At 42.7% G+C, this 281,473-nt stretch overlaps 6 protein-coding genes, 3 long non-coding RNA genes and 1 pseudogene across 20 annotated transcripts; 6 read left to right on the top strand and 4 right to left on the bottom strand.

Moving 5' to 3' along the window:
* The first annotated feature begins 28,204 nt into the window (after nucleotides 1-28,204).
* THEMIS2 (thymocyte selection associated family member 2) lies at nucleotides 28,205-41,849 on the top strand. 5 transcript variants are annotated; one of them, XM_033422438.2, is made up of 6 exons: nucleotides 28,205-28,361; nucleotides 30,612-30,752; nucleotides 34,805-35,215; nucleotides 36,838-37,877; nucleotides 40,279-40,435; nucleotides 40,867-41,849. In XM_033422438.2, exons 1-6 carry the CDS (start codon nucleotides 28,268-28,270, stop codon nucleotides 40,917-40,919), a joined length of 1,896 nt encoding a protein of 631 aa, XP_033278329.1. In that variant the 5' UTR covers nucleotides 28,205-28,267; the 3' UTR covers nucleotides 40,920-41,849. The 5 variants fall into 5 exon arrangements, with proteins under 5 accessions (XP_033278329.1, XP_004266646.1, XP_012387379.1 ...); XM_004266598.4 differs by having other exon boundaries at nucleotides 36,838-37,901; XM_012531924.3 differs by lacking the exon at nucleotides 28,205-28,361 and adding an exon at nucleotides 28,637-28,727 and having other exon boundaries at nucleotides 36,838-37,901.
* On the bottom strand, nucleotides 31,724-33,153 carry LOC105747836 (programmed cell death protein 2-like; the record flags this gene model as incomplete). Its single annotated transcript, XM_033421746.2, has 1 exon — nucleotides 31,724-33,153. A coding segment is annotated over one exon (1,011 nt), but the record flags the coding sequence as incomplete, so codon positions are not given.
* Nucleotides 41,850-44,669: 2,820 nt separating the features above from the next.
* On the bottom strand, nucleotides 44,670-63,089 carry RPA2 (replication protein A2). Its single transcript, XM_004266597.4, is given in 10 exon segments — nucleotides 44,670-45,367; nucleotides 46,525-46,619; nucleotides 46,794-46,901; nucleotides 51,461-51,577; nucleotides 52,302-52,376; nucleotides 57,614-57,727; nucleotides 58,648-58,749; nucleotides 62,446-62,552; nucleotides 62,792-62,957; nucleotides 62,959-63,089. Coding segments are annotated over 10 exon segments (1,089 nt in total). The 5' UTR covers nucleotides 63,079-63,089; the 3' UTR covers nucleotides 44,670-45,282.
* Nucleotides 63,090-82,725: 19,636 nt separating this feature from the next.
* On the top strand, nucleotides 82,726-106,803 carry SMPDL3B (sphingomyelin phosphodiesterase acid like 3B). The gene is made up of 8 exons (XM_049696739.1): nucleotides 82,726-82,813; nucleotides 93,405-93,618; nucleotides 96,163-96,461; nucleotides 101,223-101,432; nucleotides 102,461-102,633; nucleotides 103,770-103,950; nucleotides 104,030-104,163; nucleotides 106,438-106,803. Exons 1-8 carry the CDS (start codon nucleotides 82,726-82,728, stop codon nucleotides 106,801-106,803), a joined length of 1,665 nt encoding a protein of 554 aa, XP_049552696.1.
* An 802-nt stretch (nucleotides 106,804-107,605) lies between these two features.
* On the top strand, nucleotides 107,606-114,622 carry XKR8 (XK related 8). Its single transcript, XM_004266738.3, has 3 exons — nucleotides 107,606-108,004; nucleotides 110,061-110,257; nucleotides 113,022-114,622. The coding sequence occupies exons 1-3, from the start codon at nucleotides 107,712-107,714 to the stop codon at nucleotides 113,729-113,731; spliced, it is 1,200 nt and encodes a 399-aa protein (XP_004266786.1). The 5' UTR covers nucleotides 107,606-107,711; the 3' UTR covers nucleotides 113,732-114,622.
* A 2,487-nt stretch (nucleotides 114,623-117,109) lies between these two features.
* Nucleotides 117,110-222,237, bottom strand: EYA3 (EYA transcriptional coactivator and phosphatase 3). Of its 8 annotated transcripts, none has more exons than XM_033422427.2 (18): nucleotides 222,095-222,237; nucleotides 184,659-184,759; nucleotides 174,322-174,365; nucleotides 171,233-171,312; nucleotides 166,131-166,197; nucleotides 163,167-163,303; nucleotides 155,630-155,767; nucleotides 148,838-148,923; nucleotides 145,853-146,036; nucleotides 143,477-143,616; nucleotides 139,311-139,394; nucleotides 137,721-137,810; nucleotides 135,594-135,652; nucleotides 133,324-133,484; nucleotides 130,997-131,111; nucleotides 129,549-129,670; nucleotides 122,276-122,376; nucleotides 117,110-120,769 (listed from the first exon to the last, which is right to left on the bottom strand). In XM_033422427.2, exons 2-18 carry the CDS (start codon nucleotides 184,689-184,691, stop codon nucleotides 120,689-120,691), a joined length of 1,722 nt encoding a protein of 573 aa, XP_033278318.1. In that variant the 5' UTR covers nucleotides 184,692-184,759; nucleotides 222,095-222,237; the 3' UTR covers nucleotides 117,110-120,688. The 8 variants fall into 8 exon arrangements, 7 of the variants coding, with proteins under 7 accessions (XP_033278318.1, XP_033278320.1, XP_033278323.1 ...); XM_033422429.2 differs by lacking the exon at nucleotides 222,095-222,237 and adding an exon at nucleotides 212,645-212,803; XM_033422432.2 differs by lacking the exon at nucleotides 222,095-222,237 and adding an exon at nucleotides 169,878-169,914 and having other exon boundaries at nucleotides 184,659-184,755.
* On the top strand, nucleotides 208,846-224,624 carry LOC125964963 (uncharacterized). The gene is made up of 2 exons (XR_007478315.1): nucleotides 208,846-209,565; nucleotides 224,213-224,624. It is a non-coding gene; the product is annotated as an uncharacterized LOC125964963 (long non-coding RNA).
* A 31,815-nt stretch (nucleotides 224,625-256,439) lies between these two features.
* Nucleotides 256,440-259,843, bottom strand: LOC117200099 (uncharacterized). The gene is made up of 2 exons (XR_004481529.2): nucleotides 258,212-259,843; nucleotides 256,440-256,734 (listed from the first exon to the last, which is right to left on the bottom strand). It is a non-coding gene; the product is annotated as an uncharacterized LOC117200099 (long non-coding RNA).
* A 7,018-nt stretch (nucleotides 259,844-266,861) lies between these two features.
* LOC101283474 (translationally-controlled tumor protein-like) lies at nucleotides 266,862-270,599 on the top strand (annotated as a pseudogene).
* Nucleotides 270,600-279,568: 8,969 nt separating this feature from the next.
* Nucleotides 279,569-280,612, top strand: LOC125964955 (uncharacterized). Its single transcript, XR_007478306.1, has 2 exons — nucleotides 279,569-280,059; nucleotides 280,399-280,612. It is a non-coding gene; the product is annotated as an uncharacterized LOC125964955 (long non-coding RNA).
* Nucleotides 280,613-281,473: the final 861 nt, after the last annotated feature.

Raw genomic sequence — 281,473 nt, 5'->3', positions numbered from 1 at the left:
CTGATCCGAGCCCTGGTCCAGGAAGATCCCACATGCCGCGGAGCAACTAAGCCCGTGTGCCACAACTACTGAGCCTGCGTGTCACAACTACTGAAGCCTGCACGCCTAGAGCCTGTGCTCCTCAACAAGAGAAGCCACCACAATGAGAAGCCCACACACCACAACTAGAGAAAGCCCGCGCAAAGCAACGAAGACTCAACGCAGCCAAAGATGAATAAATAAGTAAATAATTTTTTTTAAGAAGGGGAAAAAAAGGTTTTTTTCCAAACTGGACAACTTACTAGAAGGTATAATAAGGGATTTAGGTCTAGTTTAGATAATAAAATAAATCCTTCCTGGTGAGAGAAAATAAAATCCTTCCTGGTGAGAGATGTCATGCATTATTCGGTTTCAGAATTTGAGTTGCAGAGTAAAACGAATTGGTGTCTCAAAGAAGGCTCAACAGAGAATATCCAAGCCTACAAAGCTCTGTCTTTCTCTTCAAAGGTACATTTGCCTTTAGTGGCAGCAGGACTGGCTGAATTTGGTGGTTACACAGCATACAGAGGCATGTGTGTATGGAAACCTGGCTTTCCTGGCACCAGATTTCTGATTTATTCCAATCATGTTTTAGTGCCCCTCAAAGATGAACACTGCAGGAAGGGGCTCAGCTGTGCCTCGCCCCTAATGCAGCTCTAGACGGTGACTGTGGGTAGGTAAGCCCCTGCTGTTCACCACCAGGATCAGCAAATGGTCTCTAACACTCAGGTGAGCACAGTGCTGCTGAGGGATGCAGGGATGAGAAGCAACTGTTGGTTTCCCCAGAGTCCTATGCCCCTAATAGACCACCTGCTAAGGAGGGAGGAGATGACTCTTCCCCTCCCCAGGGTGGGAGAGAGTGATGAACCCCATGGAGAAGGACCTATTGACAGAAAGCAATAGGTGATCACAGCTCAAGCTGGTGACTGCTTGCCTAAAATATGCTCATCATTATCAACTCAGAATTTTGGAGTCTGGAAGGGTTTGTAAGATCCTGTCTGGATCCCTCATTTTGCTTGCAAGCAAACCATGGCAGCGGGGACTGACTTCTACTTCTTTCAACTAATATGGATTGAACATGTGTGAGTAGAGATGAGTGAAACCCGGGGTGTCAGGGAGGCTTCTAGGGAGATGATGTTTGAGCTGAGCATTGAAGATCAAGGAGGGATTTGCTGCGTGAAGGACTGTGGGCCATGGTTCTCCAGGCAGAAGAACCAGTGTGAGAGGCATGGAAGGAGGACGAGGGGATGGCTGGTGGGTGGCAGGAGGGAGGAATCAGAAAGGCAGAGTCCAGGTCCCACATGGTGAGCTCTGCTGGGGAATTTGAATCTACCAGGGAGCCAATGAAGGATTTGTTTTCCTTACTTAAAAAAAAAAAATGTATACAGACATTCTTATACAGCAATATTGGAAAATCCAGAGACATATACCTCACACAGACACGCACCCTCCTCACCCAGAGTGGGGAGACTTCCTCGGGGAGATTTCAGGCAGGGCAGCGACTGATCGGATTCAGATGTTAGAAAGTCCCTCTGGCAGCAGCTGAAGGTGAGTCTCGAAGCAGGGGAGACAGGTGTTCTAGTGTACTCTCTCACACAGTTTAGCAAACCTAGAGGTAAGTCCAGATGTAGAGAGAATAGGGAAAAGAAAGTTCCTTAGTAGTTCTATCTGTGAGAGGGAGGGGTGCTAAGAGGAGAGGGTCATGGAAAGCTTCAGACCTTTGATGTTTCCAAATGGCGGAGGTGGGGGCACTCCAAGCAAGGGCAGCTGCAGGAGTAAAGGGGGTTAGGGTGGATTAAAGGCCCTGGCGATGATGTTGGGGGTGGTAAGAAGGCTGGAGTGCTCACCTACCGATCTGGGTAGTATCTGTAGCCGTGGAATGAAATTGCTGGAGGAATTGTTATGTGGAGGCTTCCACCTCTGAACTGGGGTAGAGGTGCAGTTCCAGAGTCGGCCAGCAGGCGGGGCCCTGCTCCCATCCTTGCAGCCGCCGTAGGAGCCAGTGTGAAGACCCAGGGTTGTGGGTGGCAGAAGATAGGAAAGGAAAGCATCTGGCTCCTTGTAGGCACCCTGATGGCACTTTACGTGTTTTACCTCCCTAAATTCTCCCAACAGCCCCGAGAGGAGGTTGGTTGAGTCCGACTTTATACCTGGAGGACTTGAGGCTCACAGAGTGCACAGTGGGCAAGTGATAAACCAGCAGTTTGAACCTGGACCTGCTGTTGAGGATGACGAAAAACACAGGGGAGCTCCTGACTCAGGTTGCTGTCCCTGCCTGTGCCTGGGGTCTGTGAGAGACTCTGGATTTTGGTCCCTTTCTGATTTTTCTCTTCCTCAGTTTCCTACCCCTTCTGTCTCCATCTCTGGTCCCTCTTGGGGTCCATGGAGCTCCAAGTGCTGTCTCCATACCTGGGCCAGGCTGGGTGACTGCAGCCCCCTCCAGACACTATTGCACTCATGGCCTGGGGACAAGGTTACTGACAGGAAGTGCAGGTGAGATGTGGAGAGAGGCTCTCAGGAGAGAACCTCTGATGACCAAGTCCCCCAGCCTGCCTGCCTCGGCCTCCCCTCCACCCCCACCATTACCACGGTCTTCCTCCACAGCCAGGCCGCCACTTGGGCCTGGAGCCCGTTTTTCTGCGGTTATGCCCTCTCCAACTGACACCATCAAGACAGTCTCTCCTCCAGACCTTCCTCAGCAGTGTTCTGTTCATCGTCACTGCTCTCAAAGGGAAACAAAACCAAAACCTCTTTATTCCACTTTCTCACCAGGTACCACAGCTTCCTCCTGTTTCTCTCTTCCACCTTGCACTACAGCTTCTGGAAAGAATTGTCTCATCTGTGTCTTCATTCTCCACTTGCTTGTGAATCGACTTCAGTCAGGTTTTTGTCCTAACACTCCATCAAAACTGTGCCTGCTGATGACTCCAGTCCGTCGTGTTCACTGCTCTGCTCAGAACGCTCCAGAGGCCCCTCATTTCCTCTGGCCTGAGAGCCAGTCTTTTCACTGCTCTGCACCCCCTCCCATTGCCTCTCTGTCCTCCTACCTCTCTCCCCCTTGCTCATTCTGCTGCAGCCACCACGGGGTCTGGCTGGCCCTTCAGCCCTCAAGGCACACTCCCACCCTGCCCCTGTGGCTGGAACTCTTCTCCCAGATGGCTGCCTCCCTCACTGCCTTCAAGCTGAACAAGAGGAAGGCAGGCCCTGACCTCCAGAGGCTGGCCTGGCTCACACAGCTGGGCCTTGGTGCTCTCCTGCTGAACATATACAGTTTCACAGAACATCAGTGTCAGACAAGGCCACTCTGTGACCACGATGGATCAAGACAAACAGGACCACTCTGTAATGATGTCTGAACACAGACAAAAACGTGAACATTGTCCAAACCACAGAAAGGAATAATTACCTTAAATGTCAATGGACTGAATGCTCCAATTAAAAGACATAGAGTGGCAGACAGGATAAAAAAACAAGAGCCTACGATATGCTTCCTACAAGAGACCCACCTTAGGGCAAAGGACACATAGATTGAAAGTGAGGCAATGGAAAAAGATATTTCATGCAAATGGAAATGAAAAGAAATCAGGAGTTGCAATACTCATATCAGACAAAATAGACTTTAAAGCAAAGTCTATAAAGAAGGACATTATATAATGATAAAAGGATCAATACAAGAAGAGGATTGTACACTTGTCAACATATATGAACGTAATTTAGAAGCACCCAAGTGCATAAAACAAATACTAACAGACATAAAGGTAGAAATTGACGGGAATTCAATAATAGTAGGAGACTTTAACACCCCACTTACATCAATGAACAGATCTTCTAGACAGAAAATCAACAAGGCAAGAGCGATCCTAAATGATACAATAGAACAGTTAGACTTCATTGATATTTTCAGGACATTACATCCAAACCACAAAAAGGACCAGCCATCCCTGTACTGGGTTGACTTGTGGCCCCAAAAGATACGTCCACCCAGAACCTCAGAATGTGACCCTATTTGGAATAAGAGTCTTTGCAGATGTATTTAAGGTAAGCATCTTGACATGCGATCATCCTGGATAAGAGTGGGCCCTAGATCCAATGATGAATGTCCTTGTAAGAGACAGAAAAGGGAAGACACAGAGACACAGAGGGGAAGCTTGTGAAGAAGGTGGCAGAGACTGGAATAACATGTCTATAAGCTCAGGAATGCCAAGGGCTGCCAGCAGCCACCAGAAGCCAGGAGAGAGGCATGGAACAGATGCTCCTTCAGAGCCTCCAAAAAGAACCAACCCTGCCAACACCTTGATATCCAACTTCCAGCCTCCAGAATTGTGAGAGAATAAATTTCTGTTGTTATAAGCCACAAGTTTGTAGTAATTTGTTATGGCAATCCCCCTAAGCTAGCTAATATGGGAGACTTGCTTTTTGCTAAGAACAGTGGTAGCCTTGGTCTGGTCTTCCCTCCTTCTAGCTAAAGTTAATTAAGATCCCCAGTCATGAAAGTAAGGGGATGGAAAAAATATTCCTTGCAAATGGAAATCAAAAGAAAGCTGGAGTAGCAATTCTCATATCAGACAAAATAAAGACTTTAAAATAAAGACTATTACAAGAGATGAAGAAGGACACTACATACTGATCAAAAGATCAATCCAAGAAGAAGATATAACAATTGTAAATATTTATGCACCCAACATAGGAGCACCTCAATACATAAGGCAAATGCTAACAGCCATAAAAGGGGAAATCGAAAGTAACACAATCATAGTAGGGGAATTTAACACCCCATTTTCACCAATGGACAGATCATCCAAAATGAAAATAAATAAGGAAACCCAAGCTTTAAATGGCACATTAAACAAGATGGACTTAATTGATATTTATAGGACACTCCATCCAAAAACAACAGAATACACTTTCTTCTCAAGTGCTCATGGAACATTCTCCAGGATAGATAATATCTTGGGTCACAAATCAAGCCTTGGTAAATTTAAGAAAATTGAAATCGTACCAAGTATCTTTTCTGACCACAACACTATGAGATTAGATATCAATTACAGGAAAAACAGTAAAAAATACAAACACATGGAGGCTGAACAATATGCTACTAAATAACCAAGAGATCACTGAAGAATTGAAAGAGGAAATCAAAAAATACCTAGAAACAAATGACAATGAAAATACGATGATGCAAAACCTATGGGATGCAGCAAAAGCAGTTCTAAGAGGGAACTTTATAGCTATACAAGCCTACCTCAAGAAACAAGAAAAATCTCAAATAATCTAATCTTATACCTAAAGGAACTAGAGAAAGAAGTACAAACAAAACCCAAAGTTAGCAGAAGGAAAGAAATCATAAAGATCAGAGCAGAAATAAATGAAATAGAAACAAAGAAAACAATAGCAAAGATCAATAAAACTAAGAGTTGGTTCTTTGAGAAGATACACAAAATTGATAAACCATTAGCCAGACTCATCAAGAAAAAGAGGGAGAGGACTCAAATCAATAAAATTAGAAATGAAAAAGGAGAAGTTACAACAGACACCGCAGAAATACAAAGCATCCTAAGAGACTACTACAATCAACTCTATGCCAATAAAATGGACAACCTGGAAGAAATGGACAAATTCTTAGAAAGGTATAACCTTCCAAGATTGGACCAGGAAGAAATAGAAAATATGAACAGACCAATCACAAGTAATGAAATTGAAACTGTGATTAAAAATCTTCCAACAAACAAAAGTCCAGGGCCAGATGGCTTCACAGGTGAATTCTATCAAACATTTAGAGAAGAGCTGACACCCATCCTTCTCAAGCTCTTCCAAAAAATTGCAGAGGAAGGAACACTCCCAAACGCATTCTATGAGACCACCATCACCCTGATACCAAAACCAGACAAAGATACTACAAAAAAAGAAAATTACAGACCAATATCACTCATGAATAGAGATGCAAAAATCCTCAACAAAATACTAGCAAACAGAGTCCAACAACACATTAAAAGGATCATACACCATGATCAAGTGGGATTTATCCCAAGGATGCAAGGATTCTTCAATATATGCAAATCAATCAATGTGATACACCATATTAACAAATTGAAGAATAAAAACCATATGATCATCTCAATAGATGCAGAAAAAGCTTTTGACAAAATTCAACACCGATTTATGATAAAAACTCTCCAGAAAGTGGGCATAGAGGGAACCTAACTCAACATAATAAAGGCCATATACGACAAACCCACAGCAAATATCATTCTCAATGGTGAAAAACTGAAAGCATTTCCTCTAAGATCAGGAACAAGACAAGATGTCCACTCTCACCACTATTATTCAACATAGTTTTGGAAGTCCTAGCCATGGCAATCTGAGAAGAAAAAGAAATAAAAAGAATTCAAATTGGAAAAGAAGAAGTAAAACTGTCACTGCAGATGACATGATACTATACATAGAGAATCCTAAAAATGCCACCAGAAAACTACTAGCGCTAATCAATGAATTTGGTAAAGTTGCAGGATACAAAATTAATGCACAGAAATCTCTTGCATTCCTATACACTAATGATGAAAAATCTGAAAGAGAAATTAAGGAACCACTCCCATTTACCATTGCAACAATAAGAATAAAATACCTAGGAATAAACCTACCTAGGGAGACAAAAGACCTGTATGCAGAAAACTACAAGATACTGATGAAAAAAATTAAAGATGATACCAACAGATGGAGAGGTATATACCATGTTCTTGGATTGGAAGAATCAATATTGTGAAAATGACTATACTACCCAAAGCAATCTACAGATTCAATGCAATCCCTATCAAATTACCAATGGCATTTTTTATGGAACTAGATCAAAAAATCTTAAAATTTGTATGGAGACACAAAAGACCCCAAATAGTCAAAGCAGTCTTGAGGGAAAAAAACGGAGCTGGAGGAACCAGACTCCCTGACTTCAGACTATACTAAAAAGCTACAGTAATCAAAACAACATGGTACTGGCACAAAAACAGAAATATAGATCAATGGAACAGGATAGAAAGCCCAGAGATAAGCCCACACACCTATGGTCAGCTTATTTTTGATAAAGGAGGCAAGAATATACAATGGAGAAAAGACAGCCTCTTCAATAAGAGGTGCTGGGAAAACTGGACTGCTACATGTAAAAGAATGAAATTAGAACACTCCCTAACACCATACACAGAAATAAACTCAAAATGGATTAAAGACCTAAATGTAAGGCCAGACACTATAAAACTCTTAGAGGAAAACATAGAACACTCTATGACATAAATCACAGCAAGATCCTTTTTGACCCACCTCCTTGAGAAATGAAAATAAAAACAAAAATAAACAAATGGGACCTAATGAAACTTAAAAGCTTTTGCAAAGCAAAGGAAACCATAAACAAGGCGAAAAGACAACCCTCAGAATGGGAGAAAATATTTGCAAACAAAGGAACTGACTAAGGATTAATCTCCATAATATACAAGCAGCTCATGCAGCTCAATATCAAAAAAACAAACAACCCAATCCAAAAATGGGCAGAAGACCTAAATAGACATTTCTCCAAAGAAGATATGCAGATTGCCAACAAACACATGAAAAGATGCTCAACATCACTAATCATTAGAGAAATGCAAATCAAAACCCCAATGATGTATCACCTCACACTGGTCAGAATGGACATCATCAAAAAATCTACAAATAATAAATGCTGGAGAAGGTGTGGAGAAAAGGGAACCCTCTTGCACTGTTGGTGGGAATGTAAATTGATACCGCCACTATGGAGAACAGTATGGAGGTTCCTTAAAAAACTGAAAATAGGGGCTTCCCTGGTGGCGCAGTGGTTGAGAGTCCGCCTGCCGATGCAGGGGACGCGGGTTCGTGCCCCGGTCCGGGAGGATCCCACATGCCGTGGAGCGGCTGGGCCCGTGAGCCATGGCTGCTGAGCCTGCGCCTCCGGAGCCTGTGCTCTGCAACGGGAGAGGCCGCAACAGTGAGAGGCCCGCGTACTGCAAAACAAACAAACAAACAAAAAAACTAAAAATAGAACTACCATATGACCCAGCTATCCCAGTACTGGGCGTATACCCTGAGAAAACCATAATTCAAAAAGAGACATGTGCCACAATGTTCATTGCAGCTCTATTTACAATAACCAGGACATGGAAGCAACCTAAGCATCCATCGACAGATGAATGGATAAAGAAGATGTGGCACATATATACAATGGAATATTACTCAGCCATAAAAAGAAACGAAATTGAGTTATTTGTAGTGAGGTGAATGGACCTAGAGTCTGTCATACAGAGTGAAGTAAGTTAGAAAGGGAAAAACACCATATGCTAACACATATATATGAAATCTAAAAAAAAAAAAAAAAATGGTTCTGAAGAACCTAGGGGCAGGACAGGAATAAAGACGCAAACGTAGAGAATGGACTTGAGGGCACGGGGAGGGGGAGGAATAAGCTGGGACAAAGTGAGAGAGTAGCATGGACATATATACACTACCAAACGTAAAATAGATAGCTAGTGGGAAGCAGCCACATAGCACAGGGAGATCAGCTCTGTGCTTTGTGACCACCTAGAGGGGTGGGATAAGGAGGGTGGGAGGGAGACGCAAGAGGGAGGGGATATGGGGATATATGTATATGTATAGCTGATTCACTTTATTATACAGCAGGAACTAACACAACATTGTAAAGCAATTATGCTCCAATAAAGATGTTTAAAAAAATAGATCCCTAGTCATAGAATTGCCCCCACTCCTACAGCATCCAATCCAGAGCAAAGTCCTACTTCCTGAAGCCCTCCCAAATCATCTAACCGAAGTCCAAATCCCATAGTAATTCATTTCTAACACCCTCTTACTGAGTGACCCCACGGTCACCATGGAGTACGCTGTCCCTCACTACAAGTCAGAAACTCAACTTGATAACTGCCCTTTCTGGTGGTTTTTGGCTGGAGGTCCTTCACAAAGTCTTTACCCAGAGGTTACCATCTCCAGTGAAAACTGCAGCCTGCCCCACCCCCCAAGCCTCCCCATTCCCTTGCTCCGTTTCCATCATAGCATCCATCGCCTTCTCCCACACTGGATCAATTTCTTATTTGCTCTATATTGTGTGTGGTCTGTCTCGCCCGTCCCCAACCCCATCTGAATGTGAGCTCCACTAGGGGCATGGATTGCTGTCAGGATTGTTTCAGGTTGTATTCAGGATGGCTAGAACAGGGCCTAGCACATCGTAGGCACGTGGTAAATATTTGTTGAATGAATGAACCATTGCTAGGACCGGAGGTCCTAAGCAGCTTGGCCATCAGGAAGGCTTCCCTGGAAATGGGCTATGAAGGCTGGGATCTGATGGGTAAATAGAGGTAATCCTGCCTGACAGTGGGGAGGAGCGTTTCCAGCATGTGCAAAAGGCCTGGGGAAGCGAGGGGATATTTCATGATTGGGGGATTGCAAGTGCTTTGAGATAGCTCAAGAGGGAGTTCTGGAAGGGGAAGGCAAGAGATGAGGTTGGAGAGTTGTCAGGGGCCAAGAGGGCTGGGTCACTGGGAACTCAGAGTTTACCCTGAGGGCCACCAGGAGCCATGGAAGTGCTTAAGCAGAAGGCAGCATTTTAAGAGCAGATGGCAGGAGGGGGACAGTGCCGTGGAAGAGGTGAGGCTGGAGGTGGGAAGACCAGTGGCAAGACTGTAGGAAAATGAGATGATGCCACCTGGGTCACGGTGGCAGCTGGAGAGAAGGGGCTGAGTCCAGGGAGAAGGAGAAAGACCCAGGTGCCTCCTGGGTCCTGGCCTGGCCATCCAGGTGATCAGAGGTGCCATTCACTGCAGAGGGGGAGGTGGGAGGGACACGTTACGGGGAAGGTGCTGAGTGTGAGACACTTCGTGCTGTGGAACATCAGGGGAGATGTCACGTGGGCAGTTGTATGTATACCTGGAGCTCAAAATTGGACTGGAGACACAGGTTTGGAAGATGGACACAGCGGTGCTGAGAGGAGTGGTGGAGAGAGGAATTCTGAAGACTTCTAGCTGAGAAGCCACAGCCTTGGGGGCTCAGGGCAGACAGGGTTTCAGGGAAGGCAGAGGAAGGCCCACTTCCCCCCGCCACCCCTCTTCCACTCTCTCTGGGGTATCTAGGTCTCACCTTGCTCCCTGGAACTCCCAGTGGCTGGATCACTCGCTGGGACAGAAGAGTCCTCCCTCTCCTAATAATTCACCGCTCCAGGCTTGTTTAGAAAGCAGAGGGGGAGGCTCTGTGCTGCACACAGGCCCTGGGACCAAAGGCGCTCTGGGACCAAAGCCCCACCTGGAGGCGGAGATGGCAGCCCCTCCCCAGGACACAGGCCCCCATTATTCTGGGAAAGCTCAGAAGGGGGGGCTGAAGTCGGGGGGCGGGTAACCAGAGGAAGTCCAGGCACAATGTCACCATCAGCAGCTCACAGACAGCAGAGCCGGGGGGCAGGCCTGGCACTCTCCCTCCTTGTCCCAATGGCCCCAGCCACCTGCCCCCAAGACTCCGACCGGAGCTGACGGCAGCCCTGCCCGATGGAAGGGCTTAACCCAGACTCCCTGGGCTCCATTCTGCCTCCTACATGCCTCTCCCTTCCATCTGCCCACAGCCAGGTGGGACCTCCCTCCTCCCTCCTCCCTCCTCCGAGCACTGCTGCAGTGCCCTTCTCTGCCCACCAAGCCATCTTCCACATTTCCCCGGGGTCTTCTTCCTAAAATGCAATTCACAGCACATCACTCCTCCTTCAGATGTCCCTGAAGCAGGGACTCATCCCCAAAACATTTGGGTCAAAGGCCAATCTCCCTCCTGGGGCCTCAAACCCTCCCATTTGACTCTTTTTTTAGTTCCTTAGTGTGCATCCTCCCTGCTGCCCTCCCCCTTCATCTGCTGTTCACTCTCGGCTCACTCATCACTTCCTCTGGGCGGCCTTCCTTGGTTCCCAGGCTGCGTAAGGAATGCTTGAGTAACCCCCACTCACTGGGTTTTTCCCACTCGGGTGCTGGGAGGGCAGAGTCTGGGTCTATCGTATTCACCACAGCTTCCCAGCAAACCCACAGTGGGCCAGCCGTACAGACAGCATTGAGTTGGAATGCGTCATGAAGCTCTTTCACCCTCCTCCCCTCCCCCATCCTTGGATCCTGCCCCCGCTGGATCAGGTGAGCAGGAGGTGTTATTCCCCATCTCAGCGAGAAGGGGCAGCTGAGTGCAGAGCCGCGTCCCTTCACCTGTGCCACCTAGAGGGTCTCAGCCCTGAACCCAGTGACGTCCCAGGGGTGTTGGGAGGAGACACCAACAACTGAAGTCGTGTTTCATCAAGGCTCCCAAACCCTCAGGGGAAGTAAGGGCAATGAGACAGAGCAGGGGGAGGGCCCCTGAGAAAGGGAAATTGCCCTGTGGCTTCCTGCTCCGAGCAGCAGAGGGGATGCTGGCTCCTGGGAACCTGGTTCGGTCTCTTCCTGGCAGCGGAACTTGGGCACACCGCTTACCCTTTCCCACCTGTAAAATGGAAAGCACCGGAGAACCCTGTCTCAGGTATGGTGAGCTTAGCGAAGCAGTGCGTGGAGAGCCCCTTGCACAGCGCCTGCCGCATGGGGAGGCAAGTTCCCCCTCCCAGGCCCCCAGGCCTTCCCATCAGCTTCATGCTTATGAAAATTCAAGTGTATGCAACATCCAGGCCGAGGGCGGATGGGACGGACCCGGCTGAGGGGACAGAGGACACAGGGGCCGAGCTGCTGACTAAGGGCTGTGGGACAGGGCCCTGGGGCTGAGGAAGAGCAGGAAGTCCTAACAGGAGGAATAGGGAGGGGACCTGTGGCCTCTTTCAGCCCCTTTTCATTGCAGCTGGGGAAACTGAGGCTTAGAGGAGGCAGAGCCAGGTTTGCGACTGCAGCTCTCCTGAACCTACCGCGCTGAACGCAAGCTTCGAGGCACACGCTTTAGACGCAGACAATTGTTTGACTCAAGATCACAAGGAAGAGGGTGTGACAAGCCAGGAACCCAGGGTCCTGACTCCCCAGGACCCTTCCCCCTTCCCCAGGAGGCCATCCTCACAGGGTCTGGAGGAAGATGTGGAGGCTGGGAGTGAGGGCAGATCACACAGTCCAGAAGCTTCCCATCATCTAGTCAACAAACGCCAGGCTCTGTGGAAATAGCAGAAGAAGAGACGCAGCCAGCTCTCAGGGAGCATATAGACTACTGGGGAAGAGATGTGAAGAAATCACGAATGAATGTAACAGTATAACTGTGATGAGGGCTATGGAGAAGGGGTTCATGGGACTGTGCAAGGATGTAGTAAGGGACCACACTCTACCTGGGAGGTCAAGAAAGGCTTCTGAGGATGCGGTGCTTAGGCTGAGAATCAGGATGAAAAAGGTTACTGTGAGATAATAATTACATATCTGTATCGATACCTGCCCCTGGTTCCTGGCCCAAGGCTCCTATAACCCTTGTAATTTCCTGACTGATGAGGACACTAGGAGCATCTTTTGTTTTACTGAAGTCACTTGGCTGGGGGGAGTGGTGGTCCCGAACGGCTCCTGGAGGGGGGCTGTCCACCAGGAAGACCAAGCCTTGATTAGAAGCTTGGAATTTTCACATACGCACTCCGCAACGCCAACTTCTCCAGAGAGGCGAGAGGGCTGGAAATAGTTGATCATGTCTACACAAAAATCCAAATAGCACGGGTTTCGGGGAGCTTCTAGATGAGTGAACACATCCACGTTCTGAGAGGGTGACACAACCCAGCTCCACGGGGACAGAGGCTCCTGCGCTTGGGACCTTCCCAGACCTCGCCCTATGTGTCTCTTCATCTGGCCGTTCATCCGTATCCTTTGTCATAACCTTTAATAAACTACAAAATGTAAGTGCTTCCCTAAGTTGTGTGAGCCACTCTAACAAATTGATTGAACCCTAGGAGGGGGTCGTTGGAACTTTCAATCTGTAGCTGGTTGGTCAGAAGCACAGCTAATTACCTGGGCTTGTAACTGGCCTCTGAAGTATGTGTGTGTGTGTGGGGGCAGTCTTATGGGACTGAGCCCTTAACCTGTAGAATCTGATTGTATCTCTGTGCAGATAGTGTCAGAATTCAGTTGAATTGTAGGACACCTAATTGGTTTCACAAAGAATTACTTGGTGTAGGGGAAATTCCCTGGGAAGATGTTTTTTTTTCCCCCTACACAGTTACCCAGGCAAGAGGGTGGAGTGCATTCCAGGCAGAGGGAATGGCATCTGCAAATGTCCTGTCATAGGAGGAAGTACAACATACTCTAGAAATGTGCTCCAAGTTTGCCTTTTCAGGAAGGTGGAGTAAAGGCATCTTCTTCCCCTTTTCTTCTTGAAAATCACCCCATCACACACAGACAGACACACACACACACACACACACACACACACACACACAATGAGAACAAGAAACAGAAACTCCATCTTCTAAGAAGATATTTCTGACCTCAAACTACAATATTGTAGAAAAGCATCAAATGTTCTAGATTCTAGTATTGTTAAATAATGGAATTATTCAACAATTTTGTCTTCTCTCTAGTTCTAGAACTTGGCTTCCTCAGCCCTGCTCTTTCTTATTGCATTAACTAATAAAATTCCAATGCCTGGCCCTAAGAATGAAAATTTTAATTAACAACTTCTTTGAAAACAAGCCTCAGAAAGATGGGAAGTACCTGTCTTTTCTCCCCTGAAGCTGTAGAAACACAAATACTTATTATACTCCATCATAAAAATGAGTTTAAGAATCAGACATGATTGGGAATTCCCTGGCGGTTCAGTGGTTAGGACTCCACACCTTCACTACTGAGGGTGTGGGTTTTATCCCTGGATGGGGAACTAAGATACCGTGAGCCGTGGTGCGGCCAAAAAAAAAAAGAAAAGAAGAAAAAGAATCAGACATGATACAGATCAAAACAAGAAATTTCACGAGTGTGTCCATCTTGTTTTTCTGTCCAATGTGGAGACTGTGGAACTATGTGTGGAAAACATGTTAGCTCTGTTAATACAAATCCATCCTGAGTGGGACTTCCCTGGTGGAGCAGTGGTTAAGAAATCTGCCTGCCATTGCAGGGTTCGAGCCCTGGTCTGGGAAGATCCCACATGCCACGGAGCAACTTAGCCCGTGCGCCACAACTACTGAAGCCTAAGCGCCCTAGAGCCCGTGTACCACAACTACTGAGCCCACGTGCCACAACTACTGAAGCCCACGCGCCTAGAGCCTGTGATCCCCAACAACAGAAGCCACCACAATGAGAAGCCCGTGCACTGCCACGAAGAGTAGCCCCTGCTCGCTGCAACTAGAGAAAGCCTGCATGCAGCAACAAAGACCCAACACAGCCAAAAAAAAACCCAACATCCTGGGAAAGGTTGTTTGCACAGAGAGTCTTGAAAGACAGCCAGACTTCAGATTGTACAAAACTCTGTGGAAGTAACTTTTAAATTCCAAAAATAAGACTGGGATGGCAATTGGCTATTTTAACTGATAATTTGAGCCAGGATAATTATGTTACAATTGTCATCTGTACGGCCCTTATCATAACTGATGCCATCTTGGGCCCATTCAGCTCCTCCTGTCCTTCCACTGACCCTAGCCAGGACTATACTGTCCTGTCATCAAGGACTTTGTAGTTAACAGATACTGTTTAATAATTGTGATGTCCAGGTGGCTCTATATTCTGTCAGTCTCCAAACAATGATGAAGACCTGCGCTGACTATTCCCGGTGCCCATGCGACTAGTTACCCATTTATAAATCTTGACTAGAAATGCACTTCCTGTTTCCAAGCACCTACCCCCAAACCCTAAGTTCACTATAAAATTGTCGCAGTGGCCCCTTGGTGGTGCAGAGTGCAGCTGCCAGCGCTTCTGTATCGTTGTCTGCCCCATCCCACCTTGTGATTACTCTGTAATAAATTGATCCTCTGATTATACGGAGTTGCTTGCCTCATTTTTGGTCTCAAGATAACTTCTCAAGGAATTCCCTGGGTGTGCAGTGGTTAGGACTCGGCGCTTTCACTGCTGTAGCCCTGGGTTCAATCCCTGGTTGGGGAATTAAGATACTGCTAGCCATACGGCATGGCCAAAGAAAAAAAAGATAACTTCTCAGTTTGGTTTTTGTTACCTCCTACAGCCAACAATTAGCAAACCAGCCAGGAGACTGAAAACGACAGAGAAATGGGTAAAGGGATAGTGTAGGGGGGCTGGGGCGGGGGAGCCCATCTCTGGTGGGGGAAGCCCAGGCTGGCAAGCCACGGCCGCGTGGGGTGACCTGGCTAGGTTTCTGGAATGCTTCCGGACGGTGTATGAGCATGGGGATGCCAGGAAAACACCAGAGGGCTTACTAGATATATTAATCCGAGCTGTGGGAAAGTGAAAGTGGAAAAGAGAAAGTGAGCAAGCTATCAGGTTGTTGCATTACCTTTGTTGTGTGTTCTGAAGATTAGCACAGACAAGGAATTGCGGCTCAGCAGTGGAACTAGAGCCAACTAGAGAGGCGCAGGGGTTAGAGAGGGATGTCCAGACGCCATGGTCCACCACCTCAGACGTTATGTCAAAGAAAATACAACAAGAAGAGCACATTGAAGTGATGCATGTAAGATGGCTCAAATGAAGGGCTGTGGGCTGCCCCATTCAAAGGTGTTATTTCAAAGGTGTTATAAATCAGAAGATTGCCTCTCTGTCCCTTTCTGGTTTATGTTTCGCCCATACCTGATTATGCCGTGGGTTTGGATGTCCTACAGGACTTGGACCTCACAACCACCACGGGCGAGTTCCGGTTACTGATCCCAGGGGTCAAGTTAAGGGGATCCTGTAAAATTGCTTATCCCTCAGAGAGTGGTGGCAATAAAACAATATTGCCTACCTGGGGGACAGGAAGAAGCAATGGCTACCGTCAAGGAATTAGAGAAGGTGGGAATTATAAGACTGGCCCAAAGCCCATTCAATAGCCCCACGGGGGGACTTCCCTGGTGGTCGAGTGGTTAAGATTCCGCGCTCCCAATGCAGGGGGCCTGGGTTCGATCCCTGGTCAGGGAACTAGATACCGCATGCCGCAACAAAGATCCTGCATGAGGCAATGAAGATCCCATGTGCCGCAACTAAGACCTGGTGCAGCCAGATAAATAAATAAATATTTTAAAAACATAGCCCCATGTGGCCGGAGTAAAAACCAAATGGCACCAGATGCCTGGCAGTAGACTATAGAGAATTAAACAAGGTAACACCCCGTATCTATGTGGCAGTTCCAAACACAGCCCAACTCCTCTTCTCTCAAGACATATCATTGTGTCTAAGATTTGTCTAATGCCTTTCTCAGCATACCCTTAGAAGGGATTCCCAGGACCAGTGTGCCTTCACGTGGGAAGGGAGACAATGGACTTTTAACTATCTTACCCCAAAGTTATCTGCATAGTCCGACTATACGTCATGGGATGGTGGCCCAGGACTTGGAGAAATGGACTCTTTTTCCCTCTTTTGTTCTCTGTTATTACACTGATGATATCATGTTAACCTGTGATGACTTGCTCTCTCTTTCCCAAGATGCTGCGTCTCTTCAGGAACGTTTAAAAGCTCGGGGTTGGGAGGTAAACACTGACAAGAAGCAAAGACCAGGACAGTCAGTAAAGTTCTTGGGAACTCTCTGGTCTGGTGAGACCGCAGCGATGCCCGAGACTGTCATTGATAAAATACAGGCGTATCCGCATCCTGCAATGTAAAAGAACTACAAGCCTTTCTTTGTAGGTGGGCGAGGGTACTGGCAGCCTTTTACTCCCCACCTTGCCCAGATATTAAGACCCCTATAGGCTTTAGTAAAAAAGGGAACAATCTGGGACTGGAATATCCCACAACAAGAGGCTTTTGAAAAGGTCAAGGTGGTTGTCAAACAAGTCTAAGGACAGAGGGTGTTAATGCCAGACACAAGTCGTGAATTGAATATAAGTATACATCCAGAAGGGTTTGGATGGGAACTGTGGCAGCAACAAAATGGGAAAAGAATCCTGCTAGGATTCTGGTCTCAATTACAGAAAGAGGGGGAGAACCAGTCTAGTCCAATAGAAAAACAATTGTTAGCAGTTTCCCTAGCCTTACAGCAAACCGGGGATCTGACCACCGACTTACCCGTCAGCTTACGAACTCCCCTGCCTGTGGGTCGATGGATTAAGGACTTTCTTTTAAAGTCTAAGAGTGCCTGTGCATAGCTGAGTACCTTACACAAGTGCATGCGTACCTTCAACAGAGAAGCATCTCTTACACTGGTCCCCTCTCTCAGGAGTTGCATGTTTTATTAGGGCTGGTGACCACCACAGATGCTCTGACCATCACCTGCTTGCACCCTCTGTAGAGCACAGGTATGAGAAGATACCGGGATGCCCCCTGCTGATACATGGTACACGGATGGCAGCTGTAGGGGCAATTCCCCCCTGTACTCGACAGCTGTTTGGATTCTGATGTCATCTGGTTCGAGAAAGGGACTAGACAGAGTAGTCAGTGGGCAGAACTCAGAGTGGCGTGGCTGGCGACTACTCACGGGTCCACACCCCTCAACCTTGCCACTGACAGTCGGGCAGTATGGAAAGGCTTGACATGTGGATGTCTCAGTGGCATCAAGATAATTGGAAAATATAGGAATTCCCTGGCGGTCCAGTGGTTAGGACTCGGTGCTTTCACTGCCGGGGCCCGGGTTCAATCCCTGGTTGGGGAACTAAGATCCCATAAGCCACACAGTGCGGAAAAAAAAAAAGAAAAAAGAACAATTGGAAAATATTAAATAAACCTCTGCGGGGGTTGAATTATGGGCTGATGTTTGGACTGCCTGCATGCTACCAGGTGCCAGTGTGCCTGTGTGGCGCGTTTCAGCCCGCTCACCCTAACTCTGTCTGGCAATCATGAAGCTGATGCATTAGCCAGGGCAAGAGGTCGGCTGCTGGAGGAATGACGTATCCCATCTGACGCGGTGGAATGGCTCCACCCAAGAGAAAAAGGCTCCATTTGCCCCTCACATATGCGGATCCACGGGCTTCCCTGGTGGCGCAGTGGTTGAGAGTCCGCCTGCCGATGCAGGGGACATGGGTTCGTGCCCCGGTCCGGGAAGATCCCACGTGCCGCGGAGCGGCTGGGCCCGTGAGCCATGGTCGCTGAGCCTGTGTGTCCAGAGCCTGTGCTCCGCAGCGGGAGAGGCCACAACAGTGAGAGGCCATGTTCAGAAAAAAAAAAAAGATGCGGATCCCCAAGCTGTAGATCATTTGAAGTGCCCCCTGAGATACCCCCCAGGGCACATCAGACACTCTGACCATCCAGTTACTAGATGGCAAGTGGATACATAGGGCCTTTGTGGGTGTCAGAAGAGTATCAGTGTGCTCTAACCTGTGCCCACACAACCACTGGATCAGTGCAAGCCTTTGCCATTAAGAGCCAATCAGGGGCTTCCCTGGTGGCACAGTGGTTAAGAATCTGCCTGCCAAGGCAGGGGACACGGGTTCAAGGCCTGCTCCGGGAAGATCCCATGTGCCACGGAGCCCATGCGCCACAACAACTGAGTCTGCACTCTAGAGTCCGCGAGCCACAACTACTGAGCCCATGTGCCACAACTACTGAAGCCTGCGTGCCTAGAACACATGTTCCGCAACAACAGAAGCCACCGCAATGAGAAGCCCGCGTACCCCAACAAAGAGTAGTCCCTGCTCGTTGCAACTAGAGAAAGCCTGTGCGCAGCAACAAAGACCAACGCAGCCAAAAATAAAATAAATAAATAGATAAATTTATTTAAAAAAAAAGAGTGAATCAGGCCGTTACAATTAAAGGCCTGTCAAAATTGAAGTTATGTAAGAAACACTGGCCCAAATTGACAGTGATCAAGGAATTCATTTCACTGGACATGAAATACAAGAGCAGGGGCTTCCCTGGTGGTGCAGTGGTTGAGAGTCCGCCTGCCGATGCAGGGGACGTGGGTTCGTGCCCCGGTCCGGGAAGATCCCACATGCCGCGGAGCGGCTGGGCCCGTGAGCCATGGCCGCTGAGCCTGCGCGTCCGGAGCCTGTGCTCCGCAACGGGAGAGGCCACAACAGTGAGAGGCCCGTGTACCGCAAAAAAAAAAAAAAAAAAAGAGCTGGCAGAAGCTCAAGAAAGTCTTTGGCCTTTCCATTTTCCATACAACCCCGTTGCGGCTGGCCTGGTTAATTGGATGTTAAAAGCCACCTTAACAGCCCTATCCCCCATCAGCACGTTACAAGGTTGGTCCCCTCGGCTGTCTGAAGCTATCAGACTGTAAAATGCAGGCTGACATTCTGCATATGAACGGCTGCCTGACCGAACACCAACAAGGGCGTTGAGAAAGCAGGTACAAAAGGGAGGTCTCTGCCTATCCAGTGGGAGGAAGGTCTTGTTTTTGTCTGTTTGTTTTGCAGCTACCACTGGACTTCCCACCTGGTGTTACTGTAATTCACTAGCATTTAAATTGGTTTCCCCCTCCCAGGTGGTATCCTGGATGGGACTCGCCTTGGTATCACCTTCATTCAGGGATTTTATGTGGGAATGGGCCCCAGCAGACCCAGATCACCTCTCCAGAAGCATTAGCACAGGAGCTGAAGTGGATTTAGTCATGTGGGGTCCCACTGAGGTCCCTGTATATAATTTTAGTTTACCTACTGAAGATATTAAGGATAAAATGTGTGATATCACCAGTGGGAAAAATGCCAAAACCAGGGGTGGTTTTGGCGGGTGGAGATCACACGGCTACAGTGTTACTCATGAATGAGGATTCGCTTTATCTTTGACCCCTAAAACACTTGTCTTATTGCCCATAGTGTCTGCCTCATGAACTTCCTGACTCTGGTTACGGGGAGTGTCTTCCTATGCTGGGCCCCAACATATGCAGAGGTCCACAATCGTTCTGACTACAGGATCTGCAGCCCGTTGCCTGCCTCCAGTGCCCAGGGGATGCCGTGGACAGTTTACCCGTTCAACCACATGGAATGGGAACAATGGCTTGGATTGGTGACCAAAAATCCCCTTGGTGATCTGACTCCTACTGAGGAAAGTTCTATGTTTGATTACAGTGACTCTAAACAATGTTTTTCCCCTGGTGCAAAACGAGTCAAATGATTCCCAGATTCCAGTGGCTTATCATGTTTGGGATGGCTTGGGGGAGTTGGGAGCTGAACGTGGAGTCTTGAGGTCAGTAGCCCCCATCTGCATAGAAAGGACCAACCATATGCAAACAAAACACAGACATCTCGGATGTCTTCCCTATGAAGTCTGCCAAGTAACTCACAAGATATTAAATACTGAATGGACAGGAAAAGAAGCAGCTTCATACAACAGGCTCCTTTATGACTCCCAAACAAGGCATCTGGATGTGTGGATCCTATCTGTGCCTCATCTGCCCTGTGGGTGAAGGGGCCGATGCACCTTGGGGTTTCCTTCCCTCTCAGGCCATCTCTATCTATCTATCTATCTATCTATATACACATACGTTCTTATTGGAAATTTCCCATAACCTTCCTGCTATTAAGTCCAGGTGGTGGGTCCATCATAGTTTGTCATGGTGGGAACGGCCAACATCTATTTTCCTTCCCCAGTACATAGGTGTAAGCGCCCTATGGGAAACCCAGGCGTTAGCACAGTTCACCATGTCAGCTTGGAATGACCCCCTCAAAAGCATTTCTCTGTTAAACCAGGAAACTGCTCAAAAGAGGAAAGTGGTGCTGCAAACCTTACGGCTTTAGACATGTTGACATCTGTGCAGGGAGGAGATTGTACCTTTACTGGGCAGGAATGCTGTGCATTTATACACCTCCATCTGAACCCAACATAACTGGTTTACTTTCCCATATGAGAACAGTCATTAATCATATAAAGTTTCCTTTGCTGATGCTTCTACTCGCTGACTTACTTCTCTCCTGGGTAAATGAGGAACCGTAGTTCTTAGTATTCTTCTATGTTTAGTAGTTTGTTCTTGCTGCTTCTGCCAATGAGGAATGCAAGCCGCCTCCCGAGATCTGTCACTAGTGTCTCTGTGGAAGAATGATGGATAAGAGTGTATGGCTATCAAGACGTCATCAAGATGTCAGGGTTGGAGTGTACGGCTGTTGGCATAACCGATGCCATCTTGGGCCCATTTAGCTCCTCCTGTCCTTCCACTGACCCTAGCCAGGACTATACTGTGCAGTAAATGACTTCTCTGTCATCGAGGATTTTCTAGTTAATAGATACTGTTTAATAATCCTTAGGACCAGCTAACCTTTATGCTCTGTTAGTCTCCAAACAATGTCAAAGACCTTCGATGACATATTCCCAGTGCCCACCAGACTAGTTGCCCATTCATAAATCTTGATTTGGGAAGGCACTTCCTGTTTCCAAGCACGTACCTCCATACCCTAAGTTAACTAAAAACTTGTCCCAGTGACCCTTCAGCCATGCAGAGTGCAGGCGCCAATGCTTCTGGATCATTGTCCACCGGATCCCACCCTGTGAGTAAGTTACCTTATAATAAACTGGTCTGTTGAGTACATGGAGCTGCCCGCCTCGATTTTCAGTCTCCAGATAGCTTCTCAGTTTGGTGGGCACTTTTCATTATCTCCATCCTCCAACAGTCATCTCTTAATTACTTCTAAGGTTTTCTTCTCTGGAAGGGTGAATCAAAGCAGAAGATAATCTTTGGCAACTCCCTCTCTCCCCATGAAATAAGAACAGGATGAATTAAAAGTAGAATTTTAAAGAACTGTTACCAAACCAAACTTGAGTCCACTCGCCCATGCCCAGGAAAGCCAAGCTGCTGACACTGGGTTATGGTGAAGGAAAGTGCAGTGTTTATTGCAGGACACCAAGCAAGGAGTCCAGGTGGCTAGGGCTCAAAAAGCCCAAGCTCCCCGATGGCTTTCAGGGAAAGGTTTTTAAAGACAGGGTGAGGGACAGGGGTTATGGGGTACACGATTAGCTTGTGGATACTCTTCTGATTGGTCAGTGGTGAGAAAATCAGGAGTCAACGTCATCAACATCATCAACCTTCCAACCTGTCTGGGGTCTACGTTCTTGTGGGCAGCATAGAGTTAACTTCTTCCGTCTGGTGGGGGTTACAGTATCAGCAAAACATCTCAAAGGATATGGCTCAGCATATTATCTCTAGCCCTTGAAGAGGAACTAAAGGTCCTTGACTTTGTTTAATGGGTAAACTTATTATTTCGTCTTTTGTTTTGTTTTAATATTTATTTATTTATTTGGCTGCGCAGGGTCTTAGTTGTGGCATGCAGGACCTTCATTGCAGCATGCGGGATCTTTTTGGTTGTGGCATGCGGGATCTAATTCCCTGACCAGGGATCGAACCCGGGCCCCCTGCATTGGGAGCATGGAGTCTTAACCACTGGATCACCAGGGAAGTCCTAGTATTTTGTCTTGTTTGACTATTTTACTTTGTTTCTGCATTTTCTCACTTCTTGGATTAGATTTATCCTTTGGAACTAGGGGAAGGCCTAGGAGGCTAAAGTTTTTCCACAAATAAGAGGCAGGTGGAGGACTTGTGGGGGGGTGGTCTGTCCTGGGAAGGCACCATAGCATCTTGCTCGGTTACAGAAGGTTTTGGAAATTAAAAATGTAAAAGCAGAAAAAAATTTTAAAAGTTGTAGAACAGTTAGAAGATGAAGTCTATGAAATCTCCTGGAAAGTAGAACAGAAACTCAAGGAGATGAAGAATTGGTCCAGAAGATACAACATACAAGTAAAAGATGCTAACAAAAGAGAGAAAAACAAACAACAAAAAAAAAACCAAAACAAGAAAGTTTCTAGACCTGAAGGTGTGAGTCTCCATATTAAAAAGATTCACAAGTGCCCAGAAGCAAGAATGAAAGACCTGCAGAGGGCTGAGCATGTGAAAAATCAGAGCACCAGGGACAGAAAGAAGACTCCCAACCTTCACACAAAAGGAGTCTGGGGTAAAAATGACGCTGGACTCCCAACAGTAAACATGTTACTCCAAGACTATGGAGCCATGTTCCAAGTTTGGGGGAATACTGTTTACAACCTGGATTTCAATACCAGCCAGATCATTGCTGAAGAATAAACAATGCTGTACATTAGATTTAGGCTTAGACACAGTCTGAGAGAACTTGTTTTTTAAAGATCATGATAGGGACTTCCCTGGTGGTCCAGTGGGTAAGACTCCATGCTCCCATGCAGGGAGGAACTAGATCTCGCATGCTGCAACTAAGACCTGGTGCAGCCAAAATAAATAAATAAAAATAAATCTTAAAAAAAATAAAGATCACGATAAAACACACATAACATAAAAGTTATCACTAGGTATATAGTTCAGGAGTGTTAAGTATATTCACATTGTTGTACAACCCATCTCCAGAAATTTTTCATCTTACAAAACTGAAACTTGATCCCCATTTTCCCTCCCTCCAGGCCCTGGCAGCCACTCTTTTACTTTCCGTCTCTATGATTTTGACTACTCTAGATACCTTACATAAGTGGAATCATACGATATTTGTCCTTTTGTCAATGGCTTATTTCACTAGCATATGTCCTCAAGGTTCATCCATGTTGTAGCATGTGTCAGGATTTCCTTCCTTTTTAAGGCTGAATAATATTCCATTTTATGTAATATATACCACATTCTGTTTATCTATTCATCTGTTGATGAACACTTGGGTTCCTTCCACCTCCTGGGTATTGTCAATAACACTGTGATGAACATGTGGGTGTATGAATATCTGAGTCCCTGCATTCAATTCTTTTGGATATATACCTAGAAGTGGCATTGCTGGATCACATGATAACTCTATTGTTAATATTTTGAGGAAGAGATAAATTCTTTTAACGTCTGCTGAAAGGAGACAGCAGACCCCGCTATTCCCCACAAGTCCAGAAACTACATAGAGGTTTTTGTAGTGTTTGGAACCCAAAGCCTGACCCCTGCTCCCAGAACTGAGCCCACTTCCTTCCCTCTGCTCACCAGCCATGCAGGTGCTGCAGTCCCTGCTGGGAGAGAAGCATCTGATGCAGGGAGCAGGGAGTTTTGGTTCTGTCCAGTCCCAGCTGGGACATGCCGGGGCGAAAAGCTCTTTGGGCTCACACTCACTTCCCCAGGCCCGAGCCCCATGGTTCCACTTTCTGTGTTCCCGCTCTGCTCTGCCCCCAGTTCCCTCCTCGGGACCTCGCTTGTTCCCAGGCCTGAGCAGCTCCTGCCCAGCCCCCCTCAGCTGTCACCCCTACTGATCTGCGCCCCTGCAAGATGTCTTGGGACCCTCCACTACCCCCACTCCCAGAGCCAGCATGCCCTAGGCCTTCCCTGAGGTCCTGGGGCTTGAAGAGGACTTGCAGCTAACTTTCCACCACACAGGAGGGAGCAGAGTCAGTCCTTCGGAGATTCACAACCACACATGGCTCCTCCTTGAGGAGATGCGAGTACTGAATATCTTTTTCCAGAAGGGATGTTCCCCCAGTGAACATCTACCAGGGAGGGGCATCCCTCCAGGATGGTCTCCACAGCTGTCTCAGGGAGGACTTGGCAGAGAGTCATTCATGTGTATACCAGCTACAGAAAATCTAGCAAACAGGCAAAGAAGACAGATCACCCCTCAAGCCCCCATGGTTCCCAGCTCTGGGAGCGTTACTGGTTTCCCGTGAGTTTTCTGCACACGATGGGCAACTCGATGTGTGTCTGCTGCTCAGGTGGGGCGCCCTCGACACCCAGAGGTACCATCACGTGGCAGACTGTCGTTCGATTTGTGAAAGGGCACACGTCTCATAGCCATCAGGGCCAGTGCCAGAGGAAGAAGTCCACAGGAGCCCAGGGAAGGCTCCAGGCTGTGGGACAGAAGCCTCGGAACCTAGCAACCAGCATGCAGAGGGCTTCCAGCCGCTGCCAGCTCACTCACCCCTGAGCAGAGGCAGCCTCCTCCTCTGTCCCATACCCTGCCCTTGACCTTCCTGACTGCTGGCCTGTTTTCCACCACCTTGGGCCAACATGCCACACTGGTGGACATTGAAGTGGACAGCAGGACATTGTAACCACCATGTCCAGCACTGCACCATCATTAGTCCCCTTTTCTTCCTGGAAAGGATCATCCCACCCACTTGGATGTTGCCTGAAAACCCCAGGCCACATGACAACACCTGCAAGAGTGGACAGTGCGAATGCAGCGGCAAGGGCCCCAGTCCCCAAAAGTCCCCCTGACCATCGGCTGCCCACAGCAGGTCCCGAGCCAGTCACCTTCAGACTCCAAAAACGCGACAGAGACTGTGGAGGAGACTCCAGCCCTTGGTCCTGGCAGGCACCCTCCTCTCAGCTCCTTCCCACGGCAGCTCCCCAGCCTCTCTGTGAGCCTGGGATTCCCTCTCCACACCCCACTCGGCTCTTGAGGGACCTGGGGAGGCCCAGACCAGTGTTTTGGGAGTGGAAAGGGCTCGGGTGACGGCCAGCATAGGCCTGGCTTCCAATTCCATTTCCTCCATTTGCATATTGCATAAGAGCAAAGAAGAGTTTCCCACTCAGACTCTTATTTCCCTAAAATAGAAAGCAGGGTGCTGGGAGAAGGAAATAAGAGCTGAGATCTCTAAGAAATGACACAGGCACAGGAGGCCCTAGGGAAATAATAGTGATAACAGATATCGAGCGCTTGGCATGTGCCCAGATGCCTATGTTACACTATCATTTTCACCAACACCCCACTCTCACCAGTTCCCATTGTACAGAGGAGACTGAGATTCAGAGAGGTTAAGGAACTTGCCCAAGGTCACACAGCTAAGTGATGGAGCTAGGATTCAAGCTCAGCTCTATCTCCAAAGCCCACCTTTTTTTTTTTTTTTTTTTTTGTGGTACACGGGCCTCTCACTGTTGTGGCCTCTCCTGTTGAGGAGCACAGGCTCCGGACGTGCAGGCTCAGCGGCCATGGCTCACGGGCCCAGCCGCTCCGCGGCATGTGGGATCTTCCCGGACCAGGGCACGAACCCGCGTCCCCTGCATCGGCAGGCGGACTCCCAACCACTGCTCCACTGGGGAAGCCCCCCACACTGTATATTTCTTACTGATGACTCATTTATTTTGCAGGTGGAAGTTTGTACTACAGGAGCTTCTTCTTGAAGGTCAGGGCTGGACCTGATTTCAGCTGGGTCATGGGACAGGCAGTGGTGTCTGTAAACGTCTATGCAAGGAAAGAAAAAGACGGAAAGAAAAAGACAAAAAGTACAGGCAACACAGTGGCAAGGAGCACTCTCAGCGACCAGAGCATGGTTTCTAAACACCATTCTCCAATAAAAGGAACCAAGGCTTCTGGGAGAAATGCCTGATTGTAGGGTGAGGGCAGGGAAAAGACAAGATGACCCTGGAGCATCTGATAGCACCAGGCAGTAAGGAGGTGCTCAGAGAAGGGAACAATGGGGGTATGGCAAAGGGTCCCAGGGGCCAGACTGGGGGAACTCCCAAAGCTGGAACAATCTGAGAAACAAAATAAATAATGTAGTATTAGATTATAGTCAAAAGTATAAATTAAATATACATGAGTCCATACTGACATAAATAATTGAATAAATAAATGGGGGAGAAGAGACAAATCTTTCTTACAGAAGAATTCCAGATAATTTATTTGGATGCTGCCCCTTCCAGGAAGCGGGGCTGAGTTCCCCCTGAGTTCCTTCCAAAGAGCAGCTTTACTGTGGTGAAACCTGGGAACACCACCTTAACCAAGTGGTCAAGTGTAACATCACAGTGAGAAGTCACGTGGATATGTCACGTGCCCCCCGGAGGGTGTGATGAGAAGGACACCTTACCTTGGTAGTATCCTCCCCCTAAAATTCATAACCCCAGTCTAGTCATGAGGAAGACATCAGAAAACAACAACAACAACAAATTGAGGGACATTCTGCAAAAATACCTGACCAGTACTCTTTAAGACGGTCAAGGTTATAAGAACAAGGTCAAGGAAAGGTTGAGAAAGTGTCACAGACAGGAGACATTATGACTAAATGCAATATGGAATCCTGGTTGGGATCCTGGGCCAGAAAAAGAACAGCAGTGAAAAAACAGATAAAATGCAAATAAAGTCTGTAGTTCAGTTAACAGCAACGCAGCAATGTTGGTTTCTTAGTTTTGGCAAATGCACCCTGGTAATGTGAGATGCTACCAACAGGGGAATTTGAAACTAGCTGAGGGATATATGGGAAATCTCTACTATTTTTGCAACTTTACTGTAAATCAAAAATTAAAAACAAACAAACAAACCACACACACACCCAGGCAAAATAAAGAGTAGAAAGAAACACAGCAAAATGTTCGTTATATTTGGGAAAAGAATGTCCTCTTTTTATTTGTCAAATGCCTTTAATTAGGGTTTATTCTTTTCATTTTAAACTTTTGTTATTATTTCTGATTAGAAGTCCTCTGTTATTTTATAGTGACAAAAAACGAAATAAAGCATTTTGTACAATATCTATATTATCTCATTTAATCCTCACGATCAGTTTAGAAAAGATTCTTTCTTCCATTTTACAGATGAGGAAACTAGAACTCAACACCAAAGTGATTTGCCTAAAGTTATATAACAAGCCAGAGGAGGAGCTGGGACTTGAACCTCTGTCTGACTCCTGAGGCACAGGGAGATGGAAAATCCTTATCCCCTCCGGGGTCAGGGGAAGTGGTTGGTCTCTCTCCTAAGCTGATTTCTCTTTAGCCCAAGGAAGAATTTTTAAGTAGAATTGCGTCCTGGAAAGGTAATAAGCGGCAGAGGACCATGGAGTGTCCCGGAGAGGGATTCGGGAGGCCTGATGCTCTATCTTCCTCCTCAGACCCAAAGGGCAGGCTGTGTTCCTCCTGTGAGACTCAGAACTACACCAGGAGGGCCGTGTTTCCTCGTTCGGAGAGGACAGGGGGTATAACGAGGGTGAGTGGGAGTCGGGGGTTTCTCCATCTTCATCCTCGTCTTCCCTCCACTATGGGGCACCTCACTGATGGCTGGGCTCGTAGGGACCAGCTCTTATTTACTCAGAGTCTCCCGGATGTCAGGTCCTGGTCTTGACCTTCTAAATCCTGCCGCCAATGTGAGAGGTGGTACTGCAACCCCCTTGTAGAGACAAGGGAACTGAGGCCGGGAGAGAGAGGTGGCGCGTCCCAGAACGCGGCGTCGCATCCCCAACGCCCCTGGGCGGGGCGCTCCAGCCACCCCCGCCCCGCTGGGCCGGCCGGGCGGGGCTGCCGCGCTCGGCGGCGGGCGGGCCGTTCAGTGTGCGCCCAGCGAGCCGCGCGGACCATGGAACCTGTGTCGCTGCAGGACTTCGTGTGCGCCCTGGACCCCGCCTCCCTCCCGCGTGTGCTGCGGGTCTGCTCGGGTGTCTACTTCCAGGGTGAGTGAAGGGCCGAGACCCCTCCGACCTCGGCCCCGCGGCGGACCGGTTCTCCCTGCCAGGGCGTTAGAAACCCGGGACACTGCGCCCTGGGTTCGAATCCCGTCGCTGCCGCTACCCAAGTTGTGTGATTTGGGGCCACACTCCAACTTCGCCGGGTCACGGCTTTTGCTTGCGTGGAATGCGGGATCACTGATTGCCCCGCAGGGTGGTGATGGGAAGTCCATGAGCTCAGATACTCAAGTGGGTGGAACCGAGCCAAGCTGGGGCGGAACTGCGTTGCGCATTGCATGAGGTCCTACCGTGCAGGGTTGCGGCATTCAGGCGCTCACGACGCCGGGCTATTGCTTGATTCTCAAGAGCCAGGTCAGCCTTCCCCTCCGTATGCCCTCCCACTCCTCCCCTTGGACGTTTATCTACACGTCCTTCTTTCAGTCCCCCCATCCCGCCTTTGCCCTCTGCTTGGCACTGGGCCGTACTTGATCCGATCAACTCTTCAGTTCTCAGCTAAAATGACTCCTCCTCCGGGAAGCCTTCCTGGCTCCTTGCACACCCGCACATCTGCCCACATGGCCGCAGCCCACCTGGTTCACAGGGATGGTACACAGCTGGGGCTTAGTAGTCATTGCCTGAAAGGGTGAGAGGGGAGGGATTGACAGGCAGTGAGGGGAGAGGCGGCGGCTCTGAGGGTGAGGGAGGACCTGTGGGTGACTGAGTAGGAAAGGTGGAGGGCGAGGAGAGAGGGAAGTGAGAGTCTGGGTGGGGTGCAGGAGGCTACTTCCTTAGAGAGCAAACTACGTCTGAGTGCCCTGCCTTATCCTGTTCCCTCCATCCGCTCCCTTGCTCCGCCACAGCAGCTTCCAGAAAAGTGTTCTGAGGCCCCAAGTGGGGTTCCTAGATCAAGGGTGAGGCGCCTGGAGGGCCCCACAGGGGGCAGGACGGGCCACCACACCATGGGGTCTCGCCAGGCCCACTTGGGAATCTGAGGGATCTGGGTTCAAATCCCGCTCTCCCTGGGGGCTTCCTGCAGGCATCTGTGCTCTGTTTGCCGTCCCCCTGACACCCCGTCCCACTGTGTGTCGCAATACTTGCGTTTCCTCATTATGCTCCCCGCCGGGGGGGGGGGGTGGGGGGGGCTGGAGTGGCGGAAGTGAGGGTAAGAGAAGAACCTGACAGGATGAGAGTGTGGGAGTGGGGTGAAGTGGAGAGGGGCAGATGGTGATACTGATGGGGCAGATGGCTGTGGTCACCGCGTGGTTAGGAGCCCCAATTCGGAGGCAGATTATGTCCTGGGCGGAGTCCCAGTTCTGCCTCCTATTACCTGATAATCTCGGGCGGCCCATTCACCCTTGCCAAGGCTCGGTTTCCATATTTAGAAAAGAGAAACTGTCCTTCCCTCCAGGGGCAGTCATGAGTCTTAAGTGCTATGACACGTCTGCAGTGCCGAGCACAGCGCCGGGCATATAGTAAGTGCTCAGCACCAGGGCTGCTCTTGTTACCAGCCCCGAGCGTCTGTAGACAGAAGTGTGTGTTTTATGAGCCTGTGTGTATTTTCCTGGGGATAAGGGGTGGGATTTTCATCAGTTTCTCAGGGCTGTTGTAAAGGACCCTGCCGGGGCTGCCCTGGGGGTGCAGTAGCGTCAGGTGGCCTGGAGGCTTGCCCACCTGCACTGTCTGTCCCTCATCAGCAGGATGGGTCGCTGTGTGTGAGAGATCTTTACTGAGCATCTTCCATGCTCTGGACCCTGCTATAGCCCTTTAAACCTTGTAAGTCAGGGCCCAGACCCGCCTACTGGGCCCACCCTGTCAGCAGCCCGCCACCCCCTCCTGTGCTTCTCTTAACAGCAAGTCATCTGAAGAAGAAAACGCCAGTGTGGGTGTTTGGCTTTGTGTGATCTCGGGGCAGTCACCGAACCTCCCTGCGCCTGATTTTGTAGCTAATAAGGGAACTGGGATTTACTGGGTTGTTTATTCATTCATGACTTAAACACACACACTTCGAGGCTGGGCCTGTGCCGGCTGAGATGCATCAGTCCTGCCCTGTGAGCTGAGTTCAGGAGGCAAGGGGATGTGACCACAGAGGGGTACAGTCAGCGCTAAAAGAAGGCAGAGCGGCATCAGGGAAGAGCATTCCAGGCACCGGAACAACGTGTGCAAAGGTGTGACCGAGCAGTGCCTGGGGGGAACAGGGCACAGGCGGCGCAGCGCTTGGCCTTTGCTGAACGGGTGAAACTGACTCTGTCTCCACAGGCTCCATCTACGAGATCTCCGGGAATGAGTGCTCCCTCTCCACAGGAGACCTGATCAAGGTCACCTGTGTTCGCCTCCAGAAGGTGGTCTGCGAGAACCCGGGGACGGGCCAGACCATGGAGCTCGCTCCCAACTTCCAGGGTAAGGCAGGCACCTCTATCTCCCTGAGTGTCCTGGAACCCTCCAGGCACACCCTCGGGCACATGTGACCCCAAAACAAACTCCCACCCCTCTGGGTTGGCACACACTGCTCTCACATCCACCACTACCCAGCCCCGAGACCCGAATGTCCTCTGAGTGCTCTGACGGTGTCCTGAGCTGGCATGGCTGTGTCCTCTCCGTGTCCATCTCTGATTACATCTGCCTCTTGGCTGGGCCTTTTTTTGTTTCATGTCTTTGTCCACGTGCCAGTTTTCATGTTCGCTCCCACATTCACTCACCAAACATTTATTGACACTTGCTGTGTGCCAGGCCTCGTGCTGGGGGCTGGGGTGTGGGGTTCAGGATGAAGCAGATGCAGCCCTCTCCGGCGGGGAGTTTCCAGGATGGCAGTGAGGAGGACAACAGCACAAGTAGGCACCAGTTTGGAGAGGGCTCCGGGCAAGAGTGGCCTGCCTCTCCAGAGGTCTGTGCAGGCTTCCTGGAGGAGGTGGCACCTCAGCTGGAGGAAGGATCCCAGCTAGAGGGAGTAGCATGAGCACACTGGTGCTCCAGAAACCCCCTGTAGCGCATTCATTGCAGGAGGTGTGTAGTGTGGTGGACCATGGGCCTGGACGCTGAAGCCAGCAGCCTGGATGGGAATCCCACCTCTGCCGGCTACTAGCTGTGGCCGTGGTTAGTTCCCGTGACCTCTCTGCGCCTCAGCTTCCTCTTCTGTAATGGGGCAGTCAGCCTTGATGTGACGATTAAATGAGTTGCCATGTATGATGCACTTAGAACAGGGCTGGGCTCAGAGCAGGCACCCTCTGTGGGCTTGTTCTCAGTATGGTTTCCTGTGATCGCTGAAGGGGACCAGTGAGGGCATGGGTTCCAGGTGAGGGGCAAGTTGTGGGGAGGTGAGCGGGAGCCAGACCGTAGGGGGGCGGGGGGAGCTTGTGTGGGGCACGGACACATTTCGTTCTTTTTTTTTTTTTGACTTAATTAGGCACATAACCCATTTTTATTATAGAAAGAAATATACATATAAGTAAAAAGATCATGTCACTTAGTCCCACTGTTCAGTTAACCAGTTCACATCTAGTGCATATCATTCCAGATATTTTTGGTGTACATACACGTGTATAAATATTTTTACAAAAATAGCATACTATGAATACCATCTACAATGGTACCTTGGCATCTTTATCTTACTTGATGTACATATAAGTCTGTATCATTAAGACTGTGTAGCCTCCTGCTGGACAGATACACAACACCTAAAACAACATCTTTGTGTATCTCTGGTATAATTATTTCCTTAGGATAAAGTCCTAGAAATGGAATTAGAAGGTCTAAGAGATGATGAATATTTTGAGGCTTCACACCGTTGTCTTTAGGCGGTATCTGTTATATCTTGCTTCCAAACAAATTCCTCTGTGTAGCCAGTGCCCAGGCCACAGCTTTCAGCACAGGTGAAGACAGCCAGGACACCCCAGTCGACACTCCTGCCCAGTCTGTCGGCCTTCAGGTAGTTGAGCAGATGAGGCATGACGTGGAATTCAAATATTCTCTTGGCACCACAGGGGCAATCTGGAATATCCTTTTCTTGAGGGATAGTTTCACAAGAGATCCAGATGGGGGCAATCCCTCTGCCGTATCTGAGAATTTGTTCTGGCTCAAGGGATATTTTGGTTTTAAACTTCTGGAAAATTCTATCTTCCCTAGATTCATGTTTTGCCATGGAATCCAATTCTTCCTCAGGTGCTTCACCCATGCTACCTGTAATCTCTGATTCATCATCTTTTTCCACAACTTCAGGCATAATCTCATCTTCTGTTTCTATTACAATTTCAAATTCTGGAAAAAGGAAGCTGTGGTCTGGAACTGTACTGTCCAAATCACCTTCTTGTGTACAAGCCTGCTTATGTCCCAATCTCCAGTCCAAAGTCTGATGCTCCTTGCTGCAGTAATGTGCCTTGTGACATCGGGGGCATGTTTTGGGGCCTAAACAGCCACAAACTCTGCAGAGATGAGCACCGAACTCGAGCTGGAGGCACACGGATTCTCCTGTCTCCGGCGGAGGATCCTCAGAAGGTGGCTCATAGGCGTAGAAGTCATTTCTCCTAGGCAATTGATTTCTAAAAACTCGTAGGCCGGCGCAGCACGGTGGCGTTCGGCAGCAGAAAAGGAAGAGACCGCGGTGGAAGGCGAAGGCGCGGCCCGGAAGCGGTGCGTACAGCTGCAGCAGGAAGGCCAGTGGGCGGCCGCACAGCGCGCAGGCCAGCCCCGCGGGCCCCGGCAGCCCGGCTGCGCCGAGCCACGGCGGCCAGACGCCCACCTTGCTGGGGAACTGCTCGCTGCGCAGCCGCCACGCCGGCGCCGCCTCCACCTTTTTTTTTTTTTTAAAGGCTTTATAAATTTAATTTAATTTTTTTATAAATTCATTTATTTATTTAATTTTTGGCTGTATTGGGTCTTCGTTGCTCCGCATGGGCTTTTCTCTAGTTGCGGTGAGCAGGGGCTACTCTTCGTTGCAGTGCACTCGCTTCTCACTGCAGTGGCTTCTCTTGCTGTGGAGCACGGGCTCTAGGCGCATGGGTTTCAGTAGTTGCAGCACACAGGCTCAGTAGTTGTGGCTTGTGGGCTCTAGAGCGCAGGCTCAGTAGTTGTGGCGCACGGACTTAGGTGCTCCGTGGCATGTGGGATCTTCCCAGACCAGGGATCGAACCTGTGTCTCCTGCATTGACAGGCAGATTCTTAAGCACTGAACCACCAGGGAAGTCCCCACATTTCAGCCTTTATTTTGAAGGTATTAAGTAGCCAAAGCGCTTTTAAATAGGGAAGTGATGTGTTTTGTTTTGTATTTTGAGGGTTTTTTAAAAATTTGAAATAATTTCAAATTTACAGAAGACTTGCTAGAACTCCTGTATACTGTTTATCCAGATTCACCAGTTAAGCATGTTGTTACATTTGCTTTCCCTCTCTCTGTATATTATATATACATACACACACACATATATACATATGAACATATATTACTATATATGTGTGTGTATATATATCTTTTTTCTGAACCATCTGAGAGTTATAGACATGATGCCCCATTACATCTGAATACTCCTCCCAGTATTTAGCGTAACTCCTATAAAACAAGGACATTCACTCACAAAACTGTAGTTCAGTGATTAAATTCAGGAAATTTAATATTGATACAATACTACTGTCTAACCCACAGTCTGTATTCAGATTTCACCAGCCGCCCTACTAATGTCCTTGATAGCCCGGTGTTTGCCTTGATCCAGAATCTAGTCCCAGATTGCACATGACATTCAGTTGGCCTCCTTTAGTCTCCTTCAGGCTGGAATAGTTCCTCAGCCTTCCTTTGTCTTGCTATCAACATTTTTGAAGAGTCTAGATCAGTACGTTTGCAGAATGTCCCTCAGACCGACTTTGTGTGGTGCTTCCTTGAATAGATTTGTGTTGAGGGTTTTGGGCAGGAAGACCCTGGAAGTGATATTATGTCCAGACATGAGGTATTTTAGGCCAGTCTGGTGGCAGAAGAATGGACAGGGCAGGGGGAGGGGTAGAGGGGTGGTCAGAGGTCATTTGGCCAGTAGCTCCTGGGTTTCTAGTTTGGGAGGGACTGTGGCACTCACCCACCCAGAATGGGGTGGTAGGTGCTGGTGTGTGGGAATGGAGCAGTGGTGAGGTATCTGGAGACAAAGATGGCAAAGTGAGAGGCAGGTGGGGTCGGCAGGTAGGAAAATGTGGCAGTGTGTCTGTTCTGTTCTGTCTCTGGTGACAATCCCTCTGTGTCCGTGCCTGTGTCAGAAGGAACTGTCCCCACCCTGCCCTCACTGTCCATTTGCAATGGTCACTTGCTGCCTGCCATCCCTCAGCCCTGCAGCCTGGATATCCAAATGCTGGCCCACCCTTGGCCCCTGTCCTCGGGGGATTCTGGCTGGTTCTCTGCAGCCAGACCTGGGCATGGGATATGAGGGCCTGGGCTTGGCAAAGGTCTGCCCCACCCTGACACCCCCTGCTGTGCCCCACAGGCAACTTCAGCCCCCTCACTGGCCCCCAGAGCTATGGAACCCTGGAGGAGCTGGTCTCTGCTGCAACCCAGAGCTCCAAGCAGCTGCCCATCTGCTTCATGTCGACTCACAGAATCACCACCAAGGCCAGGGTGGTGCCTCAGGAGCAGCCCCTCAAGCTTGAGGCTGTGGAAATGCACCTCGGGACCTGCTGTGCCCGCTGTGTGCTGGGCACCGGGGCCCAGCAGGTGATTCTGCACTTGCCCCTGTCCCAGAAGGGGCCCTTCTGGGAACTGGAGCCTGGGCCCCCTCGGACTCTGCTCCAGGTGCTGCAGGACCCGGCCCTGAGGGACACCATCCTCACCTGCCCCGCCCTCCCCTGGCACTCCCTGACCCTGATGCCCCAGTATGAGGTCGAAGCCATCATGCACTGTGAGTTCCCCGGGCAGGTGGGTGGGCCCGGGGGCGGGAGGGACAGAGGGGGCCCTGGGGAGCTGCTCTGATGGGAAGATGCCCCCTATCCCCGTGGATAGTCCAGGGATTCCAGGTGGTTTACCTGGTATATACAACGTAACAGAATAAAGAATCCCCAATAGTGGAAGTTAGGTGCAAAAGGAGATAGGAAAACGGGTAACTTGAGTGAGGTCCCACGTACTTTATAAAGTTTGGCAAAAGTTGGGCTGTGAGGTTGCCCGCAGCTAGGACAAAGAAACATAGTGTTAGAAAGTGCAGCGTTGACCATTTGCTCGGGAGAAATATATTTTCCTGTTGCTGGGGAGAGCAAGATTGTTCGTGAAGGGCCTCCTGTCTGGGAGGGTACTGTCTGGCTGAATCCCCCAGCTGTTTCATAGGTTACTTCTTAGGACAGGCTGGTGGCTGCACACAGAGGGTTGGTGAAACGGAGGCAGAAGCTGGCCAGGTCTGGCCGGTCGGAGGCCAAGCTGGAGCAGAGGTAGAAGAATGGGTGTATGTGTAGAGGTCCCCAGGGCACCCCCATTCTTCACCCTCCACTCAGCCTTGGCCTCTTGACTGGCCAGGTTCTGCCTCTGCCTCACCAACCCTGCTCTGGATGCTGCCAGCAGCCTGACTCAGTCCTGTCCTAAGAAACAACCTAGGCTTTGTTTACTAGTTTTTGTAAAAATAACAAGTTGACTGCCCTGGAGAATGAGGCAGCTCAGGTAATTTATAAAGCATTCTGAAGTAAAAAACAACAGTATAATGAACCCAGATGTGCCCATCTCCCAGCTTCAGCCGATTATCAGCTCATCTGGCACAGAGCAAAAATCCCAACCATGTGACCTGAGGGAAGTCACCACCACTCCTCGGAGCCTCAGTGTTCTCATCTGCAAAACAGGGAGAACATTCCGTGTGGTGCGGCTCAAACAACATAGTGGGTGGGCCAGTTTTCCTCAGACTCTTACAGAGTTTATGCACCAGGCGCTATCAATGCCAGGACAGGAGGAGGTTGTCCAAAGTCATGTAGGCAGTGTTTTTCTTGATTTGGTTCTATCTATTTAAATCCAGAAAGGATCTGGAAAGACAGCTTATAAAATTACATTCAAAATTCAATTAAAATTTTAAAAGTGAACTGATTGGATATTCAGTGATATTGAGGAATTATCAAATTATTATTATTTCAATGTGATCATAGCCTAGTGGTTATTATTTTTGAAATTTTAATTACCCCTTCTTTTAGCAATACACGTTGAAACAGTCACAGATGGCAAGATGTGATTATTCTGATTCCAAATAATCCAGTGGAAGGGGAATGGATAGATAGGGGTATAAAGGAAAGAAAATGGGCCATGGGTTAAATGTTGAAGCTGGGTGACAGGTACACTGGGGTTCACTATACTATTCTACTTTTATAAATATTTTAAAAACTTTTTATAGTAACTTTTTAAAAAGAGGTTGAAGGAAAGAGTGGGCAAGGAATCTGGTACAACAGGAAAACGCTGGTAGGAAAGAAAAGATGAAGACAGGAGAGAGGTTAGCAGGCTCAGACCTCTGAGGGGTGGAGGGTGCGCACCTGAGCTGACCTCTCCCCTCCACAGTGCGCAGGACCATCGTCAAGATCCCCTCCACGCTGGAGGTTGACGTGGAGGATATCACCGCCTCCTCTCAGAACATCCACTTCATACAACCGCTGCTGCTGAGCGAGGCCCTGGCCCGGGGAGGCCCCTTCCCCCTGCCCACAGAGATCCTGGAAGTTCCGGAGGGGCCCCCCATCTTCCTCAGCCCGTGGCTGAGCTCCTTACGGAAGGGCCAGAGGCTCTGCATCTATGGCGTGGCCTCGCCACCCTGGCGGGTCCTGGCCTCAACCAAGGGCCGGAAAGTGCCCAGACACTTCATGATCTCTGGAGCCTACCAGGGCAAGCTGCGGCGGCGGCCGAGAGAGTTCCCCACGGCCTACGACCTCCTGGGTGCTCTCCAGCCAGGCCAGCCACTCCGGGTAGTGGCCACAAAGGACTGTGAAGGAGACGGGTTGGAGAACCCCGGGTTCATGTCCCTGGCCATGGGAGACAGGCTGGAGGTGTTGGGGTCTGGCCAGGCCCTTGGGGTTCAAGAGAGGGACATGAATGTCCTGGTGTGTCAGCGGCTGAGTGACCAGCCTGGGGAGGAAGAGTATGAAGAGGCAGAGGACCAAGAACAGATTCTGCTGCCCCTCCACTTCTCTGGCGGCTTCGTGGAAGAGCTGGGTGATGGCCGGCGCTACAGCCTGCAGGATCTGATTGCCCAGTTCCCACTGCCCTGTGAGGTCAAGGTGGTGGCCAAGGATGCCAGCCACCCTGATGACCCTCTGCCCTCCTTCCTGGGCCTGCGGCTGGAGGAGAAGATCATGGAACCCTTCTTGGTGGTCAGCCTGGACTCCAACCCTGAGATGTGCTTCGAGGTCCCTCCCCGGTGGCTGGACCTGACTGTCGTGGAAGCCGAGGGGCAGCCAAGCCAGCCGGCTGGGCCCCTCCCCGTAGTCCCAGTGGAGGAGCTGACAGAGGCCTTCTATTATCACCTTCGGAAGTCACCGGCCTTTGAGGGTCAAGCTCCCCCGCCCAGGCCTCCGAAAAGTAAGGGCCTCAGTGGGCAGAAGAAGCAGGTCAGCAAGGCGAAAGGTGTCAAGGTACCAACAGAACCCAAGTGGGCAGGGAGGGGCCACCTGTAGGGATCATTAGGGTCCTGCCGTTTCTTGTCTGTCTGGCATCATGCCTCTTACAGCTGTACAGGACATGCAGTTTGTTTATTTTTGAATTTTATTTTCTTATACAGCAGGTTCTTATTAGTTACCTATTTTATACACATTAGTGTATATATGTCAACCCCGATCTCCCAGTTCATCCCACCGCCGCCACTACCCACCCACCCCCACTTTCCCTCATTGGGGTCCATATGCTTGCTCTCTACATCTGTCTCTATTTCCAGAACGTGCAGTTTATAAACGTGCACGCTTTGTACCTATTATTCGATCCTGACCATCCTGACATTGGTGTGATCATTCATATTTTACAGTCGAGAAAATGAGGTCTCAGCGACTGTGAGACTCACTCAAAGTCACACAGTTTGTAAATGGGGGGGCCTGAACTGGAGCGGAAGCATTGTGACTCCAAGTTCACGGTGCTTTACCTCTCTCTGCTACCCCTGCTGTCACTCCCTAGCTCAAGCTACAGCATTTTTCACCTAAACTCTTCCAGCAGCCTCTTCAACCCCTCCCCACGGCTGTCAGAATGGCCTCCCACATCCTTCCCTGGTCACTATGGGGCCTCAGCCCCACCTCCTGAAACCTTCCATGGCTCCCCATTGCTGGGGGTAATGCGAACCCCTTAACATGGTATCCAGGGTCCTTCATAGCTGACTTCAGTCTCACCTTCCCAGGCCCACCTTCCACCACTGCTCAGCAGCTCCAACCACCGAGGAACTCCTGATGCTCTCGGTATGCCAGGATTCCCGCCTCAGCACTTCACACACACCAGCCCTTCTGCCAGGAACATTCTTGCTCCTTCAGGCTCACGGGCAAGGCTCAGCTCATTTCCTCCAAGGCGGTGACAGTTCTCCCTCTTCCGTAGTCACACTGCACGCTGTACATAGCTTGGAGGTGGGAGGCCATGTAGTTTTAATTAGTTGTACTTGGTCTCTGGCTAGAACAAGAGTCCTGTGGGGCAGGGACCTCCCACTCCAAGGCAGGCAGAGAAAGTGCCAGTGAGTCCGAACTGAACCAAACTGAATCACGACAAGCGGGCAAAGAACCTCAGAGTCAGAAACATGAAGTTCACGTCCCTGTTTCCTCACTCTGTGGGCTGTACTTCCTCTCTGGGCATGTTTCCTCACCAGTGAGCCTGGGATAACATCACTAACTCTCAGTGCTGTTTTGTTAGCCTCTACTCGTGGGGCGCTTACCCTGGGGTGGCCCCTTATGCATACGTACTGCCCCACCCAGCTCTCACGGCGTCCCTCTGAGGTGGGCGCTGATAGCCATGCTCTGCTGAGAATGGGGGCCGTGGTGGGGTGGGGGGAGTGATCTACATAAATAGCACTTTGTAAACTGTAACAAGCATACTGTTTTGGGATGTGCAGAGACTTGGATTTCGTACTGTGTGGGGAGGCAGTGGGATGGCAGTGGAAGTTAAAAAGATGAACCCTGAGCGATCTCAGCCCCAGAAGGGGCTCGTATCTGTGGGGCAGGGGGTAGGGTAGTCGTTTTCTGACAGAACCAAAAATAGACTGGGCCATCTGAAACACAGGCCTTGTGACAGTGCTGGAAAGAATGTGGTACAAAGAGTTGAGACCTCCGTCCCAGCCTTGGTTCCTGACGGCTCCTCTGGGATGGCTCCTGCTTGTTGCCCTAGAACCAGCAATTTCCCTCCCTGGGAATCAGTATTCTCCGCTGCTCATCAGGGAGCCGTACTGTTTGCTGTTGAAAGCATGACGTGGTGGGAAGAGGAGCGGCTTTACAGTCACAGACATGGCTCTGCGTCTGAAGCCTGGCCCGGCCAGGGGTCCCGTGTGAGGCTTGACATGGCACACTCTTTCTGAGCCTGGTTCCTCACGTGTAAACTGGGAACTCAAACAGCTCCTCAGAGAGTCACTTGAGGGTGAATGAACGGATATGCATACAGCTTCTGGCACATGGTAGGATTTCAATAAAAGTCCTCTTCCTTCTGGGACCCCTCTCAGCTCTGTACTCTGTTTGTCCTGAGGCTTTGTGACTACTTTTTTCTCCTTTAGCAAAAGATTTGGAGGACAATGACCAAATCCCTGTGTAAAAACGCAGAGACAGCCTGTCTCTAGCCCCCAACCCTATCATGTCTCACCCTGGCCCCTTTCTCCCCTGCCAAAGAACAGTTCAAGTGCTTGTAGCAAAAACACCTGGCGTCCTGAGAAGCCATACACTGAAAAGTTCAGAGGGGAGCAGAGGAAGTGAGATTTGAAGGAAATTGCATTTCAGGTACTCTCTTACCCCATTTCTTGGGACCCTGCTAACTTCTGCTTTTTTTACCACTTAGTCTTCTGAAGCCTTCGAATTGCAGGAACCACCTCTGATGCCTAAACCCAAGAGGAAGACCTTGCGAAAGGTCATCGAGGACAGCTGCAATTTATACAGTGCGATTCCTGGTCACAAGAAAGGTCTCAGGCCCACTAAGCCCATCACTCAGGATACAAGTGAGTCTGTCAGCCCCTGTTCACCCCTGTCTTTCCTTCTCCCCTCCCCCATGCCATTCTGCTGCTGCTTTTGCCTCTGATGGTGCTGGCCATACCCTCAGCAGGGCTCTGCTCGTGAGCGACCCTTCCACAGTCCCAGTTGGATGGACAGGCCTATATGAGATGGGTGTAGGCTGAAGGGTCCCTACTGTCCTTCTCCCAGTGGCTCCAGGGCCCTGGCAAGGAAAATGAGTTCATCTCCCAACTACCCTCCCCAAGGCACACAGGAGAATGTTTGCAAAGTGTTCAGACACAACAAACTGTGGTTTCTGGGCTAGCAATGACCTTAGAGCATCCAGACCAAGCCCTCCCCTGTTCAAGGGACTAAAGTACCCTAAAGAGGGGAAGGAACCTAAGGCCAAAGGTCCTCACTGACTTGGATTCTTTTGCAGATGATGAACACAATTACGAAGAAATACTTGAGCAGTTTCCGAAAACCCTCTAGGTGCTGGAGAAACCTTACTTCCTAACTGCTGCTTCTCAGGGAACCCGAGATATCAGCCAACTATTACAAGCCTTTAGAGGACCCTGGACAAGGTCTCTCAGAAATCAGACTGTGGACAAGGAGTGGCCAGGTGGGGACTGACTGGAAGTAGGATAGACCCTGCACCAGCTTCCCTCTGGCTCCTCTGGGCCCAGCACCTTGCATTTGGCTCCTTCAGGTTCAGAGCTTTGGTATCAAGTAGCCAGCTGGGTTCTACTCAATCCTGCACCCCAACACCAGTTGTCCCACTTGTTAGTGCAGAAAGGAATCCAAGACACTACCCACCTCGGTGATGGCAGCACAGTGCCTCCTGCCTCTTGGTAAAGGGGACTCAATCCTGATGACACACTGCACTGAGAGCCTTCTGTAATGCTGGCTGCCCCTGCTCCACTCTCTCCTCTCTCTCGCCGTCCCCCACCCAGGCTCCGAGCCCCTGAGGGACCAGGACTGTCTTCCTCATCTCTGCAGCACCCAGCACATGACCGTTGTAGGTGACTATCCAAGATTATTTCACTTTAAAAGCACAGAATAAAAATGACATCTGAGCTTCGGGAAAAATGATAAGAGATGATCACTTATTAAGTTCTGTCTGAGTACCAGACCCTTTACAAACCCTATCTAAATCAACTCTCTGAGGTAGACAAGGCCTGGTTTTAAAGATCGGGAAACAAACTAGTCTAGTGTGCTTCAGCAGGCAGGCTAGTCATGGGCCTGGGTCAGGATCCTTGCTCACCACCTACAAGTGATTTTAACCTCTTTAAGCTTCAGTTTCTTCACATGCAAAATGAAACTAAGTTATCTACCTCAAAAGATTGTTTTAAGGATCGACTGAGATAATATCTGTAGAGCATTTATCACAGTGCCTGGCTCATAATAAATATTCAGTAAACATGTTAGTATCATTACTGTTGACCAAGATCTGAGAGCTGTACCTGTCTCTAAAACCAACACCCCTTTCACATGCTTACACTGTCTCCTAGTCATGGAATTCATCCCAGTGTTTATACTGTGTTCCTGGGCTGTGGAGACAGAGCCAGTATAACGAGATAAGAGAAGAAATACAAGCCTGTGCCTATGCAGAGAATAACTCAGTTTCCAGGGTCAGTTAAGGCCTGTTTAGTAAGGTAAGACCACAGGCCTCACTTCCTAGAAGTAGTGGGACTTTGGTTTCTTGGGCTAATGCAGTCACGGAATTAAGCACCATGGTCAGCAGAGGACAGGAGAGAGACAAAAAGATGGAAGGAGTGTCCAGTGGAGGCGGGAGCCGAAAGAGGGTCAAATTCCCACTCCTGGATTCGAGGCACTACACCTGAGTGTGTCCTTCCTTTGCCTCCTAACATCCCTCTGGCTCTCTGGACCCATGTACTTCCCAGGCTGCCACACTCCAGCAGGGCATTCTCCAGGTGACCACTGAGCAGTGACTACGTGCTGCTGGGCCAGTCCCCAGTATCTAGCACCCATGCTCATCTCCACACCAGTTCCCACGCCCTCCTCCACAGACGCAATCTCTACCACACAGGAGGACCCTGAGGAAGAGAGTACTCTGGGAAAAGCAATAAGCAAGAGACAGAAAGTTCCTCCTTGGCACCGAACCCCTAGGGATCAGGACCCCATGCAAATGTCCACAGTTTCACGTTCACGTTTGCAGTTAATCTTGGCACCAAATTGAGCAAGATCACAAAAGGGGGGCAGAGGAGAGGGGCCACCAGTTCCCACAAAAGGGGGTTTCTGAGTGGCCAAATGCTGCCATGAGGAGAAAGCCACCAATTTCATAGCAGGGAAAGCTGGGCTTAAAAGGAAAACACGTTTGAAAACCACAACTGTGACTGTCTTACTAGAGCAGTAAGGGTAGGAAGGGAATGGACCAAAGGCAGATACCACCCTCAGGGTGCTTTTGTCTTCTTTACCTCTGGAATAAACCGCTGGGTGGTGGGGAGGGAACTATAATGGGGCTAGAGATTCCCCCAAGCAGTGGTCTCCAAAGTGAGGACACAAGATGATTGACTGGGAAACAGAGAAGAATTACAGTTGACCCCCAACACGGTCAAAAAATCCACATACAACTTTACAGTTGACCCTCCTCACCTGCAGATTCAACCAACTGCAGATCGTGTAGTATGTGTTTATTGGAAAAAATCTGCGTATAAGTGGACCTGCACAGCTCAAACCGTGATGTTCAAGGGTCAACTGTATTGGTACATCCTTTCATATTTATTTTTAATATCCTTTTTCATTTCTAATTTTGAGTGTTTTGTAATATATATAACAAACTAATATAGTAACTGATATAGTAAATAACTGCTAAGTAAATGAATATAACCTGGGGATGCATGCTCAAAAATTTATCGAGTTTTGAATTTCCCTCAACAACATTTTAAAAAACAAATCTATTAATTCACATAGGACACTAATTCTTACTGGCTTTTCTCTAGTTAAATCCAATAAAGTACCACTATTTCCCAAGGAGCCTCATCTCCCACTGTACACCTAAAGAGATCTTCCTGAGACTAGGCTAGACTCATGGCTTGGCTGTGACACTGGGGATTTCTGAGAACTTGGGTAATAGTGCTGTTCCTGCTGTCTCAACAATGTACCAAGAGAACACTGTATACCTGACATCCCAGGTGACGACAAATATCCAAAATGCAAGCTCCCCTGGCTTGAGCAGGTAGAAGCTCTACAGAGGCTGGCGTTTCACTCTGCTGAGCAGTGGCCTACCTCGGCTCAGCCCCACGGGCCTCCATAGTGCTCAGAATCCACAGAGCTCCTGTGATACCGTGTCAATGCCAAGGTGGCAGGGAATTCAGTATCCCTGAGTAGCTACTCTGTGTTATTGGAAATGCTGAATCAGCAAGTCCTGGGACACCAATCTCTTATTTTGCTTTATATTCCTAGTAGCTGACCAATGGGTTGACACAGTAGGTATTCAATAAACACTCGCTGAGGGCTCCCCTGGTGGCGCAGTGGTTTAAAGTCCACCTGCCGATGCAGGGGACGCGGGTTCGTGCCCTGGTCTGGGAAGATCCCACATGCCGCGGAGCGGCTGGGCCCGTGAGCCATGGCCGCTGAGCCTGCGCGTCTGGAGCCTGTGCTCCGCAACGGGAGAGGCCACAACAGTGAGAGGCCCGCGTACCACAAAAAAAACAAAAAAAACCAAAAAAAAACTCGCTGAATTAATGAGTAAGTAGTTTTTGATTGCTAAATCATAGAATTCAAAATCAAAAGAAAAAGTGACTTCCACCCAGAACCACTGCTATTGCCCCCTTGCCCATTTGAGGGCATTAGCATGGTAACTAGAACGAGAAGTCCACCACCCATAGAAGTATCCTATCATGCATTCCATATTCAAATGTATATGCTTTTTTAAACCTGTTTTTAGCCACTGTTCTTTCTTTTAGGCAACAATCAAGAATGGACATACTTGCAAATGAACATACTGGTTGACTGACTTTTAAGCGTCTGCACAGCTCCCCAGATGGGAACTATCCTGCACGTACAGAAAATAACAACCACATTGTTGTTCACTGTCAGAAACCAAGGGAGTGGAGCCTTCTCCACACAGCTGCTGGTAGATCTCATTTAGAAACACAGTTAAAGCAGTTACAGAACTTTTATTTGCATGTTACACCTCATTAACTTATCTCTGAATTAGCTGAGATGATAAAGTATTAATTATTACAGTGTAAAAAAAAGAACATTTTTACAAGTTACTGCAATAATAGAACTATTTTATTAAGCATATGAATGTACTTATTTTGTACAAAACACGTATCTTTCTCTCTGCCCCATGAAGCCACCATTCTAGAACCCCATGCTTATAAAAACACACTTTGGGCAGCAATTATGACAAGGTGAAAGAAAGTGCAATTCTGAAAGTAAAAACACATAACCACATAACCAAAGTGGGGAACAAAAACAGGCAGAGGTTAGTGGGCTTTGTGGCTAGCTCTCTGCTGACAGGCCCTAGTCCTGCTCTCAACAGGAAACAATTTAGGCATAAAAACTCCTGAGTATTATTTAAGTAATACCGCCCAACCCTTCTTGGTAGCATCCCTCTTCCAATTCCATTTATCCTGATATTGTAACTAATTTGTAAGTTCTTTAAGAAATTCCGCCCTGGTTTACATCCCTGTCAGTTGCCCATATCCCTCTGAGCTTCAAAAACACAGAAGAGTAGTAAGTTTCAAAAGGATGTCAATTGAAACCTTTTATAGATGAAACCTACTACCTAGAAGTCAACCTGCCAAATATATGCACAGCTGGAGACGAGAGACTGCATAAAAGGTCCAGCTGGAAAATATCTCGGGTACCCAATTAGATCCAGTTATTCTGCATCTGTGGATTTAAAATGATCATCATCCACAGTGGAATAGATGTGTCCCTCGTTGCTTAGAAAATCCACAGCTTGCCTAGAAAGAAAGAAAAAACCAAATGTAGAAGAAAGGAAACTGCCTTTTGGATATGGCCGAATATGTAAACTTTACTCATTTCCCTACTTTCTATCTTAGCTGACAAGAATTCATGGCCATTTTGCTCATGGAAGGCTCTTGCAGGGAGAAACACCAGTAAAATTACAAAACTGAGGTAATCCTTGGAGACAAAGGCTTTAGGGCTGCCTTGGATGCCTCTCCCAAGTTGTGTAAAGCAAAGAAAATAGGACCTCACTTAAATACCAGTGTAAGCAAACTGAAACCAGGATCTAAAGCTATAGTTCCGGTTGCATATAATGTCTCCCAATATAAACAGCTATATAAAAAAATAGCTCCTCACTCATCCACCGACCCTCTCATTCCCCTCTGGGAAATCAAGTTGCAAGAAGGAAAGGAAAGGTCTTTCTAGAAATGGTATGACACCTTCAAATCCTTAAAGGCCCTCAGGGTCAGTGTCAGTAACATATTTAATAAGAGTAACAATTTATAGAGCACCTACTATTGTGACAGACATTCTGCACCTCATCATCACAGTAACTCTAAGATAGGAATTATTATCCTCATCTCATAGGACAGGAAATGGAATTAGACCTGAGTATTCTTTTCTATCGAGACCTAGAATATCAACTGATTTATAGTAACAACTATCACAAACACCATAATACTCCGTTTGTTTGATTAGTTCATTAGAATCAGGAAGCTGCTTGTCTAACAGGTTATCAGGACAAGGATGTTGGAAGGACTGTCTAATGGCTTCAGGTCCAGATAGCCTGAGGAACACTGCACAGTGGGGACAGCAATGCCAATGCAAATGTACACCTGAGGACTAGGAGCTTAGGATCTCATTCCTCCAGACTAAATTCCACGAGAGGTATCTGGTCAATTTTTGCTCAAAATTACATCCCTTGCACATAATGGTACTTAGTATTTGCTGAATGAAAAATGAATGAGTGAAGTGACAGGCAGCACCATCTTTGTGAGTCCTTTTTCTACTTTTCCATGACTGAACAACTTCGCTTTTGTTAGTCAACAGTTTTTTTTTTTTTTTTTAAACTTACTTCTCATTACCGGGAAATCCTGGTGAGGGGAAACGGGTACAATTCTGGAGCCCTAGTTCACAGAAACCAAATACTCACTTGATGGAGGGTACGGTCATGTGTTGGAGCTGATTCTTGAGATCCTGAAAGTTCAATCCTTCAGGCCTTGGGCAAGCCTTAATCAAATTCAGTACCTGAAGATTCAAATCAGAAAGATTTTAGCAACTACTCTGAATCAGCTCCCCTATGTAAGCCAGAATCCCTTTATAGGAAAGAAATGAGTCAGGTACTTAGCACCATTAAGGAAGTAACATAATTTACAACTAACTGTCTGTGTCTTGCATGTCTGGAGCCACTCAGCTGTTTACCTGGTTCTGGGCCACAGTGAGGCCATTTGTTGGCATGAAGCTATTCCCACCAAAGTTCCCAGCTTCACCCATTCCTGGATTGCTGACAGGTGCTCTCCCTGCTGAGGGCTGAATTAAGAAATAAGTTTACAACATTAGTAAATTCACCAATTTAAACACAGTCCTTGCTCTTTTAAATAGCTTAATAAATAGTTTACAAAAAAACAATTTAAGCAGTTTTTTTTTTTTTTGGCTGCGCTACACGGCTTGTGGGATATTAGTTCCCTGACTGGGGATTGAACCCAGGCCACGTCAAAGCGTGGTTAGAGTCCTAACCACTGGACTGCCAGGGAATTCCCTAAGCAGAGTTTTCCCAATAACAACTGCTTCCCTTGGAAAGGACAGCTATTATCTAATGAGTATTTCATAGGAAGATAAAGTCATTCTCTGAAGCATATCACATCAAACTGAGAGAAAGGTACTTCCTGGATCCTCCTTTTCTTTTGTGATGTGACAGGAACCAGAGGAAAAATAGCACTGAGAAGAAAATTACTGAGATCTGCTATAGTGGTATCTACCTCTGGTGCTTCAATCATGCAAGCATTTACTGAGTGTCAACTAGGCATGAAGCATTACAAGGAGAGAAAAGGAGACATAGTTCTCATTACCCTCTCTTTTCTTCTTTTTTACCACCAAACTTTTAAAAAATAATAGATTATAGTCACTGTTTACATTTCCCAGCACTATTTGGATTCTCTCCAAATATACCTCTGAAACAGTTCTCACCAAACGTACCAATGCTTATCAACCAACACAGCCAGTAATCACTTTCAGTTCTCATAACACTTGACCTCTCAGAAGCAGACACTGCTGACCACACCCCTCTTGAAATGTACCCCTCCTTAGGCTTCCTGACACCATATTCTTCTGGTTCTCCACTTAATTTTCAAACTATACCTTCTCAGTATCCTTTCTCAGCCTCTTTGTCTACCTGTCTTCCAAAAAGCTGATAGTTCTCTCAGGATTTCATCCCAGACCTCCTCCGAGGCCACAAATCCTCGTTACCAACCATCTACTGAAGACCTCCACTTAGCTATCTCACACACTTCAAAATAAAGTTTACTTTCCTCCCCAAACCTGCTTGCCCTGGTATATTCCATTTCTATTAGTAAGTCCAAGCCCAGTCCTGTAGACCTTGGCCATCTTTGAGTCTCCACTCGCTCACCTCCCACAGCCCGTCACCACAGCCCATCACCACAGCCCATTAATACAGCGTTCAGTGGCTCGAATTGATCCTCATCACCCCTGATCTCCTGACTGGTGTCTCAGCTGCAAGTCTCTCCTATTCCAATCAACCCTCCTCACTGCTCCAAGTAATAACTTCTGATCATGTCTCTCCTCCACCTAAAAGCTTTCAGCTGGCTCCCCCTGCCTGTGAAAATAATATAAAACTCCTGGATATTAGACCGACTACAACTAGACATCAAAGTCTGTATTTTATTCTTGACCATCCCCTTTCAACACAGGGAATTCTTGCCAGTCACACACACGCCTCTGACATGTTATTCCATGTCTGGAATGCTCCTCCCCTCATCTGCTTGGGAAACACCCTTCTCATCCTTCAAAGCCCAACTTAATTGTCACTGCCTTTGTGAAGACTTCCCTGACATCCCCCCAGGCCAAAGTTAGTTGTGTTCTTCCTTCTTGGCTCTCACAGCATTTGGCCCATTCCCTCTCATAGTAGCCATCGCACTGTTTGCCTGTCACTTTCTCCCATAAGCCCCTTCAGCTTTGCACAGTGCCTGGTGGGCAGCAGGTGCTCAGTCAATGTTTAATTTATTGAACTGAATAAAGATGACAAAAGATTAAATATGTTAAGTACTCATTACAAGTAAAAGAGCATTGTGGAAGCTCATCAGTGAATCCCATGCAGTCAAGAGACTCATTCATTCAACAAACGTTCATTAGGGCTTCCCTGGTGGCGCAGTAGTTAAGAATCCACCTGCCAGTGCAGGGGACGCGGGTTCGAGCCCCGGTCCGGGAAGATCCCACATGCCGTGGAGCAACTAAGCCCGCGTGCCACAGCTACTAAGCCTGTGCTCTAGTGCCCCTGTGCCACAACTACTGAGCCCACATGCCACAACTACTGAAGCCCGCACGCCTAGAGCCCGTGCTCCGCAACAAGAGAAGTCACCACAATGAGAAGCCTGCGCACTGCAATGAAGAGTAGCCCCCGCTCACCGCAACTAGAGAAAGCCCGCGCACAGCACGGAAGACCCAACGCAGACCAAAAAAAAAAAAAAAAAAAAAAAAAAAAAAAATCATTAAATGCCAATGCTTCGAGGTCATTAAAAAAAACCCCAAAATTCAGTCATGGTCTCCTGTTTTCAAGCTAGATGCCTTCACGTTGCTTGCTGGTGAGACAGAAGTCCTATTTTATGATCCAGTAATACTGAACTGAATGCTATTTCTTCCCTGGATACCTCTGCTGAAATGACCTCATAAACATGCTTCAGGTGCACCCCTGCTCCCATATGTGTATTTTAAGACTTGGTTTAGGCATCACCTCCTCCAGGAGGCCGTTTTTGATGTCCAGGTCAGGACAGGAAACTCTTCTCTGTGGTTCGACAGCACCCTGCACTTGCCACTCCTCACTGCTTAAGTGATCTGAACCCTCAATGCTTAAGGCAAACTCTTTGAGGGAAAGGATTATTTTATTTACTCCTCAATATAACTGTCTATACTCACAGCTTCCACCCATCCTCACTTTAAAACCATTTTTATCACAGAACATTTGATATATATGTTTAGGTTATGAAGTATAGTCATAAAATAAACACCCTAAACTTTCTACCCAGTCCCATTCTTTTTAATCCACATTTCCCCTAACCATTGCTGAAGCCACTCTTCTGAAGATCCACGTTTCCAAATCCGACGGACCTCTCTCATCACCTTACTTGACTTCTAGGCAGCATTCTACTGTTGAACTCCACTCCCTCCTTAAAGTACTCTTTTCAGAATATTCTACAGAACCACATTTCCTGATTTTCCTCCTGCCCAACTGGCAACTTCTCTGACCTTCTCTGGCTCCTGCTGTGCCTCCAGACTCCTAGCTCTGTGTCTCAGAGCTTAGGTCTCTTACCTCTTAACTCACTAGTTACCTCCTCTCATCCAAGGCTTTAAATACCATCCACACAATGACTCCCAATGCTCTCTCTCTACCCCTGACCTCTCCTTTGAGTCCCAGCTTTATACAGTCAGCCGTCCATTCTGGTCTCCATTTGGGTGTCTGACACGTTGCATTTGCTAAGTCCAGAACAGAACTCTGGAGTTTGCCCTTCAAACCTGCTAGCTTCATCTAGTTACTCAAGCCCCAAACCTAGGAGTTATTTTTGTACCCTCTCTTTTCTTTATATCCTGTATCTAAACCATTAAGTCCTGTCAGCTCTACCTTCGAAATGTATTAGAATCCAATCACTTCTTACCCAGCTGCTGCTACCATTCCCCAGAATTACTTCTGTTGCTATTGTTGGTGTCTCATAGTCTACTCTCCACACAGCAGCTCAAGTGAGCTTTTAAAAAGGTAAATCAGACCACATCACTTCCCTAGTCAAAACCTTCTAAAGGTTTAGTGTCAATTAGAAAAAAGTAATCCTTACTATGGCCTATAAAGCCCTACATGATCGGGGTCTCGCTCCCTTGCCTACATCCCTGTACCACCTCCCATGTCATTTGCTTCACTCCAGACAGTCTGGCCTTCTTGCTAGTCTCAAGTATGCCAAGCTTGTTCCAGTCTCATGGCTTCTGACACCGCATGGAATGTTCTTCTCTCATTTAAAAATTATACCATTCTTATTCCCTCCATCACTGTCTTCTCCTACTCTGCTTAATTTCAGAGTACCTATAACTACCTAAAATTATATATTTGTTTTCTTGTTGATGGTCCATTTCTCTCAAGAATATAAATTTGAGGGCAGACACTTTACCCATCTTGTTCACTGCTTTATTCCCAGGGCCTAGAATAATGATTGGCATATACTAGGCTCAATAAATTGAATGAATGTATCTTTGTATCCCCAGGGCTTAGCAAAGTGCTTGGCACAAAACAAGAGGCAACAGCTCCAGTCCCTCCTACTGTAACCAGTCTTCCACCTTGCCACCAGAATCATCTAAGGGCACTCTAATACTCAGATCAGCAAACCCATTATGTGGTCCTAGATGGACTTGCCAAACTGAATATGTACCACAGAAAATGTTGAGAAATTTCGATATGAAGCAAGAAATATAGTTGCAGGGACAAAATAATGGTGCATAAATAATCCTGTTTAGCCAATAGGTTGGAAGGAAAGCAGCAAAATGCTATCTTAGTTGGGGTTTTTCTCTGAATATGGACTGAAAATCCTGAAGCTAAGAGCTCAGCTGATAATTATGTGTCTACACTTGAAGCTTGTCTTGGCCTCAGCCATCCAAGCCACCAGGGTTAGAGGAACTTGTAATTTTGAGAGGAAAGTGTTTCATCAGGAATAAAATAACACAGCAAAGCTCATGGAGAAAATTTTTTTTGAGGACTGAATGATGACTTTCTTGTGGCTCAATCTTCAAAATGTCAAGGAAATCAAAGCCGGAGCACAGAAGTGGTTTAGGTTTTTTCAGGGAAGAGAAAAAACGACGAGAATGAAGCTGCTCACCTGGCTGTTAGACTTGCTGAGCATCATGTGTGCATTGACTACTTCCAGAATATGTGTGGTAAACTCATTCATATCCTCCAGGGGCATGATCTTAAAGGCTACCAGGCTTTTCTTGTTCTATTAAAATAAAGAGAGAAATGTGAACAAATAATGAGCACATTCAAGTCAATTTCAGGTCAAAACATTGTGGCTCCTTTCTCGGTTATAGTATTTTACTGAGGAAAATGTGTTATATACTGAAAATTTTTAACTCAGAGTTAATCCAAAAACAGTCAATGAAATATAGTCAAAAGAACAAAACTAGCACAGAGATGTTCAATGACTTTCCCAGGGTTATACAACCAGAGTCTAGTCTCCAAATCCAGTGTCCGCCTTCTACACCTAATGAATGCCATAGATGGCAACTGTAGGCTGAGATCTTGTTCTTTCTCTACCTTTCTGTTTGTTTTATATTGAGGAAACCCATTATTTCCTTTTGAAGAAGAAAATAATGAATTAACTTCAATATAACTCCCATTAAACATAGAGACTTACTAAGTCTTAAGTATCCTAAACTTAGGCATGACCCCAGAAACTGCTTCATGCAGATACATTTTTTTTTTCCCCCCCGTACGCGGGCCTCTCACTAATGTGGCCTCTCCCATTGCGGAGCACAGACTCCAGATGCGCAGGCCCAGTGGCCATGGCTCACAGGCCCAGCCGCTCCGCGGCACGTGGGATTCTCCCGAACCGAGGCACGAACCTGTGTCCCCTGAATCGGCAGGCGGACTCTCAATCTCTGCGCCACCAGGCAAGCCCCATGCAGATACATTTTAACTGTCGTTTTTTTCCCTGACTTTACCTGAAAAGATCTCAGATGACCAGCCACTTTCACATATGTTTCTGGAGGAACCACAGTGTTTTCACTGCTGGCATCCTAACAGAAAAAATACAAACACACCACTTAGGTTTTAGTGATGCTGGTGAAAGCCTCTTCAAAATTTCTAAATTATGTACAGAAAGAGAAAGTTACAAAGTAAGAGCTAAAGGATCCTAATGTAGCACTACCTAGTTTGCCCTGCCTTTTAGAATTTAATTTTTAAAAAATAAAACCAGGAATTAGAATAAAAATATCCAAGTTCCATGTTATGCACATCAAAAAACAAGCAAACGATTATGGCACTCTCATTCAGTGTTCTTAGGCACACAACTTTCTGGTGGACATACTTATTGGCATAGCAACTGTACTTTTAGAAATTTAAGAAAATAAAGAACATGTATTAAGATTTAGCTTTAATATGGTCAACTAATCTATGACAAAGGAGACAAGGATATACAATGGAGGAAAGACAGTTGCTTCAATAAGCGGTGCTGGGAAAACTGGACAGCTACATGTAAAAGAATGAAATTAGAACACTCCCTAACACCATACACAAAAATAAACTGAAAATGGATTAAAGCTCTAAATGTAAGGCCAGACACTATAAAACTCTTAGAGGAAAACATAGGAAGAACACTTTTTGACATAAATCACAGCAAGTTCTTTTTTGATCGACCTCCTAGAGTAATGGAAATAAAAACAAAAATAAACAAATGGGACCTAATGAAACTTAAAAGCTTTTGCAAAGCAAAGGAAACTACAAACAGGACGAAAAGACAACCCTCAGAATGGGAGAAAATATTTGCAGACGAAAGATTAATCTCCAAAATATATAAACAGCTCATGCAGCTCAATATTAAAAAAACAAACAACCCAATCCAAAAATGGGCAGAAGACCTAAATAGACATTTCTCCAAAGAAGACATACAGATGGCCAAGAAGCACATGAAAAGCTGCTCAACATCACTAATTATTAGAGAAATGCAAATCAAAACTACAATGAGGTATCACCTCACACCAGTTAGAATGGGTATCATCAGAAAATCTACAAACAACAAATGCTGGAGAGGGTGTGGAGAAAAGGGAACCCTCTTGCACTATTGGTGGGAATGTAAACGGATACAGCCACTATGGAGAACAGTACAGAGGTTCCTTCAAAACCTAAAAATAGAATTACCATATGACCCAGCAATCCCACCACTGGGCATATACCCAGAGAAAATCATAATTCAAAAAGACACATGCACCCCAGTGTTCATTGCAGCACTATTTATAAGAGCCAGGTCATAGAAGCAACCTAAATGCCCATAGATAGACGAATGGATAAAGAAGATATGGTACACATATACAATGGAATATTACTCAGACATAAAAATGAACGAAATTGGGTCACGTGTAGAGATGTGGATGGATCTAGAGACTGTCATACAGAGTGAAGTAAGTCAGAAAGAGAAAAACAAATATCGTATATTAACGCATGTATGGGGAAACCTAGAAAAATGGTACAGATGAACTGGTTTGCAGGGCAGAAATTGAGACACAGATGTAGAGAGCAAACGTATGGACACCAAGCGGGGAAAGTGGCTGGGGGGTGGTGGTGGTGGTGTGATGAATTGGGCGATTGGGATTGACATGTATACACTGATGTGTATAAAATGGATGACTAATAAGAACCTGCTGTATAAAAAAATAAATAAAATAAAATTCAAAAAGAGATTTAGCTTTAGGAGTATTCATCACAGCATAGTTTTGAATACTAAAACATTTAAAACAACCTACATATCCAACAAAAGGTGCACATTTGTATAATGGATTAGTTTATACTGCTGCAAATGATAATGCAGAATTCTATTCATTGTCTGTGAAGACCTGCTGTGACTCATGGAAAAAAGCTTATTTCCCACAAGGGGAAACATATACATCAAAACGTTAACAAAAGTTAACTTGGATAATTATAAATGATTTTAATATTTCTTTTTGGGTTTTCTAGACTATGTACCTATTATTAATAAGAAAAATACATAAGCTGACTCAAAGCTCTTTTTGATTATAAAATACACGACTATAAAAAAACGAGAATATAGAATGTATGTGTTTAAAACTAAAAAACACCCCAATTCCCATTACCTGGAGATTATCAACTATTTGCATTTCACTCTACCTAGTATTTTACATAGCTGTATATATACCACAGATAAAAGTTTGTATTCTCTCAAAGAACATTTTAAAACAAGTTGGAACTAACACAACATTATAAATCAACTATACTGCAATAAAAATTAAAAACAAACTCTTGCAAAAAGTAAAGCTGGATCTATACTTCTCTCCTTTTACCAAAATACATCATTTAATTATAAAAAGACTTAATCATATATAGAGATATAAAAAGAAACCACAGAAATTATAGAAGGAAACATGAATTGAAAAATAATCTGAAACAAGGAAAAGCTTTTCAAAGTCAAAGGACAAACTAGAGAAGTCATATAATTATGATAAGAGGTTAATATTTTCAGGCTCTTGCAAACAAAAATAAATATCCAAACACTCCTGGGGAATCAAAGGACTTTAGACAACTAAAAATCCACCCACAAATTAACACTGAATAAAGTTAAAAAAAAAAAATCCAATCTCTCTAAAACCAAAGAATTACGCACAAAAAATGAGAAAATTCTCAATGACAGGACTATTTTTAAACTATGATACAAAAATTTAAGACTCATAAAACCTACTGTTAGGGTGTGGAGAACTAATGGGGAACTCTCATGCACTAAGTAAATTGGTACCTATATGGAAGGCAATAAAAAATGTAAAAACGTAAATGTAAGATTAACCAAAAAAGAAAGTAGAAACATGTAAAATGTGTATTTCCTCCAGAAAACCTAGTTTAAATTGATCTTAAGGAGATTATCTCAATCATGAAGAGATGTACACAAAGATACTCACCGCTGCATTGTCTATAATAACAAATGATGGAAATAAGCTAAATGTTTCCTGACTGGGTCTATAAGTAAGGGATGATATATCCTTATGATGGAATAGGCAGTCACCAAAATTGATGATGTAAATTTGTATTTATTGACATTAAGAAATCAGTTCCACTACATAGTTTTGAGCGAAAAGAGCAGATTACAGAGCAGTTGCATATCATATTATCCTTTATGTAAAACTGTAAGCATACATCTCATATATGTACAGATATGCAGAGAGAAATGTCTGAAAGGGTATTTCCCAAAATGTGTTGTAACAGTAGTCATCTTTTGGATGTGGGATTTCAGGGGATCTTTAAATGTTTATAAGTGAGCACCATACATTTTGTATGAGCATGCAGTATCAGGCATCTCTAGTAACTACCTTCCCCCTTGATGGCAGGGACTGTGTCTTTTGCATTCTTTGTCTACCTGGAACCAAGCAGTCTGGTTCAGAATCAGTGCTCCAATAACAACTGTTGAATGAATTCTCCTGTATTTTTCTGAGGTCCAAAAAATAAAGAATGAATAACTATCAAGTTAATTCTTCACAGACGACTTGTGGTTTTTGAAGCGAAAATAGCATACAAAGTATGCATTATCCAAATGTTCTATAATGAATGTATTTTAAAAACAACATAAAAAACCAAGAGGCCTCTGCCCAATTAAAAAATAAAAAGGGGGCTTCCCTGGTGGCACAGTGGTTAAGAATCTGCCTGCCAATGCAGGGGACACAGGTTCGATTCCTGGCCCAGGAAGATCCCACATGCTGCGGAGCAACTAAGCCCATGTACCACAACTACTGAGCCTGTGCTCTAGAGCCCGTGAGCCATAACTACTGAGCCCACATGCCACAATTACTGAATCCCATGTGCCTAGAGCCCGTGCTCGCAACAAGAGAAGCCACGACATGAGAAACCCGCGCATCACAACAAAGAGTAGCTCCCGCTCGCCGCAACTAGAGAAAGCCCGCGCACAGCAACAAAGACCTAACACAGCTAAATAAATAAATAAATTTTTAAAAATAATTAAAAAAAATAAAAAGGGTAAAAGGAATATATTTTCTTTAAGTCTATTTTCTGCATGTTTATACATATACTCATATATATGTTGCTTTGCAAAAATGGGGCCACACCATGCATACTACCTTTTTTTTTTTTTTTTTGCGGTATGCGGGCCTCTCACTGTTGTGGCCTCTCCCGCTGCGGAGCACAGGCTCAGTGGCCATGGATCACGGGCCCAGCTGCTCCGCAGCATGTGGGAACTTCCCGGACTGGGGCATGAACCCGTGTCCCCTGCATCGGCAGGCGGACTCTCAACCACTGCGCCACCAGGGAAGCCCCATACTACCTTTAACATGCTCTTTTCCTCTCAACAATTTATGGTAAACAATTCTTTGTGACAATACATACATTTCTACATCATTTGCAGTATTTTAAAAAATATACCAGGATTTAATTAATAATATCCTACTGCTAACATTGAGATTCCTTTTAGTTTTCCATTATTATAAATAATGATGATCAACAATCTTACAACTGAATCTTTGCGTGTATTTTTAATTATTCCTGAATGCAAATTTCTGGCAGTGGAGTGGTCAACATTTCTGAGATGATTTTGATCATCGGCTGATTTTTGAGAAAGGTGATGCTCATAACATCAAGGTAGGGCGGTATCCACTTCCCCAGACAAACAGTGACAATTCACTCCATAAATTAAGCGCCTACTGCTCTCAATAGAAGTGGACATTGCCATTCTCTTTTCTCCTTTGCCAATTTAATAAACTAAAAATGGTATCTTAATGTTAAGTAAACTTGCTTTTCTTATTGTTGTTGCAATTTGTATTTCATCTATTATGAATTACTTGTGCATTTCTTTGCCCGTTTTCCTAAGGTGTGGTTGCTTTTTCCTTTTTGCTCTGTAAGAACTTTCAATAATTGAAAATTTTAAATGTTCGTAATATTTTGCAAAAAATTTTCCCACTAATTTAAATAATATTTACTCAGGGCCCACTATGTAACTGGCACTGTTCTAGGTGCTAGGGATACAGTGCCTACATAAAAATCCTTGTTCTCACAGAGTTTACATTCTAGTGTGTCCCGTCACTTGCCCTTTAACTTCGTTTATAGTATTTTGGGAAGTTTAAAAGATTTTAAATTTTTTATGACATCAAATGTATTGGCCTTTAATGTTAGGGTTTCTGCCTTTGATGTCTTGCTTATGTTTTATTTTTATAATAAGATCCACCTTTAAAAAGTAAGACTAAAAAAGTTCAACATCTCCAAAGTCCCAGAGTAACCCCACCCTGATTCAAAACCAACTACTTACATCTGTGTCAACCCACTGGCGAACATCCATGGGTGCAGCCGTCATGTCATCTATTTTGTAAACAATGTTGGTTGCAGCCTTCTCTGCATTTCTGATTATCCCCACAATAGTGACCTAGACCAGAAGAAAAAAAAATTTGGTTTTCTTGGAAACCAAAGCAACACTTATGTATTTTCTTAAAAATATTTATTTATTTATTTATTTGGCTGCACTGGGTCTTAGCTGTGGCACGTGGTATCTTCATTGCAGCATGCGGGATCTTTAGTTGGGGCACATAGGCTCTTAGTTACGGCATGCAGGATCTAGTTCCCTGACCAGGGATTGAACTTGGGCCCCCTGCATTGGGAGCATGGAATCTTAACCACTGGACCACCAGGGAAGTCCCTATGTTTTTTTTTCATAAATTTATTTATTTCAGGCTGCATTGGGTCTTCATTGCTGCGCGCAGGCTTTCTCTAGTTGCAGTGAGTGGGGGCTACTTTTTGTTGCAGTGCGCGGGCTTCTCATTGCGGTGGCTTCTCTCGTTGCGGAGTATGGGCTCTAGGCGCACGGGCTTCAGTAGTTGTGGCTCGCGGGCTCTAGAGCACAGGCTCAGTAGTTGTGGCGCACAGGCTTAGCTGCTCCACAGCATGTGGGATCTTCTCAGACCAGGGCTTGAACCCGTGTCCCCTGCACTGAGGCGGATTCTTAACCACTGCGCCACCAGGGAAGTCCCCTATGTGTTTATTTATTTTTTTTGTGGTAAGCAGGCCTCTCACTGTTGTAGCCTCTCCCGTTGCAGAGCACTGACTCCGGACGCGCAGGCTCAGTGGCCATGGCTCACGGGCCCAGCCGCTCCGCAGCATGTGGGATCTTCCCGGACCGGGGCACGAACCCGTGTCCCCTGCATCGGCAGGCAGACTCTCAACCACTGCGCCACCAGGGAGGCCCACCCCTATGTATTTTCACCCCTATGTATTTTGTTGAGATGTTAGTTTTATCTCATTCTTCATTCCTATGATTAAGTGACTCTTCCACAAATTATTTTTACTTACCTGTGAAATCTCAACATTTCCAATTCTGAACACTTCATCAACCAGAGTAGCAGAAAGCAGCTGAGATATGGTACAGGGTACAATATGCTGAGCTCGGGCTCTCTGAAAAAAAAGTATGCATACATCCAATTAAGAAAATAATAACTACTGTTCATTTAGCACCTGCTATGTGCCAAGCACTTTACATATATTATAACATTGAATCTTCAAAATGCACCTCATTATCCCTGCTTCACAGAGATGAAAACCAGGGTTATATAGCTAACAAATGCCACACTTTAGATTTCAAACCCAGGCTTGTCTGACTCCAAAGCTCCTGATGAATGGATAAGTTTGTGCGGTACTAGGGATCACCAAAATGAGTAGGCCAGAGTGCAAACAGCATAAGGAAGATGACCTGCTTCTGGAACAGACTTTTAAAGGAAACCCCACCTTTAGGAGCTGGCTTTTTATCACAGATGAGATGGTACTCAGAAGGGGTTTGAGAGATGGCCAGCAGAGACAGAACATTGGAGTTGTTCTAACTCTCATGATAAAATATAACAGAAAGTTAGAGGTACAGCTTTAGGATAGATGTTCTGACAATCAAATGTGAGTATGGGGAAAATGGGATAAGGGCTTGGCCACACTGGACATCTTAAAGGAAAGGGACAGGAGGTGATGGGCAGAAGAGGACACCCAAATCACATCCAGAAGCAGCCTAACACCAGCATAAATTCTTATTTTTGCCTACCACTGGGCAGAGGTTGTTTGGGGAACATAAAAATGAGTAGAATGGAATAGGATTTGCCTTCAACATACTCCTAACTTAGGGGAGGTAAAAATGTAAATAACGAGCCTGATCTTGATACACTATAGAATGAGATGCTCTATGTAGGATCTCGGAAATATTTTTGGCAATTTCAAGAAGAGGGAGCATTTAGGCTGGACCTTGAAGCACAAGAATTTCGACAGTGAAAAAATAGTGGGTAGGGAATATGCATTATAGGCTGAGGGCAAACATGCACTCTCATACACTCTTAGAGGGACCATGTACAAGATGGAAAAAGCATGGTGGATTAAAGATTACGGTTCTTCCTGTTGGAGATCAACAGGATGTAACCCAGTAACTGTTCCACATGTAAGACTGAACATAGCAGACTCTTGGTCTTCATGGATTTAGCAGTTGAAGCTTATCCCTGAAGGTCCATGATACTCGCAACATTTCACTTTGCTGAAGCCTAATTTTGAATGGTGAGTACTGCCAGGATGGTAGAAAGTAAGCCTAGCCAACTACCAGCACACATGTCACAACAGGCAGCAGCCAAGCTTGAGTGTAAAGATTATGGCTCTACCACTCAGGAGCAGTGTGTTCTTGGTCACATTTCTCTATTCATCTGTACCTCAGTTTCCTCATCTATAAAACTAGGAATAATAAAATCATTAAAAATCATTATGAAAATTAAATATATGGTGAAGTACCTAGAATAACTGGCACACTGTAAGCACTCAATAAACATTAGGAATTATTAGGTCAGCTATTGTTCCTCACTATTTATAGCTGTAATAGCTTTTAACAAGGATATAAAGGAATCAACTGTTTTTCAATTTTACTTTATAGTATTTTATAAGTGAAGTTATATGCTATATTAGTATTTATATATTTAAAATTTGCTGAGGTCCCAGGATTTAGCTCTCATAATCTACTATACAGTTTTCACCTATCACACCTGAGATTTTCATTGTATCTTCAGCATAAGAAAACTAAGAGCCACTGTGGTAACAGCAGCAAGAATATGGGCTTTGGAGCCAGAAAGTCCTACAGACCTGTGTTCAAATCCCAGCTCCACAGCCCTGGACACACCACCACCTATTCTATAAAATGAGGATATCTACCTTTTGAGTTGTAAATGAAATATATAATGTATATGAAAATGCTAATCCCAAGCACCACATGTAGTAGGTATTCAATAAATATTATTACTCCTCAGGGAAAAAAGTTACAGATGGGTAATTATTGAGGTGTTAGTAAATACCTTCAAATTCATCTCAAATCACAGCAAGTTCTTGTTTTTTAATGAGCACCTATTATGTGCCAAGAACTGATCACAAAGAGTTTCCAGTTTGTTCCAAAGAGATTCACAGAGAGGGTGTCAGCACAAGTACTGATATGTTTAATTCTGAAAAAAATTCTTTTCTAGCTGACTATGAACCACTGGCTACTCTGACAGTACTATAAAAAACCCACCATTTTTAAAGGCAAAACATGGTATTAGAAATTTCACATGATTCAATCAAATATAACAGGTTTATAGTCAACAGGAAACATTTTAGATAGAGTGTTTATCTAATTTACTGTGGAAAAGGCACTAGATTTAAACATAAAAAGACCTGGGTTTGAAACTCCAGTTTATAACCATCATTGTTCTCTGAAAAGCAGTCTTAATACACAGCCCCAGGGAGGGATACTGAGATTAAGAATTCTAACAACCAGAATGAAGAAAAATAGTTAAGATAAAGGAGAAAAGATGAGAACCAATGATCTATCTTTTGTTTTTTCCTTTACAGCCTCAAGGAAGACAAAGTTAGAGGACTTGGAGTCCCCTCTGGTCTTCCTGGGAAAAAGAAAATTACAATAGACAGAAGTTGCTCATCAGATTTTGGATTTGTGCAGCATCAATGTGTGGACTAACTAGCTATGCAAGCTCAGGTGTCCCTTAATCTCCCTGAGCCTCTGTTGTGCAATGCAGTAAATAATAATTAACTCACAGGATTATATAAAATAATCATATGAAAAATATAAAGCAATGCCCAAATGTATGGGAATTATCAATGGATTTTTTTCCCACTGACACACCCTTGTGAATTACCAGTTTAGGTAAAAGCTTATCAACCTGGACATAAAACACAGAAGCTACTAATACTGAATCTTAACACCAAATCCTATATTTTTTAAAGGATGAAATCAACAGCAGCTATTAAATTGAAACTCATTTCTGGAAGAGTGAATAACAAGCATTTGGACAGCTTTTTACAGATCACTTTCCTGTACATTACCTCATTTATCAATTCTCAGAACCACCCTGGGACATGAGTAGTACTAGTACTATTATCAGATGAGAAAAATCAAGGGCCACCAAAACCAGCAGTGGAAGCTGCTTCGCTAAACTCACACCACCAGTTAAAAGGCAAAGTTGATTCTGGACACCACGTACTCTGGCTCCAATGCTCAGGTTCTTTTTAATAATACTCTCTGGGACCATTTACTGAAAGCAACTCTGGGGCAGGTGTAATTATATATATACCATAATATTAAGTCTCACAACAACCTTGTAAGGTATCTATTATTAATCCCATTTAGTAGGTGCCAAACAGATTTCCAAGAAGGTATCATTTGTCCAATGATACCCTGCAAGGAGTGTCAGAGCAATGGTGGATCATAGATCCACTAGACTTCAAAGACCATGTTCTTTCCACCGCATTAGAGCACCTCATTACATTTCATTTAAAAACGACTTCCAATACATGAAGAATGTAAACTAGGCTATACAAACAAGTTCACTTTTCCCACAAGGTTGATTTCATTAGTTCTATTGGTAAATTTCAAAATAAAGGCAAGGAAACAATGGATGCAAAATTAGGGGAATTTCACTTTTCAAAATTACAGCACTCAATTATAAGATTCGAAAAGATAATAATTGACAATTATCGTATCAGCTCAAGTTTAACACCCTTCCTTCATCGCACAAATTTTCTCTCACAGATGAGTCAGTAGCTTCCGGACAGTATAAGATAAAACGAAGTACGCTTTCAACCTACAGATTTCTTTTCGGCCTGGGAAGGTGTCGGTGATCCAAAGCCCCCAGGGGACTGTGTGTAGCTTCCGGTTCCCCCAAAAGAGGAACTGCTATAGCTTTCAAATCCACCTGGTTTTAAACAACAACGGTATTAATACCTGTTCCGCCCTCCAAGCCTCTGAAAAATCCACAGGACCCCCAGACTTCACCCTAGCCACTTCCAGCGTCTCCTTAACCTCCCCCCGACCCCGCACGCCCCCGCGGCCGGCCCCCGCCCCTCCCCCACCCCCGCTGCCACAGGCCTCTCCCACCCAGCCCCTTGCTAAATCCTTCTTGCGGGTCTCATAATCCGCCCCACTCATCATTACTGGTCCACATCTTCGTCACGATTCCCTCAGGAAAGAGTTCCAGGAGGTTCCGGTCTGGTGCGTTCCCCTAACCGCCTCCGAGCCCTGAGGCGGCCGCTCCGCTATATCTACTTTTCGCAGAAGCCACAAACTCCTTCCCGCGAAAGACGGAGCCAGTCAGCAGCCAGAACGCTTCTCGCTTCAGCCAATCAGTGCTCACGAATCTTACGCCTTTTCCCGTCTTCTCCAGCCGCGCTCCTGAAAACGCGCACTCTGCTCCCGGGAGGGTAGGAAGCCTCTGCGGCCATCGTTACTAAGGGCAAAATAGACTGCGCAAGCGGAAGTAAGGCTGAGGGACGTTGTGATAGGACGGTGTCTCAAAAAAATAACCAATCAAGATGATATTTCCGCACCTCTGGCCGTGTAATCCCACCCCCCGTGACACCTTACATCACTTCCTTTGTACGGCCTCCTCCTGTTCCCGCCAAATTCTTCCCAAGCGACGCCTTAATCTAAAGGGTTGTAGTAGAATTCCTGCTTCCGCATCTGGGCCTGGCGATCACGCAGCATTTGCGCACCCGGGGAAGTCACAGTACTGGCTTCACAGCATCTCGTGGAGTTGCATGTTCTTTTCCTTAAAAAGCCAATTTCAGTTCTTTTATTGCCACCTTCTCGTCCTGATTTTCCCCAGTGAGGCAATGAGAAACCTACACTGTCTTTCCCAGAATGGCAGAAGATCTGAGAATGACATCCCCCCAACCTGTTCCTCACCCCGCTCTAATCCAGTTTCGCATCCTCGGTTGCTTCTAGTATGCTTCATATAACACAGTTGTGTCCCTACTATAGAGAGTGGAACACGTCTGTCAGTTCTTTGCTCTAAATACTACTATACTGTTAGGACTCCTCCTCCCTCCCCCAATTAATTTATTAAAAAATATTTATTGGGCTTCCCTGGTGGCGCAGTGTTTGAGAGTCCGCCTGCCAATGCTGGGGACATGGGTTCGTGCCCCGGTCCCACATGCCGCGGAGCGGCTGGGCCTGTGGGCCATGGCCGCTGAGCCTGCACGTCCGGAGCCTGTGCTCCACCCACAACGGTAGAGACTGCAATGGTGAGAGGCCCAAGTACTGCAAAAAAAAAAAGAAAAAAAAAATTTATTGATGTCTCTTTTGTTCCCAGCTCAGTGCTGGCCACTAGGATTCAATGGTAAATAAGATAGACATGGTCCCGGGCTTTTGGGCCATTGTATTTCCTTTGCTAAAACTGCAGGCACTGTTTTTTTTTGTCTGTTTTTAGTTTTTTTTTTTTTGGCTACGTTGGGTCTTTGTTGCTGCTGCACGGGCTTTCTCTAGTTGCGGCAAACAGGGGCTACTATTCGTTGTGGTGCTCGGGCTTCTCGCTGCGGAGCACGGGCTCTAGGCGCGCAGGTTCAGTAGCTCCACGACATCCGGGACCTTCCTGGACCAGGGATGGAACCCGTGTTACCTGAATTGGTAGGCGGATTCTTAACCACTGCGCCACCAGGGCAGTCCCGCAGGCACTGTCTTAAATATTTTACATTAATTAACTCAGTCCTGTGAGGTAGGTAAATACTGCTGTTGTCCCCACTTTACAGATGAGAAAACTGAAGCTAAGTTGTGGGCGTCTATACTGAAGCCCAGGAAGTCTGATTCTATCAACCAGTGTAGTTAGTATACCTTCTTGAACATCCTAGACCTGGGGCACAAACTCACATGACAACTGGGCTCAGGCAGGAAAACTGTAAATATAGTGGATTGAATAATAGAGGGGAATTTTTTTTTTAATTGAAGTATAGTTGACTCACATTGTGTTAGTTTCCGGTGTACAGCAAAGTGATTCAGATATATATATGTTCTTTTTCCTTGTAAGTTGTTGTTTTCTTAAATTTTATTTTTTTATACAGCAGGTTCTTGTTAGTTATCCATTTTATACATATTAGTGTATACATGTCAATCCCAATTGCCCAATTCATCCCACCACCACCACCACCCCCCTCACCACTTTCCCCCCTTGGTGCCCATACGTTTGTTCTCTACATCTGTGTCTCAATTTCTGCTCTGCAAACCGGTTCATCTGTACCATTTTTCTAGGTTCCACATATACACGTTAATATATGATATTTGTTTTTCTCTTTCTGGCTTACTTCACTCTGTATGACAGTCTCTCGATCCATCACATCTCTACACATGACCCAATTTCGTTCCTTTTTTATGGCTGAGTAATATTCCATTGTATATATGTACCACATCTTCTTTATCCATTCGTCTATATATGGGCATTTAGGTTGCTTCCAAGACCTGGCTATTGTAAATAGTGCTGCACTGAACACTAGGGTGCATGTGTCTTTTTGAATTATGGTTTTCTCTGGGTATATGCCCAGTAGTGGGATTGCTGGGTCATATGGTAATTCTATTTTTAGGTTTTGAAGGAACCTGCATACTGTTCTCCATAGTGGCTGTATCCATTTACATTCCCACCAACAGTGCAAGAGGGTTCCCTTTTCTCCACACCCTCTCCAGCATTTGTTGTTTGTAGATTTTCTGATGATGCCCATTCTAACTGGTGTGAGGTGATACCTCATTGTAGTTTTGATTTGCATTTCTCTAATAATTAGTGATGTTGAGCAGCTTTGCATGTTCTTCTTGGCCATCTGTATATCTTCTTTGGAGAAATGTCTATTTAGGTCTTCTGCCCATTTTTGGATTGGGTTGTTTGTTTTTTTAATATTGAGCTGCATGAGCTGTTTATATATTTTGGAGATTAATCTTTCATTTGCAAATATTTTCTCCCATTCTGAGGGTTGTCTTTTCATCTTGTTTGTAGTTTCCTTTGCTTTGCAAAAGCTTTTAAGTTTCATTAGGTCCCATTTGTTTATTTTTGACTGGGGTCAGTCAGGAAAACTGTAAATATAGTGGATTGGATGATGGAGGGGAATTTTTAAAACTTTTTTCTCCACAGTAAGAAAAACAACCACACAGGCATAATGGTAAATAGCAACTGACATGAAGAATATGGGGTCGGTGTTGCCAGGTCATCTTAAGTTTTTTTAGCAGGTACCAGAAGCCTGCATTTTTATGTAAAAATTTCAGAATTTTGTTTATAAGTAAATTTAAAAATTAAAAGGAACTTCCCTGGTGGCGCAGTGGTTAAGAATCTGCCTGCCAATGCAGGGGACATGGGTTCGAGCCCTGGTCCAGGAAGATCCCACATGCTGCGGAGCAACTAAGCCCGTGCGCCACAACTACTGAGGCCGTGTGCCACAGCTACTGAAGCACGTGCACCTAGAGCCCGTGCTCCACAACAAGAGAAGCCACTGCAATGAGAAGCCCGAGCACCACAATGAAGCGTAGCCCCGCTTGCTGCGACTAGAGGAAGCCCATGTGCAGCAACAAAGAAACAAAGCAGCCAAACAAACAAACAAACAAAAAATTAAAAATGCTATGTAGGCCAAAGAAAAGATATCTGTGGGCCAGATGTTGCTTGTGTGCCGTTTCTTTCCTACGTAAATTCTGTTAGCGTCCAAATCATTGCTGAGAAATAAACAAGATACAGCCAAGAAGAAAAGTCATATCAAGATAACATTATTATATTAAGCCTAAGGTGATTGAAACTTTCATAGTCTGACACGTAAGAGCATATTTATGATATGTAGGATTAAATGTTAGCAATTAAGAGTAATTGGGAAATTTAAGATGTGGGTTCACTTGGAGTAGTCAGCCTCATTTGCGGTTCAACTAGTTATAAATTCAGCTGAGAGGATCATACTTTTAAAAATAAATAAAATGAAATATGAATATCTTAAAATATAACAATGCAAAATGTCAAACTAAGGTTTTTGCAAATCTTTTCAAGAGCTTGATGATCTGATAAATTGAGCAGAGGGCTCAGTTTTCAATTAGCGCTAAAATGATTAGTATTTACCTTTTGTTTGGGGAGGGGCAGTGAATTCTCTCAAGGTTTAGTTTTATCAAGTTGAAGTCTTCCTGTCACATAGAAGGGATTTCTGAGAAGTCTTCCGTTTCCCTCTCCAGGTAGACTGTTATCAGGGAAACCCACAGCAAGACTGAGAAAAGGAGAAATCACCCTTTAAAAGCAATCTGGTGACACATCCATTAGGATGGCTACTATTTTAAAAATAGAAAACAAGTGTTGGTGAGGACATGGAGAAATTGGAAACTTTGTGCACTGTTAGTGGGAATGCAAAATAGTGCAGCCACTATGAAATACGGTATGGCAGTTCCTCAAAAAATTGAAAATAGAATCATCATATGATCCAGCAGTTCCATTTCTGGGTATATACACCAAAGAACTGAAAGCAGGGACTCAGTTACTTGGACACCCATGTTCATAGCAGCGTTATTCACAAAAGCCAAAAGGTGGAAGCAAACCAAGTATCTATTGACAGATGAATCAATAAACAAAACGTATGGGACATACAATGGAATATTATTCAGCTTTTAAAAAAGGAAAGAAATTCTGATACGTGCTAAAATATGGGTGAACCTTGAAGACATTATTCTAAGTGAAATAAGCCAGTCACAAAGGACAAATATTGTATGATTCCACTTATATGAGGTACATAGAATAGTCAAATTCATAGGGACAGGAAGTAGAATAGTGGCTACCAGGGGCTGGAGAAAAGGAAGAATGGGGAGTTATCATTTAATGGGTATGGTTTCCACTCGGGAAGATTAAAAGTTTCCCTACTTCCCTGGTAGCAGAGTGGTTAAGAATCTGCCTGCCAACGCAGGGGACATGGGTTCGAGCCCTGGTCTGGGAAGATCCCACATGCTGCAGAGCAACTAAGCCTGTGCACCACAACTACTGAGCCTGCGCTCTAGAGCCTGTGAACCACAACTACTGAAGCCCGTGGACCTAGAGCCCGTGCTCCGCAACAGAAGAAGCCACCGCAATGAAAAGAATGTGCACCGCAAGGAAGAGTAGCCCCCGCTCGCCAAAAAGCCCACATGCAGCAACGAAGACCCAACGCAGCCAAAAATAAATAAATAAATTAATTAATTAAAAAAGAAAAGTTCGGGCGATAGATAGTGGTGATGGTTGCACAACAGGAATGTAGCTAATGCCACAGAACTGTACTTGAAAATGGTAAAAAGGTAAATTTTATGTCGTTTGTATTTTAACACAATTAAAATTTTTTTAAAATCCACCCTGGTATTTATTGAGTGTATGCCACAGGCCAGAAACGTGCATTATCTCTGCTAAATTCTTCATATGCATTATCTCCCAAAGTTTTTGACCTGCCATTTAAACCTCCAAGTTCATTTTGCCTCCACATTATAAATACACATATTTTAATCAGAATGTTCTCAACATTGATGAATTTTCATTTAGACTTAATTTCCTGTTCAATTTTTTGTATAGTGAGATTTAGCCATTTCTAATTTTTCCATTTTCAATTTTGCAGAAATCATTGTGAATCCATTCTTCCCTGGGCAAACTTTACAATGAGTGTTAAATTCATCGTTCAAATTTGATTCATACCAAATTTTACTGGTTTTTCACATCTGCCACTATAGTTTCATGGGTGCTCATTTCTATCAAGTACAGTTTGATTCAGGGGATTTCTGGTAGTTTTCAATGTTCACAAGATGTGATTCTCCTTTTTTTTTTCCTAAGACAATTTTACTGGATGGAGTAGCTATTTTCAGTTTTATATTGTACTGATTATTTCCACCAGTAATAATCATTATGAATTGGATAATACTGATAGAATTCTTTTAATATCAAAGAGGTTTTTAGAAGTGGTGCAGAACACTATTTGTTTAATGCTCAATTTTTTAACTCTTATAGGTAATAATCCTTGAAATCAATCTTTTGGGTATTTAAACATTGTTTACAAACTTAAATATCCTTAAATTTTTTTTTTTTTCGGTACGCGGGCCTCTCACTGCTGTGGCCTCTCCCACTGCGGAGCACAGGCCCCGGACGCGCAGGCTCAGCGGCCATGGCCCACGGGCCCAGCCGCTCCGCGGCACGTGGGATCCTCCCGGACCGGGACACGAACCCGCGTCCCCTGCATCAGCAGGTGGACTCCCAATCGCTGCGCCACCAGGGAAGCCCATCCTTAAATTTTTAAACTGCAATTAAAGTGCTAGTATGGCTGGCTGATTCTTATGAATACTTCAAATATCTTAAAGAGCAGACAAAATACAAAAATGATAATTGTGAAGTTAATGAAGTTGAAGTTTCAGGGCTCTTTGCTTGCACAGCCTCTTCCAAAGCCCTTCTTTTGTTTAGATACCTCTTTAATATCTTACTTTGCATTCTTTTTCTTTTTCTTTCTTTTTTTTTTTTTTTGCGTTACGCGGGCCTCTCACTGTTGTGGCCTCTCCCGTTGCGGAGCACAGGCTCCGGACGCACAGGCTCAGCAGCCATGGCTCACGGGCTCAGCCGCTCCGCGGCATGTGGGATCTTCCCGGACCGGGGCACAAACCCATGTCCCCTGCATCGGCAGGCGGACTCTCAACCACTGCGCCGCCAGGGAAGCCCTGCATTCTTTTTCTTAAGTAGGGCTACACAAATTGTTTAAGCCTCAGGCCCAACAAAATCTGGTGCCTCCTTTCTCCTGCTTCCTTGGACCATTGCTTTATTTATTTTATCATCCTGTGGTTTCTGTAGTATTATCCTTGGCTTTCAAACATTCAATCAGACTGAAAAGAAAAAGATATGTCATCTTAATCCAGTTGAGGTTATTGGATCTGGGTCTTCAATCAATTTATTCTTAGTCAGGTCTCATGACTTGCTTGTGTGGTCCAAGGGGACTGTCACCAGGCCACAGATGACTAAGCTGAGTTTCCTTTTTGTAATATCTGTTAGACTTTTAAAGTCATACCTTTCTCTTAGGTTTTCATTGTTTGCAACCTAATGTCTTTTCTCAAAATCATGGGTTTTCAGTCTCACTTGGGCAGCATTATATAAACTGCTGTTCTGTTGTTTTCTTTTAATTAGTTAATTAATAAATTTATTTATTTATTTATTTTTGGCTGCATTGGATCTTCGTTGCTGGGTGCAGGCTTTCTCTAGTTGTGGAGAACAGTGGCTACTCTTCGTTGTGGTGCGTGGGCTTCTCATTGCGGTGGCTTCTCTAGTTGCGGAGCACAGGCTCTAGGTGCTCAGGCTTCAGTAGCTGTGGCATGCAGCCTCAGTAGTTGTGGCTCACGGGCTTATTTGCTCTGTGGCATGTGGGATCATTCCCAGACCAGGGCTCGAACCCGTGTCCCCTGCATTGGCAGGCAGATTCTTAACCACTGCGCCACCAGGGAAGTCCCCTGATGTGTCCTGTTTGATACATCGATGGGGACTTTTGCTAGTTTGAAAATTCATGTATTCTTATTGATATACTATTTTGTTATATTCATAGGGCCACCTGAAGGCTTCACTTCCTGGAAGAGGAGGAGTAGTCTTTGGTGTTAGCGGGACTCTAGGATGGTTGGCTAATTAGCTCTTGGAGCCCCTTCTTCTTGGTTATTGTTTGTGAGCAGTCCAGCCTGTCAGCCCATCTTGTTCTGCACACAATTCCCATTGTCTGGGACTATTTGACTTCTCACAGGTCTGTGAATTTCTTCTTTACCCAAGTGGGAACTGTACATATGTATACTTTATAAATAGGCATCTAATTAATAAAAGAAGCAAAGTGTCCATGTGTGTATACTTATGAAAATAAGTTAAACATATCCTGTAGTAGTCACAGTCTTGTGTGTTTCAACTACCTTTTCATGTTCTTTTTCTATGTGGACTGTTACCCTCATGGCCTTTCACAGATGCAACTTCTTCCAAAAACTGTGACAATAACAATAAGAAAATCGTTATCATATTATTATTAATGCTGCAGTTGTCACATCTTGGCCAGCAATGGGTTGGTTCCTTGGACCTATCAGCGCTAAGGAACCTCATGTTCCTTAAAGCCTTCTGGCTTTCTGGCTGCAGGAGCGCATCCCACCCCATCCAGCCTAAACTTTTTCCCTAGACATGGCCTCAGTGCTCCTCCTTTGAATGGAGAACGGTACAGGGGGCCGCTGCTGTTAGAGCCCTCTTAGTAGTCACTCAGGAAGGGAAACATTTATCTTTTTTTTTTTTTTAAATTTATTTATTTATTTATTTATTTATTTATTTATTTTTGACTGTGTTGGGTCCTCGTTTCTGTGCGAGGGCCTTCTCTAGTTGCGGCAAGCAGGGGCCACTCTTCATTGTCGTGCCGCGCACGCCTCTCACTATCGCGGCCTCTCTTGTTGCGGAGCACAGGCTCCAGACGTGCAGGCTCAGTAGTTGTGGCTCACAGGACCAGTTGCCCTGCGGCATGTGGGATCCTCCCAGGCCAGGGCTCGAACCCGTGTCCCCTGCATTAGCAGGCAGATTCTCAACCACTGCGCCACCAGGGAAGCCCACATTTATCTTTTAAGGTTAGGAGTTTACATGTATTTTTCCAATTTAACATAGCATGTTGCTATACCTTACATTTGTTAAGCTGACAGATAAATTGTGGATAGTTTTTTTAATGTCTTGGAGGAAAGGGCATTAGATTGGCAAAGACATAGGATCTGGGTGTGTCTCTGGATTGGGAGGGCAGGATCTAATGTCCTGCTTTATTCACTTCATCTTCACAACAACCAAACGAGGTAAGCACTATCATCATCCCCATTTTACAGATGAGGAAACTGAGCTTCCCAACCTTTTCTAATATTATATGCACATGTAGAAAATAGTGCTTGTGTGGCACACTGGACTAAACACATGAGGCTGGCAGGGGCCAGAGGTGCAGGGGCTAAAGGGGCACTCATCCCAATTTGCCCAGGACTTTCCCATTTTTAAAACTAAAGGTCGGAAAAAAAAAAAAAAAAAAAAACTAAAGGTCGGGACTTCGCTGGTGGCCAAGTGGTTAAGAATCTACCTGCAATGCAGGGGGCACAGGTTCAAGCCCTAGTCCGGGAACATCCCACATGCCACGGAGCAACTAAGCCTGTGCGCCACAACTACTGAGCCTGCTCTCTAGAGCCGGTGAGCCACAACTACTGAAGCCCGTGTGCCATAAGTACTGAAGCCTGCACGCCTAGAGCCTGTGCTCCGCAACAAGAGAAGCCACCGCAATGAGAAGCCCATGCACCGCAACAAAGAGTAACCCCTGCTCAACACAACTAGAGAAAGCCTGCGCACGGCAACGGAAGACCCAGTGCAGCCAAAAAATAAACAAACAAACAAATAAATAAATAAATAAAATTAATCTATTAAAAAAAGAAAAAGAAAAAAAGAATTAAAAAAAAAAAAAAGAATCCTCTTGCCGGTGCAGGGGACACGGGTTTGAGCCCTGGCCTGGGAAGATCCCACGTGCCATGGAGCAACTAAGCCCGTGCGCCACTACTACTGAGCTTGTGCTCTAGAGCCCATGAGCCGCAACTACTGAGCCCACGGGCCACAACTACTGAAGCCCGTGCACCTAGAGCCCATGCTCTGCAACAAGAGAAGCTACCGCAATGAGAAGCCTGCACACCACAACAGTAACCCCCGCTCGCTGCAACTAGAGAAAGTCCCAGTGCAGCAACAAAGACCCAACACAGCCAAAAATAAACTAAAAAAAAAAACGACACACACTCAAAAAATCTAAAGGTCTCTTGTCCTGGAAACCCCTCCAGTCCCATTCAAACCAAGATGGTTAATCACCCTTCAGAGGTGTTTGGTTAGCGTCTCCAGCTGCACTAAGCCCAGCCTGCCTGGCTGACCTATGGATGAATATCTCCTTGCTCCTGTGAACTTTTAGTGATGCACTGGTGTGCCTGGACATTCCATGTGAGACTCAATAATCAGCCTGAGGTCACAGAGCTAGCAAAAAGACCAACTGGATTGAATGCAGCTCTATGTGACTCCTGAGCCCAACTCTTTTTAAAAAATAATTAATTAATTAATTTATTTATGGCTGCATTAGGTCTTCTTTGCTGCACGCGGGCTTTCTTTGGTTGCGTTGAGGGCTACTCTTCGTTGTGGTGCACGGGCTTCTCATTGTGGTAGCTTCTCTTGTTGCAGAGCACAGGATCTAGGCACGCGGGCTTCAGTAGTTGCAGCACGCGGGCTCAGTAGTTGTGGCTCATGGGCTCTAGAGCACAGGCTCAGTAGTTGTGGTGCTTGGGCTTAGTTGCTCCGCGGCTTGTGGCATCTCCCAGACCAGGGTTCAAACCCGAATCCCCTGCATTGGCAGGCGGATTCTCAACCACTGTGCCACCAGGGAAGCCCCCTGAGCCCAACTCTTAATCATGATGTTTTTTTTCCTATACCTCCTTTTTGTCCATCCCCTCACCCTTGTCAGCTCTTCTTTACCTTCAAATGCTTAGTACTTTGATGCTGTTGTCACATTAAACAAACAGAGGTGAAAGGGGCTTATTCTTGTTTTTCTCAAACATATTTGCAATTTTAAAGAGTGCCCAGGGTTCACTGCCGCACTATTTACAATAGCCAAGACATGGAAGCACCCTAAATGTCCATCAACAGACGAATGGATAAAGAAGATGTGGTAGTATATACAATGGAATATTACTCAGACATAGAACAGAATGAAATAATGCCATTTGCAGCAACATGGATGGACCTAGAGATTATCATACTAAGTGAAGTAAGTCAGAAAGAGAAAGACAAGTATCATATGATACCCCTTATATATGGAATCTAAAAAAAAAAAAGATACAAATGAACTTATTTATAGAACACAACCAGACTCACATACATAGAAAACAAACTTACAGTTACCAAAGGGGAAAAGGCAGGGAAGGGATAAATTAGGAGTTTGCGATGAACATATATACAGTTCTATATATAAAATAGATAATCAACAAGGACCAACTGTATAGCACAGGGAACTATACTCAGTATTTTGTAATAAGCTATAAGGGGAAGAAATCTGAATAAGAATATATATATGTATATGTATATGTATAACTGAATCACTGTGCTGTACACCTGAAACGAATACAACATTGTAAGTCAACTGTACTTCAGTTTAAAAAAAGACATTTAAGAAGACCTAAATACGTAAAGAAATAAACCAACTTCATGGGCAGAAAAATTCAATATCATAAAAATATCAAGTTGAGAAGAATTGGCCTGTAGATTCTATGCAATTCTAATAGAGATTCTCAACAAGGTTAAAAAAAAAAAAAAGGGTGCGCTGGAAGAGGACACGTGCCCAGGAGGACTGATAGAACAGAGATACCTACAAAAGGGTGACAGTGTCCGGTCTGGATGCCTTTTATGAACTTTGGACTTTTCCCCACAGTCATGGGGAGCCACTGAAGGTTTTGAAGGAGAGCAATTACATGATCTTGCTGGCAGATTGAGGGAGTACTGACAGACAGATTGAGGGACTGCCCAAGACTGGAGACAGGGTGATCTGTTAGGAGGCTGGAGAAGCGACCAAGATAGTAATGATGTGGGCCTGAATCAAGGCAGAGGGAGTGAGAAAGAGAGGGACAGATAAAACAGAAGTCATAGGAAAGGGGAAGGTTTAAAATGTCTTTAATTTATTAATTTTTTATTCATCCAATCAGTCTTATTTAGTCCACTATTTATTTATTCAACAAATATATTTTTAGTGCCTATTAAGTGCCAAGAGCTATGCTTCCCCTGAACTGACTCTAGTTTTTTTTTTTTTACAGTATGCGGGCCTCTCACTGTTGTGGCCTCTCCCGCTGCGGAGCACAGGCTCCGGACGCGCAGGCTCAGCGGCCATGGCTCACGGGCCTAGCCGCCCCGCGGCATGTGGGATCTTCCTGGACCGGGGCACGAACCCGTGTCCCCTGCATCGGCAGGCGGACTCTCAACCACTGTGCCACCAGGGAAGCCCCCTGACTCTAGTTTTGAAGCTGGGTCACAATGAGAAATAGATCAGGAACTCAAGAGCAGAAGCAGGCTTCTTCAGTTCATATTTGGCCATGTGAGTTTGTCAGTTGTGGCCAACTTCAGAATTTCTCTCTGGGACCTTTAAGGACCAACCATTACAAAAAACCCAGCTTAGAGAAGACACAAATTATATAGTATAATTTGAGGCCCCTCAGGTTTCCTCATTAGATATTCATTCTTTTGGATCAGTCACTGCAGCTGCAAAGGGAAAATTCAATTAATTATTTTATGATCTTTTCACTTCCCTGCTCCAAAATCTTCAGTGGTTCCCCATGACCTATAGGATAATGTTCAAGGTCCTTGGAATGGAATCCTAACTGGGCACCATCACAGTTATAGTTTTAGGTTTATCTGTATGAATCTTACTGAAGCCTATTTGTCTCACAAAACTATAAATTAGTTTTGTTCATCATTGTATCGCCAGCACCTGGCACTGTTCTTGACCTTCTTGGACTAAGCCCTCTGTGGACTTGGACCCCAGGCCAACCACAGCTTCCCAGGAGCTCGGAGGCCAGGAATGGACAAAGGTCCTGGGCACTGAAGGACTGACCCCCTCATTCCCATTAGGGTATTTGTTTTATCTGCATCACTGAGGTTATAGAACTAAAAGGCTACAGCAAAAACGTGAAGAATGCTTGCCTTTATCAGCTTTCATACCACATGTTTTTCTCCTAAGAGTGATGTGTATTTTCTGGAGATGACAGTTGCCAAGAATCAAATAAGTGCTTTGGGGCAATTTGAAGAAAAGCGGCTGTTTTGTACTTAAGAAGGAATGGTCCCAACCCTTCGGATTTCTCTGCCTCACTTACCTTTTCCAGCAAACCCAGGTCCAGCAGGCCAGGCTGAACCCAGGGAGAAGCCATTATCATTTAGGTAACCGGCTCCTGGCAGAGGGCTGAGTAGGGCCTGAAATACTCCCTGGCTCCACTCTGAGCCCTGCTGGGGTACCTTTTTCTTTCTTTTCTGGCCACACCGCGCAGCTTGTGGGATCCCAGTTCCCCGACCAGGGATCAAACCCGGGGCCCCTGCAATGGAAGCATGGAGTCCTAACCACTGGACCGCCAGGGAATTCCCGGGGTACCTTTTTCTATTCGTGAAAAGTTACCTTGTGGGTTAGTGGTGGTGACAGTGACCAAAAAGCTGTGGTATTTAAAAGAAGTCCCTGCATCCAGCCTAAAGCTGAGTAAGACTCTAGCACCCCTCGGAGGGGTTTACAAGGAGCAGCTAGGCTCTCTCAGATGTCTCCCCCTTGTTCCAATTTCAAGCCTAGTCATTGCCAGCTCCCTGCTCAGCCCTCAGGGAGCTGCCTGCCCTAGACTCCTTGCCTGCCCTCCTTCCCTACAGGTCCCACGGGTTACCTTCTAAGCTAACCTCGATGTGCCCTAGATACTGTCGAGCAGGTATGAATCAGGCCATAAGCTAAGAAAAGCACACTGACTTATTTTCATTAAATCAAAAGCAGTTGGTCCCTGAGGCCTCTTCTCTCTGTACTGGCAGAAAATTCATCTTGGTGGTTATTTTGATGCCCTCCTCCTCCTTGGGGTGACCCAGGGCCTGAACACAGATGGCGCTTTAGTCTTTTTTTTTTTAATTGAAGTATAGTTGATTTACAATACTGTGTTAGTTTCAGAAGTACCACATAGTGATTTGATTTTTTTTTTGCAGATTATATTCCATTATAAGTTATTATAAGATATCGGGTATAATTCTCTATGCTAAACAGTAAATCCTCGTTGCTTATCTATTTTATGTATAGTAGTTTGTATCTGTTAATCCCATAATTCCTAATTTGTCCCTCCCTCCCCCTCCCCCCTTTGGTAACCATAAGTGTGTTTTCTATGTCTATGAGTCTGTTTCTGTTCTGCATGTAGATTCATTTGTATTGTTTTTTAGATTCCACATATAAGTGACATCATATAGTATTTGTCTTTCTCTGTCTGACTTATTTCACTAAGCATAATATTCTCTAGGTCTATCCATGTTGCTGCAAATGGCAATATTTCATTCTTCTTTATGGCTAATATTCCATTGTAATAGTCCATATATACACCACATCTTCTCAAGCCAGTTGTCTGTTCATGGGCACTTGTGTTGCTTCCATGTCTCGGCTATTGTAAATAGTGCTGCTATGAACATTGGGGTGCATGTATCTTTTCAAATTAGAGTTTTTGTTTTTTCCAGATATATACCTAGGAGTGGAATTGCTGGATCATACTGTAGTTCTAAGTTTAGTTTTTTAAGAAAGCTCCACACTGTTTTCCATAGTGGCTGCACTAATTTACATTCCTATCAACAGTATAGAAGGGTTCCCTTTTCCCCACATCCTTTCCAGCATTTATTTTTTATTTTTATTTATTTATTTTTGTCTTCATTGCGTAGGGTCTTCATTGCTGCGTGCAGGCTTTTCTCTAGTTACAGCGAGCAGGGGCTACTCTTCCTTGTGGTGTGCAGGCTTCTCATTGTGGTGGCTTCTCTTGTTGCGGAGCATGGGCTCTAGGCTCGCGGACTTCAGTAGTTGTGGCACGAGGGCTCAGTAGTTGTGGTGCACAAGCTTAGTTGCTCCGCGGCATGTGGGATCTTCCCAGACCAGGGCTCGAACCCGTGCCCCTGCATTGGCAGGTGGATTCTTAACCACTGCGCCACCAGGGAAGTCCCTATTTGTAGATTTTTTTGTTGATAGCCATTCTGACCAGTGTGAGATGATACCTCATTGAGCTTTAGATTTGCATTTCTCTAATAATTAGTGATGTTGAGCATCTTTTCATGTGCCTTTAGCCATCTGTGTGTCTTCTTGGAGCTTTAGACTTTAGTTGTCCATGGATCCTGCTGATATAGTCAGCGACTAGCCTTGTACGGTTCTGAGGGGCCAGAGGTTCTGCTGTGACTCTGACCCCAGGGCTTTGCCAGGCTGGGAGGCTTGTTGATTAGTTTGTGTAATGTCCTTCTTTTTTGCTGAATGTAAGCTCCATGAGAGCAGAGGCTTTGTTTTTCTCACCTCTGTGTCCCTAAGGCCTAGAAGCTAATAGAGTTTGGATATATATTGAACCCAAGTGAATATCTCAGACTTCATGTCTGAAGACCGGCTTCCTCCTGGACACCTTGACACTTTTGGAACCCAGCAACTTCCCTCTGCTTCAATGGTTGGGCCAGTCTCCCTTCTCTTATAGGTTCTTCCCTTCCCCCTTCTAGAGGACAAAATCTGGAGGTGGCTGTCTTCAAGAAGCTGTGGCCTTCTACCTGGCCACAGCCTCCCCCAAGGGAGGGGATCCTTACTACCTGCTTAGATCAGGTTTTCAAAAAAGATACAGGGAGAACATAAATTAACACAACAACTCCCCTGCTACAGTCTATTAATTCCACTGTACTACGAGTTACTCACTCCCTCGTGTAGACCCTCATTGCTTTTCTCTAGGACTTCTCTGCCTCAGCCTCCTTGCTGGTCACCTAGAACAACCATCTTCCACAGAGCCAGTGCGTCTTCCTAAGATGCTAATCTGGTTGCGTCTCTCCCCTAGTTAAGACTCTTCCATGGCTCCCCACAGCTCTCAGCTCAAACCACTGAGCACGGCTTGGCTCCTGCTTGCTGCCCCAGTTCAGGACCCCAAGCCCCAATATCACCCAACACAGCTCCCTGGGATGTTCCAGCATCTCTTAGCAGGAGTTGTTTCTTCTTCCTGGAATACCCTCTTCCCCATTTTCTCCTTCTTCTGGCTAACTCTTACTTGTACAGGCAGGCCTCCTGTTTTGAAAATTTTTATTTTATATTGGAGTATAGTTGATTAACAATGATGTGTTAGTCACAGTTTTACAGCAAAGTGATTCAGTGATACCCATACAAGTATCCATTCTTTTTCAAATTCTCTTCCCATTTAGGTTATTACAGAATGTTGAGCTGAGTTTCCTGTGCTATACCATGGGTTCTTGTCTGTTATCTATATTAAATGTAGTAGTGTGTACATGTTAATCCCAAACTACCAATCTATAGCTCTCCCCACGCCCTTTCCCCCTAGTAACCATAAATTCGTTCTCTAACTCTGTGAGTGTTTCTGTTTTGTAAATAAGTTCATCTGTATCATTTTTTTAGATTCTGCATATAAGTGATATCACATGATAATCTGTCTTTGTATGATAATCTCCAGGTCCATTCATGTTGCTGCAAATGGCATTATTTCATTCTTTTTAATGGCTGAGTAATATTCCATTGTATATATGTACCACATCTTTATCCATTCCTCTGTTGATGAACCTTTAGGTTGCTTCCATGTCTTGGCTATTGTAAACAGTGCTGCAGTGAACATTGGGGTACATGTATCCTTTTGAACCACTGTTTTCTCCGGATATATACCCAGGAGTGGATTGCTGAATCATATGGTAGCTCTATTCTTAGTTCTTTAAGGAACCTCCATATTGTTCTCCATAGTGGCCATATCAACTTACATTCTCACTAACAGTGCAGGAGGATTCTCTCCTCTCCACACCCTCTCCAGCATTTACTGTTTGTAAACTTTTTGATGATGGCCATTCTGACAGGTGTGAGGTGATACCTCATTGTAGTTTTGATTTGCATTTCTCTAATACTTAGTGATGTTGAGCATCTTTTCATGTGCCTCTTGGCCATCTGTATGTCTTCTTTGGAGAAACGCAAGCAGACTTCATTTTCTTGTGCTTCACTTTATTGAACTTTGTAGATGATGAGTTTTTTACAAATTGATGTTTGGCAGCCCTGCATCAAGCTAGTCTGTTGGTGCTATTTGTCCAACAGCATTTGTCAGTTCATATCTCTGTGTCATATTTCGATAATTTTCACAATATTTCAAACATTTACATTATCATTATATTTGTTACAGTGATCTGTGATAATAAGTGATCTTTGATGATGTTACTATTGTAATTGTTTTGGGGTGGCATGAAACGTGCCCCTGTAAGTCAGAGAACTTAATCCATAAATGTTGTGTGTGTTCTGACTGCTCCACTGACCAGCTGTTTCCCCATCTCTTTCCCTCTCCTTTAGCCTCCCTATTCTCTGAGACACAACAATATTGAAATTGGGCCAATTAATAACCCTACAATGGCCTCTAAGTATTCAAGTGAAAGGAAGAGTCAATTGATGAGACAAAGTTTATTGTTGTCTTATTTTAAGAAATTGCCACAGGGACTTCCCTGGTGGCGCAGTGGTTAAGAATCCACCTGCCAATGCAGGGGACACGGGTTCGAGCCCTGGTCCAGGAAGATCCCACATGCCATGGAGCAATTAAGTCCGTGTGCCACAACTACTGAGCCCACGTGCCACGACTACTGAAGCCTGTGCGCCTAGAACCCGTGCTCCGCAACAAGAGAGGCCACCACAATAAGTCCGCACAGGGCAACGAAGAGTAGTCCCCACTCGCCGCAACTAGAGAAAGTCTGCATGCAGCAACGAAGACCCAACACAGCCAACAATAAATAAATAAATACATAAAAAGAAATGTCCACAGCCACCCAAGGCTTCAGCATCCACCACCCTGATCAGTCAGCAGCCATCAACATGGAGGCAAGATCCTCCTCCAGCAAAGAGATTATGACTCACTGAAGGCTCAGATGATGGTTAGCATTTTTTAGCAATAAAATATTTTTAAATTAAGGCATGTACATTTTTTAAACATAATGCTATTGCACACTTAATAGACTGCAATATAGTGTAAACATAACTTTTACATGCACTGGGAAACCAAAAAATTCATGTGACTTGGTTTATTTATTTTTTATTTATTTACTTTTTAATAAATTTATTTATTTATTTATTTATTTTTGGCTGCGTTAGGTCTTTGTTGCTGCGCGTGGGCTTTCTCTAGTTGCGGCGAGCAGGGGCTTCCCTTCGTTGCGGTGCACGGGCTTCTCATTGTGGTGGCTTCTCTTGTTGCGGAGCACTGGCTCTAGGCACGTGGGCTTCAGTAGTTGCGGAGTGTGGATTCAGTAGTTGTGGCTTGAGGGCTCTAGAGCTCAGGCTCAGTAGTTGTGGCGCACGGGCTTAGTTGTTCCATGGCATGTGAGATCTTCCCAGACCAGGGCTCGAACCCGTGCCCCCTGCATTGGCAGGTGGATCCTTAACCACTGCGCCACCAAGGAAGTCCGTGACTTGCTTTCTTTGATATTCACTTTATCGTGGTGGTCTGAAACTGAACCTGCGATATCTCTGAGGTATACCTGTATGTTAAGATTAAGCTGGTGGGACAAGCATACAATTACGTGCCTTGCGATGCAATGCAGCAAGAAGGGCACAAGGCCACATGAGACGTCATCTTGCCAAAAAAAATCAAATCTAAATGTCATCAAACCTCTAGATCTAACTACCAGTTTATAGGAAATATGGGAGACAGAAGAATAACTTAAATGATACCACGAAGAAACAATCAGCCCAATACTCCAGAATGTGGGAGATTTCATAGGACAGATGACCTGGTTCCACTGACAAAGAACAAGCAAAAGTGGGGGAGGGAGAGAGGCCTAACATTAAAGAGAGACTTAAGAGACACATCAACCGCATGCAATGTGTGGACCTGGTTTGGATCCTGATTTGAACAAACCACTTGTAAAAAAAGTACTATGAGACAATCAGGGAAGTTTAAACATTGACCAAGTATCTACCTGGTCGTAGTAAGGAATTACTATTGAGATAGGCTGGGACCTGGGACCCTCTATGGGAGTGCTTTCACTTGCACCTGGGCAAATGTCTCCTTGAGCAACAGAAGAAAAAGAACCTATAAGGGGCTAAAAATAACTGCGAACATGAGCAGTTGGGACAATTATGAAGAATAAGATACAAAAAGGCCACAAACCAACTGCCACTTCTGAGGTGCTGGGAGCAAAAGCAGGGTACTACGCATGATCCCCACACACAGCACCACCAAGGGATGGGCAGACCATCTAAGTCACCCCTTCAGCCCGACCCACTGATCCGCCCCTACCCTCATCGCATTTAAAGAGCCAGCCCTCCTCCTTGGAGCGCAAGCAAGGGCACCTGTTCTTGTTTTCCTCCCTCGCTGCAGCACGAGCCCCAGTAAAGCCTTGCCTGAATTTCTCATGTGGTCTCTTATGAATTTCTGTTGATTGAAGAGTCCAGGGATCCCAGGTTGGCAACATTATTATTTTTTTAGATCTGCTATGGTATTATCATTGGGTTAGCAAAAGAGAATCCTTATCTTTTAGAGATATATACTAAAGTGTTTATGGGCAAAATGATATGATCTCTGGACTTGACTTTAAAATAATCCATCGGGGTTGGGGTGGGGATACAGTAGAAGTAAGATTGGCCGTGAGTTCATAACTGCTGTTGCTGGAGGATGGGTACTGGGGTTTCCTTACACTATTCTCTCTACTTTTATTTATGTTTGTCAATTTCCATAATGAAAGAAGAGATGAAGCCTGCGTCACCTCCTCCCAGAAAGCCCTCTCACTTTCCTCAGAGGGTTAGATCCCTCCTCTGGGCTTGTCAAGCCACCTAACACAATGAACGGCAGTCCAGTGGCTTATTCTCCCTCTTGAGGGCAGGGTGGCCTGGGGTCCCCTCTATCTCCATGGGACATGGTTTCCGGCATAAATGAGCAGATGACTCTTAGTCTTGATTCATTTGTGGTCAAGCATCTCGATCTCCAACAAGCAGTTATGTTCCTTTGATGGCAAAGGCCTGACATTTTATACGGTATGTTTGTTCTGCTGGGGTGGGCAACATGAAAGCTTCAAAAGTAGTTATTTGCCTGTCATTGACTGGGGTTGAGTGAGTCTCTTGGAGAATCCAGTTGCTGGCTGTACCAACATTCTTTGAGGAACTGGCAGGACTGGTGCTGCTTCCTATTTGAGAGTCCAAAGTCCTGGCAGGTACAGCTCTTTGGGCAAACCCTGCTCACACCCTGCCGGGAAAAGGAAGAAAAGCCAGAGGAGACAAAGGCCTCCAGTGTCTGGGACACTCAGCAACAGGACAGGAATTCTGCTCTGGCACGTGGCCACCAACACCTAGTTGGGAAGCCTGTGGCTTGAACACTTGCTCCGGGAGAACCCGATGGCTCCCATGAGGCGAGCCCCCAGGATGAGGCTGCCCGAGCTGCTGATTTTCCTGGCCGACTGGGGAGTCACCAACGCTGGACAAGGTAGGCACTGAGAATGCCTGTGATCTCTCTGTTTGGTACTATGAACTCAGGGACTAGGGCTGCTGGAAACTGCTCACAGAAAGCTGAAAATGCTGATAAAACTAGCAAGGCAGGGAGCTAGGCTGGGGAGACTGGGTGAGAGAGTTAGTGGGTGGTGGAGGTGCTGTTTGAGCCTGAGATTTTAAGTGGGGTGACAACTGGCCACAGGAGGGACATTGACATTGTTCAGAGGTGTGGGTACGTAAGAGCCAGCCAGCTGGTAGAGGTAGAAGGCGGCAGGAAGATTCAAGAATTCATTCAAAAATTATTGGTTAAGTAGCTCTCAAATCTAGTATTTTATTCAAACTCTGTTGAGGCATTTTACTAACCTCATTCCCTTTTTTTAAAAAAAATTTATTTATTTATTTATTTATGCTGGGTCTTAGTTGTGGCAGGTGGGCTCCTTAGTTGCAGCTCTCAGGCTTCCTTAGTTGCAGCATGCTGGCTCCTTAGTTGTGGCATGCAAACTCTTAGTTGCAGCATGCATGTGGGATCTAGTTCTCTGACCAGGGGTCGAACCCCAGGCCCCTTGCATTGGGAGTGCAGTGTTTTAACCACTGCACCACCAGGGAAGTCCCCTCATTTCCTTTTTGACCTGTAAAACACTTTAGAATTTCCTAACAGAGTTTACTCTTGTTTAGAAATTTGCAAGGGCTTCTTTTCTGCAAATGCCACCGGCAGATTATAATTTTGGCAACAATGTAGGTGTTAGTACCACCAGACTTTGACCTACATCATGGTATAAACTTTACCCTTGCAAGATAACTCCTATCTCTCTCTTAAAACAAAATCAGTTAGCCAGACTCATCAAGAGAAAAAAAGGAGAAGACTCAAATCAATAGAATTAGAAATGAAAAAGGAGAAGTAACAACTGACACTGCAGAAATACAAAGGATCATGAGAGATTACTACAAGCAACTATATGTCAACAAAATGGACAACCTGGAAGAAATGGACAAATTCTTAGAAAAACACAACCTTCCAAGACTGAACCAGGAAGAAATAGAAAATATTAAAAGACCAATCACAAGCACTGAAATTGAAACTGTGATTAAAAATCTTCCAACAAACAAAAGCCCAGGACCAGATGGCTTCACAGGCGAGTTCTATCAAACATTTAGAGAAGAGCTAACACCTATCCTTCTCAAACTCTTCCAAAATATAGCAGAGGGAGAAACACTCCCAAACTCATTCTGTGAGGCCACCATCACCCTGATACCAAAAACAGACAAAGATGCCACACAAAAAAGAAAACTACAGGGCAGTATCACTGATGAACATAGATGCAAAAATCCTCAACAAAATACTAGCAAACAGAATCCAACAACACATTAAAAGGATCATACACCATGATCAAGTGGGATTTATCCCAGGGATGCAAGGATTCTTCACTATACGCAAAACGATCAATGTGTTAAACCATATTAACAAACTGAAGGAGAAAAACCATATGATCATCTGAATAGATGCAGAAAAAGCTTTTGACAAAATTCAACACCTATTATTTATGATAAAAACCCTCCAGAAGGTAGGATAGAGGGAACTTACCTCAACATAATAAAGGTCATATATGACAAACCCACATCCAACATCTTTCTCAATGGTGAAAAACTGAAACCATTTTCTCTAAAATCAGGAACAAGACAAGGTTGCCCACTCTCACCACTATTATTCAACATAGTTTGGAATTTTTAGCCACAGCAATCAGAGAAGAAAAAGAAATAAAAGGAATCCAAATCCGCAAAGAAGAAGTAAAACTGTCATTATTTGCAGATGACATGATACTATACATAGAGAATCCTAAATATGCTACAAGAAAACTATTAGAGCTAATCAATGAATTTGGTAAAGTAGCAGGATACAAAATTAATGCACAATCTCTTGCATTCCTATATACTAATGATGAAAAATCTGAAAGAGAAATTAAGGAAACACTCCCATTTACCATTGCAACAAAAAGAATAAAATACCTAGGAATAAACTTACTCAAGGAGACAAAAGACCTGTATGCAGAAAACTATAAGATACTGATGAAAGAAATTAAAGATGATACAAACAGATGGAGAGATATACCATGTTCTTGGACTGGAAGAATCAACATTGTGAAAATGACTATACTACCCAAAGCAATTTACAGATTCAATGCAATCACTATCAAACTACCAATGGCAATTTTCACAGAACTAGAACAAAAAATTTCACAATTTGTATGGAAACACAAAAGATCCCAAATAGCCAAAGCAATCTTGAGAAAGAAAAACGGAGCTGGAGGAATCAGACTCCCTGACTTGAGACCATACTACAAAGCTACAGTGATCAAGACAGTATGGTACTGGCACAAAAACAGAAATATAGATCAATGGAACAGGATAGAAAGCCCAGAGATAAACCCACACACATATGGTCACCTTATCTTTGACAAAAGAGGCAAGAATATATGATGGAGAAAAGACAGTCTCTTCAATAAGTGGTGCTGGGAAAAGTGGACTGCTTCATGTAAAAGTGAAATTAGAACACTCCCTAACACCATACACAAAAATAAACTGAAAATGGATTAAAGACCTAAATGTAAGGTCAGACACTATAAAACTCTTAGAGGAAAACATAGGCAGAACACTCTATGATATAAACCACAGCAAGATCCTTTTTGACCCCCCTCCTTGAGAAATGTAAATAAAAACAAAAATAAACAAATGGGACCTAATGAAACTTCAAAGCTTTTGCACAGCATAGGAAACCATAAACAAGCCGAAAAGACAACCCTCAGAATGGGAGAAAATATTTGCAAACAAAGAAACTGACTAAGGATTAATCTCCAAAATATACAAGCAGCTCATGCAGCTCAATATCAAAAAAACAAACAACCCAATCCAAAAATGGGCAGAAGACCTAAATAGACATTTCTCCAAAGAAGATATACAGGTTGCCAACAAACACATGAAAGTATGCTCAACATCACTAATCATTAGAGAAATGCAAGTCAAAACCACAATGACGTATCAACTCACACTGGTCAGAATGGGCATCATCAAAAAATCTAAAAACAACAAGTGCTGGAGAAGGTGTGGAGAAAAGGGAACCCTCTTGCATTGTTGGTGGGAATGTAAATTAAGACAGCCACTATGGAGAACAGTATGGAGGTTCCTCAAAAAACTAAAAATAGAACTACCATATGACCCAGCAATCCCACTACTGGGCATATATCCTGAGAAAACCATAATTCAAAAAGAGATTGGGACTTCCCTGGTGGCGCAGTGGTTGGGGGTCCGCCTACCGATGCAGGGGATGCAGGTTTGTGCCCCGGTCCGGGAGGATCCCACGTGCCGCGGAGCGGCTGGACCCGTGGGCCATGGCTGCTGGGCCTGCGTGTCCAGAGCCTGTGCTCCACAAAGGGAGAGGCCACAATAGTGAGAGGCCCGCGTACTGCAAAAAAAAAAAAAAGAGAGAGAGAGAGAGACAGGTACCACAATATTCATTGCAGCACTACTTACAATAGCCAGGATGTGGAAGCAACCTAAGAATCCATTGACAGATGAATGGATAAAGAAGATGTGGCACATATATACAATGGAATATTACTCAGCCATGAAAAGAAACAAAATTGAGTTATTTGTGGTGAGGTGGATGGACCTAGAAACTATCATACAGAGTGAAGTAAGTCAGAAGGAGAAAAACAAATACCATATGCTAACACATATATATGGAATCTAAAAGAAAAAGAAAAGGTTCTGAAGAACCTAGGAGCAGGACAGGAATAAGGACGCAGATGTAGAGAATGGACTTGTGGACATGGGGGGGGGGAAGGTAAGCTGGGATGAAGTGACAGAGTGGCATGGACATATATACACTACCAAATGTAAAATAGATAGCTAGTGGGAAGCAGCCGCATAGCACAGGGAGATCAGCTCTGTGCTTTGTGACCACCTAGTGGGGTGGGATAGGGAGGGTGGGAGGGAGACACAAGAGGGAGGGGGTATGGAGATATATGTACACATATAGCTGATTCACTTTGTTATAGAGCAGCAACTAACACAACATTGTAAAGCAATTATATGCCAATAAAGATGTTAAAAACAAAAAATAACGAGATCAGGTTAGCAAATGATATAAAAACATCATTGTTTGGGACTTCCCTGGTGGTCCAGTGGTAAAGAATCCACCTTCCAATGCAGGGAATGCAGGTTTGATCCCTGGTCAGGGAACTAAGACCCCACATGCTGCAGGGCAACTAAACCCGTGCGCCACAACTATTGAACTCCCGCGCCTTAACTACAGAAGCCCGCGTGCCGCAAACTACAGAGCCCATGTGCCCTGGAGCCTGCCTGCCACAACTAGAGAAAGAAAAAACTGCACGCCACAACTAGAGAGAAGCCTGCGTGCCGCAACCAAAGATCCCGCATGCCTCAGCTAAGACCTGACGCAGCCAATAAATAAATAAATAAATAATAAATTTTAAAAAAAACACAAAAAATTTGTTGTTTTTCAAGAAAAAGATCCTAAGCTTGAATTTATAGTTATTAAAAAAGAAAACAAAATAAACAAGCAAACAAACAACAACAATAAATCAAGACACAAGAAAAAGAATGTCCTGGCAATAAAAGAATGATTTTAAACCAAAAAATATGTCATGCACTATTCTAGGAACCAGGGACGTGGCAGAAATAAACAAAAGTCCCAGACCTGGTGAAGCATTCCTTCACCTCCGGAGGAACCTCTGAAAGACACATGAACAAAGAAATACATATTCCAGGAAATAACAAGTGTTATGGAGAATAATAAAGCAGAATAAAGGAGTGGAGGGGATGGCAGGGGGAGATACTTAAGGGATAGCCAGAGAAGAGCTGTCGAATAAAGTGACATTTGATCAGAGATTTAAGGCAGCAAAGGAGAGAACCATGTGGACGTCCAGGAGAAGAACATTCCATCAGGATAGGATGGAAAGCGCACAGGCCCTGAGCGGGACGCACAGGCGATGTGTGTGAGAGAGAGCCTGAGGCCAGCTGGCTGGAGCAGAGAGGATGGGGAGGGTGTGGGGAGGGGTGTCAGGGGTTACAGAGGTGGGGGCGGGGCTGGTGGCAGCTCATGTACAAACCTATAGACAATTTTAAGAACTCAGAGTGAAATGGGACATCCTTAGAGGGTTTGGGACAGAGCTGTGGTGTGATCTGACTTGTGTGAGTTTAAAAGGACCCTTGGGCTATTGTACGGAGAAGCGCCTGTGATGGGGTAAAGGTAGGGTGAGCAAGTGATCTCAGTTTGCCTGAGACTTTCCTGGTTTTAGCACTTAAAGTTGGGCGGCCTTGGCAGTCCCTCAGTCCTGGGCAAACTGGGATGACTGCTCATCCTGGTAAAGGAGAAAGAGCAAAACCAGTGACGAGGCTACTGCCATCATCCAGGGAGAGGAGGGTTGCTGGGAGATGGTCTGACTCAGGACAAGACTTGCTGACAGGACTTCCCTGGTGGCGCAGTGGTTAAGAATCCACCTGCCAATGCCGGGGACACGGGTTCGAGCCCTGGTCCAGGAAGATCCCACATGCCGTGGAGCAACTAAGCCCGTGAGCCACAACTACTGAGCCTGCGCTCTAGCACCTACGAGCCACAGCTACTGAGCCCAAGTGCCACAACTACTGAAGCCTGTGTGCCTTGAGCCCGTGTTCTGCAACATGAGAAGCCCGGGCACCGCAACAAAGAGTAGCCCCCGCTCGCCACAACTAGAGAAAGCTTGTGTGTAGCAACGAAGAACCAACGCAACCAAAAATAAATAAAATAATAAAAAAAAAAGACTTGCTGACGGAGGGTGTGAGAGAAGGAAGACTCAGAGGTGACTCCAAGGTTTTTGTATCAGCAGCTGGAAGGACGAGGTTGTCATTTGCTAAGATGTGGGAGGAGGGGAGGGCGGTTTGATTTGGGACATGCCCTGGGAGGGTGTGTCATTCCCTGGGAGGGTGACTGCTTGGGAGAAGGTCAAGAGTGGCCGTCCTCCATCTACTTGGACACAGAGACCCTGTTCCCCTCTGGGGGACTCAGGGACCTGCCAGTCTGACTGGAGACTTAGGAATGATTGAAAGTATCTCCACCCCCTCACTCTTTCACTTTTTAATATGTTTTCTTAGAAATCCAAATGCCAGCAGGCACCCCCTTCCCAAGCCCAGGGTCTTAGTGGTTAAAAAGAATCTCCCCTGCAACCAAAGCACTAAGATGTTTATTGCAGTGTTGTTTATAATAACGGAAAATGCTAACAGCAATAGAATAGCTGAATAGATTATGGTAAAACCACCAGACAGAAAAGTTTCAAGATAATACCATAAATTGAAAATATTAAGTAACATTTATTAAGTACTTACTATGTGGCAGGCACTGCTAAAATTTTTACATGATATCCTCACAACAGCCTTGTGAAGTAGGGATTATCAGCAAGGAAACTGAGCCTTAGAGAAGTTAAATAACTCACTCAAGGTCACACATCTAGGTAAGTGTCTGAGTCTGGACATGAACCCCGGCTGTACATCTTCAATCTGTTTATAAAATAATGTTATATAAAAACACACAAAGAGGGACTTCCCTGGTGGCACAGTAGATAAGACTCCGTGCTCCCAATTCAGGGGGCCCAGGTTTGATCCCTGGTCAGGGAACTAGACCCCACATGCCACAACTAAGAGTTCACATGCCGCAACTAAGAATTCACATGCCACAACTAAGGAGCCTGTGTGCCACAACTAAGGAGACCACATGCTGCAACTAAGGAGCCAGTGAGCCGCAACTAAGACCCAGTGCAACCAAATAAATAAATAGATAAATAAATAAATTAAATAAATAAAATCACACAAACAACAGTAAGGAAAATAGCCAAGAAGTGCTAACATTTATTTTCTGAGCACTTATGATATGCCATGCTTGTGCTTGGTGCTTGACATATGTTGTCCCTTTAAAACCTATTTGAAAAATGAAATGAAAAGACCTCCTTTGATTTTTATAGTCCCTGTAAAGTAGGTACTATTACCATTATATCCATTTTGCAGATGAGGAAAATGAGACTCAGAGGGGACACAACACCCGCCCAAGGTCCCACAGCTGGGAAGTGGCAAGACCAAGTTTGTACTCAGCCACTTTATCCGTCATGCCCTTTGATGGGTCCTCTTGGGATGGTGGGTTTTATAGGTACTAATTTCTTTTTCTCTTTTCTCCAAACTTTCGGGAATGTATACGTCTATAATCTAAAAATGGAATTAAATTTAAAAAGAATTCCACAGCACCTGTAAGATTTTTCAGAATCCGAGTCTCTTCCTGGAGTGCAGACCTTTGAGACACCAAATCAGATAGCGGTCATCCCTGCTTTGCATAAAACCGTGGGGATTCTAGAGCCAGCAAGTCACAACTACTGAGCCCGTGAGCCTAGAGCCCATTCTCTGCAACAAGAGAAGCCACTGCAATGAGAAACCTGCACAATGCAACGAAGAGTAGCCCCCACTCACCGCAACTAGAGAAAGCCTGTGTGCAGCAGCGAAGACCCAATGCAGTCAAAAATAAATAAATTAAATAAATTAATTTTTAAAAAAGACCTTATTGGACTTTAGGAATGATTTTTGCAAGTCTCCTCCACCCCATCGTGAATCATTGTAAAAGTATCTCACATTATCTATGATTTTATATATATATATATATATATATATATATATATATATGATTTTTAATATTGCATTTGAAATGGATTGTTGGTTTCGATACCATAGTTTTTTTTGTTTTTTTCTGAACTTCGGAAGCAATGCACTCTTTTTCAGGCCTCAGACATTTCCATGAGTCTTACAAAACTATTAGGCCCTGGGCCCTGTATCTGTTGTTCCCAGTGTACAAGGTGGGCCTGATGACTCCTTTGGTGAAGAAGGAGGAGGGCCAGGAGACTTTTGCCTGCCCAGGCACAGGGAGCAGAGCTGAGCTCTCAGAATTAAAACTAGAGAGTGTGCTGTGCCACTGGTCCTCCACTCAAGGAGGACCAGCCAGGAGGGGACAGGATCTGTTTTCACATTGTTCTGTTTCAAATGTCCTGGCCCCAGACCTGCACTTTCCTGCAGAGGACAGCAGCTGAGGGGACGCTGGGGCAGGCAGGGGAAGGACACAGCCACTCCCCTGGTCCCTTCTCCCTTCCATGGTGAAAGGGGACTTTCAGGGCACCCCAGGCCAAATTCAAAGTAACTGTTGCTTGGCTTTGCTGAGTGCTTATGCATATTCTCATATTCTCTCATTTTAAACCTCACAATAACCATAAAAGCTGGGGGGCGCTGTTGTCCCCATTTTACAGATGAGGAAACAGGCACAGAGTAAGTTCACCCAGCTAGTGGGCACTGGAGCTGGAATTCCAACCCAGGTCTGTGCCCTCAACTTCTCACTGGATCTGATGCTAAATTTATTCATAGTCTTAATAATTAATGAATAACAATGACAGCTAAGATTGGTATACCTTTTCTTAAAACTCAAAGATTATATGAATACTTTCTTACTGTAAAATATCCAAGCAGTATGAATATAGAAAGCATCTTAATTTTCATGAGATTCCCCAGGTGAGGCAACTGCATGGTAATGTTTGAGAAGCTCTGGTCCAAAGGATAAAGTGTTAAAGTGCCCAACTCCCCACACCCTCCCAGTCTCACTCCTGGCCCCGGAGGTGATTGCCAGGGACAGTGGTGTGTTGAGAGTCTTCTGGACTACCTCTTTCTTGTTCACTGTCTTATTTGATGCTCACAACAAGCAGGGCAGACGTCAAACACCCTCAGGCCAGCTGGCTTGCCCAGAGAGCCTGGATTAGAAACCCGATAACCTGCCTCCCTCTCCAGGAGGTGCCCATCCTCTTCTCCATGACATGATAATTAGAGCTTAATTCCTCACATTCTGTGACCAACTCCATAGAAGCCTGTGGCTCCCATCTTTTATGGGTAACATAGATGTATTATAAAAGCCTTCTGGGGGCTCTGAGTCAACATTGTGTCTCAGCTTTGCAGTCAGGGAGGTTGGGTTCGAGCCTCAGTTTCCTCATCTGTGAAATGGGCATAAGAATCCCACCTCACAGAATGGTTGCAAGGATGAAATGAGATGAGCATGTGAAGGGCACCCGGCTAACATTCTTTGAGTGCTTACCAGTCCAATCATCCTCCCCATAGCCTTGCTCATTCATCAACTATATGGGCATCTTCCACATCCCAGGCACTGTTCTGTGTGCTGAGGACACAGGGATGAACAAGACAGGCTTTATGCCCTCATGGGACTGACACTAAAGAAGGGGAAGATGGCTGACAAGCAAGCCAACAAGATAAGTTCATATGTGAGAGTGCTCTGAAGAAAATAAAACTGGGGGATCACATAGCTAGTGACCAGAAGGGTGGGAGGAAGTGGAACTTGAGCAAAGGTAGTTGGGGGGGCTTCTCTGAGGAGGTGACCTTCGAGCTGAGGCCTGAATAAAGAGGAGAAAGCAGCCGTGCGATGACCTGGGGAGGACTGGGGAAGGTGGCAGAGGAGCCAGGAAAGAGGCCCTGTGAGGAGAGCGGGTGGGTGGGGTTGGGCAAAGCAGCAGAGGAGGGATCTGTGATCAGACTCCACAATGAGGACACTGCAGCCTGAGGTGGAGCCCCTGCCTGGATCTCTGGCTCTCTCTGCCATTCTTTTCTTTTTCTTTTTAATTAATTAATTAATTTATTTATGGCTTGTGTGAGGGCTTTCTTTTTAATTGCGGCGAGCGGGGGCTACTCTTCATTGCGGTGCACAGGCCTCTCATTACGGTGGCTTCCCTTGCTGTGGAGCACGGGCTCTAGGCGTGCGGGCTTCAGTAGTTGTGGCACGTGGGCTCAGTAGTTGTGGCACAGGGGCACTAGAGTGCAGGCTCAGTAGCCGTGGCCCGCGGGCTTAGTTGCTCCACGGCCTGTGGGATCTTCCCGGACCGGGGCTCGAACCCGTGTCCCCTGCACTGGCAGGTGGATTCTTAACCACTGCACCACCAGGGAAGCCCTAAAGAACGTTTGTTGAATGAATGCGTCTCTTGACTGCATGGGATTCACTGATGAGCTTCCACAATGCTCTTTTACTTGTAATGAGTACTTAACATATTTAATCTTTTGTCATCTTTATTCAGTTCAATAAATTAAACATTGACTGAGCACCTGCTGCCCACCAGGCACTGTGCAAAGCTGAAGGGGCTTATGGGGGAAAGTGACAGGCAAACAGTGTGATGGCTACTATGAGAGGGAATGGGCCAAATGCTGTGAGAGCCAAGAAGGAAGAACACAACTAACTTGAGGGTCATGCAGTCCATCTCTCATGCTGCTGCTGGGGACACTGAGGTGGGGAGATAGAAAGGGCCTTGTCAAAGGTGAGAGGTCAGGGACAGAGCCAAGCCTGTTTTCTGCTCTGCTCAGGGCCTCCCTGGGCAAAACCAGGCCCTGGGTTCGGAGAAAACTTCCTTTTACCTGTGCAAGCTCCCTTCCCCCAGCCCAGGGTTCCCTTGACTCCCTCCACATCCAGGCTCGGGGAGAGACCTGCACTGAGCAGGGACTTCTCGTCTCTGCAGGGAAGTTCTGGCACGTCTCTGACCTGCACCTTGACCCGGACTACAGGGTGTCTGAAGACCCCCTCCAGGTGTGCCCATCCGCTGGCTCCCAGCCGGTGCCCAATGCGGGCCCCTGGGGCAACTACCTCTGCGATTCTCCCTGGATCCTCATCAACTCCTCTATCTACACCATGAAGGAGATCGAGCCACAGCCAGATTTCATCCTCTGGACTGGGTAAGAGCCGTCACCACAGCTACCTTTCCCCGGGCCACCGCCTGTGCCCCCTGCCTTCCTGGCACCTTCCCCACACCATCTCCCTTAGTCCTCACCAGCCCTGTTGCGGAGAGGATGAACTTGAAGCTCAAAGCTTGTCCAGGGGAGCCTGGGCCTGGCTGATTCCAGGGTCTGTGCCCTTGATCTTGTGTCTTACGGCCTCAGCAGAATATGGCTCTCACTGAGGCTGGGGACACGGTCATGGCATGTCTGGGCATGTGGGGAACTCCCGGATTTTTAGTTGGGGGTGGGCGTGGGGGTCGCTGAACACTGGTGCCACTCCCAGCGGGGTTTGGGGACTGCAAGCCCCAGAGATCCAAATACAGGGAGGGGAGAAGGTAGAAGGGCTGAAGGTGAGCCAGCATTGGGACCAAAAGTCCTGGTCAGCTGCAGGCCAACCCCGGCTGCCCTGGCCCTGGGGATCCTCACTGGTCAGAGCGCTACTCTGTGTGGAGAGAGCTTGAGGGGTGATTTCAGCTCAGCCACGGAGATGCCATTCCTGCTGCTCATCCATGGATGTTGCTGGAAGTCCTCTGAGTTCCCTCAGCACTCGAGGTCCTTCCTTCACTCATTCGCTCCTTCCCTCCCTCCCTTGGTAGGTCAGCCTGTCTTGTGCTCACCCCCAGGAGACGGGGGGAACAGAGGTGATAGGGACCTGGACCCTCCTTCAGGGAGCTCGTGGTCTCCCAGGCGACACAGACAAGGCCACTGACCATTATATCCCAGCGAGGAGAGAGGGTCACTGGGTGGATGGGGGAGCTTCCCAGGGCACCTGACTCCCTCTGGTGGGATTGGGGAGGACTTCCTGCAGGAAGCGGTGAACCAGGGAGCGGGTGAGGAGTGCTGGCAGGAGCTCGGGCTGCTTGTGTCCTCCTCCAGCCTCTATGGACACTTCTGTAGGGAAGGCGGGATCAAACCCATGGCGTCCCCAGCTGTCCCTCAGTGTGACATGGGAGCGATCGGAATGACCCTCAGATGGACTATGTGGTCAGCAGGGGGAGGGGCAAGGCTGGACACTTAAGAAACGTGACAGTGTCTCAGGAGGGGCCTGGGCAGCTCTGGCTTCCCTGGGCTCAGGAATCCATCTAAGGAGAGAGTGAGATTTAGGCCACGACCCTGGCCTCCTGCTGTCTGAGGAGGGGCCCTTGGAGAAATGCGTAACATTCTAAAAGATTTGATCCCTCTGGGAAATTCATGACCCTTTAACAGAAGCATGATTTTTCTGGGAAATCTCTGGGACTTTCAGAGGTGTATGGCATTGGACAAGATGACCTCTAGGACCCTTCATAATTCTTCAATTTCTAAGAAATTGGACCTCTCTGGGAGAATTGCAGTCCCTTGGGGGATAACCTGTAGAAATTGGATGTGTTTTTGCAGTCCCCTGAGGGATAACCTGTAGAAATTGGATGTGTTTTCTATCACACAGAATTAAATGCTCCAAACTAGAAAAAAAAAAAAGGAATTTTGTTCTATCTTCGTATTCCTGGCCTGTCCCCAGGGAGGACAGGGCTAAAAGGCCCCTCTTACTGCCCTAATGAGGGAATCAGAGTCACAGTAGGATGTAATGGATGTGAGCACAGACTCTGGAGCCAGGCTGACTGGTTCAAACTCTGACTCCACCACTGTCTAGGTGTACACATTAGGCAGGATCCTTCACCTTTCTGTGCCTTGGCTCCTTTACCTGTCAAATGGCACTAACAATAGAACCTATGTTGTAGGGTTATTATGAAGAACAAATTAGTGGATAAGGGTACAATACACAGAAAGTACCCAGCACAAAGTGAGCCAGTGTGGGCTGCCAGCAGCGGTCTCAGGGCGATTCAGCTAATTAACTTCCCTGGGGAGTCTCTGGGCAGCAGCTGCCTCGCCCCGTCGGTCCAGCAGAGTCCTCAGGCTTTAGCTGTGAGGGCTCTTAGCACCCCGCAAACCTCCTTGCCCACTTCGTCCCCCACCTTGCTGCATCTTTCTAAGGTGGATCCAGGAATTTAGGTCTGTCAAACGTGGGGGACTAAACGGTCCTGGGGTAGGTCCTCGACCTACCAGAGCAGATCTGAATTCTATATTCTGAAGCCAGCTCCAAACTCCTTAGAACCCTTGGGGAAACTCAGAACTCAGACATGGCTTCTTCGTCCCAAGCTCCCCAGGGGCTTGCAGATGAGACTGGAAACCCAGAGCTTCCCTCTCAAGACCATGTTAACTGCAACCTAGCAGCTACTACATTTTATATATATTTTTCCCCCTTTATTGAAGTCCCATAAATACTCTGTGTGTAGATACCATTATTGTCTCTATTTTATAGATGAGCTAATAGAAGCTCAGAGAGGTTAAACAACCAGCCCAGGGACTCACAGCCGGTCAATGGCAGAGCCTGGGTTTGGACTTTGTCCCACGTGACTCCCAACTCCAGCCTGGTCATTCCCCTTCAGTAGCTGTCTGAGGCTCAGTTCTGCAGTCTCTTTTCTTGTGGTAGAGCCGTCCCTTCTTTTCCTTGTGCCACTTCCCGAGCTGCCCGGCGGTGTTTTGCAGTGATGACACGCCCCACGTGCCCAACGAGAACCTGGGAGAGGCGGCCGTGCTGCAAATTGTGGAGAACCTGACCAAGCTCATCAGAGAGGCCTTTCCAGGTAAGACTGTGCCCCAGGTCCCCACAGCACTCCCTGATGCCCAGGCGGTGCCTGGCACAGTGGGACAACAACGGCAGCAAGATGCAGAGGAACGACCTTCACCCGTGGACAACGATGGCTGCTGGCCAAGTCCCGGGCCAGGCACTTCACAGCGATTGTGTCTCACCTTCCAACAACCCTGTAAGGAACATGAGGGTTTGTCGGCCTGTGGATACACATAGAATCCTGTTAATGGTGTTAAAAAAAATTCAACTGAGTAAATCTGAAGATCTGTTTGGCTGTATTCAACAATCACGAATCAGGCAACATCCCATCTAGCAAATAGAAAGGAGCTCCAGGAACTTCCCTGGCGGTCCAGTGGTTAAGACTCTGCGCTTCCACTGCATGGGGCGTGGGTTCGATCCCTGGTCAGGGAACTAGGATTCCGCATCCTGTGCAGTGCGGCCAAAAAGAAAGAAAAGAAAAAAAAAAGAAAGGCACTCCAAGGAGCTGTACGAATGGAAGGTTTTATAAACAGAAGGCGGTGGAAAAAGGAAGATTCTAGCAAAAAGTGGATTGTTTCAGGCAAGGTTACCTTCATTTAGGGGAAGGGGTGGTGTCTATCAGGCAGATTTCCTCACTAGTGCTGACCAGGTAATTCCAGATTGACTGTTTAAAGGTCACATTCTTGGGAGAGGCTGAAACTTCAGTTAGGTTAGGTATTAACTTGGTTAATACCTAACTTGGTTTGCTGACCTGGGACTTAGCACAAGTAACTCCATTTTGGGCCTGTTGTTTCTTTTTTAATAATGGAAATGCCTGACATTTCACTGGCTTCTGTCCTGACAGTTTAACACCAGACTCACAGCCCCTTCTCAAGGCATTTACTGTTATATTTAGGCATCTTCCCTGGGTGAGTCTCACATGTGCTCGCACACAGCCCTTGCGTCCTGCTGTGGCTCTGGAATTGCCATCTACTGCCTTTAAACCGTCCCAGCTGCTGGGACTTTGGGGAGATGCTGATTTCCAGCCAAAGTGCTGTTTCGTGGTGCAATCCAAGGCCTTCAGAGCCTGGGAGAGCAGGCCAGGACTGTGAGTGATTAGGATAGCAGCCCCACGGGATTGACAGGGAGAATGTAGCCTGGGTGCTCCATCTAATGGCCCTTGAAAATGGCTTTAATCAGACTGTGCCACACACAAGGTCCTGGGGGCTGAATCAGGCTCTCAGCCCGCCAGCTGGACACCTGTGAAAGCAGACTCCTAGGACACCCCCTCCCCATCCCCCAATCTCCTTTGGGTTCCAGCACAGCTGCTTCCTCTAAAGGTCTTGGTCATGGGTCCCCAGGACCCAGATATGAAATAATGATAATAAAAATAAGTAATAGCAGCGGCAAGAACCACTATATGTATCCATGTATCAAGGGCTAAGTGTCAGGCACTCCTCTAAGAATATTATATGCCTCAGCTCATTCGCTGTCAGGAACGAGACTCAGGAGACTCATGGAGAGTGGAGCTGTCTCACGTTTTTACTGATGACAAATGTGAGCCTTGGGGTAAGGAAACAGGCAAGGTTGAGGATGCAGATCCTGGTTTGAGGACATCTCTTACCTATCACTCCTACTGCCACTCCAGGAGGGGCCCCCGAGCTGCTGTTACCATCCCACATCTGTCCCCGAGGCAACCTCATTTCTGACACCTCCTTCCCTCAACGTAAATCAGTTTGTGCAAAGAAGTTGCCTTGATGCCTCTAGTCTATGTAACTCAACCCAACCCAACCCAACCCAGATATGCTTGGGCTAGTTCATCTTCCAGCAGAAGTCGCTACTAGGTTCAAACCAGGACACTCTCCTCCATGGCAACAATAGGTATTATTACCCCCAGTGTATAGATAAGGAACCTATGGCTCAAAGCTAGTCAGTTCCTAGGGAGGGATTCAAACTCAGATCCAACACTGAGCACTCTTTTCTCTGCTCCACATGGGGCTTCAGGAATAAAAGTGAAATAATGGATAAGAAAATGCTTTATTACTATGACTTAACATACAAGTGTAAATAAGATTTTACAGTTTATAACATGCTTGCACATTTATTGAATTTCCTAAATCCAAGATACCATTGGCTGTAAGATGTTTCATTATTTTATGTATCGCTAAGAAAAAAAATGCTCTCCGGGGAATTCCCTGGTGGTCCAGTGGTTAGGACTCAGACCTTTCACTGCAGGGGGTGTGGGTTCAATCCCTGGTTGGGGAACTAAGATCCTTTAAGTTGCATGGCGTGGCCAAAAGAAAAAAAAATTGCTGTCCATTAAAGTATGACACAGAACTTTCTCATGGCCTCAATGGTAAGACACATCCCACTTATAGAGATGTTAAAATATGAACACATTGGAAGAGGTGAAATGAGGCATTATCTTATTTGAGAATGGTAGCAACACAGGTCAAGCAGAACACTCCCTATCATAGAGATAAATAAGCTGAAGCAACTTGTTGGAGAAGAGGAAGGGACTGAAATTTGAGCTTTTGGTTCCATGTCATGAGTTCTTCCTGCCACGTGCACCTGTGTCCCCCCCATCAGAGTCACTGTGAACACTGGTCCCTGTCTTTCCACTGATGGTAAACACAGGTGTGCAAGGCAAACTGGTCCAGGTCCCAATTCAGGTCCTGCCACGCTCTAGCTGGGCCATCCTCTGGACACTCAGTGTTCTCCCTGTGCAAAATGAGGAAAATAATGATACCTGACCAAAGGGTTGTTATGAGGATTAAATAAGGTAATCCATACATTCATTTAGTCAGTCAACAAATATTTGAGTGTCCTCTACGGGTGAGACAGCACGCTAGGGGTAGGGGATGTGGCCCTGAACAAGATGCCAGGTCATGCCCTCATGGAGCTTAGGCTTGTAAGGATCTTCTAACAGTGCCTGACACATGGAAGTGGCAAAAACCTGTTACCCCAAAACTGGGTTTGCCTCTTGGTGGGTGTCAAGCCAAAAGACACAACCAAGCCAAAGATCAGGAGAAGGAAGGATTGATTACTTGCAACAAGTAAGGAGAAAACCAGGGATCTTTCCAAATCAGTGTGTCCTTGAACAGCAAAACTGGGGAAGCTTTAAGCTAAGAATATATGCATATTCATGAAGGGGCTTGAGCAGGAGAATGCAACTTAGAATTGGGGCAAAGGTTGACAGAGTCCAAGTTTTAGTTGATTGAAGTCACAAGGGTCAGCAAAGGTCAGCATCATCATTCCTTAGGTTCCAGTTGATCTCATGGTTGAGGGGGTTTAAATTCTGCCAAACAGCTCAAGACAGTGCTTCAGGCTAATCTTTACCATTGAAACAGAACTGGGAGTCTTTACAACTGATTTATTATCTTTGCCCTTGTTACTTCTCTTGCCTGATAACAGTAGTTTGTTCTTTTGTTCCCTTAAGATCAGTGTTACTGAGATCTGTTCAAGGGCAAGCACTGTAGCCAGGCTCAGATCCCAAAATGGCTTAGGCCAAAAATGGCTTCTCTTATGCACCCCCCACCTTATCTGCTTATAAACCAGGAGAGATAACCTCCCTTCTCATCTGCCTTTGGGATGCCAGGGATTTGTGTTTTCTCTTAAATGAATTCTTTTTTTTTTTTTTAATAAATATCAGAACTGTATTTAATTCTGTTGTTTATTTATTCATTTTTGGCTGCATTGGGTCTTCGTTGCTGCGCGCAGGCTTTCTCTAGTTGCAGTGAGGGGGTGGGGCTCATGGCAGTGCGCAGGCTTCTCATTGCGGTGGCTTCTCTTGTTGCAGAGCACGGGCTCTAGGCATGCGGGCTTCAGTGGTTGTGGCATGCAGGCTCAGTAGTTGTGGCTTGTGGGCTCTAGAGCGCAGGCTCAGTAGTTGTGGTGCACGGGCCTAGTTGCTCCGCGGCATGTGGGATCTTCCCAGACAAGGGCTTGAACCCATGTCCCCTGCATTGGCAGGCGGATTCTTAACCACTGCGCCGCCAGGGAAGTCCTTAAATGAATTCTTATTATGGCTGCCTCCATCTATGTTAGAGAGGTGAGGTTTTCTTTCAGGCAGTCACAGCCATGACTTCTGGCTTTGTGAATAATTCCTCATGGGAATTCTACGGCCTCCTCCTTTGGCAGAACTTAGCATTTCCAGATCTTGTAGGCTATACAGGGTAAAGGGTTTGTTAGAATCATTTTTTCAAGTAGGAATTGGAGGTGCCAGGCTTCCTCATTGGTTCAAGTTCACTCCCTGGGGTAAGCCAAGCTCATATAAGGGCAAGGCCCTGCCTTGAGCTCAGAGGAGTTTTTGTTTACTCTCAAATTTTATTGAGCAACTACTACATGCCAGACACAGATATAAAATAAAAGCAGAAGTGAGGCTACTCACAAGGAAGAAATGAGTCTGACAGGCTCCCCTCTCCCTCCTGGGTTCATTCACAGGCCACATCCTCAGGGAGGCTCTCCTGACCCCCACTCCCACCCCTGTTATACACTCCCACAGCAAGTGGCTCTTCCCTTTTTGTGACAGCCATTACTCAATGCCTATCAACCCTATTGCACTGCCAGGCCTCTGGGCCTGGGCCTGGGGGCCCAGGTCTACACGTTTGCACGTACTAGGTGCTCAATAAATATTTGTTGATTCATGAATGAGTGAAACTCCCAAGGCCTTCCAGGGTGCAGCAGACCCCTTCCCTGACAGTAAGATGGGTCTGGAATTGACAAGAACAAGGCACACTAAATGACCAAGTGGCTGATCATGGATCTGAAGGTTATTTGGATCTAGCTTTCTCCTCCTCATCTCATGCTTCATTTCTGACCACGGAACTTTCTGCTGGGAATGGAGTTAGAGAACTCACTGCTCTTCCTTCCCAGATCTGAGCCAAGTTCTGCCAGATTCTGTAATGTGGTTTTCTGCTTGGCTCTGTATTTTTCCTTATCTGTGCTATAGCTCTTCCCTATTAGCTCTGATAGCCAGTGGCTGAAACTAACTCCACTAAGCACTTTTGCATATATATTCTTATATATTTCTTTTTCCTCCCAGATATTAAAGTCTATGCAGCTTTGGGAAATCATGACTTTCACCCCAAAAACCAGTTCCCGGCTGGAAGCAACAATATCTACAATCGGGTAGCAGAGCTGTGGCGACCCTGGCTCAGTTACGAATCCATCGCTCTCTTCAAAGAAGGTACTAACACCATTTGCTACTGTAAGGAGCACTTTATACCAAGGTCTGATCTAATTTCATCTTCACAACATCCCCATGAAATAGGGACTGATTTTATCCCCATTTTACAGATAAGGAGACGGAGGCTTGAACATACCAAGTCACTTGGCCAAGGTCACCCAGCTTAGAGGAGGCAGGCTTGGGAGTAGGATCCAGGGCTGATTCCAACACCCATGTTCTTAACTCTATAGCACTAGTGAGGATCATAAGAGAATATTCACTGAGCATTTCCTGTGTGCCCGGAACTGCCCTCAGCACACTGCTAGACTCCTTACAACAATCCCAGGTAGGGGCAGTGGCCTTCAGTTCAGGCCAGGTTTCTCGACCTTGCCACTGTTGACATTTGGGGCTGGATAATTCTTTGTTGGGGGGCTGTCTTGTACATTGTAGGGTGCGCATCCCTGGCCTCTATCCACTAGTTGCTAGTAACACCTCCAGGTGTGAAAAACAAAAATGTCTTTGGACGTTGCCAAGTGTTCCCTTGGGGACAAAATCACCAGATTGAGAATCACTGGTTTGGAGACACAGTATCGCAAAGTGACCTGACCTTCTCTCCTTCCTTTCCTCAGTCCCTTGCTGTTGGGGCTCCCCACTGGTCAAACCCAACCAGAAGCTCACAGCACAGAAGCCCATGGATTTAACCCACAGCTCCTGGGGCAGAGAGCTGAGTGGAGAAGGGTTGACAGTGGATCTGGAGGGGCAAACACACCTCCATGTTATTCCCATTATACGGAGGAGGAAACTGAGGCATAGAGAGGTTAAGGAACTTTCCCAAGTTGTACAGCTAGAAGTGATAGAGCCAGGACTTGAACCCAGGCAGCCTGGCTCCAGAGCCTTTGGTCTTACCCACGATGCCACTCCTATGGGAAAGATGGGAAGGGAGGACCCAAGGGAAGGAGGAGGTGGGGGAGTGAAGTGGAGGGGGACAGAGGTGTGTCTGTTTGGAGGCTGGAGACCCCTTCAGATTCCTCCTGGCTGTGATGTCCTAGGTGCCTTCTATTCTGAGAAACTGCCGGGGCCAAGCGCGGCTGGGCGAATCGTGGTCCTCAACACCAATCTGTACTATAGCAACAACGAGCAGACGGCCGGCATGGCCGACCCTGGCCAGCAGTTCCAGTGGCTGGACGATGTGCTGACCAATGCGTCCCGAGCTGGGGAAATGGTAAGGGCTCCCCACTCCTCCTCTTCCCTCCTTGGGGTCTCTTCCCGTACAACTCCCCCACTTTAGCACAGACTCACCCACTCACTTGAGATGCCCACATCACAGAGGGTCCTTCATCAGCTTGGCACCTGAGGGGGCTGCTTCCATCCTCACAACAGCCTGTGAGGCTGGGACCCTGGAGTCCATTGCAGATGTGAGGCTCCTAGTGGGCAGTGACAGTCTCAAGTCACACAATAAGTGGTGGGGTCTAGACTAGAACCCCAGTCTCCAGAATCCAAGGCCAGCACAGCTGCAGCCACACTGTGGGCTAGACCTCAAGGGGCTGCCCTGCCCTTGAGGTGTGTCCGTCTAGTCTGCCGGGCTAGCAGGTCCCCGATGACTGACGCTGTGTCTCATTTGCCTGAGTCCCTGGTCTGACCAGCGCATCCCAGCAGGATCTCATGGCCAGTGCTTTTGCCCTCACGATGCATCAGATACGTTGCTAAGTGCTTTACGTGGATGGTCTCATTTAACTCTCATATCTCCACCAGTTAGGTGTTCTTCCCGATGAGAAAACTGAAGCTCAGAGAGGTGACACACAGCTGGTGTCCAGCTGCAGCTTGGCTCCAAAGCTCATGCTCTTAACTGCCCTTCCTACCACTGCCCCCGCCCCCCATTCTACCTCTTGCAACGGGGACCAAGGGCCCAGGCATTGTTAGCTGAGAGACTTGAGGAATGTAAGACGTGAACACACACTACCACACAGCATATGCTACACAACCATGCAAGGAAGGTTTGGTTACAGTGCCTGAGCGCTCCAAGAAGAGAAGACTTGTCTCTGAAGGATCAGAAACATTTCAGGAGGACGTATCCTTTGAGCTGGGTTTTGAAGCATGAGTAGCATTTACAGAAGTGAAAATGAGAAGGGCGCTCCAGGTGGCAGGCATAGGATGGGTAAAGGCACAGCGGGAGGGAAGCATGTGGCACATTCATTTCTGGGTACAGGGAGATGCCGGATCACCTGGGAGAGGGGTGGGGGAGGAGGTACCTTTGAGCCCATCTGCTTGCCTCTGGGGAGACGGGCAGCTTGTGAGAGGTAGAGATGAAGCGTTGTGGAAGGGGTCTCTGAGCCCCTGCTGGGCACCCCTTCCTCGTAGGTGTACATTATCGGCCATGTGCCCCCTGGGTTCTTTGAGAAGACGCGGAACAAAGCGTGGTTCCGGGAGGGCCCCAACCAGCAGTACCTTAAAGTGGTCCGGAAGCATCATCGAGTCATTGCAGGGCAGTTCTTCGGGCACCACCACACCGACAGCTTTCGGATGTTCTATGATGATGCAGGTACCCAACCTGGAGGGCCACGGCCAGACCAACGCCCTCTTTCCCTTGCCAGCCTCTCAGCTCTACTCTCTCTTGAAAGGTGTCCCCATCAGTGTCATGTTCCTTACACCTGGGGTCACCCCATGGAAAACCACGTTACCTGGAGTGGCCAACGGAGCCAACAATCCAGCCATCCGGCTGTTTGAATACGACCGAGACACACTGAGCCTGCAGGTCAGGAGCCTTGGGTCTGCTGGGGCCAGAGGAGGAGGGAGGAGGGACCTGATAACACCACTGCCTTCCCTAGCTGATCCACCCTCTACTGACCACTGAGACTCAGGAAGGTCAAGTTACTTCCACCCTTTTAGAGCTCAGGATCAGAAGAACCCTGGCTCTACCTCCAAATCCTGCCACCAAGTCAGGTCAATTCTCCGAATTGCCCTTTGCCCTGGATCATTGTCAAGGCCCCCTACTTGTTCTCCCCGCCTCCAGCACTGCCCTGCTGTAGCTCATCTGGTACAGCTAAGGGGGGGATTAATCTTTCTAAAGCACTTCTTGTCTCTTTCCTGCTCAAAAACCTTCAGTGGCTCCCCAGTGCTCCCAAGATAAGTTGGATCTCTTTGGCCTGGTATTCAAGGTCTCTCACAGTGTGACTCTCCTTGGCCTGGTATTCAAGGTCTCTCACAGTGTGACCTCAGGCCCACTGCCAGGTCTTCTCTACACTGACTACGCTGCAGCTAAGCAGGCCCCTAACTCAATGAGCAATCCCACACCTCCTGGGATGTGCTTGTGATTACTGAAATGACAAAGAAATATTATTCCTTAATGTATTCAAGAGAACGTGTTAAGCCTCTGCCATGTGCCAGGCCCCGTGCTAAGCTCAGGAGATACATAAGCAAACAAAAGTCACTGCTCTCCTGGAGCTGACAGACAATAAACAAACACATAAAGTTAAGTGTGGCATGAAATAAGTGCTAAGGAGAAAAGAAAACAGGGTGAGGAGGCAGGTGGTGACACTTACGGGGTACATGTATATGTGTGTGGTGTTAGATGGGGCAGGGAAGTGTCACTGATAGGGTGACATTTGAATTCTGAGTAACTTCAGGGAGTGAGCCGTGGGAGCGTCTGCGGATGGGACAGGAAGAGCACGCCAGGGGCCCAGGGTGGGAATGTGCTTGGTGTGTTAGGGGAGGAGCACGTTGGCCCACGAGGCCACGGCGGAGGTCGCGAGCGGATGGGGCGTCAGGTAATGTAGGCCATGAGGACGACTCTGGAATTTTAGAAAACCACCATTCTGCTGGGTGGAGAACAGGCTGTAGGGGGCAAGGGCAGACACAGGGGGATCAGTTAGGAGGTGACCACAGCCACTGAGAGGTGATGGTGGTGTGGGCCAGGGTGGCACCCGTGGGTGGTGAGGAGAGCCAGATCCTGGATGTATGTTGAAGGCAGAGCAGACAGGATTTGCTGGTGGATTGGATGAAGGGTGGAAGAGAACATGAGGAGGCAACGAGGGCTCCAAGGCTTTGGCCAGAGCACCTGGAAGGATGAGGTTGCCATTTACCGAAACGGGCTCACTGCAGGAGAAGCAGATTTTGGAGGAAGACCAGAAGCCTGGCTTTCCTGTTAACTTTGGGATGTCTAAGTGGCATCCAAGTGAAAATGCTGAGGGAAGAGGCAGCTGTGTATTCATGTTGGAGTTCCAGAAAGTGGTGGGTACAGAGATTTAATCTGGGTGTTGAGAAAGGACATTTAAAACCAGGGACTGCATGAGTTAACCTGGGTCCTCGACTCTAGAGTGAATGTATATGGAGAAGAGGTCTGAGGATTTTTAAGAGTGTGGTCCATTGTCCACACGGGCACTCAGACCACAGGGTTCGGGGAAGACTAAATGAAATAATGTAAGGTGCCTAGCAAGAGATTGCCATCCATCCACGGCAGCTCCTCTTACCCCACCTCTCCTGACCTAAAGCAGATCTGCAAATTTAGGTGGAAAGTGTTGCACAGATAAACCCTTCCAGATTCTAGTCCTGAAAATGCACCTGAGTACTCAGGTTCTTGGGTGTAGCCCAAGCCCCCTTCAAAGCACAATTCAGCCAGGCACTCCACCACACTGCTTTTATATTGCATTTTATCCAGTCTTCCTGCAAATATTTACTGACAATCTTCTGGGTACCCAGGAGCTTGCTGGAACAGAAAATGCACAGGCTATGGGGTAAACAAGCTGGGTTCCAATCCTGCCTCAGCCACCTGTGGGACCCTGGCCAAGGGAATTAACCTCTTTAGGACTCAGTTTCCTCATCTGTGAAATGGGGACAATAAGCACAGTTACCTCATCAGATTCAATCAGAGGATGTCTGCCAAGCATACCTGGCAACTAGTTAATGCTCAATAACTAAGAGCGGTCAGGATTATAGCTATTAGAATCTGGGGGCAAATGCAAGGTGGAGGATTGGGGGCAGAAGCGGACAGCTGCTCACAGCCGGGCCGCCTCGCGCGCCCCCTCTGCAGGACATGGAGACCCACTTCTTGAACCTGAGCCAGGCGAACGCGCTGGGGGCACCGCGCTGGGAGCTCGAGTACCGGGTGACCAGGGCCTACGGCGTGCCCGACGCAGGCGCCCGCTCTATGCACGCGGCGCTGGGCCGCATCGCCAGCGACCAGGACGCGCTGCAGCGCTACTACGTCTACAACTCGGTCAGTTACGACACGCTGGCCTGCGACGAGGCCTGCCAAACTGAGCACGTGTGCGCGCTGCGCGAAGTGGCCTTCGACGGGTATGCCGCCTGCCTGCGCGCCCCCGGCGTCGCGCCCGCGCCCCGCCTCGCGCTCCTGCTGGTGGCGCTGCTGGGCCTGCGCACGCTGCTTGTGCCGTGACCTTGGGCGCCGCCCGCTGATTGGCTTGGCTCGCCTTCCTCCTGGTAAAATGGGGAGAGCATCACCCCGAGAGCTGGACTTTCCACCCTTTCCCCGGCCTCCGCAGAATGAACTGGGACGGGACAGCCGATCAGGAAATGAAGCCCCAAGGGCCCCACCAGAAGCACATTTCTTTCAAGTTTCATGTTTTATCCCAAACACAATGCTTGTCGTGCATGTTATTCTGTTATTAATTTGTAAATCATGTTTAAAGTAACTCCCTTGCCCAGTTATTGAATCCCCCTCCTCCTATTCGGATAATCCGAGTAAAATGAGCTGCCAGGAAGATGCGCCTGGTTGATCGAGTGCCCTCTGTCTCCCCTGGCACACGGCCCGGACTCGGAGGCAAACTTAGCAAAGTCCCTCAGTCAGGGATCGGAACGGGCCTTGGCGTTCTGTTGTTTTGTTTTGCAACAGTGCAGACGTGAGGCATCGCAGTTCTAGCCCGGGCGCTAATCTCCGGGCCAGATTCGCCGTTTTGGGTCTCCAGGAGCCTCAAATGTAAAACAAGGCGATTAGCCTCCTAAGCTAAGGGCATTGCGCCTCGGACGGTCCGTCTTCGGGCCTAGCGGTCCTCGGGGCCCTCAGGGCTCAGCGGGGCTGGGGTGAGAGTGCGGGGATGTCTAGGCAGGCGGCAGGGCCAGGGATCTGTGGGACCGCTGATACCCCAACCGCGGGGTCTACGGACCTCGCTCCTCCCCGGACAGGGCGGGACGGGGAAGTCCCGCCCCGCAGCCCGAGTCCTGGGCGGCCCCGAGGGCTGTGTCCGCCTCCTTCCTGCCACCGCGACCCTGGGCAGGGAGGGCGACCCTGGGCCGGGAGGGTGGGTCCGAGCCCAGAAGAGAAAGAGGGGCAGAGGCTGGTGGGTCATGCCCTGGTCGCCACGCGCCGCTCTCTTCTGGGACCTGGTCCTGGGCGTATTGGGCACCCTCGCCTTCCTGATCGACCTGGGCGCCGACCTGTGGGCCGCGAGCCAGTATGTGCTCAGCGGTCGCTACCTGTGGGCCGCGCTAGTGCTGGCGCTGTTGGGCCTCTCCTCAGTCGCGCTGCAGCTCTTCAGCTGGGTCTGGCTGCGCGCCGACCTCTCCAGCCCGCACGCGCCGAAGCCCCCTGGCCACTGCCTGGCGCTGTTGCATGTCCTGCAGCTGGGCTACCTATACAGGTGAGCGCCCTGCCCTCCGGGAGAGGGAGGGGGAACGGAAGTCAACGTCACCTCCTGCAGCTGGGCTGGTAGCGCAGGTGAGAGCCCTGACCCCGCGACGGGGGCGGAGAGGAGAGGACTGAGACCCTGAGGAGGAAACTAAGCCCCTTGTAGTTTAGCGGGCGCCTCTCCCTACAGGTGAGCTCCTGATCCCTGATGAGGGAGAAATCCGGCTGGCAGTCCTCAGAGCTCATGAACGGCACCCTTCCTGGCACAGCTGAAGAAACTGAGGCCCAGAGAGGGAAGGGAGGCACATGACTTGGAGTCGGACCCTTTGGGATCCAATCCTGGCTTTACCACCTGTGTGGCTTTATTTCTGCCTTTCTCTGAGCCTCAGTTTCCTCCTCTGTTAAAGGAGGTAGTGATCTCGAGGTAGGTGTGGCTGGCAGGCCTGTGGTGAAGGGCAGAGAGGGAAGTGCCCCGCACAGTGCCTGGTGGCAACAGACCTCCCGTTGCTTTTAGCTGTGGGTGGAGCCTTGGGCAATTCACTTGACCCCTCTGGGTCTCAGTTTACTCATTGTTCCAGAGGCTCACAGTGTAAGGATTAAATGGAATGAGACCTGTAAATTGCCCTGGTGCAGAGTAGGCAGGCAGCACGTGTCAGCTAGCTTCATGATCAGCTGGGTCACCCTGGAGTTGCAGCAGCCCTGACCCCCAGAGCAGCGCTTGTTCCCTCATGGCCAGTGCCTCCCACCCTGTCTTTCCCAGTTGTATTCTCCCTGAACACTTGCTCCCCACCCCACCCCCTCACTCCCAGACCAAGCAAGAGGGCAGAGGTGGGGTCTGACACATCCATGTCCCTGGAGCCATGTAGGGTTGGGCTCGGGCGGGGGCCCTCTAGAGATGGGGAAACTGAAACGAAGGGGTCAGAGTCATGTGAAGTCAGGACATGATGTGGTCTGGGTTGGCATGGGATGGACGGAGCCAGGATCTGCTCTTGAATCCATGTTTACAGATTCTCTCCAGATCTTGCCTTGAGTCTCCAGGAGTGGGCGAGAGGAGGTTTGAATGTTGCAGTGTTGCCTGAGGGACTGTCCAGGCATCAATAACACCTTGGGTGAACACGAAGGGGCACAGTTATTACAGTCCTGGCAGCCCGCAGTGAGCCCTGAATCTATAATTACATCATGTATCTTCTGTTTCTGCTGAGCATGAGTCAGACAGACTGTACTGAGCTTTGGTTGAGAAAACGGTGTCTCTGTTCCTGCCTGTGACTAGGCTGAGGCCTCTGCCAGGGCACTGGGGGACCTCGCCCCGCCCCGAACTCGGGCCTGCTCCCTGAGTGTGTTGTCAAGTTCATCCAGGGGAAGTGACAGTAAACATCTGATGAATGAACTTGCAATGAGTGAATGGCCTCACCTTCCAATAGCCAACTGAGGTCAGTTCTGGGCGGGGGGAGATCTTGGTCCATCCTCCACTGCCCCCTCATGCCAGTGGATCTCTCAGGCCTGTCTGTCCAACCTCTGGACTCCCTTAACTCTGCCCCGTCTGTTCCCATCACTCTGGGCAGGCCTGTTAAATGGATCCCTGGGTGCTCTTTCTGTAGCACAGTAGGACCTGTCTTGCCTGTGCTCAGAAGCTCTCAATGGCTTCCTTCCCCACAGGATCCTAAGAAATTCTTACACTTGCTAAAATTTGAGAATGCTCACTTTAGGCAATTTCCCAGTACACCTTTCAAGTTCAAACAGCTTTGGGTCCAAATCCTGTTTCCACTGCTCATTTGCTCTTTGGTCCTGTTTCCCCATCTGTAAAATGGGGATATTGTAAAGGAGTAAATGGGACAAGGTTTGTGATGAGCTTGGTATGGTGGCTACCGCAGAAGTAATAGCTGTTGTATTTATCCCCACTTCACAGATGAAGAAACAAGTTCAGTGAGGTAAGTCGCTTGCCCAAGGCCTTATAGCATGTATGTGACGAGCTAGGATTTGAGCCTGTCTGCATCCACTCGATGGGTAGGGAAGGAGGAATGCCACAGGATGCTAACTGGGCCCCTTGGGGCATCGTGTGTACTGCCTAGGTGCGTGCAGGGGCTGCGGCAGGGGCTGCTGGTGTGGCGGCAGGAGGTGCCTACCCAGTTCGACTTGGCCTATGCCGACTTCCTCTCCCTGGACATCAGCATGCTGCGGCTCTTTGAGACCTTCCTGGAGATGACACCGCAGCTCACACTGGTGCTGGCCATCATGCTGCAGAGCGGCAGCGCCGAGTACTACCAGTGTGAGTGTCAGGCCCTCGGCCAGCCTCCCTTTTACACCTTGGGAAAGTTGCCCACAAGTGTCAGAAAGGTTTTCACTCTTTTATAAAGGCTGCTTAGAAAATAGGAGAATGTCCTTTAGTCGGGCAGGTCTGTGTTCAAATGCAAAGTTATGCTCTAGCCTTGAGTTTGGACAAAGGACCCCACCTCTCTGAGCTATCAGTTTGTTCTCATCTGGACAAATAAATGGATGTCATAAATGATCCTACCTCATAAGGTTAATGAAAGGTTTAAGTGAAGTGATGCCTATAAAGCCTCGTGCCTAGTGCATAATAAATCTTAAGTGTAATTTTTACAATTTTGGAGATAACAGGTGAAGTGTGTAGGGTGCCTGATGCCTAATAAGCAATTTGTTGATCAATAGATAAATTACTGAGCGCCTTTGTACATGCAGAGTGCCTTTTTTTTTTTTTTTTTTTTCTGGTACGCGTGCCTCTCACCGTTGTGGCCTCTCCCATTGCAAAGCACAGGCTCGGGACGTGCAGGCTCAGCGGCCATGGCTCACGGGCCCAGCCGCTCCGCGGCATGTGGGATCTTCCCGGACCGGGGCACGAACCCGTGTCCCCTGCATCGGCAGGCGGACTCTCAACCACTGCGCCACCAGCGAAGCCCCGTGCCTTTGTTTTGATCGAGCACCTTTGTGCCTGTCCCTGTGTTAGGAACACCACAGTGAATAAGGAGATGGACACAGCCCCTGGCCTGCCGGGACCATAGACTGTAAAGCAGGTAGTTACAGTAAAGCATGTGGGGTGATCTGAAAAGGAAGAGGCGGGTGGCCTCATAAAACACAGGAGAGGTTTGTGCAAAGAGAAGCTTTGGGAGGGCTTTTAGGGAAGTTGCCCAAGGTCACAGGCCAGCTGGCAGCCAAGTTAGGACTCCAGCTCACATCTGATTCAGGGTCTAGGCTTCCCCTTCTCCTCCTCAGCCCTCGCACACCTGCTGCCGTACCAGGCACAGCCTCCCAAGGAGCCAGTCCCAGCTCTGCCTCCACTCTCTGCGGGACTTGGAGATCCCCTCTCTGGCCTCAGTTTCCACAGCTGTACAAGCTGGGGAGTTGGACTCCGTCTCCAAGGGCCTTTTCCGTTTGCTAATCTGAGTCTACAGTATTAATTGAAAAACAAAACAAAAACCAGTCATAGCGGCCATCACGATTGAGCGCCTGCTATCAGCCAGCACTGAGGAAAGTGCTTTATTGTCATCATGGCTCACATCCATAGCGCCTCTAGTTTGGTGCTATATTTATCTCCATTTTACACAAGAGGGAAGAGATGCCGAAAGGTGAAGCGATTTGCCCTGGGACACACAGCACTCACTGTGCGCGTACCGTCGGGCCTCTGTCTGTGAGTCCCGCATCCACAGATTCAGAGGGCTGACTCTTATGCCATTTTATATTAGGGACTTGAGCATCCGCGGATTTTGGGAACCAATCCCCTGTGGATACTGAGGGATGACTGTGCTTTTTGTTTGTCTCTTTGGAGGCAGTGGGTGTCTAGGACCAGGGCTAAATGGGGACAGTCTATGCTGTGTATGGAGGGAGTGGGGATGGGGGATTGAGGGAAGAGACAGGTTTTCCCAACTTTTGTTTAGCAAACATGTATTCAGCTGCTGTTATATGCCAGCTTCTGGGGGATCCCTGGGGAGCAGAATCTGTTTCCTACCCTGAAGGGGCTCAGAGATAAGGAAATAATTACTGTGTGATAAGACTCTAGAGAGGAATGGGGTGCTATAGGAGCTGCACAGCGGAGTGGGGTGGGGTGGGGTCCAGATGGGTGACTATAGGGGATAATGAAGCCAGAACTTGCAGGGTAAGGAGGAGTAGGCCAGGGGATCCAGGGCGTGGGTCCACCTAATACCAAGGGCACCGCTTGTCAGGTCAGAGAATGCGGCACGCTGGCAAACTGGAGGAACATCAGCCCTGACGAGACCCTGAGTGTGGGGTGGTTACAAAGGCCACAGATCTGATTCCAGGCTGGGAGTGGGTTCCTGACCCGTAGCAGGTCCCCAGCGAACATCTGTTGACTGAATGCAATAGGGAGGGGGCGGGGAGGAAGCAGTCTAGAGATGCTTCCAGCCCTCGTTGGAGGGCCTGGTGCTTCTAGTCCAGGATGGGCACCTAGGAGGTGGGATAGGATCCCCACTGTACACTTCGAGTCTTGGAAAATCAAAACCGGGGCCCAGTCTGAGGGTGGAAGGGAGTAGAGGCTGAACCACCCATATAACAGGGACATCCCTTTTGGCCCCGGAAGGCAGCTTCAGCTAGAGGCCTGTCGCCACCCCATGGGATTTCCTGCTTCACTTTCTGAGACTAAGAAGGGGGAACTGGACTGCTGATTTTCAGATCCAAGAAAGGCGTGGGCTCTTCCGGGAAAGGAAGGGGTACAGGGCCCTAGAAGATGCTCAGGGTGTGGCCAAGGCCCAGGGGTGCCAGATGCTGGGTGACAGGGGTGCCGATGAGAGTGTATAAGTCACACACCTTCTCATCCGTGAAAAATATAACCATGGTAGCACCTGAAAAGGAAAGGTTTGCGGTGAAGGGCAGACTCCATATGGATCCTAGCTCTGTTTGGGGTTGTGTGAACTTGCTGGTCTCCAGCTGTAGTTTTCAACAAATTGGGGTCCGTAATACCCACGTCAGCGTAGCTACGAGGCCTTCGCAGTACCCGTGGCCTCTGGGGAGTGCCTGCAGGCTGCCCGCAGGGCTCACCTGTCTCCTCTTCCTCTTCGTAGGGGTCAGCATCTGCACGTCCTTTGTGGGTATCTCGTGGGCACTGCTTGACTACCACCGGGCCCTGCGCACCTGCCTCCCCTCCAAGCCCCTCCTGGGGCTGGGTGCCTCCGTGATCTACTTCCTGTGGAACCTGCTGCTGCTGTGGCCCCGAGTCCTGGTCGTGGCCCTGTTCTCGGCCCTCTTCCCCCGCTGTGTGGCCCTGCACTTCTTGGGCCTGTGGCTGGTGTTGCTGTTCTGGGTGTGGCTTCAGGGCACGGACTTTATGCCAGATCCCTGCTCCGAGTGGCTGTACCGGGCGACGGTGGCCACCATCCTTTATTTCTCCTGGTTCAACGTGGCTGAGGGCCGAACCCGAGGCCGTGCTACCATCCACCTGGCGTTCCTCCTGAATGATAGCCTTCTGCTGGTGGTCGCCTGGGTGACTCAGAGCACCTGGCTGCCCAGCGGTTGCCTGCTGCAGAGGCTGCTGCCTGCGGCCGGCGCCTGCTTCCTCCTGGGGCTGGCTCTGCGGCTGGTCTACTACCGCTGGCTGCACCCCAGCTGCCGCTGGGAGCCTGACCAGGTGGACGGGACCCGGGGTCTGCACTCCCTCGAGGGGCGTCAGCTGCCTCAGAACAGGCGCATGGCCCATTTGGCTAAGAACTTTTTCCCCAAAGGTAGGGATGAGGCTGCTTTGCCATGGAAGGGAGAGGTGAATGGTGTCCTTTGAGGCAGGGTCAGACCCAGCCAAGGGGACTGAAGGCCAGATGGAATCAGTTGGTAGAATGTAGAAGATAAGCTGCTTATGCTGCTGTGGGCCTTGATTCACTCAACGAGCGCTCGATGCCTGATCTGTGCCAGGCGCTGGAGACCAGAGTTGAGTAAGACAGAGGCCTGCCCTCAAGGAGGAGAACAAGATGAGAAGGGCTGGGCCCTGGAGGGTCCAGGGCCCCAATTGTGTATGAAACACTTTGGGAGGAAAGAAGAGACCGCCTCTTCCCTTCCCCCCAAACAAGTATAACCCCAAAGCATCCCAGTGTTGGTATTTTTACCTCCCTGGCTACCTCTAAAATAATTGGTGGAGCTGTTGTCCCACCCTTGGTTCCCCTGTCCTGGGCTGGAAGGCCCCAGGACCTCCAGGATGTGTTCTCTGGAATTCTTCCTCCCCTGCCCCACCCCAGTCATTCAATTCATTTAGCAAATGTTTACCGAGGGCCTTTTACGTGCCAGAAGCATCATTCTAGCCTTGGCAGATCAGCTGCCATTCCAGCTTCACCCCTTACCCTCTCCAGATACTCCAGAACAGGCTCTCAGGCTGGAAGCCAGGGATGCCCGACTGCCTGTCAGCCCTGTCAGCCCCTCCAAGGCCTTAGTGCAGCTGGCCCGGCCTCTGCCTCTGCTCTCAAGGGGCGACCTTTCAACCAAGTGCCTTGTGAACCTGTGGTCTGGGCCGTGGCTCGGCCCGCTGAGTATGTTTTTGTGCTTCAGGCAGTGTACTTTCTACCTCAGTCTGTGTGGGTGGAAGAGGTGTGTGTATCTGCGTCTCTGTAAGCGAGAGACACGTGTGTTGTCTTTGTTGAACAGTATTATTAGATTATTATTAAAACCTCATGAAATCCCCTAGCCTAGTTGTGTCATTAAATCCGCCACCAAGTTCAAAGCTGCCTGGAAAAAAGGGGTCAGGGACGCAAAGTCCTCCTCTCAAAGTCGGTAAAGGCCCTGGGACCAGAGAAGAGGGCTGGCTTAGGCAAGACTTCTTAACCTTGTTTTCTAAGCGTCAGGAGCTGGTGAGCCAGTGTGGTGTTGACCGCTCAGGTGGGCATCAGAACCCAGATCTGGGCTGACTCTAGCATGTGCTCTTAGCCGGCTCTGCTGCTGGGCCTGGCGGGAGTAGGTACACCTTTGGTATCAGGAAGTGAATACGCGAGCGCAGGTGAAGAAAGGTCTTTTTGCTGGGAGGTCACTGGGAGCGATGCAGTGATGACAGGGGATGTGGATGTGGGCAGTGGTGTTGGGGAAGTCTGTGGTTTGGAGAAAGAAGGAGCAGGGAAAGGGCACTGGAGACAGAAGGAAATCATCACCACTGGGACGGGATCCAGGAGAGTCTGTTATTCATTCATTCATCTAGTGGAGACACAGTAAACAGAATAAGTGAAAGAATGTATCAGATAGTGTTAAGTGCTAAAAGAAAAATAAGGTAGGGAGAGTGCGTGTGTGTTGTAGGTGGGAGTTACAATTTTATATAGAATGGCCGGGAAGGCCTCCCTGAGAAACTGATATACGTCCTAAAGGAGGTGAGGATGACAGCCACGCAGATGTGCTTTATTCCAGACACCAAGTCAGCAGTGACTGGATGAAGGAGGGGCTTGTAGCAGTTATACTGGCCTGGAGCCAAGGCTGACACAGAGATGAAGGTTGGGAGCAGGGAGGAACTCTGGGAAGATGATGCTGGTGCTTTTTACATACACAGAATGGTAGAGGTAGAAAGGATCTCCAGGATCACTTAGTCCAATGATTTTCAGACTTCTGAATTTCATGAACCAATATAATGGCCAACATGGTTGCCAAGTTAACTTTAATGAAAAAGGGCATAAAAACTACCACCATCTATTATCTTGTCTTATGAAAGGACATATAACCTCAGAAAAAGGATCATTTTTTTAATTGACTATAAACACACATTTGCACACACACAAAAGTGAAATCATTATCTTTCTCAACTCATAGGGAATATCAAGGGTTGAGACCTCAGAGAGCAGGCTTGGCCTTTATAAATCCCTGGGCTTAGTGTCCAACCTAGCCTCAAACATAGCTTCTAAGGGGTTCACTAAAACAAATACTTGCTCTCAACTATACTTCAATTAAAACAAAACAAAACAAAACTTGCTACATTGACTTTTCTCTACTTCTTCCTGTCATATGTGGAGAAGACTAGGCTCTGGGGAGATGCCATACATGCCCAAACAGATGATGCAGTGTAGTGTCTCAGGCTATTTCCCCTGAGAAAATCCAAAGAGATGTTTAATTTTTTGGCTAAGCTCTCATCTGTATTCTCTAGATGAAATTGTCAAAGAAGGGTAACAGGTATGTAATTTAAAAAGCTGTGGAATTTAGTGGTCGTTTCATTTGTAAATAAAGTTTACAGAATCAAGAATTTAAAAAAGATGACAGTGATGTTACTTGTAATTAGAAATTTCCTTTGAAGATTTCCATTGTTTTTTTTTTTTATGTCAAGAAACTTGTTTTTGAAGAATAAAAAAGCTCTTGATTTGCTCATTTTAACCTGCCACCGGAAAGGTTCTTGAGAAACGTGCAGACGTTATACCTATTGGAGGGGGAGATGGAGATGTCTACTCTTTGGGCTTAAAAACTAATAACACTCTGATCCCTGTACTTCTGACCGATGAACAAGTTTGCTTCAACTATATTGTGGCTCAAAATGTGCATCTTCTGATGAAAAGATTTAATGCCTCAGAATACAAGACAACCCCCTCTTTTCTGGGGGGAATTAATTTGGGGAAAAATACACCTTATAGTCTGACATGTATGGTACTTGGAAGCTAGAACCCAATTCTAATCTCCATTGGAAAAAAAGGCAAAAGGATTCCTGACTGTTTTCCAGACCAATGAACAGTCAGACTCAAATCTAAAGAAATGAAAAGAGAAAAAAGTAGTTGATGTAACATGAAAACAAGCCAAATCAAACAGTTTGGTATCAATTTGTCAGTTTTATTGCTTTTGCATTTTAAGCTCAGCACAGCAAGGTATTGATTTTTTTCATAATTAAATTTCAGCACATTTGACAGCAAATGAAATCTCTTGGCGTTCCAGTCCTAAACTTTGAAAAGTGATGTATTTTAGAAACAATTAAGAAATAAACTTTCCCTTGCAAATTATTTTAAAATATTTAGTTTATTTTCTCATTTATTTATACCAAGTGGTTAGTTTTATTTGTTTGTTTCTTTTGGTGAAATTAATGACTCAGTTACTGAAAGGGTGGCATCTTTCTAATGAGCTCTTCTGATTTTTTATGAAGCCCTACTTAGAAGCCTACTCAGCTGGGCAACTGGGCTGATCCTACTCAGAAAAGACACAGGAGCAAACCATATAGAAAATAAAAACTTTATTTTTTCAAGTTTATAAGATAGTTCCCATTACATATAACATTATGGTCAAGGACTCTACAGCCACAAATGCCCGCAGTCACATAAATATATCTAATCAGTGCCTTTTCCTGCTAAATGAGGCATCTGAAGTCCAGAGGGTCATGTTTGGAGTAGAGGTCGTCCTTAATGGGATGGCTCCCATCAGTGCATTAGGAACTAGCTAAGTAACCTTGCTTGCTAGAGCTGTCTGACTCAGAGGAGAGGAAGGGACAGAGGGCCTGCTGATCAGAGGTGGGACAGAACTAGATTTTCTCTCGTGGTTTAAGATATTTCAAAATCTCAGAATTCAGATTTGGCCTCTACAGGGTATTTGGGGAATTCCAACTTTTGGATGAAAAAGGAAGCCAATTTAGTGGTAAGAAACAGAAGCCTGCTTAAGAGGGGTCCTAAGTGCCCCCTTCCTGCAGGAGTGAGGAGGGGAAGGCCCCAAGCCCACCAGCCCTGGGCTTAGACCATCGCTCTCCCAGGAGGAGGGAGAGCGTGGCTCCGCCCCTCGGCTCCTCTCCCCCACGGTTCAGTGGCACCGACACCCATTCAAGGTAGTGAACATCTAGAAGCTCCATATACTGCAGCTGGAGTTTGCCAATCAGATTCTGCTTGGAGCTTTAACGCGAACAAGTTTTTATAAACTGCGAACAAGCTGTGGCACAAGTCTCCTGGGACACTAGCTTTGCTCCCCCAACTTGCAGAAGACAGGAATATCCCAAACCAAATAAAAGCCCAAGTAGGCATCTGAATCTGGAGCAGGCATCCACTCTCCTGGACACCACCAGCTGCCCCAGGGGCACCGGACAGGGTGATGCTAAGGCACAGTCAGTTTTACATTCGAAAGTAAAGCCACCTCTTAAACCCAGGACACGGCTGACAACTCGATTCCCTACTAGAGACGGCCTAGCTCTCACCACGAAACGTGCAGACCCATCTTACAGAACCCACGGTGCCCAGCTGGAAAAAGGACTCATCATGTGGCTTATTCCATGGGGACTCTTTCTAGTCAAGAGGGCTTCCCCCTTGATGAAAGGACCCACAGTATCCTTTCGACCTCAGCCTCCAAGAACTCGTGGTGCTGCCTACTTATTTTCCTCTCCAGACCTCTGTGCTGGGGAAGAGGAAAACACAGGCTCCAAGAAGATCACTGGGCTCCCTGAACAATTCATTTTGGCAAAGAGGAGCCAGGAAGCTCCATTTTCTGTCTACCCTCTAAACAACCAGAAAAGAGCAAAGGCGGCACTGCTCAGAGAGCTTCCTCACCTCCCTTAGCCAATTTCAAGTTCCTTTTGCAAAGACCTGAGCCGTGCAGTCAGAGCAAGAGAGAAAAGGCCATCGCAAAGGGACTCCAAGTCATATTCTAGGAATAAAGAGCTTGTCCCAGCGGGCAGGGAGAGGGAAGTGTGTGTGTGTGGACCTGTGTGCACGACGTGGGTACCGCTCTGCAGCCTGAAGCACAGCACCAACAGGGTGGCCTATGCCCAGGGCAAGAAACCAACAGCTCTACTGCCGGTACGGGGAGGGCTTGGGGCCTGGAAGTACAGACCCACCCTAAAGCATTCTAAGATAAATTACCAAGCAAGGCAGAGCAGCATCTGGGCAACTATGCTGAACTCAGACCAAGAAGGTCCGCCTCAGGCTTTGTATTTCCCGTCCAAAGGAAACAGGCCAAAGAGGCAGCTAAGTAATGAGCACTGACTTGAGCTCCTCTCCAAAAACATCTTCTCTAAAACTGAGTCACGAAGCACTTTCTCAATCAGTTCTGAGGGAATGTGTGTATACCAGCCTTTCTCTGGGTGACCTGGCTTTGGAAGGAACCTGACCCCTTTGTGCTGCAACATCTCTGAAAATGGATATGCAGAATCTCTGAGTACAAGCATTTATAGCTGGGGTTGGTCAAGGATGCCTCCTACTAAGGACCCAGACTGCACCTCTCTGAGGTGCTTATAAAATCACCTCTCTCTGTGCAACCTGGAAGAGGCCGAACTTCCTCAGCTCTACGGAAGTTTATTCTGCCTGAGCAGATGCCCAGGCCAGTCTTGGAGGGATGGGGCATCCACAAACACAGCTGGACTGAAGGCTGCGACCAGTGCCTGGGCACCCACCGATCCTCCCAGAAGTCAGGTTGAGAGATGTTCCTGCATTGGGCCCAAGATTGAGTTTTCAGGCATGGAGTAGGGGGTCTACCACCTCATTTAAATCAGGAAAGTGTTTCTGGCCTTCTGGTTTCCCATTTTAGAAGGGGATTTGAGAAGTGGGAAGGGTATATTCCATGGGAAAACTGAGTTGTGATCATGGCAATCTGTTCTTCAGTTTCAGGCTGAGATCTGGGTAAATACACCTACAGAACACCTTTCAACAGGGCTTAAAGGATTCAAAGAAAGTCAGATCCCTTCGTAGTTTTGGCCAAAATGTGATTATGAACCTTTTCTCAGACTTGACTACTTGGGTCCAAAGCCTGGGGACTGGCCAGAGCTGCATGGGGGTGGACATGAGGTACAGAGGGCAGGAAAGGGCCAAGAGCCCAGCACTGATGACTAAGAAGGGTGAGGGCGCTGTAGAGGTGAACATGTGTTGGGGAAGGGTGTTTCTCTGCAGGAGGAAAAGGTGGAATCTTCTTGTTTCAAGAGCCAAAGAAGTGGAAATTCCTAAGAAGCCTTAGTTCTTCTCTCCAGTTTGGAGGTAAGCCCCTTGGGACATACCCTTCGACTAAGAGTCAAGCTGAAGGCTTACAATTTACTGTCTAAGAGAAGGAGTTTCTAGGGTTGTGCCGTTTGGTGAAAGGGGAGAGGGACTGGAAAGGGGACTAAGGCTTCTAGGATGGGAACCAGCAAAGTCTACAGTGAATCAGTGTCCATGCCCCACAGTGCAGCCAGCCAGGAGATGGAGGAGCCGGAAGGAAACCGCCCGAGAGAGCAGGGAGCTGGGCAGCTGAGGAGGTGCTACCGTCACAGAGAGGTATCTCAGATAGTTCAGTTACGAGTTTCCAAGGAAACTTTACAGACCCCTTTCTTGCTAGAAAGAGGGCGGGAACCTGCTTCAGAGACCAGACCCTTACCTATAAAAATAACATATACATTCACTGGGAATATGTTCTACAGCTAAGGAGATTACAAAGACTGCAAGAGATGTTATTATAAAAGTCTGCTGCGTTTATCCTATCACCACAAGTTAACGGCAGTTCTCATTCTGGTCACGGACGCAGAGTGCAACTCTGCCCCAAGAATTTCCTTTTCTTTTTCTTCATTTATTTTGACACAAAATAAAACAAAACAAAACCCAGAAGAGTTAAAAGCACTGTAGCTGCGGTGAGTCTATTGTTCTCTCAATCCAACTGTCTTCCCCTCCTATGTGAGGATGAACACGGGGCTGCAGCTCACTCTTAGCAAAAATAAGCTTCATCTCTTGCAGCTGTTGGTTTTGATTGTGTTCTCGCCAGCATTCCATGGAGAAAGAGTTCCCAGTTGGTTCCGGTCTCTAGCTCCTTTCAGGAGTGAAAAGGAGCTCGCGGGGAAGGCTCTTCATTCCAGTTCTTAAAGAAAATCAAGCTCCAAAGCCTGGTGGAGGGACACCAGGTCTCCGTGGTTTGTGATCCTCCAGAAGGGCATGTTGTGCTGGAAGGGGGAGGAGGGAGGGACACTGGTTAACCCAACTTCTTTTGGGAGCTTATATTTACCCACACCCCTTCCTCCACAGACCTCTCCCCAAAGTACTTGGTAACCCTCCTTACTCCTGCCCACCTCATAAGACTGTCATACGGATCAGGTAAGTCACGTGTATAGGGACATATGTATATTACAAGACACTTACAGATGGGAGAGATTTTTATTAGGTTTCAGTGGTAACTCTGTGCTTGTATGAGACAGACTTGTTCTAGCTACTAGGTACGATCCTCAGGATCAAATAAAATGACCCATGTAAGAAATCAGTATTAACATAGTATTACATTTTCTTATGGATAGTCTATTTTCTATAAGGTTCAGAGCTGCAAAGCCCAAATCTTGTCCATGACCAAGATGAAGAACAGAGAGATCTAGAAAATAATAATCCCACTATATTATGTGATCAGAGTTATGTCCAGAATACTGTGTGCCATTCTGGAAGCCATATTTTAAAGAAGGGCTTTGAAAAACATGAGTGTTGGAAACCATGTTCTATAAAGCTGAGGAAATTACCTTTACTAATCATTTTGTTCAGACTGGTTGCAAGTTACCTGGAATACTGAAAGTCCTAGAACACAGTTCTTTTGGCATGTAACTCAGTGCTTTTTCAAGCCTGCTGCTCACGCATAATATTTAAAAGGCCTTGAATATACTGAAGAGGAAGCAGACTTGTTATGTTGTGCTCAAAAGTGCCAGATTAGGACCAGGATACAAAACAGAAATTTTAGTTCAATGGAAGGAGGAACATCCTAAGAGCCTGGATGACCCCACAGTAGAACAGGATACCTGGGAAGCAGTCTCCTCACCCTTAGGTATATTCAAGCAAGGACTAGAAAGTCTTCCGTCACAGAGGGTGCAGAAAAGATCCCTCAGAGTGAGGAGACTGAGATCTAAGGCATTTTCCGATGGGTGTACTCTGTGGCAGATGACTAGAAGCGTGCGCTTAGAGACACAAAGTCTGATAATGACTTGAGTTGTTCTTCTATCTCCCCCACTCCCTTCTTCTTCAGACCAAGAAGCACTGATGTCTACATCCACTAGCGTCTTCCCCAGAGGGCAACAAGCGCTTTAGAATTAAAGCTGGAAAGCCTGGAAAAGTCTGAATGATTGGCCTTTAGTAGTAAAGTCTCACGCTCTTGAGAAAGCATTGACCTCTAAGACGAAGATGGAAGATGGGGCCCACGTCAGGTTTAATGATTGGCGTCCTTGTAGCAGGGCTCAAAGATTTTAAGATTTTAGAGTGGCAGGGAGGAGAGAGAAGGGGAGGATCTAACAACTTACAGGGAAAACTCTGCATGGGGAAAAAAATAACCCTCTTTTTTTTAAAAGAAAAATGGGAGAGGAATAGGAAGAAGAGAACACTGTAAATGCACAACAGATTACTACGATTTCTGAGTCTTACCATTCTTCTAATTGCTCAATGTATTCCCATACAGACTATTTACTTTGCCATGTTACCTGTTTGGCTGCGATTTCTTCATCCCGTCCATCTCCAATCACTACGTATGTGACTTTCTTTCCAAACCTTGACACAATTCTCTCGAAGCAGCTCTCTTTACCTGATGAGAAAAAGAAATTTCCTATTGGGACATTCCTCCCTTTCTTTTTTTCAATACCAAAGAAAAGGGCTGCTGCTAGGTTCACCTGCCTGTGCTTAGACAGAATCAGGGCAGCCCATGTGGTTTGCTTGGCGGGGAGCAGGGGTGGTAGCTAGGGATCCAACAGGCCCTCTGCCCAAAGAATGTGAAATTGTGCCATTCACACAACAGACTTTCTGGGCACTGTGCTCTCTAGGTTATTTTAACTTTCACACTGAGGGTGAAGGACCTAAGATCTTAGTGTGGGATGTTTCTATAAACACCATATGAGAGCTGTGCACACTCCCTCCCTCTTCCATAGCTCCTGTACTTTACAATATACAAAGCAGTTTCAAAGTGTTCGTTCACTTAATTCTCAAAATAATCCGGTGAGACGGGTCCCATCCCCTTTTCTGATAGATGGAAATGGACCCAAAGGATTAGTGACTTGCCCCAGATCACAAACAAGCTAGTAGCTAGACTCTGAGCCTCTGACTCCAGAGTCTAGGCTCTGGTCATTGTGCCATGACGAAAGGACGATTTTTTTTTTTTTTTTTTTTTTTTGTGGTAAGCGGGCCCCTCCCTGCTGTGGCCTCTCCCGTCGCGGAGCACAGGCTCCGGACGCGCAGGCTCAGCGGCCATGGCTCACGGGCCCAGCCACTCCGCGGCATGTGGGATCCTCCCGGACCAGGGCACGAACCCATGTCCCCTGCATCGGCAGGCGGACTCTCAACCACTGTGCCACCAGGGAAGCCCGAAAGGACGATTTCTGAGGGGAAACCGTTAGTGTAAGAAAAAGAAGTGGAAGTCCCCAATTTCCGGTTAGTAATTAGGGAAAAAACAGCCATTTCCTTCCAACTCTACATTTCCCAGAAACAGTCCTAGTCCTGGGCCTTATGTCTTTCAGGAGGGGAGGAGTCTCAGAGTACCAATGAATATGGCAGCAATATTTGTCACATCTGGAATTTCCTATTATACTGTGTAACTGCAACTGAGATCCTGTATCAGTGACATTAACCTTGGGAAATGGGTGATTTAAATCCACTGCAGACAGCTCTTAGAAACATGGTGATGAATCAAAATTCAAATCCTACCTGGAACCAACACCTAAACGTGCACACATAATACTGCTATGGCAAAGACACTGTACTTGCCTAAGTAAATAAAAAGAAAAGTATCTCTCTTGCTCTTCCTTCACCATCTCTTATGTTTTATTAAAACTGCTTCTGCCACCTTCTTCAGTTAAGCAAGGCGCTAGCTCTGCTTCCTTTTTATATCCTGCTGCATTAACTTTCTCATCCTATCTTCTTGCCAGATTCAGTGACTTAGCACCAGGGTTCCTGTGTGAATAAGAAAAAGGCGCGGGCTTCCCTGGTGGCACAGTGGTTGAGAGTCCGCCTGCCGATGCAGGGGACACGGGTTCGTGCCCTGGTCTGGGAGGACCCCACATGCCGCGGAGCGGCTGGGCCCGTGAGCCATGGCTGCTGAGCCTGCGCATCCGGAGCCTGTGCTCCGCAGCGGGAGAGGCCACAACAGTGAGAGGCCCACGTACTGCAAAAAAAAAAAAAAAAGAAAAAAGAAAAAGGTATCTCTTCCTCAAGGCACTTGACTGCCATCTGCTGGAAAACTCTTGTAATAAATATACAAATATAGAAATACACAAATCTAAGATGACTACATCATATCTGACAAGAATCTTTACACTCATACTCAGAAGTCCTGATTGGTACATCTAAGCAACTGCAAGTCTATGACATGCCTAGCCCAGGTGGCACCTCACACCTGGACCAGACACTAGTCCACTTGGGGCTTCAGTCTCCCACTCTTAATACAAGGCTTGGCTTAGGTGCACTTAGGTCCCTTTCAGTGCTACCATTTTATAATAGCATTGTCACACCTTATGTTCATATCAAGCATTCAATCCATGTTTGCTAAGTAAATACATTTTAATTTCACAAATGATTAAGGGGATGGCTCTACTCTATGCCTTGAGCCCCAATTTAAACATTAAATAATTCAACTAATAATGAGTTCTTAACATGTTCTTATTAAGTGTTAAAGAGTTATTTGTCTAATTCCATTCCAACCATTAGGTCCTTACCTAAGCCAACCTCTGCTAGACCCACAGTCTAATTTATGATTTATAGAAAAAGCTTCTACGTCGGTAGGATTTTAGAAATTTCCCCTAAGACCCAACAAAGGGAATGTCTCTTATTTAGAAGACAGGGACATAGAGATGTTTTCATTGTCCTGGCCTTCAATGATCAAGGAAGAAATACAATTAAGAATGTTTCCTCTAAAAGGATTAAGAGTAAGTTATTAACAGCTCAGGGTAAAGAAGTAGCCATATGAAAAAAGAATTCCAATACAGTTGGTAAATACACTGCTTCCATTTTATACTTTCAAAACAATCCTAGAGATGAGCTCTCCTGTTCAGGAGGATAAAACCAATGACTAGTCAGCTTACCAAATGTCAAGCGATAGAAGCTGTCACTGCAAGACCAACCAAGCCTTCGGAGAAGATTAGGTTCTTGAGTTTCCTCTATCAGAAAGACTTCTGGGCTTCCCTGGTGGCGCAGTGGTTAAGAATACGCCTGCCAATGCAGGGGACACGGGTTCGAGCCCTGGTCCGGGAAGATCCCACATGCTGCAGAGCAACTAAGCCCGTGCATCACAACTATTGAGCCTGTGTTCTAGAGCCTGTGCGCCACAACTACTGAAGCCCGTGAGCCACAACTACTGAAGCCCATGCGCCTAGAGCCCATGCTCCGCAACAAAGAGTAGCCCTCACTCGCTGCAACTAGAGAAAGCCTGCGCACAGCAACGAAGACCCAACGCAGCCAAAAATAATTAATTAAGAAAAGAAAGACTTCTGACATCTTCAGAAATGATTTTGAGAATTCTCTTCAATGTCACAGAGTGTCCATTAAGAGAACTGCAATTCTGAAACCATTTCAGAGGAACCGAACAAACATTTCCTCTCCCTGCTCTCATCTCATAGTTCTGTAAAGGAAAGCCTCAAGCCTCTCACTGTGGTTACCATGGTGCCAGGTACCACTGTAGCTCTGCTAATTAGCTCTGGACGAAATTGAGAAAATCATCAAATAAGCACACTTACTGTCAGAAGGAATAAAATCATGTCCATTAGTTTGATGAGCCTCTGAGTGCCAGGATGCAGCATCAAGCACTACAGAAATCTACCTTTCAGGTGTGGGAAGGTTAGCGAGTGCTCTGAGTTCTTACAAAATGCATAGTAAAGCAGGGGCAGCAGTAGCAAAATCTGAAGGGGGGTTACAGATGTATCTCCCCCATCAAAGCCCTTGTAAATGAAGTAATTCAACCATACAAAAAAGAACAATAAAAAATAAATGCCTATATAGCTACCACCAACCCAGCTTTATCAAATCTTAACACTTTAGAGTTGCTTTAGATAAAAAAATATAAAAATGAGATCGTACAGATTTATTTGAAGTTTTCTATTTACCCCTACTTGATGACATTCTTCCTCCTTTCTCTCCCTGAGCGTGTATCCATAAACGATGTATGGCTATTATTGTGAACGTTTTTTACCTTTATATAAATTATATACTGTACATACTATGTGTAATGTGTTTTTTGTGTTCAGCATTGTTTTTAATACTAATCCTTAGGGATATATGTAGTTTTAGTTCATTCACCTTTTTTTTTAAAAATTAATTAATTAATTTTTAGCTGCGTTGGGTCTTCGTTGCTGCACGTGGGCTTTCTCTAGTTGCGGTGAGCAGGGGCTACTCTTCGGTGCAGTGTGCAGGCTTCTCATTGCAGTGGCTTCTCTTGTTGTGGAGCATGGGCTCTAGATGCGCGGGCTTCAGTAGTTGTGGTGCACGGGCTTAGCTGCTCCACGGCATGTGGGATCTTCCCAGACCAGGGCTCGATCCCGTGTCCCCTGCGTTGGCAGGCGGATTCTTAACAACTGCACCACCAGGGAAGCCCCAGTTCATTCACTTCTAGCTGCTATACAGTATTCCATTGTTTGACTATTTTCTGTTCATAGACAGGTTCATGTGCTGTTTCTAATTATTTTCTACTATGAACAAGGCTGCATCAAAAAAAAAATTCTTGCACATACCTCCTTGTGCAAATGAGAATGAACTCAAGGGAAGGAGTTGGCATATTTCAAGCTTTGCAGGTCATATGATCTCTGTTGCAATTATTCAACTCTACTACTGTAGTGTGAAAGCAGCTATGGAAATGATTACACATGGCTCTGTTTCAATAAAACTTTCCAAAAACAGGCAGTGGGCAGAATTTGGTATGTGGGTTATAGTCTGAGACCCCTGCTCTCGAGTATAAATATCTAAAAGTAGAATTGCTTGGTCATAGGGTTATGCACATCTCAAACTTTACTAAACATTGACAAACTGTTTTCCAGAAAGTTATATCCATTTTCAATCCACTAGCAGAGTAAGCTCTCACTTCCCTGACAAAGTTTGGCACTGTCAGACTTAAATTTTTGTCAATCTAACAGACGAGAAAGGCATCACATTTTAATTTGCATTTCCTTAATTTGCAGATCCTTAATTGGTGAGGTTAAAAAACTTTTCATATATGTTTACTAACAATTTGGGTTACCTTTTCTGCAAATTGGCTGCTCCAAGGTTTTTGCCTACTTTTTAAAATTATGTTGTCTGTTGCTTATTGATCTGCAGGAGTTCTTTATGGATTCTGTATACTAATCAACAAGTAAATGTATTGCAAGTATCTTCTCCCAGTCTGTGATTTGTCTTGTCACTTTATGTCATCTTTCACTGTATATAAAATTAAAAGCTTCACACAATCAAAATGATCATTTTCTTCTGTTTTTTTTTTTAAGTACTATTTTTGGGGTCTCTTAAATGAGATCCCTCCCTACCTTAAGGTCATACAGATACTCTTCTATTTTCTCTTCTAAAAATTAACGTTTTGTAAGTCTGTGTCTTTATTCCTGTTTCACCCCTAGGTTTTTCATGACATTTTTTTTTTCTTAAATTCCATATGGGGAGGGGGAAGGGTAAACGGTGACAAAGCAATAAAGAGGCATGGACATGTATACACTACCAAACGTAAGGTAGATAGCTAGTGGGAAGCAGCCGCATGGCACAGGGATATCGGCTGGGTGCTTTGTGACCGCCTGGAGGGGTGGGATAGGGAGGGTGGGAGGGAGGGAGACGCAAGCAGGAAGAGATATGGGAACATATGTATATATATAACTGATTCATTTTGTTGTGAAGCTGAAACTAACATACCATTGTAAAGCAATTATGCTCCAATAAAGATGTTTAAAAAAATAAAAAATAAAAAAAAAATAAAAAAAAAAATTAACGTTTTGCTTTTCATGGTAAATTTTTTATCCACCTGGGATTTATTTTTGCAAATAGCATAAAGAAGGAATACAGAATCTGCTTTCTTCCCCCGTAAGGATAACCCAATTATCTGAGCACCACTGACTGAAGGTAAGTTCCATGAGGACAGAGGATTTTGTCCCTGCTATATTCTGAGTGCCTTGGCAATGCCTGACATTTTTTAATCTAGCAAGTAACTACAACTTATCTGCAAATGAGGACTGTCTCCTTGGCTGCAATAGGGAAGTAGGAACTGTAGGCACAGACTAAAGGGTCTGGAGGGGTAAGGAGATAGCTGTCATAGTCCTCTTTCCCCGGACCATGTACAGCACATAAGATTAGAGTGACACATTCTGCTGTCTTCTCAGCCAAACAAGTATAAATCTGGTGCCAGTTCACTAATCAATTCAGCAAATATTTATTGAGTACTTACTATTTCATGTACTTAGAACTGAATACATTTTTAGGGGATAAAAAATATCTTCACATACACAGTCTCATTTGATTTTCAAAACCTCTCTGGTAGTTTTTCATCTTATATGAGAAAACTGAGGCTCAGGAGATACACTAATTTCCCTAAAAGCTAATAAGTGGGGGAGTTAGGACTCTATCCTAGTCCTTAGTTTTTTGTTTTTCCTTTTCAAAAAAGTATGGTAAAAAAACACATAACATAAAATTTACCATCCTAACCATTTAAAAATATACATTTCAATAATATTAAGTATACTCACACTGTTGTGCAATAATTCTCCATAACTTTTCATCTTACAAAACTGAAATTCTATACCCATTAAGCAACAATTCCCTATTTCCCCTCTCCCCAAGCTCCCATTAACTACCATTCTATTTTCTGTTTCTATGAATCTGACTACTCTAGGTACCTTATACATGAGTGGAAACATACAGTATTTGTCTTTCTGTGATTGGCTTACTTCACTTAGTATAATGTCTTCAAGGTTCATACATGTAGTAAGCATGTGACAGGATTTCCTTCCTTTTTAAGGTTGACTAATATCCCACTGTATGTATATACCACATTTTATTTATCTATTCATTTGATGGACAGCTGGGTTGCTTCCACCTCTTGGCTACTATGAATAATGCTGCTATGAACATAGGTGTGCAAATACTTCTTTGAGATCTGCTTTGGATTCTTTTGGATATATACCCAGCAGTGGGATTGCTGGATCATGTGACAGTTCTATTTTTAATTTTTGAGGAACCGCCATACCGTTTTCCACAGCACCTGCACCATTTTACAATCCCACCAGAAGTGCACAAGGGTTCCAAATTCTCCACATCCTTGCCAACACTTGTTATTTTGTTTTTCGGTGTTTTTTTTTTGATAGCAGCTATCCTAACGAGTGTGAGGGATTTAACCATTTAAAGTATGTATCTTAGTCCTTGATTTTTAATCTAGTGCTTTTTCGATTATACTACATTACAGTGCACTCTCTGTGAAAGAGGAATTTGAAATGAGGCATAGTGGATTTCTAAACTAGATATTATGTTCTTTCAAATATTATAAAAGAAAAGAGCATGATAAATTTTAAGTCCAACAGACCTGGATTCGAATCCTGTTTATGTAGCTTACTAGCTGTGAAGTCTTGAGCAAACTACATAACTGATAAGCCTGAACTGCCCCATCAGTAATGTCAGGAGAAGAATGCTGTGAGGATTATAGATATATGTATATGTAAAGTGTCTAACTGAGGAACTGGTAAATAATAAGCACATCCTAAGTAGCAAGTATTATTGAAAGGCTAGTGACAAGAAACAGAATTGAACCCGTACCAATTTTGGTAGCACTGTAGATGTTTTCAATAGGAAATATTTCTCCTAGCCCATATAGGAGAACCTTGGCCAGAGCTGGAACCAGTTGGGTTGTAGTGATCAGAACATTCACACAATTCTTTCTGGAAGGGAGAAAGAGGGAAAAGAAAAGAAAAAGGTGAAATCAAACCAACCTGCGAACAAGAATTCAAATGGATCTTCTCTGTAGGACCTGCTTGTGAAAAATTAACCTCAAAATGCCTAGCATGGTATCTGTTCAGTGCCAGTGTTCACTTTTTGCTCTAATTATCTCAGGTTTATTTATTTTCCCAATTAAAGGACAGAGACTTTTGTGGTGGACACAGAGCAGCAACTTGATTCTTGCCTCACTTCCTTCTGACCATTCTAGCTCACTGCATTGTTAGCAAACCCCACCAACCCACGGCACTGATACCACACTCCAGAAAACACAATGAGGCTTTCAGTTACAGTGCCATTTCATCTGAATGAGATATGACTGAAGTCCAGTCCTCTCTGCTCATCACACCATGGCAACATAAATTTCAGAATACATATTATTTTCACGAGTCCTTTACCTTCACAGATATCCACCCCTTGGTGTCAGTTTTACTGTTTAGTAGGCTGTGAATCTGGAATTCTTGCTTTGAGGGAGGGACGAATAAGGGTATGTATTTATTTCCCATTCTAAGCTTCAAGCTCAAATCTCCTTAATCTGCTTAATGTACCCTTTTTCTTTTCTTTTTTCAAGTTATTTATTTTTGGCTGCACTGGGTCTTTGTTGCCGTGCGCGGGCTTTCTCTAGTTGCAGTGAGCGAGGGCTACTCTTCCTTGCGTGCGCAGGCCTCTCATTGTGGTGGCTTCTCTTGTTGCGGAGCACAGGCTCTAGGCGCACAGGCTTCAGTAGTTGTGGCTCACGGGCTCCAGAGCGCAGGCTCAGTAGTTGTGGCGCAAGGGCTTGGTTGCTCCGCGGCATGTGGGATCTTCCCAGACCAGGGTTGGAACCCATGTCCCCTGCACTGGCAGGCAGATTCTTAACCACAGCACCACCAGGGAAGTCCCTGTACTCTTTTTCTTTTGAATCCCGCCTTCCTGAGTAGGTTTTGCTACATTTCTCTGGCGCTTCCTACACTTAGGATATTTGTGATATAGCTCCTACATGTATTCTTTGATGTCACCAGGCCCACCCACGTTCTGGGTTGGAGATTCTGGGTTACTGAGTATAATTTAGTGAGCAAAAAGTAAGAGAAAAGAAAAAAGCTTTCAAAGCTCTTCAGTGTGCTTTTAGAGTAAAATGACCTTGCCTCCCACCTAACCGAATCCTTCCCTGCATCATTTGAACTCTTCTCACCCCTGTCCCACAGTCTGTTTTAGGGAATGGCCTATCCTGGACTAGGGTGGAAGAAAGCATCTCTCTGAGAGGATGAAAACTAAAATTATTATTTCCATACCTGGACTGGATGAGAAGTAAGGACTTCAATGCAGTTCCTAACCAGGAATCTGTTAAAACTTCAATTTCTGCTCTTAGTCTCTGCAGTGCTTCCTTTCTCTGGGGACTGAGGAGCCCTTTGGGAATAAAAGTAGACACATTCATCATCTGACAACATCCTTGCTGGCACAGAGAAAGCGACTTCTATATTCAATTTGGAAATAGTGTGTGTTACTGAGATATTCTACTGAGCTAACACATCTCTCTCCGTGATAAAACCCTAGCCTACTCAAAATGCCTTTTTTACTTTCTTCACCAGAATATTTTGCTGGGGGAGGGGGGAGGTGCATAATCACAACAACAAAATCAGTGATAGAAACACTGTGATTAGGTTCTGGCAGAGGCTCTTTCATCACCAACCGGTAACGTAATTTGCAGACCAGTGGACCATACTTGAGTAGCACTGCTTTAGATGTGACATCAAGAACCAAAGGGGAAAAAATTACAGATGGAGAGTCCACAGCATTTCCAATCTCTTTCTAAAGAAACCGAGGCCCACAGAGGAAAGGGGGCTGCCTGAGAATACACAGCAAGTTAGTGGCTTTTGGTCACTGAAATCTTCCCACTATCATACACTGCTCCCACAGTGACTGCTCTCACCCACTTCGGAACACATCAACCGAGATCCCAGGCTGAATCACCAGCTTTCTGAATGTCATTTATTTGTACTGTACTTCTGAAACAACTCCAGCTGGTAAGAGACTGAAACACTTCTTTAAGATCAGATGATTAAGCACAAAACAAAAAACAATTCATCTGATGGGAGCACGTTACCCGACACTTGAGTTACAATATTCAAATGATAAACCTGGCTCTGAATTTTCTGTAGTGAAGGTAAAAAGAGAAATTCCGCATTCTATTACCAACACTCCATAAAAACAGAAGTCATTTCTATGAGTAGAACTGTGTGTAATTTGTTTTCAGTCTGATGGTTTTTCACAATGCAAGCCTAGAATTAGATGGCTCTCAAAATTTCTGATAAAACAAAACAAAAACCAAACAAGTATCTATACGTCATGTATGACATATACATAAGCACGCATATGTCATATATTTAACTAATATCATGTGGCACTTTTGTTAATTCATATTTTACAAAATACAGGTGGAGATTACTTTTACTATGTTCCCCAGGGTGGGCTCAGGGGAGTCTCACAGAGGGTTATAAATCACTTTCTTCAGGAAACCACATCCAGACACTCACTGGGCAGAGAAAGGACCAGAGACTTAGGTTGTATATGAAAATGAACAAAAGAAAGGCAAACGTCTGTGAGAGAGAAAGAGCAAAAAGACTTGGTTACCAAAATAAAAAGTACTGGCTCTGAATCATGAAGGAAAAAAAGCAGTAAAGAGAGGAATCTGAAAAAAGTAAATAAATTAGATTCCCGAAAGCCCAGATGCCTATGATTTTTTCTGGTATTGGAGCACTGTAACACGAATGCACCAAACTGAGCTTTGAAGCCCTATTTTTACTTTCTGCCCCACACTGTAGTAGTGGTATGGGAGGTAGGAGGGCTCTCTTGACCTGAGGTAATATACTTCTAGGCAGTCTATGGAATCCCTGAAACTTCACGCAACATTTTGTGCAGATGGAGGTGTTTGAGGGTGATGGTTCACAGTTTTCAATATTTTCTCACAAGGGTATATCACTAAAAAAGGAATTGCATGAATGTAAAGTGCAGTGGACCAAGAGTTCGGGATTCCAGTTGTGGTATGGGCACTAATTTGCTATGTGACCCGACCTTGTTACCCTCATGATGGACCATCAATTTTCTCAAGTGCAAAATGAAGGATTTAGATTAGTTCCCTAATGTCACTTCTAATTTGAACAATCTACGGCTAATTAATTAATTCCAAATAATAGAATTTTAGGCATAATGGCACCTGACATTTGAGATATATCTGGGCAGAAAGAATTTCCAAGGTCCTTCAAATCACAATGCACGGATACTGTCAACCTATCATCCTGGACCTAGTTTTCCATCCACTATAAACCTGGTTGCTAGTTCTATCTGACTTGTCCCGATGGCTATGTAAATCTGTTCAAAAATATGGCAACCTATTAAATATTACTGATAGTCGTTGTTTGCGAAGTTATACCAAGAGAAGTCCATGAGAAAGGCAGAGCTTCCTCCCCAGAGGGTTTCAATCAAACCTGTTTTTTAAATACAGAGTTCAAATGTTACTGTGGCACAAATTCATAAGTCAGGGAGCCCTAAGGAAACCCTGGAAAAGAAAACAGGAAATCAGAACAAAACAGAAAATTAGCTGGTTGTATGCCACACTTACCAGCCACATTGCTTTTATGCTTATCATAGATTTCTCTCACTTTTCGGTAACGGAAAGCCAGTTTCCTCATCCAGTCCACACCTCCCTGGACGCCCACAGAGGAACCATGGCTGCCACTACCTCCTGAGCCACTGAAACCATCTGTTGAGAAACTGTAGTTGCTGTAGAGAGAGAGGATGATGAAAATTAAAATCTACACTGCAGAGTTTTTGGTTGAATGCCACCTCGGATTGATTCTCTGTCCTATTCCTGGCATCTGACAGCAAGGCCTTGAGAATCTTCTTTCTTAATCTCTGTATGTCAGAGTCTATCTTTTCATCAGTCCTCCATCTCATCCCTATTACTTCTATCAAAGAAAGGATGGAAAGGGAGAGCAAGAGAGGCAAGACTTAATTCAAGCACCAGCATCCCCTAGAGGTTGGCTTCAGACAGACCATCTTTTCATTAATGACAGAAAATACCTTACAGTGAAAAAAACCCGGAATACAAAACTTTTGTGTACACACCCACCCACAGACACACACACACACACAATGATTGCAACTATGTAAAAAGGAGAAACGTGAAAAAGTAATGGAAGGAACTAACCCCAAATTCTAATAATAGTTAGAAAATGGGAATGTTTTCCTTCAGTGATCTTTTGGCTAGTTTAATAAGTTCATGGGTCACATATAAAATATGTCCACAAATTCTTTAATACTCCTCTAACTTTGCTCCCTGTAGGTATGGACCGTATTTGAACGTAAACAGAATGCGGTGGAAGTGATGGTGTTGGACTTTAGAGACCAGGCTTCTCTTACAGCACCTGCTCTAAAAGAAGTCAGCTGTCACAGGAGAACACTCAAGCTGCCCCATGAAGAGGCACACAGTGAGGACTGAGGCCTCCTCCTATCAGCCACACATGGAAGCAGGTCCTCCAGCTCCAACCAAGCCTTCAGATGATTTTAGCTTCAGCTATGTTGACTTCAATCTCAGAGACCCTGATTCAGAACTACCCAGCTAAGTCATTTTCAAGTTCCTGACCTACAGAAACTATGAGATGATAAATGGTAACTGTGTTAAGCTACTAAATTTGGGGGTTATTTGTTACACAGCAATAGACAACTATTATAGCTAAACAGGTTGGGAGGGATTAATACTTCCTAAGTCAAGATTTCCAAATGACTGACAGAATTAGAGACAACTTGGTTCAATCAGAAGTCAAAATAGAGTTCAGTGTAAAATTCTACATTTAAGAAAATAAAGCTGCCAAGACATAAGATTGGTAATTACTAGTTAGCCATATGCATAAGAGAAAAAAAAATACTAGGGTTCAGAGTGGACTGTAAACTGCTTCAGACCAGGCTTTTTCCTAAGGTGAGTAAAATCTCTTAAGACTGGTACCCTCCAAGGCTGTGGAAGGCACAGCATACATGACTGAATCTGCTCCAGAAGTGAAACCTTTCTAGCCTTCTCGGCACCAAAGGGTTACGTCCTTACTAAGTGATATGTCCAGTTCTGCTCTAGATTTGAGAATTCACAGAGGAAACAATTTTAGGGTAGACACATGGAAAAACTTTTTGCCTATGAAAAGGGATAAACATTAAAACAAATTAACATGAAAAGATGTGACAACTTCTTTTCTAAAGGTCTTTAAATGTAAGGTAGATAAATTTTTGGATTATTCTTAGCTAAGACTACTGAGCTAGAAGACAGTAGCCAAGAGAGAAAGGAGGAGACCGAGCAAGCATTTTGCCACTGAGACCTCCTTGGTTTAGCGTTCACTGTGACATTAATGTTTAAGATTGTCTTCCACAGGGTCACTCCTGACACCATCAGACCCCCCACAATTAACTTCCTTGGTAAAATCCCTGATGCTTATTTGTATCTAAAACCAATCAATCTGGAAGCACACTTTTCCCGACTGAAAATCTGGCCAAAGAGAAACTAGTATATCCTTTATTTTGGAATGCTTTTTTCTCATTCCATCATGCTACCCGGTCATCAAGGTCATACTTAAATTCTACTGTGCTGAGAAGGCCACCCCAATGTTGGCACCACGTACTCCCCACACCCATCAGAATTACTTTCTATTCTGTGTTCCATCACATTTTCTATTGTCACCTTCTCACACTACATGCAAACGTTAACTACGTTTGTTTCTATCTCCTCTAATAGACTGTGAGCTCTTTTAGGGCTGTGTCTTATTCATCTTTGTTTTCCTCTGAACCTAGACAGTGTCTTATGCCTAACAGGTGTACTGATGTTTAAGACATCATTGTTTTTATCACCTCAAGTCTTGGCCATTGTCATCAGAAGCCACATCTTCCACATGCACCTGGTCACACTCCTGTTAAAAGACAAAACCACACATTATTTCAGTCCAGGGAGTAGAAGTGCTATTACCACCACAATATATTGTAAAAATATCACAAACAATGGCGAGGTGATGAAATACCATATGGTCTCTTATGTGTGGAGGATCACTCTCACCCCCCTTTCTGTTCAACTTCTTTTAAGGCCTAATTTACATTCCTCAGTCTTCATGAAATCTTCCTTAACCATCCCAACCCTCAGTTATGCTCTTATCTCAATAGTTCATTTTTCCAACAGTCCATGGGTATAAACACAAGCTCCCTTACACTGTCAGGTGTGCCTATGTCCTACACTAGACTGTAAGTCCTATTACATTGTAGGTCCCTTACGGCACGACCATGCCTTACATCTCCTTTGTACCCCTCTAGTCTAGTCCAGTGCCCTTATATAGCATGTACTCAATACATTTTTGCAGATGAAACAGATGCTGGTAGAGTGCGTGTCGTATCAAAACTGAGAATGACTGAAACAGAAATTTGTAAATTCAAACTTAGGAATTAGAAGAGGTCATCTAAGTCAATCTCCTCATATTCTAAAAGTGAGGTAAAACAATTTGCCCAAGATCATAAAACTAGTGAGTGGCAGAAAGAAACTAGAAGGAGCCTGGGTCTTCTACTCTGAATCCAAGGTTCTTTCCTTTAAGCCCACACTACTACGGACATAAAACGCCACCCACTGCCTAACTGACAGATTCATTCCTCTGACACCACCTAGGGTGGTGCCGTGATGTCCACCTGCATCAGAATCCTCTGGGGAAGATTTTTAAAAATGCATATTTTTGAACAGAATTTCTGTGAGTGAAGTCCTAGAATCTTCATTTTTAACAAGCTCCCCAGGTGATTCTTATGCCCCCTGAAGTTGAGAACCACTGACCTGGGGGGCAGGAACACATTCAGGTCAAATTCTTCACAGAACTTTCAGTCCTGAGTGAGGACTATGTCTAGAAAATCATTACAAATACAATTTGGCAACAATTACTGGCACATAGTAGGTTTTCAATAAATGTTTGCTGAATAAAACTATAATGTCCCAACTTATCAACATGTGAAGTTGAGGGAAGATTAAAGCACTGTGGAGCTTATACAAAAGTATTGGAGTTTAGAGCCCTATTAATTTAATTTGTTGGAGAATTGTCTGTTGAGTAGAACTAGACTGTATTTTATAAGAAAGAGGATTACTTCATGTTCATTTTACTTGAAAATTTTCACTATTTAAAACACTAGGTAATACATGTCGTACACAGTTCAAAATTCAAAAGGACATTAAGTGACAAGTCTGCTCCTTCCCACCTCTGTGTTCCAGCAACACATTCCCATCCTGAGATAGAACAACTGTTACTAGTTTGTTGTGTACGGTAACTGCTTAACTGAGGCCCAGAATGGGGAGATAACTTTCCTAACTTGGTACTCGCAGTCTGGTCTCCTGATTCCCAGTCCTGTGCTCTTTCCACTACACGATGTTCACCTCAAAGATGAACTCAAATGTCAAAACCAAAAAAATTAACCAAGAAGCTCTCAGTGTTTCCTGGTTTCCCTCCACCTAACTATAAAATGATCTGACACCAAGGCTAACCTATACATGGACAATAAGCACGTATAAAATACAATGAGTTAGAGCAGCCATCTACAGATCTGACAAATCAAGAGGCTATCTTTTAAGAAGGTAAAACTGAAAAACATTCAAGAGTACAAATAATCAAAGCCACCTTCTATATGTTATTTAATATAGCTGAATAAATTGGAACGTTGGTTTATATATCAGTGTTTTGCCTGATGGGGTGGCACTGCCCCTAGAGATAGATCACTTCCAAATAGGCTAACAAAAATCAAGGTTTTGAGCCAATAAAACTGAAGCCCAGAACTAAGACTGTGGTGACCTAACCAAGGCACTATTTCTTCAAGACTATGTGCACCCAAGTGCCGAGCTGGCCTCTCCATACCTACCCTGTCTAACCACATTTCCTCTAAATACAAAAAGCACAGGCTCAATAAATAGTGAACAAAGTGTTTCACTGAAGTGCAGAAACAATTTAAAATGCTTACCTCTAGGTCATTGAAAAATAGATGTGTGTCAGCCACTTCAAAAATCATTTCTTCCATTGTTAAACCTGAGCCAATCACTACTGTTGGGTCCTGAAAGACAATAAGAGAATAATTTGCTTGACTTGGCACTCACAGCATTGGTTCTTATCTTTAAATGATTCAAAATAGTTTGGGTCAAGGCCAAAACAACACTGGCCCACAACAGTGCTTCTCACTATTACTGATGCAATTTCATTCACAGTTATAAGAATCTGGGATTGTGCAAAGTTAAACATTTCAGGACTTTAGGACTTTAGTTTCTAGAAAACTTAACCCACTTAAAAAAAAAAAAAACACTTAATTTTCGGAGAAATTCTGTTTCAGGAGAAATTCTAACTGTCACTGAAATATTGCTCTTATAACACCCATTATCGTCCCCCCGCCCAACCTCACACACACAGTACAACACCAGAAGTCAGTAATCTGACAATCTCAACAACGAGGAAATCAGTAAAGAAATATTTGCAGGAAAACCAATGCACGTAGCTTTAAAATGAACTATCAGACCTTCCCTTAGAGGCAGTATGCTCTTATTTTATATATTCTCATTACCAGACTTGTTATATAGTATATGAGCTTATGTCAGCTTGCCAGTCTAGATACTAAAAGCCTATGGGAAAGTACTTCTAACAGAAACATTGGTGACAATAAGAAATAATTAGGAGCAGTAAAAGTAGGAAAGCAAAGGAGGCTGATATTTTTATAAAATGTATTCATAGAAACTAAAAAATAGGAGCCTGGAGGTAATTTAGTACAGAAATATACAGCCACTACCTCAAAAACAGCTCATCCCTCTATCAAAACTGATGTTAATACTGATGACTAAAGTTAAATTCTGCTTGGTATATTTCATTTAAGAAGGTATATAATCTATTTTATTTTATTTTAAGGTTTTTTTTAAAGATTAATTTAGACTGTGCCGGGTCTTAGTTGTGGCATGAGGGCTTCTTAGTTGCAGCATGCGGACTCTTCAGTTGTGGCATGCGGACTCTTCAGTTGCGGCATGCAGACTCTTCAGTTGTGGCAGGCGTGTAGGATCTAGTTCCCCAACCAGGGATTGAACCCGGGCCCCCTGCATTGGGAGCGTGGAGTCTTACCCACTGGACCACCAGGGAAGTTCCTAAGAGGGTATATAATCTATTTTAGAAAGATATTTTATATTTTAAATGTACAGATCTGGTATATTCTCAGCTAAATGGAATGCTCAGTTTAGGCTGTTATATGTGACACAGGGATAACAGACTAGTCTTTGGAGTAGATAATCCTGAGACTCCACTCCGTTTTGAGCCTCAGTCCCATACTTAGTCTTTGCAAAATACTGCTCTCCAACAACTTCAGCTTTCAGTACTGGTCCCAGGTCTAGTCTCTACCTTTATCATCAGCTCTGCCTGACCATGTAGTCTGCCTGGTATAAGCCATTGGGTGAAGCTTTATGTGAAAGGTGAAAGGTCAACAGGGTAAGATGGAGATAACAGAGACAGTGATTTTGGTTACCTGCACACATAGTCAGGAGAGGGACAGTTACAACAAAGGAAGAAAGACTCAAATTACCTTTCCATACTTCTGGGCATAGGATCCAGTAAGAAGGGAGTGGAAGATGATGATGGTTTCATCTAAGTCCCACAGAAATACCCGCTGAGTGAGGAAAATATTTTAAAAAATGAGTGAGCATCTTTTTTAATCGTAATGGAATGAGACAAGAAATCAATAACAGAAGGGAAACTGGAAAATTCACACATCTGTGAAAATTAAACAATAATCTTAAGCAACCAATGGATAAAAAAGAAATAAGTGAAATTAGAAAATACCTTGAGATGAATGAAAACCAAAAACAACATACCGAAATTTATGGGATGCTGTGAAAACAATGCTAAGAAGGAAATTTATAGCTCCAAACGCGTACCTTAAAAAAGAAGATCTCAATCAAAAACCAAACTGCACAATTTAAGTTGCCAGAAAATGCCAGTAGAAGGAAGGAAATAATAAAGGTTAGAAGAGATAGATAAAGCAGAGGGTAGGAAAAAAATAGAGAAAATCAACAAAACCAAAAGTCGGTTCTTTGAAGAGATCTACAAAATTGACAACTTTTAGCTAGACTGGCTAAGAAAAAAGAGAGAAGACATAAATTACTAAAATCAGAAATAAAAGTGGGACATTATTACCAATTTTACAGAAATAAAAAGGATTATAAGAAAATACTATGAAGAGTTATACACCAACAAATAATCTAGATGAAATGAACAAATTCCTAGAAATTCACAATGTGCCAAAACTGACTCAAAAAGAAACAGAAAATCTGAACAGATCTTTAACTGGAGGAGGTTGAATCAATAATAAAAAACATCCCAAGAAAGAAAAGCCCAGGACCAGATGGCTTCACTGCTGAATTCTACCAAACACTTAAAGAAGAATTAACACCAATCCTTAAGATCTTCCAAAAAAATTGAAGAGGAGGGAACACTTCCTAACTCACTCTATGAAGCCAGCATTACCCTGATACTGAAGACAAAGACACTGCAAGAAAACCGCAGACCAATTCTCCTATGAACAGTGATGCAAAAACCTCAACAAAATAGTGGTAAACAATATTCAGCAGCATATTTAAAGAATTATAAATCATGACCAAGTGGGATTTGTTCCCAGAATGCAAGAATGGTTCAACATAGAAAAATCAATATAATATACTGCATTAACAGAATAGAGGAAAAAACCCACATGGTCATCTCAATTGATGCAGAATAAGCATCTGACAAAATTCAACACACTTTCATGATAAAAACACTCAATAAACTAGCAACTTCCTCACCATGATAAAGGACGTATATGAAAAACCTACAGCTAATATCATACTCAATGGCGGAAAATTGAAAGCGTTACCCCTGAGATTAGGAATAAGAGAAGTATGCCTGTTTTCACCACTTCTATTCAAATGGTACTGGAAATTCTAGCCAGAATAAACTGGCAAGGAAAGGGGAAAAAAGGTACCCAAACTGGAAAGGAAGAAGTAAAATTACCTCTGTTCACAGATGACATGATCTTATACATAGAAAACCCTTAAGAATCCACAAAAAATTGTTGAGAGCTAATAAATGAATTCAGAAATCAGCTGTATTTCTATAAGCTTGCAATGAATAATTCTAAGAGGAATTTAAAACACAACAGCATCAAAAATAATAAAATATTTAGGAATGAATTTAACTAACAGTTCAGGACTTGTACACTGAAAACTATAAAACATCACTGAAGGAAATCAAAGAGGACACATCTAAATAAATGTAAAGACATTCCATGTTCATGAATATAAGACAATATTGTTAAGATGACAATACTACCCAATGTGATCTACAAATACAATGCAATCCCTATCAAAATCCCAACAGTGTTTTTTAAGGAAACAGAAAAACTAATCCTAAAATTTGTATGAAATCTCAAGGGACCCTGAAGAGCCAAAATAATCTTGAAAAAGAACAAAGTTGGAAGACTCACACTTCCCGATTTCAAAACTTACTACAAAGCCAGAGTAATCAAAACAGTGTGGTACCAGCATAAGGACAGATATACAGACCAATGGAATAGATGAGAGAGCCCAGAAATAAATGCTTATATATATATATATATATATATATATATATATACACACACACATATAGGCTCAATTGATTTTTTTTTTTTGCCAAGGATACCAAGACCATTCAATGGGGAAAGGAAACAGTTTCCAAAACAAGGTCCTGGGAAAACTGAATATCCATGTGCAAAAGAATGAAATTAGATCCCTGCTTCACACTATGTACAAAAATTAACTCAATATGGATCAAAGACCTAAATTTAAGAGCCAAAACAAAGCTTAGAAGAAAACACAGTTGAAAATCTTCATAATCTTGTTTCCTTAAATATAATACCAAAAGCACAAGCAATAAAAGAAAAATAGAACTTTATCAGAATTTAAAACTTTTAAGCATCAAAGGATACTATCAAGAGTGAAAAGACAATCTGCAGAAAATACCTGCACGTCATATATCTGATAAGGGATTAATATCTCGAATATAAAGAGTTCCTAACATTCAACAACAAAAAAATAAACAACCCAATTTAAAAATGGGCAAAGGATTTGGACATTACTTCAAATAAAACAGACAAATGGCCAATACACATATGAAAAGATATTCAACATTATTAATCATTAAGGAAATGCAAATCAAAACCACAATGAGACACCACTTCACACCCATTAGGATGGATTATGCAAAAAATGGGAAATAACTGGAACCCTGGTACATTGCTGGTAGGAATGTAAAATGGTGTAGTCATCTGGAAAACATTTTGGTGGCTCCTCAAAAAGCTGAACATAGAACTACCATATGATCCCGCAATTCTACTCCTAGGTTTATACTTTTTCAAATAATTGAAAAGAGGGACTCAAAGAGATACCTGTACAGCAGTGTTATAGCAGCATTATTCACGATAGCTCAAAGGTGAAAAAACCCCAAGCGTTCTTCACAGATGAAAATGGATAAACAAAATGTGCTATATATACACAACGGAAGTATTCAGCCACAAAAAGGAATGAAGTTCTGATATATGCTACAGCATGGATGAACCTTGAAAACATTATGCTAAGTGAAGTAAGCCTGACACAAAAGGATAGATTTTGTATGATTCCATTTATATGAACTATCTAGAATAGGCAAATTTATAGCGACAGAAAGTAGAACAGAGGTTACCAGGGACTAATAGGAGGGGAGAATAGGGAATCATTGCTTAATGGGTGCAGAGTTTTTGTTTGGATCATGAAAAACTTCTGGAAACAGACAGCAGTAACAAACAACACTGTGAATGTACTTAAAATTGCACACTTAAAAAATGGTAAATTTTATATTATATATACCTTACCACAATTTAAAAAATGAGTGAGTTCTCCGTTTTTTCCAAGAAATATATCAGGTCTTTAGATTTTCTTTCTTTCTCCTCCTGCCCTCCCCGCTGCCCCCAGTAACAAAAGGGAAGAGAGGTTTCAAACATAGCCTCAATTTACCTATGTCTTCTGAACACCTCTCAATGGACTCATTTTTAAATATGGCTTTTCCCTCTTATTAAATGATCACATTATAGAAAAATTGAAGAAAGAAAACAAAAGGATTAATATCAAAACTCCATTATTATTAGAATTTGTATGACTTTCTAGTCTTTTAATAATGAAGTCAAATGTATGCCCATAATAAATTCCTATAGTGTTTAAACTACAGAATAAGTGAGAGCCAATCTCATTAATAAGTTACCAGATCTGGTTGCATGTTTCACAGAAACTTGGCCTAAAGCACTTTAGTTCTCTCATTTTACTTTGAGATTTTTAAATGGAGAACAGTATATTACTGTGACACCCTCTGCTTTCTCAATATGATGCATTATTCTGTTCTCCTCTGGAATACAGAAAACAGTTTGTTCTTTCCCTTAAAAAGTGACCTGGCTACCTAAATTCAAAAAAGCTTTTTCAGTGCTCTTGGTGAAAAGGATCTGAAAGTGATATGGTAAGATATGGGCATAGAGTAATGTGTTTTTACATTTCTCTTTTCACTTGGCCAATTCATTTTCTCTTGCTCAGGAATTATAGGGTATACAACACAGAACCACATAATCTCATGAGTTTCAGATATGTATTTGATAAATTTAAGAAATGAGAAAAAAAAAAGGTTGCAACTCAAATGAGTTTCTTCCCATACTTCTAATTCACTGTCCTGGGAAGAGCTGGCATCAGCTTTCCTCTTGCCCCGGTTCTTGCCAGTCATGTTTTTCCTGGATTGGTCATCAGCATCTTTACTTGGTGTAGTCTGGGTCAAAGATGGGCTTGTAGAAGGGTTTCCTGGAAAGGAAAAGTGAGACACCGGTATTGCCAGTGTAGTCACAGGCTATAAGAACCAGAGCAGAATGGTCAGCAGGTTCTCTGCCCTTAAGAATCATGTTGCAGGGATAAAGGCTGGAATACCAAACTTTACTTAAGCAATTTGGAAATGTAGACCAAACATCATGAAGAGAGTTATAACTAGAATTTATATGCCTTCCTCCCAATGGAAGAACACATCTATAAGTCATTTTGCCAAAAAAAAAAAATTAAACCTGAACCTGATCAAGCTTCTAGATCAGGGTTTCTCAACTTGGCACAATTGACCTTTTTGGACCAGATAATTTTTGTTGTGAAGGGATGTCCTGTGCATTGTAGGATGTTTGGTTAAGCAGCATTCTTGGCCTCTACCCACTATATGCCAGTAGCACCCCCTTCCCAGTGTGACAACCAAAAATGGGTCCATACATTGCCAAATATCCCTGGGTGTGGGGGCATGGGGGTGGAGGCAGGGGGCACAGAACCACCTCTACCTGAAAAACCACTGCTCTAGATCCATTTACCACTTTAAATAAAATACAGAAGGCAGTGGGCTGTGGTAAGCTACCCTCTAAGGTTATAATTGGCGAAATTTAGACTGAGAAATGGTATGGGACAAACAATCTATTGATCGTTTCTTCAACAAATAAATTACAATCGGAAATAAAAAGAGATAGGGGAATTTATAGGTTAAAACAAAATATCCACCAATCACAATGTATGGACCTTACTTGGATCTTATTTTAAACAAACTGTAAAAAGAAAAACAAAACTCCTAACATTTATAAGTAAACTAGAAATATGATTACCCTTTGGTATTTTATGTTATTAAGGAATTATTGTTGAATATTTAAGATGGGATAATGGCATTGTGGTTATGTTACCAAGCATTATAAATAAATATGATACCTGGCATTTGAGGAGGGAATTGGATGAAGTATAGTTGAAACAAGATTGCCTATGAGTTGTTAATTGCTGAAGTTGGATGACAGAATATAAGGGTTCATTATACCATTCTGACAACTTCTGCCACTGTTTGAAACTCTCCATTATTAAAAAGTTAAACTTGTTATGAAGAACAAAGATATTTAGAGAAATGAATTCAAAACTAAGGCATCAACACATGTAATGATTTCAGTTATGTACGTTCGAAGCAGCAACCATTTGTATGTCTTTATCTAGAAGACCAGTAGAGGCAAGATGCACAGAAAACTGCATTAGTTGATGTAGACCACTTTTTAAAAACGCATCAGTGTTAACGATAAACAGTCCTTCCTCAAGTTACATGATGTGACAGCGAACCACCAAATTTTCATGAAAAATAGGGATAAAAAGTATGTGCATATGTTTACTGAATGTGTGCATAAAGTCTTTATGTCAGGATTTTTTTTTTTTTAACACTAGTCCTTTGGTTTTTTATTAATTAACTAATTTATTTTTGCTGTGTTGGGTCTTTGTTTCTGTGCGAGGGCTTTCTCTAGTTGTGGCAAGTGGGGGCTACTCTTCATCATGGTGCGTGGGCCTCTCACTATCGCGGCCTCTCTTGTTGAGGAGCACAGGCTCCAGACGCACAGGCTCAGTAGTTGTGGCTCACGGGCCTAGTTGCTCTGCGGCATGTGGGATCCTCCCAGACCAGGGCTCAAACCCGTGTCTGCTGCATTAGCAGGCAGATTCTCAACCACTGCGCCACCAGGGAAGCCCTATGTCAGGATTTTTTAATCTGGACATCATAATTCATTGATCCATTTCAAAGCTACAGGTTTACATTTGTAGGTTAAATTTTATGTATTTCTTTGGGGAAAAAGAACCATACCTTTCTTCAGAATCTTAAAGGGATCCATGACACAGAAAAAGTTAAGAACTACTGTTCTGAGGCCTAACCAGAAGTCAGTTATGCACAGACTAAAACTGGAGTCCTCCAGCTTTTATAAAATGTGCTGAGATTCTGAAGTTCTCTGTGACAAGCATATTATAGCTACAGGGAGAGTGGAGTGGGAGTCATAAACAAAGTCTTTTCATTCTTGGTACTTTTCTGTTCACAGCATCAGGTATTATATTCAGTCTGCCAACGACTCATCGTTGTCTGGTTACAGTGTTTAAATACTCCTCACCTGAGAAGGAAGGCCAATAGCATGGTAACAGTGACTTAGACCAGAACAAAGTAATCTTCACCATCACCTGTTGGATGAAATGCCCTTAAGCCAAATGTAGAGCTTACCAGAGGAAAGTCTCTGTGCTGCAGGAGCAGGTACCATGACACTAGGCTTCTCCGTCTGGTATGTGGCTGCTGCTAAAGTGGTACTCTCAGCATCACTGTTAGTCTGGCCTGTGACTCCAAAGCTGGAGCTGGGGTAGCAAGCCTGGTACTGACTTTGACCAAGGATAGTATAGGTGGGATAGTCCTGTAGGTCAAAGGGAATAAGGGAGGAAAATAAGCCACTTAGCCAGAGCATAACATTAATTTCAACACAAGAGACTTTCATGTCCCTCTTTTTCATAATTATTTCCCTAAAACATTAACCCGACTTCTTATTTACCTAACCTATATAGTCTTCCACCTAAACCAATGATTTTCAAAATGCATTCTGTGGAAACCTAAGAGTCAAGAGGACACGCCTCAGGGACTGTCTTTGGGATGAGGTTAAGGCTGAGAGCAAAGTGTCCCATGCACTGTACACACAATGTCCCTTTTCTACTATACCAGCCTTTTTTTCTTCTACTTTATGTACAGAATTTCTGCATAGAATTTTTGAAGGAAAGAGTCTACTCCTTAAGAAGTTTATAAAACACTGCACTAGATGATAGTGCTTTTAAGGACAGATGAGCTTAAACAAAAAAGTGAATATCCTACATTAAAGTTTCCCAGTTTAAAAACTGAGTATCTCTCTCTCTCTCTCTCTTTAAAAATATTTATTTATTTGGCTGTTCAGGGTCTTAGTTGTGGCATGCAGGATCTTTAGTTGCAGCATGCAGGATCTAGTTCCCTGACCAGGAATCGAACCTGGGGCCCCTGCATTGGGAGCATGGAGTCTTAACCACTGGATCACCAGGGCAGTCCCCTCTCTTTTTTTAAATAATCAAGCTTTCTTTAAAGATAAAGTTTCTTTAAAATATTTGAAGGGAACCTTTGGTAGTTTCACAGGCACATACATGACAAAACTTATCAAATCATACAATTTATATCTGTGTAATTTACTGTATGTCAATTACACCTTAAAAAAGCTGTAAAAAATGGGTATGATGCACAGCTCAAATACACACCTTAAAAAAATTCCACTGATAACTGATATTCGTGACAAGCAGGAAGAAGCTAACTGATCAGACCAATTATTTATAAAGAACACTGAGCATCTACCATAAGCCAAATATAATTCACAGTGTGAGTGTGTGTGTGTATGTGTTGGTACATGGGAGTTAAAAATCTAGCAGGATAGAAGACCAAAAACCATTTCCAACAAATTAGCAATAAACTGTATGTCAAATGAGTAAAATACAGAGGAAGACAACTATCACTGCAGACCGTGACAGAGAACTTGCTGAGACAAAGAAGCACAGGGGATAGGAAAAGGAACAGGCCCTGGAAAGGTTTTATTAAGCGGCCAGAGATGTTGAGTCTGGATGAAACAAAGGATCTCTGTAGGCCTGAATGACTGGTTAAGGATTGGATTGGATTCTTTACGCAGTGGTGCATAGTTTGTGTGGGAGCAGAAAATGGGGATCATCAAATTCAAATAAACAAAAATATGAAAAGATTCTGAGCAGGTGAGTGACAGGATAAAATGTGGCACTTAAAGAAATTAATCAGTGTTTTAGAAAATGTACAGGCACGGTGAAAAATTAAAGATGAGGTGAATAGTTAACTCAAGATTAAAGAGGAAAAAGCTAAACCATGGGAAATGACAGCAAAAATGGAAAAGCAGGGATTTCCCTGGCAGTCCAGTGGTTAAGACTCCACGCTTCCACTGTAGGGCACAGGTTAGATCCCTGGTCAGGGAACTAAGATTCTATATGCCATGTGACGCAGCCAAAAAAGAAAAAAGAAAAAGAAAAAGCAGGAAAGAATTCCAGAAATGGCTGGATTAGGGCTGGGTAAGGAAAAACAAAAATCGAAGATGATGACTGGTCTGGTTTTAGGCCTAGGTATATTAAAAAATAGTGTAACTGACAAGAATTGAGAAGCCATAGGAAAAAGTGGTATTATTTTTGGAGGACAGGGAAACGGAAGAAAGGGTGGAATGAAAGGCTGGTTTTAGATATGGTCAACTTAGGGAAATAATAGGATATTAAAAAAAAAAAAGCCCATCAATCAGCAGGAAGCCTGTAGATATCATGAGGTCAGGACTAGAATCTTCATTTTGGAAGAAGTAAATGGACATTGTGAATGTGGTTAAACATTCCTGGGGATGAAATAATAAGCATGTGGAAAACTAAATAGAGACTGTCCATGACAGAAGACAGGATATGCAAAGGGAGAGAGGTGTTACCCTGAAGAATTCTAGGTACACAGCAGGAACTCAATAAATACCTGTGGACTAAAAGAATGAACAAATGCAAAAACAGTCAAAACATAAAAAGTGAACCAGAATAGCAATGTTAACTGCAGCCACAAAAAAAGATCCATGGAGGCAGTGGTTGATAATACTAATTGCTGCAGAGAAAACAACAAATAAAAACAGAACAACAAAACCAAAAAAACCCTAAAACACTGAAGATGTTACAAGTGATCTAAACATACAGAGTCAGTAAAATAGTGATCAAGACCAGACTAAGTCACAAAGAAATGAGTGGCTAAGTAAAAAAAAGTCAAAGTAATATTTCCACAAACATTTATTATGTGCCTTCAATGTGAGTACTAGGCATTTTTCTGAACTCTCAGAACAAATAACTGAACAAAATAGAAAAATAAATCCCTACCCTCATGGAGCTTACATTCTTGTAGCAGCAGGGTAAGAGACAGACACACACACAGTAGATAAAGGAGCAGATATAATCATATCATTCATAGTCTTAGCAATGGAATGAGAGAAACTGGGTAGTAGCCTGAGAAACCATCCAAGGTTTCAGTCCTGAGGGCATCCAGAAAAAGGTCTCTCCACAGTCCATACTGGTTGTTCCTTAGATTGGCAAACTGATAATGGAAAGAAGAAAGGAAGAGCTAGCTAGATGAACCATATCAACAGGAGGAACAAAAGCAGCACCGTACCTGGTTTGAGATGCTGGAAACTGCTGCTGCTGGAATATTGGCAATAGTAGATGAAGTGGGTATCAGGCTGGCATTTGTGCTTGAAGCTATAAGATTGAAAGTGTTAAAAGATATTATGTAAACGCCTAAATGAAACTCAAAATATATTCTGTCCTAAGTAAACAGATCTATAAGGAGATAAAAAGCATTGGCAAAGGAAATAAATACTATATACTGGTTTTGCTCTTTTGCATGCCATACCTTAATTTAGACTTGATTAGAAATAAAACAGTTCACACATTTTTGTTTCAACTTGAGTCTTCAATTATTCCTACTAAAGTCCTAGAAGGATACAACACAATGCGCTGGTTCATACTAATGATACCAGTGAAATCAGAACCTAAACCAAATCACTCCAGTCCATCTTCTCTGGCAGCTGAAAAATAACTCACCTGCAGTGTGACCTACTGACACCAGTAGAAACAACAAGAACTCTGGTAAATCCACGTGTTAAGTTCCTACACTGTGATATTTACTGTCACTTGCCCCAAATTATGCCCTTCCTGGTGCAACACAATTACTCTGAGAAATTGATGTAGTTTCCCAAATTCTAAAGTGCTTCAACAAACACCATGTTCTGGCATTTAATGATTTCACCCATGAGCCTGGAAAAATTCGGAAAATATTCAATATTATTCTGGCCAGGTAAAAATTTACTTCATAAGCTACTTAGGCTGCCTGTCTCACGGCAAGAAATTTGGGTTTTTTTCACACCCTTCTATCACAGATTCCACCAGGGTTTTAATAAAATCCTCAGTGACTAGTATTTGTCACAGTGACATTTTCCAGGTGGACAATGTAGGTGAAATTGTGAGGTACTGCTCTTGAACTCCTCTCTTTTGCTCATCATAAGCATACTGATACATGGTTTCTACCTCAGTCACACACACCATAAAGGCTCACCATCAGGTAAACCACACTATCTGACTACCTATCCCATTGGCGACAAAGTCCTCTAGAGGGAAAGTTATTAGGAAAACCTCCATTAAGAATAGTGCAGGTGGGACTTCCCTGGTGGCAGAGTGGTTAAGGAATCCACCTGCCAATGCGGGGGACACGGGTTCGAGCCCTGGTCCGGGAAGATCCCACGTGCCGCAGAGCACCTAAGCCCATGTGCCACAACTACTGAGCATGTGCTCTAGAGCCTGTGAGCCACAACTACTGAAGCCCGTGCACCTAGAGCCCGTGCTCTGCAACAAGAGAAGCCACCGCAATGAGAAGCCCGCACACCACAACGAAGAGTAGTTCCCGCTCACAACTAGAGAAAAGCCCACGCACGGCAACGAAGACCCAACGCAGCCAAAATTAAATAAATAAATAAATAAATCTTTTAAAAAAAGAAAAAGAATAGTGCAGGTGAACAAATGCAGCAGAAACTTGAGAGGACTGGTCAAAATCATAGGGAATTTGTATCCCTTTCGCCAAGGGTACTCTGCTTAGAAGAAAGTCTAGAAGAGATTGAGGTAAATTAGATATAAGGAACAGCTACTGCTAGCTTTCAGAAGAACTTGGGACAAAGAAGAGTTAGAGTAATTTGTCCACAGTCATGGGGTTAAAGGTAGATAGTCAAAATGACAACTGTGATCTCCCAATTCTTCATCCAGTGCTCTTTCTTTCCTGAGTCAGTGGCTGAGCTAGGGATCAGATTTCGTCACTATCCAGGGAGATTTTCTTTTCTACAGTACTCCTTCCCCCAGGTAAACTAAAGGATTCTTGTTTACTTTCTTAAACCCAACACCTAAATGAAACAGATTTTATAATTTATAGATGATATTTTCTTCCCATCAATATTTTTTCCCCTAAGGGGGAAGTCCTAAGAAATCATTGTATGTAAGCTAAATGACTCTACAAGTAGTTTTTAATTATTCTTGTAGGAAAAGAATTTTGAGTACATTCCAGATTCTATTACCAGTACATTATGCTAGGCAGGCCTGCTGGCTAAACATAGGTGATTTAATGTGGGAAAGAAAATGAAGTATTTAATCTCTTAAGTTTATCTCTCCCAGCAAACTCCATTTCTAGATCAATTTTTCTTTAGCCCTAATCCTAACATATATTCCTCTTTTCTTCCCATTTACCTTTAATTCTATTCTACCTTCTTAATGATTTATAAACGGTTACAGGTACAACTCATTCACATCTGATAACTGCACACATGGGGAAAAAGCTGCTCTGACTGACAAGGTAGTTATATAAATTTAACAATTTTCAGATCACTTACAGAATTGGGCTGGAGGTAAAAAGGTAGACCTTACAAACAACTGGCCACATACTCTTAATTATCCCTGACAGGAAGTTTAGTGACTTGATTAGCTAGTTGTTGATACCAAGTTTTTAACAAGTAGAGTACTAAAAATCACAAATTCCTCTCAGCAATAGCGGCTTCTATTACAGGAACTGTTGGTCTGCTAACCTAGAAAGTTTATAGGGCTCAATAACAGTTCTTTCTCCAACTCAATCAAATCATTTCTAACATGTGTTATTCATTCATTCATTTGTTCATTAAACCAGGGTCTACTATGTGCCCAGAAACAGTTCCAGCCACTGAGGAGTAGAGTAGTGAACAAGACAAAGTCCCTGCCCTCATGGCGTTTAAATTCTAGTGATAAAAGTTAGATGATAATTAAATAAATAGTATTTATTTAGGCTCTTGTAACCAGCATTGAACCCAAGCTAAACTCATTTTAAAATATACACAATCACTACATGCCGTACCCCCTGCAAAACTATGACTAAAAAGCCAGGCACCTCAAAAAAAAAAAAGCAATGATCATCCTACATAAATATACATCTAGGTCTCAACAACAACAAATTCAACTGCAGATTTAAAAAACAAAAGCAGCAGCAATAAAATATGCAACAAAAATTAATTTAGAGGATAAAATAAAACTCAAGTGGTAACTCCTATTGATACATATATTTAAAGACTATTAGCTCTCCAAATGCCAATGGCATGGCCAATTGTTTTCCGATAGTTCCCACTCCTGTTTTGCAACAGAGCTGTGAAATCATAGACAAAGCTTCTGAGAACCATGCCCCACTAGAGATCCACCTGAAACAGTCAGGATACAGAGATAGCTTTAATCAGAAGACTGTGGTTATAGAACTGTGAGGCACAGCTGAATTAAGTGACATTGCCCCAAAGCTGGAGGGTAAACCCAAGGGTTAATGGCACATAGAAGTTGGTGCAAGATTTAGTTCCTACCCACCTCTCTAATTTTATGAATGTTTCTCTACCACCCATGCTCACCCAGCTTTCGAGTTACTCAAAACAAGAGAGACTCTTTCTCACGCAAGGACCTTTGCAATGCTGCTCTCCCTGCCTGAATTGTTGTTCTCCCTGGTCTGTCCCTCTTGCCCTCCAGCATGATCATTCCTTCTCAGCATGTCTACTTCCAGAGAGACTCTCTCTGGACTCCTCTATTAGAACTAATTCCTTTCTTGTTTTCCCAGTCACAACAAACAATTCTTTTTTCCTCTCAGAGCACTTTTCAAAACCTATTTGTTTACTTGTTTGTTTTCTGCCTCCCCTCCTAGTCTGTAAGCTCCATGAAGGCAGAATCTTACTACCTTATTCATCACCTCCAACGTCTAGCAAAGCACCCGGCCTACAATAGGTAAAGCTCAATAAATACTCGTGGGATTCATGAATAGCATGTCAAGGTTATCAAAAACAAGCAAAGTGTGAAAAACTGCAGTCAAGAGAATCCTAAGGAGCCATGACAATCAAATGAAATGTGGTGTCCTGGATGGGATCCCGGAACAGAAAAAGGACATCAGGTAAAAACTAAGGAAATCTAAATAAACTTAGGATTTAATTAATAATAATGTACCAATATTGGTTCATTAATCATAACAAATGTTCCATTCTAATGTGAGATGTTAATAATAGGGGAAACTGTGTGCAGGGTAGGGAGATATATAACTCTCTGTATCATATGCTCAATTTTTCTACAAATCTAAAACTACAATAAAAAATAAAGTCTATTAAAATACAAAACAAATCTCCTAGTCAACGAAAGACTCTTGTGTGTTACCAACACTATCAGAGCCCAAAGACATTCACTGAAATTCAAGGTTGGGTTAAAATCAATTCTGAAATTTCTGAAATTAATTTTGCTACTTGAATTTTAATTATTTAAATCATCTCAATTGAAGAAAATAACCAGAGATTGGGCCACACAGTCACAGACACTCTAGGAAAAGGTTGATATAAAGAAGCCAGATCTATTTAATCAAAGGGTTTTCATGAGCATTGAAGTATAAACTAAAGAAAAGGTTTTGGTCAGAGCTGATCAAGCCAGAAGTGGAATTTGCTGTAATTTCCCTAACTTGCCCTGGAAAGATGGGCTACTGTCAATTGTTGAAAGCTTCTGGAGGGGATGAGGGGACATTGCTGTTTTGACCACTTTAAAAAAAAAATCAATACAATGCTCCTTGTTTTTACTCAGTGGAATGACTGGGTAGTTACACAGGGGGGAAGATGAAGCTCTGGAGAGCTGACATTAATTATCTGTGCTAAAGGAAATGAAAAGTGGGGGTGAGGAGAGTGATACTGATAGAGGAGAATCCAGGTGATTCAAATGTGCCAGTAATAACCCATATTTCCTTTTAGCCAATTGTTACCACTTGCTTTCTACCAACTTTTTCTCAGAATAAATGGCAAAAATTGATAACTTGATGCTTAATTTCTGCCTTAATTTCTACCCTTTGCCAAAGTTCTAATGGCAATATAATGGGCCAATAGGTTAACCAGAAAAGGGAAGGGAAATGAATTTAAATACTTGCAAGTATAGGTTCTCAATTATGGGAGTTGATATTGATACCATGACTTCTACATTGAAAATCATAAACATTACACCCGTGTGCTGGGGTCAGGCTGCCCAGCTTACATCCTTGACTTATTTACTGTGTGTCTTATGTGCCAAATCTGTAAAATGAGATTAATGACAGTACTTCCCTCATAGGTGTGTTGTGATTACATGAGTAACACCTATCTCTGCTAAAATAATGCTAAGCACATAATATGCACTTAACAAATACCAACAGTGATCATTATTAGCACAATGGAGGAAACTGGGTTAATTGATCTAAAGGGAAAAAATGTACTAAAAGGTAAGAAATTAGGATAGTGGCAAATGAGGTTGAAAGCACAGCTTCGTGACTTTTTTAAAGCAATGGGTCTTAAAAGACCCCCAAAAGGTGGTTCCTCTTGTTTTACAAAGAGGGAGAAGTAAGCACAGCTATCAGGCTCCTCAAATTCAAGGTACAGGTACAGATGAGTGGTGGTTCTACACCTTGGGAGAGGATTATTAATATAAGGGAAGAGAACTCCTTGCTTTTCTTTCATGACCTAGGTGTAGTCATCAGAGATATATCGGTTTAGGAGGAACTTGGCTACTAGATTTGCCTGTAGTTGGACCCCAAAGCCTACCAAAGTAGAGGAACACTTTATAAAAATGAAAGGGAGTAGAGGAGAAGACAAAGTCATGTTCTTGAGTTTTTTTCCTCCTGGTTTGTTCCTATTTTAGAAAGAAAGAAGGGGGAGGGGACAAACATAAAAAGAAGGGAAAATAATTAAGAGGAGACTCCATAAACAATAAGAGAAAAAGGTAGCTCAGAGCAAGGTCTTAGGAATGTAGTAACCAGTTGTTCCCAACAGACTAAGAAAAAGTAGTCCTCAGTCATTTTATTGAAAACAGTTAATACTGAAAATCAAAATATTTTGTTTCATATAATCTACATCAAAACAGTTTTTCATCATCAAAGTTTATATTTTAAGAATACCTAGGACTGGGCTTCCCTGCTGGCGCAGTGGTTGAGAGTCTGCCTGCTGACGCAGGGGACACGGGTTTGTGCCCCGGTCTGGGAAGATCCCACATGCCGCGGAGCGGCTGGGCCCAGTGAGCCATGGCCGCTGAGCCTGCGCGTCCAGAGCCTGTGCTCCGCAACGGGAGAGGCCCGCGTACCACACACACAAAAAAAAGAACACCTAGGACTGGTTTTATAAGGAATAATATTTAAAAGCTGGGAGAAATCAGGAGAAAGGAGGCAGATGAGAAGCCAAGTAGATGGACATTAATTCCCAATTTGGAGCAATGATAAATTCCCTGCATTGGACTTGGAAGGGTAAGGAATTAACTCCACAGTGCCTTTTGAGTTTCTTTGTCTTCATTCCAAATAGTCCTGTCATAATTCTAACCTTTTAGAGGAAGAACTCAGGAAGGCAGAGGTGTTTAGAGTTCAAGCTTTAATGCTATGCTTTCCATCACAAAATAGAAACAACACTGAATTTTTTGAACGAGAAAAGCTCACCAAGAAGTAGTAAATGGGGGTGGAGGTATAACAAAAACCACAGCAGAAAAGCAGCACACATCTCACAAAGCAGCACTCAATCTCACTTTCCATTCTATTTGGACTTCACATAAAAGAAGTCAGCAAAGCTCTAACCCATGGAGTCTTCTGCTCATTTACAGGACAAAATGCCACTGAGAACAGACTAGAACAAAATTAGACAGGTTTTCCAGACACCAACGTGCAAAAGAGGAGTCTTCAATTCTATTAAGCAGTTCACAAAAGCTTAAACTACTTATGAACCACACTCCTAGGTTCTAGTTTGTCTAACACAAAAAGCATGCACAAATGCAAATATCCTATATTACCCAGTATGTTTGGAGATACAGGTAGATTAAAAACAAAAAACAATAATAATTTTTTTAAAAAAACAAAACACACACAACCATGCCTGTTTACCTTGAATGGGATAAGAATAATGTGCTGGGCTTGGCTGGCTTGTGGTTAACCCTGTAGTGCAGGTAAGAACACTGTGTTGACTTGGAGATGGAGTCTGAGTTAAACCACTTTCAGGTTTCATACCTGGCCACAATGCACCTGAATCAGATAAATTGGACCAATTACAAACAAAACACTGGAACTGAGGAGCATGGTTATGCTTTCAAATATCAGCCAGTAGGTTTAAAATCAAAATCTTAAAACAAAAATAAATTTGCTTGTAAGAGAAAATTATTGAATCTCCCACTCGTAATATACCACAAGCAAATACAATTTCAAAGAATTGGGGAATGGGGCCATAGAAACAAAAATCTTGTCAAAAACCCAACAGTGATATGTATGTATGTAAGTTCACTTCAATGGATGGGGAAAACTGATCAGCATTCAGAAAAAGGGCTACTGACACCCTACCATTGTTGTAGAGTGCCTGACATTCCTGTAGAGTGATAAATCATTTATCTGCATTGTCTAGGTAGGAGACATTCCACATACGTTTAAAATTCACTTACCCATTAAACAAGCACCAGATTTTTCTAAAATGTATGTATACTTCTCTGCCTTCTTAAGCTGGTTATTTTGTTACCTTTATTTCTTCTGATTAGGAAAGACATACCTGCTTACTTTTATAAATTAAAAAACATTAACAGAAATATAATTTCTAATTTTTAGAAATAATAAAGTCATATATAATCCCACCATCCAGACTTAACTGCTATTCAGTTTGCATAAGAGTCACTCAGATTTCTTCTGTTTACTAATCTTTTTTTTCTTCTTTTTAATAAAAATGGGATGTTACATGCTGTTCATAATTTGCTTTTCCACATAATACCTGAGACATATCTTTCCCTGTTAGAACATATAGTAAGACATCATAGCTATTCGGTTTTATTTTTATCACAATGCTCCTAAGTGACAATCTTTCTAAAAAATATTTATATCCTTTCCTGCCTTCTTAGCAGGGAGGAAATAGTGACCATACCTTTTCTCAGATCTATACTGTGCTGTGCTATGTACATTACAGAAAAATCCCCAGAGGCTACTGCAGTATGTGAAGACATTTGCTTAGTACTAAGTAGAACTCAATTACAGTTCTATGATTTGAACGCTCTTGTATCACTTTGTCTTTTCTCTGTGATCTGTCACTTCTTGACAATCTCCTGTTTCTGGCTGTATCTCCTTTTTCATTTGCAGTAAACTAGGAAACCATAAAAAAAAGCTTGCTTCTACACGACAGCCTAAGGATATCCTTTATGAGTGAAGAGTTTTTGTCATAAATTTTTTTTTTTTTTTTTTTTGGCCACACTGTGCAGCATGTGGGATCTTGGTTCCCCAACTGGGGATCGAACCCATGCCCCCTGCATTGGGAGCACGGAGTCTTAACCACTGGACTGCCAGGGAAGACCCCAAGTTTTTGTCATAATTTTGGCTATGCAAAAGTCTATTAAAAACCTCACTGTAGGGAGAAGATATGGGGATATATGTATAGGTATAGCTGATTCACTTTGTTATAAAGCAGAAACTAACACACCATTGTAAAGCAATTACACTCCAATAAAGATGTTAAAAAACAAAACAAAACAAAAAAACCCTCACTGTGCTCTGAATAGTTATAGCTACTGGATCAATATAGTTGAAGCTGATGATTAGGCCCAAGAAGATTCATCAAACACATTCCAGGTAAGAAATCAATACCAAGGTCAGCCACAGATTCAAATTCAACATTACCTCACTTCATATACTCTTAATCTGATAAGAAATTTATAAATATATAATGCTTTGAGAATAAGGACCTCTGCTTCACCAGGGCCCTCAGATATCTTAGTGTAACTCAGATCTGTAAAATTTGTTGACAAGTAAATAGAATAGTAAAAGGAGGTGTTAGGGCTTCCCTGCTGGCGCAGTGGTTGAGAGTCCGCCTGCCGATGCAGGGGACACGGGTTCGTGCCCCGGTCCGGGAAGATCCCACATGCCGCGGAGCGGCTGGGCCTGTGAGCCATGGCCGCTGAGCCTGCGCGCCCGGAGCCTGTGCTCCGCAGCGGGAGAGGCCACAACAGTGAGAGGCCCGCATACCGCAAAAAAAAAAAAAAAAAAAAAAAAAAGATGTTAAAATCTCAAAAGGTTCACAGTGGAACATGGTAATTGCCTTGTCTCAAACTTTTTTTTTTCATTGAAGTATAGTTAATTTACAATGTTGCTAGTTTCTGCTGTAGAGCAAAGTGATTTAGCTACACACACACACACTTTTTCAGATTCTTTTCCAGTATAGATTATTACAAGATATTTAGTATAGTTTCCTGTGCTATACAGTAGGTCCTTGTTATTTACCTATTTAATATACAGTAGTGTGTATGTGTTAATCCCAAACTCCTAATTTATCAAACTAAAGCATTAAAAAAAACAAGACATATTCTTTTCTCACCTACTAAACACATGAAATAACATATTTGAGGAGATTAAGGAATGCCAACATCTCTATAGCACAAATTAGGAGGGTTGCCCTCCACCCCCTTCCACCCCTTGGTTCATGATGATTTTCAGTCTTGCCCAGGTAAGCCACAGCTTAATTCCTTGTTATGGCTGACATTTAACAATAAAAAATATTTGAGAATGTAGTTTTTTTAAACATTTATGATGTGAAATTTGAATATTAGTGCTAAGATTCTTGGTGGTTGACTATCACACTTTTTAGAAACATAGAAACAACTTGCCTTTTCAATGTCACAATAACTTTCAGATTTATTGTAATCAATGTGTTTTTTTTCTAAATAGGTTCTGAACCTGAGGTGTTGGGTTTGTAAACATGTTTATTATTACACTGTCCTAAAATACTATCTTACTAATAAGAATAGTATTAACTGAGAGAATTTTGCTAGTTTCATTATTCAGTATGTATTTTTAAAGTTTCAAAATGTAAAATTTCTATAAACTGGTCCATCTTATAAGGTCAGAAATTAGTGCAAAATGTCCAAGACAAGTAGAGAAAATAATAGATAGTTTTGAATGTTTTGGGGCAGAAACATAAAGTAGCTATTGAATATTCTTGTATGAAGAACAGAGGAATAAAAGACAATATGGACACTGCCTCCAGTATCACTGTAGCCCTGCTCTTTAAGTGTGTGTGTATCTATCTGTCCATCTTCCTTTAAAAGCACTCTTTCCAGAATTCCAAGTAACAAGTAGCATGACCAAATGGTGTGACTGTAGAGCACTAATGCCGGCAGCAAAGAAGAAATGAAATCCCGGCTTCCTGACTCCTGGTCCACTGTTCTTTGCCTACAAGTAGACTTTCTCAAGTCATTTTAAGTACCAAGAGCCTGATGTAGAGCAGCAGCTGATCTAAAAATGGCAAAGGAAGTCTGCCTCTGAGTGCTGTTCTCGTGCTGCCCCACAGTGGGGTCTTATCACAAACTCTACCCAAGTTTCTCAGCACAAATACTTCCCCCCTATTGGCTAGTCACTAACCAAACTAATCTGAGCAGTTCACTTTGCAGTAATATATATCAGAGTAGTGGAAATTTAGAGAAGATTAGTTTGGTTAAGAATCGAAGTACAGGGCTTCCCTGGTGGCGCAGTGGTTGAGAGTCCACCTGCCGATGCAGAGGACACGGGTTCGTGCCCCGGTCTGGGAAGATCCCACATGCCGCGGAGCGGCTGGGCCCGTGAGCCATGGCCGCTGAGCCTGCGCGTCCGGAGCCTGTGCTCCGCAGCGGGAGAGGCCACAGCAGTGAGAGGCCCGCGTACCGCAACAACAAAAAAAAGTATCGAAGTATATATAAATGCTAAAAAAACCACATGAAAGAATATCTTGTTGATTTAATACCTCACTGGGATGAGCTCTTATAAATACTAAGTAATTTAATCTGAGTACTTTCGTTAACTATAAGTAGATGTATATTATAGAAAATTGGGAAAATATAGAAAGTGAAAAGAAAAAAATTGCATAGTCTCATCACACACACAAAAAATACAGACAGGGCTTCCCTGGTGGCGCAGTGGTTGAGAGTCCCCCTGCCGATGCAGGGGACACGGGTTTGTGCCGCGGTCCGGGAAGATCCCACATGCCGCGGAGCGGCTGGGCCCGTGAGCCATGGCCGCTGAGCCTGCGCGTCCGGAGCCTGTGCTCCGCAACGGGAGAGGCCACTACAGTTGAGAGGCCCGCGTACCGCAAAAAAACAAAAAAACAGACAATTCTCACTTTTGCACGGGACTGTGTTAACTGAAACCTGTACACATTGGAACTGTGTCCTCACTTTGCATGATTCCTTGGTAATTGAGATCAAATCTGTACTGCCTGTACTGTTAACATTCAGTTTTTCTTCCAAATTATTCTTTATGTACATATTTTTAAAAACTACTAACTTGGTATATTATATTTTTAGTTTTATATACTGCTTTTTTCAATTAATAATAAACTTTTTTCAAGACGCTAAATATTCTTTAAGAATATGATTTATAATGGCTACACAGTTTTCCATTCTATGGATACACTGCAATTTAACATATACCTTTCAATTCAATATGTCTGTTGTTTCCAATCTTTTGCTATTATAAATAATGCTGTAATGAATATCTTGGTAGTAAATTTTTGTGGTTATCTCTAATTAATTCCCTAGGATAAATCCCTAAAAGTAAAATTACTGAGGGATATGGCATGAACATCCTTAAGACTCAATACATACTGTCAAATCTCCATCTCATATTAAAATTCTTTTAAAAGAAGGTAGAACAATGGCAGTTAAGCCAATCTTTTATGAGCCCCTAAAAACGAACGAGTACCCTTTCTCTCATATGTACTCATGCAGATCACTGGAACCTCAAATCCTCATTCTACCATCTCACCAGATTTCTATATAGCCCTGAAAAGATATGACCACCATTCCTTTACTTTTAAAGACTAGTCATAATATGGGCTTCCTAGATTTCCTCTAGCCTTTTCTCACTTCTTTAAAAGGAGGAAACTTTTAAATTTCAAAGTCAACTGTGAGATTAACTTTTTCATACAGACCTAAATTTATGAGCACTTCTGGAATTAAACAGACCGGGGTGCACTTCTAATCCTAGGCATTTACTAACTGTATGACCTCAGGTTAGTCACTTAATCTTTCTAAGCCTGTTTCCTCATCTATAAAAAGGGATAATGCTGCCACTTACTTTTTAAGGGTGGTCCTGAGGATTACATAAGAAAGTAATGTAAAGTGTGAAGCACTCATTCTCAGCATACTGCTTGCGTAGTAAGCACTCAATATTATTACAATATATTATTACTGTATAGATATATAACATACAATCGTATTACAGTAAGATTTTCTAAAGCTCTGTTTACATCTGAAATAAAATAACAGACTAGCTAATCTAGTTTTAGTGCTAACAGGTTACACTAAGATAATAAAATTACCAAAATCTTCACAAGAAAAAAAGAAATGGAGTCTTTTTTTTTAACTGAAGTGTAGTTGATTTACAATACTGTGTTAATTTCAGGTGTATAGTATAGTGATACAGTTTTTTTGTTTTTTGCAAATTATATTCCATTATAGGTTATTACAAGATATTGGGTATAATTCCCTGTGCTATACAGGAAGAAATGGAGTGTTTTACAACTGAGTGATATAAAAGAAAAGAAGCCATGTGTTAAAACATAAGAAAATGTCTTTCAAAAATACAGGCACTTTAAAAAGCATTACACACACACACACACACACACACACACACACACACACACAAAGTATTATAAACATTTCCTTAAAATTTCCTTTATAAAATTTAAGAATATGCCATACCTATCATTCAAAGGCAAATTAAGCTAATGAACAGTTCTCTCTGAATTACTGATAAGAAAAACTTATTAAACAAGTTTCCCTCACCCCCAATTATTAAACAGAAATAGATTAATAAAAGAGCCTGTTATATCCAATATTTCTATATAAAATAAACACTGTTTCCTTCAACTTTTTAACAGGGATCTACCTATTTTACAGATTTTTCTTTCTTTCTTTAAAATGAGAGAAATGCTGTGATTATAAAAGATACCATAATATCTAGGACCTATATGCACATGGCATTGTGCTAGGTATTCCAAAATCTGAGTTCAGAGACATAATAGGAGTTTTATTTAACACTGAACAGTAGGATCAATCAACTGTTCAACAATGTCATAAAGCGCTTTTGGCTTTCTAATAAAGAATTTAAATAAAAACAGAGAGTAAAAAAAATGTGAAATACTTTATACTTGCTAGCCTATCGTTAGCCAGCTGTTGATAAATTAGCTTTAATATATGCAAAAAGAAATAAACACAAACATATTCACAGAGTCCTGCTTCCAAAAGGACTGCTCAGTCTTGTCTGGTTAAATATATCAGAAACATAAAAGTTTAGTATATACCGACAGGCACGAGGCATGGGTGTACAAACAGGAAAACGAGCATTTCTGTTTCTCTTCTCTCATGAAGTTATCAACTACCACTACCATTAAACATAACCCCCAATTTTTGTTTCTAGTAGTTATCAGGAGCTAAGGAATGCTAACAAGCCTCAAGATAAGAAAGCTGTCAGTATCATAAAGGAGCAGCCAAATCGGCCAGGAAAACTAGGAATCTCAAAACGAAAGGCAAGCAACACCCAGAATCTGTGGCAATCTGTTTGAAAGATTTTTCTAATTCCTAGCTAGTTTCAATAAAGGCTACACAGTTATAATTTTATTAACATATTGAATATTTTTTTAAAAATACAGTATTTTCTTAATTTTCTGACACCAGTTCTAGGAAAGCAGGGAAGGGGCAATAAAGCACACTGACAATATCTATCAATTCACACACACACAGAAAAAGCACAGATATTAAGTGCCCAAAGAACCTCAAACTGACTTCTAGTAAATCATTCTAATTTATAGTCCATGTACAAGATACCTAAAACCAAAGAACAAAACTCTCTATGCACATGATAAGGTTGTACAAAATTGGGGATTTCCCCCTCTAAGACGACTTTCTGGTTCAGCAGAGCAACTGATCAGTTTGGGGCAGCAGGGAAGGCGAGGGAGAAATTGACAAAACAGAGCAGGGTTGGTGGGGGCAGAAAACCATAGGGTATATTCCATCCGGAATATGTAGATTACTTGGTTTAAGCAAGAAATTAGCCACCTCAAAATATATTTGTCATGGTATCATGTTTTGTATGGTAAGTCAAATCAACTCAAAGAGTTTCCAAACACTTGAAGATTCCAAGCTTTACAGTCAAGACTTAGTATCCTGGAAATAGCTACATTATGGCAGATAGACAACTGAGTATTGAGAAGTTATGATTTTATATGACATGTATCAAATATACTGCTGGAAAGTTGCATACCCAACTTCTATCACACCTGTGCCTGAGCAGGCGCTCTGCCAAGAACAACGTGGCATCTCTCAGCTTCCTGATCAGCCGTGCTCGCTTTTGGGGGAAAGACGGAAATTTCTGGGGGATAAAATCAACATTCTTAGCAACTCCTCACAATAGAATGCCTTACCGAAAGGAGGTAGTCCATATGTTTGGGTTGCCTGAGGGTAGACAGCATAGGGTTGAGACTGCTGCAGTGGCTGATACTGAGTCTGCCCAGGGTAAGCAGTTTCCGAAACAGGAACTGAGAGGATATGTGCATAAGGTCTAGAAAAGTTCAAGAAAACAAAAACTTTCATGTGAGAAAAGTAGGGGAAATAGCTAATACCACTAACAGCAAAGCATCAGCAATGAGGAGACTAACCTGCCACGTAAAATGTCTCTTACTATGGTCAGAAAGTAGAATTATTTTTTCCTTTCTAGGTTCTACTGTCACCTACCTAACAATTTTACAGAAAATTTAATAGCTTCAAATATCTTCCTCCCAAGGTCCAGTTACTATGCCTCAAACATTTGTGGTGTGCCACATGCAAGGCCCTATGTGAGATGCAAGTATGGACTAAACTCGTTTATGCCCTTATGTCTAAATATAGAATAAAACCCTAAAATGACATAAAACTGGACACAACAGGATTGGCAATTGGCTCCATTCTCCACCTAGCCCTCTGGGCCAAACTAAAGTTCTGAGAGGGAAAGTGGGACTTAGAGAAGAGGGTGAGGCTGGCAGAGAAAAGGCAAGCAACCATATTAGAAAACAGGGAGTACAGGTGTGGCCCAATATCCCCAGATCAAGCTTATAAAATAGAAGTCACATAACTAATAAAATCCAGGAAGTTCTAGACAGGACACAGAATTGCCCCGCTGATACTTAAGCCAGAGTACTGCCACTAGTTGGTGCCAACCACATCAGGTTTAGCTAGAGATTTGAACTTAACAGTGAAACTTCTGGGATTTTAAACTAGCTAGATGACCTGGTCATTTTATCCATGGAATAAGATGGTGCCACATTTTATGCACTGAATTTTTAGATACCGGTTATTTTATTTGATAAGTTATGCTGTACTCATAAGCAAGAAAGTGTCATATGTACCATATAGATCATAACAATAACATAATGGGGGAAAGGGGTGTTTCAGAAAGGAAAAGATTTTTTTTCCCCCAGTCTTGGGGAAGAAGAAAATGAAGGAAGCCTATAAAGAAATGGTCTGTGAGCTGAGCAGATAGCATGTGCAGAATGGGAGAGAAAGGGTGTTTTAGGAAGAGAAAAACTCTGGCAAAGGTACAGAGGAAGGGCTTCAGCCTGCAAGGAGCACATATTATATTAAGGCAAAGTATAAGAAGATAGACAGCAAAGACCTTGAATATGAGGCTAAAAGTGTTCAACTGGGAGTCACTGAAATTGTTGAGCAAAGAATGACAAGATCAGAGCTGTTCTTTAATAAAGATTGGTTTGACATTTCTTTGTAAAATGGATTGCGGAGGGTGGTTGAAATAGAGGCAATTAAAAAATGCAATGGTTTCAGCTAAGTGGTAAGGAGGTCTGCATTAAGATAGAAGGCATAGGGACTCCCCTGGTGGTGCAGTGGTTAAGAGTCCATCTGCCAATGCAGGGGACACGGGTTCGAGCCCTGGTCCGGGAGGATCCACGTGCGGCGGAGTGGCTGGGCCCCTGCGCCATAACTGCTGAGCCTGTGCTCTGGAGCCCGAGAGCCACAAATGCTGGGGCCCACCCACCTGGAGCCCGTGCTCCGCAATGGGAGAGGCCGCCAAAATGAGAAGCCCGCATACCATGGCGAGGGGTGGCCCCCGCTCACAGCAACGAAGACCCAACACAGCCAAAAATAAATAAATAAAATAAATTTTTAAAAAATTAAAAAGGAAAAAGATAGAAGACATAGCTAATAAGGTGTCCTGAGTACAGCAGGTATACAAATATTTTTTGAACAAATGAATGAATTTGGAATATGCAATATTCACATCTCGGTAGACCCTAAAAGACTGAATTTGAAAATTTCTATTCTTCTTAGCCAGATCTGAGACCAGAAAATAGCTCAGGTTGTAGCTGTTAATCAAATCACGTGGGAATGATTTAAAATCTTAGTGACTTCAAATGGATTAACCTCCAGATATGATAAAGATCATAATATCATTTTTTATATAGTGTCTTTATAGCTCAAATTATTTTCTTATCTTCTTCATAATGATCTCAGAGAATAGGTTCGGTCATTTCACAGAAGAAGAAAACCACATGAAAATGACTGGCCCAAGAATGCTATTAGTGTTAATACCAGGTTAGAATTTGAAGAACTCATTGAGCTGACTTTTCAATTAGCTCATTTTTTTAACTGACGCAAAATTCAAAAGGAAAAATTTTCTTTTTATAACATACCCATACATATCACTCACCTCTGTTACCAAAGGTGAGTGTTCCTTATGTACCCTGCCTATGTAAGCACATCAGAATTTATCCCAGTTTAATAAAGCACACTTGTATGTATCTATGTATGTAGGCTCACTCTATCAATGCACAACTGCTGGCTCGATATACACACTGTCCTGCACCTACTCATCTTGGAGATGATTAACTTAGTGGACCTTAAATGCTGATCTTACCCCATGAGGCCCAAAATATTGCCTCTTAATGACTTCAACCCACTAAACCTGTTTAATCTCAAGCCTAGTTCTACTCTTCAGGACACTCCTAAAACAATAAACTGAACATAGATTAGGCTGAGAAGTCCCAGTCTGAGGCTGGCTTTAGCTTTTTAAATTGATCTCTCAATTAAAGTAGAGCAAAGACAGAATGATCAGAGGTCAATCTCTGTTTACATCACTAAGGGTATTTTGCATTTTTCAGTGGCTATTCATTTTGAGCAAGCTCCTGGGTAACAGTGATCTATTCCAGACAATCATCAACTTTTTAAAAGAATGTTATATAGACTATATTTAGAGGGAATGAAAAAACTGGAGTAGGGAAGAACAAGAAAGGTGAAAATAAGTTAAATGTCAACTTAATAACTTAAATATCAAGTTAAATTTTGCAATGAATCTAGAGAAAAAGCATACAGATTTTTGAAATAATTATTCAACTTACTTTGCAGAATACATTTGTGAGGTATAATCATTGGATGAGCGAGGGATGTAATCGGTGCATGTCATAACTGAAAGAAAGATATCACCAGGAAAAAGTTAGAACATTTCAAAAATGAAATGGGGAAATTTCATGTCTCACTGTATAGTCTTTCAAACTAAATAACAGAATACAACTTGGGCATCAGAAATTTAGAAAGACTATGCAGTAGGAAATACCTCACTCTTCTAATAATGGGTTTAGAGACTTTTAGAGACAGTAAAAGAAGCTAGAATGCAAAGGGTATGGTAAAGCACTCGAAAGTCAGTACCAACAGACCTCTACCTTCACCCATCACTGATCTACAACCATAGATGAAGCAACTTCCTAAGCTCTCAGCTGTGCTCATAGGCAAACTTAAAATGCAAGATCTATGTCTAGGAAACCACATTATACTCCTTCAGCTTATTCATTCTCTGGGTACTTACCCTATTCTGAATAAAAGGTCATAAGAATGACTTGCAGGAAGACAGATTTGGAGCAGGAACTCAATTTTATTAGAAAACTGTAGCTACTGCTGTATATAATCAACAGCAGAAAGACGTAAGTATGCTTCTGTATTACTATTTTTTCAGCTTTGTAGGAAAGGCTTTACGTTTGGCAAAGCAGACACACACCTGAGGAACTGATGTAATACTCTGATAAACCATCAAGTAAAGAGACTTTCACAGCTAGTGTCCTCTTCACCTCCATGACTTCATCCAGAATAGATACCGTCATGAGGCTTGACCCTAATGATTTCATCTGGGATAAATACTGTAAATATTCAACTCAAGTTTGACAGATAGCAGAATCCTATTCATTAGCACTATTTCAGTCCATATTGTAGACAGAGTAACATCACACAGAGCTTGTACCAGACTCCTCAACTGTTCAAGAACTTCCTTCAACAACTATAAAGGAGGTTGCTCTATTGTGATTAGGGACTAAGGGTGAACCAACTAACTTTATGTCCAGCTGGGTTCCCTGAGTGTCTGACCCAAAAAGGGAACCCTGATCAAGATCAGATGCAGGGACAATTCATGCCCAACAGTACGATAAATCATCATCTGTGAGTTTATCATGAATCTTGTCCACTGCCATTGTTCAAAGTCTTTGAAAATACTTAATGGCAATTTGCAGATTATGTTAATCCATAATCACTTTGACAAAAATGAAGGGGATCTCAATTAGATCTAAAGTTCTTAGCATTCATCACATAGAATGGAAGTTCATTTGAAATTCTACATAATGGTTCCTTCTCTGCTGACAAGTACATTCAAAAACCCAAATCCTTCTCCTCCTCTGATTTAATTTAATTCTAGAAGAGGTCCACAAAACATCCTGGGAGATACAGGCCAATTTTTACTTCTCAAGAGAATGAATGAGACTTGATCTTTGCAGTACTTGGGAACTTATCAAGAGTCAGGGCAAGGGACTTCCCTGGTGGTCCAGTGGTGAAGAATCCGCCTTCCAATGCAGGGGACGAGGGTTCTATCACTAGTCGGGGAACTAAGATCCCACATGCCAGGGGCAACTAAGTCCGCGCGCCACAACGACTGAGCTTGTGTGCCTCAACAAGAGAGCCCGCATGCCGCAAACTACAGAGCCCACGCACCACGAGAAAGAAAAGCTCGCGCGCCACAACTAGAGAGAAGCCCACGCACCGCAACGAAGAGCCCATGTGCCGCAATGAAAGATCCTGCATACCTCAAGGAAGATCCCATGTACCGTAACTAAGACCTACTGCAGCCAAAATAAATAAAGAAAATAAATAATTTTTTAAAAAAAGAGTCAAGGCATAATCTGCTTAAAATCTGTAACTTCTCTGTCCCCTTGCCAAGCTGTGGGACAGCTGCCTTCCTACTAAATTGTAAAAGTATTAAGATCATTATTGTATGTGCGCTAAATACCCAAGTCTTCTGTTCCCTTGTGACAAAAAATTGCATGTGAGGTGGGATAATCAAGTTTCAATGACCTATGTCAGCTACACAACAAAGCCAGACCCCAGAATAAAATTACACAAAATGGAAATAGAACCCAAATTTCTTTAGCTTTGTGTAAATAAATCTGGATGTGTTTAACTTTGTACTGGTTAAAAAAAAAAAAAGCAGTGGAGATGAAGCAAAACCTTGAAATATATCCTGAAGGTAAAACTAACACGACATCCTGATGAATTTGTATGTAAGGAATGAGGAAAACGGGAATACAGGATAATTTCTAGGTTTTCAGCTTGAGTAATTAGAAGGATAGTGAAACCACTTCCAAATATGGGGAAGTTCGGGAAGAGAACAGATTTGGTGAGGGCTAAGGGAATAAAAAGCTTTCACACATTTTAAGTATGACTTTCCTTTTAAATATCTAAGTGGAGATGTCAAGTAGGCAGCTGGATTCACAAATGAAATTAGGGGAGAAGTCAGACTAGAAATATAAATTTGGAATTCGTTAACAATGTATAAAACATTTAAAGTAATGTAGTAATGGATGAGAGGATGCAGAAAGAGCAAAGATGGTAGACTAGAACCAAACCCTGAGGCCCACCAACATTCAGAGTTCAGATAGTAGAAGAAAGGCCAGCAAAGGAGAAAGGTGGGAGAAAAAAATAGTGGGAGGCAGGATACAAGGAGAGAAATGTCCACTAGAACTAGCACTTTCAGTTACTGAAAGTAACTAATGACCTTGACAAAAGCAATTTCATTGGAAGAGTGGTGACAGAAGCTAAATTTGAGAGGGGTGAAGGGCGAATGGGAGGTGAGAAAGCAAGTGAGGGCAACTCTTTCCAGAGGTTCCAATGGGTCATGGAACAAAGAGAAGGTCTATATCTAGCAGGGGATGTGGACCCAAAGGACGGTTTTGTGTTTTAAGATGGTAGATACTGAATCATGTCTCTTTACTGACAGGATGGATTAAGAAGAGAAGAACATGACGATGCAGGAATGGTATTAGGATAACCAAAGTACCAAAGTCCTTGGGGGAGGTGAGCACAGACAGGTATGAAGCACAAATAAAAGGTTTTACCTTTGACAGGAGCAAGAATACTATTCCAATTCTGACAAGAATGAAGGAAGATAACATGGGTACAAACACAAGTAGCTTTGAAGATCTGGTGGTGGTAGGATAATAAGGGAGCTTCCTGTCACAGAGAGCTTCTATTTGAGAAGGAGTCATCAGGTAAGCATGAAGAAAGGTGAATGAGTATGGGTGCTTCGAGAGGAAAGAAGTGGTGTGAAATATTAAAAGGTAAAACTCATGAGTGAAATGTAGTAGGGTGCCCACTTGAGGCCCTGTGAGTAAATAGTCAGCTAGGTGTATAATTCATCCAATAATGTTCAGCTATTTGAATGCACTTATAGAGAAGGTGGAGAGTTGGATTAAATTATGGCTGGGGTTTAGCAAGAAGAGTACAAGAGGCCAAATTATTGAAGATATTTGTAAGGGAGTAATTATAATAAAGAACCATAGAATCTATGCTGAGTAAAAAGGGACAGGAAAACAAGAAGGACATTATGGGTATTGGATAGGTCATCTACATGAATGTTGAAACTACCAAGAATAATAAGAGTCTGGATGGAGAAGAAAAAGAAGATCTAGTCTTTAAAGAGCAAAATGACTAGGAGTTCAGTCTGAGGTAAAAAGAAATGTGGGGGAGGGGCATAAATATAGACTTCAAAGGAACTAGAGTTTTTGAGAAAAAAAGAGAAATGCTTTTCAAGAAGCAAGAAGACAACTTACCTCTGGGCCCTGAAGTATATAAGGAACAGGCCTTTTTCTTGGGGATGAGTGAGATTAAAAAAATTAGAGTAGACACTTTTCATTGATTAGAGCAGTTTCCCATATGTATCAGAATTAGCTATCTTCTTGGAAATGCAGATTCCCATCCACATCAGGTCTACTGAATGATAATCACTGAAGATGAGGCTAGAATTCTACATTACAAACAAGCTCTCCAGATGACTCTTAGGTATGTTGAAAGTTTGAGAACCACTGGAACAGCATCTTTGAGGAAATAATATATACAACTCAAGACATACCATTTTTTTTTAAATAGGCACACCATTTTTTAACACATGGGAATTATACAAGGTTAAGCATAATCATCTTAAGATATATCCCCCAAATAAATGTCTTTTCAAAAAGCGTCTTACACAAATTTATCCTTTCAAAGTGTGTGGGAAAATATGGAAGGGCACAGCTATTGGGTTGGCCAAAAAGTTCGTTCAGGTTTTTTCCGTAAGATCTTACTTACTTTAATTTCAAGGAGGACTATTTGCCCTATGGAGCATACCACCATGATATGTCAGAGAACGCTCATGCCTCCACAGGAAAAAAAAAAAAGAACATTCTACAAATTTTTGTCTAATGCATGAATATAACTGTTCTACAAGAGAATAAGGGTTGGTAAGTGGATACCTGAGATGGATCTCCCTCAGGGCCCAGTATCAATCCTGGGCTCTCGGGGGATTACTTTTCTTTTTTTTGGCCTAGATGGATAGGTAGAATTATTTGGTTATTAGGAAAGTAGAAAAATATCAAGCCCTCTGGAGGAACAGTCAGAGGTTGGCCCACAAACTTTTCTGATTTTGAGTAAGGCACTATTTATTACCTTTAGAACATCCAACCTCAAAACAAAAACACAGGGCTTCCCTGGTGGCGCAGTGGTTGAGAGTCCGCCTGCTGATGCAGGGGACACGGGTTCGTGCCCTGGTCCAGGAGGATCCCACATGCTGCGGAGCTGCTAGGCCCGTGAGCCATGGCCGCTGAGCCTGCGCGTCTGGAGCCTGTGCTCCACAACGGGAGAGGCCACAACAGTGAGAGGCCCACGTACCGCAAAAAAAAAAAAACACACAAAAAACAAACAAACAAAAAAACACAATCCCTGGGGAGTGAATTCCATGTGATTTTGTTCCTTAGCTGGTATGTCAATAAGGCTTATAGGAGAGCACAAGGATGAACACACAAACAAGGCAATGAAAGGATTCTGAATATTCTGAGACAAACAAGGCAATCAGTGAAAACCAATTATAAAAGAATAGCATCACCTGGTCACAGGAACACCTCTTCCATGGTGCACAGAATATGGTACTTACTTTCCTCCGACATGGTAAGGTTTGAAGCAAGGCTTGAAGTTTCAGGTTTCTGATCATTGACTTCGGAGTTGCTTACTTGACTGGGAAAACCAAAATGATACATTAGCCCCTGACTGACCTGCTGCATTGCTAAAAGTGATTAAATCAAACCCTTTCTTCCTAGGTAAGTTAAGAGGCAAGGTAAGTCTACTTTATGAAATACTTATTCTTGGATTTTAGCGGCTACCTAAAGAGCTAGGGCCAGGGCTAGTACCTTCAGCATTCTACTGTTCTTCGTCATCACTTCAATCTTTGTGTCACTCGGAAATTCCACCTAAGCCACAGGCAAGTTGGATTTTCTCTGAAGACCACATGGTAAAAGAAAAGTTCCACAACACAAAAAACTGCTGTCACTTTATTTCCAAAGTACCAAAGGGAAGTAGGAAGATGCTTGATTTCAGACAATGGTCCTCATAATCACTTGACAAGTTTTTTCAAATCATACACACTTGCTTCCAAGAAGGGGTTCTGAACCTTAAAATGGTACATTCCGCTGTATTTCCTTTCCCCCAATTAAAAATAAACAAATTTTTATTTTTATCATTCCCAAAACTTAGCAACATCTTTTTAAAAAAAACTTATAAGACAAATTAAGAGAAACTGTAAAAGATAAGTCATGTAAACTGGGAGGACAAGTCATTATGTTAGACACTTTAATGTTGGGAAGATCCTCACTGAAATTCTGAATTGGAGATTATACTTTCATCCCTCACAATGTCCTCTCTCTTCCTTCTACCTTACTTTCCACTCTCCACATATTCCCTCAACTACCAGTATAGCACAGTGCTTAAGAGTGTGGATTCTAGAACCAGTTTGCTTGAGTTCATATTCCACTTTGCCAAAACTAGCTTTATGACTTTAAGCAAGTCACTGAACTTGTTTGTGCTCCAGTTTTTCAACTGTCTATGAGGGATAATTATAGAAGCTACCTTTTAGGGCTGTTATAGAAATTAATGAGTTAATACATGAAAAGTACTTAGAACAGAGACTAGAACAAAGTACAATATAACTGTAGCTAGTATTATTACAATACAACTTCTCCCCAGCCCAGGTATTCTTCCCACATTCATGTTCCCTAGCAAGAAATCTGCTTTGCTATTCTACACTCTAGGGAGACGTGGAGGACACTGTCCCAGACACTACACATATCTGGAAAGAGTAGTTTTAAAAAGAAAAAAATTTTAAAAAGAAATGTTATTTATAAAAAAAAATACACAGCACCAAAATTCTTAAAGCTCTCATTATCTTTTCTGAATGGACCTCTAATATTCAAGCATAATAAAGTTTTTTTTTTCCGGGTATATTCTCAATGTTCAAACAATTTTCCCTAAGATGTAATTAATTTTTAAAGGTAAATCCCCAGATGAAGTTAATTTTAATATATTTACTCAACTGTCTGTACTTCTGGAATAGCGCTTAATATACCAACCAAGATATTACTATGGGAATTGAGGGTAAGGGTCATAGTGAATAGTTACATCGTTTCCCAAAATGGCTTATTTCTTATAATTACCTGAGTGGTAAAAATACAGACTTCTGAGCCCCATCTTATGCCTAATTAAATAAGATTCCAAGGAGAAAGGTATAAACCCAGACAAGAACTTCACATTTCTGACTACAATGACTGGTCTTCTATGTGTACCTGAATAAGTCTGGGGTTCACTGTTACACCCACTGTTGAAAGACTATTTCTAGATCCTGTATCTTAGAAGGTATATTTGTATGGTCTGGCATACAATGGACCAGTGCCTAAAATCCTATGGTCCTGTAATCTTATAGCAAAATCCCCTACCTATTCAACTGAGTATCTAGAGATTAAATAGAAACAACAGCACCAAGACAGTGAATTAACTCCAGCACTTTGTTAAATATTTAAAGTTATTGTATCTAGAAAAATTATTACTGTCTCAAAATATAATTATTTTCAGTTATATAAACATAAATTTTACTTAACAATGTGTGTATATTAAAATAAATGCTCCAAAATAAAATTTCCCTCCTCCAAAAAAGAGCAAAAACACCCAAACTCCAAAAGTAAGCACCACAAATATTTCATTCTCATTCAGTAGAACTCTTGTCAATAATTAACACAACCAACTAAAGAGTGGATAAACAAAGTGTGGAATAGACATACAGTGAAGTATTATTCAGTCTTAAAAAGGAAGGAAATTCTCACACATGCTACAACATGGATAAACCATGAAGACATTATGCTAAATGAAATAAGCAAGTCACAGAAAGACAAATAACTTATGATTGCACTAATAAGAGGTACTTAGAGTACTCGAAATCACCGAGACAAAAAGCAGAATGATGGTTGCCAGGAGCTGGGAAAAGGGGAAAGTGGAGTTACTGAAGTCTTTTTTGGGGAAAGGGTCAATGCTTGATAGTGAAAATATGACAGATCATTTAATTGGAAGTGTATAAGACACAGGGCTAGTGTGACAATAGAATAAATAAGCTGGAATGATAGTGTGTGTGGTGGTATAAGAGTAGGATTCTTAAAATTTAGATGTTAGAGGTGATGCAGTTACCGATTCATATGGTTGGTAGACAAACAACAGAAGGTAAGAACTGTGGACAACTGAAAATCATGGTGTTGTGGAAGCCAGAGCATGACATGCAAAGAAGCTGCCTCTTTTCTACAAGGGGAGCCAAGCTAATGACTAAGGTGTCCCATATCCATTTGGTAATTAATGATTAACCCCTTGGATTTTCCTTATTTCTGTCTTCCCTATTAAGTATACAGTACATCTGACTGAAGAATATTCACCATTGTGTCTCTTCCACATATCACAGGATCTGAGAGATACCATGAGATTGGTATATATTGTTGAATAAATAATGAATAAATGAAAAAAATCAGCACCTATGTGTCAAGGACAAACTTTTAGAGGAAAATCTTCACCTTAAACCAAATAATTTCAAAACGTAAAGACTGATGCTAAAAACCAAAAAGAGAGTAGTCAACACAAATCATGCCCATATACTAATCAGCATGTAAAAACAATTATAAGTAGGTCATTAGAAAGAAATTCAACTCTGTATACCTTAAAGTTTGCTCTCCTGATTCCTGCATCTTGGCTTTTTTCACCTGTAAAACAATTATACAAAAGCATCAATGTCTTGATCTGTTTTTAAAATCATCTAGCTACTCAAGTGGCAGCCTAATATTAACGAATAAATTACAGGGTAACTGTTTCCTTTTGTTTCCCTTAGATTTATTTTATTAATCCCTATTATATTTTAGAGTTAGAGATGTACTTTTTTTCACATGAGGCTCTCTCTTTTTTTTTAAATGAAAAAAGTGTTTTTCAGATTCAAGGTAAATAAAAGGTTTACCAGGATTTTTACTCAACACAGAATGTTTACCAGGATAAGGTATCCAAACTCGGATATAAACTGGTTAGTTTAAAATTTTACCAGACACACAGTTTTATTCTCAAACAGTAAGTATGGCAATCTCACTATCATCTAATCATTTATTTAACAGAAATATCTTTATATTCAAATTACTTACATGCCAAAAATAAAAATAAATTCTAATCAGGTTACCAGTAATCTAAAAAATATTCTTCACACTATACTGTTTTTTCCCCATATTTTCACCTTCTCTAATTCCTTCTAAGGTAAAAGCATTTTCATTGAAACAGTTTAAGAATCCATAAATGAAAGATCAATGGTTAATACTACTAAGTTTCCCCTGTTTTTTTATATGACAAAGAATCTGATTTTAGAGTTTTCTGATTAGAATTACTAGTTATAGTAGAAGTATGCTTAGTGTGCTTAGCCATACAAATTATGAACACTTAAAGTATTTCAAGCTGACAGAGAGTACTGCCAACCACTACAAAGAGTAAGAACTCACAGAGGCAGCAACTTTGCTAAACAATTTTAAATAAACATATCCGGTGGGAATGTAGCTATTTAATATGATTAAATTTAACAATTCAGACAAGGTAAATAATAAATACAAGTTAAATACAAGGCCCATACAATTTCTCATGGACAGCCACTCCTCATGAGAAAACATGACAAAATAAATAAAACCAAATACTCTTGGTTATTTGCTTATGGCATATCAACTCATTATATAATGCTGCCTAAATTTTCAAAGGTACCAATAAAGATAAAGAAAAAAGGGGCATTAAAAAAGAACCCTCTAGGGACTTCCCTGGTGGTGCAGTGGTTAAGAATCCACCTGCCAGGACTTCCCTGGTGGCGCAGTGGTTAAGAATCCGCCTGCCAATGCAGGGGACATGGGTGCGAGCTCTGGTCCGGGAAGATCCCATATGCTGCAGAGCAACTAAGCCTGAGAGCCACAACTACTGAGCCCACGAGCCACAACTACTGAGGTCTGTGCGCCACAACTACTGAAGCCCACGTGCCTAGAGCCCGTGCTCCACAACAAGAGAAGCCGCTGCAACAAGAAGCCTGTGCGTCACAACGAAGAGTAGCCCCCGCTCTCTGCAACTAGAAAAAGCCTGAGCACACCAATGAAGACCCAACACAGCTAAAAATAAATTTTTAAAAAACCCTCTAAATTTAGAAACAAAATTATAGAAGCATATGAAGAAAAAAGAAAAAAACAAACAAGTTTGAGGTAGATAAACCCTTACTAAGCATGATATTAAATTCAAAAGCCATAAAGGAGAAAACAGACTGATTTTACAAAAATTCAAAACTTGTTTATGATAAAAGATACCAAAACCAACCAGGAGGTCAAGGAATTCCAGAATGGTATACATACTGTGACAAGAGAATTTAATTGTATTTCAAATGTATGACATAACCTCACTGAAAGGCATAGGAGAAAAATACGCTGATGGAGTAACGCTGGAAAACACGTTTTGACTGGAAACTGCAAGGCTAAAGATAAGAAAAATTCAACTTTCTAGTTTATCTACTTAAACTTTCTAGTTTATCTATTTATGTCATTTCACAAATGACAAAATACAGGCTCTTGCTATAATATAAATGTGCTGTCCCTCCCACCTGAAGATGACAGTATTTATATAAGGTCAGATAATACTGTAATTTTCCAATAGTGGTGATGAATCTATGCTTAGCTCACCCAAAGACCCTCTTTGCGATCAAAGAAATAATTTTAAAACAGTCTATGGTCTCCTAACAGTAATCCATATAAAGAAAACTAGAGCACTGAGGAATCTAATTTATCAGTCTTCATTTTATTAGCGCCACAGAGTAACAAACTTAGCTAGAGAACTAAAAAAAAAAGCCCTGGAGCAAAATTTTAAAATATACCATAATGGCCTTTCAAGTAAGAACTACGCTTTTTTACTTTCTATTTACTACAGTGCCAACTCGGTACAAAGAGTATGTACTCATAAATAGAAATGGAGAAAATGTACTTAAAGACATATCTACCAAACGGAAACGTCTGGGGGAGGAAAATGTGTTATCAACTAATTTTGTACCTTTCACAGCCCATTGTTAGCCTTGATTTGGGCAATTATGTCCTCCTGTAAGTCAGGGATAGGAAACCTTGGCACCAGAGGCAGGTAAACTAAAAGGATACAGACAGATTTCACTGGATTACAAAAAGGATGGGTTCAAACAATACAATCCAGAAACTGACAGAATGTAAAATAGTACAGCTAGTTTGGAAAACAGTCTAGCAGTTCCTCAAAAGGTTAAACATAGAGTTACTATTACATATAATCCAGAAATTCCCCTCCTGACTATATAACCAAGAGAAATGAAAACTTATGTCCACACAAAAACTTGGACATGAATGTTCCTAACAGCATTATTCAAAATAGCCAAAAAGTGGAAACAACCCCAGTGTCCATGAACAGATAAATACAATAATGATAAATAAAATGATGAATGATAAAATAAATCCATACAATGAAACATTCAGCAGTAAAAGGGAAGGAAGTACTTATACATGCTAACACATATGAATCTTGAAAAGATTATCCTAAGTGAAAGAAGCCAGTCACAAAGGACCACATATTTTATGAATCCATTTACATGCAATATCCACAAATAGGTCAATAGGAAAGTAGATTAGTAGTTGCCTAGGACTGCGGGAGGGAGGGAATTGAAGGGTGACTGCTAATGGGTACAGAATTTCTTTTTGGAGTGATGAAAATGTTCTAAAATTGACTCTGGTGATAGTTGCAAAACTCTGTGGATATACTAAAACCCATCAAATTGTATACTTTAAAATGGATGTGAATTGTATCTCAATAAAGTTGTCATTTAAAAAAATGACAATCTTACGGGCATGTTATGACTAAAGGTTACACAAAAAGGAAGAACCACTGGCAAATACATGAATCAGAGCTCTACTTGTGCCTCTGCTTTAAAAAAAAAAAAAAAAAATCAGGCTTTAGATATAACAGAGCAAAGGAATACATATAACCCAATAAACAAATTCAGAATATCCAGGCTCAAGGCTCAGTTCTGAGAGTTAATTCACTGTATGTCTACTTCTCTACATCTGTTTTCTCAACTGTAAAAGAAAACTATGACTATTTCACAGGCCTGCTGTGAAGATGAAATTGGTGGTGGTAGGGAGAGCGAATGAGAGAGAGGTGAATGAGAGAGAGGTGTTTATGAAAGACAAAGACATTGTTAAATTTTAATGTTACCACCAAAAACAGCAAAAACAAAGCTCAATTTCCAAAATTTCAAAGACCAGATTAAGAAATACCACCTTCTAGATAAGAAAATTACATTATGCGTCTCAAATGTCATTCCAGAACTATTCTGATATGACTTTCAAGTATGTAACTATAGTGACTCCTAAGTTTTAACAAGAGGCTAAATCATACTAGGGCTTGGTAAACTATAATCTTGGGAATAATAAATCCAACAGAAGTCTGCATGAAGCCTATAAAAAGGAAGATGTTTTTGTCAGAATTTATCCACCACTGTCAAACAAAGCAAATCATTCTCTTTACTAGAAAGTCACACTCTATATTCTAGAAGGGGAAAGGGCTTGATCATAACCTGGATGAAATTATACACAAAAAACATTTAATGCTATTTTCTTTGATTGTGCTTACCAACAGTCTTTTTTTTTTTTTTTTTTTTTTTTTTTGCGGTACACGGGCCTCTCACTGTTGTGGCCTTCCCGTTGCGGAGCACAGGCTCCGGACACGCAGGCTCAGTGTCCATGGCTCACGGGTCCAGCCGCTCCGCGGCATGTGGGATCTTCCCGGACCGGGGCACGAACCCGTGTCCCCTGCATCGGCAGGGGAACTCTCAACCACTGCGCCACCAGGGAAGCCCACAGTCATCTAATTATTAATTTTACTTCCAGAACTTGACATAAGGAAATGAGTATGTGGAGAGTGAGAGTAAGCATTCTAAATCACTAGAAACTAGAAAGGTAAATACCCGTGGCAGAGACAACTGCCTGCTCCACCATTGCATGTGGGGTGTGACTTGCGATGGGAGGCAAAAAACATGTCTTTTAAGTTCACAGGTACCCGTCCAAAAGAAGTCACATCTGGACCTAGTAGAAACTAGTGGGCATCAGATTCTGGATTTGATCTGGATGCAACAACTGATGGAAGCTGGGGCTGTTTCTCTTAAGAGGAATGTGTGGGGTAAGGAGTTACATATTGTTCTTTAGATGTAAAAAATGAAACAGGTGAACCAAAGAGAAGATTACTGTAGATTCACTTATAAATATTCAGTGGTCTTTTTCCTGTTCCTGGGCACACAGGATGCTATAGACTGAACGTCTGTGTCTTCCCCCAAAATTCATATTTTGAAATTTTATCCCCAATATGATGAAATTTGGAGGTGGGGCTTTTGGGGTGATTAGGTCATGAGGCTGGAGCCCTCATGAATGGGATTAGAGGCCTCCTGGGAATTCCCTGGCAGTCCAGTAGTTAGGAGGTTCACTGCCGGGGGCCCAGGTTCAATCCCTGGTCAGAGGAACTAAGATCCCGCAAGCCGTGCAGCAAAAAAATTAAAAGATAAATTAAAAAAAGAAAGAGATCTCCTTTTCCCTTTCCACCATGTGAGGTCACAGCAAAAAGATGGCAGTCTATGAACCAGGTAGCAGGCCCTTACCATACACCAAATCTGCTGGTGTCTTGATTTTGGACTTCCCAGACCCCAGAACTGTGAGAAATCAATTTCTATTGTTTATGAACCACCAATTCTATAGCATTTTGTTACAGTAGCCAGAATAGACTAAGACACAGATTGATGGCATTTTCCAGAACCCCTTGCTGTCAGGTTGGAGCCATCCACATAAGCCACTTCTACAACTACCCCTTAAAAACATCTCATGTGATTCTCCAATCCTCTCTTCCGTTTCTTTGGCAACCATGGAGGCCACAGTTGAAGATAATAGCATCAAAGATGAAAGAAGCCTTCATGGAAGACTGGCCCAGGAAAGCTGTCAATCCACATGAGACTAATGTGAGAGAAAAATACACTGCAGATTCATTCTCCAATGTTAAATGCCTACAGTGAGAATTCTAGTTCATATTCACGCTATCATTCATTCAACTGACTATTCTCTACCAAGCCCTCCTGAAAGGGAATATAATGATGAACAAAATACAGTCCTTGACCTCAAGGAAGTTATAGTCTGGTTGAAAAGAAATAGATAATTTCTAAAACAGTGAAACAGGGACTTCCCTGGTGGCATAGGGGTTAAGAATCCGCCTACCAATGCAGGGGACACAGGTTCGAGCCCTGGTCCAGGAAGATCCCACATGCCACGGAGCAACTAAGCCCGTGAGCCACAACTGCTGAGCCCGCGTGCCATAACTACTGAAGCCCGTGCACCTAGAGCCTGTGCTCCACAACAAGAGCAGCCACCGCATGCAAGGAAGAGTAGCCCCTGCTCACCACAACTAGAGAAAGCCCACACGCAGCAACAAAGACCCAACGCAGCCAAAAATAAATAAAATTTTTAAAAAGTAATAAATAAAACAGTGAAATAATGATTCTGATAGAAGTTCAAGGTTCTATGGAACACAAAGAAGGAGCACCAAACCCAGTCTTTTCACTGGGGGGAGTCTAGAGAATTAGAACTCATTTGAAATAACTTAGGTACCTGCTTATAAATGTGGAAATAAAACATTTTTAATTGATATGGTATCCTTTATAGTTTGAAAATTACCCTCCTTTTTTTTTTTTTTTTGCGGTACGCGAGTCTCTCATTGTTGTGGCCTCTCCTGTTGCGGAGCACAGGCTCCGGACGCGCAGGCTCAGTGGCCATGGCTCACAGGCCCAGCCGCTCCGCAGCATGTGGGATCCTCACAGACCGGGGCACGAACCCGTGTCCCCTGCATCGGCAGGCGGACTCTCAACCACTGTGCCACCAGGGAAGCCAAAGATTACTCTCCTTTATCGATAAGACAAAAAGAAATTAGGGGTTGAGTACAGTCGTTCTCTCTTAGCCACTTATTCCATCCTTTTATTCTCCAAGACAAAAATACAAATTTTAGGGTCCTTTTCATTGCTCTCAATCAACAATATTTCCCAAGCTTCACTCCTTTTCCATGTTTTAGCCTAGAGTACACTGTGGTTGTAATCATGTACCACCTCTTTTGTCTACAGTATTACTAATTTCTTTTTAATATTTAAATACAAAAGGCACATATGCTCATAGTTTTAGAAACCCAAACCATACAGATATGTATAAAATAAAATATAAAAGACCTTATTCTGCCCCCAAACCTCCATGATTTCAGTATTAAGTTTCGTGTATATTCTTCTAAAAATTTTTCCTATGTATATATGTCCTTTTAAAACTTGAGCTCAAAGAGCACCCTGATAGCTATAAAGGAGTTTTTTAAGTGCTTCCAGTTTGCCAGGAACAGTGTTAATTTATACCTCCTATCCTAAAACCGAGTTTGGTTAGTGCCTCCTTTCACTCTACAAAAGAGTTCTAGTTTGGACAATAATATGAGCTGCTTCAGAGTAGCTGAGAAAGATGAAGACAAGGGTAAAAAGATGGAGTGATGTCAAGGTAAATGATGACCATAGATAGAACCATTTCTGACTGCAGAGGATTGAGGACTGATTGGCAATAGGGGAAAGTGAAAGAGAACCCGAGGCTAGGATTTATGTTGTATTGTGAACAATGACTGGAACAATCTTGAGATAGAGCTAGCAAGTAGTACAGAAACAAGAAAGGGATAACTCAATAAGGAGGAGACAATGTGATTAAAATAACTCCAATAGTAATGCTCATCAGCAACATCTCTCTTTATACACAAGTAAACAGCAGGGTTAAAAATCTTGGCTTTATTCAAGATATGCAAACAACTTAAATGTCCATCGACAGATGAATGGATAAAGAAGGTATGGGGTGTGTGTGTGTGTGTGTGTGTGTGTGTGTGTGTGTGTGTGTGTGTGTGTGCGTGTGTGTGTGTGTGTGTGTGTATAATGGAATACTACTCAACCATAAAAAAAGAATGAAATAATGCCATTTGCAGCAACATGGATGGACCTAGAGATACCACACTAAGTGAAGTAAGTTGGAAAAGAAAGACAAATGCCATATGATATCACTTATATGTGGAATCTAAAACACGATGCAACTGAACTTATCTATGAAACAGAAACAGACTCAGACATAGAGAACAGACTTGTGGCTGCCAAGGGGGAGGGGAGTTGGGGAGGGATGGATTGGGAGTCTGGGATCAGAAGATGCAAATTATTATATACACGTATAACTAATCACTTTGCTGTATACCAGAAACTAACATAACGTTGTATATACCTCATAAACTATACCTCAATAAAATAATTTTTTTTTTAAATCATGGCTTTATCATCAGCAACTTGGGACAGGACCATTCTTTCCACTCAAGTTTTAGATTTCTACTACAGCCTGTGAAAATTAGCTTTACTCCTCAACATCTGACATTTACTCTTCTTATTCCAATTATTTTTAACAGTTAATAAATGCTCTATATTTTCTTAGATTCTATATTTGTCTGTTCAGCACCCACTAATCACAGTGCCAAACTAAGAGCCAAAGTTGCTTACATCTCCCCTGCAATCTAGAGCCTATATTCTGAACCATACTCTGAACCATATTCCCCTGCTGTGAAATCAGATACCTAGTGATAGCTTCTATACCCCAAAACCCTCTGGAATTATTCAAACTAGCCAATCCTAAATAAACAATTACCCTATGTTACGTTGCTTCACCTTGCCTGTGGAAACCTCAATTAAGGCTGTAGCCTATGCATTCTCTTACAATTCCCCTATGCATCTCTGCCTCCTGAATGACACTGGTGCTCACCCCCGTGACCCTGTGTGGTCTGCTACATCTCTCATCTCTAAGAGAAATGTAACATGAAATTTTTTTTAAAAATAAATTTATTTATTTATTTGGCTGCGTTACATCTTTGTTGTTGCACATGGGCTTTCTCTAGTTGCGGCGAGCAGGGGCTACTCTTCGTTGTGGTGCACGGGCTTCTCATTGTGGTGGCTTCTCTCGTAGCAGAGCACAGGCTCTAGGCTTCCAGGCTTCGGGAGTCGTAGCACACAGACTCAGTAGTTGTGGCACACAGGCTTAGTTGCTCCGCGGCACGTGGGAGCTTCCTGGACCAGGGCTCAAACCAGTGTCCCCTGCAGTGGCAGGCAGATTCTTAACCAGTGTGCCACCAAGGAAGTCCAAACTTTCTTTTTTCTTCTTTTTTTCAATGGCACTGACCTCTTCATGTAGTCACTCAATCACCTTTATAAATTTATAAATTAAGACCCAGGTACAAATCAATTTAAAAAAAAAAGATGCCTCATGACAATCACCATTTATAGTCAGCAGAAAATTTGTGGGTTTAAAAAAAATTTTTTTTTAGTATTTAAAAAAAAATTTCTTTTTTTAATTTTTTGGCCACATCACTTGGCTTGTGGGATCTCAGTTCCCAACCAGGGATCGAACCCAGGTCCCTGGCAGTGGAAGCACAGAGTCCTAGTGACTGGACTACCAGGGAATTCCCAGAAAATTTGTTTTTAAAGCACTTTAATTTCTTAACTCTCTCTGAAGTAACAATCAGATTTTGCACATCATATTATAGATACTGAACAGAACAGCAAACAAATGAAGCAGAGAGGAAAAAATGACTCACCAGCAGGTCAGCTTCACAATTCTCATTACCTTAAATAGGTAAGGAGTGACTAACAACAATACTCATTTCAACAGTATGTCAACACTTACATAAGTCTTTTGAAACTATGACTAGACCTTTGTCTTACTATATTAAAAACTCAATGACAGAATCTTCTTTGGTACATTTAGTGTCTCTAATTCAGCTATTTGTTCTTATAGTGTATATCTTAGATACAGTGCTGAGGATGATTTTTAACCCTACCATTTCCCTGATTATTAATGTTCCACCAGGGATATGGGATGACATTTTAAATGTTTCAAAAGGTCCTTTTACCAATTGCTTATGTCTTCCTAGTTTTATACTTAAGTGAGGGGCTAAAAGACTAATAGCAAAAGAATCACCAGTATGCACCAGTATGTCTCAACATAAAGTAAAATATTAAAAATGTATCACTGATGTAAAGAATACATCTAGAACATGAAAAACATACCCTATTATCTGCTTTCAAAATTCAAAGTTTTTTAGGTTGGATTTTCATAGGGAGGTAAACATGTACCACTCTATATTCTCTCTTAATATAAAATGCAAGAGGCTCATTCAGGAGAGCAAATTGAATAGCAAATTGAATCAGTATTTATCTAATTTCAGAAAAAGAAGGTCAAGCCAAAAGGAAAAGATTCTTTAACACAAAAGTATCTTAATAGAATGATTACTATTACCTTCCTTTTTTAAATGCTAAGGGTCAAAAAACACTTAGGAAAAAACAAAAAAGCCATGGCAAGGCAATAAATCTGTTATCACTTGGGGACATTTAAAATGATTTTATTTATTTATGTTAAATATTTAAAAGAAATTAAGAATTCAACCTATTCTCGAGGGTCTTATCTATTTTTAAGAATTAGCTAGTGGTCAAATTATACTTTCTTCAACTACTACTACTACTTTAAAAAAATTAAGTCAGGGAAATTTAGGTAACGATAAAACTAGATTTTCTGGCAGAAATGGTATATACTGTTTGGTAAATAGATGTCCTCTTTTATTTTCTAAAAACTGTAAGAGTAGCCATTGCTTTTTTTAAATGACACTTCTAAAGACAATATTTATTCTGTAATGCTGAATTTTCTAAGCAAGTCCTTGGCATTAAGTTAGCAAAATATGAATTTAGGAACACAGAACATCGTTTCTTAGAAGGAAAGTATTAAGGAGTCCTTTCCTTAATTTTATTTCTGATTTAGAATCTGTAGTACAACTGAATAATATTTAACATCTCTTAAGATTAGCTTTTCTACAATCAACTTTAAATTGTTAAAGGAAATACTTACTGGTTGCTCTGGTAAATCTTGCTCTTCTTCCATGAGGACCAATATTTCTTTATTACACTTATGTGACTGGACTGCAAGTGTCTCTCAGCAGTCTTCACAGTCTATTTAAAAAAGAGGGGGGATTCAAAACTTTATGTACTCTTAAAGCATTATCATTGAGGCCATCAGAGAATAATTTTAAAAATATTTTGCTACCTCAATCTTTCTACATGAGCTCCAATCTCAAAATCTCAAATCTGCACGTGGCTTTTCAAAATGGACATGCTGCACCAAGTCAGGATAGGTTTACACAATGACTTTTATAATTTCTTGCAAAAGCCAACACGTGGAGCCACTTCTGCTGTACTTAAAACATGGTTACTATAGTGCCCAACGCATTAAACGCTTTATAGCAGCCATGTGCAATTAACTAAAACACAACTTTTTTTAGAATTAGGGTTATATTAAAAAATGATAAAAACTAGCTTAGCCAGTCAAGAAGTTATGATAACATCTAACCTGCTTTAATGGGGAACATTTACATAACTGTTAACACACAATCACTTTAAATAGGGCACACTGGAATATCAAATAAATACTTTCACAACCAACTATCTGTATATATGTAATCAGCTTAAAGGAAAACTCAACTCTTCTGGATCTATCTTAATAATGCAAATAAATAAGTAAAGTGAAACACTGAATTTTAGAATTAAGGAAAATAATCATGTAGAGCTAGGACCCAATTTATCCTGAAATAGCTCCACTACATGTATTGCCTAGTCAATTATTTAAGCAAAATCTTTACCTTCTCAGACCCCGCTCTTCCTGTCCTGGTTTTCAAACTAAAAAAGAGAAATAGGACTCTAAGCCCCACATTTACTGGTAAGAACACCTTATTGTGCCCTGCTGCCGAGTGAGACAGAAAGATGTTAGAAAACTAAATAATTATAAAAACTATAAACTCCATTTCTATTTAACAAAAATGAAAGTAGCACTTCTCCAAAACAGATGTGATTGTTTATGCATTTAATTAAGGTCACACCTGTTTTCACTTATTTTACCAACCACTGTAACCAACTTAACAGACATAGCTAAAGCAAGTATAGAATCTTATTGCAGAAGTAATGAATAAAAAGGGAAATGAAAAACTTCACTTATACCAATTTACCACCACTCCACTAATACTGCTCTATTCTGGTGTAATACAACACACTTTATTTTAGAGTCACACTCTAGAATGGGAAAAGGAGAGAAAACACATAGGGGACACAGTCAGACGCAAAATTGTCCAACTCTGACACAGCTTTCCTCCCTGCCCCGATCTAGAATGTCAAAAGAAAAAAAAATTTAAAGGTCAGAAGAACTTGATGCTCAATGCACTCACGTGTAACTCATACACAGAGCCTCAAAAGCTAAGTTTTCATACTACATGACGTAGATAACTAGTACTGCAGAATTACAGCAGGCAATAACTAAAGCTCACAGGAGCTATCTTCCCTGCATTTGTTTTGCTCTACTCACAAGAGCACAACCAATGTGACGTGAAACTGATTCACAATTGTGAAAGATGAACTGTTTTTTTGTTTTACCAGCTTATATCTGTTTTAGTTTTAAAATGAAATGTCTTGTCTTTATGGGATTTTAACAGTGTCAATGTATATAATGTATTTAATACATATATGATTTCATCCCAAAAGAAAAAGCAAACTAGGGTCAAATCATTAGAGAAATGTAATGCCTTTAATACCTCATTTGTTAAACTTTTGTGTGACCAGATCTCTTCTAAACAAAAAGTGATAATATCCCAGGTTTTACTCAATTGAAAGCCATAACTGTAATGACTGCAATCTCTAATTAGTAGATTCTCAGCAAAGGAGAAGGAAGGGATATTCTTTCTCATGGAGGAAGGGTTATAAATCTACGCCTAAACAAGAGGAAAGTAAGAAAAATTGTGTTAAAAAAAAAAGAAAAAAAAGGTACTAATAACATGTCCTTTAATTTTTGTCTTAAACACAGAAATGAATTTATTTTAAAAATATGAACAATGTTAAAGGAGAACATAGATTTTTTTATAAATCAAAAGGGGTCATGGGCTTTATTTATTTATTATTTATTTATTTTTTTTGGCGGTACACGGGCCTCTCACTGTTGTGGCCTCTCCTGTTGCGGAGCACAGGCTCCGGACGCGCAGGCTCAGCTGCCATGGCTCACGGGCCCAGCCGCTCCGCGGCATGTGGGATCTTCCCGGACCAGGGCATGAACCCGTGTCCCCTGCATCAGCAGGCAGACTCTCAACCACTGTGCCACAAGGGAAGCCCGGTCATGGGTTTTAAAAGGTAAGAAATACTACTCTTAATAGTGGGGAAATAAATTCTCAAGCCATATAAAACAAAATGTTAAAATCTTGAATTTTGTTTCTTAGGAATATGATAATATTACAGTGATTTTATAACAGAAAGGGAACAGCTTTCTATTTTTCTTGAGATAAATTCTATAAGTTGAAAGAAAACCTTCTTTAAGGGAAAAGATTGGAAGACATTCTTTTCTACCTCTATTTCTTCTTTGAAAATAAGCACCTTCTGTTGTTTCCATCTTAAAAATCACCTTTATCTTCTTCATTTTTCAATTTAGGGAAAGAAAAGGGTCACAGATAATTTCTACATTTGGAAAAAAACCTTAAAAAAAATCAAGTAATTAATCAATGACCACCAATAATTTTGATAATTTTAAAACAAAAAAAAAGGCAACCTACAATGGAAGCATATGATTTATTACAGAATTTCTGGGATTCTACTGGCAACATGTGATATATGTGAAGTTTGTAAACATACATTCTGGTACACTTGTATATAAAATATATTAATAATGACTATAAATTATGTAATTCCATTACAACATGCATCTAAGATACTACTTTCCATCAATATAGGATTCTTCCTTCCTTCCAATATTTTGTAATGTCAAACACCTAAAATATACTAGATAAAAGAACGCAAGTATTTATCATGCTTCTAGCATTTATCAATGTGATAATAAAACTTTTAATATTAAGATCTTACACCATTTTCTACAAGTGGCACATGCTTACAATCAAAAGTCACATTTACTAACCACCAGATGAAAGTGTTATATAACACAGACAGGTGCTCCAGTACTGGATAACAAAAAAAAGTACAGAATTACCATACAAACCTTAGTTTTCTCACTTCCATGTACTAGTTCTAGAGTTTAATTGTGTATTTTGATATTTTCTTACCATTAATATAACCTGACATTGAGAATGGCTCAAGATGGTGGAATAGAAAGACATGCGCATACACCCTCTTGCGAGAGCACCACAATCACAACTAACTGCTCAACAATCATCAATGGGAAGACACCGGAACTCACCAAAAAAGATACCCACATCCAAAGATAAAGGAGAAGCTGTAATGAGACGTTAGGAGGGGCGCAATCACAATAAAATCAAATCCCGTAACTGCTGGGTGGGTAACTCACAGACTGGAGAACACTTATACCACAGAAGTCCACCCACTGGAGTGAAGGTTCTGAGTCCCACGTCAGGCTTCCTAACCTGGGGGTCCAGCACCAGGAGGAGGAATTCCCACAAAATCAGACTTTGAAGGCTAGCGGGATTTGACTGCAGAATTTTGACAGGACTGGGAGAAACAGAGGCTCCACTCTTGGAGGGTACACACAAAGTAGCGTGTGCATCAGGACCCAGGGGAAGGAGCACTGACCCCATAGGAGACTGAACCAGACCTACCTGCTACTGTTGGAGGGTCTCCTGCAGAGGCGGGGGGGTGGCTGTGGCTCACCGCGGGGACAAGGACACTGGCAGCAGAAGATCTGGGAAGTATTGCTTGGTGTGAGCCCTCCCGGAGTCTGCCATTAGCCCCACCAAAGGGCCTACAGGCTCCAGTGCTGGGACAGCTCAGGCCAAACAACCAACAGGGAGGGAACTCAGCCCAACCCATTAGCAAACAAGCAGATTAAAGTTTTACTGAGCTCTGCCCACCAGAGCAACACCCAGATCTACCCAGTCTCTCACATCAGGAAGCTTGCAAAGGCTTGTAGATAGCCTCATCCACCAGAGAGCAGACAGCAGAAGCAAGAAGAACTAAAATCCTGCAGCCTGTGGAACGAAAACTACACTAACAGAAAGACAAAATGAAAAGGCAGAGGACCATGTACCAAATGAACAATAAAACCCCAGAAAAACCACTAAATGAAGTGGAGATAGGCAACCTTCCAGAATAAGAATTCAGAATAATGACAGTGAAGATGATCCAGGACCTCAGAAAAAGAATGGAGGCAAAGATTGAGAAGATGCAAGAAATGTTTAACAAAGACCTAGAACAATTAAAGAACAAATACCGAGAAGAATTAAAAAACAAACTAACAGATGAACAATACAATAACTGAAATGAAAAATACACTAGAAGGAATCAATAGCAGAATAACTGAGGCAGAAGAACGGATAAGTGACCTGGAAGACAGAATGGTGGAATTCACTGCTGCAGAACAGAATAAAGAAAAAAGAATGAAAAGAAATGAAGACAGCCTAAAAGACCTCTGGCACAACATTAAACGCAACAATATTCACATTATAGGGGTCCCGGAAGGAGATGGGAGAGAGAAAGGACCCAAGAAAATATCTGAAGAGATTACAGTCAAAAACTTCCCTAACATGGGAAAGGAAATGGCCACCCAAGTGCAGGAAGTGCAGAGAGTCCCAGGAAGGGTAAACCCAAAGAGAAACACACTGAGGCACATAGTTATCAAACTGACAAAAATTAAAGACAAAAAACATTATTGAAAGCAGCAAGGGAAAAAACGACAAATAACATACAAGGTAACTCCCATACAGTTAACAACTGATTTCACAGCAGAAACTTTACAAGCCAGAAGGGAGTGGCAGGATATATTTAAAGTGATGAAAGGGAGGAACCTACAACCAAGATTACTCTACCCGGCAAGGATCTCATTCAGATTCGATGGAGAAATCAAAAGCTTTACAGACAAGCAAAAGCTAAGAAAATTCAGCACCACCAAACCAGCTCTACAACAAATGCTAAAGGAACTTCTCTAAGTGGGAAACACAAGAGAAGAAAAGGACCTACAAAAACAAACCCAAAACAATTAAGAAAATGGTACTAGGAACATACACATCGATAATTACCTTAAAAGTGAATGGATTAAATGCTCCAACCAAAAGACACAGGCTTGCTGAATGGATACAAAAACAAGGCCCATATATATGCTGTCTACAAGAGACCCAGTTCAGATCTAGGGACACATACAGACTGAAAGTGAGAGGATGGAAAAAGATATTCCATGCAAATGAAAATCAAAAGAAAGCTGGAGTAGCAATACTCATATCAGATAAAATAGACTTTAAAATAAAGAATGTTACAGGAGACAAGGAAGGACACTATATAATGATCAACAGATCAACCCAAGAAGAAGATATAACAATTACAATTATATATGCACCCAACACAGGAGCACCTCAATACATAAGGCAACTGCTAACAGCTATAAAAGAGGAAATCGACAGTAACACAATAATACTGGGGGACGTTAACACCTCACTTACACCAATGGACAGATCATCCAGACAGAAAATTAATAAGGAAACACAAGCTTTAAATGACACAATAGACCAGATAGATTTAATTGATATTTATAGGACATTCCATCCAAAAACAGCAGATTACACTTTCTTCTCAACTGCGTACAGAACATTCTCCAGGACAGATCACATCTTGGGTCACAAATCAAGCCTTGGTAAATTAAAAAAAAAGGAAAACATATCAAGCATCTTTTCTGACCACAATGCTATGATATTAGAAATCAATCACGGGAAAAAAACGTAAAAAACACAAACACATGGAGGCTAAACAATACGTTACTAAAACCAAGAGATCACTGAAGAAATCAAAGAGGAAACCCAAAAGATTCCTAGAGACACATGACAATGAAAACACGGGGATCCAAAACCTATGGGATGCAGCAAAAGCAGTTCTAAGAGGGAGGTTTATAGCAATACAAGCCTACTGCAAGAAACAAGAAAAATCTCAAACAATCTAACTTTATACCTAAAGGAACTAGAGAAAGAAGAACTAAGAAAACCCAAAGTTAGCAGATGGAAAGAAATCATACAGATCAGAGCAGAAATAAATGAAATAGAAACAAAGAAAACAATAGCAAAGATCAATAAAACTAAAAGCAGGTTGTTTGAGAAGATACACAAAATTGATAAACCATTAGCCAGACTCATCAAGAGGGAGAGGACTCAAATCAATAAAATTAGAAATGAAAAAGGAGAAGCTACAATAGACACCGCAGAATACAAAGCATCCTAAGAGACTACTATAAGCAACTCTATGCCAATAAAATGGACAACTTGGAAGAAATGCATGAATTCTCAGAAAGGTATAACCTTCCAAGACTGAATCAGGAGAAACAGAAAACATGAACAGACCAATCACAAGTAATGAAATTGAAACTGTGATTAAAAATCTTCCAACAGGGCTTCCCCGGTGGTGCAGTGGTTGAGAGTCCGCCTCCCGATGCAAGGGACATGGGTTCGTGCCCCGGTCCGGGAAGATCCCACATGCCGCGGAGCGGCTGGGCCCGTGAGCCATGGCTGCTGAGTCTGTGCGTCCGAAGCCTGTGCTCCGCAACGGGAGAGGCCACAACAGTGAGAGGCCCGCGTACCACCAAAAAAAAAAAAAAAAAAAAAAAAAAAACTGCAGAGGAAGGAACACTCCCAAACTCATTCTATGAGGCCAACATCATCCTGATACCAAAACCAGACAAAGATACTACAAAAAAAGAAAATTACAGACCAATATCACTCATGAATAGAGATGCAAAAATCCTCAACAAAATAGTAGCAAACAGTCCAAGAACACAGTAAAAGGATCATACACCATGATCAAGTGGGATTTATCCCAGGGATGCAAGGATCCTTCAATATACGCAAGTCAATGTGATACACCATATTAACAAATTAAGGAATAAAAACCATATGATCATCTGAACAGATGAAGAAAAAGCTTTTGACAAATTCAACACCCATTTATGATAAAAACTCTCCAGAAAGTGGGCATAGAGGGAACCTACCTCAACATAATAAAGGCCATATACAACAAACCCGCAGCAAACATCATTCTCAATGGTGAAAAACTGAAAAGCATTTCCTCTAAGATCAGGAACAAGACAAGGATGTCCACTCTCACACTATTATTCAACATAGTTTTGGAAGTCCTAGCCATGGCTATCAGAGAAGAAAAAGAGATAAAAGGAATACAAATTGGAAAAGAAGAAGTCAAACTGTCACTGTTTGCAGATGACATGATACTATACATAGAGAATCCGAAAGATGCCACCAGAAAACTACTAGAGCTAATCAATGAATTTGGTAAAGTAGCAGGATACAAAATTAATGCACAGAAATCTCTTGCATTCCTATACACTAACAATGAAAGATCAGAAAGAGAAATCAAGGTAACAATCCCATTCACCACTGCAACAAAAAGATAAAATACCTAGGAATAAACCTACCTAAGGTGGTAAAAGACCTGTACTCAGAAAACTATGAGACACTGATGAAAGAAATCAAGGATGACAGAAACAAGATGGAGAGATATACCATGTTATTGGATTGGAGGAATCAATATTGTGAAAATGACTGTATTACCCAAAGCAATCTACAGATTCAATGCAATCCCTATCAAATTACCAGTGGCATTTTTTACAGGACTAGAACAAAGATATCTTAAAATTTGTATGGAGACACAAAAGACCCCAAATAGCCAAAGCAATCTATAGGGGAAAAAATGGAGCTGGAGGAATCAGACTCCCTGAATTCAGACTACACTACAAAGCTACAGTAATCAAGACAATATGGTACTGGCACAAAAACAGAAATACAGATCAATGGAACAGGAAAGAAAGCCCAGAGATAAACCCACACACCTATGGTCAACTAATCTATGACAAAGGAGGCAAAAATATACAATGGAGAAAAGACAGCCTCTTCAATAAGTGGTGCTGGGAAAACCACTGGGACAGCTACATGTAAAAGAATGAAATCAGAACACTCCCTAACACAATACACAAAAATAAACTCAAAATGGATTAGAGACCTAAATGCAAGACCGGACACTACAAAACTCTTAGAGGAAAACATAGGAAGAACACTCTTTGACATAAATCACAGCAAGATCTTTTTTGATCCACCTCCTAGAGTAACGGAAATAAAAACAAAAATAAACAAATGGGTCCTAATGAAATTTAAAAGCTTCTGCACAGCAACAGAAACTATAAACAGGATGAAAAGACAACCCTTAGAATGGGAGAAAATATTTGCAAATGAATCAACAGACAAAGGATTAATCTCCAAAATATATAAACAGCTCCTGCAGCTCAATATTAAAAAAAACAAACAACCCAATCCAAAAATGGGCCAAAGACCTAAATAGACATTTCTCCAAAGAAGACATACAGATGGCCAAGAGGCACATGAAAAGCTGCTCAACATCACTAATTATTAGAGAAACGCAAATCAAAACTACAATGAGGTATATCACCTCACATCGGTCAGAATGGCCATCATCAAAATATCTACAAACAATAAATGCTGGAGCAGGTGTGGAGAAAAGGGAACCCTCTTGCACTGTTGGTGGGAATGTAAATTGATACAGCCACTATGAAGAACAGTATGGAAGTTTCTTCAAAAACTATAAATAGGATTACCATATTACCCAGCAATCCCACTACTTGGCATATACCCAGAGAAAACCATAATTCAAAAAGAGTTATGCACCACAATGTTCATTGCAGCACTATTTACAATAGCCAGGACATGGAAGCAACCTAAATGCCCACTGATAGATGAATAGATAAAGAAGATGTGGTACATATATACAGTGGAACATTACTCAGACATAAAAAGGAACGAAATTGGGTCATTTGTAAAGCTGTGGATGGATCTAGAGACTGTCATACAGAGTGAAGTAAGTCAGTAAGAGAAAAACAAATACCATATCTTAACACATATATGTAGAATCTAGGAAAACGGTACAGATGAACCAGTTTGCAAGGCAGAAATAGACACACAGATGTAGAGAACAAACGTATGGACACCAAGAGGGAAAGCGGGGTGGGGTGAGGGGGGCAGTGGTGGTGGTATGAATTAGGCGATTGGGATTGACATATATACACTAATATGTATAAAATAGATAACTAATAAGAAGAACCTGCTGTATAAAAAAAATAAAATAAAATCCAAATATATATATATATATAACCTGCCATAATTCTACGTTCAATGAGATTCATCTTTTGAAATATCCAATAATATAATGGCTTGACATAGAAGTGGAAAATGGATACTTAATGTAGTGTAAATGAATATAATTTTAACTGAGTCAAACAGCCAATGAAATAACATAATATACACTGAGTTAACTTTTTGTTTTAAGTACCTTCAAGGCATTTGGATAGTAATGTCTTTTCATAATTTTCTAGTTTCAATTCTTACTGTTGGCTTCTAAATACAGATGTTTTACCACCTTTTTTTGGAGAGAATTTATCAGTATCCACATGCCTTCACGGGCAGAAATCTGGGAAAACCTGTAACTGAGTACAGAAATAGTATTTCCTGAGACTTCACATTTCCCTACCTGCAAATACTAACAATGAAAAAATAGGAATTTTGGTTTGTTTGAAAAGATCACATAATTTTAAACATTGCGATTGCACACGCTCATAAAGCAGGATTCTTTTGTAATATGACAGTCATAATTTTTATTTTTAATACTTAAAAATTACAAGGGAAATAAAAAGTAACAAATATTTTATTTCAAAATTCTCATTAGATTCCTACCTCAAAATTTCTGTTTTGTACCAATTTCAACATACTATTTACCCTGTAATTATAAATGGCCACAAGCAAGAACTTAGATTACTTCAATATGTTATTATAGCTCTTAAGTATAGGAAGGGGAAATATATATACTGTGTATATACATATTTATATTTTAAAACACAGAATAAAGGTCAAATTGTTTTCAATGAAAGCAAAGTATACATCACTCTTAATTACAACATCACGAGAAGTGTCAAAATAGAGAACAGTCTCATTATAGGTCCTAGAAGGGGAATTTGCATATGGCAAAGTGTGCACAGAGATATTCAGGAGTTAACTGCATTTTTTTTTTTTTTTTTTTTTTTGCGGTACGCGGGCCTCTCACTGTTGTGGCCTCTCCCGCTGCGGAGCACAGGCTCCGGACGCGCAGGCTCAGCAGCCATGGCTCACGGGCCCAGCCGCTCCACAGCATGTGGCATCATCCTGGACCAGGGCACGAACCTGCATCCCCTGCAATGGCAGGTGGACTCCCAACCACTGTGCCACCAGGGAAGCCCTAACTGAATATCTTTTGTTCAGCTGTAAGTAGAAAACAGGTAGCTCATAAATTTGACCATTGACTACACTGTATTTTAGAAGTCTATTTACTACCCCCTTCCAAAGCCTTATATGTATTTTTAGAGCACACCACAGAAAAGGCTACAGAAGTTTCCCTGGGGAAAATGAACAGCACGTTTCCCAAAATTAAATATATCTCAACAATAGTTATAAACAACAGTAGCCTGAAGAAGGTATCAAAAAAGTAGTATATCATCACTTATGGATTACTTTAGGATATAAAAGAAGTAGGTAATTAGCAAATGTTTACCATGGTGTCCTCAAATATAATTATATATATGCCTTGAAGAATAAAAACAAAGAGCAAAATACCCTCTTCTAGGTGGCTTGAAGAAAACTACTTCAAGTATTATTATTCAACAATAACTGATCTCTTCTAAAGAGGATCTATTAATTAATTCAGAAACAAGTGTCCTAACACCCAAAGTACCAAACATAAAGCCTAAAGATATCTCTTCAAAATAAATTCTATTTTATAAACTAGGAGGCCTCATAAAGCATAATCGGAAAAGATGTCAGGAAAATGATTTCAAAACGTAAGAAAACATTTCTATGGTCTCTTGCAGAACAGTACTTAGTAGTGTCAGTGGGGATGATACTAAATACTAATTTGGGCTTCACAATCTATAGAACACTTACAATAGTTTTCAAACAAGAAGTAAACAAAGGTTTATTCCAATACCTACAAATTTCTTACTGAAAATTAGGCAAAAATAATAATGAACATCTTGGAGGAGAATAACAGAGGCAATTAAGGAAGATCTGCCCTACACCAGTCTTTAAAATCAATTACAGTGGGGAGGATATGAGACCTATCATTTACTGAGCATATAAAATCCACCAGGTATTTTTACATTCGTTGCCTTACTTAATTTTATCTCGTCAGCCATTTTAAAACACAACTGGTACCATCCTCATACTGTGGACAGGGCAACTGGGATTCAGAGACTTAAACAATCTGCCTGAGGATAAGAGCAATCATGTTTTCAGACTAAAGTAGAAATATATCAAATAAAGACAATAGAGGAGAGTGCTGATGGCTGTGCAACATTGTGAATGTACTTAATGCTACTGAATGGTATACCTAAAAGTGGTTAAAACTGTTTATTTTGTTATGTATACTTACCATAAGAAAAAAAAACTACAAAAAGACCCCTGAGACTAGAAAGAGCAAAAAGTGACCAAATCCAAAAAGTGCTCATAAGTGGAGAAAATCATTATTTAAAAAATATTGTCAGGGGGGCTTCCTTGGTGGCGCAGTGGTTGAGAGTCCACTTGCCGATGCAAGGGACACGGGTTTGTGCCCCAGTCCGGGAAGATCCCACATGCCGCGGAGTGACTGGGCCCGTGAGCCATGGCCACTGAGCCTGCGTGTCCAGAACCTGTGCTCTGCAATGGGAGAGGCCACAACAGTGAGAGGCCCGCGTACCGCAAAAAAAAAAAAAAATATTGTCAGGGGGCTTCCCTGGTGGCGCAGTGGTTAAGAATCCGCCTGCCAATGCAGGGGACACAGGTTGGATCCCCGGTCTGGGAAGATCCCACATGCCACAGAGCAACTAAACCCATGTGCCACGACTACTGAGCCCATGAGCCACAACTACTGAAGCCTGCAAGCCCTAGAGCCCACGAGCCACAACTACTGAAGCCCGTGCGCCTAGAGCCTGTGCTCTGCAACAAGAGAAGCCACTGCAATGAGATGCCCATGCACTGCAACAAAGAGTAGCCCCCGCTCGCCTCAACTAGAGAAAGCCCGCGCACAGCAACGAAGACCCAATACAGCCAAAAATAAATAAAATTTTTAAAAAATGGTCAGAAAAACTGAATATCAATGTGGAGAAAAACATAACCACACCATACACTATGAGTAATTCTAAATATATGAAAAACCAATAAGCTTGCAAATAATTTTGGAGAAAACAGAAGAGCATATTTATTGCATCTGTGGGAAAGAGATAAAATTTGGGGCAATGAAGGAAAGCATAAGCAACAAATTGACAGATCTGGTTATGTAAAACACACTTTCATGCAGTGAAAAAATACAAATCTAAAATTAGAAGGATATAACAGCGCTTCCCTGGTGGCGCAGTGGTTGGGGGTCCGCCTGCCGATGCAGGGGGCGCAGGTTCGTGCCCCGGTCCAGGAGGATCCCACATGCCGCGGAGCGGCTGGGCCCGTGGGCCATGGCCACTGAGCCTGCGCGTCCGGAGCCTGTTGCTCCGCAGCGGGAGAGGCCACAGTGGTGAGAGGGCCGCGTACCGCAAAAAACAAACAAACAAAAAAAGGATATAACAAATGGAAGCAATGCCTGCAATAATTATGACAGATAAAGCTTAATGTCTACAATATAAATCCAACCAGGGCTTCCTTGGTAGCGCAGTGGTTAAGAATCCGTCTGCCGGACTTCCCTGGTGGCACAGTGGTTAAGAATCTGCCTGCCAATGCAGGGGACACGGTTTCAAGCCCTGCTCCGAAGATCCCACATGCCATGGAGCAACTAATCCCCTGTGCCACAACTACTAAGCCTGCTCTCTAGAGCCCGCAAACCACAACTACTGAAGCCTGTGTGCCCAGAGCCTATGCTCCGCAATAAGAGAAGCCACTTCAATGAGAAGCCCACACACCGCAACAAAGAGTAGCCCCCACTTGCCACAACTAGAGAAAGCCCGTACAGCAACAAAGACCCAACTCAGCCGAAAATAAAAATAAATAAATTAATTTTTAAAAAAATCTGTCTGCCTATGCAGGGGACACAGGTTTGAGCCCTGGTCCAGGAAGATCCCACATGCCACGGAGCAACTAAGCCCATGAGCTACAACTACTGAGCCCATGTGCTGCAACTACTGAAGCCCATGTGCCTAGAGCCCATTCTCGGCAACAAGAGGAGCCACTGCAATGAAAAAGCCCACACATCACAACGAAGAGTAGCCCCCGCTCGCCGCAACTAGAGGAAACCTGCGTGCAACAACGAAGACCCAACACAGCCAAAAATAAATAAATAAAATAAAAATAAATTTTAAAAATAAAAAATAAAATAAACCCAACCAGTTCAACATTTACTGCTCATCTGTTATGCGGCAAATGATGACTAACATACACATCCATCAAAGGATACAAACAGTTGAAGTAACAACCAAGATCAAATCAGCACTTTGGAAAAAAGATTCTCACTAACTGAATAAATTTTAATATTTTTAAGATACCACTTCACACGTATTAAATTACCAAAAATAAATCTAAACAATAAAACCTAAAGTTATGTGGGCCATAAGAAGAAAAGAAATATTCAGGCACTGCTGTAAAATTGTATGTATATTCAGATTGTTCTCTGGTTAGAGTATAAAAGAGGTCATAAAATTGCCCATGGCCTGAATAATTTTTCTTGGATTTTCCCCCCAAAATTAAATAGAGGAGTAAAAAGCTAACTCTATTTTAAAAATTGAGTAAGTTTCTTGTTCACAGTAATGAAAAATTAGAAACAACCAACATGTGGAGAATGATTTCTCTAAGCTGTAATTCTATATTCTATATTAAATGAAACTGCAATCTATTTCAATAAAAGCTCATTTAAAAGATGAAAAAAAGGTAAGATTTTACATTAATTACAGCATAATAATAATACCTTAAATAGTTTAATAAAAATCAAAAGTAGGGCTTCCCTGTTGGTGCAGCAGTTAAGAATCCACCTGCCAATGCAGGGGACACGGTTTCGAGCCCTGCCTGGTCCAGGAAGATCCCACATACCGTGGAGCAACTAGGCTCGTGCACCACAACTACTGAGCCTGAGCTGTAGAGCCCATGAGCCACAACTACTGAACCTGCGTGCCACAACTACTGAAGCCCGCATGCCTAGAGCCCGTGCTCCGCAACAAGAGAAGCCACCACAATAAGAAGCCTGCACACCACAACAGAGTAGGCCCCACTCGCCACAACTAGAGAAAGCCCACGCGCAGCAATGAAGACCCAACGCAGCCAAAAATATAGATATACAGATAGATAGATAGATAGAATTGAGCACACGACCCTCCCTTTTAAAATTACATTCCTAATATTAACTTAAGCTATTTACTCCTTTTCTTTCATTAAATCTCAAACTATCCTGTTACATTAGTTTGACCTCATGGTCATACTCTTGAAAGTTTTAAAATGTTTTAAATTTATAAACTCAAAACTTCTTTTTCACTACTGTTAACTGGTACTTTAAGGACTGTCTAAAAATCCTAAGAAGATTCTTCTTTTAAGCTACTTTTTAATTTCTTGTACAATCTAGCAAAAATAACAATTTGATTTTTCTTTATAGCCATAAGTCTTTAATTTACAAGATACAAACTTCGATCTATTGTTAATGAAACAGGTAATTTTAATTATACAGGATATAAAAATAAATTATTTTACCATTTCTAGTCAGAGATGAGTATCATGGTTTTGGAAAAACAAAATATCTCCTAACCTACCAAAACCTCAAAGTCATTAGTGAAAGAGTTCCCTACTTCATTATTAATTAATAATTAAGATTCTTCAAAACTACTTCTCTGACCCTTACTGTGTTCTATAAATCTGGCAGTTAACAATTCTGTCAAAACTACTAATTTTCCTTTGGTCCTAAGATTCCTGTGGAATCTTGATCCTAAATTCCACAATGGCAGAGACCGCCTTCTTTTTAGTATCTGAGAGCACATAGCAGGCAATCAATAAATATTTGTTCAATCAAGTATAATTTCTAGGCTCTTGATTCCTCTAAATATCTACTTAAAACCAGCTCATTAAGAACCTTCAATATATTTAGAGGCACAAAGAATTCAAAACTTCACTTTTCTCATTTCTCACCAGGAATGCCTAAGTCTTTAATTCTTTACAAGGTTTTATTAACTAATTTGAAGAACATCATTTTGAAGTCTGTGTTAAGTGAAAAGTTCCCTTCAAAAAAAAAAAAAGGACTGATATGCTTTAAATCAAATCTTAATATCACATACATAACAAGGGATCACAACACACGCACTACTTACTTAGAGGTGAGGAGTTAGGAGACCTTAAGTTTCGGCCCCTTAATAGGCTGAGAAAGGAAGGAGGGAAGGAATGAAGGAAAAGAGGGAGGGAGGGAGGGAGGGAAAGAGGGAGGGTGGGGAGAGAGAGAGATCAAGTATGAAATCACCTTCCCCAAACACAAATATACACAGCTATCATGAAACATTTCTGGCCAAAGATGGGTCCGCATCCTAATCCCCAGAACCCATAAATGTTACCTAATTTGGAATAAAGAGTCTTTGCAGATGTATTTAAGGATTCTGAGATGAGCAGATTATCCCGGATTATCTGGGTAGGCCATAAATGCCATCTTAAGAGAAAGGCAGAGAGAAATTTAACACCCACACACATACAATGAGGGGAAGGCGATACAAATATGGAGGCAGAGACTGGAGTGATATGGCCAAAGAATGCCAGCAGCCACTAGAAGCTGGAATAGGCAAGGAACGGATTCTACCTCTAGAGCCTATGGAGGGAGTGCAACCCTGCCAACACCATGATTTTAGACCTCTGGCCTCCAGAACTGTGAGAGGATAAATTTCTGTTGTTTTAAGCCTCCAAATTTGTGGCAATTTATTATGGCACCCACAGGAATCTAATACTATTTGTAAAGAAGTTTATTTTGTTTTTCATTCGTTTTTGCTATTACCTCTCAGCTTGGGTTTGTTGGCCATCTGGCCACTGAATGAAACACATAAGCTGAAAACAAAGGTAGGAAATGAAGAAAAGTATGTAAATAAGACGACAGAACATGATTATACATACAGTTGCAAAAATGCTTCCAAACATTAAGAAGAATAAAAAGCTTTCCAAATAATTGGACAGTTTGCCTAACAGAACTGTCATATTACAAAATTAGCATTTTCCTGCTTTCACTCTGGGTCAAATCCTAAATTTATAGTTGAAGAAATTTCCAGGTAACATAGTAAAATTGGCAGTCCCAAGTGTTTCATGGATCTTGAGACACCTTAGTGATCCATCTAATGCCCTGAGAACAAACAAGTATTAGTATCTGTAAGATAGCATTTAAAACCAGCATACAATCACTGTACTGGACTATTTGATGTGTTCTGCCTGGGGAAAAAAAAAAAACTGCTAGAGCTAAACCTGAAAGATAATCAAGTCCTCCTTTCCAGCTGGTCTTGATTTAACTTTCTTAGGCACACCATGCCTCAAGACTGAAGCTCGTATTTTTCTATTTTGATTGACTGAAGTTCCTATTTTGTATTTCTTTCATGAAGTCATTTTGTGATATCTATAGAGTAGTATGCTTCTTCATAAAAGCATTTACTCAACATTTAGCTTAAAATTTTGTAACACTGTGCTAAGCACTGTATTAAGAACATTAATAAACAGATTACAGAATGATACTGGATAATCAGAAATTTTTGTCATTAGAAAAACATGACTTTTCTAACTAAGCAAATACCTCTTTTTGGAGGGGGCATATACTTCTTTCTTTGGAGCTTCCTTTTTTGTTTTTCTTGAATAGAGCCCTAGAATTCTTTCTCAACATAAAATATTCATAGAATATCTGAAACCAGAAGAAAAACACTAAAATAAAATAGAGGGTAGAATATGCCAGGTGTTTTAAGACATATTCTGAAAGAAATCATAATTAGTGTGTTTTGGCTGCTTTCAAAATTTTATGTCAGTGTTGAAAATGCCATTTAACTAAACACTAAAATGTATATATCAGAGTAAAAATATAAAGGCTTCATTAATTTAACCAATAAAAGCTGTTAATGCTAACTTCAAGCAACAAAGTAAACAAGAAGAGTAAATTTTAGGAACTTACTCTTTTTCTTGATAAAGACTCTTAATTGAAACAATTTTCCCAGAGGCTATTATTTTCTGGTTGGTCTAAAATGAAGGGATCAAATCTACAGAGGCCAGCAATCTCAAACTCTGGAATCTCCTCTGAATGCAACTCAAAAAGGATGATACACAAATTAAACTTAATCACTAAAAAAAAGTATACGCTTTCCAAACAAACTTCAGGGTAATGTTATCAAAGTTTTTTAAAAAAATGATATTTTAATTTAAATGCATTAAACACATAAATTAATTTAGGAGGAAATGATGAGTTTACAATATTGTGTTCTCCTATCTAATAACACAGTATGTATTTCCAGTTACTTAATATTTTTTTTAAAACATCTCTTAGCAGATCCTCTACGTTTCTTTATGTTGGCATTTTATCTTTTCATTTGTTATATTTTTCATTTCTAAAGAAGTTATTTTTTATATATAGGATAGTTGTTGATATTGGTACATTAATTTTGTAAACTCCCATGTTACCAAAGTCTCTTATTGTTTCTAACAATGAGAATAGTAAGATGGTTGGTTCTTGAGTTTCACGTATATATTTTCCCCAGCTGCATAAAAATAGCTCCTCTTTCCCCAATATTAACTTCTTTATTTCTTGTTCTTACCTAATGATATTGGCTTACACCTCCACTATAATATTAAGTAACAGTGCTAATTGTTGGGCATCCTTTTCTTGTTCCTCACATTAACAAAAATACACCTAGCATACCACTACTAAGCATGACATTGGTCAAGTGCTTTTTTGGCATCCAAAAAAATGACCATCTGGTTTTTCTCTCGACTATTAATATAGCATATTACTAGATTTCCTAATATTGAACCACATATGCATTTGGTTCAGAGATGAAACTCTGGCGTTGTAGAATATTATTTTAATGTACTGTTGAATCTATTTTCTAGTACTGAATTTATGATGTTCAATAACTGCTTTTAATTGTTTTAAATGAACACCCTGAGAGGGGAAAAGCTATTTGTACAGGGTGAGCTCCACTCAGGTCAAATATAGTCTTGAGAATGAGGTCTTTCAAGGAACCTCCAGACAGGTCAAATAATGACAATTTTCTGGGAACAGGGCTGTGAAGGAGCTCCAATCTTGTTCTGCCCCTTCCAGTGGCTTCCAGGTTGCTAGTTCTCACCATGACTGGGGGCTGCTGTTTTCCAAGGCTACTATGGAGCTGGAGAGAGGAGAATGGGAACAATGCAAGCTAAAATGCTATACAAAGTTCACTGTTTTTGCTGAGATTCAGCCATTTTTCTTGAATAAATGTTCAGATTGCTGCAAGCCTGTAGTTAATTTTCAGAGTCCTGAAAGAGTTGATTCTGACTATTTTTGCCAGTATTCTCACTGCTTTTACGAAGAATTTTCAGAAGTTCTTACTCTGCCATTATTGTTGACATCCTTTGCATTTCAATTCAGCTCAATCTTTATACTTATTAATTTGCTATTCACACTTTCTGATTCTTAAAATTTCAATATTTACATTTATTTCCTTTTTCATTTCCTCTGAAATTACTAATGATGGTTATCTTTAAAATCTCCTTCAGTTTATACTATTCACTATTTTCTTTAGTGTTGGAAGCATTTCGTACCTCTCTTGCATAGAATTAATTTTTCTTAAATGGCCGATAAGTCTAGGTTAGTAGTTCATATTTGCAGTCAGGAATTTCTTTTTTTTTTTTTTTAAATAAATTTATTTATTTTTGGCTACGTTGCTTCTTCATTTCTGCGTGCAGGCTCTCTCTAGTGGCGGTGAGTGGGGGCTACTCTTCGTTGCAGCATGCAGGGTTCTCATTGCGGTGGCTTCTCTTGTTGCAGAGCATGGGCTGAAGACGTGCACCCTTCAGTAGCTGTGGCACGTGGGCTTCAGTAGTTGTGGCTCACGGGCTCTAGAGCACAGGCTCAGTAGTTGTGGTGCACAGGCTTAGTTGCTCTACGATATGTGGGATCTTCCTGACCAGGGCTTGAACCCATGTCGCCTGCATTGGCAGGTGGATTCTTAACCACTGTGCCACCAGGGAAGCCCCAGGAATTTCAACTAAACAGTGTATCCTCAGAGTGGGTGAGAATCTTTGTTCGTATATTATTATATGCAGGTTCTACTTATATACATCCACTTCTAGTAACTATGGAAGAGGGGTGAAATATGCAGTTAGGCAGTGTCGGCAGGTCACCTGCTTTCTGGATATGAATTCTTTCCTCTTCTGAACATCACATAAATTACTAGGGATATCTCTTGTCTCCCACGCCAGGACTCTAACTTTAGAGACTAGCTATCATAGCTTTATCTGGGGGAGAAACACTTCGTTAGCTAGCTACTCACTTTGCTTTTTGCTTCCGCTGCTTTTGGGTGGAAGTCTATAGTTGCTTCAGGCTGTGCTTGCTTCTTTCTCTAACCTCCAAATTCATTCATTCACTTACAAAATATTTATTGAGTGTCTACTACGTGCCAGGCACTAGTTTAGATACTGGGAATTCAGTGTTGAACACAAAGTCCCTAGTCTCAAGGAACTTATATTCCAAGAGGAAGATAAACAAATACATAAGGTAATACAATTTCACAAAGTAATAATGCTTTTCTTTTTAGATCTTTTTCCTTGATGTGGACCACATTTAAAGTCTTTTATTGAGTTTGTTGTAATATGTTTTCTGTTTTGGTTTTTTGGCTTCAAGGCACGTGGGATCTTAACTCCCTGACCAAGGATTGAACCTACACCCCCTGAATTGGAAGGCAAAGTCTTAACGACTGAACCAGGGAAGTCCCCAAAGTAATAATACTTTGGAAAATAAAACAAAGGAAGGAGTCCCTCCCATCAGGAAGCTTGCACAAGACTCTCAGATAGCCTCATGCACAAGAGGACAGACGGCAGAAGCACGAAGAACTACAATTCTGCAGCCTGTGGAAGGAAAACCACATTCACAGAAAGACAGACAAAATGAAAAGGCAGAGGACTTTGTACCAGATGAAGGAATGAGATAAAACCCCAGAAAAACAACTAAATGAAGTGGAGATAGGCAACCTTCCAGAAAAAGAATTCAGAATAATGACATTCAACATGATCCAGGACCTTGGAAAAAGAATGGAGGCAAAGATTGAGAAGATGCAAGAAACGTTTAACAAAGACCTAAAAGAATTAAAGAACAAACAAACAGAGATGAACAATACAGTAACTGAAAAATACACTAGAGGGAATCAATAGCAGAATAACTGAAGCAGAAGAACGGATAAGTGACCTGGAAGACAGAAGGGTGGAATTCACTGCAGCAGAACAGAATAAAGAAAAAAGAATGAAAAGAAATGAAGACAGCCTAAGAGACCTCTGGCACAACATTAAACGCAACAACACTCACACGATAGGGGTCCCAGAAGGAGGAGAGAGAGAAAGGACCCAAGAAAATATTTGAAGAGATTACATTCAAAAACCTTCCCTAATATGGGAAAGGAAGTAGCCACCCAAGTCCAGGAAGCGCAGAGAGTCCCAGGCAGGATAAACCCAAGGAGAAACACGCCAATGCACATAGTAATCAAACTGACAAAACTTAAAGACAAAAAAAATTACTGAAAGAAGCAAGGGAAAAACAACAAATAACATACAAGGGAACTCCCATAAGGTTAACTAACAGCTGATTTCTCAGCAGAAACTCTACAAGCCAAAAGGGAGTGACAGGATATATTTAAAGTGATGAAAGGGAGGAACCTACAACCAAGATTACTCTACCCGGCAAGGATCTCATTCAGATTCGATGGAGAAATCAAAAGCTTTACAGACAAGCAAAAGCTAAGAAAATTCAGCACCACCAAACCAGCTCTACAACAAATGCTAAAGGAACTTCTCTAAGTGGGAAACACAAGAGAAGAAAAGGACCTACAAAAACAAACCCAAAACAATTAAGAAAATGGTACTAGGAACATACACATCGATAATTACCTTAAAAGTGAATGGATTAAATGCTCCAACCAAAAGACACAGGCTTGCTGAATGGATACAAAAACAAAGCCCATATATATATATGCTGTCTGCAAGAAACCCACTTCAGACATAGGGACATATACAGACTGAAAGTGAGGGTATGGAAAAAGATACTCCATACAAATGGAAATCAAAAGAAAGCTGGAGGGGCTTCCCTGGTGGCACAGTGGTTGGGAGTCTGCCTGCCGATGCAGGGGACATGGGTTCGTGCCCCGGTCCAGGAAGATCCCACATACTGCGGAGCGGCTGGGCCCCTGAGCCATGGCCGCTAAGCCTGTGAGTCCAGAGCCTGTGCTCCGCAACGGGAGAGGCCACAACAGTGAGAGGTCCGCGTACTACAAAAAAAAATTTTTAAAAATAAAAAAAAAGAACGCTGGAGTAGCAATACTCATATCAGATAAAATACACTTTAAAATAAAGAATATTACAAGAGACAAGGAAGGACACTATATAATGATCAACGGATCAATCCAAGAATAAGATATTACAATTATAAATATATATGTACCCAACATAGGAGCACCTCAATTCATAAGGCAACTGCTAACAGCTATAAAAGAGGAAATCGACAGTAACACAATAATAGTGGGGGACTTTAACACCTCACTTACACCAATGGACAGATTATCCAGACAGAATATTAATAAGGAAACACAAGCTTTAAATGACACAATAGACGTGATAGGTATAACTGATATCTATACGACCTTCCATCCGAAAACAGCAGATTACACTTTCTTCTCAAGTGCGCACGGATCATTCTCCAGGATAGATCACATCTTGTATCACAAATTTAACAAAACTGAAATCATATCAAGCATCTTTTCTGACCACAACGCTATGAGATTAGGAATCAATCACAGGAAAAAAACGTAAAAAACATAAACACATGAAGCCTAAACCATACATTATTAAATAACCAAGAGATCACGGAAGAAATCAAAGAGGAAATCAAAAAATACCTGGAGACAAATTACAATGAAAACAGGACAATCCATAACCTATGAGATGCAGAAAAAGCAGTTCTAAGGGAGGAAGTTTATAGCAATAGAAGCCTACCTCAAGAAACAAGAAAAATCTCAAATAAACAATCTAACCTTACACCTAAAGGAAGTAGAGAAAGAAGAACAAACAGCACCCAAAGTTAGTAGAAGGAAAGAAATCTAAAAGGTCAGAGCAGAAATAAATGAAATAGAAACAAAGAAAACAATACCAAAGATCAATAAAACTAAAAGGTGGGTTTTAGAGAAGATAAACAAAACTGATAAACCTTTAGCCAAACTCATCATGAAAAAGAGAGAGAGGTCTCAAATCAATGAAATTAGAAATGAAAAAGAAGTTATAATGGACACCACAGAAATACAAAGCATCATAAGAGACTACTACAAGCAATTCTGTGCCAATAAAATACAACCTGGAAGAAATGCACAAGTTCTTAGAAAGGTGTAACCTTGCAAGACTGAACCAGGAAGAAACAGAAAATGTGATCAGACCAATCACAAGTAATGAAATTGAAACTGTAATTTAAAATTTTCCAACAAACAAAAGTCCAGGACCAGATGCCTTCACAGGTGAATTCTATCGAACATTTAGAGAAGAGCTAACACCCATCCTTCTCAAACTCTTCCAAAAAATTGCAGAGGAAGGAACACTCCCAAACTCATTCTATGAGGCCACCATCACCCTGATACCAAAACCAGACAAAGATACTACAGAAAAAGAAAATTACAGACCAATATCACTCATGAATATAGATGCAAAAATCCTCAACAAAATACTAGCAAACAGTCCAAGAACACAGTAAAAGGATCATACACCATGATCAAGCGGGATTTATCCCAGGGATGCAAGCATTCTTCAATATATGCAAATTAATCAATGTGATACACCACATTAACAATTTGAAAAATAAAATCCATGTGGTCATCTCAACAAATGCAGGGAAAGCTTTTGACAAAATTCAACCCCCATTTATGATAAAAACTCTCCAGAAAGTGGGCATAGAGGGAACCTACCTCAACATAATAAAGGTCATATACAACAAACACACAGCACACATCATTCTCAACGGTGAAACACTGAAAATATTTCCTCTAAGATCAGGAACAAGACAAGGACGTCCACTCTCACCACTATTATTCAACATAGTTTTGGAAGTCCTAGCCAAGGCAATCAGAGAAGAAAAAGAAATAAAAGGAATACAAATTGGAAAAGAAGAAGTAAACCTGTCACTGTTTGCAGATGACATGATACTATACATAGAGAATCCTAAAGATTTCACCAGAAAACTACTAGAGCTTATCAATGAATTTGGTAAAGTTGCAGGATACAAAATTAATGCACAGAAATCTCTTGCATTCCTATACATTAATGATGAAAAGTCTGAAAGAGAAATTAAGGAAACACTTCCACTTACCACTGCAGCAAAAAGAATAAAATACCTAGGAATAAACCTACCTAGGGAGACAAAAGACCTATATGCAGAAAACTACAAGACATTGATGAAAGAAATTAAAGATGATACACACAGATGGAGAAGTATACCATGTTCTTGGATTGGAAGAATCAATACTGTGAAAATGACTATACTCCCCAAAGCAATCTACAGATTCAATGCAATCCCTATCAAATTACCAATGGCATTTTTTACAGAACTAGAACAAAAAATCTTAAAATTTGTATGGAAACATAAAAGACCCCGAACAGCCAAAGCAGTCATGAGTGAAAAAAACAGAGCTGGAGGAATCAGACTCCCTGACTTCAGACTATACTACAAAGCTACAGTAATCAAGACAATGTGGTTCTGGCACAAATACAGAAATACAGATAAATGGAACAGGATGGACAGTCCAGAGATAAACCCATGAACCTATGGTCAACTAATCTATGACAAAGGAGGTAAAGATATACAATGGAGAAAAGACAGTCTCTTCAATAAGTGGTGCTGGGAAAACTGGACAGCTACATGTAAAAGAATGAAATTAGAACACTCCCTAACACCATACACAAAAATAAACTCAAAATGGATTAAAGACCTAAATGTAAGGCCAGACACTATAAAACTCTTAGAGGAAAACATAGGCAGAACACTCTATGACACAAAACACAGGAAGATCCTTTTTGACCCACCTCCTAGAGAAATGGAAACAAAAATAAACAAATGGGACCTAATGAAACTTCTAAGTTTTTGCACAGCAAAGGAAAACATAAACAAGATGAAAAGACAACCCTCAGAATGGGAGAAAATATTTGCAAATTAAGCAAGTGACAAAGGATTAATCTCCAAAATTTACAAGCAGCTCATGCAGCTCAGTATCAAAAAAAACCCCACCCAATCAAAAAATGGGCAGAAGACCTAAATAGACATTTCTCCAAAGAAGACATACAGATGGCCAAGAAGCACATGAAAAGCTGCTCAACATCACTAATTATTAGAAAAATGCAAATCAAAACTACAATGAGGTATCACCTCACACCAGTTAGAATGGGCATCATCAGAAAAGCTATAAACAACAAATGCTGGAGAGGATGTGGAGAAAAGGGAACCCTCTTGCACTGTTGGTGGGAATGTAAATTGATACAGCCACTATGGAGAACAGTATGGAGGTTCCTTAAAAAACTAAAAATAGAATTACCATAGGACCCAGCAATCCTACTACTGGGCATATACCCAGAGAAAACCATAATTCAAAAAGACACATGCACCCCAATGTTCACTGCAGCACTATTTACAATAGCTAGGTCATGGAAGCAACCTAAATGCCCATCAACAGATGAATGGATAAAGAAGATGTGGTACATGTATACAATGGAATATTACTCAACCATAAAAAGGAATGAAATTCGGTCATTTGTAGAGACGTGGATGGGTCTACAGACTGTCATACAGAGTCAAGTAAGTCAGAAAGAAAAAACAAATATCGTATATTAACACATATATGTGGAACCTAGAAAAATGGTACAGATGAACCACTTGGCAGGGCAGAAATAGAGACAAAGATGTAGAGAACAAACGTATGGACACCAATGGGGGAAAGTGGTGGCGTGGTGGTGGCGGGATGAATTGGGAGATTGGGATTGACAAATACACACTAATATGTACAAAACAGATAGCTAATAAGAACCTGCTGTATAAAAAAATAAAATAAAATTCAAAAAACAAATAAAATAAAATTGGTTGTGGTGATGGTTTCACAACTCTGTGAATGTAGTCAAAACCAATGAATTATATACTTTAAATAGGTAAATTGTATGGTATGTGAATTATATCTCAATAAAGCTGTTACCAAAAATATAATAAGTAAATAAATAAAACAAAGGAAGGAGTAGAGCATGACTAAAGGGGAGCTATTTCAGATTTGGTGATAATTTCTCTGAGGTGGTAACAACATTTCAGCAAAGATGTGAATAATCAAAAGTAGAAAACTATACAAAGATGTAAAAGAGGGCCTTCAGAAGGAAACAAGTGTAAAGAAACTAAAAGGAAAACATCCTGATATGTTTGAGAAATAGCAAAAAGGCTGATGTTAGTAAGTGAATAAGTGGTAGGAAATGAGTCCTGAGAAGCAGACAAGGGCCAGGTCACACACAGCCTTGTAACACATGATAAGCAGTTTGGGGAGGTAATGCGTGCTTCAAGCAAGATAATGACATGATTTGATTTATATATACTAAATGCCACGGGGAGAAGAGACTATAAGGAAAGCCCTCCCCAGGCAGATTGTTCCATATGTTTGGAAAGCATTTCTCTGGGCTTTATCCAGGGGACAAACACCAGAAGCTCAAAATAGAGCAAGGACCAGGAAACTGATGAATACTCCAGGGACTCTTCCGTTCTTCATATTCATTTACTTGGAGTCTGGTATATTTCTGAAACTTCTACACATACTTTCCGATGTGATTTCTTCTCCTAGTTTCTCTATCAATCCAATTTCACTGTTTCCTATCTTTCAGAAATTCACTGAAGTCTATCAGCTGATGGCAATCTTTCTAAAGTACTACCTTTAAAAAAACTTACCTAACTTATCTACTAACACATTCACTCAGAGTCCTCTGTACTCAAGAGTCCTGCTAAGTAGACACAAATATCCAGCAGACCTGCACGCAACTGACCTCCTTTAAGGCTCCCTTTAAAGTAACCCTAAGAGAGCCTTTTAGCTCTCACAATTCAGGCATCAGCACAAATCACATTTCTGTGGCCAAAAAAACTGCAAACAAACATACCTTCTCTGCTGGACTTCCTGTGGATGGACAAAAGCCATCACCATGTTGGTTAACTCCCTCCATAAATAAACAGCCCAGCCAACTGACTGTGGTAAAGTTGGTGAATTCTTCTGGCTACTTTATTTGAGAGGCATGACTAACACATCATGGTACTGTCAGCTGTAGGAATATTTATAGCAACTTTACACTAAACAGAATACTATCAGAACTTACTGAGAAAGAATTTTTTAAAAAATACACTTAGGCTATACCAAATTCTTAACAGGAAAAAATATTTTATCAGGAATAGATTCTCCAAAAAGAACTGTTTTTACAATTTCTAACCTTACTTCTTGGAAAATCATCCTTTGAAGTTGTCTGTAAAATTATCCTTAATAAAAATTAACACAGGGCTTCCCTGGTGGTGCAGTGGTTAAGAATCTGCCTGCGAATGCAGGGGACACGGGTTCAAGCGACCTGGTCTGGGAAGATCCCACATGCTGTCGAGCAACTAAGCCTGTGTGCCGCAACTACTGAGCCTGCGCTCTAGAGCCCGCAAGCCACAACTACTGAGCCCATGTGCCACAACTACTGAAGCCCACGTGCCTAGAGCCCGTGGTCCACAACAAGAGAAGCCACCGCAATGAGAAGCCCGCGCACCGCAACAAAGAGTAGCCCCAGCTCGCTGCAACTAGAGAAAGCCCACGCACAGCAACGAAGACCCAAAGCAGCCAAAAATAAATAATAAAATAAATTTAAAAAAAAATTTAACACAAACTTTTCCCCACAAGCTTCCAATAAAATTGGGAGATAGCGTTCCACAGGAAAAATTCCAAAACCACAGTATAAAGTATTGAGAAGGAATGAGTTCATCTGAATTAGAGTGTCAAAATGACCTTAATAATAATCCAACAGTTCTACTACATTCCTTCCAACCCTCTTTGGACCTCTCTTCAGTTTTTAGTAACGTGTCAGTCACAAAGCATAAGAGTTTCTCTAATGCATGGAGATCCAGACTCCATAAAACTCTCAGCCTCCAAAACTTTATCTCCACCCTCCTTTAATCTAAAGTTAACATTTCTAAGAGAATCACATTTTTTTCTATAGGTGCTGTGGCCTGACACATGGTATACTCCAACATAAATGTTCTATAAATGTGTCTATACTACCCATTTTCTAAAATCAAAATTCTATATAGCATTCTATATATCTATCCATCACATGTTTCTATCAATCCACTATCCAGTATTTGAACAAAACTTACTACATGCTATATTAACAGAACTGAGTCTTTTGGAATGCATGTCTTTAGCTCTCAGAACTATAAAATCTAGGTACAGATCTTTTATTAATATTTTACTTCGAATTTATTTATTCCTTCAAAACTCCATCAGCCAAAACACCATCACACATAATTTCAGTGCTGTCATTCAGTACACAGAGTAAAGAACAGTGAAGTAACTTTTAACACTTGCTATTTTACCCTTTTCAACATAATTCATCTCTGTAAGAGGCAGGCTTGGCAAGCTTGAAGCATGAACTCTGGAGTCTGACTCTTAGGTTCAAATCCCAGTTCTGGCACTGATGAGTGGTGTGGGAGCTTAGACAAGTTATTTAACTTTTCTGAGCCTCATTTACTTCATCTGTAAAATGGGAAAAATAATAATTAGTGTTTTCTCATAAACTTGTCATAGGTTTAAATGAGTTAATATCTATAAAGCTCTTAGAATAGTGTCTGGCACATAGTTAGGATGATATAACTGTTAAAGAAAAATAAAATAAAGAAATATCTTAGACATAAGCTAAACAGACTCAGGACAGAAATGTGGTCCTGAGTGAAAGTCAATTCATTAACTAGTTCCTCTTAGTTTTTCAAAGGGCAAAATATTAAAATTACTAAAGGTAAGGTCCAGGGACTTCCTTGGAGGTCCAGTGGTTAAGACTTCACCTTCCAATGCAGGGGGTGCAGGTTCAATCCCTGGTGGGGGAGCTAAGATCCCACATGCTTCACAGCCAAAGGCCAAAAAAACAAAACAGATGCAATACTGTAACAAATTTAGTAAAGACTTTAAAAATGATCCACATCAAAAAAAAAAAAATCTTTAAAACAAAACAAAACAAAACCCAACAACAACAACAACAACAAAGGTAAGGTCCAAATAACAAGAGATTCCTGTGAGAGATTAAACAAGTTGGGCCTGTAGCTGATACTCTGTCCCTGGCTTTGATTCCAACACTCTGCACAAGAACTTCCTTCCAAGTCCTCAGGAAAGCTGTTTTCAAGCTCCTGGGCAATAAAACATTGAGTATCAATCACGTCCTGTTACTTAGCAAATATGAACTCATCATGGTCACAAATACTTTCAGGAGATCCAACTGTGAGTTGTGAGTTACTAAGAGCTAACATTTATGTAATGTTTTTTATGGGTCAGGCACTGTTCTAAGTACTTTACGTATATTAACTCTTTTAATCCTCTCAATAAGTCTATAAGATATGTACTGTTTACTATTATCACCATTTTACAGATGAGAAAACTGAAGCGTAGAGAGTAACTCAACCAAGGTCATATACCTAATAACTCACCAACATGGAATTCAAGCCCAGGCAGCCTACCTTCAAAGCCTGAGGTTTTAAACCATAGCTTCGTGCCTCAGTACAGAACATCACAGACAGGACTAATGATTTTAAAAAGCTGGCCAAGTTAAAAATATATGCTGGGACTTCCCTGGTGGCGCAGTAGTTAAGAATCCGCCTGCCAATGCAGGGGACACGGGTTCGATCCCTGGTCTGGTAAGATCCCACATGCTGCGGAGCAACTAAGCCCGTGCGCCACAACTTCTGAGCCTGTGCTCTAGAGCCTGCGAGCCACAACTACTGAGCCTGCGTGCCTAGAGCCCGTGCTCCGCAGCAAGAGAAGCCACCGCAATGAGAAGCCCATGCACTGCAACGAAGAGTAGCCCCAGCTCACCGCAACTAGAAAAAGCCTGCGCACAGCAACGAAGACCCAATGCAGCCAAAAATAATTAATTTATTTATTAAAAAAAAATGTATGCTATGTCATGCTACAGTCACCAATAGCCAGAACTCACAAGCCAGGTAATGAGAAGATACTAAGAAAGCCAGTTTTCTTCTTTATTCTTTCTCATTCTCGTTCTTCCCCCAGGCCTCCCAAATAAATATGAGTTAATACAAGAGAAATGCTTTAAATAGTGCCTGGCACATAGGAAGTGCTCATTACGTGTTAAGAGGAGGTAGTGGTAAAAACAGTAGTGTATGCCTGCTGACCCTGCCTCACTCTAATGGTTTTGATATGCTAGGAACTGTTGATATCTCTACCATCTTTCCCCCTTTATGATTAGAGGAAATGAAATCAGGATAATAAATAAATACAGTCCACTGTAACAAATCCTAATGACTCTTCAATTGTGTTACTTTGACCTGACTATATACACAGAAGGAAAACTGCTTCACTCCTTGGCTCTCTTTTCTTGGTTTACAAAGACTGGAATGGGGCCAGAAAAAAGCAGAATAAAGCAGCTTTGTAACCTTTTGACTAGTTGCCAAGAACAGAAGCAAGGTTTGTGAAAGGAACTTAATCAAACTAAACTTTGACTGTCAGATGGAAACTAGAAAAGGATTCTAATGATAAAAGCTCTGCACATGACCAAGCGTTGTCAACCGCATGATTCTGTATCACTGCAGTTTTTTAAATGATGTGCCTAGACACAGAGTAAAGGACAGAGGTGACAGTAACAATAATTGGGGCAACAGGGTCTCCCTCTCTCAACTGTTCTGCACATTTAGGTTAAAAGATTAAGAAAATCAAGATATATTTCAGTGAAAAAAAAACTAACAAACCCAAACATCTCCAATTCCCAAAAAACAATATTGGAAAAAATCTAGCAGTCACTAGAATTTTTCAAACTGCAGGTTCAACACATTACTGGGTTATCACATCCATTTAGTGGATACCAACAGTTTGTTTTGAATGAAATGCAATTAAACAAAATAAACAGAAAACATTACAATGCATCACCAATAGTAAAAATAAATATTGTTTCATGAAACGTCTGTTTCAATTTTAAATATTAATATGTACATATATGTGTATAAGTACTGGATGACAATGAAAAATGCATCTTATAGTGGGGTTGTGATCAAAAAAGTTTGAATGCCATTTTACCCAAAGACTTTAAGAAACTGACCAGGGACTTCCCTGGTAGTCCAGTGGTTAAGACTCCGTGCTCCCAATGCATGGGGGCCGGGTTTGACCCCGCTCAGGGAGATAGATTCCGCATGCCACAACTAAAGATCCCGCACACTGCAACTAAGACCCCGTGCAGCCAAAATAAATATTTTTTAAAAATTAAAAAATAAAAAAACTGACCAGTCAAAAAGGAGGGAAATATCCACTTCAAGCTACATATTAAAGAACACTCAAAGTTTTAGTGGTTCTCTAAATTACAGTTTTTTAAAGGCAAGCCTCTGAAAATGAACAAAAAAGGAAAAAGGAAACATCTGGGTAAGAATCAATAGTTTACCATAGTTATTCCAAATAAGCAACAATTTCACCAAATGAGAGGTACCAAGACTAAATAAATATTACTAACAGGAGATAGACAGAAATGAGATAAAGCAAAGATTTTCAGTTCATCTAGCTATTAAATACCACACTAATATGACAGATGGTGCATAAGCAAAAGCTCTAGTACTCACTCTCAAGAACACTTATTTTTTAATGTTATCTAATCACTGCTTCCTAACCTATAGCAAAGTTAAAAACTGATGAAAAGGAAAAACAGATTTGAAAAACTCAGTGAAGTAATAACACACTGATTACTAGGGTATGTTTTTAATAAGATATGTATGTACTCTTTTGTATCCTAAAATGTTCTCTAAATTCTGAAATATTTCAAGAAAAAGTCATACACACGCATTTTGGATTATGCTGTCAGTAAAGAGAGTGAGATTATCATATTAATATAATCAATCTAGTAGGGAAAAATTAACATCGTTGTGCTAAATTAAAATGCCCTCTTATTTTGAAAAAAGGAGGAACAACAGGTGAATCTGACCTAAATCTTTTTCAACTACTATGGAAACTAAAGAATAAGTTCAATTCCACCTAAGAGCTAATCATTCTAATTTATTCCCATAGTAACAGTGCTGATAGCAACAAACTACCAATTTTCCTAAATTCAGTAACTGTTACATTATTAAATTTCAGGTGAAAGGAAACTATTGAAATTTTAGAAAATAAACTGATACCAAACCCACATATAAAAGAGAGTTGCTTTTGAAATAAAAATCAAATGTTTACATCAAAGTAAAGAACATTCTAAATACCAGTAAGTAAATCATCATAGCAAAGCTTACACTTTTCACCTCAATAACAATACTTTTCTGACAGAGAAAAAAAAAATCAAGACAAAAGCTACTATTAAAAATCAGTGCACTTAATTAACATGTCTGAATTAATAAAGGGGGGTTAATAGTATATAAGAATGAAAATAAGTAGTATCCCTAACCAAGTGTCACTTCTGACTAGAAACAACGGTAGTTTTTTTGTTAACCAGATTCCATGATTCTCAAGTGTATTCAAAAATACTCAGAAAAATAACTTCTTATCACATGTAAGTCCCAGGCTCTTCCATTAAGCTGCACTCAACTGATATAAAATCATCTCCTTCCCTTAGAGATGCAACAAAATTTTTAAATCTGGAAATAATAAAAGTACAAAAAAGTAATATGATTAACAATATTCTAAATGATTATTTGCATTTTTATTTAAAAAGGAATTGTTTTATGAAAGTACACCTCCTCTTTTCTAAAGTAAAAATAAAAAGACTAATTTAAATATATTACTCTAAACATGTTAGTCCTAAAGAAATGGATGCACTTAATTTTGTACAAATTTTCAAATCTCAAAATGAGACTAGAGGTAAGTCAGAAATTTCAGCTTTAGTCTTCTGTTTTATATTTCAAAGTTGCTAAATTCATATTGGGGACAGTAAGATTTCAGAGTTCAAGACTATTACATAAATTTATTTAATATTCTGCAAATCAGAGAAAGGGAAAAAATTAATGTCAAGGGGTATACATTTTAGTAACATAGAATGCATTTTATTAAATAAACTGCCTTTTCTCCAAATAACTCAAAAGTAATTGACTTCCATATGATAATTTTTTTAAGAGGGAAGGATATGGATATTACTTGCTTTCTTAATATGTTGTTTTTGCCATCTAAGAAACCTAGGTGGTAAAGGGTTTGCAATTTGCCTTAAGCCAGCATTTATAAAAGGACCAGGTAAAACCCCTCTCTAAAGTTCCCAACCAAATGCAGTATTCTTCTATGTTTCAGAGAAATTGGATTTTTTAACTGTTTTAACCTATGAAGGAAGAAATCATTAAACTAGTAGAACTTTGTACAAAAAGGTCATGAACTCTGGAGCTAGAAAAACTAAGTTCAAATCCACCTCTCCTGCCAACTAGCTGTGTTACTTTGGGCAAATTGTGTAACTTCTGTGCCTTGGTTTTCTCTTTTGTAAATGGAGATAAATATAGTACTTACTTCATAGTGTTGTAAGGATTAAAGCGTTAATACTATATGTAAGCCACTTGGTAATTCCTGGCACAGAGTAAGTGCTACACAAAATGTGCTTTTTTAAAAAAATTACTGCTTTACCACTACAGATTTTTACAGTTCAGTTGTGAAAAAGTTTCCCAAATGAAAATTATTTAATTGTATGTATAAAGAACATGACTTTATTTATATTAATTAAGCTGTGATACAGATTAATGCAAGAACCTTAAACTCAAATAATGAAATCACTGAGTGTTTTGAAAATAGAAAATCATAAAATCTAGTTAAAAAAATCATATGCCGTTGTACTGATAAGAATTGACACCTTTTTAGGATTAAATAAAGCTTATTTTCATTCTAATATGTTAAGTCTTTCTTTTTCCCTACACCCTGGTGATGCAGGTTATGTTTAGTCTTATAGTTTAATTCAGATATATACAAATAAAGTCAAATTCAGAATCTAAGTGTAAATGTCAGCCTTGTATAATGTCACCTAGTTCATATGAACTGTCTATATATGTAATATAACTGTACATAGTAGGTATCCAATAAAAAATTTGCTGAAAGGAATGTATTACAAAGATTATTACTATTTCCTAACTACTATAAAACTATTTGGTTTTATTTCCTAGGGAATAAAAACAAATTTAACTAGTACAAATATTAACCAAGCTAATAAGTTAAAGTGCATCCAACACAATCTGTAGCAAGATCTTTAAGATATTAAGCGCTGACCGCCTTGGGCTAATCTGTTAATTAACTTACAATAAGTCAGCACTATCTACAGTTCCTCTTCTGGTTTAAAATACTACTACATATTTAAAAGGGGAAAATAGCAAAGATAAACTTTATGAAGCCCATATTTCAAATATCCTTTTTAATATACTATAAATAATAGAGAAAATACCCTAATTATTTCTACATTTAATAATTAGATACCCTAGGACTTAGGTTAATGGGATCAAATAAAAACATCAAGATGATCAGGTCCCTGCTGTTTGCTGTGTTCTCTGCCAATAAAACATAATAAGACAGTTTTTGCTTAAGCCATATATTCTGTACAAGAACATGCACCTGTATTTTTAAGTTAATCCGCAGATAGAAAGTCCACATATTTTTCCACTTTACTATAAATATTACAATTCGGCCCCTTGGTATAAACCAATTAAATGAATGTATTGGGAAAAAAAACTATTCTTAATATCCTTAAATACATTTGGAACTATTTCTATGTTGAACTATATTCTATGTTGAACAATTCTGAACTATTCTTCCTCCATTTAAATCACAAAGAAGTTAAAATATCCTGCTATTATATGCAGAACACAAAAATCTTTTAGACAACTACCAAAAAAGAAGTTCTATGAGCCTTTTGTCTGTAAACAAAACAAAAAGAATGAAGTCATGGAGTGGCTTAGGCAGATCACAGAAACCATCATACCGCGAGGTACAAATGACCAGGACACTGTAAAAATTTTAAATTTTTAAAACTGCATTTTCCTTAAAACATATCCTAGGGTTCAAGGATAAAACTTAAAGCATGTAAAACAAAGTACAGTAGCAAGTAAAATGACAAAAAATAACAATCAATCAAAAAAACCCTGCAGGCATAAAACTAATATGCATAAATGTATTTTAAATTGAGCCATCAGGGTTACAAACTAAGACTTTGCCAAACTAAAGCAGAAATTTTTATAGAAAACCGACAGTCATTCCTCTCCTGAGCTTTAAAAACACATACACTATGTTGTCTCTAGTGATATTTTTTCCTTTGGCAGCTAAGCATGAGGTGTAGGCTTTTCAGTAATTAGAAAGTCTATCACTGTTCTGTACAAACAATAGGACCATGAATACAACTGCTCCAATGAGACCACAGGATGTTCGTTTCATGTAAGAGCTTTTATGCAGAATTTGTATCATAATAGGCCAAAGAGATTTTAGAAGAAAAGAGAGAGAGACTCCCTAAGACTTTTCAACTTCTACTTCTGTACAACAGTTTCTTTCTGGAGTCCCTCTTTGAAGGCAAAATGACTTCACCTTGAATTTTAAATTCTGCATCATAGATTTCTTAACCTAAAACGTTTATTCCTATGACATAAATTTATTGAAATGAACCACTAAATACAATATTGTGCTCTCCAGCCTACAGCTTTGAAAGAACTAAAACCCATTTCTCTAACACATGAACAGGACTTATTTGTGAATAATGACGTTGGGGAAAACACCACCAATTTAAACCCTGATTTCCGTATTCTGTAAAATAAAGGGATAAGTTTGAACTCTTATGGTTCCCTCCAGCTGTGAACTATAGAAATCAATCTAGATTTAAACAGGCATGCTGAAGAAGTAAAAAGTTCAGAAATGAAAAAGGGTGAAAGAGGGCCTTGCAGCAATCCAAATATGGGTATGTATGTACAAAAAAAAAAGGGTCCACCAGCCTGGAGGTAAGAAAACATAAGAGTGTCAGCCCATATTCATTGGGGTTAGTTTTTAAAGATTGGGAAATGATGAGGCCAGGATGAACAGAAGCTAGAGTTTCCAATGTAGGTGCTGGGTTCGAGGAAGTACTACTAAGGAGCTTTCAAAAGGGCTTCCCTCAGCAGTGAAATAATTCCTGAAAGCCAACCAGAAGGGTCCTTCTCTGTGGCTTCTAGGACTAATATGGCCAAGCTCCAAAGTCCTTTGCTAAAAATAGCTGAAGGGATCAGCCCAATTTTGGAATACGCCAAGGTCTATGCTATGTTTGCATATGTATATGTCTCATATAATGAGGGAGACTTTTCTATAACTTATTAGTCAAAAGAAAAGCATATGCTAAAAGCTGTATTTATTCTGTTCACTGAAGTACTAAATTTTAGAGCACAATTTACATGAGAACAGAAACTGATCACACAAAAACATTTGTAATCAAATGCTAGAAATACACCATAAATATTGGAAAGACAAAAATAAAAATTATCCAACTCTGTCTCAAAATATACCTCAGATAACAAATTTTGGAAAACAGGACACTAACCCTTATTAAAACTAATCCCTTCATTTTAGAGATGACTAAAAGCCTACAGAGACATTTAAGAAATTTATGAGAAACTGAAGTGTCAAAATGAGAAAAAGATGGTTTCAAGACGGTGAAAACAGTAAAGAAAAAAAGAGTCAGAAGAATATGCTAAGTAATAAAGTAATGTAATGTCTGGTCTATGAAGAAAAACAGAAAACTTGTCAATACAGTAACAATGAAGAAACAATGTATAAGAAGCAAAGATAAAGATACACATGCACACTGAGTTCAACTAAAGAAAATGTACTTCGAAATTACTATAATGAACTCTAGCAGAAATTTTTTCAGTAACAGTACACTAAAATTTTTGTCAATAAGCTTAAAAGTCTGGGGCTAATAATCTCCCAAGAAACTCTGTCCTCCAACATAGCAACTGTCCTGTAAGTAAAGCCCATGCAGAAAACAGAGCTGATCATCCCAGAACATCCGCATTTTTGCCTCAGCTGTGCATATCCATTCTCATGGGACAGAGAACAAGAAAATGACAGAACGTCCTCATGACCTGTCGATTAACAAGATGACACAAGCCCAATCTACCAGCAATTCCGAGTGCCTGCCACCTGTTAGCCTGCTCTAGCGAAAGCCCCCAAAACTGTGCTCCAGCGAAGAACTGGGAACGCCTTTGTTGTTCCCTAACCATGGAAATTCAGTCTAACCCAGCGCCTTAAGGAAAACTTCCCCCAGGCCGGGTAAATCTGCCCAGATCCGGGCTTGGGCAAAGGCCTCCTCTAGCGAAGAAAAGGAGGGAGAACCCCAGGCGAAGCACAAATGTCACCTACTCGTCCCGGGAGGAGTAGGGGTCAAGGATGAAGGAAGTTAGAGAACCAGGACCTAGGACCCCAGAGAGAGACAGGCTCAGTTTCGCAGTGGAGCAGGGTGAGCACAACGAGGAGGTGGGCCGTCCTGCTGGGTGAAAAAACAGCAAGATCCCAGGATCAACAGTCGGGGAAGAGAGGTGCTAAAGTGAGAGTAGGGGCAAAACCGAGGGGCAGTGGCTTAGGTAAGCGCTGAGGCGAAAAGGCAAGAAACCAGGGCTTTTAAAAGGCGGATGAGGCGGAGGAAAAATAGCAAGGCGAGAGGTGAGCGGCGACAAAACAGGCTCAGCTGAGGGGAAAGAGGCGAGGCCGGCTTCGGGGGGAAGGAATGAAATGAGCTCAGGAAGCATTGCAGGGACAAGGGACAGGCAAAGAGAACCCCCACCCACAGGAACCGGGACACAACACTTGACCCGGCCCTCTACAGGCTGTACTCGACCGGCCGCACTCAGAGCCTGTCGGCAGCGGAGACTCACCCAAAGGCTGCAGAGGCCCCACAGCAGGACATGGGGACCGGTCCAAACACACAGGAGAACCAAGCGGCTGCAGGAAACGGCGGCGTTAGTGTGACCCGGATGCGCATCCCTAGAAACCGGAAGTTGGCGGCCAGGGTCATCACACAATCCACACCTCGTTCCAACAGGAGCCTTTGGGCGCATGTGTCAGGCCTCACGTGGAGGGGCGGGGAAGCGCCTAGACCCCGCCCACTCGACCGTCCCGGGAGCCCCGCCCCTAGTTACGGCCCTCCCGGCCCCTCGGTGGTGCTTGAGGCGGGTAGGTTGGTTCATGCGGCGCCTGGGTACCACTGAGGCCCAAGCAGCACCGGTAAAAAAAAAATACTCAGCACTCATGTTTCAGGAAGGTGTTTTAAGTTGCGTGTAATTCCTGTCTCTCTAAAGCGAAAGTGAAATGTTGGACGTATTTGGTAGATTTAGAAAAACTGTGGGAGGAAGAATCGCTAGGAAATTCTGGAAGGCACTTGGAGGGGAGGCTAGCCCAAGGTGATGGTTTTATTCCGGTATTAGTTTATTCCTAATATTGTATTGAGCTTCCAGTTAACTTCTATTTCGTGCACAATATTTTATGTAATAATTTTATCAGAAACAAGGTTTTTAAATGCTTCGTTAACGTTAAATTACTACCCCAATATGGAAAAGGAGCAGGGTTGAATTAAGGTTTTGTGGGGGCCTGAAGTTTATTCAATTCGGGGGCTCTCTTTAAGTAAACCCACAATTACAAATACAATATTAGGTCTAAAAATGAATCTTTAGTGTTAGCAAAGAAATCACAAGTTTAAAAAATTTCATAAATAACACAAAATCCAGAAAAAATAAACACTATTAGTTGATACACCTCTAAAGTACGTTTTTTTCCTACCTTTTTTGGCTGTATCTTCTTTGATCACCTTTTCCTATGACAATTTACTAAGCAATATCATTTACCGAGATCCTTGACTCCTGTCTCTGACACCATACATCTAAATCATCAGCAAATTCTGCAGGATCTACCTTTAAAATCTGTCCAGATTATGACTATTTACTGCCTCTGTTGGTATAAGCCACAGTTAATGTGTGGCTGTTTGCTGTTTTTATACATTTGCCCTTCCAGGGTCTATTAACACAGCAGCAGTGGGCTCCTGTTAAAACCTTAATTAGATCAGGTCCCTCCTCCAGTGGATTCCTATTTCAAAGTGAAAATGAGAATCCTGCATAAGCCTAGAGGACCCTCAAGACTTGACACCCCCCAGTACAAATAACCTCATCTCCTACTCTTTCCATTAACCCTCTTTTCAAGGCACATGGGCCTCTTTGCTATTCTTCTAACCTGCACATAGACTCAGGGTATTTGTGCTTGCTGATCCCTCTGCCCAGAATGTTCTTCCTCCAGATAACTGCATCTTTCACCCTATCACTTCTTTTACATCTTGGTTCAAATGTCACCCTGTCAATGAGAACTTTCCTAACACTATATTTGAAATTAAAGTATTACCCACAAAAATAAACTCAAAATGGATTAAAGACCTAAATGTAAGGCCAGACACTATAAAACTCTTAGAGGAAATCATAGGCAGAACACTCTATGACATAAATCACAGCAAGATTCTTTTTGACCCACCTACTAGAGACATGGAAATAAAAACAAAAATAAACAAATGGGACCTAATGAAACTTAAAAGCTTTTGCACAGCAAAGGAAAACATAAACAAGATGAAAAGACAACCCTCAGAATGGGAGAAAATATTTGCCAATGAAGCAACTGACAAAGGATTAATCTCCAAAATTTGCAAGCAGCTCATGCAGTTCAATATCAAAAAAACAACCCAATCCAAAAATGGGCAGAAGACCTAAATAGACATTTCCCGAACGAAGATATACAAATTTCCAAAAAACACATGAAAGGATGCTCAACATCACTAACATTAGAGAAATGCAAATCAAAACTACAATGAGGTATCACCTCACACCAGTCAGAATGGCTATCACCAAAAACTGTACAAACAATAAATGCTGGAGAGGGTGTGGAGAAAAGGGAACCCTCCTGAACTGTTGATGGGAATGTAAATTGATACCGCCACTATGGAGAACAGTATGGAGGTTCCTTAAAAAACTAAAAATAGAATTACCATATGACCCAGCAATCCCACTACTGGACATATACCCTGAGAAAACCATAATTCAAAAAGAGTCATGCACCACAATGTTCATTGCAGCACTATTTACAATAGCCAGGACATGGAAGCAACCTAAGTGTCCATCAACAGATGAATAGATAAAGAAGATGTGGCACATATATACAATGGAATATTACTCAGCCATAAAAAGAAACGAAATTGAGTTATTTGTAGTGAGGTGGATGGACTTAGAGTCTGTCCTACAGAGTGAAGTAAGTCAGAAAGAGAAAAACAAATACCGTATGCTAACACATATATATGGAATCTTAAAAAAAAAATGGTTCTGAAGAACCTAGGGGCAGGACAGGAATAAAGATGCAGACGTAGAGAATGGACTTGAGGACACGGGGAGGGAGAAGGGTAAGCTGGGACGAAGTGAGAGAGTGGCACGGACATATATACACTACCAAATATAAAATAGATAGCTAGTGGGAAGCAGCCGCATAGCACAGGGAGATCAGCTCGGTGCTTTGTGACCACCTAGAAGGGTGGGATAGGGAGGGTGGGAGAGAGACGTAAGAGGGAGGAGATATGGGGACGTATGCATATGTATAGCTGATTTCACTTTGTTATACAGCAGAAACTAATACACCATTGTAAAGCAATTATACTCCAATAAAGATGTTTAAAAAAAATTAAAGTATTACCATCCTCCCTGCACTTCCTAGTCCAGTTCCCTCACTTAATTTTTCTATAACATTTTTCCCGTCCAACAATTTGCTAGTGAATTTGGTTTAACACCTTGCCCCCACCCCCATCTCCCTCCCCTTCCTCCCCCCACCAGAATGTGAGCTCCATGAGGGCACGCATGTTTGTCTGTTTTGTTCCCAGATGTATTTCAGTACCAGAACAGAACGTTGCATGTGGAGGGCACCCAATAAATGCTTGTTGACTAAAAGGATCAATTGCTCATTCACTTTGCTTTTGCTCATCCAAAACCATGCAAGCTGAGCCAACAACTCCACCAGGGGGAGCACATGAGTAACCAATGAGGTCTCCCCAGAAAAGTTTTTCCTAAAGCATACACATACACGTAATGCTAAAACACACCCACAAGAAAGAACACAAATACCTCCCCAGAGCAAAGAATGCTGCACCTTCTATCAATAAAAACCCTCCAATGTCTTCACAGTCCCTTAAGAACAAAATCCAAGCTCTTTACTATGGTCTACAAGGCCCTTCTTGGCCTGCCCTTCCCAACTCTCTGATGTCATTTCCAGCCTCCCTTACCCTCACGTACAGCCATCCTGTTCTCCTTTGTGCTTCTTGTACAAACCAAGCTTTCTTGCCTCAGGGTCTAAGCAAATACCCTTTCTGTTCTCTTGAACACTCCTCTCCAAACCTTCCAATGAATTATTCCTTCTGCTACTTTCAGTTAAATTTCAGTTCTGAAGGCTTCACGCAGGCCCCCCCATGACCCCCATCTCCCATCTAAAGTAGCTCTTCCATCCCCTTCTCATACTTTATCTTTTCTCCATGGTCCCTATCACTATCTGAAATTACCTTGTTTATTTATCGTCTGTCACTAGAAAGTAAGCTCCATGGGGGTCTATATCTCTCTTGTTCACTGCTAAATTCTCAGCACTAGAAGAGTGACTGGCATATAGTAGGTGCTCAATAAACAAAACAAGTAATTACTAATATTTATTGAAGCTTTACTATGTGTTACTTACCATACACAGTAAATATATAAAGGCTCATATTTCTCTTTTAATCCTCCCAACAATCTTGGGAAGTATTATGATTATCTCCATTTTAGAGATGAGGAAACTGAGGCAGGGATAAGTTAAGCAACTTGCTCAAGGCCACATAACTGGCAAGAAGCAAACCCATGACTTGAATCCAGGTCTGCAAGACTACAGAGCCCATGATTCCTCTCAAACTATAGGAACAGGGCTTCCCTGGTGGCGCAGTGGTTGAGAGTCCGCCTGCCAATGAAAGGGACACGGGTTCATGCCCCGGTCCGCGAAGATCCCGCATGCCGCGAAGTGGCTGGGCCCGTGAGCCATGGCCGCTGAGCCTGCGCGTCCGGAGCCTGTGCTCCGCAACGGGAGAGGCCACAACAGTGAGAGGCCCGCGTACTGCAAAAAAAAACCCAAAAAAACACTGCAGGAAGAGTAAGTATGGATTCATTTATTTACTAGTTTCTTTTCTCTGACTTCAGACAATTGTACTTGCTGTCATGGTCAGCAAGAGTGGAAATGTTTGTTGGGGTTTTTTTCCTGCCCTACTGCACTACTCCTGGGGACAGATATCAAGAAATATGCTGGGGACTTACCTGGTGGTGCAGTGGTTAAGAATCCACCTGCCAATGCAGGGGACACGGGTTCGAGCCCTGGTCCAGGAACATCCCACGGAGCAACTAAGCCCGTGCACCATAACTACTGAGCCTGCGCTCTAGAGCCAGTGTGACATAACTACTGAGCCCGTGTGCCACATCTACTGAAGCCCACGTGCCTAGATCCCGTGCTCTGCGACAAGAGAAGCCACCACAATGAGAAGCCCGTGCACCGCAATGAAGAGTAGCCCCCGCTCACTGCAACTAGAGAAAGCCCGCGCCCAGCGACGAAGATCCAAGGCAGCCAAAAAATAAATAAATAAATGAATGAATTTTTTTACAAAAAGGAATATGCTAAAAATATGGTTTTGCTCAAGCCGAGTTATAACTACTTAGATATTTGCTATATTACTTCTGTAGATTTGAAATATTTCATTCAAATAGCCCAAAAGTATTATGGCCATGTCTTTCTAAACAAAAGCCAAAATGTAAATCAAAGCACAAGCCTAATTACCTAAAGCTATCTAAAAATGAGTTCTCTAAATTATATATTTCCATTAAAAACACATAATGAATCACTGTTTTGTAATAGTTATCAACTTAAACTCTCCTGATTGATCTGAGAGGCTAATGGTCTAGCTTTTGTTTCTGTTGACTTCTCTATGGTACTTAAGGCAATATCTTATTATGTACATGATAGTTCAGCCTCCAAAAGCAATCGATAGTTGATGGGATTGTAAAATGGTGCAACTGCTATGGAAAACAGTAGGGCAGTTCCTCAAAAAATTCAAAATCAAACTACCATATGACCAGCAATCCCACTTCTGAATATATAGCCAAAAGAATTGAAAGCACAGTCTCAAAATGATATTTGCACACCCATGTTTATAGCAGCACTATTCACGATAGCCAAAAGGTAGAAGCAACCCAAATATCCATTGACAGATAAATGGATAAATAAAATAAGGTATATGCATACTTTATTTTTTAAATATACTTTAGAATACAAAGCAGCCTTAAAAACGAAGGAAATTCTGTCACATGATACAATATGGATGAACCTTTAGGCCATTATGCTAAGTAAAATAAGCTAGTCACAAAAAGACAAATACTGTATGATTCTACTTCTCTGAGGTCTTTAAAGTAGTAATTTATATATATGTAAATATATATATATTTATATATATATAATATATATAATATATATTATATTATATTAATAAATTATATTTATTATATTTTTATAAATAATTTATAAATTATTAAATTATATTAAATTTATATATATTAAATATATATATTTATATATATAATATATATATAAATAATATATATAAATATATAAATATATATATATATATATATATATACCAGTGGCTGAGGAATTCCCTGGTGGTCCAATGGGTAAGACTCCGAGCTCCCAATGCAGGGGGGCCAGGTTCAATCGCTGGTTGGGGAAATAGATCCTGCACGCATGCTGCAACTAAAGAGTCCGCATGCTGCAATAAGACCCAGTGTGGCCAAAATAAATAAATAAATAAATAAAAATAAACATTAAAAAAAATAAATATACCAGTGGCTGGAGGGAGAGAACAAAGGGGAATTGTGTAATTGGTAGAGAGTTTCAATTCTGTAAGATAAAAAGACTTAGGAGACCTGTTTCACAAAAATGTCAATATACTTAACACTACTGTTAAGTGTACACTGAACTGTACACTTAAAAATGGTAAAGGTGGTAAATTTTATGATATGCTTTTACCACAATAATTACTTAGCTTTTAAAAAGAAATCTATAGCAATCTAGTCATTGATTTAATAAAGATGTGGGTCACTTTATGCCTACTCGGCCCTGCATGGACATTATCATAGTCTTTTTCACAGTTTTGTCGAAATTTATACCAGTAAGAAGGCTTTGGAGTAGAATAAATTCACATTTTCAAGATGCGCAGTAACCATTGCTGTCTTTTTTTCTTTTTTGAATTTTCTTTCATTTATTTTTTTATACAGCAGTTTCTTATGAGTCATCCATTTTATACACATCAGTGTATACATGTCAATCCTAATCTCCCAATTCATCACACCACCTACCCCACCGCCACTTTTTCCCCTTGGTGTCCATACGTTTGTTCTCTACATCTGTGTCTCTTCTGTCCTGCCAACTGGTTCATCTGTATCATTTTTTCAGATTCCACATATATGTGTTAACATACAATATTTGTTTTTCTCTTTCAGACTTACTTCGCTCTGTATGACAGTCTCTAGGTCCATCAACGTCTCTACAAATGACCCAATTTCATTCCTTTTTATGGCTGAGTAATATTCCATTGTATATATGTACCACATCTTCTGTATCCATTCATCTGTAGATGGGCATTTAGTTTGTTTCCATGACCTGGCTATTGTAAATAGTGCTGCAATAAACATTGGGGTGTATGTGTCTTTTTGAATTATGATTTTCTCTGGGTATATGGCCCGTAGTAGGATTGCTGGGTCATATGGTAATTCTACTTTTAATTTCTTAAGGAACCTCCATACTGTTCTCCATAGTGGCTGTATCAATTTACATTCCCACCAACAGTGCAAGAGGGTTCCCTTTTCTCCACACCCTCTCCAGCATTTGTTGTTTGTAGATTTTCTGATGATGCCCATTCTAACTGGTGTGAGGTGATATCTCACTGTAGTTTTGATTTGCATTTCTCTAATAATTAGTGATGTTGAGCAGCTTTTCATGTGCTTCTTGGCTATCTGTATGTCTTCTTTGGAAAAATATCTATTTAGGTCTTCTGCCCATTTTGGATTGGGTTGTTTGTTTTTTTAATATTGAGCTGCATGAGCTGTTTATATATTCTGGAGATAAAACCTTTGTTGATTCACTTGCAAATATTTTCTCCCATTCTGAGGATTGTCTTTTCATCTTGTTAGTAGTTTCCTTTGCTGTGCAAAAGCTTTTAAGTTTCATTAGGTCCCATTTGTTTATTTTTGTTTTTATTTCCATGTCTCTAGGAGGTGGATCAAAAAAGATCTTGCTGTGATTTATGTCAAAGAGTGTTCTTCCTGTGTTTTCCTCTAAGAGTTTTATAGTGTCCAATCTTATATTTAGGCCTCTAATCCATTTTGAGTTTATTTTTGTGTATGCTGTTAGGGAGTGTTCTAATTTCATTCTTTTACATGCAGCTATCCAGTTTTCCCAGCACCACTTATTGAAGAGACTGTCTTGTCTCCATTGTATATCCTTGCCTCCTTTGTCATAGATTAGTTGACCATAGGTGTATGGGTTTATCTCTGGGCTTTCTTTCCTGTTCCATTGATCTATATTTCTGTTTATGTGCCAGTACAACATTGTCTTGACTACTGTAGCTTTGTAGTATAGTCTGAAGTCAGGGAGTCCAATTCCTCCAACTCTGTTTTTTTCCCTCAAGACTGCTTTGGCTGTTTGGGGTCTTTTGTGTCTCCATACAAATTTTAAGATTTTTTATTCTAGTTCTGTAAAAAATGCCATTGGTAATTTGATAGGGATTGCATTGAATCTGTAGATTGCTTTGGGTAGTATAGTCATTTTCACAATATTGATTCTTCCAATCCAAGAACGTGGTATATTTCTCTATCTGTGTGTATCATCTTTAATTTCTTTCATCAGTCTCTTGTAGTTTTCTGCATACAGGTCTTTTGTCTCCCTAGGTAGGTTTATTCCTAGGTATTTTATTCTTTTTGCTACAGTGGTAAATGGGAGTGCTTCCTTAATTTCTCTTTCAGACGTTTTATCATTAGTGTATAGGAATGCAAGAGATTTCTGTGCATTAATTTTGTATCCTGCAACTTTACCAAATTCATTGATTAGCTCTAGTAGTTTTCTGGTGGCATCTTTAGGATTCTCTATGTATAGTATCATGTCATCTGAAAACAGTGACAGTTTGACTTCTTCTTTTCCAATTTGTATTCCTTTTTTTCTTTTTCTTCTCTGATTGCCGTGGCTAGGACTTTCAAAACTATGTTGAATAATAGTGGTGAGAGTGGACATCCTTGTCTTGTTCCTGATCTTAGAGGAAATGCTTTCAGTTTTTCACCATTGTGAATGTGGTTAGCTGTGGGTTTGTCATATATGGCCTTTATTATGTTGAGGTAGTTTCCCTCTATGCCCACTTTCTGGAGAGTTGTTATCATTAATGGGTGTTAAATTTTGGCAAAACCTTTTCCTGCATCTATTGAGATGATCATATTGTTTTTATTCTTCAATCTGTTAATATGGTGTATCACATTGATTGATGTGTGTATATTGAAGAATCCTTGCATCCCTGGGACAAATCCCACTTGATCATGGTGTATGATCCTTTTAATGTGTTGTTGGATTCTGTTTGCTAGTATTTTGTTAAGCATTTTTGCATCTGTATTCATGAGTGATATTGGTCTGTAATTTTCTTTTTTTGTAGTATCTTTTTCTGGTTTTGGTATCAGGGTGATGGTGGCCTCATAGAATGAGTTTGGGAGTATTCCTTCCTCTGCAATTTTTTGGAAGAGTTTGAGAAGGATGGGTGTTAGCTCTTCTCTAAACGTTTGATAAAATTCACCTGTGAAGCCATCTGGTCCTGGACTTTTGTTTGTTGGAAGATTTTAATCACAGTTTCAATTTCATTACTTGTGATTGGTCTGTTCATATTTTCTATTTCTTCCTGGTTCAGTCTTGGAAGTTATACCTTTCTAAGAATTTGTCCATTTCTTCCAGGTTGCCCATTTTATTGGCATAGAGCTGTCTGTAGTAATCTCTTAGGATGCTTTGGACTTCTGCAGTGCCTGTTGTAACTTCTCCTTTTTCATTTCCAATTTTATTGATTTGAGTCCTCTCCCTCTTTTTCTTGATGAGTCTGGCTAATGGTTTATCAATTGTTTTTATCTTCTCAAAGAACCAGCCTTTAGTTTTATTGATCTTTGCTATTGTTTTCTTTGTTTCTATTTCATTTATTTCTGCTCTGATCTTTATAATTTCTTTCCTTCTACTAACTTTGGGTTTTCTTTGTTCTTCTTTCTCTAGTTCCTATAGGTGTAAGGTTAGATTGTTTATTTGAGATGTTTGTTGTTTCTTGAGGTAGGATTGTATTGCTATAAACTTCCCTCTTAGACTTCCCTGGTGGCGCAGTGGTTGAGAGTTCGCCGCCGATGCAGGGGACACGGGTTCGTGCCCCGGTCCGGGAAGATCCCACATGCCGCGGAGTGGCTGGGCCCATGAGCCATGGCTGTTGAGCCTGCGCATCCGGAGCCTGTGCTCCGCAACGGGAGAAGCCACAAGAGTGAGAGGCCTGTGTACCGCAAAAAAAAAAAAAAAAAAAAACAACTTCCCTCTTAGAACTGCTTTTGCTGCAACCCATTGGTTTTGGATCATCGTGTTTTCATTGTCATTTGTCCCTAGATATTTTTTAATGTCCTTTTTGATTTCTTCAGTGATCTCTTGGTTATTTAGTAACGTATCGTTTAGCCTCCATGTGTTTGTGTTTTTTACGTTTTTTTCCTGTAATTGATTTCTAATCGCATAGTGTTATGGTCAGAAAAGATGCTTGATATGATTTCAATTTTCCTTAATTTACTGTGGCTTGATTTGTGACCCAAGATGTGACCTATCCTGGAGAATGTTCCGTGCGTACTTGAGAAGAAAGTGTAATCTGCTGTTTTTGGATGGAATGTCCTATAAATATCAATTAAATCTATCTGGTCTATTGTGTCTTTTAAAGCTTCTGTTTCCTTGTTTATTTTCATTTTGGATGATCTGTCCATTGGTGTAAGTGAGGTGTTAACGTTTCCCACTATTATTGTGTTACTGTCAATTTCCTCTTTTATAGCTGTTAGCAGTTGCCTTATGTATTGAGGTGCTCCGATGTCAGGTGCATATATATTTATAATTGTTATATCTTCTTCTTGGATTGATCCCTTGATCATTATGTAGTGTCCTTCCTTGTCTCCTGTAACATTCTTTATTTTAAAGTCTATTTTATCTGATATGAGTATTGCTACTCCAGCTTTCTTTTGATTTCCATTTGCCTGGAATATCTTTTTCCATCCCCTCATTTTCAGTCTGTATGTGTCCCTAGGTCTGAAGTGGGTCTCTTGTAGACAGCGTATATATGGGTCTTGTTTTTGTACCCATTCAGCAAGCTGTGTCTTTTGGTTGGAGCATTTAATCCATTCACGTTTAAGGTAATTATCAATATGTATGTTCCTATGACCATTTTCTTAATTGTTTTGGGTTTGTTTTTTGTAGGTCCTTTTCTTCTCTTGTGTTTCCCACTTAGAGAAGTTCCTTTAGCATTTGTTGTAGAGCTGGTTTGGTCATGCTGAATTCTCTTAGCTTTTGCTTGTCTGTAAAGCTTTTGATTTCTCCATTGAGTCTGAATGAGATCCTTGCGGGGTAGAGTAGTCTAGGTTGTAGGTTCTTCCCTTTCATCACTTTAAGTATATCATGCCTCTCCCTTCTGGCTTGTAAAGTTTCTGCTGAGAAATCAGCTGTTAACCTTATGGGAGTTCCCTTGTATGTTATTTGTCATCTTTCCCTTATTGCTTTCAATAATTATTCTTTGTCTTTAATTTTGCCAATTTGACTACTGTGTGTCTCAGCATGTTTCTCTTTGGGTTTATCCTGCCTGGGACTCTCTGCGCTTCCTGGACTTGGGTGGCTATTTCCTTTCCCATGTTAGGGAAGTTTTCGACTATAATCTCTTCAAATATTTTCTCGGGTACTTTCTCCCTCTCTTCTCCTTCTGGGACCCCTATAATGCAAATGTTGTCATGTTTAATATTGTCCCAGAAGTCTCTTAGGCTGTCTTCATTTCTTTTCCACAGCAGTGAATTCCACCATTCTGTCTTCCAGGTCACTTATCCATTCTTCTGCCTCAGTTATTCTGCTATTGATTCCTTCTAGTGTAGTTTTCATTTCAGTTATTGTATTGTTCATCTCTGTTTGTTCTTTAATTCTTCTAGGTCTTTGGTAAACATTTCTTGCATCTTCTCGATCTTTGCCTCCATTTTTTTCCCGAGGTCCTGGATCATCTTCACTATCATTATTCTGAATTCTTTTTCTGGAAGGTTGCCTATCTCCACTTCATTTAGTTGTTTTTCTGCAGTTTTATCTTGTTCCTTCATCTTGTACATAGCCCTCTGCCTTTTGATCTTGTCTATCTTTCTGTGAATGTGGTTTTTGTTCCACAGGCTGCAGGACTGTAGCTCTTCTTCCTTCTGCTGTCTTCCCTCTGGTGGTTGAGGCTATCTAAGAGGCTTATGCAAGTTTCCTGATGTGAGCGACTGGTAGTGGGTAGAGCTGGCTGTTGCTCTGGTGGGCAGAGCTCAGTAAAACTTAATCTGCTTGTCTTCTGTTGGGTGGGGCTGGGTTCCCTCCCTGTTGGTTTTTTGACCTGATGCGACCCAACACTGGATCCTACCCAGGCTCTTTCGTGGGGCTAATGGCAGACTCTGGGAGGGCTCACGCCAAGAAGTACTTCCCAGAACTTCTGCTGCCAGTGTCCTTGTCCTCACAGTGAGACACAGCCACCCCCCGCCTCTGCAGGAAACCCTCCAACACTAGCAGATACATCTGGTTCAGTCTCCTATGGGGTCACTGCTCCTTCCTCTAGGTCCTGATGTGCACACTATTTTGTGAATGCCCTCCAAGAGTGGAGTCTCTGTTTCCCCCAGTTCTGTCGAAGCTCTGCAGTCAAATCCTGCTAGGCTTCAAAGTCTGATTCTCTAGGAATTCCTCCTCCCGTTGCCGGTCCCCCAGGTTGGGAAGTCTGACGTGGGGCTCAGAACCTTCACTCCAGTGGGTAGACTTCTGTGGTATAAGTGTTCTCCAGTTGTGAGTCACCCACCCAGCAGTTACGGGATTTGATTTTATTGCAATTGCTTTCCTCCTACTGTCTCATTGTGGCTTCTCCTTATCTTTGGATGTGTGGTATCTTTTTTGGTGAGCTCCAGTGTCTTCCTATTGATGATTGTTCAGCAGTTAGTTGTGATTCCGGTGCTCTCACAAGAGGGAGTGACAGCACGTCCTTCTACTCTGCAATCTTGAACCAAATCCCATTGCTGTCTTTCTATTTATTTATTTGTTTGTTTATTTATTTATTTACTTATGGCTGTGTTGGGTCTTCATTGCTGTGCATGGGCTTTCTCTAGTTGCGGTAAGCAGGGGCTACTCTTCCTTGTGGTGTGCGGGCTTCTCATTGTCGTGGCTTCTCTTGTTGTGGAGCATGGGCTCTAGGTGCACAGGCTTCAGTAGTGTGGCACATGGGCTCAGTAGTTGTGGCTTGTAGGTTCTAGAGTGCAGGCTCAGTAGTTGTGGTACACCAGCTTAGTTGCTCAGTGGCATGTGGGAATCTTCCTGGACCAGGGCTGGAACCCGTGTCCCCTGCATTGGCAGGCAGATTCTTAACCACTGTGCCACCAGGGAAGCCCCCCATTGCTGTCTTTAGAGCAAAGCATTTCCAGTCTCCTGAGTATGTTATCTTTACTTTAACCACAGACATCTTTTCCATATGGTTACTATTATTCATATTTTTCCCCAACAAATCAGTATCATTTGGAAATACCCAAGATCTGTTGCTCTGTAGAGAATAATTCTTGAACAAAACTAGGGTGTTCTAGTACATCTCACCAGACAGGATTAAAATTATGACCCTGGAAATCTACATGAGATATAAATGGAACATTTTCTGCATCTTTACCACAGGCAGTTTTGTATTCATTAATATCACACTTGAAGTGTATTCTGGTTATCTATTGCTATGTAACAAAACTCAGTGGTTTAAAACAACCACTGTATAATATCTCACAAGTTTTGAGTCAGGAATTTGGGCAGGCCTGATTTGGGTGATTCCTTTCTTCCATCTGGAATGAATCAGAGTTCATTGGTAATGTTCTAACTGGCAGCTAGGCTGATCTGGAGGGTCCAACACAGTCTTATTCATATGCCTGGCACTTGATGGGAATGCCTGAAAGGCTGGGTTTAGCTGTGTAGTCTCAGAGCCTCTCCACATGGTCTGTCCATCAGGGTAGTTGAACTTTTTACATGGCAGAGACAGGTCCTGGAAGCTGCATTTCTTTTAAGGCCAGCCTGGAAACTGACAGAGCATCACTTCCATCCACTGGTCAAAACAATCATAAAGCTCATCTAGATTCAAGGAAGGCAACGTAGACCCCAGACACTGTCAGAGTAACTTGGACCTCTTGCCACTATTGTTATCTTTCTGATGTTCACCCGAAGAGCTCCTGAGGAGACATTCATTTTGATGTGTATCTACCCGTTTATTTAGCAACTAGTTTGTAATATTTTAGGCTCTGAGGACACAGCAGAAAACAAATCAGACAAAAACCTCTGCCTGCATGGAGCTCACATTCCAGTCAATCCATAGTCAGAAATCTAGTGAGTTGACTAGCTTCAGTTGGGGTTAAACATCTATTCCCACTTCCTTCTAGTGAGCCTTTTTATATTGCAGAAGTGAGAAGGTTAAAGATGGCATTTCTCAGGCTCCCTTTCAGCTAGGATTCTGTTGGCGTTTTTTTGTTTGTTTTTGTTTTTTGTTTTTTGCGGTACACGGGCCTCTCACTGTTGTGGCCTCTCCCGTTGCGGAGCACAGGCTCCGGACGCGCAGGCTCAGCGGCCATGGCTCACGGGCCCAGCCGCTCCGCGGCATGTGGGATCTTCTCGGACTGGGGCACGAACCCGTATCCCCTGCATCGGCAGGCGGACTCTCAACCACTGTGCCACCAGGGAAACCCCAGCTAGGATTCTGGATGAAAGCTCGGTATTGCCAGTTAGATGCACTTGGGTAAGATTTACAAGGTGGAAATGAGGAAGAGACCATTTTCCTGCACTTTGGCCATTTCTACTGGCCAATAGGGTCATCACTGGAGACATGGGGTTTTCCTGCAGCAGTCTTTCCATTTCCAGTCTCCAGCTCCATGAGTTGGGAAGGCAGCTGTAGCAACAGTGGCCACCAAAGGAGAGCTACTCAATCCTAGCTTTCTGACCCCTGAATCTTAATTGTAGAGAAGTATGACTCTGTTCTTGAAATTAGTGATTCTTGAGTTGACCTCTGATTCTCTCTCCTCCAGATTTTCAATGATTTACAATGATTTTGTAAGCATTCAATTTCCTGAAATTAATTGCTTTCTGCTTTAAACATCTAGAAAGATTTCTGTTGCCTGTGCTGAAAACTGACTGAGAAGGTATGATATTAAAATTAAAATACTCAGTTCCCACCAACTCTGCCTTCTAGGTAGACCCTTTATATTCATCTGATGATTACATTAGAATCCCTCACATGGAAATCTGAGCATCTGATGTTCTTGACTTTAGCCCCTCCCAGACAGCTCTGCAGCTTTCCAGGCACAGGGTGAACCTGACCAGGTCCCTGGTAGAGAGAAAGCCAAGTGTTAGACCAGAGAGCAAGTCCTGGGAATCACGTGAAGCTTGGAAAGTGCCATTGCAGCCACCAAGGGACCCAAGGTACCATCTCAGCATTAGCTCTTGAGAGACAGGACAGCCTAGTTCCTCCCCTGCTCCATGGCAGTGTGCTTTAAAGCTCTGAAATGGGAATAAGAATACTAGTCCTAATTCACAGAGTTTTGTAAACTATACAGTACTACACAAATATAAGAGGCTACATAGTATCTGGACTGGTTGTTCTTAAAGTATGGAGGTCTCTGAGCCACTATCAGGGAGTAAGTGAAATTAAAAATAATATTAATGCAGCATTTTATTTTTTTACCCTTATTCTCTCAGAAAGTGTGGTGTTTTCCAGAGACTCTGTGATGCCATAGTTGTTCTGATGGCTAACTGGAATATATGCTGGTGTATTCTTTATTTTTAAAATTTCTGTTTTAATTTCTAAAAGAGAAAATATTAATAGCTGTAATCCATATAAACAAAAGTTCTTTGGGGGTCCTAAATAATTTTTAGGAGTGTTAAAGGATCCTGAAATAAAAACATTTGAGAACCGCTGACTTAGGCCCTTGTGTATACCCATTCTCGTACTATCTGTAATGGCCCCCACTCTAACCATTTCTGGTTGCCTGATTCCCACTCATGGCCATAACCCTGCCATGTCCAGCACTCTTCTACTAGGATGCCTTTCTATTTTGATTAACATACTTGAGACAGTATGCTCTTGCACAGATGTCTAGTAGCATTTGTCTTGGCACAGCCTTGGGACGCCATATAACTGTGACCTGTCTTCATGGGCAACACTAAACCCACAGCCCAGTCCCTTGCTTTACTTTCCTTTCTGGCTGGACTCATCTGGGATACCTGGTTTCTGCCCCTGCTTTCACCCTATTTAATATTAATCTCACCCACTTTGGCCCCCTGTTCCTACTTGTTGTTCCCCTCCTGTTCAAGTGGCCACCTGCTATGGGGATCATTGCCAGCTGCCCACAGCTAAACTGAGCCATCCCCACCCCTTAGCCCTGTCCAGTTGGATAGCTTGAGCTGGGTCAGACTGAAGCCTCTTGGAAGTTTCCTGCCAACCACATAATGGATTAATACTTGCTTTTAATTTTGACTATAACTTCCACCAAAAATGTTGTTATCTGTGTATTTGTACTCTATAACTAGATTTAAAATTAAAACATAAACTGTTAGCACTGAATATTTCTTGTGGGTAGGATTAAAGAGACTTAATTTCTATGTTGTATGTATCTGTAAAGTTTGCTTTTTGTTTTTTTTTTTTTTTTTACTATAGTGAGAATATATAGAGGTTAAGAACAAAGGCACTGGAAAGAGATTGTGTCTGATCTCCCAGACCTCCCTGGCTATCCCACCACTGTGTGACACTGGACAAGTCAAGTACTTTCTCAGTGCCTCATTTTTCTCACCTTTAAAATGCAGATTTTTTTTTTGCAGTACGCAGGCCTCTCACCGCTGCGGCCTCTCCCGTTGCAGAGCACAGGCTCCGGACGCGCAGGCCCAGCGGCCATGGCTCACGGGCCCAGCCGCTCTGCAGCATGTGGGATCCTCCTGGACCGGGGCATGAACCCATGTCCCCTGCATCGGCAGGCGGACTCCCAACCACTGCGCCACCAGGGAAGCCCTAAAAAGGAGATTTTAAAAACCACTTATCGAAGAAGAAGGAGGAGGAGGGGGAGAGGGAAGGAGAGAAGGAGAAGAAAGTCCTTATAGGGTTGTATGAGCATTAAATATATGTAAAGTGTTTAGAATTATGTCAGATATCTATCTATATAAGTGATTAAAAATCAAAATAGAATGGAGAAATAGAAGGTACATTATGAAGCTTTCATGAGTTTAGAGATACAGAAAAACATTATAATAAACCATAAAGGTCTGATCTTTATCAGGAAACTTGAGAAGATGAGAAGCTATTAATCTAAGTGCTTTAGAGAATGCCAACACCGGATTATCCATCCTCCTTTGTTTAGAAAGATAAGGAAGAAGGCTAGTGAATTTTTACATAGGAGTTACTGTAAAATTTAAGACAGATCCAAATGGCTTCCAAATCATGTCATTATAAAAAGACTGTCTAAGTCTTTTAATTAAAAAGACAAAGAGCTTTTCTATAATATTGGAATGTTTGTTTTAATGATTCCAGGAAGTATTTACTTGTAACCCTGAGGCTAATAATTCTTATTATAGAAAACTACATTTTTTTTTAGAAAGCTACATTTTAAAAAGAATGTTTGTTGTAGAAAACAGTGGTTATTCATTTAAAGCTGTAAACTATTTTTGTTATAGAAGGTTAATTTTATCCCAGTTTGGTGATAAATTAACCCCCTATGACCTCACTGATCTAGATCTAATTAACTTGACAAGTATAAAAGTCTAGGCAGAGTCTCTTAAATTTGATAATGCATGTAAATACTTTCCTTCATGTGAAAAAGTTATCTTATAAAAGATTAAATATAAAACTCTAACAGATTAACTTTAAAAAGCAATACAAAGAATGAAATTCTGATACATGCTACAACACGGATGAGCTTTGAAAACATTATGTCAACTGAAATAAGTCAAACACAAAGAACAAATACTGTATGATTCCACCTGATGAGGTGCCTAGAATAGGCAAATTCACAGAGACAGAAAGTAGAATAGAGGTTACCAAGGTTACCAGGAGCTGGGGGAAGGGAGAATGGGGACTTATTGTTTCTTGGTACAGAGCTTCTGTTTGGGATGATGAAAAAGTTCTGGAAATAGATAGTGGTGATGGCGTACAACCTTGACAATATACTTAATGCCACCGAATTCTTCACTTAAAAACAGTTAAGATGGCAACTTTTATGTTATGCATATTTTACCACAATAAAAAAATACTATACAAAAAAAAAGCAGTTCAAAGGAAACAATGTAATATTTTCTAAAAGACAACTAACCTGGATTAAAACATCAATGACATGAAAAATCCAAAAATGTAGAGGAATTGCTCTAGATTTAAAGAAAATAGAGGGAATTCCCTGGAGGTCCAGTGGTTAGGACTTGGCCCTTTCACTGCTGTGGGCCCAGGTTAAATCCCTGGTCGAGGAATTAAGATTCCACAAGCCACGCGGTGCAGCCAAAAAATAAATAAATAAAAGAGAATAGAGAGACCCCAAAACCAAGTGCAATGAGTGAACTTTAATTCAATTCTGATCTGGAAAAAAATCTATAAAATATATTCTTGTATCAATTGAGGAAATTTGAACATGAACTTGCAATTAGAAGATATTATAGAATATATATTAACTTTCTTAGATGTGGTAATAGTATTGCATTTATGTAGACGAGTGTTGTTATCCTCCGGAGATACATGAATTATTCACTATTTAAAGGCTAAAGGGCCATGATATCTATGGCTTTCAAATAGTTCATAAAATTTTTAAAATGCAGAGAGAAATTAAAGCAAATGTAGCAGGACTTTCCTGGTAGCGCAGTGGTTTAGAATCCGCCTGCCAACGCAGGGTGCACGGGTTCGATCCCTGGTCCGGGAAGATCCCACATGCCACAGAGCAACTAAGCCTGCGTGCCACAACTACTGAAGCCAGCGCGCCTAGAGCCCGTGCTCCGCAACAAGAGAAGCCACCACAATGAGAAGCCCGCGCACCGCAACGAAGAATAGCCCCCACTCTCCACAGCTAGAGAAAGCCTGCGCAGCAACGAAGACCCAACGCAGCCAAAAATAAATAAATAAAATTTTTAAAAAATAAAGCAAATGTAGCAAAACGTTAGCAGTTGTTGAATTTAGAGGAAGGGTAGATGTGTGCTCATTGTTTTATTCTTTCAACTATCGTGCATATTTGAGAATACTACAAAAATCCAGAATCTTGATATTTCATCACAGGGAGAACGGTATTTGTAGGGAACACTTGCTAGTTGTGCTCACCCAGCACACATAGCCCTCTTCCTGTAACAGCACTTCCATTTACCTTCTGGGCATTACCCTCCCCCAGTGTATGCCCACTTACTCTAAATTTCAGTCTAGGTGTCCTCTCCTTCCCTGAACCAAGGGGGTAGGTGCACAGCCCATGTCAGGTCAATCAAACGCTCCCTTGTAAGAATTTAACCCAGGGTAGATTAACACAAGGCACACCTGAGAGTGCCTGGAGGTACCACTCAGCACTTCCTGCTTCCCAACTCCCTAGAGCTACCCTGTGTGCTTTTTCTGAGGCTTGCCATTTAGCTTTTGCCTCAGTGAGCTAACCTATTCTTTCCAATAAAATATTGTTGTTGTCATGAAGACCAGAATTGGTCACTGATTTTGACCAGTGAACCATTTTAACACCAATCCAATGTTTTTTTTACAAAAAACAAACACACAAAAAGCAAACAAAAACAAAAAAACACCTACAGAAGAAAGAACACCTACAGAGAAAATGCCTAGCATGAAAAATCTATTGCTTTTATAGGAGGGTTAAAATCTTCCAGGCCGGAGACAAATTACAATTGTGAAGTGAGCTGTGAACCATAAAAACAATTTAAAAATTCAGAGTTTGAACAAGTGAAAGGTGAGAGACATATTAAATTTACTCTCTCCCTGGAATGCAGTCTCACTTTACTACGAAAGTAGGCAATGGGAGTGAAAGCAAGCGGAAAGCAGAAAAAGCTTCACCGCCTCAGCAGAGGATGGAATCTCGCGATAATATGGCTGCCGTTTACCAAGCGCCCACCGCCCTAGGCGCCGAGTTAGTCCTTCATATCCGTCACCTCACTGAATTCTCCCAACGGCAAATTTATTATCTATTATTTGGCTGTATATACTCTGATTATAGGCACTACAGAAACCTGGGGCTCAAGATTGTTAAATCTCTAAGTCGTAGACCTAGAAGGAGGAGGGGCAGGATCCAAACTCAGACGTGGGACTACAGCACTGGGGCCGTAGCACCAGGAGGGCGAGCGAGCTCCAGCTTCCTGGTCCAGCCTCAGATCAGCATCCCAGCGGCCTAAGCCCCTCCCCTTCAAGTTCCTGAGCCAATCCAGAGAGCGGTCAATAGATGCTGAGAGACTCTGCTTCTCTCCACCCACTCTGGACCCAAGAGCCTCCTTTGTGGACACCTTCCACAGCACCCAGTTCCTGCCTTTCAAGGGTCTCCTGAGTCACCTCTGCTACCCACAAGAACTGGGTCCGGGGGAGCCGTAGCCACCTCTGTGCCACACACTCCCAAGTTATGGCACCTGCTAACCCCCGCTTCGCCGTGTTAACTTCATCGACAGAAAGTAGATTTCTCCCGCTCCCATTCGCCTTGACCTAGTAAAGCCTAAAGGATATAAGCATGGCTTTTGGAGCCAGATACACCTAGGTTCAAGTCCCTGCATCACCACTGCCTGCCCGTGTGAAAGTTTCTTCATCTTCAGGCTCCCAACCTAAAATTACGAATGATAACCCTATCTTTATAGCAGGCTTGTTGTGAGGATAAGATGCACTAACCTATAGAAAGCATCTAGCACAGTGCATGGCCCTTTGTAAGCACTTGATAAACAACAGTTCTTATTTTCTTACTTTCATTGTTATCCCCACACTGTAGTCTGTCCAGCCTTTCAACCCCGATTTTGTACTTTGGGGTCTAGATCTCCTGCCTTCTCTTGTCAATTTTTTTTTTTTTTTCTCTCTCTAGAAGTGAATCCAAACCCTGGGAGGGTTCCCAGTTCACTGGTGGGTCTTCTTCATTTAGACAGATCTTCCAGAAACAAGAATTTAGCTTGCCTGACGTTTTCATTTATAAAACTTATTTCCAGGTAAAGTTTTGCTGCAATGCCCACCAGTTTTCATCTAGAACTTGAATGTAGATGATTATGCCCCTGGGAGCACCAGTAAAGGATGGAGAGGTCACGAGGTGGGGCTGGAGCCTGGGTCTCAAGTCAGCTGGGCCTGACCCTGCTCTTGCTGGCTGTGAGGCGTGCACACTATTTCTCAACTCCGAACCTTAATTTCCTCAGCTATAACATGGAGAGTGTGGCTCTTAACCTGTATGGATGTAGTGAGGAATCCATGAGATAGCAACTGGAAAGCCCATGTGCCTGGCACAGAGTAGGCAAGGGTAATGTCAGTTTCCTTTCCCCTAGCAGACCATCACTGTCTTGAAGTACTACCATTAGCATCCTAAAAGAGAGGTCCCACCCCTAAGGAAGCAAGGCTTCCCCTCTCCTATTGCATTTTCTGCCATTTCCCTAGTCACTCCTTTTGCTTCTCTGAACCTTAGTCATTCTGCAGTTGGGGATGGGGCAACACAGGAAAGAGAGGCGGTTCCTGGGACTCAGCCAGCCGCAAAGTGGCCCTGCTCAGATGCCATCTGGTCAGGAGCCAGACTTGCTGCTTAGAAAAGCACATACGTTCTGAGCACTACTACCTAAGGGAAAACTCTGAGACACTTCAAAAACAGCAGTAAAGATGATTAAAGAGTTAGAGAATAGGGCCTGTGAGGAAAGTCTATAGAACCTAGATTGTTAGGTTAAGGAAGTGAAGGCAGGAGGGGAAGCCTGGGCTTCTGAGAAACAAGTTTCCAAAGAGACGAAGCCAAACAAAATAAAATAACATACAGTGGTAGGTCAATGTTGTAGATTGGGAGGGGTGAATGGTGGGTGACAGTGGAAGGGTCTTGGCGGGTCCACTGAGGCAGGACCTGAAGTAGGGGGATTTCTGTAAGAAAAAGAATGCAAAATTATTACCACAAAATTGCTAGGGCCCTTCCTGGGCTTTGAATGGTATATGCTGGTGAGGAACCCTGAAGCTCTGTTGATTTCACCTCTAATCAAGTAAATTTACTTCCAATCGATGGTGTGACAAGTGAGCTGGTAACAGATCTGAGAAACGGTCACAAAGCTTGATTGTTCTGCAAACTCTGCCTGGCAATGCCTTCTTCCCCTAACTAATGCCTTTTTAGCCTGCAAAATGCAATGCCAGCCTGCTCTCCTCTCAGACATCTTACCAGATGCAGCCCTTCCCCGCCACAGTGGTTCAGTGCCTCCCCTTCACGTGTGCACCGGTCGTCTGTCACACACTGCGCTTATATTGACCACTCCACCTGTGCATTAGTTATCTAATGCTGCATAACACATTTCTCTAAAATGTAATGGCTTAGAACCATAGGCATTATCTCACCATTTCTGTGGATCAGGCGTCCGGGCGTGGTTTGTCTTAAGGCTCAGCTGGAAGAGATTGGCTTCCCAGCTCACATGATGGTTGGCAGGATTCAGTTCCTCATAGGCTGTTGGACTGAGGCCTCAATTCCTCAAGAGCTGCTGGCCGGAGGCCTCCCTCAGTTCCTTGCCATGTAGACCTCTCCGTCAAGCAAGCATGGCAGCTGGCTTCATCAGAGTGAGCAGATGAGAGGGCAAGAGACAGAGTGGCAGCAAAGTGACAGTCACAGTCCTTTGTAACCTAATCACAGAGGTGACATCCTATCACTTTGGTCATATTCCATTCATTAGAAACAACTCACTAGGTCCAGCTCACACTCACATGCAGGGAATTACACAAAGTCATAAATACCAGCAGGTGGGGGTCATTTGGAAACTTGTCCGAAGCTGCCTACTACAAATGTCACTCCTGCTCCATCTTGTCACTGCCTGTTGTCCTGCCTGTCCCTGCCAGTCCATTATGAGTGCTTTGAAGACAGGAACCACAATTTACTCACATCTTAGTGCCCCTTAGTGACTAGCACAGGCCTCTGGGGCTTGTTAAGTGAATGGATAATGAATAAATGAATGACTGGTTATTCCCTGTAGCAGAAATGGAACCAAAGGCAAGTGTATCATTTTAATTAAGAGAGTGTGCTATTTATTACCTTTTCACCCAGCCACTGCATTTCTAGGAAATTAAGGAAATAATCAGGAAAGTAATTACAAGGATATATTTAGAAGTTTGTAAGTTAGTTGCAAGGATGGTCTATAGAATTGTTTATAACAGCAAACATCCCCCTCAAAAACAAAAACAACTAACCTGTAAACTACCTGAATGTCCAATAATAAAGGATTGATTAAATGCATTATGTTACAGTCCTACAATGGATATTCTGAAGTCATTAAGGTGAAAAATATTGAACAGTAGTAAATGACAGGGAAAGATGTACATATATATAGATGTAGGTATATATAATATTGTACATTATTTTAATATTGTATAATACACATTATTTATTGTACATCTAGAAAGCAGATTACAAAGCAGTGTATGTATTTCACATTTTTACTAAGTTAATATACACATAGAAAAAGTCTGGAAGGATTTAATCAGTTTTGAATGGCCATGAGGTTCAGATAAACTGATTTTAAATTGCTTAAACAAACAGGTATGTGTTTCTTTTTTTGTTTGTTTTTTTCACATAACAAGATGTCTGAAAGTAGGCAGCCTCTGGCCTTGGTTCTCTCTGGCTCAGTATCACCACAGTTCTTTAGGCCTTCCCCTCATGCTTGCCACCTCATGGTCATAAGATGGCTGCCCCAGCTCCAGGAATCACATACACATTCAAAGAAGGAAGAACAGCTAAGGGGAAGCTCCAGTCATGACTAACTCTTTACTAGGAAAGCAAAAGGTTCTCCAGAAGTCCCCCACTATACTTCCCTAACTCTCTCATTGGCTGAGTGACATGGACATTCCCAGCTACAAGGGAGGCTGGGGACACTAGAAGCAGAAATTTCATGATTGGCTTCAAAAGTCATGATGTATACCCTAGTTACACAACTACCTAAACAAACTTGTAGGTCTGTTAGCAAAGAAGGGAGCAGGGACATTGGGTAGGCAACTAGATCTTGCCCCCTTTAGATAGGACATGCTGTCCACTTTGTCACTGTCACTATCACCTCACTCCTTCTAGTCTTACACCTGGATTGCTCTACTCAGTTAATCATCTGCTAGTCCCTGAGGGCATCTGAGCTTTCAACACTTGAATATAAAACTCAAGATTAGGGGGCTTCCCTGGTGGCACAGTGGTTGAGAATCTGCCTGCCAATGCAGGGGACACGGGCTCGAGCCCTGGTCTGGGAATATCCCACATGCCGTGGAGCAACTGGGCCCATGAGCCACAATTACTGAGCCTGCGCATCTGGAGCCTGTGCTCCGCAACAAGAGAGGCCGCGATAGTGAGAGCCCCGCGCACCGTGATGAAGAGTGGCCCCGCTTGCCACAACTAGAGAAAGCCCTCACACAGAAATGAAGACACAACACAGCCATACCTAAATAAATAAATAAATTTAAATCATATGGGCTTCTAAGAAGACCTCTGCTTAAAAAAAAAAACCAAAAAAACCTCAAGATTAGAAAATGTGAAAAAATTGCTAGCTGTCCTTCATTATTCATAACTTCCTTCTTTCTTCTGGTAACAAAGCAACCTTCACCCCAAGAACTAGCAGGGCATATGGCTGCCCAGCTCAAGATCATATCTTCCAGCCTCCCTTGCGGCTAGCTGGGTGTGACCATGCAAGTGCTCACCATTGGAAAGTGACTAGAATTGATATGAGCATCACTTCTTCTACATCATATCCTAAAAGGAAATGTTAGCCATCTATGCCCTCTTTTCCCCCTTTCCCACAGGCTGGGAATGTAGATGCTTGCTTCAACAATGTTCTAGGAGAGGGCAGAGCAACAAGATAGAGGGAACCCGTGTCCTTAAAATGACCACGTGGGGCAGAGCCACTTACTCACCACTGGACTCATGCTGACCCACTCATAGGCTTAAAGAGCTAAAACAACAACAACAACAGCTATTAAACAAGATGTGTATTTTTAGAGTATCCTGTATTTTTTTTATCTCTTTATTAAAACAGCTATTCCGTTCCCCAACTAATATAGAAAACAAATCACATTATACTAATGTTTGTCGTTAATAGTTGAAAAGGGGGTTGGAGCTAAGTTGAAAAAAGAGAAGAGTCAAATAAGTGCTGGAATAGGAGAAGATGTTTTTGTAAAGAGGTCTTGGAAAATACAAAGGCCTTCATTACCGGAGGAGGCACCTGAACTATTAACAGGCAGGACATTGATGGAGCTTGGTCAGAAGCCCTGCTGGGCTCTGCTTTGACCTAGAATGGAATTAATATGGTTGGGGCTGAACCTAAATAAAGACCAGGGTGAACCTGAACAGCCTGAATGGCACAAAGACCCATCGTTCAAGAAGGGTCTGTGCAGTTATGAATTAGGTGACAGGGCCATCAGTCAGGGTGTTTAGGTTGGAAGCAACAGAAGGCAACTGTGACTCTCTCACATAAAACAAAACCAAAATGGAATTTATTAGAAGGACACGGAGGAGGTCAAAGAATCTACAGAAGATCTTGAGAGCCAAATTCCAGGAAAGAACAAGATCCAGGTAAGCTCTGGGAATCCCGCTGGCAGAAACTTCTAATTTCTCAGCATTAGAAGTCAGAATCACCTGGAGGGCTTGTTAAAACAGAGATTTCTGGGGCCTACCCCCAGAATTTCTGATTCAGCTGATGAAGGGTGGGACCCTGGAATCCGTATTTCTAGCATTTTCCCAGATGCTGATGCTGGTGGGCCAGGGGCCGCATATGAGAACCATTTTTCTAGGTAAACACATCAAATGATTCAGCACCGACTGCCTTCCATCTCCGTGTCCCCACTCAAGATTCCAAAGTCCTGAGAAAGTCTAGTTGACTCAGAATTGAGTCACTCCTGTGGTCAGAGGGATAGAGTCCTGTGACTGGCAGCCCTTTGAGTCTCACATGGGTTGGGGGCAGTGGGGGGCTGGGAGGGAAGTTCCCCAAAGGAAGTCTTGCTGGTCAGACAATAGAAGACGGCCAAGCTGAACGCACAACTCTCAACATCTGGAGCAAGATCTGCTGCAGCAACTTCTCTCAGCACAGACAGTTCCAGAGGAGAAAACTTTTTAAAAAGAAAAGAAAGAAGGGAAGGAAAATGTGGACTCTTGGACAGTTATCTTTATTCAAACTTCATTCTCTTTTCCAGCCCAAGATAGGAGACTCCTGCCCCCTAGAGGCCAGAAATCAATTCCACAGCCGTCTTGGTGATTTAGAGAAGCCCCGAGGAGGCAGTGGACTTTGCACTGGGGACAATTTTGACCAGTTAGGCCACGGCCCAGGACAACGTGTCATCATGCATGCTGTAGCTTTTCTCAGCCGCAGGGAGACTGACACCAACAGATATTTCCTTAAAAAGCCTAAACACATTTTTGCATTATATTTTATATGCTCACAATGAATTTTTTCCTTCAGAAAAACTTAGAGAAAAAAAAATTTGTTAACCTAAGTAACCAAGCCTATACTTCTGTAAGTCTGTATTGCTGTCTATCAAATTTTCTTAAAATGAAGCTCACCTGAGCTTATAAACCAATATGATATGATGATTTAACATAGCAACATGGAGTGTGTTAAAAACATCATGTTTGTATTTACACAGCAATCAATGTCATATGCCATATTAACAGGATAAAGGACAAAAATAAATGATTATCTCAATAGATGCATAAAAAACATTTGACAAAATCCAATACTCTTTCATGATAAAAACACTCAACAGACTAGGAAGAGAAGGGATCTTTCTCAACCTGATAAATGTCACCTACAAAAACCCCACAGATAACACCATACTTAATAGTGAAAAACTGAATATTTTCCCTTAAGATCAATTGTAAAGATTAGTGGTTGCCAGGGGCTGAGGGAGGGGGAAACAGGAATTTACTAATGGGTACAGGGTTTCTTTTTGGGGTGATAAAAATGTTCTGAAATTAGATAGTAACAATGGTTGCACAACCTTGTGAATGAATGTACTAAAAACCACTGAATTATTCACTTTAAAATGGTAAGTTTTGTGATATGTGAATTATATCTCAAATAAAATTGTTATTAAAAATATATATTTACATGGGGGCAACTATTGATTGTGTAGCTAGAAGTGGGGAGAAATCCCATGATCCCTGGAAGCTTGTTTGGGACAGAAGGAGAATTATTTGTTATAATATTCTCTTTAACTTCCCAAAAACTGGTTACAAGGGAGCCCAGTTGAAGAATTTAGTTTTGTTAAAGAAAAAAAAAAAAACCTATAATTGTCAGGTATACTTGCTCCTTTGTTTCAAAGGGCACTTTAGTGTTCCCTGGGTCAGTTTCAGCCTGAGGTTTAGCCTGGGGTCTAGAACAGAGAAGAAAATACTTCACCTTATAGAGTAAGAAGTTTTAGAACAGACTGCTGGAGACTAGAATGGAGCTGGAGGTTGGAGGAAATGGTAGCAAGCTGACTCTCAAGGACGGATAGAGCCCGAAAGAAATTCCTCTTGGCAGTAATGGCCCATGAACTTTTAGGACAGTGATGTCTTAGAGATAACTCTAAGTGGGTGCCTCTACTGTGCTGAAATTCTCCCTGTGTGTCACTAAAGTCTCAGTAGAACCTGCTAAATGCTAGGAATACTTGGAGAAATGAAGGAATCAACAGCTTGTCCAGAAGGGGCTGAGAAAGGCTGCCAGAAAAAAAAATAGCACCAACAGAAAAAGAGTAACAATGAGAAACAAACTATTTCTTGGGCTAGCCTGGGGAATGCGGCTCCAAATCCACTCAACCCCTTGGCTAAAATCACAGGAATTACGGGGAGAGGCCTGGAGACCAAGTTAAGGATGGTTTTGGCTACATGTAAGAAAAAACCCAATTCGTGATCACTTAACCAATAAGGAAATGTTATTGTTTCACAGAATGAGAAATCCTAGATTAGATTGGCTTCCGGGCTGGTTAATTCAGTAGTTTAATGATGTCATCAAGGGCCCAAAGTTCTTTGCCTCTTGCTGCTCTGCTATCCACAGCTGTTGGCTTATCTTCAGGCCATCATAGATCCAGCTACCCTGATTGCATATTAAAGTGAATCCATGTCTTGATTAGAATGCTTTTGATTACAAACATCAGAAATCCAACCTAGATGAGCTTAAGGAAAATAGGAATCCAAGGGGACTTCAGGCATATCTGAATCCAGGAGGGCATCAGAACTTTCTTTCTTTCCATCTTTCAGGCTTATTTGACTCTGCTTGGCGTCACTCTCAGACAGGAGATGGCTGCTGGCATGCCAAAGCTTCAATGCCGTGTATCTCATGCTGAGCGTGAGAGACAGAGACAGAGAGACCTTTTTTCTAATGTCCATTTGACAGATTTCATGAAGGGATTCTGATTAAGTCACCGGCCCATCCCTATCCCTGGATCAATCACTAGAGACACAGGACAAAAACCTTGGATTGGCCAGCCTTGGGTCTTCTGCCCACCCCTGGGACTTAGAGTCAGAACCACCCAAGCCACAAGGACTGAGCTGCATTTGGGGGAGGAGGAATGCTTCTCCATTGGAAGACAGTCTGAGCAATGAAAGTGTGTCTGCCATTTGCCAGAAGGCTGTCAGACATGAGTACGTGGGATTCCAATGCGAACTAAGGTTGAATAGGCACCCTCCAAGAAACCAGAAGGGAAGGGTGAAAGGAACTGGAAATTTTGGGGGGCCTACCATGTGCTTTCCCAAGGTGGCAGAGCTAGGACATGGCGGAGCCTGGATTTAAATCCATGCCTTTTTAGTTCCAAAATCCATGCACTTAGCACTGGGGGGACTGAGCAAAGGCAGAGGGGCCACGACAGAGAAGAGCTGTGCTGTTGAGACAGAGAAAGCTGTCCAGCAGACACCATGGTGGAGCACTTTGCCCAGCCTGGATATGAATCAGGGAAGTCTTTCTGGAGGAGGAGATATTTGAACCGAGGCTTAAGGGACAGTAGGTGTTTGTCAAAGGAATAAGGAGAGAAGCAAGAAAAGAGGTTGTCTGGCTAGGCAGGGGAGGTCACAGAGGCCAGAGTTTCGGCTTTGGACACTGTCTCCATAGGACAGGGGCTTTCTTATCCTGTCTCCTCCCAGCTCTGCCCCCATTCCATCACACCACAACAAGCCATCCTTGTTCTGACAAACATAGTTATTCAAGTGGGGATTTCCAGAGATATTCTCATAGTGGTTGGGACAGTGGTCTGTGTTCTGCCATCTACATCCTGTGTGACGATTACCTAGTCATTTCCCCTCTTTAGGATAGAACTACCTTATCCATAGAGTTGTAGCGGGCAAATTGACTGTGGAGATGGTGGTACATATCTGTGACTATACTAGAAACCATTGAATTATACACTTTAAATAGGTGAATGTGAATTCTATCTCAATAAAGCTGGGAGTTTTTTTTAAATTGTAGTGGGCACGGTGATGGGGGAAGTTTGGCCTAAGGGCTGCAGAGCTGTTGCAGTCAAGGCTCTGTGACTTTATAGCCAGGTGGCTTTATGTACATTTTTCTTTTTACTTTATCTCTCGGAACCTCATTTTCCTCATTGTAAGAGGGGAATTATGTCTTTATCTTGTTTAGGTGGTGAAGGAACAGATGCAGTCGGGGGCTGGAATGCTTAGAATTCTGGCTCCATCACTGACAATCTCTCTGTGCCTGCACATCCTCATCTATTTAATGGAGATAATAGTACCTTATTTATTGCATTGTTGGGAAGATTGTACACTTTGATACCTAGAGTTGATACCTATAAAGTTCTTAGACCTATGTCTGGCATGTGGGTCAATAGTTCATAAAAATGGTAGCTAGTTTATTATCTCTATTTCATATCCTGGATTCCACTTGGGATCTTCTAGACAAGGTTTAATTGCCCACCCAAACCTAGGACTGGACTCCCTGAGGACAGGGGATTCCCCATACCTGAGCCTTTTCCTAGAGGTAGTACACAATTCTGAGGGTGGTCTGCCAGCCCATGTTCCTCTTTTCTAAAAATGCCTTTCCCATAGAAGTGGGCTTCAGCAGTCCCCAGCCATAACTGAATGAATAGGGGTGGATCCCCTCATCCAAGCTGGACCAGTCAACTTCTCTCTTCCAGATATTTGGACTCTGGGATGTGTTAGCAGGTGATGCTGAAGCTGAGAGGTGACATTGGCTGGACAGCCATTTTGCACCATGTGAATGGGAATGGCAAGAACTCAGAGAGAGAACCGTGGAAGACTCACAAAGAGTGACAAGAAACCTCAGAGGGAGAAGGAGAGAATGGTTCTGCCAGGAATCCTGGTGCATTTCCACTCAGTCAATCAACAAATTTATTGAGCACCTACTATGTGCCATGCCCAGGGATATAGCAGTGAACAAGAGGACAAATTCCTGCCTTCAGGTACAATGGGACACCGCTGAAAGGTTTTGTACAGGGAAACAACACAATCTTATTACATTTTTAAAAGATCGCTCTGGCTGTTGTGTGAGGGGGACAAAGGAAGTGGGGGGGGGACAAAGGAAGAAGCAGAGAGAATGTCGCAACCATCCAGGCAAGAGCTGAAGATGGCTAGGCTAGGGTGGTGTGGAGGGAGTGGTGAGCAAAAGTGGGAGTCTGGTTCTATTTAGAAGTTTCCAGTTCCTGGTTCTAGTTCCTCATGAGACCTGTCTACCTCCTGCCCCCAAGTGTTCATCTAGATTTCCCCCTTCCTTCCTCCCCCATGATGTTTTTCTTGCTTTGGCTAGTGTGTGACAAGGATTCTGTTATTTGCAACTGAACCATTCCTGACTAAGACACCTTGGCTCTTCAGGCTGGTCTAATTCACCACTGTCTAGAACATGACCCAGTTTCATTTTCCCTGTGTTAAGGAAAGTGTTTTCTCTTATAAGTAACCCACATAGGAATTAACAACCTCCTGAAGGAAACTTTTCTTCCAGAGAACTTTCAAAAGAAGCAAAGATTTATTTTATGATGTGAGAAAAATGCTTGTATCGTATGCCGCCTCCAGTTATGCCCACAACATCAGATAAGGGGACAACAGTTGCTAAAATATGGAGCTGATTATACTCCAGGCCTTGTCCTAAAAGCTTTATACGTATTGGACTTCCCTGGTGGTGCAGTGGTTAAGAATACACCTGCCAATGCACAGGACACGGGTTCGAGCCCTGGTCAAGGAAGATCCCACATACCGCAGAGCAACGAGCCACAACTACTGAGCCTGCGTGCCACAACTACTGAAGCCAGCATGCCTAGAGCCCGTGCTCCGCGACAAGAGAAGCCACCACAATGAGAAGCCTGAGTACCACAATGAAGAGTAGCTCCCGCTCAACACAACTAGAGAAAAGCCCGCACCCAGCAGCGAAGACCCAATGCAGCCATAAAAAAATAAAAAAATAAATAAATAATATTTTTAAAAATAATAATTATTTTTTAAAAAAGCTTTGTACATATTAACTCATTTAAGCCTCAGAGCAACCCTGTATAACGTAGGCTGTCATTGTTCTTATTTTACAAATCTATCATTGCTCCCATTGTACAGATGGGAAAACTGAGGCACAGAAGGTTCAGTAAGTGTCTAAGATCACAAAACTAGTAAGTGATAGATCTGTGATTCAACCCAGGCATTCGAGTTCCATGCTCTTAGTCAGTGTTTCTCAACTAGGAGCACTGATGGCTTTTTAGGTGGGATGGTTCTTTGCTGTACAGAACTGTCCATCTCACTCTTGTGGTTAGTTTAGTGTCCCTGGCTTTGTATACATGAACTCAGTTTAATCCTCTTGATGACCCTATGAGTTAGGTATTGTTATTCTCATCCCCATTCTACAGAAAACTGAAACCCAGGGAGGTTCGTAGCTTACCCTGAGTTACCCAGCTCATAACAGGGGAAGCCAGCATTTGAACCCAAGCAGTCTGACTCCAGGTCCTGTGCTTTTAACCATCCTGCTATCCTGCCTCACTAAGAGTTAACAGACTAGACTAGGTATGGGGTGTCCTGGCCAGATAGGACCTTTAAGTAGAGTCCAGCAGGCCTTTTAGAGTGGGCTCGGCAGCTCAAAGGAGCCACTCCAGGCTGGAAAGGCAAAGACTGGCAGGAACCAGTGACCCTTTCCTCATGCAGGACTGGCCAGCAGGTAAGGGGGAAAGTGGTATGATTAGAAAAAGTCTAACCTGTAAAGGACACAGCCCGGGAACGGGATAATCAAGGAGTGGGTATCAGGAATCCACAGCAGAGTGAGGCCAAAGGAATGTCAGGAACGCTGGACTGCTGGGTGAGTGCCTTGTGTTCCCCCACTTGTTTTTTCTTCAGCTCCTCCACCTGCAGCTGGTCCTTCCCTTAAAGGTATAAAGTTGCCAGGGACATCCTGGGCACTCCTTTGCCTGTAACTCTGTACTTTCAGACTCCCAGATATGCTTACACATGGCTCATGGCAGGGCTAATTAGTACCATTTTGGATAAAGCCCCTGGTGGCTAATACCAAGAATCAAATCTTCTGGCTCTATAATCCCACTCCAAAAATAACTTGACAAAAACCGAAAGCCAGGGGCCTGGAGATATTGGTGGCTGCCATCCTTGTCCTTGTACCTTTAAGCCAACTGCACATCACAAGCTACAGAGTCTGAAAAGCAAAATTGTGAAAAGCAGGACACCACCCAGGACACCCACTGTCCATTGCCCAGGACACCACCTCACTTTGTTTTGTTTGTTTGTTTTTGCGGTACGTGGGCCGCTCTGGACTCGCAGGCTCAGCGGCCATGGCTCACGGGCCTAGCCTCTCCGCGGCATGTGAGAACTTCCCGGACCGGGGCACGAACCCGTGTCCCCTGCATCAGCAGGCGGACTCTCAACCACTGCGCCACCAGGGAAGCCCATTTTGAATTCAACCTTCTCCTCTTTAATTGAAGTTCAGCTCTGGGGCCTGGCCCTGACCCTTAACTCTGACTTCCATTTTCTGCCCTTTGAACTTGTGGGGGATTTTAACTCAGACTCTCTGCTCTGGTTCCTCTTATTCCTGCCCACTTCAGGAGGAATGCCCCATCCAAGCTCAGATCTTTAGGACCTATGCCTTGGTGAGCAATCACTTGTTTGCAAGTAGAAGAAACCCACTCAAACTAAAAAGGAAGAACGTATTATGAGAGCCCAGAGGTCTTACAGAACCCAAGGTCATAATTGCAGTCATGTAATAGGATGTTGAAATGGGGCCTTTCCCCACCTCTGTTTCTACAGAGATGCCAGTACATGGATATCATATCCCAAAGTGAATGTGAGGCTACCTCCTACATAGAAGTTACAGAGGAAAAGTATAGAATCAGCTTTATTACCATTTTCAGACCTCTCAGCCAGATCAAGGATATTAAAAAGTGGTCCGAATGCAGAAAGGGGAGATTTGATAAAGAGATATCTTTGGAGAGAGCCGTTGTCTGTACTGTTGTTCCCACCATCTTACCAGCCCAGGGTGGAAGGGAGAGAGGTGGAGAGGAACAGCATACATTATTTCAAACCTAGGGAGGCAGTTCTTCAAGAGCAGGGTGCCTCTCCACACTGTGGCCTGGGGCCTGACTTCTCCCTAAGAAACCCTGAAGATGAGAGATGCCTCACCAACTACTTGGGCAACACTTATCAAGAACTTTCCATGTGCTAGGCACTGTTTTCTGTGCTTTCCCTGTATTAACTCATTTAATCCTCCCAACAACCCTGGATGGTTAGTGCTGTATTTTGAAATGTGATGCTCTCACTCACCAACATATTGTGAATATTTTCCCATGTCAATAAATATTCTTCTGCCACATGGATTTAATGGCCACATGGTCTTCCTTTGCACAGCTGCAAGTCCTCATGGCTAAGCACATGGATTCTGGAGTCAGCCTGCCTATTTTCAAATCCCATCTCTTCCAGTTACATATGGTAGAGGACCATTTTTAGAAAGGAAATGAATGTATGTAACCCGTGACTTGGCAGCCTGGATGTCCCCCACATCTCCAGCCCACTAGGGTCACCTGTCACTGCATTAATATTCCTTGAACATCTAGCATCTTCCAGAAACTAGAGATACAACAATGAATGAGACAGATGTATTCCCTAAATTCAGAGAGTTTATACTCTAGTAAGGGAGACAGGTAGTAGCCAGTAAAAATGCCAAAGACGAATGCAAAATCATGTAAATGATAGATTCAATGAAATGAAAAAAGCAAGGGGCTGCTGAGATGGAGCAAACAGTAATTCTTGGGAAGTTAAGTAAAACTGGCTTGAACTCCCAGATCCTGGAGAGTGGGCGACTCACGAGTCCCTCTCAATATCTCTAACGATGTGATGGGGCATGGAGGACAGTGGATCTATGGCTTCTGGCCTACTCTAGCTCCACTTCCCTTCTCTTGGTTACTTAACTCCTTGTCATTTGATAATTTCCTGGGATGAACAAGCAGGACATCAAGAATCACGATGCTGTTTGTTCTTGGATTAAATCCTCCTCGTCTCAAGACATGTTTTGCCAACCAAGTCCTTGCAGGTCTTTGCAAACCCATGAAGCTTCTCTTTGGACATTATCTCATCCCAACCTCCCTCTCCCATTTTACAGATGGAGAAACTGAGTCTCATCATCTTCAATAATTTTCTAGAGAAATTTCAGCTTCTCCTCTGATTTGGAAAGTTTTCATGAGAAAATGCATATTCAAAGAGACATAGAAATTGATCTGAAAGTTCATCAAATGTTTATCTCAAGCTGTTAAATCATCATCATCATTCAGGGTACTTCCACATTCCAGATCTACAAGTGTCAAAGCCAAGGGAACTGAACAAGTTATATAGAAATCGATGTCTCAGAAAAGAGAAGTAGCTGCAGTGGACAGGAAGAACAACATCCTCAATTTTCAGGATATTTACAAAGTGTGTGTATGTGTTTTTCTTTCTAAGTTCCCTCTTCAAAGAAACGATCCCTCCTCAGTCCTGATGAACTTTTACTTATTGGCACACCCTGTTCACCTATGCTGTGAAAGGAACAAAAACTAAGTCAACTATGAGACACTTAGAATAATTATAATGGTCAGTGCTGGCAAAGATGTGACAAAACCAGTATTTACACAATTTGCTGGTGACATTGTAACTGACATAGCCCTTTTAAAAGCATTTTTTTTTTTAAGATGGAGAGCACAATTTTATTCTAAAAATAGATCTCAGTAACAATGAAATACCAAAAGCTGGTCATTATAATAAAAAAGGTAACAGGAATTTGCTTTAATTTTTTTCCTGAAAAATACAAAATTATCACTATAATATACTGCCAACTCTCATTTATCTGTATTTGAATTATTCATTTTATAGATTATCCAAGGACATTTTAAAATCATAGATTGGATTCTGCCTAATATTTAGACATATACTTAGATTGATTTTATCCTCAAGTAAACACATTCTCAAAGAATGCAAACAAAATTGAACATTTGCTTAAATAAACATAATTAGGAAGATAAAGTGATGTTGAGGAAATGTTCTCCAAAGTGAAATTCTGGTTTGCATCACTGTTTTCCTCAATTTTTGCAGATAACCAAAAAAAAAAAAAAATGGCTGCGTTGAAGTGCTGGTATTTGAAAGTAACAAATTATACAACTTACATGCAGAGGAAAGAGATAACTAAATTATTTCAAACCCAAAGCATAGGAAACTTTATAGGCAAATAACGACATTCAGTACTTAAAAAGTGGTTTTAGGGCTTCCCTGGTGGCGCAGTGGTTGAGAGTCCGCCTGCCGATTCAGGGGACACGGGTTCGTTGACCCGGTCCGGGAAGATCCCACGTGCCGCGGAGCGGCTGGGCCCGTGAGTCATGGCTGCTGGGCCTGCGCGTCCGGAGCCTGTGCTCCGCAGCGGGAGAGGCCGCGACAGTGAGAGGCACGCGTACCGCAAAAAAAAAAAAAAAAAAAAATGCTGTCTCCCCAAATCTTTGAGTAAAATGGACAGTGAAGCAGCCCCACAATCCCTGGTTTGATAAACACAGCATTCATCAGTAGCTCAGAATTCTAAGTGTTGTTTTGGAAATCATATGATGGGCTTTTTTTTTTCTTTTAAGTGTGTTTCCATTACACCAAACATTTCCAGATATAGAAAGAAGCTCTACAGCTCTTAAAAATATTCACCAAATATGAAATTAACAGCTAAGTATGAAATGAAGCAGTGTGCAGTGGTGAGAATATTCTCACGGTACCAAATAATCCAACTTATTAGTTAATACTGACAACTAAGTCTTTAAAACATTAGCATGTTAAACATTGCAATTCACTGAAATTATATCAACTGTCATGGAATGCTCAAAAGAAGTTATTAATAAAAATACAGCCTCTCCAACAGCTCTCTAACAGAGTTAAGCCCAGGTATTTTTTCTGGGTTTATCTGGTTTTTTTCTGGGGTTTTTGTTTTTGTTTTTGGTATGTGTTTTGTTTCTAAACCAAGTACTAAGTTTTGGGAATTACCTGGTGGTCCAGTGGTGGTTAGGACTCTGCACTTCCACTGCAAGGGACACGGGTTCCATCCTGGTCAGGGAACTAAGATCCCACAAGCCTCGTGGCAAACACACACACACACACACACACACACACAAATCAAGTACTAAGCTTTAAAACATATAAAATAGTGATGCATTCTGAAGAGACATTGAAACTAAAATTATGCTTAAAACCTGGTTTGGGGCTTCCCTGTTGGCACAGTGGTTAAGAATCCACCTGCCAATGCAGGGGACACGGGTTCAAGCCCTGGTCTGGGAAGATCCCACATGCCACGAAGCAACTAAGCCCATGCACCACAACTACTGAGCCTGAGCTCTAGAGCCCGTGAGCCACAACTACTGAGCCCACATGCCACAACTACTGAAGCCTGCGTGCCTAGAGCCCATGCTCCGCAACAAGAGAAGCCACCACAATGAGAAGCCTGCGCACCGCAACGAAGAGTAGCCCCCACTCACCGCAACTAGAGGAAGACCGCTCACAGCAACGAAGGCCCAACACAGACAAAAAAAAAAGTCAAACCAGGGACTTTCTTGTCAGTCCAGTGGTTAAGACTCTGCGCTTCCACTGCAGGGGGCACGGGTTCCATCCCTGGTCGGGGAACTGGGATCCTGCATGTCGCGTGGCAAAAAAAACCAAAAAGCACCCACACACACAAAAAATCCAAATCCTTTTTGCCTTTAGTAATCGTGAGGAAGCTTTACACATTCATATAATACATTGTACATTATATGCGCTGGCTCGTTAATACTCTTTTCAAGAAGAGAATATTGTTTTAAACTAACAATAAAACAAAGTTAATTGACTGGGCTGCATCAATCTTTCTTCTTTCCGTTGGTTCTTGGATTTCCTTAAATGATGGCATCATGTTCACAGATGGGTCTATAACAAATGCCTCTTCTTGAATAGTACATTTTGCATCCAATGTAAAGCATAGATTAAATTCCATAATTTAATATAATACTACCAACAAAGCTGCCAGTATCAAATTTTGATCTTTTATTTTCTTTAGAGTTAAGAGTTGCTGTAATTGTTACCGATGAAGAAACAAATGTCACGTAACTACTGTGGGTTGTAGTCATTGTGGGTGTTGATTGACATCCGGGATGTTTTTCGAAACACTTGTTATTTTGGGTGTAGACGCTAAGGTGGTGGAAGTTATATCTGTTGAGACCCCTGTTGTCATTTTAGATGTTACTATGGGTTTCACCGGTGGTGACTGTCCCATTCTTTGAGACTGAGGAAACTGGAGTCGTTGATGGTTTCATAATGCGGTTGGAAGATTCATTTGCATGGCTGAAAGCCACCCGTGGGGGTCTTCCCTGTTGAGTTAGCATTGGAGTTTTCTAGAGACAGCGCTCTTTGTGCTTCGCGACCCTCTGGGTCTGTGCGGTCCATGGCGGCCTGCGGCAGGGGCAGCGCTAACCTGCATCACCGCGCCAAGTTGCATCACCGCCCAGACACCTCGCACCAGTCCTGCTGTTCCGAGAGGAGGACATGGCGCCCCATGTGTCCCCAACTGAGGTGGCCATTGCGCTGGTGAGAGCAGCCGCTTTGCTCAACTGAGCCCCGCTGCGCGTTTCCTCTCGCCGCCTGTTCCCTCCCTCCCAGTACGCCCCCACTCCCCCGCTCCCCCAACCTCCCATTTCCCCTCACCTCCCCCCACCCCCAGGATCACCAAATAGGGCGCGGGTGCCCTTTTAAGAGAGCTGGGCCCTTTTAAAAGCAATTTGGCAATCTATTTTAGGAGGCGGTAATTCCTCCCCTGGAACTTTATCCTAATAAAATCATCTAAAGAGACAAAAACTAAAGTAGCAAAAACTTGAAAACAACTTACGTATCAAAGGTGTTTTGAGTGCTCACTTTGGAACAAACTCGTGTTATACACGAGACACAGATGATCTCATTTCGTTCTCAAAAAAATTCTAGGCAGCATATGCTATTTTACCCCTCATATACCAAATGGGGAAACTGAAGCTACAGGAAATACTGTGGTTTGGCCAGAGCTCAACAAAGTTAAAGCTGGGGTTGGCACCCAAGCCATCTGCCTCCAGAGTCACATGCTTCACCACTGCATTTTGCTGCCTCTGCCAGGTCTCTGTCTTTAGTGACCCTTTGCTTCACTGCAGTTTCCTGTTCCCAGACCGATGCTGATATCTTGATCTGATAAGAGGCTCATGAAAAGCTTCCGCAAGGGATGACAGGTAGTTGAGGAGTGATAATGATACAGAGCTCCTTTCCCTTCTTCAGAGCTGTGTGGAGAAGGGGCAGTGAGCAGCCATTTCTGGAGCCTCCAAAAGGCGCTGGGGTCTGTAGATAGGTAATCTCATTAGAACCTCCCAGCTCCATTGCAGGGGATCATTAGGCTCTTTGACAGGTGTGGAAACTGAGGCTCAGAGAAGGGCGGTGACCAGCTCAAGGTCACACAGCAAGAAAGTGATAATGGATCCAGAATCCTAGCCCAGGGTGTCTGATTGTAGAACCCACCCTCCTTCTCCCGGCTGTCTCTTTGACAGAGACTCAAAACATAATTACTGTAGTGGACTCGGCATGGGGAATGTTGGGCTGGTGCAGGTGGGGAGGATGTTTGGTAGATAGGTCTAGGGGACACTGACCCAGCTCCAGTAGCAGATCCAGGACAGGAAGTTAGGCAGTCCCAGGTCTGGGATCCAATGGGTCCCTCCTCGGATCCCAGACCTTGGCAGATGCTTGACTAGTGCAACTAAGAAGAAGGTCATATGCAAAGTCTGAAGCTACGTTCTTGTGCAAGTGGAGAACTACACAGGGAAACAGAGGCAGAATCCCAGTCAAGGACTGGGGTCAACACGGCAGAAGGAGAAGCCTGCAGCACCATGGGTCTATGGGTCCCCCGAAGCATCTGCCAACTTTATGGCCTTTTCCAGTTCACAACTTTTTTCCCCACAAGAGAGAAGGGGAAAGGGACAATGACAACAGCTGACTCATCTCAGGGAAATCACCCTCCTGCCTGCCCCCCCAACCCAGAGGCAAACGAATACAGAAGACAACTTTATGCACTGTTGGTGGGAATGTAAATTGGTGCAGCCACTATGGGAAACAGTATGGAGTTGCCTCAAAAAATTAAAAATGGATCTACCATATGGTCCAGTGATTCTACTCCTGGTGTTTACCCAAAGAAAACAAAAACAGTAATCCAAAAAGATGTATGCACCCCTAGGTTCATTGCAACATTATTTACAATAGCCAAGATATGGAAGCAACCTAAATGTCCATCAATAGAAGAATGGATAATAAAAGATGTGGTATATATATGCAATGGAATATTACTCAGCCATAAAAAAGAATGAAATTGTACCATTAACAACAACATTGGTGGACCTAGAGGGCACTATGCTAAGTGAAATAAGTCAGACAGAGAAAGACAAGCACTGTATGATCTCACTTATACAGTAACAAACACAGTGAAATAGAAACAGAGCTGTAGATACAGAGAGCAAACGGGTGGTTACCAGGAAGGAGTGGGGGGTTAGGCAAAAGAGGTGAAGGGGATTAAGAGATACAAACCTCCAGTTATAGAATAAACAAGCCATGGGGAGGTAATACACACCATAAGGAACATAGTCAATAATAGTGTTGTAATTTTGCATGGTAACAGATGGTTACTGGACTTGCGGTGATCATTTTGTAGTGGATTTAATTGTTGGATTACTATTTTCTTGACCAAAAACTAACATAATATTGTACATCAACTATGCTTCAATTAAAAAAAAAATGTTCCTAGAACCTCCCATCCCACTTACCCACACGCCCTGCCCTTGCTGGGCTTGGCCCGGGGGCTGAGCTGGGTGGTCATAGAGTAGGGGCCTCAAAGGGAGGAGCTAGGAGGGCTGAGGAAGCTGGTCAAGAGGAAGAAAACCTCCCTGTCATGGACTTATTCACCCCCGAATATTATCACATGAATCAAGAAGCTCTGTCCACATCTCCAAGCCTCTTGCCCCTGTTCTCTTAAGCCAGTGGCCCAGTTTTCTCCTTTCCTATATAGCTCTCAAGGACCAGGAAAAGGACTGTACCAGCAGGGGACAAATAAGGAAGGGGTAAGGTTCAGCTCTCTTACCCCTGTTGCCCACACCACCCCTGCCCCCACCAAGAGCTGCTGTGCCCTGGGTTACTTCCCCAGTAATGAGAAAATCTAGAGTGCCTCGGAGATGAAGTCTTCTCGGGGGGGAAGGCACCTCAGGATCAATGAGTCACTCCCCTGAGTGCAGAATGAAGTATTGAGACGTGTGGTTCTAAGAACCTTGTAAGAACAGATCAGACTCACCTTAGAAAGGAGCCAAACCAAGCTGTGGCCAAGACCGTCCACACCAGAAGCACCGTCTCCCATGCTTGGCCCCAGTTGGAGTCTGAGGAAGGCAGGGTAGGAAGGATGAGAAGCACGTAAATATTGAGTACCTACGGTGTGCCACGAGCTGTACTCATCTCATTTCATCCTTGCTGCTACTCCAAGAACTCAAGATTCTTAACTTTTCCCATTTCACAGGTGAAAATGGTATTAGTTCAGATTCTTTGCACTGGAATCAACAATCCACTGAAGTGAGTGTTTCCGGAAAGGGGGTGGGTGGGGTGAAAAAGGGGTATTAATTTTAAGGATCGGAGACTATGACCTGGAAACACATGGATTAGTACTCACCATGCATTAGATATAGTTCTATGCACTTTTATTTAATCATTATGGCAACCCCATGAAGTAGGTATTAATGTCATTCCCACTTTACAGATGAGAGTGAGGGCACAGAGAAGTTAAATAACTCAGCTAGTAAATGATAGGGCCAGAATCTGAACCAAGGTAATCGGGAACCAGAGACTATGCCCTTAAGCATTACACCAGCGGTTACCTAGTTGCCTAGCTAGCTGTCTGATAGCTGACTGGGCCTAAGAATCTGGAATGAGGGCTTTATTCTTCTCTCTGGCTGTAGACCAGCTCTCTCTGGTGGAAAATGACCATAGCCAGCTCCTGATTTCCTAGCTCCTCCATTTAAGAGGCCAATCAGACTAAGACTGGAATTCCAAATTTCTGGAGAAGAGACTCTGATTGGCCCATTATGGTTCAGATCCATACCCCTGGTCCAATCAGTTGAGACAGGGTTGGGGGATGGGGACAGGGTCACGTAATACAGAAGCCCCATCACAGGAAATATGTGGAGATGGAAGGGACAATTACCAGAAAATGGGGAGGTTGCACTGAGAGATCACCCAAAAGTTTTCCACTATAGGAAAATGAGACTCAGGAAGACTGGATAATTTGCCCAAGGTCACTGGTAGCAAAGGATGAAGCTCAGATTCGAGCCCAGGTTGATTTGTGTCCAAATTTAAGTCCTTTCCTCCATAGCATACAACCTCCCCACAAAAGTGAAAAATCTTGGTTAGATGCATAAGGCAAGTTCACAAGGGAATTTTCACTGAATCACTATTTGTTAAGCACCTGTTATGTATCCAGCACTGTTCTAGACAGTGGGGTTACATGGTGAGTAAAACAGACAAAAGTCCCTGTTCTCATGAACCTGCCATTCAAAGTGATACAACTGAATAAGAACAGAGGCCTGTCTTGGAGAAAAGCTCCTTTGGTTGCTGCCCCAGGTGGTGTGGAACATGGAAAGAACTTGGACTTTGACATCTGTCACAGACATTGACTCCTTCTAGACATTTCCCCACGGACTGCAGACATGGCACCAATTCTTCACCTTTCCCTGTACAGTCTTCCCTTGTTATCTGCTGGGGATTTGGTTCTAGGACAACCACCACCCCACCCCTGCAACTCAAATACCAAAATCTGCAAAGTATTTGCATGTAACCTATGCGCATCCTCCAGTATACTTTAAATCATCTCTAGATTACTTATAATATCTAACACACTGTAAATGCTATTTAAATAATTGTAAATACAGTGTAAGTGCTATGTAACTAGTTTTTCTTTTTGGAACCTCCTGGAATTGTTTTTTTCGAATATGTTTGATCCATGGTCGGTTGAATCGGTGGATGTGGAACCTGCAGATATGGAGGGAGGGCCAACTGTATCCACAACCTTTGCCGTGATATTTCACAGTGCTCTCTCACTCTGATGCTGGCCTTGGTCATGTGACTTGCTTTGGACAATAGGGTATCAGCAGATGTGATGCAAGCTGGGCCTTAAAAAGCACTTGGGTGATAGGGTTTGCCCCCTCTTCTGCCTCTGCCATTACCCAGGAGAACATGCCAGAAGTAACCCACTGGAGGAGCAGAACCAGAGGGCCTAGTCCTCCCAGCCAAGGTTAGACTAGATCAGCCAATAACCAGCCAATCTCCAGACATGTGAGCAAGTCCAACCAAAATCAGCAGAGCTGCCTAACTGACCACCAGATGTATGAGCTGATTGTTACATGCTTTGGAAGCATGTGATTGTTTGCTATGTACTATTATTTCGGCGATAGATAACTGATAAACACCCCCTAACACTGTATTAATTTCCTCTGTGGCCTTGATGGAAAGGTAACTCCAAATGACCCATCCCACTAAAAAAGCCATTTTCCTATCCTCACCCTGGAGGACAGGGCCATGATGGAAACTAACCCCATCAAACACCTTATGTCCTGAGAATTTGAATTTGGAGGCAGTACAGCCAAAATAGGAGATCTCGCTGGAGGTCATTCATCGTGCTTGTGGTGGCAGCACTCAAGTGTAAATATGTCTCCAACATGATCCTGGACCCTCCATCTCTCCTTTGCTTCCTGTCTGTCCCCAGACTTGCTACTACAGCTCCCCATAAATTCTTTGAGCCTCGCCCACATCCCTCCAATAAATTCTCTTTTGCTGAAAATTGACAGAGGTGGTGTCTGTTGCTTGTAGCCAAGAACTCTAACTGCTACTCTGCCAGCTAGACCCAAATTCAAGTCCCAGTCCTACTACTTAGCAGCAGATCATTGTGCAGGGACTCGATGAATAGGTGACCTCTCAAGAGATCATTTAGCCCTGGTGTCACCCAAGAACCACAGGGAAATGAGAGCAGCAGTGTCAGGGGCTCTGAGTGCCAACCCCCATTCTGCAGTGGAAGGGAGCAATTATCTCCTCTCCCGACATCTAGGCAGCTGGAGTCTGGCTAGGTGACTGACCCATGCTTGCTTCATGGGATGCTCCCACCTGGGTCTTTGAACCTTGGGGGACAGTCTCAAAGACAAGGGAACAGCTGGAACAGTCACAGTGGGGACAGTGCCGGTGGCATTGTCCTCACAAGCTAGTTCCTAGAGCATGGACTTGGCTCCATGAGCTGCCCACCCTCCTGTTTCCTGGGTCTGGTTCTCCTGCTTTTCTTTCAGCTCTGGGACCCATCCAATGCCCTTCCTAAGTCAGTTTCAGTTACTTGCATCCAAAAACTCTGGTGTAGTAAGGATGATGCCCATTTTACAGAGGAGGAAATGATACTGGCTTGGAATTTGTTTACTTGACCTAGACTTCTAACAGACTAGATTTTGAGCTCTTTGAGGACAGAGCTCTTTGATTCATCTTTATGTCACCATCTCCCAGAACAGAGTCTGGCAATGAGCAGGAACTTTGTGCATTTTTTGGAAAAGAGGAAGGAAGAAAGGAAAGGAAGGAGGAAAACAGAGAGAGGGAGGTAAGAAGGAAAGACAGATGTAAAAGGAAGAAAAGGAAAAAGAAAACTTCCCCCCCACCCCTATAAGTTCAGGCAAACTGTCAGCCTTTTCAGATCCATTTCCAAAGGCTTCCAAAGGAAGCAGTTGAGGTTTCTAGAACTGCACACCCAGAAATGGCACAATCCCAACACTTCCCCCATCTCAGAGGACAGCAGAGTGAAAGCAAGAAAGGGCAGGTTTTGGAGTCAGATTTGGAATTTATCTCCCTGCTGGTTGTATGACCTCGGAACAAACCTCAGTATTCTGATTCAAAAATGAGCATGTGCGTCTGTGGTTTTAAGAGACGTAAAGTGCCTACAGAACAAGGTGCAGGGATTTAATGGTGAACAGACACAGACAAAGCCCTTGCTCCCCTGGAGCTTACAGACTAATAGTGGTTGTGTTGGGGACAACAAGTATTAATCAAATGAATAGACAAGTAAACGGAAAATTGGAATTGTGTTAGCACTACCTAGGTGAAATTCAGAGTCTATAATGGAATTCACTGACAGTTTATAATGGGAGAATTCGATCTAGTCCAGGAGGTTGAATAGGGTCCGTGGGAAATATAAAAGATGAGTTAGAGGTCTGGCAGACTGCACAGAGTATGCCCTGGTTAAATGATGAGAAATAACATGGCAAGTTTGAGGAACAAAAAGAAGTAAAAGACCAATAGATTCTTGAAGGGAGGCAGAACTAGAGAAATGGACAGGGAGCAGACCCCACAAAGCCTTAGCTACCATGGGAAGGGTTTTGATCTCTCTCCTAAGAGCAATGGAAAGCCAGTGAAGTGTTCTGAGTGGGTGAGTTAAATGATCAGATTTGCATTTTGGAAAAATAACCCTGGCAATGGTATGGAGAACAAACTGGAGATAGGTCATAATGGACCCAAGAGACTGGTTTAGGTGGCCAATGCAGAAGTCCAGGCAAGAAGAGTTAACAGTTTAGACAGAGGGGGCGGCTTGGAGTGGAAGATGAGAAGACTGAGAGAAATTGATGAATTTAAGATCAAGAAGGTAAAATGGAAAAAACTCAGTCAAACTCCACTGAAAGGGTTTTGACAAATAATAGGTACCATTCCCATTCAGTGGAGGGTATTTTTGTTTTTGTTTGTTGCTTGGTTTTAATGATGGTTGTTGCTACAAATAAAATTCCATCAAATAAATAGAAAAGAAAAGACTCAGTCAAAGATTGGATTGAGAGGAGGGAGAGGATGGACATTAAGGATGATTGTCCAGGTTTCTGGCTGCCATAACTGGAGGGATGGTGGGGCCATTTACTGACTTGGGGCCTGGTTTGGAGAGAAGCTTTGAGACATCTTGAATTTGGAGGGCCATCAAGATAGCCAAGTGGAGATGTCAGGTGAGCATTTAGATAAATTGGTCTGGACTCAGAGGTGTTTGGGCTAGAGATGTGGATAGGTAACCATAATTAGTAATTATGCCTTGGACTCAGTGGGCTTGCCTGGGGAGAGAATATAGAGTGAGGATAGAAGAAGTCTAGAGCTGAAACTTGAGAAACAATATTTAAAGTCAAGTAAAGCAGAGAGGGGTGGGGGAGGGAAGGATTGGGAGTTTGGGATTAGCAAATGCAAGCTAGTGTATATAGGACGGATAAACAATGAGGTCCTACTGTATAGCACAGGGAACTATATTTGATATCCTATAATAAACCATAATGGAAAAGAATATGAAAAAGAATATGTATTTGTGTAACTGAATCACTTTTCTGTACAGCAGAAATTAACACAACATTGCAAACCAACTATACTTCAATAAAATGAAAGAAAGAAAGAAAGAAAGAAAGAAAGAAAGAAAGAAAGAAAGAAAGAAAGAAAGAAAGAAAGAAAGAAAGAAAGAGAGAAGAAAGAAAGAAAAGCCATGGGACTTTCCTGGAGGTCCAGTGGTTAAAACTTCATGCTTCCACTGCAGGGGTGCAGGTTCAATCCCTGGTCAGGGAACTAGGAACCTACATGCTGCTTGCGTAGCCAAAAAAAAAAGAAAGAAAGAAGAAAAGAAAAGCCAAGAAAAATACATAAATAAAGTCAGGTAAAGAAGGCTGAATCTGCAAAAGATACAAAAGAGTAGCCAGACAGATGGTGGACAAAGCAGAGAGAATAAATACTTACTGCCTTTGCCTTCCAGCATGCACTCCATGGTAGGCAGAATAAGGTCTCCCCCTTACCCCATTTCCCTGGCCCAAAGATGTCCATGTTCGAATTCCTGGACTCTGTGAATATGTTACCCTACATGGTGAAAGGAGCTGCACAGATATGCTTAAATTAAGGATTTTTGAATAGGGAGATTACCCTGGATTATCCAGGTGGACCCAATGAAATCACAAGGGTCCTTATATAAGGGAGGAAAGAGGGTCAGAGTCAGAGAAAGAAACTTAACAACAGAACCAGGAGCTGGAGTGATGTGGCCATAAGCCAAGGAGCTAGAAAAAGGAAGGGGAGGGATTCTCCCCTAGGAACACAACCTGCCAACACCTTGGTTTTAGCCCCATGAGACCCATTTCAGACTTCTGACCTCCAGAACTATAAAAGAATAAATTGTGTTGTGTGAAGCCACTGCGTTTGTGGTAACTTGTTACATACAGCAGGAAATCAATACATGACCCCTCTTCTTTTGACAACAGTACCCCAATTTTGCTTTGGGGAAAGCAGCTCAATTCTAAGCCTATATACTCCAAAGAAGCTAACTCTAAGCTGGGGCTCCAATGGTGGGGTAGGTGACATAGCCTAAGCCAGTCTCCCATCCCACCCCCTCCCCCGCCAGCCACATTGATCAATCAGGCATATGATCTCAGCCAGCCCCATCAGAGCAAATCTCGGGATTTACGCTAGGGCTGCTGGGGGAAAGGGCCTCACCCCTCTTTGCTGAATGTGAAGGAGGAAGCACGCAGCCCTGGGAGCCACTGGCAGCCATCTCACAACCAGGGGAGAGAGACTGTCTGAGAACCGAGTCCATATGGAATAGTACGGCTGAGAGAGGGAAGAAAAAGAGTAACCGGATCCTAACACAGGGCTGCTGTTCACCTGGTACGCACTGGAATGGCTGATTATTGTTGAAATATTTCTGTTGGACATGTATACACTACCAAACGTAGGGCAGTTAGCTAGTGGGAAGCAGCCGCATAGCGCAGGGAGATCAGCTCGGTGCTTTGTGACCGCCTGGAGGGGTGGGATAGGGAGGGTGGGAGGGAGGGAGACGCAAGCGGGAAGAGATATGGGAATATATGTGTATATATAACTGATTCATTTTGTTGTGAAGCTGAAACTAACATACCATTGTGAGGCAATTATACTCCAATAAAGATGTTAAAAAAAAAAAAATATTTCTGTTGGTAAGTAAATGCTGCCCAGACCCCCCTGGGAATAGGAGTGACTTTGCCACTTCCTCCTAGCCACCCTTCTGCAATCCCTGAACTTCCCCATGATCCGGTAACTGAAGAATTAATGTCAGAACCAGCAGGGGACTTCCAGGACACTCCCTCTTACTGTTCTGAGGGTCAATGACAAAGCACGGCCAGTTGTTAAATATTTTGAATGTCATTCCAGTACTCATACTATGGTTTGAACCCCTCTATTCAACTGGGTCCAAACATCTACTCCTGGACTATTCTGGAGTTACTGAGACAATATGTTCTTTTGATGGTGTTGTTGAAACCAGTAGAAGCCAAGGTTTGTCACTTGATAACCCAAAGAGACGCCACACTTTTCCAGCCGCTCTCCACTCCCTGCCGTGCACTGCTGCCCTGAGCTCTGGGCTCCTACTAAGCTAGCGCCGCCCTCTCCTTCCCATCATAATCATCTACCGGGACCTCATCAACCATGATGAGATGATCTCTGATATCTACAAGATCCGGGAGGTCACGGGGGTGGGGTGGGGGGCTGTATCTGCAGGTGGAGGGGAAGATAGTAGGACAGAGGGTAACACTGATGACTTGCTCATTGGTGGAAATGCCTCCGCTGAAGGCCGGGAGGGCGAAGGTACAGTACAGTAATCACTGGTGTGGGTATTGTTATGAACCGTCACTTGCAGGAAACCAGCTTCACAAGAGAAGCCTACAAAAAGTACATCAGGGGCTTCCCTGGTGGGTCAGTGGTTAAGAATCCGCCTGCCGATGCTAGGGACAGGGGTTCGAGCACTGGACCGGGAAGATCCCACATGCCACTGAGCAACTAAGCCCGTGCGCCACGACTACTGAGCCTGCACTCTAGAGCCCATGAGCCACAACTACTGAAGCCCACGCACCTAGAGCCTGTGCTCCACAACAAGAGAAGCCACCGCAATGAGAAGCCCGCGCACCACAACGAAGAGTAGCCCCCGCTCGCCTCAACTAGAGAAAGCCCACACACAGCAACGAAGATCCAATGCAGCCAAAAATAAATAAATAAATTTATTTTTTTAAAGAAAAGTACATCAAAATTATATGAAGTCAATCAAAGGGAAACTTGAAGAACAGAGATCAGAAAGAGTAAAACCTTTACGACAGGGGCTGCAGAACAAATCAAACACATCCTTGCTAATTTCAAAAACGATCAGTTCTTTACTGGTGAAAACATAAGTCCAGATGGCATGGCTGCTCTGCTGGACTACCGTGAGGATGGTGTGACCCCATGTATGATTTTCTTTAGGGAAGGCTTAGGGATGGAAAAATGTGAACAGATTTGGCTGTTACTTCAGATCTATCACCTATCGTCATAACTGGCTGGCTGCTGCCTTTCATCCACACAACACCAGGACTTAGACAAATGGGACTGATGTCACCTTGAACTCTTCATTTATTTTGACATTGTTTTATTTGGAGTAGAGGCATTGTTTTTGAGGAAGAAAACCACAAAACATGTCATGTAGGTTGTCTAAAAAACGAAATGCATTTAAACTAAACAAAAAACAAACAATAAAAGAGACCCCACAAACACCAGGAGATGTGAGGTCACAGAAGCCAGGTGATAAGAGTTTTAAGAAGAAAGGAATGGTTAACAGAGTCAAATGCTGCTGAGAAGTGGAAACACTGAAACCTCATAAACGTGTAAACCATTTGAGCCCAGGGCAAGTGCTCCCAGAGGTGGTTCCTCTCCCCTCTAGTCTCCTACAGCTCCATGCAGAAATATTCATATAGGTTAGATTTAGCTGCACGTAACAGGAAATCCAAAACAGCAGAGACTTAAACAAGAGAGAATTTTATTTCTCTCTCAAATAGAAGTGGCCCAGAAGTAGGCAATAGAGGGCGGGGATGGTACGCCACCAGTATCACGGGCCCAGGCTCCTTGTATCATTCTCTTCTACCATCACGGCAAAGAACTTCCATTTTCAAGGTCACTTCAAGGCCAAAGACAGCCGTTGGAGTACCAAATTCCAGGTGAGAAGAGAAAGGAGGCACAGGCAGAAGAGGCTCACTTAGCTGAGTCAACTCCCTTGAAGTAACATTTCCAGAAGTCCTATCAGCTCTTTCACTTACATCTCTAAAGTAAGTCAGAAAGAGAAAGACAAGTATCGTATATTACTTATATGTGGAATCTAGAAAAATGGTACAGATGAACTTATTTGCAAAGCAGAAATAGAGTCACAGATGTAGAAAACAAACTTATGGTTACCAAGGGGGGAAGGAGGGGTGGGATGAACTGGGAGACTGAGACTGACATATACACAGTACTATATATAACATAGATAACTAATGAGAACCTACTGTATAGAATACTGTGTATACTGCACAGGGAACTCTACTCAATACTCTGTAGTGACCTAAATGGGAAGGAAATCTAAAAAACAGTGGATATATGTATATGTATAACTGACTCACTTTGCTATACAGCAGAAACTAACACAACATTGTAAAGCAAGTACACTCCATAAAAACCTTTTACTTACATCTCATTAGCTGGAACTTAGTCACAAGGCTGGCTCCCCAAGGCTGTAAGGAAGTATAGTCTTTAAACTGGATGCATTGTTACTGCCAATAACATAGGGGTTCTGGGACTTCCCTGGTGGTACAGTGGTTAAGAATCTGTCTGCCAATGCAGGGGACACGCGTTCGAGCCCTGGTCCGAGAAGATCCCACATGCAGCAGAGCAACTAAGCCCGTGCTCCACCACTACTGAGCCTGCGCTCCAAAGCCCGCGCGCCACACCACTGAGCCCACGTGTCACAACTACTGAAGCCCGCGCGCCTAGAGCCACCACACCACAACGAAGAGTAGCCCCTGCTCGCCACAACTAGAGAAAGCATGCACGGCACCGAAGACCCAATGCAGCCAAAAATAAATAAATTTAGTTTTTAAAAATAGGGGTTCTGTTTTGGAGTAGGGAGAGAATAGATATTAGGTAACCGGCAATATTGCCGCAATTAACTGCTCACATTCGATGGCCCATGTAATGGTCCTTGACAGGTTACAAAATGGTTTTGTCTCCATTGCCTCCCCCTCACCTTCTAACACATCGCTGCAGTAGTTGTCATCACCCCCATTTTTACAATTGGAGAAAATGAGGCTCAGAGATAGGCATTCAGTTACCTAAGGCCAAACAACTAGTGATGACAGAAGTGGGAGACAAATCTAGATCTAACTCCAAGGCCAGGGTTCTTCCGCATTCCCCATCTTGCCTTCCTGAACAATTTTTGGCTGCTGCTGTAATTAGAATTCATTCGTTGTGAAACATCCATAATGTTGCAGGCCATGAGATCAAGTATTGCTATAAACAATGAAACAATGAACTGCAGAGAGCAATGACCATCTCCTCCGTTTCTAGTCTCCCCCTCCCTCTCCCTAGTGCCCACAGGGTACATAATAAGCCAGGGCACTATAAGTTACTGCCCTCCCTGGACAATGCCCAGCCTGGGGCAACATCAGTGCCAGTTGAGGAGATACGGTAGGGGTATCAGCAGTTAATCTGAGGAGAAATGGGCTTCCTGTCATCCAAGAACAACCGATTTGCATTCCAAGTGTCAAATCATCCTCTCCCTAGGAGAGAGAAAAGAACCAACATTTACTATATCCATTTTACAAATAAGGAAACCGAGGCTGGGGAGGTGAAGTGATTCACCCAGGATTGCACAGCCAGTGACGGAGCTGAGATTCAAAAGATTTGTAGCATTTGCTAATTTCTGTGGTGTAAATACTCAGTCAAGCTACCAACATGACATCTCTGAACACAGAGTTGGGAAGAGATGCTCACAGTAGACCCTCACAAGCCAGGATGACCCAGCTCTAACACCACTGAATAGCAGACATAACATACTATTGCATTTTTAACACATCTGCCACTCGCTGGAGTGTGAAGGCAGAGACTTTATCTTTTTCTGTCCCCACAGCACATGGCAGAGTGCTACCTATGATGGGCAATCATTAAACATTGGGGAATGAAAGAAGGAAACCCATTCTCTTTTTTTGAAACTAATTTTTATTGGAGTATAGTTGATTTACACTGTGGTGTTAGTTTCTGCTGTGCAGCAAAGTGAATCAGTTATCCATATACATATATCCACTCTTTTTTAGATTCTAGTCCCATATAGGTCATTACAGAGTACTGAGTAGAGTTCCCTGTGCTATACAGTAGGTTCTCATTAGTTATCTATTTTATATATAGTAGTGTGTATATATCAAACCCAATCTCCCAATTTATCCCTCCCACCCCCCTTCCCCCACTTGGTAACCATAAGTTTGTTTTCTACATCTGTGACCCTACTTCTGTTTTGTAAATAGGTTCATTTGTGGCATTTTTTTAGATTCCACATATAAACGGTATCATATGATATTTATCTTTCTCTGACTTACTTCACTCAGTCTGACAATCTCTAGGTCTATCCATGTGGCTGCAGATGGCATTATTTCATTCTTTTTTGTGGCTGAGTACTATTCCATTGTGTATATACATATATATATGCCCACACCCATTTTCTTTTCACGAGGCCATGCTGCCTCAGACAGCCACATGTACCAAAAATATTACATATGTATAGAATTTTACTGACTAAGCTCTTTCACACACAGTAACTCAGGCAGAGTTTGTTGACTCCATGGCAGGCAACCCCACCTTGAACATGCTGGACCCACTGTAAGTACAGCTCCTTTGGAAGTCTGAATTTCTCTCCCCTCACCTCACTTCTTCCTACCCCATCCTCCCCCCACTTTTTTCCAACTTTTGTGTGTGTGTGTTAACATAAAATTGACTATTGTAGCCATTTTTTTGGGTCATTTTGTAATTTGATTTATTAAGTTTTGCAAAGGAATTTTATTGCTTTTTATGGAAATTTAATCTTGATCTTCATACCTAGAATCTATTATAATTTTTAATACTTTTAAAATTATTAATATTAGTTTACTCAATCCCTCACTTTATTTCCTGCTGTTTTGCTGCTCGGACGTTTTGGACTTTTAAATTATTTTAGATAGCTCTTCTTCTCACTCCCAGAGGAAAATGACCTGCTCTTGCAATAATCCTCTGGCATTATTCTGATTTCTTTTAACTCAATAAGGGGTCTATTCAAAGGAAATTGAAGTCCTGACATTGAATTCTAAAACAATTCTCCCTTTGACACTTTATCCAATTCTTTTTTTTAAATTTTATTTTATTTATTTTTTTATACAGCAGGTCCTTATTAGTCATCCATTTTATACACATCAGTGTATACATGTCAATCCCAATCACCCAATTCATCACACCAACCCCCCCACCCCACTGCCGCTTTACATCCTTGGTGTCCATATGTTTGTTGTCTACATCTGTGTCTCAATTTCTGCCCTGCAAACAGGTTCATTTTTCTAGGTTCCACATACATGCGTTAATATACGATATTTATTTTTCTCTTTCTGACTTACTTCACTCTGAATGACAGTCTCTAGATCCATACACGTTTCTACAAATGACCCAATTTTGTTCCTTTTTATGGCTGAGTAATATTCCATTGTATATACTGCACCACATCTTCTTTATCCATTCGTCTGTCAATGGGCATCTGGGTTGCTTCCATGACCTGGCTATTGTAAATAGTGCTGCAATGAACATTGGGGTGTATGTATCTTTTTGAATTATGGTTTTCTCTGGGTATATGCCCAGTAGTGGGATTGCTGGATCATATGGTAATTCTATTTTTAGTTTTTTAAGGAACCTCCATACTGTTCTCCATAGTGGCTGTATCAATTTACATTCCCACCAACAGTTCAAGAGGGTTCACTTTCTCCACACCCTCTCCAGCACTTGTTGTTTATAGCTCTTCTGATGATGCCCATTCTAACTGGTGTGAGGTGATACCTCATTGTAGTTTTGATTTGCATTTCTCTAATAATTAGTGATGTTGAGCAGCTTTTCATGTGCTTCTTGGCCATCTGTATGTCTTCTTTGGAGAAATGTTCATTTAGGTCTTCTGCCCATTTTTGGACTGCGTTGTTTGTTTTTTTAATATTGAGCTGCATGAGCTGTTGATATATTTTGGAGATTAATCCTTTGTCCATTGATTTGTTTGCAATTACTTTCTCCCATTCTGAGGGTTGTCTTTTTGTCTTGTTTATGGTTTCCTTTGCTGTGCAAAAGCTTAGAAGTTTCATTAGGTCTCATTTGTTTATTTTTGTTTTTATTTCCATTACTCTAGGAGGTGGATCAAGAAAGATCTTGCTGTGATTTATGTCAAAGAGTGTTCTTCCTGTGTTTTCCTCTAAGAGTTTTATAGGGTCCGGTCTTACATTTAGATCTCTAATCCATTTTGAGTTTATTTTTGTGTTTGGTGTTAGGGAGTGTTCTAATTTCATTCTTTTACATGTAGCTGTCCAGTTTTCCCAGCACCACTTATTGAAGAGACTGTCTTTTCTCCATTGTATATCCTTGCCTCCTTTGTCATAGATTAGTTGACCATAGGTGTGTGGGTTTATCTCTGGGCTTTCTATCTTGTTCCATTGATCTATGTTTCTGTTTTTGTGCCAGTACCATATTGTCTTGATTACTGTAGCTTTGTACTATAGTCTGAAGTCAGGGAGTCTGATTCCTCCAGCTCCGTTTTTTTCCCTCAAGACTGCTTTGACTATTTGGGGTCTTTTGTGTTTCCATACAAATTTTAAGATTTTTGGTTCTAGTTCCGTTAAAAATGCCATTGGTATTTTGATAGGGATTGCAATGAATCTGTAGATTGCTTTGGGTAGTATAGTCATTTTCACAATATTGATTCTTCCAATCCAAGAACATGGTATACCTCTCCATCTGTTGGTATCATTTTTAATTTCTTTCAGCAGTGTCTTGTAGTTTTCTGCATACAGGTCTTTTGTCTCCCTAGGTAGGTTTATTCCTAGGTATTTTATTCTTATTGTTGCAATGGTAAATGGGAGTGGTTCCTTAATTTCTCTTTCAGATTTTTCATCATTAGTGTATAGGAATGCAGGAGATTTCTGTGCATTAATTTTGTATCCTGCAACTTTACCAAATTCATTGATTAGCTCTAGTAGTTTTCTGGTGGCATCTTTAGGATTCTCTATGTATAGTGTCAACTGCAAACAGTGACAGTTTTACTTCTTCTTTTCCAATTTGTATTCCTTTTATTTCTTTTTCTTCTCTGATTGCCATGGCTAGGACTTCCAAAACTATGTTGAATAATAGTGGCAAGAGTGGACGTCCTTGTCTTGTCCCTGATCTTAGAGGAAATGCTTTCAGTTTTTCACAATTGAGAATGATGTTGGCTGTGGGTTTGTCGTATATGGCCTTTATTATGTTGAAGTAGGTTCCCCCTATGCCCTCTTTCTGGAGAGTTTTTATCATAAATGGGTGTTGAATTTTGTCAAAAGCTTTTTCTGCATCTCTTGAGACGATCATATGGTTTTTATTCTTCAGTCTGTTAATAAGGTTTATCACCTTGATCGATTTGCGTATATTGAAGAATCCTTGCATCACTGGGATAAATCCCACCTGATCATGGTGTATGATCCTTTTAATGTGTTGTTGGATTCTGTTTGCTAGTATTTTGTTGAGGATTTTTGTATCTATATCCATCAGTGATATTGGTCTGTAATTTTCTTTTTTTGTAGTATCTTTGCATGGTTTTTGTATCAGGGTGATAATGGCCTCATAGAATGAGTTCGAGAGTGTTCCTTCCTCTGCAATTTTTTGGAAGAGTTTGAGAAGGATGAGTGTTATCTCTTCTCTAAATGTTTGATAAAATTCACCTGTGAGGGCTTCCCTGGTGGCACAGTGGTTGAGAGTCCACCTGCTGATGCAGGGGACACGGGTTCGTGCCCCGGTCCGGTAAGATCCCACATGCCGCGGAGCAGCTGGGCCCGTGAGCCATGGCCGCTGAACCTGCGGGTCCAGAGCCTGTGCTCCACAATGGGAGGGGCCACAGCAGTGGGAGGCCCGCGTACCACAAAAAAAAAAAAAAAAAAATTCACCTGTGAAGCTATCTGGTCCTGGACTTTTTTTTGTTGGAAGATTTTTAATCAAAGTTTCAATTAAATTACTTGTGATTGGTCTGTTCATATTTTCTATTTCTTCCTGGTTCAGTCTTGGAACGTTATACCTTTCTAAGAATTTGTCCATTTCTTCCAGGTTGCCCATTTTATTGGCATAGGGTTGCTTGTAGTAGTCTCTTAGGATGCTTTGTATTTCTGCGGTGTCGTAATTTCTCCTTTTTCATTTCTAATTTTATTGATTTGAGTCCTCTCCCTCTTTTTCTTGATGAGTCTGGCTAATGGTTTATCAATTTTGTGTATCTTCTCAAAGAACCAACTTTTAGTTTTATTGATTTTTGCTATTGTTTTCTTTGTTTCTATTTCATTTATTTCTGCTCTGATCTTTATGATTTCTTTCCTTCTGCTAACTTTGGGCTTTGTTTGTTCTTTTTACTCTAATTCCTTTAGGTGTAAGGTTAGATTGTTTATTTGAAATTTTTCTTATTTCTTGAGGTAGGCTTGTATAGCTATAAACTTCCCTCTTAGAACTGCTTTTGCTGCATCCTATAGGTTTTGGATCGTTGTGTTTTCATTGTCATTTGTCTCTAGGTATCTTTTGATTTCCTCTTTGGTTTCTTCAGTGATCTCTTGGTTATTAGTAACATATTATTTAGCCTCCTTGTGTTTGTGTTTTTTACTTTTTTTCCCTGTAATTCATTTCTAATCCCATAGTGTTGTGGTCCAAAAAGATGCTTGATATGATTTCAATTTTCTTAAATTTACTGTGGCTTGATTTGTGACCCAAGATGTGATCTCTCCTGGAGAATGTTCCATGCAAACTTGAGAAGAAAGTGTAATCTGCTGTTTTTGGATGGAATGTCCTATAAATATCAATTAAATCTATCTGGTCGATTGTGTCTTTTAAAGCTTCTGTTTCCTTATTTATTTCCATTTTGGATGATCTGTCCGTTGGTGTAAGTGAGGTGTTAAAATCCCCCACTATCATTGTGTTACTGTCGATTTCCTCTTTTATAGCTTTTAGCAGTTGCCTTATGTATTGTGGTGCTCCTATGTTGGGTGCATATATATTTATAATTGTTTTATCTTCTTCCTGGATTGATCCCTTGATCATTATGTAGTGTCCTTCCTTGTCTCTTGTAACATTCTTTATTTTAAAGTCTATTTTATGTGATATGAGTATTGCTACTCCAGCTTTCTTTTGATTTCCATTTGCATGGAATATCTTTTTCCATTCCTTCACTTGCAGTCTGTATGTGTCCCTAGGTCTGAAGTGGGTCTCTTGTAGACAGCATATAGATGGGTCTTGTTTTTGTATCCATTCAGCAAGCCTGTGTCTTTTGGTTGGAGCCTTTAATCCATTCATATTTAAGGTAATTATCAATATGTATGTCCCTATAACCATTTTCTTAATTGTTTTGGGTTTGTTTCTGTAGGTCCTTTTCTTCTCTTGTGTTTCCCACTTAGAGAAGTTCCTTTAGCATTTGTTGTAGAGCTGGTTTGGTGGTGCTGAATTCTCTTAGCTTTTGCTTGTCTGTAAAGCTTTTGATTTCTCCATCGAATCTGAATGAGATCCTTGCCAGGTAGAGTAATCTTGGTTGTAGGTTCTTCCCTTTCATCACTTTAAGTATATCATGCCACTCCCTTCTCGCTTGCAAAGTTTCTGCTGTGAAATCAGCTGTTAACCTTATGGGAGTTCCCTTGTGTGTTATTTGTTGTTTTTCCCTTGCTGCTTTCAATAATTTTTTCTGTCTTTACTTTTTGCCAGTTTGATTACTATGTGTCTCGGCATGTTTCTCTTTGGGTTTATCCTGCCTGGGACTCTCTGTGCTTCCTGGACTTGGGTGGCTATTTCCTTTCCCATGTTAGGGAAGTTTTCGACTAAAATCTCTTCAGATATTTTCTCGGGTCCTTTCTCTCTCTCTTCTCCTTCTGGGACCCCTATAATGCAAATGTTGTTGTGCTTAATGTTGTCCCAGAGGTCTCTTAGGCTGTCTTCATTTCTTTTCATTCTTTTTTCTTTATTCTGTTCCACAGCAGTGAATTCCACCATTCTGTCTTCCAGGTCACTTATCCGTTCTTCTGCCTCAGTTATTCTACTATTGATTCCTTCTAATGTAGTTTTCATTTCAGTTATTGCATTTTTCATCTCTGTTTGTTTGTTCTTTAATTCTTCTAGGTCTTTGTTAAACATTTCTGGCATTTTCTTGATCTTTGCCTCCATTCTTTTTCCGAGGTCCTGAATCATCTTCACTATCATTATTCTGAATTTTTTTTCTGGAATGTTGCCTATCTCCACTTCATTTAGTTGTTTTTCTGAGGTTTTATCTTGTTCCTTCATCTTGTACATAGCCCTCTGCCTCTTGATCTTGTTTATCTTTCTGTGAATGTGGTTTTTGTTCCACAGGCTGCAGGATTGTATTTCTTGCTTCTGCTTTCTTCCCTCTGGTGGATGAGGCTATCTAAGAGGCTTGTGCAAGTTTCCTGATGGGAGGGACTGGTGTTGGATAGAGCTGGCTGTTGCACTGGTGGGCAGAGTTCAGTAAAACTTTAATCTGGTTGTCTGCTGATGGGTGGGGCTGGGTTCCCTCCCTGTTGGTTGTTTGGCCTGAGGCGACCCAACACTGGAGCCTACCTGGGCTCTTTGCTGGGCCTAATGGCGGACTCTGCGAGGGCTAATGCCAAGGAGTACTTCCCAGAACTTCTGCTGCCAGTGTCCTTGTCCCCACGGTGAGCCACAGCCACTGCCCACCTCTGCAGGAGACCCTCCAACACTAGCAAGTAGGTCTGGTTCAGTCTCCCCTGGAGTCACTGCTCCTTCCCCTGGGTCCTGATGCGTACACTACTTTGTGTGTGCCCTCCAAGAGTGGAGTCTCTGTTTCCCCCAGTCCTGTCGAAGTTCTGCAATCAAATCCCACTAGCCTTCAAAGTCTGATTCTCTAGGGATTCTTCCTCCCGTTGCCAGACCCCCAGGTTGGGAACCTGACGTGGGGCTCAGAACCTTCACTCTAATGGGTGGACTTCTGTGGTATAAGTGTTCTCCAGTTTGTGAGTCACCCACCCAGCAGTTATGGGATTTGCTTTTACTGTGATTGCACCCCTTGTACCATCTCATTGCAGCTTCTCCTTTGTCTCTGGATGTGGAGTATCTTTTTTGGTGAGTTCCAGTGTCCTCCTGTCGATGATTGTCCAGCAGCTAGCTGTGATTCTGGTGTTCTCACAAGAGGGAGTGAGAGCACGTCCTTCTACTCTGCCATCTTGGTTCCTAATCTCAGCCATTTTTAAAAAATAACTTTTCTTTTTTTTCCTTTAATAAATGTATTTATTTATTTATTTTTGGTTGCGTTTGGTCTTTGTTGCTGTGCGTGGGCTTTCTCTAGTTGCAGCGAGAGGGGGCTACTCTTCGTTGTGGTGCACGGGCTTCTCATTGTGGTGGTTTCTCTTGTTGCGGACCATGGGCTTTACGTGTGTGGGCTTCAGTAGCTGTGGCACATGGGCTGAAGAGCGCAGGCTCAGTAGTTGTGGTGCATGGGCTTAGTTGCTCCATGGCATGTGGGATCTTCCCGGACCAGGGCTCGAACCCGTGTCCCCTGCATTGGCAGGCAGATTCTTAACCACTGTGCCACTAGGGAAGCCCTACTGTAGCCATTTTTAAGTGTACAGTTTAGTGACACTTACAGATTATTGTGCACCGATCACCACCATCCAACTCTAAAACTTTTTCATCTTCCCAAACTGAAACTCCAAAGCCATTAAACACTAATTCCCCATTCCCCTCTCCCCCACCCTTTGTAACCACCATTCTACTTTCTGTTTCTATGAACTTACTGCTCTAGGCACCTCGTACAAGTGGAATCATACAGTATATTTTTTTTGACTGGCTTATTTCACTTATTGTAATGTCCTCAAGGTTCATCCACACTGTAGCATGTGTAAGAATTTCTTTCCTTTTATTTTTTAAGGAATTTTTTCTTTTTTTTAATTTTAATTTTTTTAATTTATTTATTTTTGGCTGCATTGGGTCTTCATCACTGCGTGCGGGCTCTCTCCAGTCGCGGCGAGGGGGGCCACTCTTCATTGTGGTGCACAGGCTTCTCATTGTGGTGGCCTCTCTCATCGCAGAGCACGGGCTCTAGGCGCGTGAGCTCAGCTGTAGTGGTTCACAGGCTCCAGAGCGCAGGCTCAGCAGCTGTGG

The sequence above is a fragment of the Orcinus orca genome, chromosome 1 (assembly GCF_937001465.1).
Source record: "Orcinus orca chromosome 1, mOrcOrc1.1, whole genome shotgun sequence".
NCBI lineage: Eukaryota > Metazoa > Chordata > Mammalia > Artiodactyla > Delphinidae > Orcinus > Orcinus orca.
This window is presented reverse-complemented; position numbering and strand designations above follow the sequence as displayed.

Bases quoted from the DNA above. Each gene is read 5' to 3' on its own strand.
- SMPDL3B (XM_049696739.1), top strand. From the start codon at position 82,726: ATGGCTCCCATGAGGCGAGCCCCCAGGATGAGGCTGCCCGAGCTGCTG. The intron at 93,619-96,162 runs GTAAGAGCCGTC...CCACTTCCCGAG, and splicing joins GATTTCATCCTCTGGACTGG to CTGCCCGGCGGTGTTTTGCA. The intron at 104,164-106,437 runs GTCAGGAGCCTT...CCCCCTCTGCAG, and splicing joins GAGACACACTGAGCCTGCAG to GACATGGAGACCCACTTCTT.
- THEMIS2 (XM_004266598.4), top strand. From the start codon at position 28,268: ATGGAACCTGTGTCGCTGCAGGACTTCGTGTGCGCCCTGGACCCCGCC. The intron at 28,362-30,611 runs GTGAGTGAAGGG...CTGTCTCCACAG, and splicing joins CTCGGGTGTCTACTTCCAGG to GCTCCATCTACGAGATCTCC. The intron at 30,753-34,804 runs GTAAGGCAGGCA...TGTGCCCCACAG, and splicing joins GCTCGCTCCCAACTTCCAGG to GCAACTTCAGCCCCCTCACT.
- EYA3 (XM_033422427.2), bottom strand. From the start codon at position 184,691: ATGGAAGAAGAGCAAGATTTACCAGAGCAACCA. The intron at 166,198-171,232 runs GTAAGTACCATA...TCTTTCTTTCAG, and splicing joins CCTTACCATGTCGGAGGAAA to TTATGACATGCACCGATTAC. The intron at 155,768-163,166 runs GTAAGGCATTCT...TATCTGATTCAG, and splicing joins ATATGGACTACCTCCTTTCG to GTGCATTGTGGCCAGGTATG.
- XKR8 (XM_004266738.3), top strand. From the start codon at position 107,712: ATGCCCTGGTCGCCACGCGCCGCTCTCTTCTGGGACCTGGTCCTGGGC. The intron at 108,005-110,060 runs GTGAGCGCCCTG...TGTACTGCCTAG, and splicing joins CAGCTGGGCTACCTATACAG to GTGCGTGCAGGGGCTGCGGC. The intron at 110,258-113,021 runs GTGAGTGTCAGG...TCCTCTTCGTAG, and splicing joins CAGCGCCGAGTACTACCAGT to GGGTCAGCATCTGCACGTCC.